General features: G+C 38.4%; 10 protein-coding genes, 1 long non-coding RNA gene and 1 pseudogene across 14 annotated transcripts in view; 4 read left to right on the top strand and 8 right to left on the bottom strand.

The window, feature by feature from the left end:
• LOC127438757 (beta-1,3-galactosyltransferase 2-like) overlaps positions 1-4,826 on the bottom strand; it is a 5,230-nt gene extending 404 nt beyond the window's left edge. Inside the window, exons 1-2 of the mRNA XM_051694582.1 lie at positions 4,770-4,826; positions 1-893 (exon numbers count right to left, since the gene is read on the bottom strand). The exon at positions 1-893 is cut by the window's left edge and continues 404 nt beyond it. Of these exons, the coding sequence (XP_051550542.1) occupies positions 1-879 (879 nt within the window). The 5' untranslated portion in view covers positions 880-893; positions 4,770-4,826. The remainder of the gene's footprint in view (positions 894-4,769) is intronic.
• Positions 4,827-25,545: 20,719 nt separating this feature from the next.
• On the bottom strand, positions 25,546-30,308 carry LOC127439063 (beta-1,3-galactosyltransferase 2-like). The gene is made up of 3 exons (XM_051695097.1): positions 30,271-30,308; positions 26,424-26,701; positions 25,546-26,384 (listed from the first exon to the last, which is right to left on the bottom strand). The coding sequence occupies exons 1-3, from the start codon at positions 30,306-30,308 to the stop codon at positions 25,546-25,548; spliced, it is 1,155 nt and encodes a 384-aa protein (XP_051551057.1).
• A 1,196-nt stretch (positions 30,309-31,504) lies between these two features.
• On the bottom strand, positions 31,505-50,318 carry LOC127439185 (zinc finger protein GLIS2-like). Its single transcript, XM_051695320.1, has 7 exons — positions 49,961-50,318; positions 43,237-43,386; positions 39,919-40,058; positions 39,027-39,197; positions 38,719-38,852; positions 37,482-37,600; positions 31,505-35,494 (listed from the first exon to the last, which is right to left on the bottom strand). Exons 2-7 carry the CDS (start codon positions 43,367-43,369, stop codon positions 34,830-34,832), a joined length of 1,362 nt encoding a protein of 453 aa, XP_051551280.1. The 5' UTR covers positions 43,370-43,386; positions 49,961-50,318; the 3' UTR covers positions 31,505-34,829.
• A 4,952-nt stretch (positions 50,319-55,270) lies between these two features.
• On the top strand, positions 55,271-66,879 carry LOC127439010 (sarcalumenin-like). Its single transcript, XM_051694977.1, has 7 exons — positions 55,271-55,390; positions 60,979-62,169; positions 62,756-62,833; positions 63,442-63,537; positions 63,716-63,832; positions 63,923-64,156; positions 64,668-66,879. The coding sequence occupies exons 1-7, from the start codon at positions 55,333-55,335 to the stop codon at positions 65,471-65,473; spliced, it is 2,580 nt and encodes an 859-aa protein (XP_051550937.1). The 5' UTR covers positions 55,271-55,332; the 3' UTR covers positions 65,474-66,879.
• LOC127439012 (uncharacterized) lies at positions 65,204-69,753 on the bottom strand. Its single transcript, XR_007896842.1, has 3 exons — positions 69,609-69,753; positions 69,118-69,234; positions 65,204-65,338 (listed from the first exon to the last, which is right to left on the bottom strand). It is a non-coding gene; the product is annotated as an uncharacterized LOC127439012 (long non-coding RNA).
• A 1,807-nt stretch (positions 69,754-71,560) lies between these two features.
• Positions 71,561-125,524, top strand: LOC127439009 (adenylate cyclase type 9-like). Its single transcript, XM_051694976.1, has 10 exons — positions 71,561-73,383; positions 113,146-113,312; positions 113,413-113,520; positions 114,477-114,721; positions 115,379-115,481; positions 116,482-116,690; positions 117,266-117,422; positions 119,182-119,330; positions 119,841-119,867; positions 120,557-125,524. The coding sequence occupies exons 1-10, from the start codon at positions 71,574-71,576 to the stop codon at positions 121,848-121,850; spliced, it is 4,269 nt and encodes a 1,422-aa protein (XP_051550936.1). The 5' UTR covers positions 71,561-71,573; the 3' UTR covers positions 121,851-125,524.
• A 3,060-nt stretch (positions 125,525-128,584) lies between these two features.
• Positions 128,585-224,516, top strand: LOC127438859 (histone lysine acetyltransferase CREBBP-like). 3 transcript variants are annotated; one of them, XM_051694773.1, is made up of 31 exons: positions 128,585-129,404; positions 152,249-152,922; positions 179,698-179,868; positions 182,243-182,483; positions 191,574-191,687; positions 192,930-193,193; positions 202,276-202,381; positions 202,814-202,951; positions 204,578-204,695; positions 204,853-205,015; positions 205,111-205,173; positions 206,579-206,694; positions 206,774-206,953; positions 207,061-207,303; positions 208,883-209,029; positions 209,281-209,458; positions 209,547-209,665; positions 213,177-213,416; positions 214,569-214,657; positions 216,260-216,340; positions 216,550-216,606; positions 217,411-217,488; positions 217,575-217,642; positions 217,738-217,888; positions 218,229-218,375; positions 218,692-218,805; positions 218,907-219,072; positions 219,214-219,381; positions 219,497-219,658; positions 220,843-221,124; positions 221,273-224,516. In XM_051694773.1, the coding sequence occupies exons 1-31, from the start codon at positions 129,326-129,328 to the stop codon at positions 223,427-223,429; spliced, it is 7,074 nt and encodes a 2,357-aa protein (XP_051550733.1). In that variant the 5' UTR covers positions 128,585-129,325; the 3' UTR covers positions 223,430-224,516. The 3 variants fall into 3 exon arrangements, with proteins under 3 accessions (XP_051550733.1, XP_051550732.1, XP_051550734.1); XM_051694772.1 differs by having other exon boundaries at positions 207,058-207,303; XM_051694774.1 differs by lacking the exon at positions 207,061-207,303.
• A 743-nt stretch (positions 224,517-225,259) lies between these two features.
• On the top strand, positions 225,260-242,730 carry LOC127439078 (structure-specific endonuclease subunit SLX4-like). 2 transcript variants are annotated; one of them, XM_051695120.1, is made up of 13 exons: positions 225,260-226,098; positions 228,298-228,472; positions 228,614-228,841; positions 233,992-234,224; positions 235,190-235,482; positions 235,790-236,030; positions 236,141-236,223; positions 236,318-236,464; positions 236,625-236,794; positions 237,188-239,586; positions 240,025-240,124; positions 240,368-240,637; positions 242,024-242,730. In XM_051695120.1, exons 1-13 carry the CDS (start codon positions 225,699-225,701, stop codon positions 242,412-242,414), a joined length of 5,130 nt encoding a protein of 1,709 aa, XP_051551080.1. In that variant the 5' UTR covers positions 225,260-225,698; the 3' UTR covers positions 242,415-242,730. The 2 variants fall into 2 exon arrangements, with proteins under 2 accessions (XP_051551080.1, XP_051551079.1); XM_051695119.1 differs by having other exon boundaries at positions 236,315-236,464.
• A 1,421-nt stretch (positions 242,731-244,151) lies between these two features.
• On the bottom strand, positions 244,152-252,047 carry LOC127438958 (MAPK regulated corepressor interacting protein 2-like). The gene is made up of 5 exons (XM_051694903.1): positions 249,608-252,047; positions 249,376-249,445; positions 246,281-246,414; positions 244,712-244,813; positions 244,152-244,576 (listed from the first exon to the last, which is right to left on the bottom strand). Exons 1-5 carry the CDS (start codon positions 249,660-249,662, stop codon positions 244,506-244,508), a joined length of 432 nt encoding a protein of 143 aa, XP_051550863.1. The 5' UTR covers positions 249,663-252,047; the 3' UTR covers positions 244,152-244,505.
• A 73-nt stretch (positions 252,048-252,120) lies between these two features.
• On the bottom strand, positions 252,121-259,188 carry LOC127438954 (glycerophosphodiester phosphodiesterase 1-like). The gene is made up of 6 exons (XM_051694896.1): positions 258,693-259,188; positions 256,592-256,767; positions 256,319-256,424; positions 255,980-256,072; positions 255,645-255,856; positions 252,121-253,952 (listed from the first exon to the last, which is right to left on the bottom strand). The coding sequence occupies exons 1-6, from the start codon at positions 258,957-258,959 to the stop codon at positions 253,805-253,807; spliced, it is 1,002 nt and encodes a 333-aa protein (XP_051550856.1). The 5' UTR covers positions 258,960-259,188; the 3' UTR covers positions 252,121-253,804.
• A 2,702-nt stretch (positions 259,189-261,890) lies between these two features.
• On the bottom strand, positions 261,891-263,196 carry LOC127438881 (4-aminobutyrate aminotransferase, mitochondrial-like; annotated as a pseudogene).
• Positions 263,197-265,304: 2,108 nt separating this feature from the next.
• Positions 265,305-271,413, bottom strand: LOC127438955 (heme oxygenase 2-like). The gene is made up of 5 exons (XM_051694898.1): positions 271,340-271,413; positions 270,251-270,368; positions 267,544-268,035; positions 267,247-267,370; positions 265,305-265,821 (listed from the first exon to the last, which is right to left on the bottom strand). The coding sequence occupies exons 1-5, from the start codon at positions 271,408-271,410 to the stop codon at positions 265,694-265,696; spliced, it is 933 nt and encodes a 310-aa protein (XP_051550858.1). The 5' UTR covers positions 271,411-271,413; the 3' UTR covers positions 265,305-265,693.
• Positions 271,414-288,358: the final 16,945 nt, after the last annotated feature.

Below are 288,358 nucleotides of genomic sequence, written 5' to 3'. Positions count from 1 at the left end.
ACTAGAGTAGAAACAGCGATTGTATTGTTGCGGTTGTTGGACCACAAATTGTTGCATATTTGGTGGTTTTCTAGGTTTAATTCCCAAATGCTTTAAACACATGCCAAGATATGCATCCTCTATAAATATGGGTTTAATTTGCCTGGAGACTTTTAGAATCTTCATTGGAAGGTCCATTGAAAAGATGTAACACATGCCCACTGGATATGGAGGAAATCTGTTTTTGGGGTACACATCGTAGGGGAGATAAAACTTACTAGATGGATCTCTCATGACACTGTTGCTGAACAGTACTAGGCCAGTGATGTAGTTGCTTTGTAGTGCTTTCAGATTCACAAGCATATATAATAGGTTTCTTATGTTGAGTAGCACATCTGCATCCACCTTAACAGCGTAGGATGCCTGTGGACAATTCCTGCTCAGCCATTCCATCATCACCATGGTTTTGATGGTTAAGTTCCTATAGGAATCCTGGAAGTTACTCTGTAGCAGGTCTTGGTACTGCTGGCTTTCACTCTGGAGTTGGTCCTGCAATGTATCTTGACCAGATTCACTATGTGAGCCCAGCAGAAAAAGAACTAGCACCATTTTGTCCCAGAGCAGATCCTTACTCCCCCATGTTCTCCTGATAGCACTGCGTGCCTCAAAGTTCTCAGGGGCCACAGGGACAATAACCACCATAAAGGGATTTTGCTGTTGACACTTCTGTGGCTGGTCAATGATAAATCTGTATCTTTGGGGGTAAGCAACATGATAGGTTTCTGATCTTTTCTCCAGCTTCCACCATTTCCTTCTCTCAAGGGTAACAATCATAAAGCACAGCAGGAAAACATTGCCAAGAATCAGGAGACCTACCAATAGCCAACTCTTATAGACCATCTGTCTGAATGAGGCTGAAAAGAGAAAAAGAGGTTGTTGAAAGTAGTTTGCATCATATGAAGAATCGGTAACACTTTATAATAATGGTCCGTCATTAATTGGTAACTATGCAGGGATTAATGAGTAGTACTACATTAACACTTTAGTTACTACTATTAACTAATATGGAAACATGATTAACCAATCAGTAGGTAATAGCGAACTGATGACTGGGATAGTTCACTGTTAGGTAATCAATAATTACTGAATTTGATTTTCCTCATTGAGAACTGTCAACTAACTATGGCTAATTTAATATAACTACTAATAAATTACTAATCAAAACATTAACGTGTCTAAAATGTGAATGATTATGTTTTTATTGTGAACATGATCATGAAATGCGCCTTCAGAGAAACATGCGCCTCACGTGTGAACTTTGCTGGAATTATTTTATGCACATAACAGCTCTCTAAATCATGGCTACAGTGTCTGGTAGAGTATCATAGTCAGCTTACAGATGTATGTGCCCAACCTGTGTATTCCTTGGGATATTTCTTCTGTTCATTACAGTTTATTAACTTCTGTATGTTTGATATTGCTGAAGGTCTTTTTTTAAATAATTCTGGTAATCCATAAGTAATGAGTCAAGTGTTACCACATAAACATGAAGGAATTACTAATTATTTTAATGAGAGGGTCATGGTAACGCATTATTAATTAATGAATACACACTTGAATATATACAAAAAAACAAAACAAAAAAAAAACTTTTTTTTTACAAAACATTTTTAAAATGGATTTTTTATTCATAGATACTGTAGGTTAATCTTACAAGAAGTGTTTAATTTTATGTGAAGTGCTTTTTTTTTCTTTTTTCTTCTGAGTAACTTAATGGATCCAATGAAAAAAAAAAAAAAAAAAAAAATGGAGTGTCACGTCCATCAAGCTTCTAATCCAATCAGGGTTCGCCATATTCAATGCTCGCGCTGAAACTGAAAGAAGAATGAGTGCGATTTTGCTCAATCCTCCCGTCGATCCGCCTGCACGCGGTAAACTTTAACATACATTCTGTTCTGTTCAGACCGAACATAGGCAAATGAGAAAACATGTAAAATTTATTTGATAAAAACTGTACGTATTTACAGAGTCTTGGGTGGAAGCACACAGGTGGAATCGCCCTCATGCTGCACGCCGGTTTTCTCTCCGTTTTCTGTTGAAGTCTTGTGGAGATCAACACACTTGTCCTTTAGACACATAATTTTATTATTTTACTTTATGTTAAGAGATAAGACTTTTAAAACATGTAGTAACCGTGAGCACCACTGTACATTAAAAGCATTATCCTGCTAAAGGTTTGCAGCCTGTGCAATTATGTTCAATTATTTCAATGATTCATAATTCCATGCCAGGAAAAAAAAATAAAAAATGTTTTGAATGTCTGTGAATGTGTTTGTTAACTATGTGTTTGATTTAATGAATAAAATGTAGGAACAAACACTTGAGTATTCATTACTAACTGACAAGTAACATCTCAGACATGCTGCAGACCTCAGACTTGTCCTGCATTAATTCCTGCATAATTACCTATTAATGATGGACCATTATTATAAAGTGTTACTGAAGAATCTTATAAATGTGGTTAAAAAAATGCTGGAATATATGGTTCTAATAGCTCAGCTGGTAGCGCAAGGCACTTACCAACATCAAGGTTGTGGCTTCAATTCCCATGGAACCCACATACTGCTAATATTGTGAAAATTAGGCGATGGTGGTGACATTTTTGCAAAAATGATCTAATGTGGTTTATTTCACGTACCGCGTTAGTTCAGAGGGGAAATGTCCACAGTGTGGTGGTAAAATCAAGTTAAATGTTTTCTCAAACAGATTAGGTTTTAGGTTAACACTGTATTGCGATTTAAATAAACAAAACTGACCACCCCTCCCTAAACCTTAAACCTAACCGATAGTTTCATAAAAAGCAAATGTGAGATGAAAAAAGCAATTGCTGAAGTTTTGTCATTTTGTGATGTTTCTATGACACATTTGGCTCATGTGTTGACTCACATGCTCTTCAGGACTCGTATCCTTGTTCTTTTAATCGCAAGTGCAATGCTCTATCTGTTGAGCTATACCACGCAATTTTATTGCATTTAAACAAGCTTGTAAATATAGTTGGTTATGTAATGCAAACGTTAAAATTTATTGAATGACAAGTCATGTATTATAGTAAAAAGTGTTTTGATGTCATAAGATAGAATTGTGTGAGGAACAGGGTGAAAAGTAAATGTTGATGAACTGATAATCTGCCTTTTACTCATGATTAAAGTGAAAGTGAACAAAGGTCATTGTTGTTGTAGCGCCCTTAGTGTTCATTTCACCAGGAAACTGCAGCAATACGTACAACGGGTTACGTGATAATCGTTTTGCAAAAATGCAGGTAAATAACGTGATTTTCTGAGACCAGTTTGCATAAATTTGAGGTCATGTATAATTAAACAAAAAATATTGTTTTAGATCAATTATGTCAGACCGCAGGACACTGCTGGAACTTTACATTTCACTTCGGTTTTATTATTATTTATTTTTTCAGTGGATCATTTTGGCTCCTAAACTATGGAATAGTCTCCCAAACCTTGTTCAAGATTCAGACACACTCACTCAGTTTAAGTCTAGACTAAAGACTCATCTATTTAGCCAGGCATACAGCTCATTTATCCTTCAACTCACAATTAGGCTGCTTTAGTTAGGTCTGCCGGAACCAGAAACCAGAAACATTGATCATGATCTATAACTCTGCAATAAACTGAATGGCATCTATGCTAATATTATTCTATTTGTTTCCCTGTCTCAACCTCAGGACTCCTATCCTGAGGTCACCAGAACCGACTGGATCCAGCTCCATTCCTGCTTCGTGTTGGACTCCACTGCTACGTGTTTCTGAGTGATGATGACTAAATGCAGCCGGTGCCAGCCAAACATCACTTCAGTCTATTACGATGGACTTCAGAGGATGGACTGATGCCAACTCCAACCATAAGACATGGGATACTTCATATGCCATAGCCTGAACCTTGGACTTAGTATAGACCTCACAGAAATTACCAGCCGGTTAAACTGCGATACACCGACCTGATCTCTGCCTGTATCACCTCAGTCTAATGATGGACTACACTCTTAAAATGGAATATATAGACTATCAATAAATTACCAACAAAAGCCTTCATCAGCCAACTAACAAAGGACAATGCATCTATATGAACTTCTGCAGTTAATCCAAGATGAACTTAAAAGACATTAGTCATTAATCTTACAGTTCATACAAAATCTTTGTTTAAACATTGGCCCTTAACACTTACTTAGTTTACTAATTTTAAACCGTAACTTGCACTGCACATAATTAAGTAATATTGGCATTATATTCATGCTGTTAGCCAGAGGGGAACTGGCCCCCACAGTGAGTCTGGTTTCTCCCAAAGTTATATTTCTCCGTTAACCAACATCTTATGGAGTTTTGTGTTCCTTGCCACAGTCGCCTTCGGCTTGCTCACTGGGGTTCTAAATACAATTATTATTTAATTACTTATTTTTAAACACGATTCACAATTGTATTTTATCAAACTACATGATGACTCTAAGACTTTATAGATATTACGGTTTCATTTTCTGTTAATGCATGATTTTCTGTAAAGTTGCTTTGAAACGATGTGTGTTGTAAAAGGCGCTATACAAATAAAAATGACTTAACTTGTATAATTTATAAAATGCCAAAACACTACGCCTCTTTAAGATAAATAACCATAAATTATTTACACACCTGGCTTAAAAGCTGTACAACACCAAAAACTAATTTCACTTAAAAAAGCATCACAAGTGATACAAAATAAAATTTGTAAAATGCACTCACATACCTTATCTTTTCCTGAGAGTAACGTCAATACAGATCTCACCACAGAATTCACTCGAAGTCTTATCACCTGTGTGTTGACAGGTGAGCTCCTCCTCTGATAGTGAGCAAGAGCCTTTTGTCCTTCCCTCTCTCCTGTTGGATCCTTCAAAAACCACCTGGTAAGGCTGTCAAGTGTGTTACAGTATGTTGGAAAAGTAGTTACTAATGCTGAATCACTTTGCTACTACAAAAGGATCATGTTACCCCCGTCAAGCAATCATTCTTGTGTTTCTGATGGCAACCGACACACTGTGGGGGGAAGTGGAGATTTTAAACGTTTAGGAATATTTAATCTTTAAAAGTATCAATAACCACATTTGCTGAAGGTGCAATATATGTAGTAATTTATCAAAGCTTAACAATCATTTCAAAGGCATATGTCCACGGATACTATTCTAACAAGAGAAAAGTGTTACAGAACAGATAATTACCAATTAAGTACCTACAGTAAGCATCTTAAGATACCTCCCCATTGTTTCAGGCAGTTCTTAACATAAACTATTTATTTTATTGATCAAGGGCATTAGAATTGCCAGGTAACCTTGTCACCTTACCAACATTATTTGCATGACATGTAAAACTCAAGGTGAAGCTTCCACTGTGACAATGTGAACATTTAGGCTGTGAAGAACTTAAAAATGAAAGATAGGAGAAAAAAAGCAAAAAATATTCTCATCTTAATATTTTCTTCCCTTTTCTTGAATCTGTCTTCTATGGTGTTTGGTGTGGCTGGAGCTATCCTTTGAAAAAGAAACACAGTGCAACCGTTTTTTTTAACTGTGTTAGATCAATTAAAATCTGGATATATATATATATATATATATAAACTGATAATTTTTATGACAGTTTTGGAGCATTGGCTTCTTCCTTGCTGAGCAGCCTTTCAGGTTAATTCGATATAGGACTCGTTTTACTGTGGATATAGATACTTGTCTACCGTTTTCCTCCAGCATCTTCACAAGGTCCTATGATGTTGTCCTGGGATTGATCTGCACTTTTCGCACCAAACTACGTTCATCTCTAGGAGACCGAATGCATCTCCTTCCTGAGTGGTATGATGGCTGCGTGGTCCCATGGTGTTTATTCTTACATACTATTGTTTGTACAGATGAATGTGATACTCAAGGATGCACCAGAATTGTGGAGGTCCACAATTTTAATTTCTGATGTATTAGCTGATTTGTTTTGACTTTTTCATTATGTCAAGAAAAGAGGCACTGAGTTTGAAGGTAGACCTTAAAATACATTCACAGGTACACCTCCAATTGACTCTAATTAGCCAATTAGTCTATCAGAAGCTAATTGGCTAATTGCCTAAAGGCTTGACATCATTTTCTGGAATTTTCCAAGCTGCTTAAAGGCACAGTTAACTTAGTGAATGTAAACTTCTGACCCACTGGAATTGTTATATAGTCAATTAAAAGTGAAACAATCTGTCTGCACACAATTGTTGGAAAAATTACTGGTGTCATGCACAAAGTAGATGTCCTAAACGACTTGCCAAAACTATAGTTTTATGAAATCTGTGAAGTGGTTAAAAAAATGAGTTTTAATGACTTCAACCTAAGTGTATGTAAACTTCTGACTTTAACTGTATATATGTGTACACCGATCAGCCACAACATTAAAACCACCTGCCTAATATAGTGTAGGTCCCCCTCATGCCGACAAAACAGCACCAACCCGCATCTTAGAATAGCATTCTGAGATGCTATTTTTCTCACCACAATTGTACAGAGCGGTTATCTGAGTTACCGTAGACTTTGTCAGTTCAAACCAGTCTGTCCATTCTCTGTTGACCTCTCTCATCAACAAGGCATTTCCGTCCTCAGAACTGCCGCTCACTGAATGTTTTTTGTTTTTGGCACCATTCTGAGAAAATTCTAGAGACTGTTGTGCGTGAAAATCCCAGGAGATCAGCAGTTACAGAAATACTCAAACCAGCCCATCTGGCACCAACAATCATCCATGTGATTATCAAATCAGCCAATCATGTGGCAGTAGTGCAGAGCATAAAATCATGCAGATACGGGTCAGGAGCTTCAGTTAATGTTCACATCAACTATCAGAATGCGTAAAAAATGTGATCTCAGTGATTTGGACCGTGGCATGATTGTTACTAATTAAATATGTATTTCTGTAATATTTTAATGTTGTCTTTTTGCTATATTGTTTGGTCTAAACTTTATTTGATTATTGAATCTTTATTTTACCAGGTTAGCCCCACTGAGTTTTTTTTAATTTTTATTATTATTTCCTGGCCAAGATGAGTATAAAAACTTCAAACACACATTACAGTTACCGGTACTTAAAATTGAAATTGTATAAGAATGTAAAATATTTACATTCAAGATCCCATGGAGCTTATAGTCTACCTTTTTCATTAAACAGATCAAATAGTTAAAGAATAGTTTACCCAAAAATTATAATTCTCTCATTTACTTACATTCATTTATTTACTCACCTGTCATCTTAAACTTGTATGATTTTCTTTCTTCTGCTGAACTCAAACAAATATATTTTAATGGAGATATCATGTCTGTTTGTCCATACAATGCAAGTGAATGATGATCAAATATTCAAGCTCCAAAAAGCAAAGAAAGACAGCATGAAAGTAATCCATAAAACCCCAGGGGTTTAATCCATGTCTTCTGAAGCAATCTTATTGGTTTTGAGTGAGATCAGACCAATACACAGTAAAACTCCTTTTCCGCAGTACATCTTGCCATTGCAGTCTCCAGGCACAATCATGATTTTGTGCTTGATGCACGTGCAGTGTGCTAGATGGTGCTAGGAAGTGTAATCAAGCTTGAAATTATGATTGCCAAGGAGACTGCTGATGTGAAGATAATATTTTGGCCTGTTCTCACCCAAAACAGATTGAAGTGCAACAGAAGACATGGATTAAACCACTAGATTCATATGGATTACTTTTATGCTGAATTTATGTGCTTTTTGGAGCTTCAATGTTTCGGACACCATTCACTTGCATTGTATGGACAAAACACCTCATATCTTAATCAAACTATCTTTAAGTTCTGTTAACCCTTGTGCTAAGTTCCTCATACTCCTTGTGTTCCCGGGTCAAAATGACCGACCCATTTAAATGGTTTATGAATCTCACATAATCCATATATTATCATTAAATATTGCATTAGAACTTTTTTCAACATGATTTCTAGTAACAAGATCAGATTTTTTTTTTTACCTCTTTTTTGAATTTGTTGACAATACGCCAAAATTACCTAAGCCAATGCAACTAAATTTGTGCATTACATTTGTTTTTGTTTTTTATGGATATTTTTACTATATTAAATACCACACATATAATTTTCTGTCCTGTTTATCACACTACTTTGTTTTCATGTTTAACCAGTTATTCCTTTTTTAACTCTTTTATTTTGTAAAAATGGCAAAAAGTCTCACTTGTGGTGTTCTCTGTCAAAAATTACCAGTCCATTAAAATGCATATAAATCTCTTATTATGGATACATTTTCACAAAATATTGCATTTTTTAACTTGATTTCAAGTAATTAGAACAGGTTTTGTACTTCTTTTTGGAACTTATTTATAGTAGGCTTTAATGACCTGATCTTATACACTGTTAAGCCACTATATATATTAATAAACATTGTTCTTACTCTTTGTGAGAATTTGAAAATTCCCAAAAAAACATTGTTATAATATTTTTCTGCTCCTTTGTTCCTGTAGGGTCAAGAATAGTTCAGAAGTTGCCTGGGATATCTGTGTGTGTGTATGAGTGTGTACACATGTCAGAGGACTTCATGTGTGCAAGTATGCATGCACATATTGTATGTGCTCATCAGATGGTTGGACAGGCTCCTGAACACTCTTTTTTTTTCTTTCTTTCTTTTTTTGTAGCCTGGCCCATTCATTTCCAATGGCTGGTCATTTCTGACTGGGAAAACAACAGATGTTACAAGTGAGATAAAACCTATAAAGAAGAAAATGGTGTGTTTTCAAATGCCATATGTGAACAAAGTAATAAAACAAATCATAAAAAAGTTGTCCATGTCAAAATGACTGGAACACAATATAAGGGTTAAGATAAAAAGATTGAAAAAGTTTACATAATTTAACAAAAACTCATTCAACTCATAAATAAATAATTTAAAAAAATACATTTTATCAGATACTTTCTGTACTGTAATTATACAGAAGAGAAAACTGCTCTGGTAGGGTTAACTACAGTATTAGCAGTACTTGCATTAAAAAATATTAATCGAATAAAATCCATTCAAATTGTTATGCTGGTAATATAACATGAAATGGGTTTAAATGAGAAAAATTGCCAAATAAATGCATTTTCACCTATGGTAATCCAGTCTACTCAGACTTATGGACATCAGTGTATAATATACTAAAGATCAGAATTAGAATCTGTAGATAAAACATTGCATATACAGTACAGCAGGCACGTGCCATGGGCTTTGAGACTGGGCAAGCATCAAAGATTTTTAATGCACATTATTAAATGCTGTGTCCAAAATGCTTTATATGGGTGAGTGTAATGTCATGGAAATGTTATTGACGTAAATTGTTGCCTTAGAACCCACCAGTCAATGGAAACAATTGTCACAGTGGCTAAGTTCATGACCAAATTGTTTTTAAATTCAGGACAGTAATATTGCTCATATCACACAAATTAAAGATTGTCATAAATTGAGCTGAGCATGTTTATGTCCATTAAATCATACAACGAACCATAGTGCCAGAAGAGCTTGTTTTGACATACAACAAAAAGAAAAGATTGCCAGTTATTAGTTTCAACATCATAGGCCTCACACGTCACTATTTCCACAGTTCAGAACCACTGGAATGGACAGCAGCATTTAACTAATCTAACCACCAAAGACAACAATCTTAACCTGAATGTACAAGGCAAATGTAATGTAGAAACAGCTGTGCCCTAACGTTAGAACTATAAAACAGACATAACACAAGGACATGATTGCCAGATCACCACTTCATAGCCTCAGACTAACCAGGAACAATGACATAGTATCTATAAACTAGTATCAATAACACAGATTTTTATAAATATATTAACTTACCTTTACAAAATCTATGCGTCTCTCCTTGTGAACAAACATCTCCGTCACTTTGTTGTAAAAGTCACCCACTTGTTAAAGTTTCGATAGCCTCTCTTTCTCGATTTTTAATTGAAATTAACTTAGCCAAATCCGCATAGGTTGTAGATGCTTACACTGCAGATATCCATTTTAGCGCTTAATAATGCATTAGTTACGTGAACTTGAACGTGTTGATACAAAACTAAAATCTAGCCTATCAGATAGCGTGACTGAAGGAAGGAGTTTCTGATTGGCTTACTCATTTTGGTAAGCATGCTTACCTTGGCCATTTGCAATAGCGGGCATGAACATACAGTGTTGAATGAAAGAGTGTAAACAATGCTTTGAATCAGAGAAAGCATAACATAAAGTGCTTATACCTGATTGTGGCGCCAAAGCAAATAAATGAATAACTGTCTGTGCTGCTCAACTGAGATGAAAGGTGAAGAATTTGAACAAAAACAGTAGTTTATATTAACAATTATATTTACCTATGCACAGTGAAATTCTGCGGGCAAAGAAGGTGAGGGCGCATGGAAAGCATGTGTGAAACCAGCAAAATACTACTTGCCAAGCAGCCTCTTTTTAATGCTGCACTTTTTACTCTGTGAGAGTGAAGTTATAAAGATACTCACCACTAAAATTATATCCTTATCCATTGTGAATATTTAGTGTGGCTGTGTATGAAGCACCGCCCACACAGAGGTCACTGCCAAACCAAACTTCCTGTTGGTCAATGCTATGAATTTGCGTGTTAACCAAATGAACTCCACGCAAAATTTGCAAGGGAAAGTTCTTTGCCAGGGAAGTCCATCATGTAGATTCCCATTGAGCTTAATGTATTTGTCACGGATCCTTCTGACCCACCTGCCACTTTCACTCAACCTTCTCACTCCCCTGAGTACTGATCACCCACACCTGCCTCCATCTATTTAAACCTCACTCCTCTTCCATTCTGTGTCTGGTCTCAACTTTGTGTACGGACTCACTTACCTGTATCGCCAGCGTTTACTCCAATACGATTCCACTACAGCGACTCCACTACTCCAAACGATTCCTCTCCAGCTACTCCTGTATACCTTCTCCTCAACGTAAGCATCGTTGTTGTATACCCACCACCTCAAAGAAAATCACCACCTTTATCAGCATCAGTCTTCATCATATGATCGATCTACACTTCAGCCCAGAACTGTTACGTCATCACTTACCTGCTGTCTCTGTTTGTGTTTTTTGTCTTGTGTGTCAATAAACACCTGCTTGGGTTCAAACATCATCATCGAGTCTGAGTATATGTTACAGAATTTCACCACATGGAATTTCGCCATGCAAAGGTAAATGTGACCACACCTTAAAAGATATATATAATTCCTTCTCAAAATCATCCACTTTTTTTCAGGAACCTCAAATGCCCTTGTCCCCATGAAATCAAAATTGGAGTTTTGTGGCTTTTAGTCCACGTCTATATACTAGTGTACTCCTAAAAGTTGACAAAATGAACTTTTAGCAGATGTATACAGTGTTATGTATGCACTGGGAAAATGGACCAACATTTTTGATGACTTATCTTGCACTACACAGATTTTTGTCCAATTTAAAAGCTCTCTAGAATGAAAATGTCCCTCCCCCAATACAGCCTGCAACCGACTACAATGTACAGTAGGTTCGTAGATGTGATGTAACAGTGGTAAAGCCTATTAGCTCTTTTGAAAAAAGAACCCAAACTTCCAGTTTCAATTGGAAATACATCAACACAAGACAGAAAACTGTGCTCATCATGGGGTCTTTACTTTCTGAAATTACACTGAACAAAACAGGGTGAACCTAGTATGCATTTTATTCACTAACTTTTGTTCACTAAAGTCAGTCAAACACAGATAACCACCAAATAGATATTTAGAAGACATCATGTAGGTCTCTTTACATCCTGCCAGAAGTCTATTAGCTGCGAAGGGTCTGGGGGGTTTGAGGGTGAAATGCCTGTTTCAGACAAGCATCCACATATGCGTCCTCTATGTTAAAGGGCTTTATGTCCTTGGAAACTTCAACAAATTTTTCTGGAAGATCACTGGAGAAAACATATCCCATACCCAGCGGATATACGGGGTAGCTTGGTTCTGGGTACAGCTCCTCTGGCACGTACCATTTTGAGTCTTTGTTTCTGATGACAGGTGGGCTCCACAAAATCACACCCGTAATATAATTTTGTCTGGGTGTGTTGGGTGCCAATAGGAGAGTCATCAAATTCTCCATATTCAAGAACATGTCAGAATCAACCTTCATGCCATAAGATGCTTGAGGGCAACGAGTGGCCAACCAGTCCATGATCACCATCGTCTTTATGGTTAAGTTGACATATGTGTCATGGGGCAAAACTGGTTTGAGAGAGTAGTCCAAGATGTCAAAATAGCAAACAGTAAGAATGTCAGTATAAACAGAAGAATGTATCCTTTTTTAAGGTGACACTTGTATGGAGTTCTATCCTGAGTTAGAATGGATCTGAGAAAGAAAGAGAAACAGATATAGTGGGAATGTTGGAACATGGCTGTGCGAATTTTCTCCCATTAAGACACAAGAGCATCAGTGAGGTCAGACACTGATGTTGGGTCGATGGAGACTGGCTTGCAGGTGCCATTCCAATTTAACCCAAAGGAGTTCAGTGGGTTTCAGCGTTGGACTTTGTGCAAGCTAGACAAGTTATTCCACAACAGACTCAGTAAACCATTTTACTGGTGGCATTTTATGATGGTGTAAGGTGGAAGCCACCCAACTGGCCCAAGGACAGTATCCAATGGCGTGGCTGAAGGTCTCCTTCAGTTTAAGTTATTTTGTTCCAATTAAATAACTATATTATTCATTTTATGATCCCCGTTTATTTTATCTGACTCCAATTATAAAAGTTTCCAAGGATATATTAATGTTCCAATTTTAATTATTATTATTAAATTTGGTTTAACATTTGATCATCGTATTTAACTCTATTTTATATTCTACTCGTTCATTCGGATTCCTGTCACTTAGAGAGTCTCGCGCCGGCCGTGTACGTGGATCTTACGGTCACAAATATGCCAGTATTGGTCATTAAAACAGTAATTGACTAAATACTAATTAGATAGCTGCTCATGCTTACCCTTTTATCTAAAAGTATTTGTTTAGTCCCCTTAGATAGTAAACACTTAATTAGAGTAACATTATTTCTACCTAGAGGTCATGACCACTAAATTTACAAAGATAGACCAACAATACCTAAGTTAAAAAAGCTTTATATAATCATGCCATAGTTTCCTATGTACACTTAGCTAGAAAATATTACAATAACCAGAGGTTTAGACTTCACCCTATTTAGGCTTGGTCGACAACTTCATGTTGTCCTAAACGGAAATTCCATAACAAGCCTGTACAATCTAAGTACACTAGAACTAATGCCAGTTTGTTAGTCGGAGCTCTAAAGTATCAGTCTGTGTGCCCCATGCTCCACTCAGAACTGAGCTTTAGTCCGCTAATAACCTGGTCGTAGATTTGCGGAAACATGGACTTAATGTAATCTACTAAAGACAATAATTTCAGAGCAAATCAGAATAAACTGAAATGTAACAATTTATTTACCAGGTAAAATAATACATTCATCAATTCCAATTAGACAAAAATAAGTCAAATTTAAACATTCAACAAAACATAAGAAATAAGAATTTCATACCTGGTAAGAGAAAACCTACACACAGCAATTGTGCGGGAGATCTGTCTACAGATTCCCCGAGCTCCTCTGCCATCCTTCCTTAAGTAACAAATGATTATATTGTTATTTCAGATGTGTATGTTTGATGTTATTTAGGATTTGGTTTACAATTTAGGGAGTTGTAAGTAGACCTTTGAAACTTGTGACTGAGTAGGTCATTTGATGTTTACAAAGAATGCACCTAATCTGCATACAGCATCTGGTCCCTGTGAGAGACTTGGGAGGGGCATGTCCCGGATAGAATACAGTATTTTACTAAGTTCTTAAATCTTACTTGTGATTTGACTTGCTGAAATGGAATGAGACCGTTTTACCAGTTGCACTGAGACCTCTTGAATGATACCAAGCATGTATGATCAGAAAACCTTTTACATTACAGAAAAGGATAAGTCATAACTTAGTTTTTGGTGACCCTAAAGTGACCTGAGGTGAGAGAGAGGGCAGATGTGCATTTTATGGTCCTTAATCAGTAGGGTGTGTTGTCTCATGTGGAGATGCTCTTCTGTGTGAGAGTTTTATGACGTTGGCTCTCACAGAGCCTTTTGGGAGCAGACATCCTGGTGCCAGCCTTACAATGGTACCACATTGATGGTCACTGAGCTCTTTGATACACCCCATTGTACTGAAAATGTATGTCTAAGGTTATTGTACAAACTTGATTTTATAGATGTATTTATATTGATTGCACCTGTCCGTAATGGGTGTAGCTGAAACAGGCAAATTTGTTAACAAGAAGAGGTGACCATACATATGGCCATATAGAGTATGAAGAATAAAACCTTTGATCTTTAGTCAGGTATCCCCCTTCAAATCCTAAATATAACTTAATTGCATTTTTACTTATGGTTATTCAGGGATGTATTTAACAAGTTCAATAAAAACTACCTACTGCTCATACAAAATTTGTGATCTACCATAGCCCATTCCTTAGAAAGACGGTAATACATATGATTTAACTTTGATTTACTGCATGAATATTTCTCCAACTCCACGTTAAGTTTCATATGTTTTTGTATATACAGGTGCTGGTCATATAATTAGAATATCATCAAAAAAGTTGATTTATTTCACTAATTCCATTCAAAAAGTGAAACTTGTATATTATATTCATTCATTACACACAGACTGATATATTTCAAATGTTTATTTCTTTTAATTTTGATGATTATAACTGACAACTAAGGAAAATCCCAAATTCAGTATCTCAGAAAATTAGAATATTACTTAAGACCAATACAAAGAAAGGATTTTTAGAAATCTTGGCCAACTGAAAAGTATGAACATGAAAAGTATGAGCATGTACAGCACTCAATACTTAGTTGGGGCTCCTTTTGCCTGAATTACTGCAGCAATGCGGCGTGGCATGGAGTCGATCAGTCTGTGGCACTGCTCAGGTGTTATGAGAGCCCAGGTTGCTCTGATAGTGGCCTTCAGCTCTTCTGCATTGTTGGGTCTGGCATATCGCATCTTCCTCTTCACAATACCCCATAGATTTTCTATGGGGTTAAGGTCAGGCATGTTTGCTGGCCAATTAAGAACAGGGATACCATGGTCCTTAAACCAGATACTGGTTGCTTTGGCACTGTGTGCAGGTGCCAAGTCCTGTTGGAAAATGAAATCTGCATCTCCATAAAGTTGGTCAGCAGCGGGAAGCATGAAGTGCTCTAAAACTTCCTGGTATACGGCTGTGTTGACCTTGGACCTCAGAAAACACAGTGGACCAACACCAGCAGATGACATGGCACCCCAAACCATCACTGACTGGAAACTTTACACTGGACCTCAAGCAACGTGGATTGTGTGCCTCTCCTCTCTTCCTCCAGACTCTGGGACCCTGATTTCCAAAGGAAATGCAAAATTTACTTTCATCAGAGAACATAATTTTGGACCACTCAGCAGCAGTCCAGTCCTTTTTGTCTTTAGCCCAGGCGAGACGCTTCAGACGCTGTCTGTTGTTCAAGAGTGGCTTGACACAAGGAATGCGACAGCTGAAACCCATGTCTTGCATACGTCTGTGCGTAGTGGTTCTCCCCCACATTTTTGAATGGGTTTTGTTTCACAGTCCTCTCCAGGGTGCGGTTATCCCTATTGCTTGTACACTTTTTTCTACCACATCTTTTCCTTCCCTTCGCCTCTCTATTAATGTGCTTGGACACAGAGCTCTGTGAACAGCCAGCCTCTTTTGCAATGACCTTTTGTGTCTTGCCCTCCTTGTGCAACGTGTCAGTGGTCGTCTTTTGGACAACTGTCAAGTCAGCAGTCTTCCACATGATTGTGTAGCGTACAGAACTAGACTGAGAGACTAAGTTTTGAGTTAATTAGCTGATTAGAGTGTGGCACCAGGTGTCTTCAATATTGAACCTTTTCACAATATTCTAATTTTCTGAGATACTGAATTTGGGATTTTCCTTAGTTGTCAGTTATAATCATCAAAATTAAAAGAAATAAACATTTGAAATATATCAGTCTGTGTGTAATGAATGAATATAATATACAAGTTTCACTTTTTGAATGGAATTAGTGAAATAAATCAACTATTTGATGATATTCTAATTATATGACCAGCACCTGTATATATATATAGTATACATTTATTTAATCACAGTGAACAAACAATTTGAACCTAATATTTGTTTTTTAAGGTAAGTGGTTGCACAAAATTGATTTATCTACATTTGAGATATATGAGTTTAAATTACTCGTTATTTTTTAGTTATAACAGCTCAATTATACTGAGTAATGTGAGTTAATCCAACCGGATTTCTTCATGTTCATTGTACTTAATAAAAATGTGCATAGGTATAAAAGGTATAAAATAATAATGCCCAGGCCTACATAATTAAATATTTGGGTGCAAGAGCCTATGGCCAATCCCCCAAACAGAGCTCGACTGAAACAACTAAGAACACATAAACACAGAGAATACATAAAAATGCAATTTTTTTAATATTTAGTAAAATGAAAAACACAAATAAAATTAATAAAAACAACAACAGCTATTTATTATATAATTTGCTACAAAATTCATTATTACATGTACCGTTGCACCTGAATCAGCTCTGGATTGAAAGGTTTCATCATGGCTGTGTCTGACCATATGGGGACACTAAGGCTATGTTCAGACTGCCACTAAAATCCGATTTTTTGCATATCCAGATGAGTTTTGATAGTATGGACAGCAAAAAACCACATGAAATCTGATTTTTCCAAATCTGATTCAAACCACATCGGGAGGAGGTTTCAAATCCGATTGAAATCTGATTTTTTCAGATGCGTCTCAGTCAGTGTTGCCAACTAGTTTCAATGGAAAGTAGCTAAAGCCTGCTCGAAAAGTCGCTAAATGTCGCTAAATGACGTCATTCGCTAATTAGCATATCTCATCTCATTTGCATTTTGCATAGTGTCCGCCCTTTACATGTGTTTGCTTCTCTGTGCTTACCGTACATACTGTAATACCCTATTAATTCCCTATATCTATAAATCACTCAGAGAGAAAGTTAGAAGTGACAGAAACTTTCTTATCTTTTCTCTCACACAGCGCTCTGCCATAACAAACCACTATGTGCATATTTACAAAAAATAATTATTTTATTGTCTAAGTGTCTGAATTCAGAGAGTTCAGAAACAGGAATGAACAACTGTCTAAAAATCTCTTGTGATTAAGTGAATGAAAAGAATAAAAATAACCGGTCAAATTAAACTCTTTAAATTTAAAACAAAAGGGAGCAAACAATACAGATTCGTGATTGGTCCTTGACAACGCTGTTTGCACATGTGCAGCTCATTCACGTCTATGTCAGCTGCCGTGCGGTCAACTGATTGTGTTGCTCCGCCTTCTCGCCTTCTCACCTCTGTGTCAGTCTCACTGAACAAAGTAGACGCAGAGAGAGCTGTGCGTCCGGGTCTGGGCAGGAAAGCAAGACCACGCGCTCGCGGGACAGTACTGGTGACTCTACGGAAGGTAGCTAAGGGTTGTCCAAAAAGTCGCTAGATTTGTCGCTAGGCGGTTTTTTTTGTTTGTTTTTGTTTTTTTTTTAAATAATAGTCGCTAAAGAGGTCTGAAAAGTCGCTACATTTTTAAAAAAAAATTTTTTTTAATGCTTTATTGATTCAATGCCACAAGAACAAGAGGTATTACATATCCACATAATCAAATTAACATTAGCTGCCAGAGAGAGAGAAAAAAAAAAAATACAGGAAGAAAATTACATAAATTGAAATGCTTTCAGAGCATTACATGTTTTCAGTGCTTTTTTGTTTTTTATTTGTTCCAAGAGATTTACATATAATTTAAAGTCATTTATAAAATGTGCAAAATTTGGTTTACATTGAGCCCACTTCTTTTTATGTATATGGAATTTTCCTAACAAAATAAACAAATGTATAATATGTTGTTCTTTACAATTCAAATTTTCTTTTTCTGTATAAAAAAGTACATCAAATATACAAATTTCTATCATACACTCCATTTTTCTGTTAATATAAAATTCCAAATCCTTCCAAAATAATCTTGAGTAAAGACAATGAAAAAAAAGATGCAAAATAGTTTCTTTTTCTTGACCACAAAAATCACAGGAATACGAAATATTAAGCTTAAATCTTTTCAAAACATGCTTAGCAGGATAAATTCTATAAAGTATTTTGTAAGACACTTCCTTAACTTTGTTATTGATACAAAACTTATTTGGCAGTTTCCATGCTTTAACCCAAGAGATATTATCGAATAAAGAAGACCAAAAAGATCTTGCTGCCGGTAAGGACACAGAACAAAGAGCATTCCTTATAATCTTATTGCTACACTGTTGTTTTAAAACATCAACATTTTCAATGAAAATGTTTCCACAAAGATTAACCATGCTGATTTCTTCTGAGTTACAGTTTTTCAAAAGTAACATCACACTCTTTGGAATTGCGTCAAAAACAATAGCAAATTCTCTTGGTTTAACTGGTAATTGAAATTTCTGAAGAAATTCAGTATATGACAACAAGTACCCATGGGAATTAACTAACTGTCTTACTAAAAGAATACCTTCCTTGAACCAAGTATGATAGAATAAAGATTTGTTTTTAAATAATATGTCCTTGTTATTCCATATGAAATAGTTGTGGGGTGAAAAATTGTGCTTATACACCAATTTCCATGCTAACAGGGCTTGTCTATGAAAACCGGCCAATTTAACAGGAATTTTGTCAACAGAAAAATTACATTTCAACAAAAAGTCTATGCCTCCAAGAGTATTAAATATATAATTAGGAAATGCATTCCAAGGACTTTCTCTATTCTTCATAAACTCTATCAACCATTTAATTTTAAAAGTGTCATTGAGAGTATTATAATCTAAGACCTCCAGTCCCCCTTGCTCTTTAGGATTACAAATTACCTCCTTTTTTAAATAATGTGGTTTTTTCCTCCAAATAAAGTTATAAAGAATCTGATCTAAATCTTTAATAGTCTTGGGAGGCACCTCTAACGATAATGACGTATAAACAGATCTAGATATACCTTCCGCCTTTGACAATAATACCCTCCCAAATAATGAGATGTCCCTCATTAACCACAAATTACATTTCTTTTTAGTTTTCTCAATAATTGGTTCAAAATTTAATTGACTCCTTTGTTTTTCATTTTTACAAATTATTATACCTAAATATGTTAATTTATGTTTAACTGGAATGTTCTCTATTTCTGAAGAGGAGCAATCTTTGAGGGGATATAATACAGATTTATCTATATTCATTTTTAGGCCTGAAACACCAGTGAATTCCTCAGTATATCTAATTATTTTTGGTACTTCAAATTTGTTTGAAGAGTCGCTAAATTGGCAACACTGGTCTCAGTCCGGACGCTCTGGCTGCTCAAATCGGATTTCAAATGGTCTTTTGCGTCACTCTTAACGCGACACACAACGATGACGTCAGAAATCGGTGACGGAAATGCCGGAAGTATTCATAAGCCGGCCGTGACTGCAGCAGGGAACATCACAATATTTAGCAGTCTCCTCCGTCGCATGAGTTTTTCTTGTGCGACGGAGGAGTTAACTTAGCTTTTGAAATCGCTATTAAATATAGTTGTATATATTTAGAAGATGTATTTTCATTATGATTAACACTAATTGTTAAGCTAAACTTGAAATTGAAAAATAATTATATTCATTATTGTTAAATAAAGAAAAAAAAATGTCAGGTGAAATTAGTTTAGATTTGAGATCAAAATGAATGGAGACTATTGGTTGTGAGCACATAGTAACCTGGAAGAAACAAGGAAGCTGATTGGCCATTGAAACTGCACGTCACATAGAACCAGGTGTGTGTGTGATTACCAGCGTGCAGAGGGATCTTTGTTTGCAAAGTAGATGTGCTAAAAAAAAAAAAAAAAAAAAAGAGAGAGAAAAACCCCATCTATCAAATTAAAGTTATATGATCAAGAACTGAAACAAGAGTCTGTAATCAGATTTTTAGGTATCTGGATGGATTCAAAAACAATATTTGCAACACACATCCAAAAGATAATAGATAAAAGTAAGAGAGGAATGAATGTTTTGAGGAGTTTGGCAGGTATAGATTGGGGTGCTGACCAGCAAGGTGCATCTCAATAAATTAGAATGTCGTGGAAAAGTTCATTTATTTCAGTAATTCAACTCAAATTGTGAAACTCATGTATTAAATAAATTCAGTGCACACAGACTGAAGTAGTTTAAGTCTTTGGTTCTTTTAATTGTGATGATTTTGGCTCACATTTAACAAAAACCCACCAATTCACTATCTCAAAAAATTAGAATACATCATAAGACCAATAAAAAAAACATTTTTAGTGAATTGTTGGCCTTCTGGAAAGTATGTTCATTTACTGTATATGTACTCAATACTTGGTAGGGGCTCCTTTTGCTTTAATTACTGCCTCAATTCGGCGTGGCATGGAGGTGATCAGTTTGTGGCACTGCTGAGGTGGTATGGAAGCCCAGGTTTCTTTGACAGTGGCCTTCAGCTCATCTGCATTTTTTGGTCTCTTGTTTCTCATTTTCCTCTTGACAATACCCCATAGATTCTCTATGGGGTTCAGGTCTGGTGAGTTTGCTGGCCAGTCAAGCACACCAACACCATGGTCATTTAACCAACTTTTGGTGCTTTTGGCAGTGTGGGCAGGTGCCAAATCCTGCTGGAAAATGAAATCAGCATCTTTAAAAAGCTGGTCAGCAGAAGAAAGCATGAAGTGCTCCAAAATTTCTTGGTAAACGTGTGCAGTGACTTTGGTTTTCAAAAAACACAATGGACCAACACCAGCAGATGACATTGCACCCCAAATCATCACAGACTGTGGAAACTTAACACTGGACTTCAAGCAACTTGGGCCATGAGCTTCTCCACCCTTCCTCCAGACTCTAGGACCTTGGTTTCCAAATGAAATACAAAACTTGCTCTCATCTGAAAAGAGGACTTTGGAACACTGGGCAGCAGTCCAGTTCTTCTTCTCCTTAGCCCAGGTAAGACGCTCTGACGTTGGTTCAGGAGTGGCTTAACAAGAGGAATACGACAACTGTAGCCAAATTCCTTGACATGTCTGTGTGTGGTGGCTCTTGATGCCTTGACCCCGGCTTCAGTCCATTCCTTGTGAAGTTCACCCAAATTCTTGAATCGATTTTGCTTGACAATCATAAGGCTGCGGTTCTCTTGGTTGGTTGTGCATCTTTTTCTTCAACACTTTTTCCTTCCACTCAACTTTCTGTTAACATGCTTGGATACAGCACTCTGTGAACAGCCAGCTTCTTTGGCAATGAATGTTTGTGGCTTACCCTCCTTGTGAAGGGTGTCAATGATTGTCTTCTGGACAACTGTCAGATCAGCAGTCTTCCCCATGATTGTGTAGCCTAGTGAACCAAACTGAGAGACCATTTTGAAGGCTCAGGAAACCTTTGCAAGTGTTTTGAGTTGATTAGCTGATTGGCATGTCAAAATATTCTAATTTTTTGAGATAGTGAATTGGTGGGTTTTTGTTAAATGTGAGCCAAAATCATCACAATTAAAAGAACCAAAGACTTAAACTACTTCAGTCTGTGTGCATTGAATTTATTTAATACACGAGTTTCACAATTTGAGTTGAATTACTGAAATAAATGAACTTTTCCACGACATTCTAATTTATTGAGATGCACCTGTATACTGTGCACTCATAAGGTCTTCAGTAGATTATGGGATTATGATTTATGGAACAGCCTCAGCATCTCTGCTTTATAAAGTAAATATAATACAAAATCAAGCTTTAAGAACATGCTGTGGAGCATTTAAAACATCACCTGTGTCAGCTCTACAGGTTGAAATGGGTGAGATGCCGTTGGAGTTTCGTAGGTCAAAACTGAAATTGGTATATTGGGCAACTGTGAAAGGGCATTCAGAAGTACATCCAGTTAAAAAAGTATTAGAAAATTGCTGGGAACATGAATATATAAATCTGAATAGCTTTGGATGGAAAGCAAATAAAGAGGCTCGTCAAATTGGAACAAGTAACTGTGCTGTTTGTCCTACTGTAGTATTGCCAGCAACACCCCCATGGCTATTCCCATTGCCTGTAGTTGACTTTCAAATTCTAGTGAGTATAAATGATAAAAACAGACAAGAATCTTAAGAAACAATAGTACATAAATATTAAGATAAGAAATATATATCAGTAATTCAGCTATATACAGATGGATCTCAAGATCCTGAAACATACAGCATCAGCAGTGTATATACCAAGGTTTAGGAACAAAATAGCAAAAAGAACATCTAATCATATATCAGTCTATACAACAGAAATGCTTGCAAAATTACTGGCTCTTCAGTGGGTGGAAGAGATCAAAATACCTGAAGTGGTCATATGTTCGGACTCTTTTGCAGCATTATTAAGTCTAAAGAGTGGAAAATCATCAACTAGGCAAGACATTTTATCAGATATTTACAAAGTTTGTTCAGAATACATCAAACAAGAACAGTTATCTCATTTGAATGGGTACCCGCTCGTATAGGGGTAGAAGGAAATGAAGTGGTGGATCAAATAGCAAAACAAGCATTAAAACACTCAGACATAGAGCTGAATGTTCCAATGAGTAAATTGGAAATAAAAGGGCTAATTAAAGGAGCTGTAAAGGATATGGGACAGTGAGAATAAAGGACGACATCTATATAATATTCAGAGAATATTTGGGAGCGAGAGGAGAAGTTTTGGGAATAGAAGGGAAGACAGTATAATACCATGTCTCAGAATTGGGCATTCTGCTCTTAACCAGTCACTACATATGGTTGGAAAACATGTATCCAGATGTTGTGTCAGATATGATCTTCCTGAAACAGTCAAGCATGTTTTAATAAAGTGTAAAGGTTATTACAATGAAAGACTACAACTTATAGAAGCACTTAGAGATATAGGAGTTAATCAGCTTTCACTGCAGAATTTGTTAAACAAAGATACAACTGTAAGAGTGTTCAACTTTTTATTTAAATATCTCAAAGACACAGAGTTAATGGTCAGGATTTAAGATGTACATGTAGTTTGTTGGTTTCCTTTTTTTTTTCAACCAAAGGAGAAAGATTGCTAAAATCTGCATGGTTGTAGCCATTGAGTTTGGAGTGAACCACATGCTGAGTTTGTTCAAGGACAGCTGGGAAAAGCCACAATGTGTTCATCAACTTTGAGATGCTACTGGTAGGATAAACAGTAATTTCTTTAGTGACTACAGACTGTTTAAAAGAACGTTGTGTATGTCTCGCAAGTTGTTTGTTAATGCTAGCGGGTTTAGCGTCTAATATGCTAGCTGGCCATGTGCAGTATGTGCATTTGATTTAGTGTTGTTGTTGAATTTGTGAGTATTCTATTAACATTGTTTGTAGTTTAAATGAGTTTAATGTACTTAAATGGTCTCATTGCTGTGTGTAGTGACTCATATGGTTTGTGTGTTCTCTGTATAGGTTATTAAACTATACATCTGAATTAAGCACTGAAAATAAGCAAAAGAAGATCAATTTGTTGCTGAAAGATTTTTAATAAATTGATTCGGTGATGAAGAATCAGATGTTTTGAGTTATTCCATGCATCCTCTGAAGTTGATTGAAGCCTTTTTCAAGTTTGGGTAGACATTGAGGCTTCGAATCCCTGTATAACTTGACACTAATATAATTTTGCCTAGGAAATGTAATTGTGTAAAAGTACAAATATTCACTTTCAATATTTCTTGAGTTAATTAAAAATTCCCCAAATAACACAATAACCCTACAAAGTGTTTTGTGTACTGGGGGATACAAACATTTGAGTGGGCAAAATTTCCTAGACAATTATTGAAAAGGGGGGTCCCTGCAAATACTGAGGTTATGTGACTTTGTATAAAACTCTGACATCAACTCAGATTCTCTGTCTTAAAGTAACATGGCATCATTCATTAAAAGACAGCTGACCTCAAGGTTAACATTCCAATTTTTTTACATTTTCATGAGCAATACAAAATGTAAAATTGAAAATAAAAGCAATACTTAGAAGAAAAACATGAAAATGTATTTTCTGAGGTATCTTTATGTTCTTGCCCTTTTATTAATAAGTATACTAATGATGTATACTGTAAGTACTTCACATCCCTGATCATAACATCCACATAGCTGTAATTTCATAAAGTCATCTTTATACAAGAAGTCATGCCATAAGAAAAGACATTAGCAATGGTGAGCTCACCTCTTCCTGCCATTTCTGTTGGAGAAATTTACCTTGAAACAGGATTAATTTATTAAAGAAGGAACATTTTATAAAAAGGTAATGAGGCTTGTTTTCAGAGAATATATCTTGAATAAATCTGTTCTTTACCCTATTGTAATTTTTTTATTATTTTTATTATTATTATAATTATTATTTTTATTTATTATTATTATTTTTTTTTTTTTTTTTGCCTTGTTTTAAGCATAAACCTCACAAAAATGTTAAGGATGTTAAAATATTTATACTGGACAACAAGACACAATTTTTAGCAGAATCTTAACATCGTGCAGTATTGGACGTGCAGTAAGTCATAGTCTTTTCGAATTCATAAATTACATTATGGTTACTTGGATGGACCTCTTGTGGTATGGCAAGACACTTAATAGTATTAGCTCAACATTAATAGGCATTAGCCTCAACAACAATAAAGCTTGTAAAAAAAAAAAAAAAATGTAACATGAACATTGTAACAGGTTGAACTGATAAAAATAGTACATAACTGAAAATACACATCCAAATGCATTTCATTCATGCATTGTATTTTGTCAATAACAACCTTACCATCAAAGGCACTCAGTACTAGTTAAACTGCGTTTGCCAGGCATCTTAGCATTTATCCATTGTGATGTCTTATACATAGCAATCAGGATTAGGATATATATTTGTTAAATAGGTCATATCATAAGAAACAGAATTCTGACATTGTCTGACTACACTTGTTGATTTAACTGTTTACGGTATAAAGGTCATGAGTGAGAACAGAAATTCTGGTTTAGTAATTTAAAGTACACATTAATAAATAAAGGTAAAACAGTTATGACTTTGCTTAACAGGGTATAAGACCAAATAACAACAAATACTTTTTTACTGACTATATACTGTATATACAATTTAAGAATCAACAAATCCTTTCATGTATTCAATTAATAAATATCCCCTTCTCCTCCAAATACAAAACTTTTAAGCTACTTAAAGCTATTACCCCAGTCAGAACTAACAACATTGCACATGAATATGTATCTGTTAAGTTTTGCAAAAGACTCTTTGTTTGAGTTAATGAAACACAAAAATACATCAAATAAAATGTTGTGAAATTAATTTACAGACTTATGCAGTTAATTTACAATTTACAGCATAACAGTCTTTCACAAAGTAAAACAAATAATCTATTCAGACAGAAAACTCATTTTACTGCCTTCAAGTGAGCCTCTTTACATCCTGCCAGAAGTCTATTAGCTGCTGCGGAGAATTGAGGATTGTTGTAATGACCCTCATAAACTCTTCGCGTTTATACGTACCCAGATAGGCTCTGAATTGAGAAGAGTCTGGAGGGTTTGAGGGTGAAATGCTTAAACGTTTCAGACAAGCACCCACATATGCGTCCTCTATGTTAAAGGGCTTTATGTCCTTGGAAACTTCAACTAATTTCTTTGGAAGATCATTGGAGAAAACATATCCCATACCCAGCAGGTACGTTGGGTAAATCGGTTCTGGGTACAGTTCCTCTGGCACATACCATTTTGAGTCTTTGTTTCTGATGACTGGTCGGTTCCACATCACAATACCTGTGATGTAGTTCTGTCTGGGTGTGTTGGGGGCTAATAGGAGAGTCATCAAATTCTCCACATTCAAGAATATGTCAGAATCAACCTTCATGCCATAAGATGCTTGAGGGCAACGAGTGGCCAACCAGTCCATGATCACCATTGTCTTAATGGTCAGATTGACGTACGTGTCGACGAAGTTGCTTTGCAGCAAGTCTCGGTGTTGTTGGCTCTCTTCCTGTAGCTGCTGTTGGACTTTATCATTTTCAGCTCCTTCAGACAAGCCCACCAAGAACAAAGTCATCACTGCATTTCCCTGGACAGAGCTCTCTTTTCCCCATGTGCTCCGGATGGCGCTTCGAGCCTCCAACTCATGAGGGGCCACAGGGACCATCAAGACCAGGAATGGATTCTGCTGGGGACATTTATCAGGTTCATCCAGGATGAAATGATAGTTGCGTGGATAAGCATCATGATGACGCATTGAAATGTCTTTGATCACAGTGGATGTTTCAGTGATTGTAGTATGACTGGTAGTTGTGGCTGTTTGTTGGACTTGTTGATTAGCTTTGGGTGGCGGTGCTAAAAACAGTGTTTTATTATCATGGGCAGAAGGGATATCAATCACCACATAATAGGAGCGTATCTGATTTACCACTTTATACAAGGTGTTAGGTGGCATAGCTGGCTTTAGCGAGTAATCGGAAATGTAAAAAATAGCAGACAGTAAGAATGTCAATGCAAGCAGCAGAATGAAACCTTTTTTAATGTGACACCTGTGTGAAGATTTATCCTGACCCAGATTGTATCTAAAAGAGACCAAAAAAAAAAACAAAAAAAAGGTGAAAATATATTCTATTAAAGTCTGAATAACTATGACAAGACTGATATTGCTTAAACACAAAAATTCGATAAACAAGAAACTACTCTCAGGTAACTTACATTTTAGACACAATATGGCCAGGTATTATTTTGTCTATTTTTGCTCTACCAATGAACATAGATTCGAACAAAGCCAAAGCAGGTTCAGCCATTGTGTGTAAGGCAGGTGAGCAAAGCAGAGACAAGAACAGACTGCCAGGAATGCTGTGAACACAGAAGTCGACTGATACAAACAAATCTGGCACTTGCACACATTGCTATCTTAGGTCATTAGTTTAAATAAATCTACACTTAGCTAGACTAAGTCACAAGTTAAATAAACTCTGGGCTTTCCTGGTCCACATACACATTATGAGTTAGGTCATTAGCCGTTTAAGCCATTCAGCCAAGCTGGCCAAGGCACACATAGAGATTTAGTACATTAGCGTTACATAATTCAGTCAAGCTCGTGGGGCACACTTAGCTAGCATACACTCGGTGCACATGGCTCTTTGTAAAAGCAGGAGTACAGTACACAAGCCTTGGCAGTAGGTTAGCATTGTTGAGGGGGTTTGTGTCTTTTGTATGTGTTTGTGCAGCTTTCCTGCTTTGTTGGAGAATTTAATGTATGTTTAATTGTGCAGTAATAGCATGTCTTCCATGCTCAATGCAGCATGTCTTGTGTTTGTCTAAAGGCCTGGGTATACTTCGTTTTTCTGCGTTCCGGATCAGATCGCACTCGGCTGACCGAGTAGTCCTTCTGAGTATACTCTTCTGACAGCGAGCAAACACAAATGCATTCAATGCATGCCCACTAAAGCTGCTTTGTGATAATCTTTTAGTACAGTCAGTGGCCGGCGCATGTGGCGATGATCGCACGGATGAGCACCGCATCCGCGGGTCGAGAAAATCTGGGCCCTGTACTGATGAAGGCACTTTTTTACTCTGTGACCATGTGCTACACGGACTGCTATCTCTGTTGCGCACCATCTCCGTGTTTACATTTGCGACTCCCGCTGCACGTTTACATGTGCTTGCTTCTGCGAACATGACGGATAACGTTATCCGGCTTCAGCCCAGGTAAGCCTGTACGTTAATGTGGCCCTTGTCATGCATACTGTGCGTGGAGCGATCAGCAACACAGACAACCGAAGTATACTCAGGCCTTAACTCTGCAGCTGCAGCATGTCCACATGCTAACACTGTATGTCTGTGTATGTTCTTGCAGTAGCAATTCTTCATAATGAAGTACATCGTAATTCGTATGTCATAACTGAAATGACTAACTTCGGGCATGAAACTCTACAAGGTGCAAGCTGATAGGTTCTTGAACTTGTTATTAGTTAGCTAATCGGTTCACTCATGTGATTTGTTAAGCCAATCGGCTTGCATGGTATAAGATGATAGATTCTTAAAATTGTAATCTGTTAGCCAATCAATTTAAGTTCTCTCTTATTGTCTAACATTTAAATTGCTCAGTTTTGCAGGTAAGCCTGTTTCACTACAGCACAATCTCAAGAGTTTTTCTCTGAAACCCTCCTCCTTCCCAGCTCCTTTTGTCAAGATCTATGACTGCGCACTACAACTGCTTTGTGATACTCTTTTGTTGCAGTCAATGGCAGGCACATGCTCTAACGATGCACACAGACGAGGACTGTCCATGTGTCAAGAAAATCTGGGTCACACGCGGAGAGTCCGCACAGACTATGCTGATGCAAAATTTGTGTGAGTGATCTGATCTGGATTTTTGCCCATTACTCCAATTTCACGTCCTTACTGGCTTATCCAATATGCACAAGTGTTGTGCACATACCTGTTTACATTTTTACATCAAAAACAGGGAATAAAGGGGGCCTGGGTAGCTCAGCGAGTATTGATGCTGACTACCACCCCTGGAGTCACGAGTTCAAATCCAGGGTGTGCTGAGTGAATCCAGCCAGGTCTCCCTAAGCAACCAAATTGGCCTGGTTGCTAGGAAGTGTAGAGTCACATGGAGTAACCTCCTCGTGGTTGCAATTAGGGGTTCTCACTCTCAATGGGGCGTGTGGTAAGTTGTACGTGGATCGCGGAGAGTAGCATGAGCCTCCTGTGAGTCTCTGCGGTGACATGCAGAGCGAGCCACGTGATAAGATGCGCGGATTGACAGTCTCAGAAGCGGAGGCAACTGAGACTTGTCCTCTGCCACCCGGATTGAGGTAACCGTGCCAACATGAGGACCTACTAAGTAGTGGAAACTGGGCATTCCAAAGTGGGAGAAAAATGGGATAAAATAAAAATAAATAAAAATAAAAAACAGGGAATAATCTGATTATTTCAAATTTCATGTAAACACCGTTTTCATTATGTTAATTTCCACCAAAAATAATTTCGATTGGCCTTTTATTTATAAAAACAAAAACAATGCAAAAAATTGTGAGTGGGGCCAGTCCATAAATGCTAAAATATAAATTGTTTCAAAAGCATAGCCACCAGATATAAACATTATATTTTATCATGATTTTAGTGTCCTATTTCCATTTACATCCATTGTAAAGTGCCTTACTGTAACTTTATTTATTTATTTATTTTATAAATGAGGGGCAAGTAATCAACATGATGCCACAGATGCTGTTGAGCTTTATTCTTATCAAACCCTGAATATTTCTGTAAATTGGGGAATTCTGACTGGATTCCAGGTTAGTCTTAGAGTACATTGTATATTCCTCAGAACTTCTGAGCCAAGAACAGAAAGCTAAGGCTGCAGTGGGCACAGGCTCGCCAAAACTGGACAGTTAAAGACTGGAAAAACATCCTGGTCTGATGAATCTCAGTTTCTGCTGAGGTACACAGAGGTAGGCCCACAGCAGCCTCAGCTTTCTGTTCTTGGCTGACAGAAGTGGAACCCGACATGGTCTTGTTGTAGCCCATCCGCCTCAAGGTTTGACATGTTGTGCATTCTGAGATGCTATTCTGCTCACTACAGGTGTACAGAGGGGATATCTGAGCCATTCTCTCAGTTCGAACCAGTCTGGCCATTCTCCGTTGAACTCTCTCATCAACAAGGCATTTATGTTTTTTGTTTCTGGCACCATTCTGAGTAAACTCTAGAGACAGTTGTGTGTGAAAATCCCAGGAGATCAGCAGTTATAGAAATACTCAAACCAGCCTGTCTGGCAACAAAAATCATGTCATGGTCGAAATCACTGAGATCACATTTATTTTCCCATTTTGATGGTTGATGTGAACATTAAGTGAAGCTCCTGACCCATATCTGCATGATCTTATGCATTACACTGCTGCCACACAATTGGCTGATTAGATAATCATATAAATAAGTAGGTGTACAGGTGAACCTAATAAAGTGGTTGTGAGTGTACATTCTTAAAGCTTAAGCTGAAATTTCAAGGATAAACAGTTCAGTTCAGCACATTTTTCATGACCATACTATTAGAATTTACACAATTTCCATGCCAAATTTCAGATTACCATAAGACATCATCAAAGCCAAATTTGTATTAAAGTTATTTATAGAGCTCACCTCTTCCAGCCATTTCTGTCGATGATTTTTACCTCCATGTCTTCAGGTACTGGAAGTGTGTGTATGGATTCAGGATGATCAATGGCCCTTCTAACTGAAAGCCTGAGAGTTAAAACCGCCTTAGAATTACACGTTGCCCCACCCCTTTACCTGATACAGGTGTGCTCTGAGAAGGGGGGGTTGAGATAGTAAGCTACCAGTAAGCTACCGGTACATTTGTTTTTCTGTGTTTATTTCAATAAGCAGTGTGTATATACAGTTGTGCTCAAATGTTTGCATACCCTGGCAGAAATTTTGAAATTTTGGCATTGATTTTGAAAATATTTTATTTAAGGATAGTGATCATATGAAGCCATTTATTATCACATAGTTGTTTGGCTCCTTTTTAAAACATAATGATAACAGAAATCACCCAAATGGCCCTGATCAAAACTTTACATACCCATGAATGTTTGGCCTTGTTACATGGCAATTAAAGGTTAATTTCCCACACCTGTGACTTTTTAAATTGCAATTAGTGTCTGTGTATAAATAGTCAATGAGTTTGTTAGCTCTCACGTGGATGCACTGAGCAGGCTAGATACTGAGCCATGGGGAACAGAAAAGAACTGTCAAAAGACCTACGTAACAAGGTAATGGAACTTTATAAAGATGGAAAAGGATATAAAAAGATATCCAAAGCCTTGAAAATGACAGTCAGTACTGTTCAATCACTTATTAAGAAGTGGAAAATTCGGGGATCTCTTGATACCAAGCCAAGGTCAGGTAGACCAAGAAAGATTTCAGCCAAAACTGCCAGAAGAATTGTTCGGGATACAAAGAAAAACCCACAGGTAACCTCAGGAGAAATACAGGCTGCTCTGGAAAAAGACGGTGTGGTTGTTTCAAGGAGCACAATACTTGTTGACCCCTCTCCAAACATAGCACTTATGGTTGTGATCATAAAGCTCTATTTTGGTCTCGTTACTCCAAATTACAGTGTGCCAGAAGCTGTGAGGCGTGTCAAGGTGTTGTCGGGCATATTGTAACCGGGCTTTTTTGTGGCATTGGCTTCTTTCTGGCAACTCGACCATGCAGCTCATTTTTTTCAAGTATCATCGTATTGTGCTCCTTGAAAGAACTATCACTTTAAGACTTCAAATAAACAGCCTTTGATTTGGAAATAATTTAAGCATAATCTTATACAGTATACAGTATTTTTGAAAAGACATTGAACACACCTATGATTTTAACATTGCACTCTTTATTGGACATTTTAATCAAGTCAATATCTAATTTATGAAATTCTTCCAGTCACTTTGCCAGACGTCCTGTGCTATGGTAAGACACTTATTAGCATTAGCTCAACATTATGAAACATTAGCCTCAACATCAATACAACTTGTAAAAAATCGTAACATTAACATTGTAACAGGTTGAATCCGTTGAACTGATAAAATATACACACATAAACTGACAATATACAGTACATCCAAAATGTATTTCATACATTGTATTTCGTCAATAACTACCTTACAATAGAAGGCACTTGGTACTGGTTAAAATACGCTTGATAAAATATCCAACTGTGCAAATATATTAGGCCAGTAGTCTTAGGCCATAGTCTTAGCATTTATCCATTGTGCATGGCAGATATCAAATGTGCCACTCTTATCAGAGAAGCTGTCTGTAAATCTTCATATATTCATTAAATCTTTAGTGAGAAAAAATCAGCCATGCATAAATGGTTTATATAATGGATAACAAATAGTGGAGTCCAAGTTGACTCATGTCATCATATACACAAATGTTCTGGCACAGTCAATGTCTCGTCTTCAAAAAAAAAAAAAAAAAGAAAGAAAGAAAAGAAATTACTATATAGATTCGAATTAAATAGATTACTATTCTTTAGAGCAATTAGGATTAAGGTGCACATCTTTTAAAGAAGTCATATTATGAGAAATCACATTTTTAGATTTTTTGAGATATAAGAGTATGTTGTAGTGAGTACTAGGACCGGTACAAGGATGCCATCTTTGGGGGGCATTTTGAACTTTAGTGTGGGCAATCTTTTCATCTGACCAGGGAAATCCACCTTGGATGTTTCGCCGTCTGACTGGATGGGGCACAGGTAAAATCTAGGGGGGCAATGCCCCCCCCCCCCAGGCCCCCCATACAGCCATGTTAAGTACTACAAACATAGGGGAGACCATGGGCAATTGTAATATTTTTCACATTTTCATTTTTAAATCACAGATTACTACAAATCAACTTTTATTTTTAACAAACTGTTAATATACTTAACAAAGACTATATCATAATATCAAATTAAGTGTTTGTTGTGGTCAATTGTAACACTTGAAAAATACATTTTATTAATCCATTGTATCTCAACTAAGAGCAAGAGTAATAATATCCTTGCTTTCAGTACTCATTACTGAATAATTTTCTCCTGTATATGGCACTATTTTTTTAAGCTCTCAAGAATACTGTAAGTGGGACCTACATTATAATTATCTAAATTAAATCATTTTTGCTAAACTATTTATATCAGCTGACAATATTATCTTGGACATCGAAAAATGTTTTATGTCAAAATTTCTCAGCTAGTGAGACGATCACACTCCTTTTTTCAGGCAGATGGAGAACTTAGCATATGCTGAATAAGTGTGATCACATATTTGTGACTGAGGAAATTTAGTGGGTTACAATTGCCCCGGTCTCCCCTGCTGTAAGTTCCAGAACCAATTTACTCATATTTGTTCACATTGTTCTCTCCCTGTTTGCTAGCTTGCAACAGGTGCTATTACTGTACTGTAGATCTAAAGATGTGTGGTACTGTTTGAACATGTAAAAGGACATTTGCCTTTCCATTTGCTTTTCATAGCATATCCTGTACTCTTTGTTTGGCCACTGTGGGTCAACTGTCTGAGTCAGCTTATGAAATATATAGACAAAGAAGCTGTCAGTTAGCTTCATAGATTTAGTTGGACAAATCAAGGTGCTTTCTCTCAGCTCCAAAGAAAGATGGATCAAATAAGCATTTCTCATCATGCATCACACTATGCACATTTTGACATCTGGAATGATGAACAGCTTTATATTGTGAACAGAAGACGCATGAATGTTGGAATATTACTGTCGAAACTACTAAAATAAATATTTGAATTATAAAACTGATTGAGTGCAGGACATTGTATTGCGTATTTAAAAACTCCTTCTTTATACCCTCCCAAATGTCCAGATTCCTGTAAAAGGCGGCTCCTCAATAACTAACATTAACAATCACTTGTAATATCCGAATACGTGTTCAAATGTGTGTGTATGTGTGTCACACAGGCAGCAAAAAATCTCATATTTTGGCATATTTTATTCAAATCTGCTTAGGTTTACAAACCCAATTCAAACCACATTTGTAGGTGTGAATTGAATATCAAACAAGATTTATCATCATTCGGGATGAGACATGTTTGTAACGTCATTCACAATGCACTTTACTGTCCACAGCTGTGTCGGGTGAGCGTTTCGGACACAAGCATGAATGTGTAAAATGTAGTATAGTGCTTATGTTGTCTAATTGTCATATTGGTTTCATTATGAAAAACATTTATAGCATGTTCTACAAAACTTTACTGACTGTAAAATGTCAAGTGGTGTAAACATCAAGTAAAAGGTGAATAAACTTGACTGTACCCTACTTAATAATTATTATTATTATTTTTTTAAGTTTTCAAACATATTTCCATGGTATTTTTAATTTTTTTCATCGTGAATTTTTGGCGAATATCAAGACGTTTTCTAAAATGGTTATTCCATTTTACAAAATATGCCTTTTCATAAAATCTTCAAAATATCTGTCTGAAAAATGTCAGCTTTTAATGAAACTTGGTCTGACTTTATATTAGGTGTCTTTAACTACTATGTACTTATCATTTATCATGTACGTGTTGTTGCATTTTACTCACATTTAAAGTCCTGCATTTAATTACATTTGTAGTTACACTGTTAACCTTATCCCTAACCCTAACCCTACCAGTACCTCAACCTCAGTAGCAACAAATGTGCATCTTGTGAGAATTTTACAGAACAACATGTAGTTACACATTAAATACAATGTATTGTTTGTATTTAATGTGAGTACATAGTATTTAAAGACACCTAATATAAAGTGTGACCTTTTTTTTTATTCTTTATTACTGTCTCCGGACAGATACACCACTGAAACATTATTTAACTGAACCCCCAGAAAAAATATAAAAATGATTTTGAACTCAGAAATGGAAAATGGTGTTCATCATAGTAGAGGTGTTTTCAAGTAACTATTTTATGTGAATTGCATTGTCTATTTATTTTTCAATTACTTAATCGATCTGGACAAAAAAAATCCCATAGCTAAAAGAAAGTATCTTGGCATAGTGCTGATGCTTAAGTAATCTCTGTGGCAACCAAAGTAGACATATCGGCTATTGACAACACTGTCTGATCAAACGGATCCGATTTCATCACTTGCGAAATGAGAGCGCAGACAGTCAGTCCTAAACATCAAATTTGTGTGCAGTGTGAATAAGATCTAAGAGTCTTTATGTGCTCACCACCTGTTTCAAAAACAACATGCCTGGAGGGATCACAACCCATGAGTGGCTACTCAACCCTGCTCCCACCCTGCCCTCATCATCATCATCATCAACATCCTCCTCTTCCTCCACGCCTTTTTCCCCCCGTCCTGCACCAAGCCCCAGGAGCGGTAGCAGCAAGGGGTAAAGGATCGGCACCTTCCCGAGCCCAAGCGCTCCAGAGCTGGGGTAAAGCACAGGCCTTGCTCCTAATAAAGGACTGAGCATGGAGAGATCCAGGGGGTGACCTCCAATGGGCCTGGCAAGGTTGTGCAGGGCATGAGCCCCAAGTAAGGATGTTGCCGCCCCAGGAAGGACAAAATGTGCCCCACCTGGGTAAGGTACATCTATCCCTCGGCCATAAACCGGAGCTATGCTTTCCGCATCCAACCTACTCCCTCTCAACAGCCCTTCCACCCTGGGCAATGTGGCTCGGTCCTGGGCGACAGTGTGGCCGTGAGCCTTGATGTGTTTGCGGAGGGAGCTGGGGTCGGTGTACCGTTTCAAACAGCCCACCATTTTGCAGCAGTAGGGCTTGTCCACGTAGTGCGTTCGCGTGTGTTTAAAGCGGTCACTGGAGTTCGAGTAGCGTTTGTTGCAGCCTTCGTAGGGACAGATATACGGCTTTTCTCCTGAGAGGACAGAAAGCAAGAGATAATCAAAGAGTGTTGAGGAGGAATGCAGGGGTCAACAGTTCAGGGAGGAGATGGCTGGGGTCATATGTGACAACCAGACATTATACTGCTTATAAGCCTGTAGAGACTTGTCATTTTGTGAATTTGGGAAAATGTTGGTGTGTGTAAAATTTCAATGTTTTTTAAAGGTATAGTTCATTCAAATATAAAAATTCTGTCATCATTTAATCCTTTTATTGTTGTTCCAAACCCTATGCTTTCTTGCTTTTTTTTGTTGTTTTTTTACATTTTTGGGTCAGTTGTCCTTTAATTGTGTAAGTGTGTTATTAGTTGATGATAGCCTAGTATAATTCAATACATTCTGAACATTCACTTGATACCATGGACGTGCATGAGTAATTAATCGAGTAATCGTTCTGAATCAGCTAGCCGACTGTTAAAAACACTACTGGAATATCGCAAATTGATGACTTTTTACATATTTGCCTGCCGTCAGCAGCTCTGAATTACACTGTATTAGTAACAGTTGAGTCCACTAGCGGATGCTGTGGATGTGTCTCGTCAAGGTGTTGGGCGAGAGAAGGAATTATGATGGTATCTATACTTTTAAAGCAAGGCCAAATATTTATACTTGTAATATTTTGATTCTTGTTGAATTCTACTCTATTAATATTCTGTTCTTGCTGGATTCATGCAAACCAACGGACGAGGATCTGCCTTTATGCTGGAAAGAAAATGCGAAGCAGTACAAGAAACTCGGAAGCTTATCAAACCAGTTTGTGTGTGTGTGTGTGTGTGTGTGTGTGTGTGTGTGTGTGTGTGTGTGTGTGTGTGTGCATGAAATGTCTGAACACCGGCAGAGCGCATTTTATTAAAAGCCAAGCTTCACCACTTGTTTTTCTAAATAATAACATGTGAAATTCTAAAAATGGTTGGTATTGGTTTCTATGTAAGCTCTGGGTGAGTGCAAATATTTTATACTGTTATTTTATAAATCTCTTTTGTTTTCCATTTGTATTAATGCATCCTGTTTATTTAATTTTTTTCTAAAAAGAAAAGTATAGTTTGTTGAAGTTAGCTTGTTTTGAAACCATTCTTGGTAACATTTTTAAATAAAACTAAATTTACATTTCATGTACGTGCCATAATTGTTATTTTTAACTTACATTTTAATTTACGAGTAATTGATTCCTCGTTTTTTGTGGGTTAGTGTACTCGACTACAAAATTACTTGAAATGCCTATCCCTACTTAATACTGCAGTTAGATAATTGAAGAACTGTTAGATTTAAATATTTTTTTCAAAATTCACTTGAATTGAATAACTTTAAAAGCTTACTTGACTTATTACTTAATTAACATTCCATTGTTTTAATGTAATGTGTTAATAGTTACATTGAAATGTAACTTTTTAAATAAGCATTGAATAGCTTTAGTTTTAGTATTTTTTGTTTTGTTTGTGTAAGTTGTTTTAGATAAACCTTTGCTGTGGAATCAAAATTGATATTCAATTAAAGAACTATGAAATATCACTGGTATTGGTGTAGACTACAAAATATTTAGTGTCATGAAATAATCATTGTATCTGCCAATAATCAGCGTTGGTCGATAATAGCAATTATCTGTGCTTTCGTCCAATTGGTTAAAAAACAGCTGATGTCAATTATGTCCTGTCAATCAAAAGGGGCGGAAAAACACACTGCACAATTAGCCCACAACTGGTGTTGTGTGTGATAGAAAATTTCTCTAGTGTGGATTTTTACTTTGACTTGGGTGACAATGACACAGAGTTGCAGAGTTAGAGTTGCAGTTTGTAAGCTTTATACAATTTGAACCACCATCTCTCTGTATCAGGTTGTTCAAAATAATCGGATATCGGTATTTGCAAACAAATTTGTATCCTTGCATCACTAGTAAAAATCCTAGCATGTACATGTCTCATCTAAATGTATAAGCAGTCCGTCTTGTAAATACGTGTGTCTTACCTGTATGCGAGCGGGTGTGTATTTTGAGGTTCTCCAGGCGTGAGAAACTCTTATGGCACGTAGGGCAGTGGTGAGGTTTCTCATTGGTATGAGTGCGGATATGAATCAGCATCTTGTACCTGCGCAAGATAAATGGATCTTATCAGTGCTCATATACTATACGCATGCCGCCCAAGAGCAAACATACTGTATATACGTTTTGAAGTTTCTCCATATGTTGTAGTGGATGTAGCTCTAACGGCTTCATACATGGTTATATAATCGTCAGTGTACTGAATGGACCCAAGAATAGAACCACTGGAAACTCATAAAAGGAAACATATAATAAAACCAAAAGGAAATAAACCTTTAAAATGTACTGCATTGTAGGGAATGCACAAAGAGTTGCCTATAAATGCGATGTTTTCCATGATGAAAGGAAAATCTATTCTATGTATATCAGACTGGTTAACCACATTTATAATTCTTGTGTGTTGTACATAAAGTATACAATGAATTTTTATGCTAACAATAGGTTTGTCATTTTGAATAATTAGTACTACACAATAACAGATACTTAAAGTTACTTAATTTGTAATTATGCCAAGTGGTCAGTTCCCCTAAAATGACATTTTCATTCAAATATACAGTGTGTATGTTTACTGTAACTTCTTTTTTGTCTTGATATCCAGTAAAAATATCAAAACAAGATACATTTACTATGCTTAAGATATTGAGACTTGCTTTACATAAGATATTCAGATAAAACTGCTTAAAATATTGAGACTTGTTTTCAGAGAAAATAATTCAAAGTATAACTCAAACAAAAGTTAGCAAGGTTTGTGCTTACAATTAACACACACACACACACACACAAAACTTATGGGGTAAGAAAAATAAACTTGAAAAAACTTCTTATCTTACACAATTAAGTAAAAAAGAATCTTGTTTTATGTATGTTTTGACATTTTTACTGGAAAACAAGACAAAAAAAGTTTTGATTAATAAAAAGATTTTTTATATACAGTATAAATTGTTTTGCACTGCAGAAGTTAGCTAAAAATACTCCCTTGAGGACATCCTCAAAAGTAAAAATTATTTATAAGCTAATGTAATTTTTCTTTATTAAGTTTCTTTTAGGGAAAGGGTTAGGATTAAGGTTAGTCTGTGGTCATTTCAATTATCTTTATGGAATGTCTATCTTGGTATGGTTTGCCTATTTAGATAGCTAGGTAAACGTATGCGTGTGGCGTCTGACCTGGCGTTAAAGCCTCTACCCTTGCGGGCACATCCCTCCCAGTGGCAGCAGTATCCTGTGTTCTTCTCTGGTTTCACATGGGAGTCGTTCACATGATCCACCAACTCCTGCAGGCTGTCAAACAGCAGATGGCACTAGAGAGTAAAGACAACACAAGAGCAGCATTCTGTGTGATTAACTTATTTACATCAAAATCCTAAAACTTTCTGTCAGTATCTAGATTTTCAATCCCTACTTTTTTAGTCAAATGCAATGCATGCTATTTTTGTCATGGGTCTATGCCATACACACATCTGTCTGTCACTTACCTTTAGCCAGCGACAGGCCAGCTGCTCGTCACCTGAGGGCTCAGGGGAGTGCTGGCCAATCAGCATAGAGGAGGGCAGGCGTAGGGGACCCTCTCCACCAATTGGCAGGAAGAACTGAAAACCTAGAGGCGGAGAAGCGCTGTCCTCGATATAAGAGGTGCTTTCAGATTCCTGTAAGTAAAAGACAATGACTTATGAGCGTGTAGTTGATTTCTGAATCATGTCCGACTCACTTTAGGTGGGAGAGCACTCGTGACAGACCAGCTATTGCCAGAACAAGCCCAAACATGTTCCCAGACCTTCTTCTCTCACACATACCAACCATTTCTGATCTCAGTAATGGTACAGATCGGGACACTGCTCAAGTTTATGTGTAAGTCTGTGTGTGTGTGTGTCTGGAGACAGCTGAAATGAATTAGTGTGGAGCTGAATTGAATTATGGGATTGGTGTTCAAGTCAGTCTCTCCACTTGCAGAATTCCATTTTCCCCTGATTAACACACACAAGTATCCAACACATAAAGACACAAAGCTGTACTGAATATAGTCAATATAAACAATACAGAGGTATAGTCACATCATTTAATGCTTGAAAAAAAGAAAGTCAGTGGCTGAATTTGGTGCATAATTTAATTAGAAAATGTAATCATTCATGTTACATTTAGCAGATGCTTTTATCCAAAGCAACTTACAGTGCACTTATTATAGGGACAATCCCCCTGGAGCAACCTGGAGTTAAGTGCCTTGCTCAAGGACACAATGGTGATGGCTGTGGGGATTGAACCAGCAACCTTCTGCAACCTTCTGGTTACCAGTTATGTGCTTTATCCCACAGACTGGGTGTGAGGGGCTGGTGAAGGGTTTGTGTTTGAGGTAGAGTGTAAGTTACTCACTGTGGCCAGCAGAGATGTTGCAGGGCTCCAGCTGGACCGGCTGTATATGGGAGAGGGGGGTGAGGGAGAGGAGGATGGGGACAGACTGAGATCTACCACAGTGGACGATGACGAGTCTGACATGTCCTTATCAGCTGCATCTGGAGAGAAGAAGAGAGTGGTTTAGCATGTTGATTACCACAAAAAATAATTTCGACTTGTCCCTCCTAGTCTTTAAAGAAAGAAAAAATCTGGGTTATAGTGAGGCACTTACAATGGAAGTGAATGTCAAGTCAAGTCATTTTTATTTGTATAACGCTTTTCACAACACACATCGTTTTAAAGCAGCTTTACAGAAAAGTATGCTGTAACAGAAAATGATGCTGTATTGACCGTAATGTCTTAAAGTCCTCATTGAGCAGTTTAAATGAAAAACTTGATTAAAAATCATACTTACGTGTGTATAATAATGGGACTGTGGCAAGGAACCCCAAACTTCATACAATGTAAGTTAATGGAGATAAAAAAAAAAAAACCTTGGGAGAAACCAGGCTCAACTGGGGGAGCCAGTTCCCCTCTAGCAAGACAGCATGAATAAAATGCAAAAATGAGTTATCTATGTTTAATACAAGTCGTGAATTAATTGAGTAAAATGAGTAGATGTTGGGGGGCAATGTTTAAAACTAAAGAATATTGATTGAACTGTAAGATTCATGATATTCTGAATTGATTGCAGAAATGCATGTAGATGCAGTGTCCTTTTTTATTTGAGTGATGAAGGCTTTAGTTGGCAGTCATTTTTTTTGTATATGCATTCCATTTTAAAAGAGTGTATTCCATCCTATGACCAGATGATGCAGGCAGAGGTCAGTTTGTTACACAAAGAAGCTCTATTTGTGTAATGCACGTGAGTGTCTCTTAAGAGAGATGCTACCAAAAGTGTTTCAAATCATTTGTCAGTGAAGTTCCTTGATGGTTAGGATGCTGCGTTAGACAATGTCCACACTAATATGTTTTCTTCTGAAAAAGCTTTGATTTTGCTACGTTTACATTTCTCATCCACAATGGTGTTTTCCTCCACCGAAAACTGCGACTTTTGAAAATGCTCTCTAGTACCGCATGTTTTAGAAAACACTGATGTTCGGAAACTGAAAAAGGCGCTTTCAAACTTAAATGGATTATTGTGGACGTCACCTGTTTTGCTACATTTACGCCTCTCATCCACACTGGAACGGTGTTTTCCTCTACTGAAAACTAAGACTTTCGAAAACGATCTCTATAACCGCATACTTTGGAAAACGCTCATGTTCAGGGGCCAGATTCATGAAACGTTCTTACGAAGAAAATTCTTCTTAACTACCATTTTCTTCTTAATTTCTAATTTAAGAAAATGTAAGAAAAGTTAGGAAAATGTTGTATTCCCAAAAAAAATTTCTTAAGAAAGTTCTTTTTTTCTTTAGATTGTTCTTAAAAAAACGTAAAAATTGTCGTAAATAACATCTTAAAGTTAGGATAACCTCACAGTTGTCTTAAATCCCTAAAGGTAAGATGTTTAATGGATTTTCTGGGTTCTTTCAAATGTGACCCGTTCTATCATGTTGAGTCGGAAGTCGCAATGGGCTGTTTATATAGAAATGTAATTTTAGACCACAATACATTTTGATTGTTTTGTGTTTTGTTATTTTTTATTTTCTGCAATCAAACCATATAAATGTTATCATGAAATTCAAACAATAAATATTGCTTTGAAGCTCAATTAATTCTTAATATGGTGACCAATCATGCTAGTCAATTCAATATAGCGCTCTTTCTCCACGATCTTTAGAGTCTATAGAAACATCCATCATTTACATAAAACATTTTAATAGATAGATACATTTATCGTTACTACTAAACAGTGTTGAAGTACTGAATTTGTTGTATTAGACAAGGCAACCTCATGAGCAAGTTAGTATAATCAGATAATGTCAATCTTATTCTCAAGATAAAAAAAATAGTTGTTCTTAAGGAAATATTTGAGAACTTCTTAAGAACTTTTCATGAATAGCACTTAAGAACATCCTTACGCATTTATCCTAAGCACTTTAAAAAAAATTCTTAAGAACATTTTCGTGAATCCGGCCCCAGAAACGTTCAAACTTAGGCCACTTCCACACTAATACATTTTCGTTTGAAAACTCAGTTTTTAGTTTTCTGACGTCATTATTTTCCGTATTACGTAGGTTCACGAAATTCTCTGTTTTTGTTTGAGGAAAACACCATTCCAGCGTGGACGAGAGGCGTAAACCTAGCGAAATCAATGAGCTTGCAAACGAAAGCATATTATGGCACTTTTCCACTGCACGTTAAGGTTCGACTCGACTCAACTCTGCTTGCTTTACTTTTCTGAGCTTGCTTTTCCACTGCAGTTTAGTGCAGCCTCAACGTGGGTGGGATTATAGGCTGATCGTCATAGTTGCGTCGCCCCATCCAGCTCTCGTTGGATCCTCTCCTTGGCTACTAATGAGAGGAATGTCTGCACCTCGTTTATTGACCACGGCGTGGTTTTGCGCATATTTCTTTTTACAGTTCGAAAGTCGCGTGAACAAATGATACTTCTATCGCTGTTGCTAACTTTAAAACTAGGGGGTTGATGTCCCATGTAGCAAATCCAGTGACGCTGGTAGTGACGATTCTCTCTGACCAATCAGTGATCTGCAAGGTTTTGACGTCACATTTAGAATTGGCTCGGCTCGCTTGGAACCTCGACCAAGGTGGTACTAAAAAAAGTACAAGGTACCAGGTTCTATCCACAGTGGAAAATCCCCAAAAAGCGAGCAGAGTCGAGTCCAGCCGTATCGTGCAGTGGAAAAGCCCCATTAGTGTGGACGTGGCCTTAAACGGATTACGTCGCCTTAGATGGTACCTTGCCTATATAGACGGTATATTTCAGAACAGAACTTTCTTTATTTTCATGTTATGTTTATCATGTGATTACAATTTGAGCACCAGTTAAGCTGGACCGATAAAAGGATTAATCATAACTTTATTACTTTAGGGCAATCACGTGAATGGATTGAGATATACATTTCAGTGATCATTCCTCTTTGCAGAGGTGAGCAGTAATATTTATGCTGACTGAAATTTAAAATTGGAGATTGTCAGAAAGGTCAGGAGATTTCTAGAGTTATTTGTCTTTGTAAAGCATGTAGTGCCCTCTGCAGGAAGAACAATGTTCTGCTAATTTAGTCACTCCCATTTCTTTAGTTATGTGACTTTGTTTTTGAAGTGGAATAATTGAAGTGGTTTGCATGCTGATAGTCTTGTGTCTGTTTTGTAGTGGTTGGTCAGTTGACTAACCAGGGCTGGACTTGTGTGATGCGCGAGATATTCGGGCACGAGCAAACTGTAGCGGTGCACAGATGGATGTTCTGACCGTCCTATCATGGCCGGATGTAATCTTCAGGTTTAGGGGCTCGTCCAGAGACAGCATGGCTTTGATTCACCCACCTGAGAATGACAAATAATAATAAATAATCATAATAATAATAATATCATAATTTTTAATAAAGAAAAAATGAACAAAATTTGATTAGTGACTCTTCAAAGTTGCATACAGACTGTTAGCAGTGATTTTGCAGAGGTAAAATCTCTCTTCCATACACACTCTGCGTTCGCTTCAGCAACTGCAAGTCATTTACATTTTGTTCTGCTAGACGGGTCACGCACACATTCAAAACACACATATACACACATTTACAGTCGAAACATGGCGAACGCATTACAGAGATTTATAAATCTGAGTTCCTTGCCCTCTCCTTTTGCACATGCATGGGTTATGTGTGTTTGTGTGTCAGTGAATGCATTGACCTCGACCAACCTTTCGTCCACTCTCCTGCAGTGACGTGCATTCTACATAAACACTCATTTAACTGTATAATTATTCTGTTCACTTGCACAGGAATGAGGAAATATGACAGCTTAAACACTCTTTCTCTGCCTTTCACTCTTTTAATCGTTTAACTGTAGATCTCCTCTCCCTGGCAACACTTCTAGCCTCCTGCACGTTTTCTTTGAACATTCTTTTCCTCATTCCTCTGATTCCATCTTTAATTTCTCTCTCTGATTGCAGTGTTTGTCATCCCATTTGTGAAAAGGTTTGTCTGAGGATGTGAGGTATTGGCCAATATTGCAAACGGTTTGTGTGCTAGGGCATGTTGAGTTACAAAAACGTATAGTGGTGTGATCTTCTGGCCCACGCTGATCTGACATGATGAGGTTATGGTGTGTGTGTGTATTTGTGCGTAAGCAGTGGGAGTGGGAAAAAAGCAATGCATCCTGTATATCCACTTACACTACCAGTCAATGTTAAAGGGATAGTTCACCCAAAAGTGAAAATTCTCTCATCATTTACTCACCCTCATGCCAACCCAGATGTGTATGACTTTCTTTCTTCAGCAGAACACAAATGAAGATTTTTAGAAGAATATTTCAGCTCTGTAGGTCCATACAATGCAAATGAATGGTGATCAGACATTTACAACTCCAAAAATCACATAAAAGAAGCATAAAAGTAATCCATATGACTCCAGTGGTTAAATCCATATCTCCAGAAGAGATATGATAGGTGTGAGAGAGAAAAAGATCAACATTTCCTTTCCTTTCATCAAAAGTCCTTTTTTTACTCTAAATCTCTACTTTCCCTTTCATTTTTACATCTGAAAGTCACATGTGGTGCCTGTTTAGTTTAACTTTCACATCTGAAAGTGAAAGTGTGGACTTATAGTAAAAAAGGACTTAAATATTTATCTGTTTCTCACCCACACTTATCATATTGCTTCTGAAGATATGGATTTAAACACTGGAGTCTTATGGATTAACTTTGTGTTTCCTTTATGTGATTTTTGGAGCTACAAATATCTGATCACCATTCACTTGCATTGTATGGACCTACAGAGCTGAAATATTCTTCTAAAAATCTTCATTTGTGTTCTGCTGAAGAAAGAAAGTCATACACATCTGGGATGGCATGAGGGTGAGTAAATGATGAGAGAATTGTAATTTTTGGGTGAACTATTCCTTTAAGTAATTTTTACTCTAACTCTCCACTTTCACTTTCACTTTTTCAAAACTGTTTAACATTTTAAGTCACTACATAATTCCTACTTCCATTTTGAGCATTTCATAGTTTTGATCACTTTATTATTCCAAAATTCCAATATATTATATTTCAGTCATGACAACTCTTCATACCTGCGCAGAGTAGTTTGCTTCTGGCTTAAGAGTGTAGTACTCTGTTAAAAACATTTAGTCACATTTTAATTTATTCCCCCTTAAGCATTTTTTTTTCCATGTGCACCTACTTATATCCACAAGCACTCCATATTTTGTTCTAAACAACTTTCTCTCCCCTAAAGACTTTCTGATGTCATAGACGTCCCTGTTTTTACACTCTCCATCCCTCCCGTCCTCTCTCTAAGTCTCTGGCATGGGGGTTTGTTTTCAATCTAACTTCTTACTCACGCTCCACCCTAACTCTCTGGGCTTAATGTACTGTACACGCAAACACTCAGACATACAAACACCACAAATACATTTCTGAATGTTGACCACCTGGAAACATTCAGCAGGTTTTAAAATGGATTTAAAGTAACTGCAATACTATGTGTCCAACCACTGTGACGGAGAGGTGAAGGGGTTTGTAAGGACACTAAGGAAAACAACAGTGAGAGAAACTCTAAAAGTCCTACTTTTTCATAGGGTTGGTGCCTACTGTAATGTGAAAAAAATGTCATTTTGATTAATGTGATGCGAAAAAAGTAATTATATACAGTATTATTGTATATTGTAAAGTACATTTGCCACACGCAGTACCAAGTTTACATCATGGTAGTAGATGTTATACTGAGTTTAATTTATTCAGATTTTAATAAATAAAATAAAAATCATTGTGTCTGGACAGGTTGAATTACAGTCATGAGAATGAGATTTAGTGCATTACAGTAATGAGAATTTGGGGGGAAATTAGCTTTATTACAATGCAAAAACACCCTAATAGTCACAAAAATAGCTTAATTTTCTTGATGCAAAATATAAATTATATGCAAAATATAAATTCTTATTCTTTCTTTTCACCCTTATGGCCTGATGCCATTCAAGTTCCACAAACTTTAACCATGTACTGGTGCTTCTAACCATGTACTGGTGCTTTAAAGAACTGAGAAACCAATACCCTAATCTGAAGAACCTACAATGAAACATCAAGGACTTTTTTAACCTCCAGAGAACCGTACAGCCAACTCAAGAACCCTATACAGCGAAAAACTGTAAAAACTCAGAATAGCATTCTGAGATGATACTCTTCTCACTACAATTGCACAGAGTGGTTATCTGAGTTACCGTAGACTTTGTCAGTTCAAAGTCATTCTCTGTTGACCTCTCTCATCAACAAGGCGTTTCCGTCTACAGAACTGCCACTCACTGGATGCTTTCTGTTTTTGCCAACATTCTGAGTAAATTCTAGAGACTGTTGTGTGTGAAAATACCAGGAGAATGGCCAGACTGGTTCAAACCGACAAAGTCTATGGTAACTCAGATAACCACTCTGTACAACTGTGGTGAGAAAAATAGCACGAGGGGGACTTACACAATATTAGGCATGTGGTTTTAATGTTGTGGCTGATCGGCATATATATATATATATACTAAAAGCTGCAAGTAAGGCTCAGGCAGCTGTTATGCCTCAATTAGACATGTGGCCCAAGAGGGAAGGGAGAATATAACTGCAAGGACAGAGTTGTAGCTAGATGTAACAGGCCCAAGCACACTCATTGGGTTTTTCGTTATCATGAAGTGCACCAACAAGTCGGGAGCAGAAAAAGAAAAAAACACTGGGGGCCTCCGAGTAGGATTTCATTTAGGGCCCCCATATGCTCAAAATCGTCCCTACGGAGACAAAATAAAGAGGGTGGGCAAACACAGTCTCAGGACAATTTGTACTAATTCCTACAAGAGGACAAAATTGTATGATATCGCAATACCAAGCAATAAAATATGCTTTTCTCATCTTCTTCTAAATCCTCATATTTCCTTTCTTCCATGGTACACAAAACATATTTTCGATTTTAATAAGGGATTTCACTTTATGGTTAGGTTTAGGTATGGGGTTTGGGTTAGCTGTTAAAATTACAAAAAATGTCACAAAACCTGGACGTTTTTCTTTCTTCCATGGTACACAACCGCGCTTTTAGATTACTATCATGGTTATGTTTAGGGTCTGGGTAAGGTGTTAAGGTTTGCATAGAAACACTTATTTTGTATCCCAGAAGAAAGGAAACATCAGGGTTTACAACTTGTATAATTTCACCATCACCACCTTTAAGAGATTGGGTTGGGTTTTTCTTTTCTTCAGAAAATGCATGAGTCGACTTTTTGAGTATATTCTCCACACAGACACATACAAGGTCTCTCTCTCCACTTCAGAAGGTGTCTTTTCAAAACTAGATGTGGTCCTTTGCCTCCTTTGCTGACTCACATTGAAGACATGATCACACGGGAATTCTGCATGTTGTCTCCGAGAGTTCACGTAACTACGGATCGGCCACTTTATGCAGGATTGCATTAAGGTACTGCGTGACCCTGGGGCTTATCATTCTGCTGGGCCCTGCTAGTTTGTCCCTAGGGGGGAGGGGTGAAAGCGGAACGTCATTACTCTATGACAATGCACTACACGGTCTCCCTCTAAACGCGTTTACATGGGCGTCCGCCTGGAAAATAGAGCTCACACATGTCCATACGCCCAACAACACTTACCACTTTGGCCACTGGAGGCAGTGTTTCACATTTCGTAAAGCACTGACCGATATTAGCTAAAAAAAAAAAAAAAAGTCAACCTACTGTTTCTGACTTCACTGCGAGATCAGTCTGCATTGCAAATCAGTGGCATGATCATTCCATTCCTCCATCTCTTTTACTCCCTACTTACAAACCTCAGTGATGCAATATCATTATTCTGCTTGCAATCTCAGTGTCTGGCATGAGAGAGAGAGAGAGAAAAAGAAAGGATAGACTGCAAGTGTTTTTTACTGTATGGAACACACATGCAGTCACTCATCCATAACAGGATGAGGGTGGAGAACAAAACATGGCTAATAATGAACCACTGATGAGGAAGAAACAACAACATCCTACAGAAGGCAAAAAAAAAAAAAACACACACACACACAAACCACCCCTCTCCCTCTCTTTCTTCATCACTTCTTCATTCTCCACCCCCTGCGCCTGGCAAGAGGACAAGGTCAACATAACCTCCCCTCCTCTAAAATTCCCATTCCTTCTCCGTATGGTCTGTCATCCAGACACACACACACACATAGACACACATTCCTCTGGCCAGAGCAGATTCACCCAATTTGTTTCCACTGCGCTTTTAAGTATACATTAGAAATGCAAAGCGAGAGCCAAGCTCAAACAATAACAAGAACCAGCTGCAGACCCAACACGCGTGCAGTTATCATGCACGGAGAGAGCAAAGGTGGGATGTGGAATAGAGAGGTAGGGGAAGTCTAGGAGAAATAAAATGGACGAGGTGGATTAACTGCGATTCTAAATTCTTCAGACATCATGACCAGACACACACATTTTCTCCCGTCTCGCTCTCGTATTTCTCTCCTCTCTCGCAAGCTCACTCATTTTCCATGACTTGCCTTTCCCCCCTTGGATTGCTCAGGATTTGTAAAGGCCTCCAGGAACTCAGTCCAGCCTCAAACGCTGGCCAAAAGGGGAGAGATTGAGAAAATAGAATGAGACGTTAAGGGTTCATGAAGAGAAAAAAGGAAGAGAGCTCAGGACTTCTCAGTGTTTCTTTTGGAAATGAACAGACACATTGCTCAATATTGAACAAAGTGTGTGTTAATGTGTGTGGGCATATGGGGGGGGGGTCTTCACATAGGTGTAATTATAGGGTACCATACGGACAATACTGAGAGGATCTACTGGAGACACAGAATTTGACAGGCAGCCATTGGTGGTTGGTGTTTCAAAAGAAAAGAATGTGTGGTTTCATCTCTCCTTTCCGTTTTCCCTCAGCCATTCTCAGGGAGCGTTCACAAATACGCTGAACTCAAAGAACCCCAACGCAAAAGCACAGACCACATTATAAGTCAAAACAAAAGTATGGCAGAGCCCGGGTTAGACCCATCCCTCAAAAATCACAGCGAACAATGTCTCAACCACGACCAGTGAAACATTCAAACGCATACTCTCCTAATCACAAATTCAGTTTCGTTTAGTTTAAACACTGGCCACCAACATCAACTCAGTTTACTAATTTAAACCATGACTTACAGTATATTACACATAGATAACTATACTGGCATAAGATTCATGCTTTTTCGCCAGAGTGGAACAAAGTCTATTTGTTGTTTGTGTTTACATCTGGATGACGTTTTTTTTAGGTAATTTGCTGATCTGCAATACGTCTATAAGACGTTTCCTTTCGGATGTCAGTGAGACATTAACCAGATGTCTTTGAGACATCTGTGATTGAGAATGTTTGTAAATCTGATCTTTTTAAGATGTTTAGCAGATGTTATGTACATCGAAATGCTTTACAAATGAACTGCTCTTAAACAGACATCTCGGAGATGTACGTGTGCTATCTGGGAAACACTGTTGGTTAAGACCTTGACTGATTAGGCAGCAAGTCAGCTCCCCTGGCTTTCGAATTTAGCCATAACAGCATCTACTTTAGAACAGAAATATTTCCCTTTTTCCTGCCCACTCCCTCAGGTGTCCTCCTTTCACACCTGTAGCTGCCCTGACATGACTGTCACTTGGTTACAAGTTATATAACACCAGGTGGTGTCTGTTTATGATGGTTCAAAGCCATTCTGAGCCCATCAATGTTAAGTGGGCTTCAGTATCTATCCAACATTTAAGAAACTGGGTCAGACTGTCTGTATGAAACTTGAGCATCACAAAATTCACACGCATAAAGCCCAACATAACACACATGCACACACTGAGGTTTGTTAATACAAATCGCAGCTTTCCAGATGTGCGTGACGGTGCTAGACGGCTTTACCTCGATGTAGACGCTCCGTCAGAATCTCGCTGAGACGTCGCGCTTGAGACGAGCGGTGCGTTTAACGACTTAGATTAAATCTTCATCCAAAACACTTCGAGATCCAGATCACCATATCCAACGCATGTATAAAACGAAATTAGGAATATATATATATATATTTAAAAAAAAAAAAAAATGCAAACTATTATTTTACCGAGCACAGAGACCGAGTTTCGTGAACAATTGTAGGGAAAACTATGTTATTATGTCACGTTACAATATTTCGTTCGCAAATAAATATATTTCAAAGGAGCATCGCTTGCTTACGACGCCTGTCTACTGTCTCCCGGCTCGATCCTCAGTCTGAAGAAGGGAACGCGAGAGAGGGTGGAGGACATGAAATGATAATTCTTATTTTGCTCCAGATGTGCTCTCTCTCTCTTTCTCCGTCCTCCTCCTCCTCCTCCTCGCCCCTGCTGTGTGGCCCCACCTCCTGGACATGTCGTGAAAAACATCTGGACTTCGGACGAGTCTCAGCGAATCCTCAGATCAACTCTGCCTTCGTTTGCATAACCGAGATTTAAAAATCTAAACATTCAGCCCGGCGCAGGTCTACTTTGGGAGCCAAAACTTGACAAAGTTTGTGATGTTTAACAATCTGTTGCAACATGTGTATTCATCTGGATGATTTCTGTTTCTTTTGCCCAGTTTAGGATAAGAAGTTTTTGCTCTAGTTACCATTAGTAGGCCTATGCATACTGTGGCAGTAGCTCGGTCTTTATCAACTATGGTTACAAACAGGGTCAGAAATTAAGGGGCTTGTGTCAAAAATGCCCCCAAATAGTGACCTCATTTATTTATAACATCTGGTGTAGTTTTTAATATTCTATTCTAAGTCTAGTTATAAACACTATCACATAAAATATTATTTGAAGTTGATAAAATTTTTTGGAGAGGGGGTCTAATTATTTTCTCAGTAAGGGGGGTCTTATTATCTCAGTCTAATTAATCAGATTAGGAATTTATGTTAAACAAATTGTATAAACTGAAGTACTGTATCTAGGGGGCCTGGGTAGCTCAGCGAGTATTGACGCTGACTATGTGCTGAGTGACTCCAGTCAGGTCTCCTAAGCAACCAAATTGGCCCGGTTGGTAGGGAGGGTAGAGTCACATGGGGTAACCTCCTCGTGGTCGTGATTAGTGGTTCTCGCTCTCAATGGGGCACGTGGTAAGTTGTGCGTGGATCGCAGAGAGTAGCATGAGCCTCCACATGCTGTGAGTCTCTGCGGTGTCATGCACAGAGAGCCACGTGATAAGATGCGCGGATTGACGGTCTCAGAAGCGGAGGCAACTGGGACTTGTCCTCCACCACTCGGATTGAGGTGAGTAACCACGCCACTATGAGGACCTACTAAGTAGTGGGAATTGGGCATTCCAAATTGGGAGAAAAAGGGGATTAATTTTTTTTTTTTTTTTTTTTTTTTAAATGAAGTACTGTACCTGAATAAGAGAATGACAATATAATTTTTTATGTTTAGAAAAAAACCTAAAAAAACAAATGCCCCTGATAATCAAATCCAGGTTTTGAATAGCCAAGAAACCCAATTTAAAAGGCATCATTCTATAACCTAACCTTTTATTAAAAAATATGAAATGGTTTGACTCTATATTGTTGTATTTAGAAAATCTAGAAAATATATTTGAATTTGTCAATAGCTTTCCAGCTACATCTGTCAAACTTGGCACAGACCTTCAAACTGAGTTTGTGTGCTATATCTTTTCTAATTGATCGGAATTACTGTACTCCTGTAGCAGACTTCCGAACAGGCCCGATTTCCCATTGCAGGGTTCCTGCTTATCCTTAAAAAGTCTTAAATTCAGTTCTCCAAAATGTAAGGTCATAAAAAGTCTTAAATATCTTAGATGATACAACGAAAGTCTTAATTATAATTTAAAGAGGTCTTAAATTTGGAGGCGGAAAGACAGGAATCGTGATATGACCTAATGTGATCATCAAACTTGAAAAGAATACGATTTAATTGGATAAATGAATATGCTGCGTCCTTCATAGTGAAAACACGGCACTGTTGTATTTTTTTCAAACTAGTGAGGGTTTGTGAGTTTTCAGCTTTTACGGAGCAGTTCACAATCAATAAGCCATATCGGAAATTTATGACAAGCGATCACTAATTATCATCTGTTGATAATGATATAGTGTTGATGAAATATGACAATGTTTACTTTTAATTGTTTAAATTGTAATATGTTGTAGATTATTGTAGGAGTATAAGTTTTATTTCCATTATCTGTTGGAAGAGTCCCTGGTGTATTTCAGTCTTTAAAGTTCCAAGTTCCGCACTATGAATCCAATTCTTTTATTCATTTTTTTTTTTGGTTATTGGTATTTTGGCTGCACCATAAAGTGCATCTGGAATTTAATTTGATTTGGACTCTTGTAGCCTCTGTCTGGCCCTCCCTATCACAGGAAGGAAATATTAAGAACATTTAATATAGGCTACCAATTTTAAAAACTTTTGGCAGATTAATTGCCTTTCTTTCAACACATTATCATGTCAGTGAAATCTAATATTGGTCGACCTCTAATTTGTATTTATTTATTTAATGGTAAATAAATTGATTTTAAAGTGTGGAAAACATGTCTTGAGTATTTAAAACTTAAAAGCATATATCCTATATAGACTATTTAGCAGAGACGGGGTACTTCTATTAAAATGAATGGGACAAACTGGAATGCCCAACCAAGGAGCTCTAACCGCCCAACGGTCAACTGATGTAGAAGAAGTCCCACCTTAAAGGTAAAAGAGCCAATCACCTTTTATATACAGACATCACTTGTCAAGCAACTCAATAACGCGCATGCGCATTAGCTATACAAGCCGGGAAAATTGCGTGTTTTAGCTTAATATTAGGTAAAGAAGCACAATTTATGATACCAGAATTATCCAATTTTTTTGCTGATTTGAAATATGGTTTTTGATCATAATCTTGACCAAACTTTTTGGAGATTTCAGTCTTTCCCCATTCAAGTAGATAGGAGCTGCACTGGCATAACTGGAAATAGCCTCCCGAGAGCATTCCAAAGATGGCCGACAGTGGACTTGCTAGAAAGACTTTGATATAGCTACCCTGTTTTACTGATAAGCCATGTTGAATGTGTGTCCCTGTCTGTTTAAGTAAGAGTATGTGATACATGATTTATTTTGAGATTGTGTGGGTTTGTTTTTGTTTTGGGGATATGGAATTAATTTGATTTGTTGAGGTCTTAAAAAGTCTTAAATTTGATTTAAAAAAAATGCAGCAACCCTGCATTGACTCACATTACAAATTTTGGACTGTAATAACTACTAAAGCAGGGGTGGGGAATGTCAGGCCTCAGGGCTGTATAAGGTCCGCGAGACCATTTTACCTGGCCCCCGAGGCCATTTGAGAAATTATTTGAAAAGCAAAAAAAATTGCCTTGATACCATTAACTAAAAAATAATTAAATGATGATTAAAAAGTATTTAAAATAATAACAATGCAAAATATTGTATAATTGAAAAATCGTAAAAAATAAATAAATACAATTCTTGGTGTGTGAGCACGTAACAGAATGCATACGTAAATTTCAACTCACAATCAGAAACTGCAAGCAATTTTGTGGCCCGTGAATAATTTTGTAAATATTCAAATGGCCCTTAATAGGACAAATGTTCCCCACACCTGTCTTAAAGATTTCAAGCTACATCCACCAATTTCAGGATGGACCTTCAGGCTGTTCTGACTCAGGCTGCTATGACTTTTCGGATTGATCAGATTTACGGTGTTCACACAGCGGCGAACAAAATTCTGGAAAAATCTCATAGACTCACATTAAAGGAATGTTCCTGAATTCAAACTCTAACTGTCAAACAATTCACATGTAAACAAGCTCACTCTAGCATTTTAATCTGCTTTCAGTTTCTTTCTCTATGGCTCACTTTCTTGCCTATCTCTCGGTAGTTATCTAGCAACAAGCTAGCAACTCCTAGCAACTAGCTAAAACACGCATGAAAGGAGCTAAAACATGCTAGCAACATCTAGAAACATCCTAGCAACATGCTAGCAATATCTATCTATCTATCTTTCTGACAATTTATCTAGCTAGCTGGTTGTCTGTTATACTGTAATGACTATATAAACTTAAAACTTTTAAAACTAGTTTAAACTTTCAGACAAGGCTTTGTCAAGCCAACATCAAAGTTTGTCTCTACAAAAGGTTTTTTCATTTTTCATTGTTTTCCCAAAGCCTATAGTGTGCAAAAAAACAAAACATATGTACAGTAATTAATAATTTAAATAATTTAAAAATTATGTTTCTCCCTTGATTTCATGTCACTGGTGTTGTCAATATTAAAAACTTGTATTTTGAAAATAACAAAAAGTTGTAGAAAAGAACTTCCAAGATCAAAGATCAGAGGAAGATGAGGCTGCTCAAATGTGCATAAAAAATAATCATTTATATTTTGAGAATGACCCAGCTAGAACAGTGATGGTATCAAAAGGTAAAACCAGTTACTTCGATATATAGGCCTACAACACCTGCTGTGTAATGCTGGTTTGCTGGTTAAAGAAGATGGACTTCCAGCCTAAGATGGTGCTCAAATGGTTTAGCTGCAAGGCCATCTGCCTAATTTGCCCCAAAAATGGCCAAAACTCCTCTAAGCAAGGGTGGTACTCAGTGACTACCATATTTATATACCATATAGGCTACTTTAAGCTTCTTCAAAGAGAACCATAGTACTTTCATGGTACATGCTCAAAAACATGGTATTGCCATGGTACATATCCAAACAACCACGGTGTTACCTTGATAACGTCCAAAAACTAAGAAGAGTAAATGAGTAGAAGAGTGCTATCTGGTGGTTACAAGAGGTGCTGCAAGAAAATCAAAACAATAATCTGATAGTTACCGAAAATCCAGTGTTGGCAACACTTGATAACTTTACTTTGTAAAAAAACAAGCATGTTGATGTAAAACATCTATGCACACATCACTTAGGGAGTAGGCTAATACTATATTTTGAGTTAGTTTAAACTATGCTCTTGCCTCAAAAATTAAGCTGTGCAACAACTATTAATTTATCTTTTTTGTTTATTTTACCCTGGTTCTAAAGATGCTTATACAGATAGTTATACAGAATAAAAGTTAGTTTAACTTTTTAAAAGTCTCTCTTTTTTGTTTCGGATCTCTGATTGGAGAAGGCAGCTGCTTGTACTGCTGACACTTGTGCGAATGCTCTAATGTCCATGAGCGCCGTCCCACCCCCAGACCCTCCACATGCCCCCTTTACCTCTCTCCTGGGGTATATCTAGCCTGAGAAGGGAACTGACCAGCTCTGGCAGTCAATATGAGGCTTTTCCTCCCCATCTGCTGCTTGCTGGCTGTACTGGCACTCACCACAGCAGGTAAGAGAAATAGAGTCCAAAAAATGGAAATCACTTGGGGGTATAGACAGCAGCAGAAACTTGGAGTTAAAGGTTCCAAAAGCCTCAAGTGTTCAGGCATACGGAACGGTGAGAGAACATTGGGTATTGTGCCATTTGCAGTTTCAGGCTTCAAATTTAGCACAAGATAAGGACAGTGTCTGAAGTCTACTGTTGTAACACATCAGATTGCATGACCTTGGTGGATATGAGTGCCCCTGCTTCTGTACATGCTGGTATCAACCATGGCACATAGCATATGGAGTAATGAGTGTGTAATCAGGGAATTCTTACAGGGTGTTTAATAGGGTGTTTGTTTGGGTGAGTTCTTGGTGGTAAATTTGACCATTGTCCTTTGATCTCAAGTACATTAACAGCCAACAGTATAATCAGTAGTAGTCAGCTGACATTAATGGTTGAATTGGACTACTGCACTGTATTTACTGCTATGTTGTCCTTTTGAACACCCTTTTGTACAAGTGTATTGTGAATTCTTAGACTCTGGCTGGCATGTACTCTATGTGTCAGTGAAAAGACTCCATCTCCCTGTTGTCATTTACTTTATGTAACTCAGAGTGCTTGAAAGGCATGAAAAAGTGGTGCTAGCACACACCATACACACGAGATGTCATCTGCTGTGAGGCATACGCCAGCTGAAGGAAAGTGTGAAAAGCACACCCTCTACCCAACCAACAAGCCTATACATCTTAATAATCAAATAACACTTATGCCTGGCTTATGATTTCCTGTATATGTGGCTCGATGGATAACATTAAAGGCTTCTTTCATTAATATGCCATCCCTATTGCATTTGAAGGGCTATTGGTTCAAAGCCAGGCTGCAATAAAACAAATTCTTATTTCTTCTTATAATAGCTTTACCCTAAAGCCTCCCTTCTTTTCATTGAATTCATGATAGTTGGTTGTAATCTGTTCCAGTCAAACAGTTGGTTATAATTGCAATCAATTGCAAAGGCAAGGGTATACTTTGTTTTTCCACATGCCTTTCCATCTTGCTCATGCTCGAGTGCTTAGTCTTTCAAAGTATACTCTTTAGACCACTAGCCCATATAGATGTGTTCAGTGAATGCGCACTACAACTGCTTTGTGATACACTTTTAGAACTGTCAATGCCAGGTACACGCGCCAATGACGTGTAAAGATGCAGACTGTCTGCGTGTCTAGAAAAGCCAGAATGCACGCGGACAGTCCGTGCATACTGTGTTGATGATGAAATTTGCGTCACACGTACTGTGCGCAAGAAGAAGCAGCATGCAGAAAACTGAAGTTTACCTGGAACTAAAGGGCAACTGTCAGCTCATTGTTGGCACCACTATTGGTGGCTTTCTTGTCTCTCAACAGTAATAGAAAACCAGATACCATCTGAGGCTGTAGTGTGCCCTTGGTCAACTGTGAGGGTTATCTTTGTATGTCCTTGCACTTTTCTTCTCTTACACTCTCTGTGCAGTCAGGTGATAAGGCCTAGAGTGCACCATGAAATCAGAAACTTTTTGCCAGGCAATAACGTGGCCATATTGCAAATACACACACATATCCCTTTCACAGCTCCGGTAACACACGCCCTAGTACTCTCTGTCTACATATACACACACAGTGTACAGCTGCTGTCACAATGGCACTGTCTCACTCAGAATTTATTTCTGTTCTGACGGCCTTGTAAGGGCAACCATTATGTTAACAGTAGGACTTAGAGACTCTGTCCTGCCATGCTACTGTATGCAGCTTGTTTTAGCAACAGGGGTTTTCCCTGTACAGTCAACTCACACCAGCCAACCATACACACATGCTACTCACACAAGTAAACAATGTTACTACTCTTGCCAACAAACAAAAGACATACAATATTTATATCAACAAATTTGGTTTTAGATACCTTACATGGCTTTCCTTTATCAGAGTAAGGTCATAAACGGTCTTACCATAAACGGAATGGCACACATAGATTTTTGCTTATTACCATGATTTGCGTTGCATGTAAACACCTTTATCAGCATTCTTATCGGCTTATCCATTGTTCGCAAGTGTGGTGCGCATGCCTTTTTACATTTTGACATCAAATGCAGATAATAATTTGATGATTTCAAATCTCATGTAAACATGGTTTCTTGCATTGGCATGGAGTTTTTGAATAAGCTGATTTTTGGTAGTTATTTGCGTAGTAGTGTGCATATTAACATTTATGTCTCTGCAGCTTTTCCATGCATTTCCTTTGATCTGCAATACACATTTAAAATATTAAGCATCACTCATTCCACTTTTCTAAGACGAATTCTGGGTAATGTAGTTTATTAGGGAGTCTATGATTAGTTTCTGCTTAATCGCACTGCTAAGGCTTTGATAAATCACTCCTGTTGACATATATTAGCCACAATAAACCTGTAGATCATGGCTAAGCCAAAATTTGATTAGAGGAAGAAGGAATAAAATAGTTTGATATAGTTGAAAATAGTTTGTTGTTGTTGTTGTTGTTTAGATAATTTAGCCCATATTCCAAAGCTGTAAAGATTGGTGTTATTATATATTCAACTGATTTATATTCAAGAGGAGAAAGTTGCTAGAGCTGCTTGGGCTAGGTTTTCTGATAAATCGCAATCTTCATTTAATCTCGAAATTGATTTTTAAGATGTCAAGATCAATCTTTTATTTTTACCTAAAGTTTCCTTTAGTTTTTGTTGTGTTGGTTATTAAATCTGTTAGATAAATAGCAATTGAACTGCTTAGTTTGGGCACTGTCATACATTTTTTAAAGGAATATTTTCATAATGTACCAAGTTAGAAGGTTCCTTGTATAATTTGTAACCTTAGCTGAGAGACAATTTCTTTCAAATGTAAACAAAATGGACATTATAACTGAAATATAACCAAATGAACCAGAATCAAATCGTATTGAAATCGGAATAGAATCGAGAGCTTGTAAAGTGATATGGAATCAAATAGGGAAATCTGTATCTGTACCCAGCCTAAAGAGCTGCTCTTATTGCTCTACTGAGACTTTGCAATATCACACAAATTAATTTCCCTGCTCCACTGTGACAGAGAGCTCCCAAGACATTGGCTTGCTATCTAAATAAAGCCATACCTGTGTGGAGTTGGTCCTCAATTTACATAGCTGTGAAATCTCCCTTTCCTTTCTCTAGCTCTAGTTCTAATTGAATTAAATCAGCATGATTTTCTACAGCAGAATCTGATTCTGAGCTATTCAACTCACTATACAGTACAAATTCCACAAGCAAATTCTGTTGCACATCGTACACCAGCCTTTCTATTTGTTTGCTATTTAAGTAAATATGTCATAGAGAGATCAAATAAATCAATGTAGGTATCTTTCTCTACATCTGTCTTTGACATTGTTGAAGGTCTCGTTGCATGGCGGGGATGCCATGAAGTAAATAAAGCTAGGTGGTGGATGTAGAGGTACGTGATGGTGTAATTGTAAACACAATATAGTTTAGTGATGTGTATATAATCAACAACAGTAATCTGGTGCTGGGTCTTCAAGATGTTTAGGGTGTGTGAGCATGTGTGTGTACAAATGTGCAAAACATTTCCCCTTTACACTGACTGGCTGCTAGAGCCAATTTAATCAATTAGAGACTTCCAAGGAACATATAAGCCTTTTTTATGAGTCAGAGGTCTTACGGCATGGTGAATGCCAGGGGTGAAACAGATTTATCTGCACTAACTATAGACACTCTAGTGCCCTCTGCTTTCAGCAGGCCTTTGAAATGTCACTTAAATGTGCATGCGTATACGACATCTCACTAGTGCCAGCTGGCTTGGGTGTTTGTCATACTCAGCTGAAAACACTGGCATTTTGGAATTTTGCAATAATCTAATTATTGTCTAATAAGTCTTTTTTAAATACGCAACTTTTCGCTATTTTATATACGAATGCAGTAATGGCATTCAAATGTACATTTAATATAGTGACATATATCTTCAATAAGTAAATGTCCATGTATATTATACAAAGAGCTATTAACTGAAACCCCTTCAGTGTGTCACAAAATAAACCTTAGACTGAAGGAACAATTACTACATTTAGAGCAATCTACATTTAGCACCCCCATTATTAAATTTGAGTTTGACTAATTGCAACAAGCCGAGCTGTTCTCTTCAATAGAAGCACACGACATTGAAAGTGTAGCATGTATTTTCTGCACTTCTAGCATCACCAAATGGAATCACAAAAATAAGGACTGTTTAATGACAACCAGGTTTCCCAAACACAGGCAGATGGATGAACTGGCAGTCCCCGCCCCAAACTCTTTACATGCATGCCAATACTATGATAACTACCAAAAATCAGCTCATTAAAAAATAAATAAAAAATCTGACAATGCAAGAAAACCGCATTTACAATAAATTTGAAATGATCGAGTTATTCTCTGCTTTGGATGTCAAACGTCAACAGTCGTGTGCACAGCACTTGCACACATTGGATAAGCCAGTAAGAACAGCGGTAAAAGTGTTTAAATGGCACACAAAATCTGGGTAATGGGCAAAATTTATTTTGGGTTTATGCTTACCTTACCTTAAAGCAAAACCGTTTAGGCATTTTACATTACCTAACATGTCAGATTATTAAGCATAAACAGATCCTGCATGTAAAGGCACACAATGTTGGGATGCCCAAACATACAGAACAAAATTTTGCTTGTGCCAAAGAGCCACAGTGTTTACAATTTACAGGGAAAACAACCTACAATTGGCAATAAAGAAAGTAGTTTAATACTACAAAATTGCACGTCACCTAAAGTTGGAAAGCGAGTAAAATGCTGCTATTCTAAGACCCTTATCAGAGGTGCCTGTCGCTGCGCCAGAGATCAGGCTAAAAAATAAACCTTCCTCTGCTGATCCAAATGAACAGAACTTGTCGTTCTCTTCTCCTGCCAGCTCTGCTCCCTATTTCAGAATGTGATTCACATGAAAAGCATTTAGCTCTCATCCAGAGCATTCATCACCACTTGAATCACAGAGATGGGACATTGCCACAGACTCACATATTCTGCATCAAAGCAGCTCTGTCACTAAATCAAAGATTGTTCAAATCCAAATCCCAGATTATTTATGGAATCACAATTAATGCTAATTAAAATATGAAGAAAGTCAAATATGATGGTTCTTTACATAATTTAAAATTGTAACATGCGCCAAGGCTGTATGTTTTTGTTTTGTTACAGTGATGTTGTAGGGGATGCTGTCTTAAAAACACCACATTCAACATACCGATTCATTCGATCCAAATACTTTATGTTTTGATAGTATATGAAAAGTGTCCTGATATTTAACACATTATCCATCAAGATGAGTTGTACAGAATGACACTTTCTGTCCATGGATTCTTGTGTTCATGCCAGTCCAGTAAGATAAGCCTCTGGATAACAGAGCAGCAAAGCATTCCACTGCAATTTCTGAATTATATAGAAGCAGGTAGCCATATGAGATACATTATCAAGCAAGATGTGTTCCTTCCTCTTAATTTGATGTGAATGTGCAGACTTATATTCAAGCAAATTACTGATAATTCTGTTTTTTTCTCCTTCACAGATGCAGTGGGTTCTGAGAATGAGCCACTTGTACCTCTGCAGCTGAAGCCTGAAGGCGAGCTATTTGCCTGCTGTGATGGCACTGAGGATATTAGCCAAAGCTCTTCCAATGACACACCTGCACCAGAGAGACCTGTCTGTCAACCCTGCAGCACTGGTGTACATATTGATACCACTGCAGATGCGGTCAGCTCTAGTGAAGAGGAAGAGGAAGAGGAAGAGGAGGTTGTTTCAGGAGAGAAAGCTGAAGAGTTGATTGAAGACGAGACATCTTATGAAGAGATATCAGAGGAGGAGGCTCAGGAAGAGGAGGTAGAACTTGAGAAGGAAGAGACATTTGAGGAAATGATGGAGGAAGTTCTAGAGGTGGCAGATGATGTGGGAGAGATGTCAGAACCAGAGGCAGAGATTGAGGTAGACAGTGATGTAGAGGCACCTTTGGCTGTTGAGGAACCTGTGGAAGAGGAAGCAGCTGAGGAGGCAGATGAAGTTTCCCAGGCTGAAGAAGAGGTTGAAGATGTAGAGGACGTTTCCCAGTCTGAAGAGGAGGTTTCTCAGAACGATGTGGAGGTAGAGGAGGTTTTCCAGACTGAAGAAGAGGGTGAGGAGGAAGAGGTTTCCCAGAGTGAAGAGAAAGTAGAGGAAGACATGGATGTTTCTCAGACTGAAGAGGAGATCTCTCCACCTGAGGAGGTGGCAGAGGAGGTTTCTAATGCCGAAGAGGAGACCGAAACTTTTCCTCAGGTTGAAGAGGACACAGGGCCATTGGAGCAAGTGGAGGAGAGATCAGAAGAGACTACAATAATGGAAGAGGAAGAGGCTTCCCCTGAAGAGGAGGAAGCTGTACCAGCAGAGGACGGAGCACCAAAGTTTACTGTAGTTGCAGAAGAACAGCCTGTCATTGTGGAAGAAAGTGAGAGTGTCTCAGAGGAGCAACATAAATTCGTGGAAGAACCTGAATCCTACATAGAAGCTGATATGGTGGAAATAGAAGAGGCTGTTGTAGCAGCTGCTGTGGAACTAGCAACAGAGGTTGTTGAGGAGGTTGTGGAAATAGCCCAAGCGGTAACTGAGGAGGTTGCAGAACCTACTCCAGAACAAATTGTGGTCCAAGATGTTCCTACACCTTCTGAAAAAGTAACAGTAGAAGAGGTGCCAGCTGATGAACCAGCACGCAAAGCATCAGCTAAAGGTAAAGTATGGTTCAGTCAGCATAAATAAGTGTTTAAATTATGATATTTTCATTTTTTTCACTTTCATTTGAGAGAATGGAATATGCAGTTGTTCTCTGAATACAAGCACAGTGTTGAGGACACTTTTGTCCTGTTTCAATTAGTACATTTACAAAAGTATTTTCTACAATCACACGTTTGTTCCTCTGATTTAAAATAAATTAGCTATTTTTGTTTCAGTCGTCAGGGGGCAGGGTAGGACACTATTGTAATAGTCAGTTCCTCATGTGTGCTTCCACATGATAATTTGTTCAAAGCTGGCACATAAATAAACACACCAGCAAAATAACCCAACAGAAATAACACTCGACACAAGTTCATCGACAATATTCATTCATAACAATATGTCCTCTGGCCTGCATGGAGGACAGTTTTGTAATGGGAAAGAAATGTTTCAGATACTTTTAATTGTACTGATGGACCTAATTTGACAGTTGCCAAATCTGTTTTGCGGGGGCCATCCATAGGAAAGAAAATGATGATATGAGATTCAGTTATTTAATGTGTTATGCTGATTTTGACTGGCAGTTGTGGAAATCCCTTCAGGTCCTGCCATTAGAGATCGGTCTCACGTTGAAGAAATGCTGCGTCTGGCTATAGCTGAAACTTCGCAGGAATTTGTTGGTGAGACACAATTATCCAGCCCTTTTTCTTAATTTTTTTTCTTTTTTTTTAAATTTCTTAATTGGGGGAGACGTTACAGGGAGAGCAAAAAAAAGTTTTACCTTCCTGTGGCTGAAATATACCTTATCAGGCCAATTATAGCATGTCATTTAATTCGACCTATCACATTATAACGCAACCAATACACATTTGTGTGTGCTCATTTCCATGGTCATACCTATCATATGCAAAACTTTAAAGCAATTTATGGTCAGAATCACATTTACTGCTGTTTCAAGAACCTATTGAAGTTATCACAATGTGGTAAAAGAAACAGCAATTAATTGTCTTTATAGGAACATTTCTATCATTTATGCAACCATGTCTAGAGTGCAAACTATTCTAAATGGCGAATAAGTAACTGAACTAGAACAGAGTGTAATTAATCGTTACAATACAGACTTTGAATTGTGACTATGACTGATTAAATGAATCTGTGTGCAAAATTGATTTGGAATACTCAGAAAATATTCTTATATCATTTTATATATCTTGTACAACTTTGTCCCACCATACACTTTTGTGTGTGTGTGTGTGTGTGTGCTTGTTTTCCTATTTTGTTTCCTTAGATGCCCTGAAGAAGCTGCAGCATATCTACAACACAGCAATTAAACCCCTGGAGAATGCCTACAAATATAATGAGCTCAGACAGCATGAAGTGTCAGGTGAACTTCTTTTGATTAGTGGTCAACCGATATATCGCAAAGGGATATTAATCTGAATCTAGACTACTGCTTTACCAACACAAAGAAGATCAAAACTGTTAAACCACTATCTACAGTTACAGTGTTCAATGAGTTAAAGTTCACTGTGTTTATTCTCAGTTCTCTTCACACTTTTCAGATGCAGAGATCACCTCTAAGCCAATGGTACTATTCCTGGGTCCCTGGAGCGTTGGCAAGTCTTCCATGATCAACTATCTTCTGGATCTCGATGACACTTCTCAACAACTTTACACAGGTACATGCATAGATTAAATGAGCTTTTATATAAAAAAAATTCCAAATATTGGTTCAATGCCTCATGTTCATCTCTCTTTTGCTTTCTCAGGAGCTGAGCCCACAACCTCAGAATACACTGTACTAATGCATGGTGAGAAAGTTCGCACCATTGAGGGCATTGTCATGGCAGCAGACAGTTCCCGCTCCTTCTCACCACTGGAGAAGTTTGGTCAAGGTTTCCTGGAAAAGCTGGTTGGAATTGAGATGCCACACAAACTCCTGGAGCGTGTCACCTTTGTGGACACACCTGGAATCATTGAGAACCGCAAGCAACAAGAGAGAGGTCAGAATACAGTATTCCCAGTATTTAATAGTAAATAATCACAAAGTTACTATTGGTATATGGGTGTTTCTTTAAAACATCGGGCACTTTTAGCACTGTATTGTGTTTGATACACACAATACGGAGATGAAAATGAATTTTTAAACATTTATAAATAAAATGATAACTTTCAGATACTTGAAAAGTACCAAAAACAAATGACTATTTCATGGTAAAAAAATTCTAATTCAGTTTTAATGAGATCTTCATTTAACAAAAAGTAAAAAGCTGCAATCTGTTCGTTTGAATAAAAATTAACCCAGTGCCTGAAGTTGATGAAATTTATACAAGAGGTGAATTAAACAACATGCGCTTAACAATAAGTACTGAAAATTGTTGGCACAATATGAGGTTCAATAGTTATTAAGAAAATGATAAGTACAAATTCTTAGTGATCAGCAAGTATAATTACAATATTCTGCCTTCATGCACACATTTGCAAACTCTTACAAGCTCTGTTGTTTTCCTGTAGGCTACCCCTATAGCGAAGTGTGCCAGTGGTTTATAGACCGGGCTGACCTTATCTTCCTTGTTTTTGACCCAACCAAACTGGATGTAGGATTAGAACTTGAAATGCTATTCAGACAGATGAAGGGACATGAGTCACAGATCCGTATCATCCTCAACAAGGCTGACAGTCTGACAACCCAGAACCTAATGCGTGTGTATGGTGCCCTTTTCTGGAGCATGGCCCCCCTGATTAATGTAACGGAGCCCCCACGTGTCTATGTGAGCTCCTTCTGGCCACAAGACTATGCTCCTGACACCAACAGAGAGCTTTTCATGCGTGAGGAGATCTCTCTGCTGGAGGACCTAAATCAGGTAATTGAGAACCGCTTGGAGAACAAGATTGCCTTCATCCGCCAGCATGGCATTCGCATACGCATCCACGCTCTCCTGGTTGACCGCTACCTGCAGACGTACTATGACAAGCTGGGCTGGTTCAGTGACCCCGATGAGGTGTTCCGTGATATTGTCGGTGATCCTGACAAGTTCTACATCTTTAAGTCTATTCTGGCCAAGACCAATGTGAGTAAGTTTGACTTGCCGGAACCGGAGGCATACCGGGACTTCTTTGGAGTGAATCCTCCTGGTGGGCTTAAGCTTCTCTCCTCACACTGCAGCTGGTCAGGTGGCTGCCTGCTGGAGAAGATTGAGAAGGCCATTACAGAGGACCTACCTGCTTTGCTCAGTAGCTTGGCAAAGAAGAAGGAAGCCATAGTAGAGGCAGTTGCAGAGACCAAGGAGAAACCCAAAAACCGTTGGAGGAGACAGTGAAGGAGGGAGAGACTGAGAGAGGGAGAATAAAAGAGAGGAGGGAGAGATGGGAAGTATGGAAAACTGTGAAGGTTTAATCCCTACTGGAGGCACAATCAATTAGTCACTGGACTGGGCACCAAGCAAAGAATGAATGAATGAATGAATGAATGGAATAATGGATTGAATACTGGATGGATAAGAATAACAGGTTAAGGAAAAAGCAAGAGAGAGGATATACTGAGAGCATAGGAGATCAAATGAAATAAATATGGTGTAATATTATGACACACAGAAATGCAAGGTCAGTTAAACATAGGAAGTACTGTATATTTTACCACTCAATATAATAGACTTGAATGAAGGGAATCAGTCTCTCTTTTTTTCCCTTCCTTGTTCTAATTTAACTCAGTTAGCAAAACAATTATTTTACATTTTTATTTTTCATGTGCGGAACAATACCATGTCATTAATCGCATTTTTCATTGGAATGTCGTTGTAAAAGTAATCAACATCTGTTGTAGAAAGCTTAACTTCATTACTTTATGCTTTCTCTATTACTTCAACACCAATTGATTTGCATTGATAATTTTACTTTATACAGTTTACTGGTATTTGAGTTTTTGGTAAATGTTAAGATCTACTAGTATTACATATTAGTTACATATTGACAATACTGCATGTTAAAACTATGGTGAAATTAAAGTTGTTTTCACAGAATATGGAAAATCAACATAAAAATGTACATTTAAAACAATATAAACAGGCATATTAAACTGTTAAATTAAGAATTGTAAAATGCCTATATACTGTATAAGTGGATGGATTGGGAGAGAGATAGAGGAATGGGTAAATAATCTGTTGAATCTGGCCTCTTTAGTGCTCTTAATTACAGCTGTTTGTTGGCTTGAAGAGCTCCAGCAAGTTAAAACTGGTGATTCCACTTAAGTGTGTAACTAGTTGTGAACAAAATATGAACCAAATATCCACTAGATGGCGTATCATTTAATTGAACTGCTGCAATAAAAATAGGCTACTGATCACTGTTCAATGACAACCTTTGGCCTCATAAAAAGTACTGTTTATGTTATCATGTTGTTTATCTGTTTTCAGCCTGTAAATGAAACTACACAGCAGCAGCAATCTATCAATTTTTATATACAAATGAAATGTCGAGCAGGGTCATTTACATACAGTATAATTTTCACATCATAGTTATATAATTTGTCATTATATCTCACATGACATGAATTGTGTATACTATAGAATATTATGCTATACAATTATAACATATTATAAAATATTATGCCTCACATGCCTCATCAAAGCTCACCTTTCTAAGTATTTATGACTCTTGAAAGGGCCAGGATTGTAAATGCTGAAATATCTACAATACATTGTTGAGTTTAATTAAAATTTTCACTGAATACTGTGTCCCTAATTATTATTTTATATTCTATTATAATATATATAATATTTAATAAATATTATCTAAAATTTTATTCATTTATTTAAACAATCTGCAGATATACTTTTGAGTAAGAGACAAGATGTTCATGCATAACGACTCCACTGGTTGGTGTTGGTTAAATCCCTCAACTGACTCCTGTGTCATAAACTTTCCCTACTGACACAACACAGCTCGTCTCAGAACCTGGACATGATCTATGTCCGACACGGGAAGCATAGAATGATTATCACTTGGATGTGACTTATCTGATAGATCAAAGGTCAGGACGCACCCAGAATCTCAGGTATGTTCCTTTGCACTGCCATACTATAGACTTTTATTGTTTTTAAATAAAGATAATAATAACCATAACCCAGACCATAGCTAGAAAAAGCCTATTTACTTCATTTATTAATCATTTTACCTTTGAAGACAACCCAAAAGGGAGGTTGTGCAACATTTAACTCTCTTTCAAACCAACAGCAATCAATGGGCATGAAGCATTTTGCACATAATTCTAAAACACACACACACACATTAAAGGTGCCCTAATAAATTTTTTCCCCTTTCAAAAAGGTTTCCTCCTAAAGAAATGAATAGTACTTTTGAAACATAAGTATAAAATCACAAGCACTCACATGAGATAAAGACTTATGTCATTAACCTTTTAAAAGCTGTTCTATTCTTCATGGAGAGGGTCCCCTCAAATAGAATCACATGACCAGCCAAAAACCACTCGCTTAATCTCAGTAACCGTCTTGTTATTGGACACTTTCACTCTTAGATTAAATTAATCATGGCTGACTGTGAAGAATTAATTTCTTCAATGGCATCGGTAACCTAAAAACTATTGTGTTTGAATATGCTGCATCCACACCACTAGGTGTCAGTGTATGTCCAAAATGACATCTTCAAAGAACACTAAGTGCACATTTAATAACATGTATAAATTACTACACACCTGCTTAAAGGGTTAGTTCCCACTAAAATGAAAATTCTCATAATTTACTCACCCTCATGCTATCCCAGATGTGTATGACTTTCTTTCTTCTGCAGAACACAAAGATTTTAAGAATAATTTCTCAGCTCTTTTGGTCCATACAATGCAAGTGAGTGGTGACCAGAACTCTGAAGGTCCAAAAATCAGACAAAGGCAGAATAAAAGTAATCCATGTGACTCTAGTGGTTTAATTCATGTCTTCTGAGGCGATATGATAAGTGTGGGTGTGAAACAGATAAATATTTAAGTCCTTTTTCACTATAAATCTTGACAGCAGTCTCGTTGCACTAGGAAGTGTAATCGAGCTTGAAATCATGATCGTATCTAGAGACTGCAATGGCAAAATATATCGTGAAAAAGGAGTTAAATTTTGGTCTGTACACTTCTAACCCAAAACTGACTGAATCACTTCAGAAGACATTGACTAAACTACTCAAGGCGAATGGATATTTAATGTTGTCTTTATCCGCTTTTTTGGAGCTTCAAAGGTCTGGCCACCGTTCAGTGCATTGAAATGACCCATAGAGCTGAAATATTCTTCTAAAAATCTTTGTTTGTGTTGAGCAAAAGACAGAAAGTCATATACATCTAGGATGGCACGAGGGTGAGCAAATTATGAGAGTTTTAATTTTTGGGTAAACTGTCCTTTTTTATTTTTGTTGCATTAAGTTTTAGTGCACTTAATATATAAAAAATATTTTGTGGTGAAGTAAATATAGCAGAAAACATTAGTACTTTCTACATTTAATAAGTTTTAGGCGTGAACTTGAAGATATAGAGTAAATTGTGCATTTGTTTTTAATTCAAACATGTAAAAAAAAAATCTTGCTTTAGCTTCTAAGTAAATATTATTTAGGATTATTTGTTATTTTTACAATGTGTAATCATACATCAATCCTTAGGTAAAAAAACAAACAATCAAAAAAACTTGTCATATTTTTTCGCTAATTTGAGTAAGTTTCACTGGTAAATAAAACAAGTACATTTTCCTTAACTTTTCCAAGCTGTTGTTTCCAGCATGAGCAGGGCTTAAATGAGTAATGATGGGTTCACTTGCAAGGTTATTTACAACTTTTTTATTGTTGATTTTGTTGTAACGTTTGGTAACTTCTTGTTTTGTGAAGTCTGAAGTATGTTTTCTACTCAAAATTACCCATTCATGAAAAAAAAAAAAAAAGAAGAAGAAGAAGAAGAAGAAGAAAAGTTAATTGTTACCATCATGGTGTTTTGTGCACCAAGTGTTAAGGTCTGCATGCACAGCTCCAGATTGTGATCAATCGTCAGTAATGCAGTGATGTTTACAATAAAATACATAGCATGTATGAAGCTTTCCTGTGGAAATAAATATACCACAAATACCTTATTTAAATACCATGTACCATATTAAATACAGATTTGTATGTAAAAGTTACTGAAATGTTTAAGTTAAATTTACTCACTTCAATATTATGTCATGAAATTAAATAAGATCTATTTAATTTTATACAATTAAAAAAAATGTTAACAGAAAAACTGTGTGCAAAAACTTTTGAAATAAAAATTGGTATATCATTCTAGTCATTTTTCTTCATTGCTGATGTTTGACTCATACTGATTTATTTGTACCTCAATAACAGTTAGGAATTACTCAAATTGCATGTCAAATACAGTTTCTAAGAAGAAATCTAGGCAGAGAATTAATAGCTACATAATTACACTCAACGTACCTGTTCTTTTGACAACACGTGCTCCATGCCCAGAGAACATCAATCCAATTTGAGGGGTGAAACCTACTGTATTTGCCTTTCTCATACGTGCGCGCCGCCGTTCAGATAGCTTAGCGTGCGCGCACCCATCCGACTTGCCCCCTCCCCTGTCTTTCAACACTGTAGTCAAGTTGTCCATCCCGCTGCACGCCCACATCCATATTTTCCGAGTGTGCTCAGAACATGGTGGTGGTGGTGGTGCTGGTGAACGCAGCGCCCGGGTAAACGCCGTGTCCCGACCTGAAGCCGCCCGGTTCTCACGACTCAGCCGTTCCCTTCAACAGGCTCGTTCAGACGGGGGAGGAGAGAACCGAGGGCGAACGGAAGAGGACGCAACGCGACACAGCTGCAGTGTGTTCGCCTGGCATGAGCTTGCCTATGAAAAAAGCGGACTTGTACAGAGTTTTGGAAGAATCCTAAACACAAACGGTGTATCTTCTTGGCGACCTGGAGAAAATAAAGTAGAAGATTAAGTTGGAGCATTGGCATGGGATTATAAATGTATAATGGAGTGTGAGAGGAGGGCACATACTCATTATTGCTCTAAACTCCACGAGTGTTAAACTGCCAGTCTGATCAAGGGACTCGAGGCCTGGGGGAAAAAAACTTTCTTATTCATTTTGAACACTTTGCATTAAAATTCTTGGAGATTACACACAAGTCAAGAGGGTTCGAGGGGTTGCACACAAACAAGGATATACTTCCCTTCAGAAGACTTTGATTTGTAAGATTTGCTCGGAACTATCAGTATTTTCTTCTTCTTTAAAGTTGAAATCACCATATTATTTATGTCTTCTGGAGTTGGCAGATCTGCACAGCCGCGTTGCACCCACACGCGAAGCGCTGATGTCATTTAAAGTGATCGCGACGACAGCTTGATTTTGGTAGTATTTCAACTTTCAACTTTTTAAGAGCTGGAATATTCACTTTTGATATCCGGAGTGGGTGTTCAGGAAAGGACGGGGCTCCTCCATGGGAATAGGCCCTCTTTTTACCCTCGACAGGGGCAGAAGTTGGGTTGTAACGGAATATTGCCCGAGTTTGTTCGAAAAAAGGCGACTGCAAATCTTTACCGTCTGACTTTTCGCTTTTTACGCGGTATTAAGATGAAGACGAGTATCGCTTCATCTCATCCTGATGTCACAACATAAGGGGATATAATAGACACTTTTGAATCGATATGAAGTGATTGTTGTCGTTCAAAAGTGAAATTCGAAGCGTTTTAAAAGTTTTCTCTCAGAAATTCGCGCCTTTTTGACAGATTAGTCTTAACCGTCAAACAGCAACCGTTACTTTTGACATTTGACTTAAAACTGACGTTAAACCGAAATTAGTGCAAGAAATGGGTAAAATCTGGCATTTGGAAATATGAAATTTAAATGTATTTTACCTTCAAATGTTTTTATTAGCTTAAAAAAAGGGAAAGCAAATTCAAACGTTGTAGAGCATTGGAGAGGGTGTTTGAAGGACAGTGTTGACTGGATAAAAAAGTCTTTTAAAGACAGCTTCAGAATAGCCGATGTGTACCAACCTCCCACGTTTCTTACAATTTAAATATACGTACTTGCTCTTGTCCTGCTGAATGCGAATTAAAAGCGATGTGCTTGAGAAAGAGGGACCGAGCGGATGACAGTGCGTCAGTCTCGGCAGCGCGCACGGAGCAGAAGCACACACAGGCGCGCTCGCGCGCCACTGAGCCATAAAACACAATGGAATCCGAGTGCTGACGTCATTGGAGCACGGATAAGGAACTGGTCAAGAGTCCGTGACGGTCCATCTCCGGAGAGCACTTGGGCAGGACTGTTTTCACATAGAAACTTTTTGTTGCTCTCATAAGTATAATTTTCCATATCAAGTACCACTTCCTTTGTACAGTTAATAGTAGCTGATATGTGATAACTAAGAGCCAGCTGTTGTCTCATCACCATGGCATTGCCACAGCAGCACCAGCCGCTGCAGGAGACTGAGGTTTGCTGTGATAGTAAAGGAGGTGCCGTTACTGTGCGGATAACTGACACCCACCATCAACAGGTGGGCCCAGGACGAGAGGGTGAGTGTGCTGATGTGCCCAGTGGCATGGGTTCCTCCAAGCCCTGCAAGTATAGTATCTCATCCAGCTGCAGCTTTGGGGAGTTGGGTGGACCCAGGGTTACCATAACTCATCTGAGTAATCAGAGGAGAGTTCCACCGCTGTTTGAAAGGTCTGCTGCACAGTGCTGGGACCCTAAATTTGACTCATCCATACTGGAGGAGGCATGCAGGGAGCGATGCTTTCCCCAGACACAAAGACGATTCCGCTATATCCTCTTTTACCTCGCCATTGCAGCACTCCTTTGGGGGGTGTACTTTGGGATCAATAGCTCCAGGTGTAATCCTACAAACTTCCTGGTCCCTACTGCAGGGTTCCTCATAATCTGCCTCCTCCTTCTCTGGTTTACCTTCTCGAGGCCGTATGTGCGTCTCTATAACCACGCCTCCTTCCTGCTTACAGTAATCATGTTCAGCATCACATTGGCACCACAGACCCAGACTGCTTACTTTGCTCATTTTGGTGGACAGAGAGTGGGCAATCAATCACTACTACCCCCTGTTGGTGAGGAGTCTTCCCAACATGCTCCTTGTATATCACCTGTTGGAACATTTTCCCTTTGTATGGAGGTGCTGCTCTTGTTGTACAGTGTTTTGCATCTACGCCTGTATGCCTCTGTGCTCCTTGGACTCCTGTATTCTGTGCTCTTTGAGGCTTTAGGCTGGCTGCAACTGGCTCAGTTGAATGGTAGTGATGTAGAGTCATGGGCCAATGGCGAAGGTCCAAGTTCAGACTGGGAAATGCTGAGGTGGCTTTTCCCAGGTAAAGCCCTGCTGCACCTGTGCGCCCATGTCATCGGCATCCACATATTTATTATGTCTGAAGTGCGTTCTCGGAGTACCTTTCTAAAGGTAGGGCAGGCAATCATGCACGGCAAGGATCTTGAAGTGGAGAAAGCTCTTAAGGAGCGGATGATCCACTCTGTTATGCCGCAGCTGGTGGCGGATGAACTGATGAAGCAGGGAGACGAGGAGAGCGAAAGCTCAGGGAAACGATACAGCGCAGGTACGTGCTCTGTTGCTACAACATCTGCCGCAGCCTCATCCAGCCCGAAGTGCAACAAGCGTAAGAAAAACTCAATCCCACGTGGACAAATAATTTTCAGACCCTTCAACATGAAGCGCATGGAGCTGGTCAGCATCCTTTTTGCCGACATTGTAGGATTCACCAAAATGAGTGCCAACAAATCCGCCCATGCCCTGGTTGGACTGCTGAATGACCTGTTTGGTCGTTTTGACCGTCTGTGTGAGTTGACCCACTGTGAGAAGATCAGCACTCTAGGAGACTGTTATTATTGTGTTGCGGGCTGCCCCGAGCCACGCACCGATCATGCGTACTGCTGTGTGGACATGGGTCTTGGGATGATCCATGCCATTGAGCAATTCTGCCAGGAGACGTCTGAGACCGTGGACATGCGTGTTGGCGTCCACACTGGCACTGTGCTATGTGGCATTCTCGGAATGAAGCGCTTTAAGTTTGACGTCTGGTCCAATGATGTCAACTTGGCCAATCTTATGGAACAGCTGGGCGTTGCAGGGAAGGTGCACTTGTCAGAGGTCACTGCAAGTTTTCTGGATGACCGTTACGAGAAAGAAGATGGAAGAGTGTTGGAACGTGCTGGGCAAAGTGTTAATGACCAACTGAAAGGTAAGATACTTCAGAACAGATATAAAAATTTAGATATTTGCAATAATTATTGTTTGGTAAGTGTGCTTAGTCACGCCATGGGTACTCTGTATCTCTGAACCTAGATGTTGTTTAGCTGTGAGTATTTGTGTTGGTAACAGCAGTCAAGAAGAGCACTAACTTTGCTAAGATGATGATAATAGAGGAAGATGATAGTGTTTCATTGTGCACCCTGTAGCCATGTCCTCTCAGGACCCTGTACAAAGGGCTGCAATTCTTGTATAGTTTTATTACACCCTCATATAAGCTCTTTTGTTGCTTAAATATAGATTGTTTTATATTGTTGCCTCCCTTTGACACAGTCTGTCACCATGTGGGTGAATCTCACAAAAACGGTCAAGTAATGGCCAAGTCACAAACAAAAATTAAATCTTTTTATTAATTTTTTTTTACGTAATTTTTTTTTTTCCCATTTTGACATTGAGTGCGTTTACATACACGATCTTACATCAGTTATGCTTAATAAGATGCCAATGTAAATGTATTAAATGGTTTTGCATTATCTGGGTAATGTCATAAATGGTATCGTATGGTAAGCATAAACCGATCGGCACATGTATATATATATATATATATATATATATATATATATATATATATATATATATATATATATATATATATTATTATTATTATTTATTTTTTTTTTTACCATTTCCCTGATTTTCCGGTGCATGTAAACACCTTTACTGGCTTTCTTACCAATTTAACCTATGTACTTATTGATGATTCCAAGTCTCATTTAAACACGGTTTTCTTGCATTGTCTGGTTGCTTTCTTTAAAAGCAAATAATTTTTTTTTTTTGGAAGAAGCTGATTTTGGTATCGGTGTGCATGTAAAAGCTCTCTGAGAATTACTAAATGAATAGTTAATCAAAATTGTACTCTCATGTCATTCAGAACCCATATGACCTTCTGTAGAACACAAAAGGAGATGTTACATCTCCTTTTGTGTTCCATGGAAGAAGAATAAAGTAAGGTAGCCTAAATGATGACAGAATTTTTATTTTTTTGTTAAGGAGCCCTTTAACACCAGCATCCAACAGAACTGATTGAAAGTCATAGATATAACACAAGTAAAGCTCTCTCTCTCTCTCTCTCTCTCTCTCTCTCTTTCTCTCTCTCTTTTTTCCTGCCTCCCTGTCCTTCTTTTGGCCTCTCTCCCCATCCATGTCCTTAATTTGAACCCCGATATGCAATTCCCTATCTGAACCTTCTCAGCATATTGTCTCCTCCCTTCTTTATCAGCAGAATCCCTTCAGAGATCCATTTGTCAATCAGTAAATCATAGATTTGCAGTTTTTTTCCCATGCAATACCAGCTTTTTAAGTCCAGTGTATGGAGATGCACGATATATTGGTGGCCTGTATATTATTGGCCGATAACCGCCCTGTTTTTATCATATGTTTTTCATGGTTGTCTACAATATCCTGGAATAAACAGATCTGAATATTTGCAGAATATGATGACCTTCTTATATAAGCTGGACTTTTTTATTATTACTGTTTTGTTTTTTAATAAATACCAAACAATATATATTTTTTATTCTAAAACAACTCTTTGTATAAACATTTTTTTTTTCATAAATGTTTATGCTTTGACAGATTGTGCAATAAACATGTGAAAAAGAAACGTTATTGTAATAAGTTTCAGTCGGTCAGTATTAAACTCTAACATACTCATCAAGTGCTTAAAAACACATGAGTACGTTAACCACTACTCTATGCAGCATTCCTACTGTTGGAAAAGTGGGTGTACTAAATTAAAAAAAGTGAAGGCGCGTTATAATTTACAATAGTTGAAATTCCAGATGAACTTTTTGTAAAACAAACAAATCTCTATGTCTCACTTTAATTTCTTTCTCACAAACACAATATTTTAATTTTCTTTCCTTTGGGAACACAGCTCAAGGTGATTGACAGGGACATTAAAATGACTGGATTAAGTTACTGTTGAACTGACTCGAGATCAGTTACAGCCTACATTTAACACTGTGTTTCACTGTGTGATCAACACCCCCAGCAAAATTGCGAAATGTTTCGAAACTGTTTCGAAACAGTATGACGTAACAAAGCCTCGTTTCCTGAAATCACGTTACTTGGTCAATTTGATAAACGCTCCGAAACATTGGTTCGAAACAAATGATTCGTAAAGGTTTCGAAGCTTTATGAAGCAGTGTTTTGAAAGTGGCCATCACTAGTAGGAAATAGCGCATCGTTACTTACATCACAGCATTGTTATTAAAACAAGTCCAAGCACAAATTAAACCGGCACATTTAATAAATTATACACTGTAATAAATTATAATACATTTATTACAATAATTATAATAAATTATAATAAATTAATTCACTGACAGCAAGCGTCAGTGAATGAGAGCGCACACATACATAAGCTGCACTCGCTGTCTGTCTGCCGGCACTAATAATAGTCGATTTACAGTATACAGAGATTAGGGTTTGTTTTTTGTGTTTTCTTGTTTAATATTCGTTACATGCAGTTTATCACCTCATAATGCATTACAGCTGTTTGAAGTTCATTATTCTCTCTGGCTACGTCCGAAACCAAAGGTAACTGTCTTGTTGCCTCGCTGCCCTATCAGTCTCAACAGACAGCGTTTTAGATTTGCATACGAAGGCACCTTCAGAAACTGGTTTTGGACAGGCTACTGAGGTAGCTTAATGTCACCTCATTGCTAGGATACCAGCAACTGATTAACGCCATCTGGTGTCCTCTAAAGGTAACACGTTTGCTTCATACATCCAACCGAGCCACAATGGTCTAATAATCTAGAACTAAATCAAGAGTGTTTTGGCAATAAGTGTACATTTCATAACTAAAATACTAATTTCTCGATAGAAATGAAATCAAAAGTTGGAAAAAGTGGGGAAAAAACATACATTATGCACAAATTGACTGTCAACTACCTCTTCGGCCGCCATTTTTTTCTTCAGCTCAGCTGCCGTGGATCCACGTGCACAGAATTGTGGAATTTCATAGGCAGCAAAGGATACATCTATGCTGCCTTCAAAAATCGATCAGATGAAGGTATCTCAGTAGACAGGATGTGACACGAACATTGGATTCGGACGTGCCTTGATCCCTTCCTGCCTCCGCATACAGCCTCCAGAGACAGCATTTTCGAAGTTTTCGACACTGCCTCTATATGAGCGAGTCATCAGGATTAAAGTAAACACCTATGTAAATGGCCACCATAATGTATGCATGTGTATTGTAATTTATTTCTCATTTAAATCAGCATACATCTGTAACATAGGCACATTTATGGTTCATGTTACATCCGTCAAACTTTAAATAGCAGTCCAAATACCAAGCTTTTAAATGACACGGTAACACTTTACAATAACGTTCCACTTGTTAACATTAGTTAACATTAGTTAACAATGAACAATACTTATTAAGCATTTATTAATCTTAGTTAATTTTACTTTCAACATATACTAATACATATTTAAAATCAAAGTTTGTATTAGTTAACATTAGTTAATGCACTATGAACTAATATGAACTAACCATGAACAATAGATTTTTTTATTAACTAACATTAACAAAGATTAATAAATGATGTAACAAATATATTGATAATTGTTTTTTCATGTTACCTAATGCATTTACTAATGTTAACCAAATGAAACCTTACTGTAAAGTGTTACCAATGACACCTATTTTATTTTAAAATGAGAAGCTTTTAATGACTTATCTAGCAGTTCCAGGTTGAATGATTGAAAATAATATATATATATATATATATATATATATATATATATATATATATATATATATATATATATAATTTTTTTTTTATATATATCATTTTCTGTATCGGTATCAGCCACAATGAGCTGTGAATTATCGGTATCGGCCCAGAAATTACATATAGGTGCATCCCTAACAGTGTATCATCTCCACAGCATACAAAACCTTGTCTTGCATTTCAGTAGTACTTCAGTAGCCACCTGTATGCATCAATGCAGGTATTGTTAGAGGGCAGAGAGTTTATGAGAGTGTTGTATCAGTGCTTTGCTCTAGTGTCTCCATTACGCTCTTTATCACTGTAGTTGATGATTCATCTCTCTGCTGCTGGGTGATATCGGATCGCTCTGTCACGCCAAGGGAATGACATTGCAGCTTTACCTCTTGAGAACTCATATCGGGTGAACTCAGGATGATGCATCTGTGTACATCCGGAGATGTTTTTTAGTTCTTTATCAACTGCAGGTCTGTTTCAGTCAGGTTTTAAATTATGAGGCTTTAGGGACGTCCTAAATAAGACTTGTGCCCCCCTCCCTCATCAAAATAAAACTTTAGATGGGACTTTATATAGTTCATGCATAATGTGTCCATGGACCTTTTTTTTCTATCAACATCAAGATTTTAGGCGTAAATCATATAAGAATGTGGGCAGCTTTGTTTCATAAGTTCTGTAACAAGTTTGCATTTCTTCTTAAAGGAATGTTCCGGGTTCAATACAATTTAAGCTCAATTGGAAGTATTTGTAGCATAATGCACGTAGCGCTGTGCTTTATGCGCTCACAAAAATAGAGCCCTATATGTGTTAACATGTTTATAGTGTGATAAAATCTCTGTTCTACATGATATTAGTGTGATAAAATCACTTAAAGTTTTCCATGTGTTGTGTCGTCATGGCAACTTTAAACAGATACGTTTAGTAAGCGATTTTCACACTAAAATCATGTTAAAGGAATAGTTCACCCAAAAATGAAAATTTGGTTTTCATTTACTCACCCTCTTGACATCCTAGATGTGTATGACTTTCATCTGCTGAACTCAAATGAAGATTTTTAGAAGAATATCTCAGCCCTGTTGGTCCATACAATGCAAGTGAATGGTGACCAGATCTTTGAAGCTCCAAAAAGCACATAAAGGCAACATTAAAGTTGTCCAGTAGTTTGTTCAGTGTCTTCTAAACCGATCCAGTCAGTTTTAGAACAAACCAAAATATACCTCCTTATTTACTGTACATTTTGCCACTGCAGTCTCTAGGCACGATCATGATTTTAAGCTCAATTACACTTCCTAGTGCTTGGTGACCATGGTAACAATAGGCTACTCGAGTGGTTTCCATTAAGAGTGTTGTAAATAGTTATATCATTATAGATTTGCATATCACAAAAAAACTAGGATTGTGAACTAGCATGTGGTCTTTTAGGCCAAGTCAGAGATAGAGTAGCAAAGATGGACCACGTATTAAAATGAATGGGAGAAATTAGAACGGTCAACGGATATACAGCGGAGGTCCCGCCTTACAGGGAAAAGGGCCAATCACCTTTTAGATAAAGACATCACCCAGGGGCGAACTTAGCACTAGTCAAAGGTAGTCAACCGCCTAGGGCCCCCAGAAGCCATGGTTCCCTAAAAATACAAATAATATACTTTTTTATTATCATTAATGCTAAATAACGTGTGCTGAAATTTTAAATATCACTGTTACAATGGTGATATGATTGATATCACTGTTATTTTCAGCACCATCAATGCAAGCAACCCCCTCCCCTCTCAGATCAGGCTGTAATGGAATATTCCAAGGATTTATGCATCTCCACAAGTTCATAAAAAGGTGAAAGTGAGCCAAACTGCTCGGACAGTTTCGTGTGATTTCACCAGAGGTGGGTAGTAACGCGCTACACTTACTTCATTACATTTACTTGAGTAACTTTTTGGAAAATAGTATGTTTTATGGTGGGTACATTTCATTCTTACTCAAGTAAATTTCTGATAAAAAAAGTGTACTTTTACTTCATTACAATGTTTAGCGTTCCTGTCGTTACATTACTGGTTTTAATTTAATAAGTGTTAATAAATGTGTAATTTATTGAGATTTTTGAGCGTGACTTTTACAACAATGGTATTTTTTACAGCAACTTCACAGCTGCACACTGTCACTCGAGTCGCATTCAACACTACATCAGCAAGCACGCAAAACAAACATTTCTTCACTCCACACAATGCCTTCATTTCCCACCAAGACAAGGATATATTTCAAGATTGAAACTGCAGCTCCATCTTAAGAAAACATGGTGAAGTTTTAAAGATTGTGATAATGTGGGCTTGTTTGTGTCATGGTGACACTCATTCATTTTCAGTGTGAATCTGTAACTATGGGCTCTTATGACCTCAGTTTCTAAGTTTGCATTTATATATCAGCGCTGCAACATATCAGTGCCTACAGTATAAATCCTGGTAAACATCCGCATTAAGTGCAAATGTTTTGCCCTGCCTATCGCGATTGTGAGCATTTCTGCACGTGCAAGGTTGGTCACAGTGTTTGACAGATTTGAGCGGCTTTGTCTTATGGACAGCAAGCTTCCAAACACAGAGATAAGGTGCAATTTACCCTTAGTGTACAGAATTAATTATCTAAATTCTTTTGACACTGACAATGCTGGAGCTACACTGAACTAAATTCACACAGGATGTAAAAAGCTGTGAAATAACAACAAAAGGCATGAATAAAGCATGATCTTGCTTCAGTGTATAATTAAACATTATATATAATCTGGGACTGTGTGACATTGTTCACATTTTTCACTGTAATAATTACTAGAAAACGGTTTCCAAACTTCTCTTCTAATTGACAGATTCGTCCAAATCTGTGAAGTGTCCTTAAAGTGATTGTTCAGCCTTTAATTAATATCATAATTTCCCCGCCCTCGTGTTCTTCCAACCCCGTGAAACTTTCTGTATTCTGTGGAACCCAAAAGATGTTAGACAGAATGTTAGAGACTGACAGTCTCAGTCACCATTCCCTTTCAAAATATGGAGGGAAAAAAACATGCAGTGAAAGTAAATGATGATTAAGGTTAGCATTCTGTCTAACATCTCGCATCATTTACTCACCCTCATGCCATCTCAGATGTGTTTTTCTTTTCTTCTGCTGAACACAAAGATTTTTAGAAGAATATTTCAGCTCTGTTAGTTTATACTGAAATGCAAGTGAATGGTGACCAGAACTTTTAAGCTCAGAAAGCACATAAAAGGAATTCAAATGACACTGGTTCAATCTGTCTTCAGAAGGGATATGATAAGTGTGGGTGAGAAACAAATCAATATTTCAATCCTTTTTTACTAATAAATCTCCACTTTCACATTCTTCTTCTTGTGTTTTTGGTGATTTAATTCTTTGTGCATATTGCCACCTACTGGGCAAGGAGGAGAATTAATAGTAAAAAAAGGACTTTATATATTATAAAGTTATATATATTTATCTGTTTCTCACCCACCTATCATATTGCTTCTGAAAATCACTGGAGTCATATGAATTATTTTATGCTGCCTCTATGTGCTTTTTGGAGCTTCAAAGTTCTGGTCGCCATTCACTTGCATTGTATGGGCCAAAAGAACTGAGATATTCTTCTAAAAATCTTAATTTGTGTTCTGCAGAAGAAAGTCACATATCTGGGATGGCATGAGGGTGAGAAAATGAGAGCATTTAAATTTTTTGGTTAACTATAATTTTAATTTAATGCATGGAAGAAAGAAGTCATATGGGTTTGGAACAACATGGAAAGTGAATGATGACAATTTCCATTATTAACAATATTATTATTATTATTATTATTATTATTAATCATTCTGTAATGCATGTTAAATGTGTATCATGTACTGGAATATAGGAGAGTAAACATCCATTACGTTATATGTGAAAGTAACTAGTTACTCAACTACTTGAGTATTCTTTTTATTGGATACCTTCTTTTAACATTTATTACTTTTAATTCTACTTAAGTAATTTTTTTAAATTAATTGTACCATTACTTAAGTAAAGTTTTTGGCTACTCTACCCACCTCTGGATTTCACCGTATACTCTGCTGCAAGTTACAAGCTAAGCTACTTTGTTGCTAGTTCAGCTTGAATTGAATTTGTGGAGAGAAAAAAATTAAACGGAATCAAGACTTCCTAAGGTAACACTGTCTTTCCAAACGGATCAGATTGTTGCATGGCTTGCACTGCCACCCGCTGCTGCTTCCACGAGCACAGCACTTAATATAGTCACCAATACACAGTGATCTGGGCGTTGACACTCATAAATAAGAAATATAAAATTCTCAGACTGTTGACTCGTTTTCGCCTTATTTAGCAGCATAAATAAAGCTAACTTTTTATGTTTTCAAATTTAAAAGTTGATCAAAGCCTTCTGGAAACATGCAAAGTCAACTTTTAGTCAAAAAATTTGGATATAGTTAATTCAAGGTCAAGTTGGAGGAAAAGTGCTTTAAGAAAGAAGGAGAGTACAATACACAGTATTGTAGTTCATAGTAGCCAGATTGTGTTTTTTATATAATGTGTTGTCAGACATTATTATTCACTCCTTTTAAGAAATTTGGCACAACCAGGGAGAAAGACACAACCACGGACACATTTTTGGTTGCTGTTTGCACGGTCTAGTGCTGTCACATAGACTGATGAGGTATCTCAGGACACTTATTGTATTTCAGTGATATCTTTCAGGAGGAAGGAATATTATCCATTATTTATATATGTAAGAAAGAAAAAAGAAGCACAATTTATGCTACAATTTTTGTCAGATTTTACTACTGATATGTTCTTTGGTTGTAGTCTTGACAAACCTTTTTGGAGATTTTGGTCTTTCCCGATTTAAGTAGATAGGAGTTGTATTTTTATGCCGCTTGTTTACATTGAAAATAGCTGCCTGGGTGCGTTCCAAAGATGGCCACGGTATGGACTGACTTGCTTTGAAAGAGGCTTTGGCCAAATCCACACTAATACGTTCTTGTTTGAAAATGCTTAATTTCGCTATGTTTAAACCTGATCCACATTAGACCAGCGGTTTCCTACACCGAAGGCGGTGTGTTTAGAAAATGATCTCCATAACCGCATACTTTGGAAAATGATGACCTTACTAAACTGAAAATGAGTTTTCAAACGAAAATGGACAAAAGAAAATTTTAGCTCGCTGGAGACGAATCTCAACAGACAGTATAATTTTCAAACTGCTGTCAGTCCAGTCCTATTTGTGATAAGGTTCAAATGTGTGTTGAGATTGTATAAGTAGACCAGAAATTTCTGAACTCCATCTGTGAGTTGGATGGGACTGCAGGAAGCTGAGATCAGACAATTGTGTCAAGGGTGATGGACTGGATTGCTGTCTCGTAAATGGCCCTCTGCCCTGGTGCCAGTCATTATACCCTACGTGACTGTCTGATTCTGATGGGTAGGTGGGTGTGAACACTAACATACATGCACATGCTAGTAGCCCAGATGTGTGAGGGATGCCTCAATGCCTGTCTCACCGCAACGCTTGGCGACTGGTGATTTTCAAAAGTGGGGAATCACATACTGTTTTTATTGGTACCTGCAATACTGCTCCCAGAAGCTGCAACTCATATGGTGAAATTTCTAAACAAAAATGATTAACTAAACTCAAAAGTGTTGTTGCAACAGAATAGGCAATAAAGCACTGAATAAAGCTCAACAATAAGGATTTTCTTTTTCTGCTGCTGCTGGTTCAGTTGCAAGTTTTACTTTGCAAACACTGTCACTGACCCTTCAACACCGTATGTAGATAGCCTAGGTTTTCTTGGCACAAAAAAATAAAACATTACAGTAAATAATTTGTTAGCTTTTTAATTCACTATAAAGGCTGGAAATCACATACATTAAAGCTACATTATAACTCCATGACTGCTACAGTATAAATACAGGATACGGTGCAAAACATTACTGATTTGTTTCATTTTTAACCCATAATAACTGATGCACCAATACCAAGTTTAAGTTAGCAAAGCATTGAAACAGACGCACATGATCAGTGGTTGTAAGATGTAGTGACAGTCATTGCATCTTGTCGCTGAACTATTTTAACTTTGGTCGTTGTCCCTCGTGTCACCTCAATTTACGGCAATTTTCATTGAATACGAATGACTGCAAAGGGATGCCAGTGTGCACACTTGACGATTTTTTACAGTCCTTTACAATTGTTGCTTGTCAGACTGTATGATATGATCCCAGTGAGATATTGGTTAAAAGCCATGGCACATACACAACAATATAGTCAGACTTTATGACACACATCGTAGCCATGACTTTGATCCCAATTTTCCTGATCAACTATTTTATTTCAATTAGCTACCATAGAGCAGTCACACTGCACAACTGCGACACAAAATTTCTGACACTGCCAGAACTTTATCGGAGGCTAAGGTTCATTGCAAAGGCAATTAATCGCCTATTGGTGAACATGTCACACTAACTGATAAAAGATAGATGATTTTCCCCTACAACAAGAGAGTTGTTTCATAATCCTCGAAATTTGGCAAAATCGTGTCCAGAGTCATTCAGTGTGATTCTGTATTTATGGTGCTGAGCTCTGGCCCAAATGCAATATATTATGGCTTTGCATTTAAGAAACAAAACAAAAGTGTTGTGCTTATGTGTGCATAGGCAGGTGTGCTTTTATGTTTGCGTGTGGATAATTCTATAATTTATTCCACCACTGTGTTTCCACAATGCAACAAACAGAGCTGGTGAATTATCACTGCAGCACATGGAATGAGTTCAATTAGGAACTAATTACATCAGTGTTTGTTTCCCTCCTGCCTGTTTCACTGTATGAGAAGCCTGCAGTCATCAGTCCTTTAGATTCCACAATCTTGGTGCTCTGACAGTGCATTTGATTTATAGGAATGTGTAAAATGCTATTTGAGGGCATGGAAAGAGTCTGGTCAGCTTGAAATCAAGCAAATGCAGCAAATTGGGTTTCCAAAGCATAAATGGACCCACATGTCTGAGGCATCATCCACACGAACAGTGTTGGGGGTAACGCGATAAAAGTAACGCGTGTTACGTAATCAGATTACTTTTTTCGAGTAACGAGTAAAGTAATACAATATTTTTTATTTTAGATTATAATATCGAGTTACTTTTTAAATAAAGTAACACATTGCTTTTGTACACCTCTACTGTCCCTGTATTCCGACAAATCAGGAGTAAAAGTGTGCAAACTTTGGGGAGAAGATGTAGTGCCTGATGGGCATTGTAGTTCTATAGAGTGTGAGGCCAGAGACTATTTAGCAGATAGAGACAAGTCATTTCTATTTAAATGAATGGTAGAAGTTGGAACGCCCAGCCAAGAAGCTCATGCACCCAACAGTCAATGGATGTAGAAACGTGCATGCGCATTTTGTGTTTTAGTGTAATATGAGGTCAACATTCGGTTGAGTGAAATGCGGTTGAATCATGTGTTAATACACACTGCATTAAAAAATCAGTAAATGTGTTTAGGCAGAGGGATTATAAGACTATTCTTCCACTGGCAACGACATGATACACAGGGTGAAATACTCGCTCAGTTCACTGACTTATGCAGCCGAACTGCTCCATGTTACAGCTCCCCGTAACTGGGAGATTGCGATAAGAAAACACTCTGGATCAGTCGCTCCGAGCAACGTTATACATCGATTGTGTACGCAGAGAAAATGTCTTAGTTTCTAAAAATAGTCTGCATTTTTGTTTTATAATAAACTAGTTTGATTCAAACAAACCGTTTTTATGACATTTTGGTAGCAATAAAAACGATTCCATTCCAAGTTGTATCAACATGCACCTTTGAAGTTGTGGTGTCTGTATGCAGTGTGGATCAACTCAAAACAAGTGTGCACTGAGATGACTTTAGTGAAAAATATAAATTTATTCATCAGACTTACTCCTTGAACATTTTAGGCTGGCATTCCCCACTGAATTTTATCCTGACTTTTGAAAAACATCTTAAGTTGACTCTGGCATTTTCGATGGGCACCGCATATGATGACATGTATTATGCAGGTTCAAGTGTTGGACTTTGCTTCTTTAGGTAAGACATAGAGATCTGGAACCCGACGGGTTTCGGGCCGGGTTCGGGTCAGTTTTTCAAGTAGGACTTCGGGTTCGGGTTTGTAATTAATGTAAAAATAAACAGGCTTACCAAACTTGTTTCTTGCACGCGCTCTACGCACAGACACGCGCGACTGGACGAGTTAGAGGCCGTTCACACCGAACATGTTTTTGCAGGCATCTGTTCTTTTTCCCATTGTTTTTCAATGTAAACACATGCTGGAGGAATGCCTTTGACATTCTTCAGCAGCTCGCATAGGACCGGCACATTTTAAACACCATGTCAAGTAAAAAAGAGCTTCAAATTCTCAAAAACACATGTTGAGACATTATATAAAAAACACAATCTGGCTACTATGAACTACAAGGCTGCATAGAGGAGACTATTGCATTGTTTAATTTTATTCCAGATTGTTCTGCACCATTTGAAGTTTCAGCAAATAAACGGTAAGTCAATGCTTTTTTCCCCTTCTGCTCTAGTGTACTAAGGGGCTGCTTTTTCTTGTAAAAACTGTGTATATTTACTGTTTCAGTACTGTTATGAATGTTGCCTATATGCTTACATAAAATACAGCCTATTGCAACAGTACTTGCTAGGAGAAGAATTTAGATAGTAAGCGGGTTCGGGTCGGGTTCGGGCTTAAAATCTAACAGTATCGTTCGGGCCGGGTAGGATCGGGCCACAGGGTCTCTGATACGGGTCGGGTTCGGGTTTCATTTTAAGGCCTGTGCAGACCATTATCATATTGGCTGCCATGTTGATGGAAAAACAAATCATGCATATTCATGTTATTGATTCTTTATTATAAATATGATGTGAAGACCTACTTTCTAAATATCTGTTTGTTTACTATGTTGTTTTGACATGAGTGTTGTACAGTAGCTAGCATGACCTGTAATGTCTCTTGTATGAAATGCATGGCTTACTTGTATGGAATGCATAGCACAGCAGAAGAGAAAGTGGCTGTGAGAAAAAAGTAATGCAAAGTAACGCAAAAGTAACGTAATGCTTTACTTTCCATAATTTTTTTTAATTATGTTATTTTTGAAGGAGTAACACAATATTCTAATGAGTTACTTTTAAAAGTAACATTACCCAACACTGAAATTTTAAAATGCCTTCTTTATGTTGTAGTGTGGATAGGAAAGATGCCGATATCTGAAAACGATGGCATATTTGTTGTCATGTCACGCAGTCATGTGATCCATTCAACCCAAAGCAATCAAGATGGCAGCCCATGTTGTAGCATCGTTGTTTTACCTGCTATCCAATTTGATAGCATTTTTAAAGATAAATGTTACTTTGTACAACCTTCACATTTCATTCCTTCAATGACGAGGAAGACGATGGGAAGTGGATTCAAGGAAGTCGAAATTTCTGTCCGGTGGTGGACAATTGCGTTTCAAACCATTCATGGAACATCTATGTTTTGCATGTGCAAAAAGGGGATTTCAGTGTGGACGAGCAACTGTTGGAAAATGTCTGAAAAAGGCTATTTTATGTAGAGCGTTTTGAAAACGAAAATGCTGTTTTCAAATGTATCTGGAAATCCAGATAATGTGGACGTAGTCTGAAATTCTTGTTAGTTGGTGGATGCAAGACATGTTCAGTCTCTGATGTAATCACTTTGGTATTTTTACTATTTTTGTAATATTATTTGTATTGTTTGAACACTACGGGTTACTTAATATATTTTGCTGATGGTCACGTGACGCCATGCAAGGATCGGACGTGCGAACGGTGAGCTCTGCGCACTTTGCTAGTTTTAACACTTTTATTGACATAAACCGGTGAGATTCGATACACTCTGTTCCATAACTGTTCTAGGAGGACAATATGTCAAAGAATTCAAAATCCTCGGCCTCGGGAGACACTTACGTGCTCATGCTGACACCTCCGTACAGGCCCCGAGCCAGGGAGCCGATTTGGTCGGAGAAATGAGGGAATTGCGACGAGAGATGTTGAACATTTCGGCAATGCTGACAAAGGTCGTTGCTGACTTGGAGGATCTAGCTGTGATACGTTGATCGATTACTGCCATGGAGCCGAAATTCTCTGAGGTGGTTACAAGAGTGGGGGATGTTGAGAAACGGATCAGTTATCTGGAGACATCGGAGAGGGAATTATCTGCTAATATGCTAGTGACCAAGGTGGATTTGGAGCATGTCTGGAAAAAGGTGGAGGACATGGAGAACCATAGCCGGTGTAATAACGTTCGTATTGTTGGAATTCCTGAGGCCGAAGAGGGTCAGGATATGGTGAAATTCCTGGATTTTCAAATCTGCTTAACATAGCAGGCCATAAGCTGGAAATCGAGCGAGCTCACAGGGTTCTGGCTCGGTGATCCGCTGAGGGAGACAAGCCCCGATCAATTCTGGCCAAATTTCTGAGATCATCCGATAAAGATCTTGTGTTAAACAAGGCGAGGAGTAAAGGAAGGCTTTCTTGGAAAAACCACAGCATTTTCTTGTTCCCAGATTTTGCGAATTCGACGAGAGAAACGTGATCGATTCAAGACATTTTACATCAACGGAAGGTCGCTTTTGCGCTGATATTCCTGGCCAAATTGAGAGTAGATGCTAAGGATGGCCGTAAAACATTCACATTCCCACAGCAAGCGATGTCCTTCATAAAGTTAATGGAGTAAGTTATCTTGTGGTACTCACGATGCAGCCGAATGGACTGACTCACTGAACATTCACTTGACTGTTTGAGGAAACTGAGTGCTTTTTTGTTTTCTTTTTGTGCTGGATCCATGTAGCAGCTGGAGTTTGTTTTGTGGAGTAACACACCTTTGGGACAGTATTGTGGATGAATCTACATGCTCTTTGGGTTTTTTTCCACCTATTGGCTGGAGTTTGTTTTATAGATTATTTTTTGATGTCTCACAAAATTTGTATAGAAACACTGGACTTGAGCAATCCGACGTCAAAGCTGTTGCGGGGGTTCTCGTAGGTGTGCATGGACAGTTTGAGTTTAGATCCAGTTGGCGCTGTCGTGCGCGGGGTTAATGCACACATTTTTCTTTTTCAGTTTTCTTTTTTTTTTTTTTGTTCTGGGGAAGTGTGGGGTTTGATTGTTGCACTAATGTTGGAATGTGGTCTTTATAATTTTGTTTTTGACACAATCTATTTTTTCTTGCATGTCAAAATGTCAAATGTTAAAATTAGTGGATTGTCTCTCTCCACATGGAATGTGAATGGGTTGGGGCACCCCATAAAAAGAAGGAAGGTTATTTCTCTTCTTAAGCATAAAATATATGATATAGTGTTTCTTCAAGAAACGCATCTTTCCCCGCAGGAAGCTGAAAAATTTGGAAAGATATGGGGTGGACATATTTTCTTTGGTGCTGGCTCAAGTAAGAGCAGGGGAGTCATTACATTGAAAAGTAAACATCTACAATTCAAATGTCTCAAACAGATTAAAGAAAAATTAGGAAGAGTCATTATTGTTTTAGCTGAAATTCAGGGGCAGAATCTTATTTTGGCTAATAATTACGCACCTGTTGTTGATGATCAAGGCTTTTTTTATAGATCTTGAAGGGAAGTTCCAAGTCGATGGCACCCCTCATGATATAATATTGGGAAGACAAGTCCCCTAGAGCAACATTGATGCTTCACAGGATGTGTGAATCTTGGTCTTACAGATATTTGGAGACTTTTGAACCCATCTTGTAGGGACTATAAATTTTTTTTCATCAGTCCATAAGATTTACTCTAGATTTTTTTAAATATTTTTATATCTAAGTCCCTCATTTCATCTGTTGTTGATTGCTCAATTGGGAACATTTTAGTCTCAGATCATGCCCTGGTGTGTTTAGAGGTGTTGCCACATGTGGAGAAAAGGAAATCATGTAGTTGGTGCTTTAATGTATCCCTTTGCACTGTGTCTTGCAAAATTCTGAATTCCAACAAATATTAAAGGCTGAAATCAGTGTTTATATGGAGACCAACTGGTCCTCAGTATCCTCTGTGGGCGTGGCTTAGGAGGCACTTAAGGTGGTTCTTAGGGGCCGGATCATACAATATGCCTCATTCACCAAAAAATCCAAAGGGCAAGAACTCGTAGAATTGAAAGGGAATATTAAAAGTGCCGAGGCAGAGCTGAAGCACCGAATGTCATCTAATGGCCTTAGAGAATTGACCCGTTTGAAATACAGATATAATATTATTTTGTCACGGAAGGTGGAGTTTTGGCTCTTCAGGGCAAGACAGTCATAATGAGTCGGGGGTCAAGGCAGGAAAACTTCTGGCTAAATATATAAAACAGAGAGAGTCTTTTTCTACTATTTCCTCAGTGAAATCTGCTGGTTGTGACATATTTACCTCAGCCATTGATATAATGCTTTTAAAGAATTCTATCTTGATCTCTGTAGTTCCACATCTTTGTCTGCTGATGAGGATATTAGAAACTTTGTGGAACCATTAGAACTTCCTAAACTGAGGGCTGAGCAAAAAAATTCTCTTGATTCTGAGATAACCTTGGAGGAGCTTGTCGAGGTAATTAAGACCTTGCCTACAGGCAAGGCTCCAGGGCCAGATGGCTTTGCTGTTGAGTTTCTTTTAGATATTATGCTACAGAATTGGCTCCACTTTTGCTATAAGTTGATATGTAATCATTAAAGAATGGGAAGCTTCTGCCATCCATGACGCAAGCCCTGATCAGGTCCACAATTTTTTTTCTGAGGTCTTGGTTTCTTTTGATTTTCCCATGATGTCAAGCAAAGAGGCACTGAGTTTGAAAGTAGGCCTTAAAATACATACTCAGGTACACCTCCAATTCAGTACACCTCCTATCAGAAGCTAATTGGCTAATTGTCTAACTTGACATCATTTTCTGGAATTTTTCAAGCTGCTTAAAGGCACAGTTAACTTAGATTTTGCAAACTTCTGACCCACTGGAATTGTGATATAGTCAATTAAAAATGAAACAGTCTGTCTGTAAACAATTGTTGGAAAAATTACTTATGTCATGCACAAAGTAGATGTCCTAAACGACTTGCCAAAACTATAGTTTGGTAATATGAAATCATTAAAAAATGTGTTTTAATGACTTCAATGTTAGTGTATGTAAAATTCTGACTTCAACTGTACCAGAAGTCTGCTGCTGTTGCTATTGAGACTGTGAGGCTATGTTCACACCACAGCTGAATCTGATATTTTCAAATCCAATGTGGGCCACTTTCATATGTGGAAATAAACCAAATACATATCATAGCTGCATCTTGCTTTTTTTAGCACACATTTAATTCACATCCCACTGTTAAGTTTATGAAAGTCTTTCAAGGCAATAATGACAACAGAGACTGGTACAAGGATAAATATTTGAGGTAATAACTATCTTTATTAAGTGGGTTTGTAATTTAAAGTACAAACAGTTTATTTGTGTTAATGTTCTGTTTTAGAAAGTTTATTTAAGATAAAGCTATCCAGCCCTGAGCATCAAGCGTTTTTGTCTTTTTCAGTCAATATTGTTACTTGATTCTCTTGATTAATTGATGCAACCTCCGGTCAATAAAATAAATAAATTCCATGTTCTCCATTTTAAATTACCCTAAAGCAGCATATAGTTTATTCTGGACTCAATGTGTTTCCTGCTTCACTGATCCGCTTTGCTCCACCACTGAATCTCCAGCATCACGACTAAAGAACTTTTATTTTATAAAATTTTTGATTGTGCAGTATGAATTGAATGAGTCCGTGAAATAACACTAAAACAGCACACCTTTCTGTTGTGTTGTGTGTGCTGCACAGCATGACTGGTGTAGTTTGATTCCTCAACAAATGACCCTCATGATCATATACTTTAAACAAATTTCACAATGTATATATATACATACACGGGTGGCCAAAAGTTTGGAATAATGTAGAGATTTTGCTCTTATGGAAAGAAATTGGTACTTTTATTCACCAAAGTGGCATTCAACTGATCACAATGTATAGTCATGACATTAATAACGTGAAAAATTACTATTACAATTTAAAAAAGATATTCAGAACTTCTTCAAAGAGTTCTCATCAAAAAATCCTCCACGTGCAGCAATGCCAGCTTTGCAGATCCTTGGCATTCTAGCTGTCAGTTTGTCCAGATACTCAGGTGACATTTCACCCCACGCTTCCTGTAGCACTTGCGATGGATGTGGCTGTCATGTCGGGCACTTCTCACACAACTTACAGTCTAGCTGATCCCACAAAAGCTCAATGGGGTTAAGATCCATAACACTCTTTTCCAATTATCTGTTATCCAATGTCTGTGTTTCTTTGCCCACTCTAACCTTTTCTTTTTGTTTTTCTGTTTTAAAAGTGGCTTTTTCTTTACAATTCTTCCCATAAGGCCTGCACCCCTGAGTCTTCTCTTTACTGTTGTACATGAAACTGGTGTTGAGCGGGTAGAATTCAATGAAGCTGTCAGCTGAGGACATGTGAGGCATCTATTTCTCAAACTAGAGACTCTGATGTACTTATCCTCTTGTTTAGTTGTACATCTGGCCTTCCACATCTCTTTCTGTCCTTGTTAGCGCCAGTTGTCTTTTGTCTTTGAAGACTGTAGTGTACACCTTTTTATGAAATCTTCAGTTTTTTGGCAATTTCAAGCATTGTATAGCCTTCATTCCTCAAAACAATGATTGACTGACGAGTTTCTAGAGAAAGCTGTTTCTTTTTTGCCATTTTTGACCTAATATTAACCTTAAGACATGCCAGTCTATTGCATACTGTGGCAACTCAAAAACAAATACAATGTTAAGCTTCATTTAGCACACCAAATAGCTTTCAACTGTGTTTGATATAATGGCAAGTGATTTTCTAATACCAAATGAGCAATTTAGCATGATTACTCAAGGATAAGGTGTTGGAGTGATGGCTGCTGGAAATGGAGCCTGTCTAAATTTGATAAAAAATGAATTTTTCCAACAATTGTTTACAGACAGATTGTTTCACTTTGAATTGACTATATCACAATTCCAGTGGGTCAGAAGTGTACATATACTAAGTTAACTGTGCCTTTAAGCAGCTTGGAAAATTCCAGAAAATTATGTCAAGCCTTTTGGCAATCAGCCAATTAGCTTCTAATAGGCTAATTGGAGTCAATTCGAGGTGTACCTGTGGCTGTATTTTAAGACCTACCTTCAAACTCGGTGCCTCTTTGCTTGACATCATGGGAAAATCAAAAGAAATCAGCCAAGTCCTCAGAAAGAAAATTGTAGACCTCCACAAGTCTGGTTCATCCTTGGGAGCAATTTACAAATGCCTGAAGGTACTACGTTCATCTGAACAAACAATAGTACGCAAGTATTAACACCATGGGACCACGCAGCCATCATACCGCTCAGGAAGGAGGCACATTCTGTCTCCTAGAGATGAGCGTAGTTTGGTGAGAAAAGTGCAAATCAATCCCAGAACAACAGCAAAGGACCTTGTGAAGATGCTGGAGGAAACAGGTAGACAAGAATGTATATCCACAGTAAAAGGAGTCCTATATCGACATAATCTAAAAGACTGCTCAGCAAGGAAGAAGCCACCGCTCCAAAACTGGGATTAAAAAAAGCCAGACTTCAGTTTGCAAGTTCACATGGGGACAAAGATCTTACTTTTTGGAAAAATGTCCTCTGGTCTGATGAAGCAAAACTTGAACTGTTTGGCCATAATGACCATCGTTATATTTGGAGGAAATATGGTGAGGCTTGCAAGCCGAAGAACACCATCACAACCGTGAAGCATGGGGGTGGCAGCATCATGTTGTGGGGGTGCTTTGCTGCAGGAGGGACTGGTGCACTTCACAAAACAGATGGTATCATGAGGAAGGAAAATTATGTGGATATATTGAAGCAACATCTCAAGACATCAGCTAGGAAGTTAAAGCTCGGTCGTAAATGGGTCTTCCAAATGGACAGTGACCCCAAGCATACCTCCAAAGTTGTGGCAAAATGGCTTAAGGACAATAAAGTCAAGGTATTGGAGTGAACTGAAAAAGCGTGTGCGGGCAAGGAGGCCTACAAACCTGACTCAGTTACACCAGTTCTGTCAGGAAGAATGGGCCAAAATTCCAGCAACTTATTGTTAGAAGCTTGTGGAAGACTACCCAAAATGTTTGACCCAAGTTAAACAATTTATAACGTAATGTAAACTTCTGACCCACTGGGAATGTGATGAAAGAAATAAAAGCTGAAATAAATAATTCTCTGTACTATTATTGTGACATTTCACATTCTTAAAATAAAGTACTGATCCTAACTGACCTAAGACAGGGAATATTTTCTACGATTAAATGTCAGGAATTGTGAAAAACTGAGTTTAAATGTATATGGTGTATATAAATTTTGACTTCAACTGTACATGTTTAGTTTACTGCAGCCCAGTATTGCCCTGCTTGTGTGTATAAAGGTCAGAAGACTGTTGATGTGTGTGTGTGTGTATGTGTATGTGTGTGTGTGTGTGTGTGTGTGTGTTTGTGTGTGTTCTGCAGTCACATATCTTCCTGCTTGGCTTTGACATTTTCTCTGTTCTCTCTGGGACAGAAGGATAATCAACAGGAGACAGAGGAGAGGAAAAGAGGTAGTGTAGGGACACATGAATGATGGAGAAAAATACAGAGATACTGCAAACACAATGTGTGTGCTATGATAATAAAATTCAGTATCTAAAACACACAGTGCCATTTCTCTCAATGCAAGTTGTTTTGGTGAAACTGATCAGCTCATATCAGAGTGTTCTTGAAGATAAGGAGCCCAACCCTGCTCACAGACACACTCTTGCCAGACGATATAGACTATCTCTTTATATGATGAGAAATGCTAGTCCTCCTTTCAGATGTATAGATGTGCATAAACAGTCATATATTTGCTTTGTGTTTGTGTCATAAAACCTAAGCTTATACTGGAATCTGTATTGAGCTCATTTGGAGCGGAGAGTCTATGTTCTTTCTTTCAACCGAACGCTCAATTCATTGTTACTCCAAGCCCTTGAGTCACCCTGGACTGGACAGGTTTGTCCAGTCTGTTGAGAAACTTCAGCCACAATACACGTGTATGCGGGTGTAAGCACACAGCTGGGGAGCTATTTCTGTCTTTAGACATCCATCACGTCTAAATTCTGACTATTGTGTCTCAGATCTGATTTACGAAGGGCTGTAGGCTTTGCAGTGTTTGCTGTGTAGTTGTGAATGAGTAAAGACATGAATAGACATGAATTCATGAATGTAACAAGTAAACAAACTAGCTATTTATTTGATCAGTTTACTCATTTAAAAATAAACTACATTTAGATGATGTTTGGAATGCAGATACTAACTTACTGCATTCTAGTATTCAGTATATAACCTACTGTATAACAGTGTTTCCCAAACTTTCTTTGCTGTAAGTACCCCTACAGCACCATCAGTAAGGCTGAAGAACCCCTTCATTGACACAAAACCAAAGATGTGTACCAAAGACAAAACATTTTACATTATCAGTTATATTGATTTGTATTGTTCAATCAGTATGGTTTTGAACCATTGACCCATTAAGGCTGGTTATTGATAAAGGTTTCCCTATTTGTTTCTGATTCAGTTCATTTTTGTTGTTTTTAATCAACAACTGACTGTAAAGAACAGATAAGGTATTAAAAGAGACATTATTCCATGACAAATTGCATGGATCTAGTCTTCGGCACAGTACACAGAATGAGTAAAACCAAACTTTTACTCTCAACATGCTGTGAAAAGACCTAGGTGCCTAACTACGCATGGAGTAAAAGATGGATATCAGGATTGTTCAAATAAAGATCGCAATTAATTGGAAAATCAATATTTATACCCATTCCTAATCCCTATTAGTTTAATTTTAAGCCATACATTTTGTGCTGGAACTTGCTTACCCTTATTTGGGAATTATAGTTTTTGAAACTATGCTGCTTTGTTGTCACATGACCTCACTGCGTTGCATATTTCTTTCAGCAAGTGACATCCAATTTTCATCTAGAAATAACGACCGTTATTTTTGCGTTTTTAATCTAATTTGAGCAAAAACATCAAAACTCTTGAGATAGAAGAAATAGATGTTAAAAGTCATAGGTTATAATTCCAACATGCAATTGACCTCACACTTTTACTCCTGAAGTTATTTCAGTCAAGTAATTTACAAACGCTTTGTGAAACAGTTTGATTGTATTGTTGAAAACATCTGGTTCAAAAGAACAAGCATGTGGTTACTCCCAAAGTTCTAACAGTCAATTACTTAACAGACACTTTGTGAAATTGTTCGACTGTATTGGTGAAACGATCCGGTTCAAAATTCCATATGTTTACGTCACTCCCAATATTCTTACAGTCAAGTAATTTACAAACAGTTTGACTGTATCCTTGAAAAGATCAGGTTTAATAGAACAAACGTCTGCAACAATATTATCTAAGGATATCATTGAAACCAGGGCTTTATTCTGTGCTAAAGTGCTTATAAGGCTAAATCTATCTCTCTGCAAAGACTGGCTGAGGGTTCCAGGCTTGGAGAGATGTTTCACCACTGTCGTAAATTCATTTGCAATTCCGAGAACGACTTCTTTGTGTAATCTTCTGTCAGACGGTAAACTTTAAGAGCCCCAGACGCACATAGACACATTGTGTAAAATGATTTCTGCCTTGAGCTGCTCAATACAGAAGCTCTTGACTACAATTTACAGTAACAGTCTTGTCAGGTGATGTCATGGCCTGTTCTTGACTAATCTAAAACATCTTGCACTTTTTCTGGAGAAACATGCTGTGGCATGCCCACCTAGGTATTCTCTGAAACAGACAGCATATTTTAGCTTCAGTCATGTTTTTTTTCCCCTTTGCATTTCTTTCTTTTTCCCTCTCTCTCTAACCACCCACCTTTTACATCACTACCACTGAGAGTGTATTTGTTGACACAGCTGGTTGGTTTTGTGGGTTTGCCAGGAATTGGCCTTGCTTTGCTTGTGGACAGGTCAGAGAATTACTTCAATAACACACCTTCTTGTAGGCAGAGGTCATGTTGTGTGTGGGAGCAAGTGAGACGTTGGAGAGCATGCGCTGTGGAAGAGTTGTATGCTAAATGTTTTTGATAAATTATTAATGCAAAGCAGAATGAGGTCTTCTGGAATATGCATGGTTCTGTACCACCCAGATTTGTTTGTGTGTAAGTGAGAGAGTGTAAAATTGTGAGTGTGTGTCATCATTGCTAGTAGTAGCAATGGAAATTGTAAGAAATGTATCATTTCTGGTTCTGATTCCAGTCCCTTACCAGTTCTGTTCACGATTCTTTTACTTATTTTAAGGAAGAAAGAATAGACAATTTTCGTAAAGCAGTCCTTATGGCATTTACTACACTTCAGCAACCTGTTGAGGATAATACTTCAGAACTATTTGGTTCCAGTATTTAATAATAAAAAAATAATAATAATTGATTGGTTCGGAACGGAAATCTGGGTTTCAAAAACCAACCCTATTGATCAATGATTTTTGTTTTGATTTGTTTTTTGTAATGTGTGCATTCAACATTTGCTACTGCAGGAGGTTGACTCAAACTGTGCGCGCGCGCACACACACACACACACACACACACACACTGTGCACCCTCAGCACAACATGCATGACATGCATTGCACATTCACTTGCATGTTGATACACCTGCCCACACACACACACGCAGAGCTCCAGCATCAGATCTGGCATGTCAGATTCCCAATGGTGACAAAGCTGTGTGTGTGCGTGTGTGTGTGTGTGTGTGTGTGTGTGTGTGTGAGAGAGAGACCATGCGTTTTCAAAAGCAAGGACACAAGCGAGAGCTGAGGGATGGAATATGCATGCATGTGCACATATGTACCCATACAGTGATTGTGTAAAGCTAGTACATGGGATAGGGTTGTTTGGTTGCAGTGCATTCTGGGAAGGAGCAGCAGTGCTGTCAATCGGTCCTCCCACAGATGTTTCTTAATAAAAATTAAGAAAATGAATGGTCATTCAATTTAAACTGTATAGTGTGTGTGAGAAAATATATTTTTTATATTTATGCATTTCAATTTCTTAACAAAATTCCATCAAATTGAATGGAGTAATCTTTATAAAATAAAATAATTATTTTAAATTTGATACATTCAATTTGTTAAAATTACACAGTTCAATTTGATGGAATTTTGTTATGACATTTAAATGTGTAAATCTTTAAAAAAAAGTCTAGTGAGTGAGTGAGTGAGTGAGTGAAAGAAAGGGAACAAGGCAGAATGTCTGATCATGCCACTGGATTATACAGGAAAAAAAGCTTATTGTATCAATGATTTATCAAAGAGTTGTGTGCTTGTCCAAGGAAGGGAGAGAAAGGGAAAAATCTGTCTTTCATCCATCTTGGTCACTAATAGACTGAGGGACATTGCTGTTGGTCTGTGTGTGTGTCAGTATGACGCAGCTCACTCTCCCTGTGCGTCATCCCGTGTGCTTGGTACCGGAGAGAAAGAGAGAGTATGATGGAGAGAGAGGGACTCCCTTTGCACTCTGTGGCGTCATATAAGCACTGTAACTAAAACAGCAGAGTTTGGGCTGGAGAGATGAGAAGAGAGAGAGAGACAGAGAGAGGGTGGGGGTGGAAGTTGAGCTATATCCTTGGGCTCATCATTGTGTCCTAATATGGTGTCATCAGAAACCATATAGGACACACTTTTTTTGTCTTTCTCTCTTTCTCACCCTCCTCTCCTACTTGTCTCTTTATTCCCCGCCCATATCTGAGAAAACAAGAGAGAGAGAGAGAGAGAGATGGAAACACAGCTATCATCATAACAGAAAGCACGCACAGTGAACAGAAGACACAAATGCAGAAAAAAGACAAAGTCAAAAAGAAAGCGAGTAATGGGCCAGTGGAAAAGTAATTTACTGAGAGAAAATTCAGATGATTAGCAGACAGGAAGTAGTAAAGCCTCTGGTCCAGAGCCATCAAATGGCTTTCCGTTAAAGTCGGACTGAAGTTCCTTGACGAGCCGTGTTCAATTTGCTGTTTTGAATTATTTCCTACTGAAACAGGAAGTGGGGGCAGGAACTGTCAATTAACTCTTCCCATTTTTAAAAATAGCCAATAGGCTTTAGTTTACAGCCACACACCCCACTTTCCACCATGCTGCACCAGAGCCGCTTACTGGAGAGACTTGAGAAGCGATCTCAGTACCGGCCAAGTTATTGTTTTTGATTAAAAGTGGTTAGGATGAGTTTGTGGCATGTGGTTTTTGCACCCCTTAGAGTAATTATTAAACTTAACACACTGAACAAATACTTCAATAAACATGAATGCTGCCTCAAATTGTGTGGTTTGTTTAGGAGAGGTGCACTATTAACCTTCTAGAGAGAGGTGCACCATTATTTTTTATTATTTATTTTTATTTTTTTATTTATTTTTTTCACCCAATTTGGAATGCCCAATTCCCAGTGCACTTTTAAGTCCTTGTGGTCGCATAGTGATTCACCTCAGTCCGGGTGGCAGAGGACAAATCTCAGTTGCCTCCGCATCTGAGACCATCAACCCACATCTTATCATGTGGCTTGTTGAGCGCATTGCCACGGAGACATAGCACGTGTGGAGGCTTCACGCCATCCACCACGGCATCCACGCTCAACTCACCACGCGCCCCACCGAGAATGAAACACATTATAGTGACCACGAGGAGGTTACCCCATGTGACTCTACCCTCCCTAGCAACCGGGCCAATTTGGTTGCTTAGGAGACCTGGCTGGAGTCACTCAGCATGCCCTGGGATTCGAACTAGCAAACTCCAGAGGTGGTAGCCAGCGTCTTTACCACTGAGCTACCCAGGCCCCCGAGAGGTGCACCATTAACATTCTATAGACTTGCACCATGTCCTAACCAGATGCAGTGCAATAAAAGCAACAAGCGATAAAAGCAATTTTTTTACATGTAAATTTGAGTTTTTGTCCAAATCAAAGGGTTCGTACAAGGTCCTTTAAGAGCTTGAATTTAACTTTTAGAAATTTAAGTATTGAAATACCTGGAAAATCTGCATGTTTTGTTAAAAAGTCCTTAAAAGTGCTTTGAATTAACACTGTAAATTTGTATATATTTAGCATGCCTGAGAAACACATTACTTTTCCACACATCTTTTGATTATATTTGCGATATCACCTGCTCACTGCGTACCTACAGTATTTGAACTGCCCGAGAACGAAAGGGACCGTCTGACTGACATGAAAAGCGACCAACCACAGACAGCTCGTTTTGACGTGTGGGGCGGGTAAAAAACAAAGGTCTGTGTTTTGTGTTGTTGCCATATGTCAATGTGTATACACAGACCTCCACAACTCACATATGCGACCACATTTTGTGCTAAGTGAAAAAAATCATTAGTCATAAAGTCATTAGTTACTGGCCAGTGATTGAGTTGTTTAGTGGCGAAAAACTTTCATTACGTGTTGCGTTTCATGAACGCGCATTCTGAAGGAAATTTACTTCATGGATTAGCTGCATGGATGTCACCATCGCTTTAGTTGAGACATGATATGCCATAGTTAAATTTACACTGCATTTAATGAGGTCGTCTGTGACTTCCGTCGTTGAAAATCTGTCCATCTGTCCATCCCTCCCTCTTCCTGGCTGATTACATCCTACAAATTTGTTAATGGTCCATTCATGCCATGTCAGAATTACTTTAATTGCAATCATTTCACTTGTAATACAAGTTGGAAACTCAGAATTATATGAAAGCCCTGAGTTCCTACTTTTGTGAAGTCCTTGAAAATGAAAAATTGGTGCTGAAAATTGTACTTGAAAGTCCTTGATTTTTAAAAAGAATTGTATTCAATGATGCTTGGATGAACCCTTACAGACCGTGACCGTTTTAATGAATTTTGTGTAAAGAATCAAAGTGAGATTATGAAAAGGGTTTTATACTTGTTTTTAAAGAAAGACATTGACTATTGGGTGGATTAAGTTACTTTATAGACACCCGGTAGCGGCGGTACAAACAAATGGATTAATTTCAGATTATTTTACTCTGGATAGTGGCACCCGGCAGTGTTGCCCTCTTTCCCCATTATTGTTCTGTCTTCTGGAACCATTAGCAGCCACGATAAGAAAGGAAGATGATTTTCCAGGGGTGGTGGCGGGAGGTATGACACATAAGCTTTTGCTTTTTGCAGATTATATTTTATTATTTGTCTCTGACCCTACTAGATGTATGCCTTGCCTCCACAGAATTATTAATTCCTTTTCTAAGTTCTCAGGATACAGAGTTAATTGGTCTAAATCCGAAGCTTTGGCTCTGACAGCGTACTGCCCGGTAACGGCTTTTCAGCCGGTCACCTTCCAGTTGCCCAAAGAGGGCATTAAGTATTTGGGTATTTTATTCCCAGCAAATTTGTGTGATTTAATTAGAGTTAATTTTGACCCTTTAATAATAAGTTTTTCGAGCGATGTGGGCAGGTGGGCTTCATTACATTTATCGATGATTGGGAAGGTTAATGTTATTAAAATGAATTGTATTCCAAAATTCAGCTACCTGCTACAATCTCTGCCTATAGATGTCCCCCTCTCTTATTTCATGCAATTTGATAGCATAGCGAAGTCCTTCATTTGGAATGTTAAATGTCCCATATTACATTTCAGTAATTTACATAGGCCGATTGACAAAGGTGGGCTAGGCTTACCCAAGATTTTTTTTATTATTATGCATTCTCAGACATTTGGCTCATTGGTTGCTACCACCTGAAAGAGCCCCTCCCTGGTTTTGTATTGAACAGGAAGTTCTTGCCCCTATTTCGCCATTGCAAAGCCTTTCTATCAAACTAACCAAAGAAGTTAAGTTACACCCCGTTATCTCACAAATGCACTCGGTATGGACAAAAGTGTCCAGAGTGTTTAATTTGGACATTTATTTAAATGTTGCCTCGAGCATATGGCTGAACCCAAATTATGTATTAATAAGTCCCCTTTCGGCTGGTCAAAGTGGATTGTGAGGGAGGTTAATACGCTCGGTGACCTATATGAGAGCGGAGTGTTGAGATCTTTTGAAAATTTGGTTCAACATTTTGGGATTCCCAGGTCTCAGTTCTTTAGGTATTTACAGCTGCGCCACCTGCTCTGTTCTATATTTGGGAGTAGTATACACCCCCCTAAAGCGGCAGATACGCTGGGAGTGGTGATTACTGCTTTTGGAAAAGGTCATGAGACACAGTGTATTACACTACACAGTGCACCCTGTTAATTCAGAGTCTGTGGGAGGGAGCTTCAACTTCTCTCAAGAGATTATGGGAGAAAGATTTAAACTTGGCATTGGAGGAGGGAGTGTGGGCTAGGATTCTAAAAAACGTCAATGTGGAATGTTCGGAGGAAGGGTTTAATTTTATATAATTTTATTCCACATTTTCTGTTGTTTATTTAATTTGTTGACTGGAATCAATAAAAATTGTTTAAAAAAAAAAAAGACATTGACACTACTGCAAAGATTGGTTTATGAAAGTGTAGCAACTCTGCACTCCAGTGTGTTCACATTGACTGATCTCGACTACGTGAAGAAATCTTTTTTTTTGCATCAAAAGTAGGTGGAGCACCGGGTCAAACCTACCTATCATGAAGACCAATGGCATTAAGAAGGTGTTTAATAGCTGGCATGAATTTTTCCTGAAAGTTTGTGCTGGCAAACTGTTTTGAACCAGTGCAATGAAGTCCAAGACGCTTACCGTTTGGACAGATTTTGTTCTAAATGACGTCACAACCATTCTTTCTTCATTTTCTAATAAAAGTAAATTGCTGCCTTCAGTGTGGACAGACAGATTACTTGTCGCTGAAAACTTGTATGGTTATGACACAGTGGTTACATTGAAAGAGGGACCCGACCCATATCTTAGGTGGTTTTCATACTGGGCACGCTTGCTGAGGTCCAAATCAGAGAGTGATTTGTTCCACTTACCTCCCGCAGTGTTTGTCTTTTCCATGCAACCCTGGTGCTTTTCCGTACAACTTCATTACAAACGTGCACAGTGCGCATGATGAGGAACAACTCTGGTGCCATATTTATGTTTTTTTTATTTTAATATGGTTGCATTATGTGCACCAGAGTGAACGAAACTTGCACCTCTGTGCATCGCATACAGTAATGTGCATGTCCAGGAAAAGGCATCTACATCTGCTACTCGCAAACAGTCTTTTTTGAGGAGACAGCTGGTTGTGAGCAATGTAATTGCTACATTTACTACATATATCTAAAGGCATCTCAACTCTTCTGTGTCCCACAACGTTCCCCTGCCACTTATGGTGCACCTGTGTGTTTTTGTTTAACTGATGACGTCGTCATGCTAAAACGTCAAAAACACATGCGCTAGTTATTTATGAGAACAGGCTGCTTTGTCTCTCATGCAAACCGTACCACAGTTCCATTGCGACCGAACTCAGACCACCTCCTAGTAGTCTTGGGTTCAGTACCACAGTCTGCTCCCAAGTCCGAAAAACAGCTTTCATATCACCAGTTTTATGCAAACCCTACTCCGATTCGGACTTAATTGCCAGTTTGAAAGTCCTCTTAGAGACTCGCGGGTGGTTTTTTTTGTGTGTTTTTTTTTACTTCAGCCAGTAATCAGCCACCTAATAAATGTCCTAGCAACTTTTAGAAAACTTTAATAATTGCATAGCAACAACCTAGCAACCCGCTGCCCCCCAGCATCATGGCGAGCGAGTTTGCACAGGCAAGCACCATAAAAATCTAGTGATCTCTTCTGTTTGTCCCTTCATTTTGCTCCCATTCACTCTGTTTTAATCTAATGTACTAAGGTTGGTAGGGTGAGTGGAAACATTGTGGTTGTGGAAGTGATTTACCACTGTCTCTCAGAGGAAGAGACGCATCAAGAGTGAGGGACAGGTCGTCCCTGCATCGTGTTTATTAGCTTGTTACATTTCCGCTCTATCCTTTCATCAGCCAGACGTGTTTCGGGAGAACCCCAGCACCCATTCTACAAGTTGACTGCTCTGGAGATTTTGTGGGGCACGTGATCCCGCAGGGCAACGACCGCAGTTGTTTGTGTCAAAGGTCATGTGACAGGAAGTAAATGCAGGGCAGGCTCGTTTCGGTTGGTTAATAGTAGAGAACTCACTACTTAGATATTCTGAAGAATTGCTTGTTGAGAATTGTGGCTTTACTTTTCTAAGTGATCCGACTTTATTTTCATTATTGAAACTGTACTTTAAAGATATTAACTTATGATATCAAGTAGCAAATTATGTATAGATGTATATCTATGTAAGTCCTGATAAGTTTTATATTCTGGAGGGTCTCTGTGGTTCTTTCACTTCTGCAATGAATGGAGGAATAGGAAGGAATAAAAGGGAAGGATAAAACGAAGCGATTGACATAGGAGAGCGACTTTGGATGCTCATGAGGAATGTCGCAGTCAGTTCATGTTAGAGTCTCTCTCTCTCTCTATTTTACCTGACCTGCCATGGGCATCCTGCCCTGACAAGACGAGGCTTATCTTTCATCTCCTGACAAGGAAACACACACAGAAAAAGAGAGAGTGTGACAGTGGAATAGAGTTGGATTGCAGCTTGACAGAAATGTGCTCTTTCAGTTAGAGTTGTCACAGTACCAAAATTTCAGCACTTACCTATTCCAGTAAAGTTTCATGGTTCTCAATACCAATTTTGATACCACAGCAAAAATATGCTAATATGGTAATGTCCGATTGAAGACACTCCTTTAGCCTATTTAAAGTTAAAATTTGATGTAAATAATAATAAATTAAAAGATATTCATGTTTCCTTCAAGTGTTTCTTAAAGTGTTTTTAAGAAGGGTCCTATGGAAATCTGCTTTATTGTTTTCCCAAATCCTGGGTTTTTCTCTTTTTCCCAGAATTCCATGTTTTAAAGTTTAATTTCATCATCAAAATTGTGTCGAATATCGCATTTTTTTTATCAAACTTTTATTCAGTACAGTAGCACTCTTGCTTGATATATTGCTTAATTGTTATTATTAATTATTGTTATTATTATTATTATTGTTATTATTTGTTATTACTACAGTAAATATAACATTTGACTATACATTTGTAATATGTTTCTGTCGCAATTTCTTCAATGTCAGGCGTCTAGCTTTTATTTTATTTATTTATTTATTTTTTTTATGGAAGGTTCACACCTCTGAATAAACAGTTTGCCACATGACCCATTGTGATCATTAAAGTGCAAATGCTGTGATTGAAATATATCAATACTGTATATAGTCTACATGTGCTGCGTGCTTCACAGCGCAGGAGTGCTCTGCTTTGTCATCTCATACAACACGAATGATTCTCAAGTGTCTGTGGAGTTTCCAGTGTATGAGCGTATCTGCTAAACAAATTCATTTAAAGCACGCAGCTCATACAGACTAAGATTGCAGCCTTTCACGTTTTAATAATCACACTAGGACATATCACAATTTATTTTGATGAATTGTGCATTAATCTGTTCCCAGAAATGTGTGAACATTTGGAAGCAATCATGTGTCAGTCAGATAGCATGTGGTTATCGAATTGAGTCTGTGCTCAGTACTACCGGTACTGAAGAAACACTGGTATTGTGACATCTTTTTTATTTTAGTTCCGACCTGGTACCGAAGTACCAGTACTTTTGACATCCTTACTTAAAGTGAAACATTAAAGTGACTTATTAAGACAATGTTCTACCCTCACTCTGACCCTTAGAATTAAAATCTGTGTAAAAGGAAGGTATTTTTGAGTTTGTTGCGCTGGTTAGAAATGGCTTGTCAGAGCAACTTTCAGAAAAACTTCATATTGTATATAAAAACACCATACTGCCATTGGTCCACATCTTCAGTGGGTGTGACCTGGTGCTCCTCCTTCTTCGAAGCCAAGTTTATTTTTTCACTCTGTCGAGATCAGTCAACGTGAACACACTGAAGTGGTGCAATATTTACATCTATATGATTGTTGACGTTGAGACATTTTCTAAGACAGTCATGTGATTTTTGTATTTTTTTTTTATTGATTAGACTAGCGTGCTAGTATTAGCATTAGCGCAACGAATGCAGAATGTAAACATGACAAATGACATCTACTGCATATATTTTATTTAAATCATCAGAGAGTGTTTAAAACAGCTTCTTTTACTGATCTTATGTGAATGATGCATGTAGTCATTGATAACACATTATAATGTCACATTAGTTAGGAGTCATTTGTCAGTTTACATGTACAGGACAGCGTGCGTCTTCAATTTTAACCCTCCTCTAATAAACGTCAGGCACAGTGGTGTGGCCGGTTTTTTGTTTGAACTATGGCTTAACTTGCTAAGTTCTGTAAAATGTTACAGTAGAATCATTATTTTTATTTTTTTATTCCCTTTTCTCCCAATTTGGAATGCCCAATTCCCACTACTTAGTAGGTCCTCATGGTGGCGCGGTGACTCACCTCAATCTGGGTGGTGGAGGACAAGTCTCAGTTGCCTCTGCTTCTGAGACAGTCAATCCGGGCATCTTATCACGTGGCTCGTTGTGCACTGCAGAGAGTCCACATGTGGAAGCTCATGTTACTCTCCGCGATCCACACACAACTTACCACGTGCCCCACTGAGAGTGAGAACCACTAATCGCGACCACGAGGAGGTTACCCCATGTGACTCTACCCTCCCTAGCAACCGGGCCAATTTGGTTGCTTAGGAGATCTGGCTGGAGTCACTCAGCACACCCTGGATTCGAACTCGCGACTCCATATCATGGCTGACCCTGCACTCTGTCCTCAGCTTAGCTGGGATATGTGAAAAAAAGAATTTCACTGTATATATGCAAATGTATAATGTGTGACAGAATAAAGGCTTCTTCTTCTAACCTCTTCATACTAGTTTTTTGTGTGTTAAAGATGGGCCAAGTTGCTCATTACTACATAGCCGTTTCAACATGGATGGTTAATATTACTGTGCTGATAAAAGCTTCCAAGCTTCTCTTGTTTTCTAATTCTGCAGTGTTGTACTATAATTTAAAGAAAGAAAGTCATACACACCTGGGATATCATGAGGGTGAGTAAATAATGAGAGAATTTTTGGTACATTTGGTACCTTTAAGTACATTAAATGTTATATCACCCCTTGTGGTGTCCCAAAGCTATTACGCCAGACTACATGAAACAGAAGGTCACCTGACAGTGAATTAGAAAGCACACAAATTAGGCTTCTAATTTAAATGTCGGCCAATGTTAATATATCGATACCTCAAAAATGTTTCAAGAAAACAAAGTGCCAATCAAGTATTGTCGATATTAAAAGCACATCTACTTGTTTCAAACTGTTGTTTCAAAATAGCAGGGAAATCCTGTTTTCAAAAGAGTGTCCTTTTACTAAAACGCTATATTTAAAAACGCAGTAATTTAGCTACATTTACACCTCTTATACACACTAGGACACTGTTTCCTCCACTGAAAATTTAGCATTTCGAAAACATTCTCAATTGCAACATACATTGGAAACGATGCCATTAGGAAACTGAAAACAGTTTTCAAACGAAAATGATTAGTATGGATGTGGCCTCAATAAATGTGACAAAATATAACAGGGATGCCATAATGAATAGGCAGCACTAGGAATACTACCAGGAAGTTGGGGCTACTTACTGTAGTTCCTGTCCTCTTGGAAACTTGCATCTCCTCTGAGTTCAACTAACTAGAAATAGTCAGGACCTTGGTTTTATGAGTCCTTCAATTTATGGTGCCTTAAAGCATAGTAGTGCTTTCCTGGTAGACAGCAGTATCCAAAGATACACCCTTTTGAATGGTAGAATTTATACATTGAATGAAGGTTAACATTTTCTTATAAACGAACTAATGCACCCTTGGTGAACAAAGCCTGAGTTTTACTTGCCGCGTCATTTAAAATTTTGTTTGTTGAGGGTGATGTCACAGAAGTTGTCAACTATCATGTGGACAACACATCAGTTGGTAAGCTGTCTTTGTTGTAACATTGTTTTCACAATAACCTTGGAGAGATGCTTCCACATTTTTAATGTTAAGATAGTAACCTTGCTAGCTAGCTGGTATTTGTGATTGTAAATAAAAAACATCACATCCAAACAACACCCACAGTTATTCTTAAAAGATAGGTATTCTTCGTTTTCCCTGATGCATTTGACGCACACACACTACGACTGCTTTGTGAACCTCTTTTAGTACAGTCGACTGCAGGTGCATTTGCTGACCCTCACACTGTTCCAGTGTCTAGAAAAACTAGGCTGTACGCGGATAGTCTGCGTATACTGTGCTGATGACGAAATTTGTCATGTATACTCTGCGCAAGGCTTAACCAATCATCAATGCTCTTTGACTAGTTCAGTTTTTGCAATTCAAGAGTTTCAGGTATGTGCGCGATAAGGAGAAATGCCACCAAACTGTAGCAAAAAAAAAAATGTCAGTGTGTTTTGTCATAATTTTAGGAAAACTAAAAGAACAGGCTTTGCTCAGTAGGCATAAATTTGTCTTTAGTGTGCTAATGTGCTCCATTGGAAATTCTAGTTCATGGAGTCTCATGGTTTAATCCCAGCTATGTTGTGTTTTTTCCCAGCCTGCTTTCAGTTCCCATGTTAGAGAGGTCAAAAGGCTATTTATGACTTCCTTAAGTCCTGTTCTCCTGGGAGAAATGGCCCACATGGCCCACATGGCCTTCCAGCTCAGACAGGTTCTGGTCCACAGCTTTATTAGCTCTGCTCTGGACTCAGGCTCAGGTGTTCATTAATCTGTGTCTCTAGGGTCAAAGAGGTTAAAAAGAGCATGAATGGCTCTTTGATATGGCCTCCTCGGCTCCTTTGTGTTTGGAGGCCAGTTACATTTTATGTGTGTGGATCTTTATGTACTTTGGCTCAGAGCTTGTTAGGAAGAAGTTCTCTGTTGGGAATTTAATGACATTGATTTGGTAGAGGCTCATTGTGATTGAGAATGAGACAGGAGGCTGAACTGCAATTCATGTACTACGCACTAACGGTATATATGTTGGAGATGATGGGAAAGTACATGCTGTTGAGTATGTAATAAGGCAATATGCCTGCAGGATTGGGACAAAATGCCATATAATAAAGTTGTGCCTTGATACCATAGACCTGTTTGTCATGTATTGCACATCAACATTAGCATTAGGGCTGGGCGATAGGATGATGTTATGCGATATCAACGATAACTTAAAAAGATCACAATGCCGATTGCGACACTCAGTTGACAGACGATGATCGACAAGATCGGGAAATGGCAAAACCATGGATCTGGGAAGTCAGCAAATATATTAAACAGTAGCCCAGGGTGTGAAACTAGCACCCGCCACCCGCCAAATACAACGAGGCTGAATCCAGTTCGCAAGCTCCTCGTCCAAATGTATTTCATGCGCGGGTCATTTTGCCCATCTTCCTGCAACAGGCGGGCGACCTGTAAGATGTCTCGAAGTGACACATGACAAGAAATGCTGTTAGTCACAAAGACATGCGTTGAAGAAACACACTTTTTTTAAAAACAGACAAAAAGAAAATCCGTCAATGCTTGTGTCTGATTCACTTTGTTCAGAGCCTTTAGCTACAATTCATTACTGTAAAATACTTAAATTACTATATCTACTTAAATTCATTACCCACCTTATAAGTGAACAAAAGATGATATTTGCACCCATTCTACTTCCATAATCTGATGAATTTATATGTAAAACAGAAAATTCAGGCAAGAAAATATGAATGGAGCCAAACCTGAATGGGAGTTTGCAGTCGCTTGTGTAGATGCAAATTTGGTCCCAGGAATGAAGCTGTTATTATTTGAGTGTCTACCTGCTAAAACCGATATGGGAACCAGGACGTGGAGGTTGGCTGCCAAGTTAACACTTATATTTCAATTGATCATTATTCGCTATTATTGCTTAACCTTTATTTTAACTGTTAAATTACTGCAGTACCTATTGGCAAGATTTTAGAAAGGCTGCATTAGCAAACTAGCTATTTGCCTGTAATTCCTCACTCCGCCTGGCTTAGGGGACGTCAACATATTATGATAATGGTGACACTAATAGAGCATAACAGTCTGGTTCCAGAAGTAAAATTTCCATTTATTTTCTCCATAGCAGAATAGATTTTAACAATAACTTAGAAACCTTTAAAGACAGACCTACTGTGAGCTCAGAGGTTGTTAATTGATGGTATATGCTTCTGTTGGAGCACACAGTCCACGTTATTTCAAGTTCATTTAAAAAAAAAAAAAAAAGTTTAATAGCGGATTTTCTGGTGGAAAAACTACACTACCCATGATCCTAAAAGAAAGATCCACCAATCAGAGAATCACAGCCAACAAAGCATGGCAAACGAGCTCTGCAGTGACCACCCTCTTTCATGACACACTTTGAATATCTTGTCTGTGTCCATAATACACTCTCAAACTACAGTGCATCCGGAAAGTATTCACAGCGCTTCACTTTTTCCACATTTTGTTATGTTACAGCCTTATTCCAAAATGGATTTAATTATTTTCCTCAAAAGTCTACAAACAATACCCCGTAATGACAACGTGAAATAAGTTTGTTTGAAATCTTTGCAAATTTATAAATAAAAAACAAAAAAACATAAGTATTCACAGCCTTTGCCATGACACTCAAAATTGAGCTCAGGTGCATCCTGTTTCCACTGATCATCCTTGAGATGTTTCTACAACTTACTCTGGCCACTCTACCATACAGGCCTGATTGGTGGAGTGCTGCAGAGATGGTTGTTCTTCTGGAAGGTTCTCCTCTCTCCACAGAGAAATGCTGGAGCTCTGTCAGAGTGAACATCGGGTTCTTGGTCACCTCCCTGACTAAGGCCCTTCTCCCCCGATCGCTCAGTTTGGCCAGCTCTAGGAGGAGTCCTGGTGGTTCCAAACTACTTCCATTTAGGGATGATGGAGGCCACTGTGCTCATTGGGACCTTCAATGCTGCAAAAAATTTTCTGTACCCTTCCCCAGATCTGTGCCTCGATACAATCCTGTCTCGGAGGTCTACAGACAACTCCTTGGACTTCATGGCTTGGTTTGTGCTCTGACATGCACTGTTAACTGTGGGACCTTATATAGACAGGTGTGTGCCTTTCCAAATCATGTCCAATCAACTGAATTTACCACAGGTGGACTCCAATCAAGTTGTAGAAACATCTCAAGGATGATCAGTGGAAACAGGATGCACCTGAGCTCAATTTTGAGTGTCATGGCAAAGGCTGTGAATACTTACGTACATGTGATTTTTTTTTTCCGTTTTTAATTTTTAATAAATTTGCAAAGATTTCAAACAAACTTCTTTCACATTGTCATTATGGGGTATTGTTTGTAGAATTTTGAGGAAAATAATGAATTTAATCCATTTTGGAATAAGGCTGTAACATAACAAAATGTGGAAAAAGTGAAGCGCTGTGAATACTTTCCGGATGCACTGTACATATATATTTGTATATATCTGAATATTTTGCAATAAATTAAAAATATATTGTTTCTATACTAATAATCAACAACTTCAAATCAACAGATTTATGTTTTTGCATAGTTTGCATTAAATTTGATTACGTCATTCGCGATACTTCATGGGATTGTAGTTTAATCCCTTATTAAAGACGTTAAGTACACAGTCCGATTTGTTTTTTTTTTTTTTTTTTAAATCAAGTTTGTAATGCTGTGATTCACCTTCGAGTTGTTTGATTTGGTTCAGTGCTTAGAATTCTTTTATTAAGTATTTTATGAAATCCCTATGGGAAAAATGAATGGGAAATATATTTCCGGAACCTAGACGACTGAAAAAGTGGGTGTGTACTGTTACGTTCTCTATTACACACTATATAGGCCAAATAGTATTTGAATTGGGATTCAGCCAGACTCTGAAGAACTGGAAGAGAATATGCTAGTGTGCTGATTGTTTTGGAATATATTTATAAGCGTTTGTTAGGCCGGTTGTCCGCAGCTCAGGTGAGTTACGACCTGTTTATTCTCAGTCAATTTTCTCATCTCTCATGGCAGTTGCTTGAGGAGCTCGGCCAAGCCTTTCAAAAAATGTTCCTGGAGGCTATACGCTGTAGATTACTTGCAAATTTGCACAGGCATTTCCCTGCAGGAGTATAAGCACTGACACTTAGTCTTTGTGTGTTTTAGGAGATTATATGTGAGTGTACCATGGTTAGTTTGTGAGCTGTATGTTTGAACAGGCTGATACTGACCTGCTGTAATCGCTTTCTGTTTGTTTTTGTCTAGTAGTACTATAGAAGTTCTCTACTGGACACTCCAAGGCATTTGTGTGTTGGCACAACAGAAGTGCTCCTCCTCGCACTTGGAATTGTGTATAGTGTAAACGGCAGTACTGAAACAAACTTACTCAGGTGCCTTAAAGCACTCTTTAGCCTATGTGCCTGTGTAGTATTAAGCAGGACATCAGACCTCTCCAATCTCATAGAAAAAAATAGATTTGCAGAGTGAGATTAATGGAGACTCGCCTATTAGACTCACCTTTAATAAACCATGTAATCTGGATGTTTGATTGAAGGATCAATCACAATCCTGTATGCAAATATTACTAATAAGTCAATAATAGATTTCTGGTACATTTCATAAGTATGAAGTTAAAAAGAAATAGATTGCACAACTAAGGATGAAATTATTTACAAAACAAAGTTGGAAAGGAGCTACTTAAGATGGCAATGTCTCTTTAAATATAGAAGCATCTAGGTATTTGAATTAATTAACAACTTTAAAGGTGTTGTGATTTTAGTGTTCTGAAGCTTTCACGTGACTAAGCGTTGAATTAGCCGCGCTCCTCATTCAAAAGCCCCACCCTCCAAAGACCAAAACCGAGCAAACGAGCAGCATTGTTTGTTCCTGTGGCTGTCAAATTCAACAGTAGCACAATAGCGCACTCAACTGACAAACATTATGAATCATAGCCTCAATGATCCACTTCAAATACAACACTATGAGAACGAGCAAAATGATTGACAGGTGATCAGAAGACACATTTTTGTTTGCTGTTCTACATCTGTCACAGATACCGGTGAGATATCTCAGGACACTTATTTAATTCATATATGTAAGGGAGTAGGAACATTTTTTGCATACTTTTCCATGAAAAAATCAATTAGGGTGACAGTATAAACTTTAACAAACACATTTACACTCAATACAACTAAAAACTTTATAATACAGCGTTGTTTATGTAACTGAGTTGAAAGCACAATAATGGACAGTATCATTCTGTGAATGATCCATCCAAAAAGAACCGATTTACGTGAATGAATCGGACTTCAGCTCACTGTATGGTCAGAAATACTTGACGCAATTATGCAAATGCAGACACAAGCACTTGACCAATGCATTGCCATTGTGAGATCCAGTTGAACATGCTTATCGTGCATTTTTGCGTTACTATAGCGGTAACCAACCTCCGTACTCAAGGGGGCAATAGAGTTACCTTCAGAAGTCTCTGTCTTAAAACCAGATGTAGTGTTAAGGTAAGTTGCTATAAATTTATTGACTTTCCCTTACTTGCTCAGCAATATTGTCTTTAAACTGTTCCATCATGAGAAGTGTTGACTTGAAAGGGAAAACTCATTGTAGAGACAGTTCACACTGATGTCTGCTATAGCGCCCCATGTGGCAGCATTGAGAATGCAACACATACTTGCGTTGTGCTTTGACACATTTCGAAACTCAACAACACGGGCTATCGAGCTTGCGTAGCAAGAGGCATCTGCGATCGCAGTCTTGCTTAGAGTACATTTCAGGCTTAAAGCTGCTTACAATGCAATGTGACATTAAAAACACTATTTTGAAAACTATTGAAAAATTGTACAGTTGAAGCAGAATTAAAATGTGTGTAAAATCATGTTTTTGTGCTTTTCTTTTGTTTATAGGTTTGAAGACTTATTTGATCTCAGGTCGGAAAATGGGCTCGCAGTGCTCGGGCTGGTCCCAGATTAGTTTGGGGCGAGATTTCGGCGAGATGTTAAGTCCATCGCCACACACACACACTCCAGACCTCACACACTCCGCCATCGCAGAGTCTCTTTTACACGGCAAGGTACGCCCCTCAAACACACACCAAATCACACAGCTTTAATTATACACACAAATGGCATTAATTCTTTGTTTATCTGTTATTTGTCTCGTTCTCTCCTCAGTCTGTGTGCACGTCCTGCGGTGTCTCAGTAGATGCTGGTGGGAATCCGTTAGCAGACGAGGCAACTCGAAATGGTTGCCAGGATGAACATAGGGCCAACAGTAGCAAGGTGCATAACTCCATAACAAAGCCTAACAACTGCTAAATTTCTTTCTAATGACAATGTATGTACACACCTTAGCTCAAGAACCCAATGTACCCAATTTCAACAGAGTTGCCACGCAGAAAAATTAATTGACAAATTACTGGCTTCTCTGTAAAAATGTTGTGTACTGTTAAAGTCAGTGTAATTATGCTGCATTCTATTTGAAGTTGGACTTGGAATATTCCTACTTGATATCTCCAACATCAAACCATAAAGCATTTAGCTCAGAAGATGATGGATAAAGAAACAAAATGGCAATCCTAGCAATTGCTTTGCTGGTGTACATTTATCAACAGAGAGGACCATTTACTGTTTTACATGCATGTGCAAATGTTTGCTTAACAGGTTTTATACTGCCTTCAAGTGGTCAGAAATATTGTAATTTCGAGTTTTGAGTACACGAATGACCAAGTAAAAAGTCGGATATACAAGTGGGACATTTTATTTTGTTTCCGACTTACTTTGTACGATACTTTGCTTTTCCGCGAGCTATATACTCTGGACCTCAGGCCTGTAAGAATGCATTTGAGGCATGCGCACTACGACTGCTTTGTGATCATTTTAAGTGCACACGTGCAGCGGACTGTCCGCTTGTCTAATACAATTCTAGTCAATTTCTGAATTAGTCCATTTCTGTAAGCTTTAAGGAGTAAGGTGGATCCGTAAGGTGGACGGTAAAAAATAGGGAGCTCTTCGATATGTACCGCCTCAACTTACAGTGTTTCAGTAGAACGCAGAAAAGAAAACTGCGCTCATCATACTGTTTCATGGGGTCTTTCTTGAACAACACCTATGTACTCAACAGTACGACATACTGAACGATCTGTACTTCTGTCCCGCACAGCCTTGTTTTCATTCTAATACTCTGATATTACAAAATATGCCGTCTTTAAAGTCCAAGACTGCTTTCTTTCACACAGTTCCCTGCAGGCCGCAGCCCTAAAACTCTGAATGGGCTGCTGAGCCCTATGTGTGAGGAGGGCGTCAGAGTCAGCCAGTCCTCCCTGTGTGACAAACTACAGGACAAAGACAGGAGCTGGGCAGGAGGTCTATCCACAGAAGGAGGCGGCTCTGGTTTGGACCACTCGGCTATCCTCCCACTACGCTCCAAAAACTTCCGCGAGAAAAGCGATGCACACTTTGTTGAAGTCATAAAGGAAGACAGGTAAGAGAGTGAAATTAAAGAGAGTGCATATATGGAGCTCACATCCCTTACAAAAAAGAACTGTGGTGGTAACTTTGGACAATGATAGTATTACATGGTAATATCATGGTGTATTGATATATACCATGGTACTGAGTAATGACAGTATTCATGTACCACCATGGTATTTACATGGTGCTTCAAGGTACTTGAATACCATGCTATTACCATGATAAATGCACAAAAAAAAAATGGTAATACCACAGTAAATGTCCAAATATCCAACCATGATTTAGGGTTGGAGTTGTTTTTGATACCTCAAATCATGCGGCTTGTTGAAGGGAGGTTTGCTATTGATTTTCTGTTAAATTTTCACCTGGCAGATGATAAAACTAGTCAGGTTCTGAGCCATATATATATATATAGGGACCAGAATATCATAGAGACACGGGGTTGACTCTTTGACTGACTTGCTCCAGTAAGCAAGCACCTAGCAATGACTTAGCAACCCTATAGTAACATGAGAACTCAATAGGAACACCCTGACAAACACCCAGAATCTCCTAGAATAGGGGCGGCGAGGTTTGCACGGGTAAGCGCCACTCATGTTTTCCTCAGAAAATCGAATTCAATGTTTGTAATCTCTCCTTTATTTCTTTTTCTCTATCTCTGTGTTAGTCTGATGAAGGATTATTTCTTCAAGCCGCCCATTAACAAGCTGAGTCTGAACTTCCTGGAAAAACCTCTGGAGTCAGCTTACCGCACAAGCTACCAGGAGGAGGTATTCACGCACACATATGTAAAATGGGGGGGGGGGGGGGGGTGTACCATAAAAAATTTTTTAAAAAAGCTTTTTATGGTTTTATGTAGTAACTCCATAAACCAAAGAATATATATTTTTATTTTAATCACGAGTCGTTTTACTAAATGAGGATGTCCCTGATTGTCCCTAAAGGGAGGTTTAGTCAGATTTAGATCTAAATGGGGACATACCATATACTTATGTTGATTTTTCTGTACAGCTAATAATAATTACTATAGACAAACCCTAACCCAATCCCTAACCCTAAAAGAAAACCATTTGCATTATTAGATTTTAAAAATAAAACAAACCAATAATTTAAAGGGATAGTTCACCCAAAAATTTTCTCATCATTTACTCACCCTCAGGCCATCCCTGATGTGTATGACTTTATTTATTCTGCAGAACACAAACGAAGATTTTTAGAAGACTGTCTCAGCTCTATAGGCCCATACAGTGCAAGTGAATGGGGGCCAGAATTTTGAAGCTCCAAAAAGCACATAAAGGCAGCTTAAAAGTAATCCATAAGACTCCTATTGGACCTTCAAAGTTCTGGCCACCATTCACTTGCATTGTATGAGCCTACAGAGCTGAGATATTCTACTAAAAATCTTCGTTTGTGTTCAGCAGAAGAAAGAGAGTCATCCACATCTGGAATGGCATGAGGGTGAGTAAATGATGAGAGAATTTTCATTTTTGGGTGAACTATCCCTTTAAGAATTGTTTTTCCATATGAAAACCTCCTCAAATGTCCCCAAACGGAAGTATTGTCAGATTTCGCTTTTTATTTTGATGTAACTTTTTACATACAAACATACTTGCATACCAAAGGTTGATAAGAGTAATGTAGATTTGAAAACAATCACACGTAGACCTCTTCTGGTTATTCTGTGTACTGCAACATGATCAAAAGTCTTCAGTCTTGACAATAAAATAACACTTCTAGCTTTTCTTATGTCCTCTGCTGTGGTTCCACCAGGTGGTGAACCATGTGCCGGTGCGGACATTTGCGAGTCCTGTCTTCAGCTCTCTGCTTGATGTTTTGCTGTCTTGCGCTGTTTTCCTCGCACTGACCATCGCCTGCTTCCTGTATCCCTTTGTTACCATGGAGACACCCCGGGCAACCACACTTGGTCTGGTTATCATGGCAGCTCTATTGGAATTGGTCTCTCTCATAATGTCAATCCGGTGAGTTGAACATTGTACTGATGGAGGAGGATCTAAAACTCTTTTGAAGAGAGAAAAAAGTTAAATTTTACTGTGTAGACATACTCTGATGTTTACAATGCAAAACAGACCATCTAATGAAACTATGCATAAATGATTGATTAATTTTCTTTCTTCGAAACAAGAATATACTCCTTCCCATTTTTTTTATTTTGCAATTAAAGAAAATATTAGACTAGACAAAGTTAGCTATGTTGGGTATCACCCCTTCAGCTATTGTAAATTGCTGAAATGTTGTTATAATTTTAAAAAAACAACAACAACACAACAACATTTATTTAGTGTTATTAATAAGGGTATTCAGCCCTGGTGGTTTGGATGTTACATTTTAGTGTTAACATATAACTGCCCAACGCCTGTTCAGTTTTAGCCAGTTGCCAGGAGAATTATTACTCATTTCAAATGCAAAATAGTTAGCCAGTTATAATGATTTAGGTTATTTACACATTATTTACACAAACCTTTTGTGCCATTTTGGGCAGTCTTTAGTAAACCCCATAATTTTTAATCTCTTATACCCTTCCTCATCCTTGCAGTATGACGTTTTGCCTTGACGAACAGAATTGTACTCGCTCTCTGCTGAAGCTGGTGTCTGGCTGGCTCCCACGTCATGTGATCGGGGCTGTGCTCGTGTCGCTTCCTGCTGTGTCCGTCTTCTCCCACCTAGCTTTCAGTATGCAGCTGCCCATCCAGGTGAGCGAGAGAGAACCACCCCTCCTTCTGCAATTTATGTCTGTGTATGGTCATGCTAGAACATCAAGAGACATGCTTTCCAAACCTGATGCTTCCAATTTCAAACAAGCTGTATGCAAATTTATAGCTGAAGTGTGTCATTTTTTATGTTAAAATACTTTCTTCTATCCCAGCTTAATATACAGGGTCAACTATAAGTAAGCCATTCGTATGTTTGATTGAGGCCAGTCCGACAGAGCAACATTTGCTCAACCAATGCCGTGTGTTTGGGGCTGGACTACAGTATATGTTTGGTCATCAATGGCAAAAGGGTGTTTGGGAAACCTTTTTGAAAACAGTCATTATTTTTGCAATTCCATTTGGTGCCGCTAGAGCTGCTGAAATTACACACTGCAGCTTTAAGAAAGCTTTTCTGTTTTTAAACAAATGTGCTCTGAATACCGTCAAATGTCGTCTTACAGCCTGAGTGCAGGATATGTTCATTTTCAAGGGTGTTGTCCCCCCCTCAGTTTTTAAAGCCTGTTAGATCAAACTGTATTCCCTGAAGGGCTGGTAATTAGAGGAGTTTGAGGCTCAGAGAATATTAAGAACACTTACTCTACAGGATCAAACCATAATAATAAGAAATGCAGGACTGACTTTACAAACCTTGACACATGGGGATCAACTAAGTGTTGTACATCTTGTTGTATGCAGTGCTTTGTGGCTTCTACATCTGAATGTACTACATGCAGACAAGCTCATTACAGGTTCAAATTGCATTTTGCGTGTTTGTAATAGGGTTGCCAAAGTGGAGTAGTAACATAAGTTATGTATGAGATTACAGAAGGAATTACTGATGATGGAGCATTGAATTATTGAAAATGTAATGCACACTCAAGGTGATGATGTGGCCAAAGCACTATTGTGTGTAAAACTGCTTCCTTGTGTTACATTAGTATCTTGCTTGGAAGCAGCGGAAGCTGTCATTACTAGCGCATGGCAAAGGGATGTACAGAACTGTTGTCAACAAACCAGGAACATTTATAAGAAAAACACATCAGCGATGGTGCAAATATTAAAGGGGGGACTGCTCAACATCAACATCTTTTTTTTTTTTCTCCCCAATTTGGAATGCCCAATTCCCAATGCGCTCTAAGTCCTCGTGGTGGCGTAGTGACTCGCCTCAATCCAGGTGGCGGAGGACGAATCTCAGTTGCCTCAGCGTCTGAGACCGTCAATCCGCACATCTTGTCACGTGGCTTGTTGAGCGTGTTACCGTGGAGACCCAGTGCGTGTGGAGGCCCATGCTATTCTCTGCGGCATCCACTCACAACTCACCACGTGCCCCACCAAGAGCGACAACCACATTATAGCGACCACGATGAGGGTAAATGTGACTCTACCCTCCCTAGCAATCAGGCCAGTTTGGTTGCTTATGAGACCTGGCTGGAGTCACTCAGCACGCCCTGTGTTCAAACTCGCGACTCCAGGGGTGGTAGTCAGCATCAATACTCGCTGAGCTACCCGAGCCCCCTAACAAAACATCTTTGATGCATATTATTATTATTATTTAAAAAAGAAAAATAAATATTGAAGTTATGTTTAAAGTCTAATTCAGAATTCAAAAATTTAAATGAATCAGGGTTAACTACAAATAAATTATGAGAACTGTCTCAATTTATTGTATTCTGTTGACCACTCTAGTTTGTAAATATGAATATCTGTCATTGCTTCATTGTTTGAATAAGAACATTTCTTTCCTTTTCTGCTCTTACAGGTGACCATGTTCCTGTGCTGTGCGCTCATTATTGCCATTATCCAGTACTGTAACTTCTGCCAGCTGAGTTTCTGGATGCGCTCTGCTCTGGCCACAGTAGTTGGGTTGTCTTTGCTCACCCAGCTCTACAGCGCAACCACCAGGCCAAGGTTTGACATCCCAGCTTTTGAATACACATTTAAATAGTAAAGCCTAGACTAGGACAATCCACATGATTATGAACGTCTTGGGTTTACAATATATGTAATAAATGCAATAAGCTGTAATATAATGAGATGGTTCACCGAAAAATTAAAATTGTCATCATTTACTCACCCTCATATTGTTCTAAACCCAAATGATTTGTTTTCTGTAGAACATAAAAGAAGATTAATGTTATTCTCAGTTACCATTCACATTCAGTGCATCCATACAAACAAACAGAGTGGTGGCTGAGGCTGTCAGTCCCTAACATTCCATTCAGCATCTCCTTTTGTGTTTCATATAAGAAAGAAAGTCATACTAGTTTGGAACAATATGATGGTGAGATCATTTTTGCAGACATTCATTTCCGGCTGTACTCTCTCTTTTAAAACTGTTTTAAAGGTCTGTGGTTTTGTAACTCAGAGCACTTACTGTAGAGAACTATGATTTCAAATGACAAACCGTTTCTTTTTCAGCACCACTGACAGCTATCCAGCTTTTGGGTGAGTGTTACTTTTAACTGCTGTCAAGGAAACAAGCCCTAATGCTGTCTCTGATGTAGAGCTGACATTTCGAGGCTGATTGAGACTTATTTTGTATGTGTGTCTGTGCATGTCAAGGGACTTGCTGCTTTTCTCATCATAATGGCATGAATTGATATTCATGTAGATTCATTAAATACTGGAGATCTATATCAAGACTCATGCTCCAGTTAAAAGAAATACTCTGCATATGTCTCCAGTGTCAGTTTTATTACTTGTAGATTTGCAAATCAAAATTCCATTAAATAAAATAAATTCTTGTAGATTGTTACACCATATCTACACTGGAGGGTGAATAGCACATTACAACACAACAAAACTAGATCACTCCCATCATAATCAATTAAATCTATGCAAGCATAGTGATTTTGGACGCTTGTAGTGTAGACAACCTTATGGATTATAACGGGAGGGATCTAGTTTTGTTATGTTGCAATGTACCTTTTGCTTCAAGTGTAGATAGGGTGTTAATAGTAGAAGAATCCAGGGTGATACAGCAGAGAAGGATGATACAAAATTGAAAATTGACTCTTATAATTGTGAGGTGTCTTTACACTGCATATAGTATTGTTATTGTTGATCTTGCAATCTAGCTTGCAACACTGCTCAATAAAATCTGTGAACTTCCATTCTCTTTTCCTTGACTCTAGGAACATGAGTAATATGAGCGCTGAAGTAGTTCAGGCAGGTGAGTTGGACTCGGCACCCACAGCCCTCGACCTGCTCGTCCCAGAGACTGTGCTCTCCTTCTTCCTTCTGATGCTGCTGGTTTGGTTCCTCAACAGAGAATTCGAGGTCAGTTACCGTCTGCATTACCATGGAAATGTGGAAGCTGACAAGCATCGCATTAAGATCCAGACCATGCGAGATCAGGCGGACTGGTTGCTACGTAACATCATCCCCATTCATGTTGCCGAGCAGCTGAAGATGAACCAGAGTTACTCTAAAAATCATGACAATGTTGGGGTCATCTTTGCAAGTATCGTCAACTTCAGCGAGTTTTACGAGGAAAGCTACGAGGGTGGCAAAGAGTGCTACAGAGTACTTAATGAACTCATTGGAGATTTTGACGAACTGTTGCGCACACCTGCATTCTCCAACGTAGAGAAAATTAAGACCATTGGTGCTACCTACATGGCAGCATCAGGATTAAATGCACAGCAGTGCCAGGAGCAAACACATCCGCACGCCCACCTGCGTGCCCTCTTTGACTTTGCCCTAGAAATGATGCGTGTGGTGGATGATTTTAACAAGAACATGTTGGGCTTCAAGTTCAAGTTGCGAACTGGCTTCAACCATGGTCCCCTGACTGCCGGTGTCATCGGCACTACCAAGCTACTTTACGACATTTGGGGCGATACGGTCAACATTGCTAGCCGCATGGACAGCACTGGGGTAGAGTGCCGTATTCAGGTTAGCGAAGAAAGCCATTGCGTGCTCAACAGAATGAACTATGCCTTCGATTACCGTGGCACTGTGAATGTGAAAGGTAAAGGGCAGATGAGGACTTACCTGTACCCTAAACTGAATGAGATCGGACTTGGGTCCACACAGAGCCTGGAACTTCAACGCCAGGCCGATGGCGCCATTGGGCTTTTAGATCCCAATGCATTTGCCAATACAACAACAACAGCATCCTCTGCACCACTAAATCCTCCATCCACCCCTCCCAATGTTTCCTGTATCAATGGCCATGGTGTGCCCCAAGGGCAGGTATTAGGCACTTTTCAGATTAACAAGGAGTTGCACCAAGGTACTAATGAAGCTTTCCCTGTCCCTGAGCTCAAAGAAAAGGATTATGAGAGTCCTTATCAAGCACCATCACTCAGTGGTACACAACCTCCATCAATAGCACAACTGTACGCACCATTAGCCAGACCAGAGACACCTTTACAAGAAGAGGAAGAAGCTGATGAGCATACAAAGCTCAGGGAAGTGGAGTGATTAGGAATTCCTCCTAACTTCGAGTGACTAGTGTTCCCTCTTCAAGAGCCTTAAATATTGAGGCTCTACTTCCTTCAAGGAGCTTTTCCGACCACAACTGTTGGAGTTCCAGCAACATCAGGCTGTAAAGGGCATCTGTTGATAACAAACTTAAATTAAGGAAAAGGGGTAATGTAAGCATCTGCTGTGTGGATCACAGTGAAGCACAGAATGGAGGAGGAAAAATGAGCAGAGTTAAAATTTCTGATGTGTTCTCATGTTTTTGCTGTGTTTTTTTTTTTTTTTTTTTTTTTTTTATAAAGTGCCTTCTGGATAGATATGTAAACTGAACAAGATGGGTGAAATGATCAAATCAAAGAGATGTTTGAACAAACATATCAGTGTGGAGAGTGAAAAATGCTGTTTTCCGTAATGAAATAATTGAACCCCTTTTACCATATTAATTGTTTTTTCTCTCATTATTTTCCTGTCTTTGAGACAAGAAATCGAAAAAGTGCCAGTTGCCAATGAGGAAAAGCAATTACAGCCTAATGTATTGTGGGTATTTTAATGAATATACAATGTATTCATTTCTTTGCTCTACTCTTAGTCACCTATGTAGTGATGAAGGTAAAGATGGATTGAATGGGCACTTCTGTTCACAATGCCCATATTAACATTCAATACGTCTGGCAGCAAACAATGTAGCGTTTAATCAATGGGAGGCAGTTATTCATGCATAATAGGACCCTGAACTTTTATAATGAGAAATGAGTGAAGCACAATCAGCCTTATTTGTTTGAAACACAATCAGAGAGCAAAAACCGTGCTGAGCGCTCTCCATCCACTTCATTAGATAACACAAGCGCCTGATGGGTGTACCATCAGATCTGCATTTGGAAATTTACTGTATAATTTGACTCGCGAGTGCATTGTGTTTGGAGGTTAAATGCAATTATACTTGATTTAAATGTATACAGTAATCATAGAACTGTGATGTAATCAACATTTTTTGGCCCCATTGATTTACTGTAGTGTTCCTCATAGTTGTATACAAATAGTCCCCTATACCTTGTCTTGCAGTTCCAGAGCACAAAAATGCTTATAGATTATTTTCATTTTTTAATAGAATGGCACTTAAGAATATTTATCATCTTTACACAGCAGGATGACTAGCACTGTGTTTCCCCTAAATATAAACTCTCTAACCAATGAGGCCTTAGATAAGACAGTCCAAAAATAGGGTGTACGTTTGAACAAAGACTTTTTTGCTAAATTGCCTAAAATGTAAGTAGTTTTAAATGCATTAATAATTTCATTCAGTGCCTCAACCTTTTTCATATCAAACATGCTTGCAGTCAATGTAATTTTTCACTGTGATCTTGCCAGGAGCTGCTGAATTGTTATTGCCATAGTTTTTATTGACCACCACGCACTTGTGATACCTGTTGTTCACTTCATTGCCTTGAGTTGCAGTTTCTTCTGCCATTTTTTCAGTATATTTGTATCTTAAAACACAATTTATTTGTAATTCTTGGTGTGTGACAGTAATGAAATGTGGTTAATGTATGACAGAGCATGCCAAGCCTGTACTAGGATTTGACTGCAGCTCTTTGAGTTTCAACCGTTTTGTTTGTCTGTATCTGTTGTGGAAAAGATTTTTTTACCCTTTATGTGATTTTTTTTTTCTTTCTATTATACATTCAGAACACTAGAAAATAATTTGTTGTATATATTGCAATGTGTCAAACATTTCAATCATACACTGCAAAAAAGAATTTTATTAGTAATTTTGCCTTTTTTTCCTCTAGCAAAAATATCTTAACATTCTTTAAACAAGATACATTTAATTGAGTAGCAAAATTATGTAAGATATTTTGCCTTTGTTTAACAAAATTAGGTAACGTTTATGCTTTATAACTATAAAACAAAAATTGCCAATGGGTAAGGAAAAAATGTTTTACAATTGGGAAATAGTTTTTTTTTTTTCTTGTTTTAAGCATAAACCCCACTATGTTTTGTTAGATTGCTCTGAAAACAAGACGTATGACATGTCATTCTGCTTCTCATGTAATTTATTCCTTGTTTTAAGGATGTTTAGATATTTTTACTGTAAATAAGACAAGAACACTCAGTAAGAAAATTATTTTTTGCAGTGTTGCAGGAGGAAAAAAGCCAACAAGAGATGAGCAGTAAAAATAAGATTTTACAGAGCAACCAGTAATTTGTTCTCAAAAAATTGAAAAAAATCCAGTGCATTTTTGGTGACTTTTTCCTCATTTGTAATGCCAGGTAGCTGATTTTGGTGTCTGCAGTATCCGGGTATCTTTTGACACCACAGCTTTCAAAACATCTGCAAAATTATGTTTTTGTATCATATTATTTCCTCTTTGATGTGAATTGTAATTCCAGATTTTTTTTTTTAAATGTATACTCTGTATCTTTAAATTGAACTTTTCGGGATGGAAAAGGGATTTGTTTTTGCTGTTAACTAATTGTTTCAATGTGCACTGCTTTATAGCCAACACATTCACCTATGAGTTATTGTATCACTCCATTGGCTAAAGAAGACCAGTGCTGACAGTATTGAATTACTTGTGCATAATAATGTATGTGGTTTTTGTATTAAATGCGTTCATATTTATTAGGGCTGCGCATGAACCAATGTGCAGCCAATGAGCCTAATATCAAAAGGGCATATTTATGAAAGGGAGCCGCTTAAAGCAGGGAGAGGTGGTTCTTTACATCTGTATGAACTTATCACCTCAAATTCAGCTAAATGTAATGTAACAAGCACCTACTTTAATTCTCTAGAAAGTAATATGGCCTAAACCCTAAAAGTGCCTCAGACTCAAATCTACTTAAGCTTTTAAAGATATTTTGAATAATCCAAAAAGAAGAGTGAAGTTTTTTTTTTTTTTTTTACCCTTCCATTTAGATTTATTTTGTGAAAGAGACCGGAGGCTTGCTTGCAGTTTAGATGGTTTATGTCATTTCACAGTTTTTGCCATTTCTGTACCATTTAGTTTCTTTATAAATGAAAATTGTAACGGGTTCAAATTTAAAACAAGCATATTTATATTAAGAGTGCAAATCTAAAATGCACCAAACCAACTGGTTTTGGTGCTCAAGAGAGTTAAAAAATGTGCCCTCAAAAAATTGTTTATCATGCTTTGATTATCTGTTCATTTATTATTGTGGGCTTTTCTTTGTGCCATATGGGGAAAATGTTTGTGTATACCAAATATTTTTTTGCAGTGTGGACAGAAGCTGCAAGACAGAGCTGTAGAATGTGGGCAGGATATTTCTTTTCCAGCAACACATGTTCTTCAATAATTTGTTCTTATGCGCATGAGTCACAGCGGGTATTGATTTATTAGCCATTATATTCATGCAAAAGCGTAATCTGTACATTTGCACAGTGCACTCACTTTGTATGTACATATCATGTATTGTTTTATTTGATGTTTATTTTACAAAATTGATAATACATGTGCATGTGCCAGATTTTGAGCGTAGAGAAACAACAAAAAGATATCAGAAGTTGCCTTTGTGTCTGTTTTATATGTTAGTTTTACTGTCAACACAAATGCAACCAAATATGCAAAACTTGGGAGGACCAAGTGGAAAGGTTTAAAAGAATATTCCGGGTTCAATACAAGTTAAACTAAAGTACCATATGTCGAGTACCATTTGATTTAATTTAGACTTGTCTCTCCAAAAAGCAAAACTCTGGGTTACAGTGAGGCTCTTACAATGGAAGTGAATGGGGCCAATCAGAAAACATTGAAATACATGCCATTTCAAAAATATAGCCACATGATTTTAACAATGTGTGTTAACATGATTTTAGTGTGATAAAATCACTTACTAACCTTTTCTGTGTAAAGTTGCATGCAGTTTTACAATTTAATTGCCATGACAACATAATTCCGTAAACACTGAAACTCCCAAAACAATAATTTAAACAAATTTACAGCTCAAATAATACAAACATTTTATCAGAATAATTAATGTAAGTGCTTTTATAAAATTTTAAGCTTCACATATATGCTTTTAAACCCTCCAAATATTGGCCCCATTCACTTCCATTGTAAGAGCCTCACTGTAACCCAGAGTTTTGCTTTTTGGAGGGACAGTCTAAATTTAATTTAATGGTACTCATAATTATGCCACAAATGCTTTCGATTGAGCTTAACTTGTACGGAACCCGGAATATTATTTTAAGAACTGGTCATTGAACAAGCTACATTGGATATAAAAAGTCAACACACCCCTGTTAAAACAGCAGGTTGTTGTGATGTAAAAAAATTAAAGAAATCATATCAGAATTGTTGCACCTTTAAATGTAAAAATTACAACCTATGCAATACCACTGAAAACCAAAGTGACACATTTCAGAGAGAGTGAGAGAAAAAAAAAACTTAGAATAACTTAACTGCAAAAGTGTGCACACTCTTTTATAACTGGGTATGTGGCTGTGTTCAGAATCAACCAATCATCAAGCTCATGTGAAATAGTACACACCTGTCTTCACCTGAAGTGACTCTGATTAACTCCAATAAATCGCTGTTCTTGTAGGATTTTTTTGTAGGAATCTTCTTGGTTGCATGCTACTACAAGAGCCATGGGCCACAAAGAGCTTACAAAGCATCAACGGGATCTCACTGTTGAAAGGTATCCCTCAGGTGAGGGGCTACAAAAAAATATCTAAGGCATTAGATATACCATGGAACACAGTGAAGACAGTCATCAACAAGTGGAGAAAGTATGGCACAATAGTAACATTATCAAGAACAGGACATCCCTCCAAAATTGATGAGAAGACAAAGAGAAAACTGGTCAGGGAGGCTGTCAAGAGGCCTACAGCAACATTAATGGAGCTGCAGCTCTTTCTGGCAAGTACTGGTTGCTCCCTACATATGACAACTATCTCCCGTATTCTTCATCTGTCTGGGCTATGGGGCAGGGTGGGAAGACCAAGCCTTTTCTGACGAAAAAAACAAAAAACATCCAAGCCCAGCAAAAACTATCCGGTCTCCCAAAACCATGTGGAAAAATGTGTTCTGGTCTGATGAGACCAAGATTGAACTTTTTGCTCAAAATTGTAAAAGGTATGTTTGGTGCAAAAACAACACAGCACATCAGCAAAAGAACACCATACCCATGGTGAAGCATGGAGGTGGCAGCATTATGCTTTGGGGGATGCTTTTCTTCAGCTGGAGCTGCGGCTTTAGTGAAAGTGGAGGGAATAATGAATAGCTGTAAGTACCAGTCAGCTTTGGTACAGAACCTTCTGCTAGAAAGCTGAAAATGAAGAGATCTTTCACCTTTCAGCATGACAACGATCCAAAGCACACATCCAAATCAACAAAATAATGGCTTAAGCAAAAAAAGATTAATGTTTTGGAATGGCCCGGCCAGAGCCCAGACCTGAATTCTATAGAAAATCTGTGGGGGGACCTGAAGAGGGCCATACACAGGAGACGCCCTCGCAATTTGACAGATCTGGAACGTTTTTTTGCAAAGAAGAGTGGGAAAATATTCCCAAGTTAAGATGTGCCAGCTAATAGACTCTTATCCAAACAGACTGAGTGCTGCAATAAAATCAAAGGGTGCTTCAACTAAGTATTATAAGTTCAGGGATGTGCACACTTATGCAGTTAGGTTATTCTTAGATTTATTTATTTTTCTCTGAAATGTGTCACTTTGGTTTTCAGTGGCATTGCATAGGTTGTAATTTTTACATTTAATGGTGCAAAAATTCTGATATGATTTCTTTAATTGTTTTACATCACAAAAACCTGCTGTTTTAACAGGGGTGTGTAGACTTTTTTTTTCTATATCCACTGTATATTGACTGGTGACTATGTTCTCTCAGTGTTTATGGTGGTTACAGCGAGGTATATCTGCAAAAACGCAACTAAAAACAATTTGCCAATGGAGACAAACTCAAAATAATAGCATAGAGGGCTAATGTTTTCTAGGTAGCATTTTTACAATAAGGTTACATTTGTTAACATTAGTAAATGCATCAGGTATGAACTGTCACAGTATTTATCTTCGTTAATGTTAGTTAATAAAAAATACATTAGTATATTGGTAGTTCATAGTTCAGTGTCTAATATTAACATCTACAACTTTTCATTTTAAAAATGTTAGCATATGTTGAAATTAACATTAACCAAGATTAATAAATGCTGTAAAAGGATTGTTCATTGTTAGCTCATGTTAACTAACGTTGTTAACCAGGGCCGTAACTAATGGGGTGAAAGGTGGTAATGATTCTAGGGGCCCAAAGATACAGGGGGACCCAAAACAAATTCGAAATTGTATTTCTTTAATAGGTAAGGGGCCCAGAATTCCTTGCTACGGCCCTGTTGTTGACTAAAGTTAACAAATGGAACCTTATTGTTAAGTGTTAATGTTTTCTGTCTATCCTTGTGAATCAGCACTGATCAATTTTAAACTCGCTTATAATACACAGTCGATACTATTCATACTTTACTGCTCGCTATTGTTATTTGGGCTAATTTTAAAAGTAATGGAGTCTAGTTTCTTTAGTTTGCTATGGATCAATATAAAGGTGTTAGCAAGCGCAAGGTAATCACATATACGCACATAACACGCCGTGCTCATTTGTGATGGTCTGCTGCCCCTAGCGGCCGCCCGGCGCACTCACAACAGGTTTGACGTAGGGCGTATTGAGCTCGAGCTCGCCCGCCCTCTCAGCTCCGTCTATCTGGGAAAAGAAAAAAGAAAAAAACTTTTTGTATCGAAGGAATCAACAGCCGCCATCTTGTCGCGGATCGGAATCAGGATTTCGACAGAGCACTATTTTTTATTTTTGGACACGGGGCACCCAAATCGAGGTTTGACGACACCGTGTATCCGAAAAGGACACATTTAAATCGTCTCGAAGGAATTTTGGGCGAAAAATCCTGGAATTAACCGCTGTTCCTCGGCCCCAAAACCCTCGTATATCTGATTTCCCCTTCAGAGCGACGCTTGCGTCCGTATCTGCGCTCTGACCAGTTATTGTTTACCTGACGCTTTTGGAGGACAGACAGCGCCGAGGGGACGATTTTGCAGAAATATCGCATTTTTATGCAATCGTGCATTTTTGCGAGTATTCGGAGGACTTTTTGCACGGGAAAAATTGACGTCAGAACATGGATCGCGCGCCGATGCAAATGTAACGACGCTCGCGCGCGAGGATTCCTGTGGATATTTTAATTGTGGATTTGATGTTGAATTCGCGGAAAGGAGGCGTTTTCTTTTGGCAATACAACGATGATAATGTGGGTGTTGGGTGTTGGATTATCATGGGGTGAATTGTGGTGGCGACGCGGGGCGCTGTTGCTGCTTTTTTGAACAAGATCCTCCGCCGAGCCGCTCCACACGTCTCAGAATAGTAAGCCAACATCTGTCTGCTCTACCGAAAGGACCCCCCCCCCCTCCAACACTCGGTCAGAAGCACATCCTAACCAGTCGCAATGGCTGAAAATCTCCTTGAAGTTGGCCCTCCAAACGCGAAGCGAGCGAAGCTGACAGCACCTGCTCCTGACGCGCCAGGTAAAAGTCCTGCAGGCCTGATTCAAACCTGCCTAATACTCCTCTTATAAACTCTTTTGAAGCACTAGAACACACTCGTACATGTGTCTCGTCTCATGTAGCTGTTAAAAAAATCTCAGAAACAGCTCAGCCCGCCTCCCTGGTTGCAGTTGAATGCTGTGTATGAAAACCCATTGAGCTACCCACATATAGACAGCATGTTTGGACATCAAATGCGCGTTCCATTTATTTGGAACGTTCCAAACGCGCTTAAGATGCCCCACACTGCTGCCTAGGTAGGGAATGAACCGAATCAGCTCTGTGGTAGTTTGTATTTTAGGTTCACGAGTGTGTCAATGTGCTGTTTGCAACCTAATGCATGCTTACATTCAAATTGATGGGAAAAGGTGTGCTTTGCATCGCAGATTTCAGGGGATTTGGGTTTGTTGCATTTTTTTGCTGTTGAATATGAGTTTCAAGAAAGAGTGACAACTTGTCATGTTAAAAGCCCACACTATCCTCCTGATCCCCTAAGCAGTCCAGTCGTCACTTTTAATGCATTGCATCAGTTTCTGGTAACCACAATGTTAGGCATGAAATCATCAAATCCAGCATTCAGGCTTCTTTCTGACCTCATTAAAACTGTTACTATTACTTTTAAAATTAAAACTGTTCCTCTGATCCCCAGTGTTGGGACAGATCCTTGAGGGTACTGCCCAAGGACAGGTCTTTGAAACTGGAAGTTTGGTTTAGCCTAGAATAAGATTACTATTGAGAGCATAATAATAATAATATTAAAAAAGCCTAAAAAATTAATTATGACTTGTCCCTCCTTTTCTTTAAGAAAAAGCAAAAAGCAATGACTTAGAATGGAAGTGAATGGGGCCAACCTGTACACGTTAAAATACTCATTGTTTTGAAAGTATAGCCACAAGATGTAAACAATATGCTTGTGAACATGATTTTAGTGTGATAAAATCGCTTACTAACCTTTTTTGTGTATAGTTATATCCAATTTCATCATCGCTGCCATGACCACGTAACGCCATCACACTTGAACAACCATAAAAGCTACGATTTAAGCAACTTTACAGCTCAAATAAACAATTTTTAACTGAAGAATTAATTTGTGCTTTTATAAAAATTAAAAGCTTCACATTTCGGCCTTGAAACCCTCAAAAAAATTGGCCCCATTCACTTCCATTGTAAGCGCCTCACTGTAATGTCAATTTGTTTTTGTTTTGCTTTTTTAAGAAAAGAATGAAGGAGTTGAAATTATGTTTTGTTGCAATTGAACATTATGCCACATGCTGTCAATTGAGCTTAACTTTATGATTTACTTTAAACTAAGTCTGGTCACCCAAAAAATTAAAGTGTCCAAACAACAGTGACCACGTTTACATGCAAATAAGAAAATGGTTTATGCCAGGGTCTTTGCAAAAAACCTGTGTTCTGAAACGTCATTTGAAGGAGAATACCGTTTCCCTTATGCCGCTTAAGGGATTAACAAAATGCGGTTTTCGGGTATTTCCAGGAGAACATGGTTTATGAGGTCATGTAAACACATAGGCCTAAGCAGCGTTCTTACAGGTTTTTTTAAGGAGTGCGCATGTGTGTAAACATACCGGATAACAATCGTCACAGGATGGAAGCCCAACAACAAGTCAACACAGCGGAAAGAATTAAGAATTTCTTGTTGTACAGCGCAAAAATCACAAACTATTAACTATACCCATTTATACACATGTACAAGCACTCGTACTTTGGGGGAATCCCAGAGTTTGACGTAAGAAGGAAACCCCACTAATGCAGCGTAATTCTGCTGCAGGTGTGATGAAAAGTTAAGGAAACCAACACAGCAACAACTCTGGAATATCTGGACATAAAGTGAAGCAACGGAGAATAAAATAGCAAAGTCTTCCTTGGATGTCATGTTTGTTATGTACACAAGTATCACAGGGAAATGATGTTGCTCTGGAGGAAGCTGCTTACTGACCGAGCTGCATGTATACGAGAGTAAAGAGTACGCCGCTTATACAGTGCATGTAAACAGGAACACCAGTAAGCCAATTCTCACAATAAGTTGCTTTCTGGTAAAGATGTAAATGTAGTCAGTTAATCCAGGATGCTTTCCATGAGTGAGCAATGATCACTGATGTTGTCTTCATTTTAGATCAGATATCTCTTGACAATTCTCTTGTCACGTTTTTAGTGACTTTTGAGGAAATTTTGTGTTAAATAAGGGTTAATTTAATTACAATTTGAATGTCACATTTGCTGGGGTGTAACGATTCACACGTCTTCCGATTTGGTTTGGTTCACTATTCTAAACTCATGGTTTGGTTAGTTTCAAGATTCTTTAAACTTGGGGTGTGTTCACACTTGGTAGGTTTGGTCAGATTAAAACGAACTCTGGTGCGATTGCTCTGTTAGTGCGGTTCATTTGAACAAGTGTGAACGCTGCCATCCGAACCTTGGTGCGCACCAAACAAGCGGACCGAGACCACCTGAATAGTGGGTCTCGGTCCGCTTCCAAACGAACTCTGGTGCGGTTCGATTGATATATGAATGCAACATGGACCAAAGACATCTAAACGGACCAAAAACAGGAAGTAATTTGCCTAATACTGACCTCAAGCATACCTGGTTCTTCTCATCATAGGAGCTATGTTGCCCATTATAGTTCGGTATAGGTGTTGGAACTGCCGTTAGCCATCCTTGCAGCATATCTTCGTTTGTGTGTACAGCGGAGGAATTCCTGGCGCTGTTTTGACTCCTTTACACATTTTATTAGCTCTTGTGCTCAGCTGGTAAAAATACCACCATATGTACATATAAAAATATAACGAGTGCATTTAGCCCAGAAGCCAGCATTGTTTTGGATGTTCGGCAAGTTCCATCGCAAAATATGTCATAAAAGCTGTCCAATCAGGTTGTGACTTTTTCCTGATGCCTTTTGTTTTATATCTTTAGGTTTGGTGTTAAAAATGCCAGTGTGAACGCTATGCAAACCAGGACTAAATGTATCAATTCCTTTTTTTTCCGGACCAAGAGAACCGAACTACAAGTGTGAACACCTTAACTGACTGAAAATCAGCCCAGAACAGGGCAATGGTGACACCAAATGGAAATATTTGCTAATAATTCTGCGTACTAAAATACAGAATTATGTTAGCTACATATGCTGCTTACACTGTCCATCTACTTATGGCATTATCAATAAACATCTGTAAACTTTTCTCTCACGCAGTCAGAGTAGATCACTCTCGTGCTTCAAACGGACATTCAATCCCTCACACTGAAAAGGCGTGTCTCTCTCCCGCTCCTGGTTTCAGTTTCCGCAGTTTCAGTCGACTCATCACACACCTGTGGCTGCTAGTGTGCAGTCATATTTTAGAGCTCCTTTTATGCAATGAAGCAATTTCCATTTGTATGCCTGCATTACGTAGGCTTAAGATGTAGCATGTATTGGATAGAATAGAAAAAAAAAAAGAAAGTCCAATCTACACGATGCGCCTTGTCAGAATTTTTTAACCTCAATGTAACGTGCCACAATAAACCAGTACACCCCTAATTATTGCCATTTATCAGCTATGGGCAAGCCTGCTCTTTAGAATATCAGTCATTAGAAAAAAAAAAAATTGGTTGACCACTACAATACTGTCAAAATGTCTATAGCCATCAAAAAACTCTTCAGAACCTGCTATAATACATTGTTTGCTCAAATAATTCTTTGAAACATTTTTTGTCACAATTGCTGGTGTTGACACCAAGAATAAGCTAAAAGTGCAACATTTACCCAACCAAAACTGATCTGAAATGCTGGAGGTGAGTGACATTTAAACCACTGATTAAACAGAGCAAACTCAAAGGATTGACCTAACTTCAGCTCTAGATTCGATTCATTTACTATGCTTATTGAGTTTGGTACTGCGTGCTTTGCAAACGCTCACATTATGTTTGGCCGAGATGTGTCCCAGAAGTGCAGTCATGTTCAGAGATGGGCTGTAAGAGTATGGCAAGAGTTTCTGGTATGGCTAAGTAGATGGGGTTTTCTAAAGGTTTACATTTTTTTTTATTTTGGTTTAAGCAGAAGTTAGCTGCTAATTAAAAGCTTCTTTCAGTTAGAGCACCATGTTTGCATATAAAACGCGACTGCGTTAATTATTAGTGATCTGCGATTAAAAATGTTGAGTTTATCTTCTGTACGATTCAGCGTAACAGTACCTGTGTCCTGATGAACAACTAGAACTCAAAATGTTTTCTGTCAATTTGACGGATGAAAAATAAGGTATTTGGTCAATTGCCTTTCTTTATTTTAAAAACATCCCCATAGGAAAGGATGTTAGTATGCAGTAGATCTGAAGAAAAAGTAAAAAAGTTTTAAAACACCTTTCAAAAATAAATTAGGAGAGAGTCATGAGTGAGGCTCTGGGGAGAGAAGAGATTTAAAGTTGGGTATATAAAAAAAAAAAAAAAAAATCTGCATCTTTCAATTATAAAGAAAATAATAACATACCGTTGAAGTCAGAAGTTTACATACACCAAATACATTAAAACTCATTTTCACAATTCTTGACATTTAATCATAGAAAACATTCCCTGTCTTAGGTCAGTTAGGATCACTACTTTATTTTAAGAATGTGAAATATCAGAATAATAGTAGAGAGAAGTATTTATTTCAGCTTTTATTTCTTTCATCACATTCTCAGTGGGTCAGAAGTTTACATACAATTTGTCAGTATTTGGTAGCATTGCCTTTAAAGGAATAGTTCACCCAAAAATGAAAATTTGCTGATAATTTACTCACCCTCAAACCACCCTCAGTTTCTTTCTTCATCAAAACAGAATTTAAGACTTTTAGGATTTCATTTCATGACGCGCTTCCTGACTCCTCCACGTGACGCGTGACATTAACAACGAGCTTACGTCATCCCTCTCATGAGCGCACGTCACAGAGATGTACGGAAGCGAACATTTGTAGTTTAAAAGTATATAAGTATTGTTTTGTTTCTAAAAGGAATCAATCGTTTGGGTTCAGAAGAACTTTTTGTCGACTGGAGTCAAGTGGATTATTTTGATGCACCCTAAATATGAATTTTGGACCGTCAAAAAATGGAGGACATTCACTTGCATTGTTTAGAGGAGGAGGCCTGAAATGAAATCCTAAAAGTCTTAAATTCTGTTTTGATGAAGAAAAAACTCAGATACATATTGGATAGCCTGAGGGTGAGTAAATTATCAGCAAATTTTCATTTTTGGGCGAACTATTCCTTTAAGTAGTTTAACTTGGGTCAAAAGTTTTGGGTAGCCTTCCACAATAAGTTGCTGGAATTTTGGTCCATTCTTCCAGACAGAACTGGTGTAACTGAGTCAGGTTTGTAGGCCTCCTTGCTCGTACACGCTTTTTCAGTTCTGCCCACAAGTTTTCTATCGAATTGAGGTCAGGGCTTTGTGGTGGCCACTCCAATACCTTGACTTTGTTGTCCTTAAGCCATTTTGCCACAACATTGGAGGTATGCTTGGGGTCATTGTCCATTTGGAAGACCCATTTGCGACTGAGTTTTAACTTCATGGCTGATGTCATGATGTTGCTTCACTATATCCATATAATTTTCCTTCCTCATGATGCCATCTATTTTGTGAAGTGCACCAGTCCCTCTTGCAGCAAAGCACCCCCACAACATGATGCTGCCACCCCCATGCTTCACGGTTGGGATGGTGTTCTTCAGCTTGCAAGCCTCACCCTTTTTCCTCCAAATATAACGATGGTCATTATGGCCAAAAAGTAAAATTGTTTCATCAGACCAGAGGACATTTGACCATGTGCACTTGCAAACTGTAGTCTGGCTTTTTTTATGGCGGTTTTGGAGCAGTGGCTTCTTCCTTGATGAGCAGCCTTTCATGTTATGTCGATATAGGGCTCATTTTACTGTGGTTTAGGGTTGTAACAGTTCGAATTTCTCACGGTTCGGTTTGCATCACGGTTTATGGCCACGGTTTCGGTACGGTTCGGTATTTCCTTTGTTCAGAAAAAAATATTACTGCCAAATCCAAAGAATAATCTATTTGTTAGACACTTCAACAGGTTTGCCCTTAAATAACAATCATGGTTTTACAACAGTAACCATAGTTTAACCATGTTATTTGTAGTAAAATCATAGTAACCACAGTATAAACATGGTTACTCTCTTGGTTACAATATATAGTAAAATCATGGTTACTATATAAAAACTAAAGTATTACTTTTATAAAACCACTGCTAATTGTATCAAAACAATGATTTCTGGGCCTGGGTAGCTCAGTGGTAAAAGACGCTGGCTACCACCCCTGGAGATTGCTAGTTCGCTAGTTCGAATCCCAGGGCGTGCTGTGTGACTCCAGCCAGGTCTCCTAAGCAACCAAATAGGCCCGGTTGCTAGGGAGGGTATAGTCACATGGGGTAGCCTCCTCTTGTCGCTATAATGTGGTTCATTGTCGGTGGGGCGCGTGGTGAGTTGAGCGCGGATGCCGCGGTAGATGGCGTGAATCTTCCACAAGCGCTATGTCTCCGTGGCAACACGCTCAACAAGCCACGTGATAAGATGCGTGGGTTGATGGTCTCAGACGCGGAGGCAACTGGGATTCATCCTCCGCCACCCGGACTGAGGCGAATCACTACGCGACCACGAGGACTTAAAAGCGCACTGGGAATTGGGCATTCCTAATTGGGTGAAAAAAAACCCCCAATGATTTCTGCTCAGAAAACCATGGTGACGGCAGTCATGGTTACTTCAGTAGTACTATAGTAAAACCATCAATTTCATCAGGGTCCTCTACTAAAAAAACTAAAATTACTAAATCACTATAAAAGGAATAACCTTGCTATTAAAATGCATACGAGAAAGGATGTTGTGATAATGCTGCTCAAGTATTTTAATCATACGTGGAAATCCCACAAACACCCGAAGCACTTTAGTTATTGTTTCATGTCTATTTGAATTAGCACTGAGTGCCTGCTTAAAAATTGAAGGGAGTGTGTGCAGTTTCGGCTCAACTGCGGCTCTTTCCCTGGGTGATGTCGGCGTAAAAAATTAATCATGTATCAATGTATTACTATAACGGCATCTTAATGCCATTAATCAAAGCACATTATTGACGCTGCGATAGATTACAGCCGTGCGAAGAAACAGGAAGAACTTGCGTGCACGTTTTAAATAAACCCTCACACGCATTATTGACATGTATTACCAGCACTCGTGTCGAACGATGTCTGCAAACAGTGCCTGTTTTATAAACATATTTTGACCATTGCTGTTGTAATTGACTGCAAAAAGAAAATGTTCCCAGAAAGGAGAAATGCAGGGGGCTTCTCCATCAGCGTTTCGTTTTCTCCACTTGCCATTTTTAACTATACACAATGCTTGCAGAACAGTGATGTCATCAAGTTGACCCACATGAAACACAGGCAGAGCATATCCATCTACAGATCCATTCAGGTGCATTAGCGGAGGTTGCTCTGATGTGCGCGCTGTTTGCAGAGGCTCATGTCAAACTATAATATAAAATATAAACTTTGATAGTGAACACAAAGTGCTCCGGCTTCACTTTAAATGATTGTGTACTGGCAACATTTTCTGGTCATTGTGAGTTCATATACGCAGTTTAATGACACTTATTTCTTTGGAGTGATAAAATAATGGAACGAAATATCAAAGGTTTTGCTTCAAGAGAAGTAAGGGCTTGTGGGTTTAGTCAAAGAGCATTAAAATAACATATGAAAGGACAAATATTTTACTATTGCAAAATATAATATTATATAAATATAATAAATATATATATTTTTATAAAAAATATATATATGAAATACAGGAGTTCCAAAACAACAGTATAAATGTAAAACTGACCAAAACTAAAGTGGACCAAAAAGAGACATATTTTAAGTATTTAGAAATATTTCTTTCATGTCATGTGCAGAATTATTTTCATGTCATTCATACGTTTTTAAAGCCTTAAAAGGAAATCATATATCCGTATTTATTATTTTATATATATTTTTGAAGTTAAATTTGAAATATGACAATTTATATTACAATTAATCGTGAAAGCCCTGAAAGAGACAATTGATCGTCATAATCTCAATTATTTGTTTGACAATTAATCGTCAGCCAAATGTCATAATCAGGACAGCCCTATATCCACCCCCAGCCGTGTTCGTTTCTTTGGGAAATGCTTTGGGAAATTTGATAATCCGTTGACCAATAACAGTTTAGTACTCTCAGCTTTGTTTTACCATATACCAGTTCAATCCAAAAAACTGCAGATTTGCGACCACAATTAGCATAGAAAATGCAGAAAAAGTGTGCAGATTCCGGTTGAGCCTCGTTACAAAAAAACTGGTTAATGTTTTGCAGATTTGATTCAGATTTGAAAATTGATTCCCAAGTTGGTTCCGTTTACAGCTCAAAGATCCATTCTGACACTGTTACGGGGTTCTTTGGGTGGTTTCAGTAAAGTACATTTTAAATGAACCAAACCCAGTTCGGTTAAAGTGAACCGGAAAGTGAACCAACCGCAAATGACCTCAGTGCTTTTGGTGTTCACAATGTAAGTGGACTTAAAAGAGGACCCAGTTTCTTTTTTGGTCCTTTTCACATTAATGTGGTCTCAGACCCCTTGTTGTTCACATCACAGCTCCTTAAGAACTCAGACCCCATTGCAGCTAGGGCTGTCACAATTATGAAATTTGGCAGACAATAAGTTTTCATAAATAATTGTGATTATTATGAGAAGCAATTGTCATACAAATTGTCATATATTTCTTAAGGTATACGTTAGGGATGCACCGACTTTTTCTATTCCAATATCTGAAATCTCAGTATCGGCCGATACCGATCTGACACCAGTGTTGTTTTTTTGCATAATCAGTTTAGAATGTTTATACCTCATTGTGTGGAACTAATTGGGGGTACTCTTTTGTATGTAAAGAAACACAAACCTCTGACTACACATTATTTCAATATAAATGTATAGCTTATTAAAGAGTATGGTTTTTAAACGTGCCTTATTTTGTTTTAAAGGTCTCATACAATCGATTTACATGCATCCAAGGTCAAAAAACACTTTAATTTGCTCATAATTTAAATTGCAGAATTACCTTTTTTTTTTTTTTTCCAGTGTCAAAAACGACTCGGTCAATGATCCGTTCTAAAGGATTCATTCTAAACTCCTCCTTTCAGAGAGCCTACCCTGCTCTGATTGGTCAGATGTCCCAGTCTGTTGTGATTGGTCTACCGCTTAGTTTAGTGTTTGAGGACGGGTCAAAGCTGTTCGCGAGCAGCCAATGAAGACCAGAGGCGGGCTTTTTGTTACCAAATTACGTAGGTTAGTACAGGAAGTAAGTCTGGAATTACTAACGACTCGTTTCAGGTGTTCAGAATCGGTTCTTTCTTTTGGGAATCAATAACTCCATTTGTCGTGCACTTTGATTTTTGAAACTTTGCAGACTTTTTTACATTCACAAACAGCTATGTATCACACTACATGAAAGGTAATATTTGAAAAACCATAATAGGTGCTCTTTAAGAAAAACTTGTTTGTTAACTAGTCTACTGGATAATGCTGCAGCAAAATTAACAGTAATTCCAGTCTAAGTGTTCAGTAGAAAAGAAGGCAGTTTATTTGTTGTTGCAAAAAAATAAAATAAACATGTATCTGGACTTGAAAGGATCCAAATCTCTTTTTTTGTTCAATTTAGTTGAAAGATATCAGTTCACTTTTCATTCACAGTTATTTTTTGGAACCCATTAAACAGGTGTGAAAACGCCCTTATGTATCTCTTTCCCTCTAAACCACTGAAATCGATGAATGAGGTGTGAGGGAGACCCTTTCCGGGTGACAGGTGGACCAGGAGTGCGTGTGTGTTTTTCTCTAAAATGAAAGCCCTCTAAAACCCGTCACCCTTCCAGACGTGTGTCAACAAAGCCAAAAGCCTGCGGCAGAAGGAAGAGGGCAGAAGTCAAGACTGTAGATATTCCACTAGAGTAATTCTGACACGGCAGGCAGACTGCCCCATTGTGTGGGGTAATTTAGTGCCGTTTTAAATCAGAGCACAGACCTGCTGGATTAACTCTGTAATGAGAGCACATCACAGGCCAGTCAGACCAAATGAAATCAATGTTCTGAAGAGAAAAAGCAGCCATAAACCAGCCACACCAAATGTGATAGGGGTAGTAATACACCTAAATTTTCCTGTTTCTTTGGTGACTCTGTAAGTCTACAAAGAAGTTTTGTTATATTTCCACCAGATGAAGTAAAATATAAAGTGTTGGTAGTGAAATCTCTTACCAGCTTGATTGATCTCACACTCAGCCATTACAAGCGGTTGAATTCAGGCTGTTTACTGCTTCTTCAACATTCCTCACAGCTTTTGCGAGGACCTACATAATCTTAGAAAGTCTGAAGTAGACATCAGCTCCATTTTATTGCACAAAAATTTAATTGTACAAATTATGCATAAAAACTTGAATATTGCACATAGTAGACGATTTGAAGTCCAACAGTGACTTGTAGTCTTGATATAGGCCTGCAATGTTAATAGTGTTGCTATGATGTAGCAGTGATGCTGTTAAAGGGATTAATTTAGTAGGCAAGATTTTACCTTACTAACAGTTGCTGTTAGACTATTTGCATGCAATGGTACAGTATGCTAAAACCCTCTTCGAGAAGTTGTGTCTCTAAATTCATCACCTTTAAAGCAGTGCCACTAAAAATTAGAGCCCGACCTGGGATTTTTGAGACCGATACCGATTACCGATATGGTGGCTGATATATTTAATTTTTGAGCTGGAATGAAAACAGACCTTTTCTATGTGGATTTTTCACCAATTTTGCACTGATATGACTATGCAAAGGTACTCGGAAGGCTGCTTAAATATTTTTATCAAAGAATATTTGACATTATTATTATACATTGTCAACAAATTCTAGAAATGAACACTGAGAAAATAAAGAATAAATAAAAATACAATAAATAGCTAAATAAACATCAGTACTGTTTAGTATCAGTCAAATGCTGACTATATTAATACTGCCGAGTCAAGAGATAAACAGATAAGCAGCGGTGTTACACCGTATTCTGCTATACAAGTTCAGGAGGAAAACCAGACTTTTAAATATTACATTTTGTAAATGCAACGACTGGAACTGTTCGGTTGAAGGGGGTACTAAACTGTGAATCCTGAACAAAACAGTTTGGTGAATACATGTTTACTCATTAGCTTCCACTCAGCTGACAACAATAGCCTAGTTTCCATCCACTTTTCGCGCTATTTTGTTATCGACAAAGCGAAAATGCGTAAAATTGTTTTTGAGAAATTTGCCGTCTTCTGCCGCATAATAAAAAACACTTTGTCGCATAAGTTTTGGTTTATCGCAAAAGAAATCTGCCCTTAAGCCGTTTCCATACGGAAATGTGTGTTTATCGCTAATTCACCTCCCAGATGCCCCTAATTTTTAAGAGTATTGAGTCAATTCATTGAAATTAACCAGCTAACTGTCATTTTAATTTCACAAATAAATGCAATCAGAAGATGAGGAATTGCAATCAAAAGGGAGCAGTTGCCCTTCTGATAGGACTGTAATATTGGTCCTGATGTTGCGCCTACCGCAGATTGCCACCGGTTCCGACCCGAAAGCGAATCGTCATGGCCCTGTTCAAGCTGGGAACCTGCACCAAGTAGTGGGGGAATTTTCAGTCTTAGTATAAGGACGATGTGTATATGCTGTGTGCACAGCTATTAAAGAAAAACTGATGCGGTGTAATATCAGGGTTTACATATATGATACATTCCTGATATTCAATAGGCTATATTGAACAATCATCTAAACTAAAGCATCACCATCACAACTGCATTATGTCCCGCATATTTGTCCCACAACTTTTAATGACCAACTGAACTTGATTGTCATCGAAAATTCATTTTAGCGTCAATGCAATTTACATTTTCTGAAGAAGCTCAGCAAATGCGATCCGAGGAAAAGAGGGTTAGATTTCAAATATTTAAACGTTTTAAAATGTTCAAAAGATAGTTTTCTGAAAGTGAACTCCGCATTGGACAAATAGTTCTGATAGTTTATAGTCTTGAAGTGAATAAAATGTCATTCAGCTGACTTTATTCGTCTACAGAACAGGGTAAAGCTAATTTAAGTTTATGTAAAGAAAAGGCATATATAGGTCTAAAAATATAATTTTTTTCGTTTGGTAATTATTTTTTAAATTTAATGCGTTTTTCGTTTGGTAATTTATTTAATTTAATACAGGGAATTTTGCCAGCATTTTTTCAAAAGTAAGCTAAACAATAATTTTATAGAATTGGGCTGTTATTGTTTCAAAAAAGCACACTGAAACTTTTCTGCTAGTATTGTGTATTTATTTTTAAAACATCTTTGTGCACAGAAATGATATGTTTTTTGTATTGTGGGCTAATTCCGTGACTGCCATCTATAATTTTGAATGGCGTGAAAAAGCAACTTTAATAAATAAACGGATGTCTACCGCGATTAAATTAATCGCAAACAGTGGCCATTCATTTGTTCTCCGTGCACTTGTCGATGTGCATGATATGAGATATTTGTGTTGGCACTCCTGGAAGTGTCATGTTTGCAGCATCAGATCTTTATGCCGTTAAGATCAATCCATAATCACGTACAATAAATTGGCTTTCAAGGATCCTATGCCTTGTCATCATGATTAACACAGGCTAACGACTGGCGTAAATTCTGTCATGTGACTACATCTTTGCGTTAATGCCAATTTTCTCAACAAAAAGTGTTTCCAAACCAGTTTTTCGCGACATTTGATGTATCAACATAGTTTATGCACTAGAGTTAAAGGGAAAAATATTATGTCGACACTTAATTTAATTTAATTTAATAATTTGCATTTCCATCATCTTTATTTTGATGCGCTAAAACTTTTTCGCAAAAAATCATTGGATGGAAATGTAGTTACTGAAAGTAGCTATGTGATTAGCTAGTTAGCTATAAGCTCGTTGTCACGGAGAGTAAAAGACGGACGTTGTTTATTTTACTTTCCAGCATTGTGTCTCACCAACTATGTAACAACATAGCATGAAATCAACACTCATCAGACACAATCCACCACCGCACTGTTGTCTGTTGAGCTGCAAAAAGATGCTCTGATGTTTACCTTTCAATCTGCTACATTACTTACTGCACTGACAATCTATAGCTGGCTAACAGCAAACAGACATGAGTGACATGGTTGTCAGGGACAAGGTTAATGTTATATTAGTTATACTGAGAAGGGAAAATGATGGGGTCATTTTTGATTAAGTTTCGAGTATGTATTTCACAAACTAGTTAACCTACCGAGACACCGTTTAACTCCACCCTGTCTGCAGAGCTCAGCTCAGCTGTGTAAACAATGGAGTCGGAGCGTGCTCTGCTGGACAAACTACGCTATGACACCAACTCTAAAGCATTGTTTTCTGCATTGTATGTTCTGAAAAAAAGTTTTTCATATCGGCGCATATCAGTAAAATATACGCAGATACCGATTTATCGGTGAAAGGCTAATATCGGCCGATAATATCAGTAGGGCACTAATAAAAATATTAGCCGTAAGTTGATTTAGCTGAGTTTGGGGTTATTGCAAGATCAGGTATGAATTGGGAAGCAAAATTCTTGTAAAGTTTGTTATTGAAACCCTTTGCTAACCAAATCGAAGCAGGGAATAATATAGGAGAGAATGCAGTGTTGGTGAACTGGAATGAAAGAAGGAAACATGTCACTTTTAAAAGATGGGATTCAGCCCATTGAAAGACTTTTAATGGTTTGCCATTTGACCACACTAGCCCAGTATTAGACTTCCACTGCAGAGCCAAATGTTCACCATGTCTCTCCCTCCACTTCTCTCTGCTTCTATCAGCAGCAGGTCTGGCCTTAACAGCCTTATGAAACCTGAACCCGTTCTGCTGATTGGACAGCACATGCTTGCAGTCTTTTGTGAGCAAACACTCCTTCACCCGAGAAGGAATTAAAGGGATATATTCGCCATTTCTTTAAATCCTCACTCATTCAAACTCACTCATTCTCTGTTTCCTCTCTTAAGCTTGAACATACTTTACGCAAGTATGCAGGCACAAATTCTAATCATTGTCCCTTGAACACACTTACCATGTGTTCTTGCATTGTTGGGCAGTAACAAACCTTGCTGTAAATTATGGCGATGGATGATTTCCTTTATTTGACTACCGTGCATACATATATCATAAAATAACCTCCCCTACCAAGCGCAGTTTACATTTCTGTCCCAGAGAATCTAGTTGATTGCATAGGTGTAATACTATTAGGTTACCATTTCGTAATTTTAGAAAACATTATTTGTATTTTGGCTCCATTCCAATCATGGAGGGGGCGGGAGTTTGGGCTTCAGTACTAGACAGCTGAATGTTTTAAGTGAGCATGTGCATGAGTCTGGCACCGTGATGTGGGTCATTAAGAAAGGAGCCACACCATAAGGGAGAAGAAAAGAGGAGGGATGATTTCTACCCTTGCCCGCCTCATGTTTAGCACTTACTGTGTCTGGCAGTGCGTGTCTGTGTTTACTTTTGGACTTGAGGGACCTCAGTGCTACCCATGCTGAATCTCAATGAGAGCAATGGAGAGACTGCACAGTGCTGAATATGTGTATTATTCGTTCTTTTCATATTCAATTAAGAATTAAAAATCAGAAAAACTAAAAATGCTTATTTCATTAATTATTAACAAAACCAACATTAAAAGACAAATAACAACTTGCTTTTCGTACTTTCGATTTTATGCTCAAGTTAAAAATAGGAAATTGGAAAAATGGCCACGGGACACTGTTCATTTTGATAATTAGATTTTCCATCATAAAAGAAACAGTTAATTGGAAAAATTAATTCGCACATGTGGGTGGCCCTGAAACGCCCCTTTTTTTCCTGATTGGTCAACCTGCAGCGTTGTCTGTTCCTCAAGGCAGTAGGACAAAATAGCAGTTCACTGCTGTTAAATTGTTCAGATGAATGTGTCTTAGTTAATATTACCAAAATAATGAAAATAACCATAAATCCACAAGTCTATAGAAACATAGACCTACACTGTAAAGAAATAGGCTTACTTTCGTGAGAGCGAGCGAGCACTCACAGGGCGCTTGGGTGTGAGCGACTTCATATGAAATTCATGAATGCTCATCTCTCAAAAGCTCGACCAATGAATTTAAAATCAGCATTTACACCTTCAGATCTGTCTGATAATAAGGCACACAATACTGTCCCGTAGTAGCCTCCTATTCTACGCCCCAGTATAATAGGATACTCATATTCCCATTTAAAAATAGGGGATGGTCGGAATGATCTGAGCTTGGCTCCTCAAATCATAGTCCTATCCACTGTTATGTATATACTTAATGTCTTATATTAAATGTATTAATATCTTCCAGTGTATTATTTGTAATTTACTATTGTAGTTGTTATAATTCACTGCCATGAATGCAGCCCATAATTTTTATCTGTCTGCTTGGATGCAGCCGTTAGACTGTATATTTCTTTAACCACATTTCATTTTGTTCATCGCACTGCATTATGTAAAATGACAATAAACCTGACTGAAGAAGATCAGTTTACAGGTATTATATTAAAATAACTGAGAGTTATCGTAATGTTTGCATTTAGATTCAGTGCAAGTATAGCCAGGGTATATAATTGGCAGAAACGGTGCCCTGACTTTTTTCACTCTTTTTGTTCTATACCTTCTTTTTGCACTTCATGATGCTGTAAACACTGATGCATATTAGCATAACATTTATTTGTATTATTATGCACTATTTAGCACAAGATCTTTTTCTTCCTCGATTTTGGCATCTAGCTGGTAATAATTTTTTTCCTTGACAGACAGCAGCATATGTTGGAGGCGGCGAGCTAGGTGAGGGAAGTTTTGCAGGGGCACCTGCAGGATTTAATCTGAGGGTACGCACAGAAATCTGCCTAATAAACCTTATATCTAGGAGGGTCTGGGGGCATGCTCCTCTGGGAGATTTTATTTGTTTTTGTTTTTTTGCAAAAAACACCAAAGTGTTCAATCCTGGTGACTTGAGATAAGCATTTGTTTTATTTTCTTGAGTATGAGTAGCATTCGTGTAACTACTGGCTAAAGCATTTGTTCCAGTAACCGCTCAGACAGACGCGTTTTCGTGCTAAAAAAGCGAAACGCACCACTACTAAAAGAGCAGAATGCAAGTGTCTCGAGAAGCATTTTTATTAGGTGAAGAAGTTCTTTTTAACTCGATGCAGCGTCTAAAAATGCAGCGCTCCCGTGAGAAATGTTAAAAACACAGTGAAACGTGACGCTGTTGTCAAAAGAAATCTATCTAGCGAATGTTTACATGGAAAGCGATTGGAAAAACAGCGCGAGCGGATGCAAAAACACATTCAGTTTGAACCGCCCTTGTTCACATGACACAGCACTATCTGAAGTTTCTCAAAGTTTCCACTCAAAAAGACAGCCTTTTGTTTCAGTCAGTTGTAGGTACATTTCCACTGTATCCAGCGCTGTTTGTTCTCTGTATTCGTAAATATCCCGATACTGTTTGAGGAAGAGCACCGTTGCAATAAAAATGGCACATTTGGGAGAATATATGATAAAGAATTTAATATTAATTGAGACAAATTCATCTGATCAATTTAACAGCAGTGAACTGTTATTTTTTCTCACGGCCTTGAGGAGGACCAGACAATGCTGCAGATTGACCAATCAGGAGAAAGGTATGTTTCAGGGCAACAAACATGTGTGAATTCATTTTTGACGTCATTTAGTTTCTTTTTAGATGGAAAATCAAAAATGGCCACGTGTCCCGTGGCCATTTTTCCAATTTCCTATTTTTAACTTGAGCATAAAATTGAAAGTACAAAAAACAAGTTGTTAGTTGTTTTTTAATATTGGTTTTGTAAATGATTAATGAAATGGTTTTCCGATTTTTAATTCTTAATTGAATATGAAAAGAACGAATGATACATGGATTGTACTGGCCTGGGAAACACTGCTTGTTCATTGGCAGCACTGCCAAAACATAGGATGTTCAAAATGGAATACTAGTGTACAACATACTGTGTTGTATGTACTGTATGTTTCCTGTGGTGACTGCTCGATTCTCTGACTGGATGAAGGAACACACCTGCAACTCAACCTAGGGAAGACTGAGCTCCTCGTCTTTCCAGCCAACCCTGCTGTGGAGCACATTACCATTCAGCTAGGTTCATCTACAATAACACCTTCCAAAACGGTCAGAAATCTAGGGGTAACCATACACAACCAACTCAATTTCACCAACCACATCTCAAAAAGAGCCCTCTGCAACATAAAGAAAATAAGCCCCTTGCTCTCTGAACATGCTACACAACTCCTTGTTCAGTTGCTTGTCATATCTAGACTGGACTACTGTAATGCTCTTTTAGCCAGCCTTCCTGTATGCGCAATTAGGCCTCTGCAAATGATCCAGAATGCTGCAGAACGTCTAGTCTTCAACATACCCAAGAGAGCGCATGTTACACCCCTGCTTGTCTCTCTACACTGACTGCATGTTGCTGCATGTATCAAGTTCAAGGCTCTGATGCTGGCATACAGAACAGTCAATAGGTCTGCTCCAGCTTACCTACAGTCATTCCTGCAGAGCTACATTCCCACCAGAATGCAAATGAAAGTGTCTTGTCATACCAACACAAAGAGGCACCAAATCACTTTCCTGGACTTTCGGCTTCACTGTACCTCGATGATGGAACGACCATCCCAGCTCCATCCGTGAGGCAGACTCCCTCTCTGTCTTCAAAAAGCATCTATAGACACATCTCTACACTTGATCATACACTTAAGATTCAACCTTAAGATGAATCCTTTGTTGTATTCTTCCTCCTTTTGTAAGTTGTTTTGGATAAAAGCATCTGCCAAATGAATAAATATAAATGTACTACATTTCAGAAGTAGTATGTGAAGGAATATGCGGTATGCAGTGGTAAATGTTTCAAACAGTAGTACATTGCATTGTAGTCCCTACCTTCCTACTATGTTACGTATAATGCAGCGAGTGACATCTAGTTATTGTGGAAATAATTATGCTTATTTGGGATAGGCAGCATGCAGTACTTGCTGCACAGTATGCAGCTGGAAAAGTTTCAAATAGTAGTATGCTATTTGAAATGCTAAAGTTATCTCAGAAACCTGCTTCAACTTAAGGTACGAAATCATTGGAGTCCCATAGTTCCTAGCTCAGTCAAGCAAACTCTTTCTCAGTGGAAGAACTGGAGGAAGTCATTATCAAGTCCGTTAATTTATATTGTTCACACGTTTTTCTGCCGGGCACTAATGACATCATCCCTTAGCATCCCTCCCGCTGTGTTAGTGGCATTTACACTGCTAAACACACTAACAGCTGCCGCTAGTCTCTCACTGTGATGGAGGTGATTGAGAATGTCTTCCTCCTCCCTGCTGTTCCAGCATATCATAGACACTCCAGTTTGTGTATTTGTGTGTGCAGACTGTCAGTTGTCTCCCAGATGCACGTTCGTTACCAGGTTTTAATAGATGAGGTAGATTTATTAAGGCCATTAGCAGACTCAGTTGCAGACCAAGCTTCACGCAGGCATATTAATTTAAACTGCTGCTCGCAAAGCTTATGAAATGATGCGCAACTCTCCCTCTCTCTGCTGTTTTCCCTCAGAAGATGGAGCCACTAGAACAATATTTTGATGGCGTCAAAAAGCACTGCATAGACTAGACCTTAAAAGGAATATTCTGGGTTCAAAACAAATTAGACTCTTTTGAAAGCTTTAAATAATTTTATCTCGTCCCTCAGTTTTTGAATAAAGCAAAAGTTGGCGTTCCATTTACATTGGAAGCAAATTAAGCCACAAAGTAAATGTCAAAATAAAGATTTTTAAAATTGTTGCCACAAGACGTGTTTGCGTAAATACAGACTTCTAATTTCTGCCTTTAAATCCTCAAGATGCATGGTCCCATTTACTTTCATTGTAAGTTCATACTGTAGTAAGTCTGAAGTATTTTCTATGGTGATTGAAATGTGCTATGCTGATAGAGGTTGTTTTGAACCTGGAACATTCCTTTAAATAATGGAATAGAATGGACATTGTCTCATCATTAACTCACCCTCATGCCATCCTAGATGTGTATATCTTTCTTCTGTAGAACACAAATGGAGATTTTTAGAATATTTCAGCTCTGTTGGTCCATAGAATGCCTAGAATGGTGACCAAACCTTTGAAGCTTCAAAAATCACAAAGCAGCATAAAGGTAATCCATAAGACTCCGCCATATTTAATTTGAGGTAAAACTTTTAGAATGAGGCTGTGAGTGAGCTAGGTGTTGATCGTTCTGTTGATGATACATTAAAAATACATCTTGCCTCAGATTTGCAGTGGACAAAGAAACCTGAAAAGCATGGCTTGTGAAATTTAGATGTGACCCAGGAATTTAAGATTTCAATTCATTCTTATCATTTGCATCAAATTAAATACGGTGTCTACTCTAAGGTCTGTTAGAATCTCAAAATTGCCCTTGGTGGTAAATGAAGTCAAATTTATTTGTATAGCGCTTTTCACAACAGGCATTGTTTCAAAGCAGCTGTACATGAAATTATGCTATAACACTTACATTAATGCATTTGGCAGACGCTTTTATTCAAAGCGACTTACAGTGCCCTTATAACAGGGACAATCCCCCTGGAGCAACCTGGAGTTAAGTGCCTTGCTCAAGGACACAGTGGTGGTGGCTGTGGGGATTGAACCAACAACCTTTTGCTTACCAGTTCAGTGCTTTAGTCCATTACGCCACCACCACTCCACCACACCAAACTAAGTAAGTGTTATGGGTCAATGATTAAACAAAATGATTTTGCATGAACTAAGTTTTAGTGTTAAAGTCCTTTGAAGTCATCCCGAATTAACTGAGGAAATACACGTCGATGCATTGTCCTTTGATTTTGGCCGATGATGGCTTTTGTTGACAGTTGATTCATTTTCTTTGTAGTTTAAGAGAGTGTTGTCTCTCTTTTGACCAGGTTGATATAGGTATCATTCAATGAGGAGTAGGACTGCAACTAACGATTATTTTGATAACACTATGTGACACAATTTTTGTTCCTGGGTAGTAAGTGTTATTTCCTAATTGCTTATGCCTCAAAAGTGTAGAAAATGGCTATTATTCCCCACAGACTTTGCTTTTGTGACCAGGACAGTGATATTTTGAAATGTACCTATTTCCAATGAGAAAACGGGCAAATTTGTGTCTTTTTGTTCACATAAAGTCAGAAAAAAATCCAAATTAACATGTATTTATACTAAAGTAATACAAAAATGACTACAAAAGATTTAGAAGTGAGTAGTTTTTCAAGATTTACGATTATACTGTAAATCACTTTCACGAATCAGCCCCCAGATGTAGTCTCCCATCATGTTCTCATTATACTGTCCTTGGTAGCGGCGTTCAAAGTCCAGTATATCCTGTTGGAAGCGCTCACCTTGATCCTCCGAGTACGCTCCCATGTTTTCCTTGAATTTATCAAGATAAGCTTCAAGGATATGGACTTTGAGGGACATCCTACAGCCCATTGTGTCGTAGTTCTTCACCAGAGTCTCAACCAGCTCCACATAGTTTTCGGCCTTGTGATTGTCCAAGAAGCCCCGAACCACTGCGACAAAGCTGTTCCAAGCCGCTTTCTCCTTACTAGTGAGCTTCTTGGGGAATTCATTGCACTCCAGGATCTTCTTTATCTGTGGTCTGAAGAAGACACAAGCTTTGACCTTTGCCTCAGACAGCTTGGGGAAGAAGTCTTGAAGGTACTTGAAGGCTGACGACTCCTTATCTAGAGCTCTGACAAATTGTTTCATAAGGCCCAATTTGATGTGCAGTGGTGGCATCAACACCTTCCGTGGGTCCACCAGTGGCTCCCACTTGACATTGTTCCTCCCCACAGAGAACTCGGTCTGCTGTGGCCAGTCCCGCCTGTGGTAGTGTGCCTTGGTGTCCCTGCTATCCCAAAGGCAAGATAGCAGGGAAACTTGGTAAAAACTGCCTTGGAGACCCATCAGGAATGCCACCATTTTGAAGTTTCCTATGACCTCCCAGCCGTACTCATCTTCAAGGTGTCCAGCAAGGTCTTGATGCTGTTGTAATCCTCTTTGAGGTGCACCGAGTGAGCCAGGAGAAGAGACGGGTACTTGTTACCATTATGGAGCAGCACGGCTTTGAGGCTCCTGGATGAGCTGGCGCCACTCATTCTGGTTACAGGCGATTCCGATTGCCTCGAACAGACTGGTCACATTGTGGCGGAAGCAGAGCCCATCTTGACGGGTGAAGAAGCTGGAAAAATTTTGGTGACGCTTCCTCTGATCTGCGTCATAGATGCCATTCACTTTAAAGCATGGTTAAAGTATAAGAGAAGTGTTTTTTTCGGTTCCGGCAGACCTAACTAAAGCAGCATAGCTATGAATTGAAGAATAAAATAGGTGTATGCCTGGCTGAATAGATAAGTCTTTAGTCTAGACTTAAACTGAGAGAATGTGTCTGAGTTCCAAATACTGTCAGGAAGACTTCCATAGTTTAGTAGCCAAATATGAAAATGATCTCCCTTTTTTTGTGGATTTTGATATTCTCGGTATTGTTCACTGGCCAGAGTTTTGTGATCGTAGTGAGCGCGATGGATTATAGCATGACAGAAGGTCACTTAAGTACTTTGGAGCTAGAACATTCAAAGCTTTGTAAGTAATTAACAACATTTTTAAATGAATACGAAACTTAACAGGTAGCCAATGTAACACAGATAAAATGGGGCTGATATGATCGTATTTCTTTGTTCTTGTTAGCACTATCGCTGTTACATTTTGAACCAACTGAAGTTTATTAAACCTGCAGGACATGCACCAAGTAATGCATTACAATAATCTAGTCTTAAGGTCATGAATGCATTAATTAGTTTTTCTGTATCAGAAACAGATAGCATGTGTCGTAACTTGGCAATATTTCTGAGGTGGAAGTTTACAAAGGTTAGATTGCTATCAAATATAACACCTAAATATTTTGCTGTAGAAGTTGACGTTACAGTACATCCATCAAGATTCAGATTATGTTTTGGTGTCTTATTTTTTTAGATTTTTGTTCTAATAATTAGTACTTCTGTTTTATCGGAATTGAGTTGAAGGAAATTTCTAGCCATCCACTCTTTGCTATCAGTTATACACTCGGTTAATTTTGAAAATTTAGAAATTTTGTCGGGTTTCGAAGAAATACAGTTGTGCATCATCAGCATAACAGTGAAAACTAATTCCATGGTTCCTGATAATGTCTCCCAGGGGGAGCATTTAGGGAGAAAAGCAGAGGCCCTAAAACTGATCTCTGTGGCACTCCATACTTTTAATTTGATCTGACAGTTCCTCATTTACACAAAGTGGCAGCGGTCAGAGAGATAGGACCTAAGCCAAGCTAATGCCTGTCCACAAATGCCAACATAATTCTCAAGCCTATCCAAGAGAATGTCATGATCTATGGTGTCAAAGGCAGCACTAAGATCTAAAAGCTCTAGAAGAGAAATGCAGCCACGATCAGATGATAAGAGCAAGTCATTTGTAACTGATAAGTGCAGTCTCTGTACAATGATGGGGCCTAAATCCTGACTGAAATTCTTCATATGTACCATTTCTTTGTAAAAATGAACATTGTTGGGAGGACACTACATTTTCTAGTATTTTATACATAAATGGGAGATTTTAAGAGTTGTCAAGAGTTGGCTGATGAGAAGCAATTGCCTTACACTCAATTTCTCTTTCTCTCTTCAGAGTTAGGCTCACTTTCCTGGGATGACCTGGAGAATGATCTTCCAGATGAGCTGATTCCTAACGGAGGAGACCTGGGGCTGATGTCCATTCCCTCTAATGGAGGTTCTACAGGTACAGGCGGTCATGGCACCATGGTCCCCGACGCTGCTGCCAAGCACAAGCAACTCTCTGAGCTCCTTCGGCCGGGTAGCAGCGCCAACCTCAGCGTTGGGCTGACCTCAGCCAGTCCGCAGCCTGGGGGAATGGCAGATCAGCTAGGCAGACTGGGAAAGAGTCCCCTGGGCCAGGGCTCCCCTTCCCATCCCTCACAAACACAGAAACCAGGTGGTGCTCCTGTTACACAGGGCAATAACGCTGGCACAGCTGGCATGGGACTCGGCACAGGATTTAACCAGGCCATTCTAAACAGCGCCCAGTCGCACGGTATGATGGGACAGAATGCAGGCACTCAGCAGGGTCAGGTGATCAATGGAACTCTTGGGTCTGTAGGCCGCGGCCGGGGTACGGCAGGAATGCAGTATCAGGGTGGCGCTATTCAAGTGGCACCTTCTGTAGGGGTTGGGGCAGCAGGGGCAACAGCACCAGGAGGAGCAGGCAGTGTCCTGGCCGAGACTCTCACACAGGGGGCACAGCAGATGGGCATCAACACTCAACAGGCTGGCAGCATCAACAAGGTGAGATGGACGGTTTCCTTTTCAAAGGTTGTTTAACAGAACTGCACTGTTTAGCTCATCTTAAGTTAGAGTTTAAATCTACCTAGAGATTAAAGACAGCATGAAATAGCCTTTAACTTTACAATGCATTTAACTTGTCGTATATAATGTTTTTCCATTTGGAACACAATTTTCAGCTGTAAATAGAGTAGGAATGGGCACGAGTACCCGAGTACTCGGAAGTGACAGCAATGATCGATCATGAAAATGATGATCGATAATGAAAATGCTTGACATGACTTTTCACTGAATTCAAAATTCAGTGATAAATACCTGATAAATATACACAAACGTGTTATTGAGGGGGCTTTTTAAATTTTGAGATTTATTACATTGTGATTTTCAGCGGTAGCTTGATTGTCATAAGAGACGTCTCATAGCAGCCAAACTGATAAACGATTCTGCAATGCTAGCGTTTGTTCTACACATTTACGATAATAAAAAAAAAAGTTTAATCCACTGTGTTTTGAACGTCTCTACAGATGTTTGCTAAACAAGTTTTATTGTCATATAATGTAGAAACTTTGACTCAATGTATATAATATTTAAACATATAATTATTTAATAAAAGTGAAGGTTTATCATTGAATGTAAATCTCCCTCAGTGTCGACATGTAACACACCTGCATTTCAGCTAAATCAGAGCTGAAGATTTCCGCACGAGTTGTAAGTCCAACATAAGTGGGTTCCATTGCAGTTTTCCCAGTATGAAGTTTAAAATTCCAAGTTAAATGGGAGGAAGCATGAATTATCACAGCAACAAACTCCAACAGAGCGCAGCGTGACTTTCTGTCCGGGGCAGAGACGGCGCTCCAAATTCTAGAGAAGCTTGTTCGCGCGCGCACACAAGGCGAGCTCTGTCTTTCAAATTTAAATGAAGCAGAGCTGAATGTTACAGTATGCAGGGTCTTCAAACTATTTTCAACTTAACACAGTGTTTTTAAAACGCGATGGTTATGGGGTATCCAGTCACGGCAACCGCTGTTTGCAGATACACTGTTCAGAAACAGTGAGGGAAGAACAGACATGTACGTTCTGAGTATTGTTTCAATGAATTGGCAAGCGAGTCTTTACATAATGACAAAATATGATGCATTATATTTTGATTGTCATCTTTAGTACTTATTGTAACAGACTACATAATAACAGTCTATAATAATAAATAGACACTGGAACAATGATACGCAGTGCAGCAGCCAAAGACGTATAACATATATGTACATACAGTTGAAGTCAGAAGTTTACATACACCTTAGCCAAATACATTTAAACTCAGTTTTTCACAATTCCTGATATTTAATCGTAGAAAATTTTCCCTGTCTTAGGTCAGTTAGGATCACTACTTTAAGAATGTGAAATATCAGAAGAATAGTAGAGAGAATTATTTATTTCAGCTTTTATTTCTTTCATCACAGGGTTTCCGTGGGTCCTTAAAAAGTCTTAAGTCTTAAATTTACTTTTAAAAATGTAAGGCTATAAAAAGATTTAAATATCTTAAATTACAAGAAGTCTTAAATTCCATTTGCTGAGGTCTTAAAATTAGCAGCGTGAATAGAGGAGAAGCTTAAAACAGCAGAATCTGCGTGAATCAAAATCATCTCTCTCGTGCATCCGTCATTTAGAGTGAGTGCGTGCAGGGAAGCGCATTTTTACTGAACTTACGATGTTACACATGTATAAACCTTCATAAACCCATTAATCAGAAATGCAAATGCCGTTATTTTGCGTCTCTGTAAGCGAGCGATGCGCTAACGATTGACAAAGCTTGAGGTTGGAGCGTTTTTTTTGTTTTTTTTTCTCCCAATTTGGAATGCCCAATTCCCAATGTGCTTTTAAGTCCTCGTGGTTGCGTAGTGATTCGCCTCAGTCTGGGTGGACTTCCGTGTCTGAGATCGTCAACCTGTGCATCTTATCACGTGGCTTGTTGAGCGCGTTGCCACGGAGACATAGTGCATCTGGAGGCTTCACGCCATCCACCGCGGCAACCATGCTCAACTCACCACATGCCCCACCGAGAACGAACCACATTATAGCGATCACGAGGAGGTTACCCCATGTGACTGTACCCTCCCTAGCAACCGGGTCAATTTGGTTGCTTAGGAGACCTGGCTGGAGTCACTCAGCACGCCCTGGGATTCAAACTAGTGAACTCCAGGGGTGGTAGCCAGCGTCTTTACCACTGAGCTACCCAGGCCCCGGTTGGAGCGTCTTTTGACGCCTTTCAAATTTTGGCGCTTCGTTATTTTACATTACCTTTGACAGTAATTGTAAAGCTAACAGAACTACTCAGCTGCAGAGTTACACCTGTTATATCTCTCATCTCCACCTCTCTTGAGCTCCATCTGACATATACAGGTATTTTCTCTGCCATCTCAATCAGTCAATTTAAAAAATGTTGTAATAATATACAAAACAATAATTATATAAAATTATAATATTAATAATATACATGATATGAAAATATATTATCTATATTTAATATTTAGTATACAATGTTACATCATAACTAATTATGCAGCACAGTTCTCTTTCATAATTTAATCTGTTAACATTTTCAATACATATTGTCAACTTTAAACAGACATTTTTAAGGTAACTGACGAGTTTTAACATTTACTTTTTTACATTTCACACAAAAATTAAAATTGTTATCACTTACCTTCATGCTGTTGCAAACCTGTATGACTTTATTATTTCAGTGGATATCAGGAGGAGATATTAGGGAGTTTCAGTCACCGTTCATTTACATTGAATGAAAAACAAGATGCAGTGACAGTGACTGAGACCAAACGTTTTGCTTAACATCTCCCTTTTTGTTCCACGGCAGAGAAAATTCATACAGGCTCAAGGGTGACCAGTGATGACAGAAATTTCATTTTTAAATGAACTGCCCTTTAACTGCCTTTTAAAGTATTTGGTAAAGATATCTGCCAAGAAAAATATATATAAATGTTATTCAGCACATGCTAGACTTTATTCACAGCAGCGGCATATTAAATTTTTGACGAGAATGAAAACGAGGCTGTGAGGGATAGACGTACAGTCTCTTCAATAGGCTGTACTGCAGTTTAAAGTGGTTTTTGGATCGTTCCGCAGACAAAACATTGGAAAAAATATCTTTTCAAGGACACTCAGTAGACAAAAAACTCCAGACAACATGAGTTGTGGAAAATCATATGGGGTATTGTAGCTTTTTACAGATTTATACCGTGCATGCCATTTGAAGAGATGGTAAGTCTATCCCTCACAGCTTCATTTCCATTCCCATTAAAAATCAAACATGGCACTACTGTGAATAAAGTCTATAGACCAGTCCTCTTGTTTACAAAAATGTCAGCGCATGCGCAGTAAGTGGTGGCAGAAAGCCCACTGACTGTTGTGTTAGATTTGACAGATTAGATGATTAAACGAAAATATGACACAAAACCATCATATATACAAACAAATTCTTAGCGATAAAAATACTATAATAAAATTAGTTAATAAATAAATTTTTGCTGCAAAGTTGTGAGTTGAAATGATCTCCTCAGTCCAGTCAGCTCTGTTGATGGCTTGAAGCCACAGCAGTCAATGAGAGCCCTCGGAATTATTTTTCAACAACGTAATCCAATAAAAGTTGAACTTTTTACGAATGGTTTTTGCCACCATTTCCGTGTTTGACATGAGCGGTGACATTGCCAAAGCATTGGTCTATTGCATCACGTCTTGCTGCAATAGACAAAAAAAGCAAGTGACTAAAGAGAAGGGTCACAATATAGGTTACATACTATGTGCATTCTTAATGAATTCACTTAGAGTTTTAATGTTGTATTAACTTATTTAAATAAAGAAAACACAAATGCACAATAAAATATAAAAAACATGTCCAGAGACATCCAAGTAGTCTCTGTGGTTTTGTATTTACCAGCTAAAGAATTATTTTATTATTTTATTATTATTGCAAAAGTGGTCTTAAATATTTCTTTTATTCAGCCTTAAAAAGTCTTAAATTTTATTCTTTCAAACCTGCAGAAACCCTGCATCACATTCCCAGTGGGTAAGAAGTTTACATACACTTTGTTAGTATTTGGTAGCATTGCCTTTAAATTGTTTAACTTGGGTCAAATGTTTTGGGTAGCCTTCCACAAGCTTCTCACAATAAGTTGCTGGAATTTTGGTCCATTCCTCCAGACAAAACTGGTGTAACTGAGTCAGGTTTGTAGGCCTCCTTGTTCGCACACGCTTTTTCAGTTCTGTCCACAAATTTTATTTCGGATTGAGGTCAGGGCTTTGTGATGGCCACTCCAATACCCTGACTTTGTTGTCCTTAAGCCATTTTGCCACAACTTTGGAGGTATGCTTGGGGTCATTGTCCATTTGGAAGACCCATTTGCGACCGAGCTTTAAGTTCCTGGCTGATGTCTTGAGATGTTGCTTCAATATATCCACATAATTTTCCTTCCTCATGATGCCATCTGTTTTGTGAAGTGCACCAGTCCCTCCTGCAGCAAAGCACCCCCACAACATGATGCTGCCACCCCCATGGTTCACAGTTGGGACAGTGTTCTTCGGCTTGCAAGCCTCAACCTTTTTCCTCCCAACATAATGATGGTCATTATGGCCAAACAGTTACATTTTTGTTTCATTAGACCAGAGGACATTTGACCATGTGCACTTGCAAACTGTAGTCTGGCATTGTTATGGTGGTTTTGGAGCAGTGGCTTCTTACTTGCTGAGCAGCCTTTCAGGTTGTGTCGATATAGGGCTTGTTTTACTGTGGATTAGTGGTGTAACGGTTCAAATTTCTCACGGTTCAGTGTATCACGGTTTTACGGTCACAGTTTCGGTCGAGGTCCAACATTTTATTTATTTTTTCTGAGGTCATGGCTGATTTCTTTTGATTTTTCCATGATGTCAAGCAAAGAGACACCGAGTCTGAAGGCAGGCCTTAAAATACATCCACAGGTACACCTCCAATTGACTCCATTTAGCCAATTAGCCTATCAGAAGCTAATTGGCTAATTGCCTAAAGGCTTGAAATCATTTTCTGGAATTTTCCAAGCTGCTTGAATGTAAACTTCTGACCCACTGGAATTGTGATAGTCAATTAAAAGTGAAACAATGTGTCTGTAAACAATTGTTGGAAAAATTACTTATGTCATGCACAAAGTAGATGTCCTAAACGACTTGCCAAAACTATAATTTGCTAATATGAAATCTGTGGAGTTGTTAAAAAATTTGTTTTAATGACTTCAACCTAAGTGTAAACTTCTGACTTCAACTGTACATACTATATACAGTATGTACATGTCTATGTACAAATTTGTCCCACACCATTTGTGCTACACATATAGTTTATACCCTAAATTGTGATACTTGTTGGGAGGTGATCTTCTGTGTGATCAGACTGTAAAATGGGTATGATTACACTTTTAAATGACTAAGTATGCCAGAAATGTTTTTATTTTTTGAAAAAATTTGTGCAAAATGTGCATTTATAATTTCTCATCAAAATAAAGTTCTTTAATACACAATATAAATCTTCAAAGTTTAAATAATAAGAGTTTCTCATTTACCTTTCACTATAAGAAAAGATCACAAACAAATAGGGTTGGGAATTGTAAGGAATTTTACTCTTAACGGTTCCGGTTCCTTAACGGTTTCAGTAACGATTCCAGTAATCCTTTTACTATTTTTTTTTTTTTTTTAAAGAATTGTTTGGAAATGAGAAATGCAATTTTAATTGCATTTACTACCCTTTGCTGTCTGTTACCAAATAAAGAGATCATTTCAGATTTCTACAGAGCAGATATAACAAATCAGAAATAAATTTAAAAGTAAAAGATGTGTTTGCAGACTTTTTAGAAACAAATACAATCTAATAATAGATTCTAACTATATTTTAAATAAATCTAAATCAACAAGAAATGTGATGACATATCATTAATTCATTTATTATTTTATAAAATTCCACTTGTGTATCTTTAATTATACATTGTCATATGAACAGTCAGTCAGTAACTGCAGTGCTTGATTTAATAGAGACACAGGTCATCATGAAATAAACAGTAACAGTTCCAGAGACAGTTTAGACTGTGTCATGTAACCTAACTGTTGTGAGACTTCAACAGTTCTTATTTAATTTCGAGTTGGACATTCATAACTTGCACATCAGTATAAGATTACTTGTATACTGGACTATAAATGGAAGCTCTGTATGTTTCACGCTGTAGATTCAAAAGAACCGGCTCATTAGAATAATTATTTTGGGAATCGAACTGTACCGGAAGTGCATAGGTTTCACGCTGTAAAAAGAGCCGGCTCGAGACTCGTTCGATTGGGAATTAAATACACTGGTAGAACTGTGGGTTTTTACGCTGTAGAGGGCTGTGCTGCTGCAGAGATGTGCTGCTGGAAACACTGTCAGAGTATTTCAGGATGGTGTTCCAGCCGCATCGGCGGAAAATTGTATGCTGGAGAACCGTTAACGAAACCGAAAGTCACGAAGATTGCACGATTCCAGTATTTTTTTTAAAGAATGGAACCGGTTCTGAACAGGGGGTTCCCAACCCTACAAACAAATGAGCTTTCAAAAATAGTCGGCTACATTCAGGCTGATCAGGAGCAGAACATGCAGTAGAACTGAACAGAACCTGTCCTGAAAAAGTATGTGAAAGTGTTTTTTTTTTTTTTTTTCTAATGATTAGTTTGTCTTGGTTATCACATTTTAACTTTTTAAAAATATAAAATTCAACTTTCTATCAATTAACTGGGTTCCCGCGGATCCTTAAAATGTCTTAAATTCAGTTTCTCAAAATTTAAGATCTTAAAAATTCTTAAAAATCTGAAATGATACAAAAAGTATACATCTTTATTTAAAGAGGTTTTAAATTTAGGAGTGGAAAGACGGAAATCTTGATATGACCTAATGTGATTATCAAACTTTAAAAGAATACAGTTAAATTAAATAAATGCATGCACTGCATCCTTCAAAGTGAAAACACAGCACTGTTGTATTTTCTCCAAACTAGTGGGGGCTTGTGAGTGTTTTCAGCTGTTGCGGAGCAGTTCACAATCATTAAGCCGGAAATGTATGACAAGCAATCAATGACCAATTGTTGATGATGATGATGATATAGTGTTGATGAAATATGACAACATTTGCTTTTGTTTAAACAGGGCTCCAGACTGTAAAAAAAATTATTGATTGCGACAAAAATTTTAAATCTAGTTGCCACTGGCGACAGTCGGGTTGTGTGCGTTCATATGCGGTTTCGTCAGATATCATCTTGTGAGTTATAGATGAAGTTACTGTTTACAAACAAACTCTCCACCCCTCCCCTTCCGGGTTCTTTTGGTAGCCCAGAAAAGAACTGCTGTCTATGGGCGCTTCCCTCAAATTGCACTGTAACTGCCCAAAAAGTGCTGTCTGTGGGGTTGGAACACCCCGTTTTCCACAGATTATTGGAGAGTGGGGCTTCTTTAAATTTCCACAGCAGCTGTTGGTTGATATTAACTTTTTTACGAAGAAATTGCGTAAACTCTGATTGCAAACTGCTTTTTTTTATTTTCATTTTTTTTAAGTGCTGTCGCTTTGACAGATATGAGGTCAAATGTGATCTAACAATGATCTTATCTTATCAAGATCCTCATATACAATATAACAGGAGGAACAGATCCCGTCTCCACCACTGCAGCACATGGACTACTGTTTGTGAAAAGATAAGTGAATAAAAATAATGTCATACAGCGAAACTGATGTCTTTGCGTTTATTTTGAATTCAGTAATCGAAAATGGCTGTTAAGTTTTGATATGGAATATGATCATAAGTAAAATATTATTTATTGTATGTGGGTTAATTTAAGCTGTAAAGACACATATTGCATGTCTAGTGGTAGTTTATATTTTTATATATCACATTTCTTAGGCTTTAGAAGTGTGTTAAACGTGAGGATTTGTATTCATCAACCTGTTACATGTCCAACATAATCATACAGGCTCAATGAACCAAGTTTAAACTTTATTTCAGAAAAGAACCCACATAATTTCTTCACTGTAAACCATAGATATTTCTTTATAATAACTTTAATTAACATTAAAAGACATTATTACATTCTATAAAGCTTAAAAGATTATTAAAACTGCAGCGCTGCCTAATTCCACCATTGAAATCTGCTGCTCACAAGAACCCGGAAGCGCAGTTTCCTGCGGTGTGACGTCATAGTAATTTCATCTATTGAATATATTTTTAGAGCACGCACTAGTGTGTCTCGCGCCGCTTTTCACCCGTTCTGTTTCTGACGAGCTCGCAGTACCACACTCAACAACAAACCCAGCGCAATAGAGTCATGAACAAATGACTCTTTTGAAACGGATCTTTTTCATGAATCACCCGAAAAGAACTGAGGGTTTGAACTCAGGAGCTCAGGTTAGCAGTTTGAATCAGATTCACTTTCTCAGCGAATCATCCATCAGTGAGCTCACAACTGGGAGCGCAGACATTTCAAAATAAGAGTCCAATGTGTAATTCGGGCTTCTTTATAATTAAAAGTCCTGTAGTTTGTACCACTTTTTTTCTTCTTCTGGTAATTATTGTTTGGGTTTGGAGTAGTACAATAAACTGCATCTGGGATTTCATTCAATTTACACTCATATAGTCTCTGTGTCTGGGGCCATCCGGTAACAGTAAAGACTAAGGCAATATTTTAAAACAATTAAAATTATATATACATTTTATATGTGTAATCAAGCTTTTGACACTTAGAACAATTGAGGGACTTGCACACAACTATTACACAAGGTGCAAACATTCATTGACGCTCATTTATGTAATTATCTGTAATGTCGATTCTGAAGAGCAGTACTAAATAAAAAAAAGATTTTATCTTTTATATTTGTATAAATTATGAGAGGGGTGTGAACATTTATGAGACAAAAGGTAATGCAAACTTATCTTTTCTACTATATATACTGTTTATTAAACCTTTGATGAATGGGTTATCAGCTGACTTCCTTTTCTTTTGGCTTTCTATCTTGTTTCTGAACAGCAAACTAAATCGAGCAATTCTGTGATTTGGCTACTAAAAACAGCCATTTGACTCCTTAATGTTTCAGTTTAGGAGCCAATGGCTTCCAAGTAATTTTTTTAGTCTGGAGCCCTGATATTGTAAAAAGTAGATTATTGTAGGAGTGCACATTTTATATCCCTTGTTTGTTTGAATGAGCAGCTGGAAGCAGTGAAGCGCAAGCATTTCAAAATAAGAGTCACTGGTGTATTTCAAAGTTAAAGTGCCTTTAAAGTTAAAAGTTCCACGCTATGAATCAAATCTGCAACCCCACCCCCACAACCATAAAGTGCATCTGGAATTTAATTAAATTTGGACTCTTGTAGCCTCTGTCTGGCCCTCCCCATCACAGGAATAAAAGATTAAGAACATTTAATATAGGCTACCAATTTTAAAAAACTATTGGCAGATTATAATTTCAACACATTATCGAATCAGCACAATCCAAGATCGGTCGACCTCTAATTTGTATCTATTTATATAATGGTACATAAACCAGTTTTAGTGTGATATTTATTAGGGATGCACCGATACGATAGATTTGCATGAGCATGCTCCATTCAGAACGTCTTCAGAAAATGTAAAATTCTAGCTGGTTGATAATATTTTCTGCACCTGTGCAGTCATTATGTCAGCAAAAAAGAATAACTAAGGCTAGGTTAAAATATCGATTTTCCGATTAATTATTCTTCATTTGTACGATCCCGATTTCGATTCTTAAAATCCAGAGAGCAAACTTTTACTGTGAAGTTTAGTTGTGTTGATTGTTATATCTGTTAAATAGCAAATAAACTGCGTAGTTTGTGCCCCGTTAAGTTTTAAAATGTATATTTTTGTTATTGTACCAAGTTAGAAGGTTCCCTGTATAATTTACAGCATTAGCTAAGAGATAATTTCTTGGATATTTTATGAAAAACATTTCAAAGCTGGAGAATTTTTGTTTACATTTTAGTGAATTAGTGAAACTTTTTGTTTATTGTCACTAAGCCTAGGAACAAGTATTAAAAATGTAAATGAGGTCAATTTTGATTTCAAGTTATTTTGTCTTTTTTTATTGTCCAAAAAAAAACTGTATCTTGCATTGTTTTTATTAGAAAAATGCTTCGTTTTGAATGCAGGGAATATTCCACAAGTCGGGACCTTAGTATTGTAACACCGTTTACATCGGACATGAGTGATGTCACGTCGCAACGCCTTGAGGCTGTCTACACTGAATGCATCTAAGCGAACGTTCCAAACTGTTTATTTGTCTTGTTAGCAGAAGTAGCACCAAGGCGGGCAGCACAAAATACAACGGGCATCTGACAAGGCGCGACGCATCCAGTGTGGACAGAATCTTTGATTATAATAGGGAGCGATTTGCTTTTGTCGCATCATGCCGCTCTTGTCTGGGACAGGGTTTAAGTGTAAGAAATAGGACTTTAAAGTTTTGTCACTCTGACTAGTAGACAGAAAGAACTTTTGACTTTTTAAAATATTAGACACGTATTTTTAAAAAAAATACAAAAATAACCACACACGAGCATATTAACTCATTATCGAAGAAAGTGTCCGATAAAACTCACAAAATAGATTTTTTTTTATTTTTTATTTTTTTTATTTTTTTTACAGTTACCATTTCTTTTTCATGTGTGGTGCTTTGAAATCAGGGTTAGAATGGACTGACTAAGCTGGTGACCAGTCGTTAGTGGCTGCGTCACTAAAGGCATTCTACCAGCACGGTTAGCTAACTGTACTCAGGACAGATAACCGCACTGAGAAATCTGTGCCTGAAATGGTTTGCTGCTGGTGGAAAGGCCACTGGTACTGTTACTAAAGGCTGATTTATACTTCTGCGTCAAACCTACAGCGTAGGCATCGTGTAGTGGCCAACGCGTTGGTTTACATTTACAGTTCTGCGTGTTGTGTCTGCGTCATTCTGTGAGTACACAGCCAAATGCTAACTATGTTTTATAAATAAACAAAAGCAATGCAAGCAATGTAATTTCTGGATTCAAAAGTATTTATTAATTTATTGCAGCATAAAAAATTCAAAGTTCAAGAGTTCAAATGAACATGTTGAATTGTAGGTTCATATTTATTATACATGTTGCATTGCAGGCAGAAAATAAATGAGGAAATTACTGTGCGCTTGCTCTTGAGTCGCTTGCATATGAATAATACATAAATATTTTGGCATACTTTTGATGTTCCGTGATGAAAAAGAAATTACTACTCACCTGAATAACACAAAATGGGTGTCATTTTTAAAGACTTTACAAAGCATATAGGCAAAATAACCAACTCTTACCAGGTGCTTTTTATTTGCTGACAAATTAGAAGTGTTCTGTGCCCAGAACTTATGAAATATGATTATTTACTGAACATGAAACAGTCAAACATACGGTCGAAACATCGTGCTTATTGGAAAGTTCGTAAGTAGGATAACCTACAAAACATATTTCACTCACATATCAAATTAATATCAAGTAATGGCCCAGAGAGTTTAAAAAAAAATTTTAATAGAGTTTATAAGCTGTAAACAGATATCTTTTGTCACATTTTGCTAACTGAAATAAACAGAATAAAAAATAGCAGATGCTCCCAATTGCTTTTATGGTCCAAATACAATGTGATATGGTGCATAGATATTAAAATAATCTTGGATAAAATGCGACGCTACCTCAGACGTCCTTGATATCATCCTGTGGGGTGGTCTCTGGTTAAAGTAGACCAATCACAGCTGTTGTGGTCTGCATCGACAGAATGCACAGTTACATTTTTGAAGAAGTGCACGTCAGGTGTAGCCTACGCCGTAGATTCGACGCAGAAGTATAAATCAACCTTAACCGTGCTCAGAACTGTTTGGCCCAATGGTGAAAAAGTGGCTATTCTTACAATTAGATTTAGCCTAAACCATGTATTATGTTTTATTATGTATTATTAAGTTCTTAATGAAGGTGCCGGCCAACTGGCAAGTAGCTCTGTTTTATTTGCATGCCAAATCATATTTGTACCCTCATTTGGTTAATTTTGGACCCTGATTGTTTACGTAAGGAAATAACCAAATGAATTGCCAGTTGAGGAAAACGTCAAGTTTATCGTAGCTGTAGGTCGATGCTGACAGTGTTTAATGCTTCAGTGTCAGAGTGGAGGGCATGTTTTCTGGGCTGTGGTTTAACAGGATACTACCAGGAAGCAATTCTACCCTCCCAGTGTCATGTAGACAGCTGAATGCTTTGACCACAGAAGAGCCTCATCTGGAGTGGCTCTCAGCCATACAGCTCACTCTCTTTCTATTTGTTTGTGTGGGTTGACCAACACTCACCACACAAAAAAGGCCATACATGTTTATTTTAACTTGACTAGATGGTATGGCGCCACCCTTCTGCCGTGTTTTTCAGGTCATAGCTGATTTTCATTTTAGTTTTGGAACCTTGTTTTTACGTTATTATATTTTTAGTTTACCCAGAAATGAAAATTCTGTAATTTACTCACCTGTATGTCTTTCCTCCTCCTGTGCTTATCAGGTGTGTCAAGTATACTTTGGTTTTCCGCATCCTTGTATATATCACGCACAGTGCACGTGATACAATTTCATCTTCAGCACAGTACATTGGCACTGTCCGCATGCTCCCTGTTCTTTTTAGACACACGAACAGTCTGCATGTTTTTGTCTTGATGGTTGGCTGGTTGGTCATCCATCAACCAACTAGTCGATCTGTGTAATTGACTAGTGAGTTTTTCAAATTCAGTTTTTTTTTTTTTTTTTTTTTTTTAAATATATATAGCTGTAGTATTTCTGTAGTGTAGGTGCTTTAAAGGGGCTGAATTAGGAGACAAAACTTCTGAGAGTGTTCTAGCCAGCATGCTGTGCTTTAGCGTTCTACCATTATCAATATCATTGTTTTCTTCATCGCCTTGCGTTCTATGAGTGTTTCATTGTTAAAATGACTTGTCAAGTTAAACAATTACTAAATCTTTAAAATAGGGTTTGCACCAGGTCTTATTTGTACCACCCTTTGATTGGAAGGGATCATCTGACTGACAACCACCAATTGTTTTGTATTTCATGTGATATTTAGGGGCAGGTAAAAGACAATGTTCTGCATTTCTGTGTAGTTGCAGAATGTCGAAGTGCATACAGCAACCCTCTGCAATGTGAGGAAATCACACACATTTGCAACCAAATTTCGTGGTGGCTAAAAAATATCTGTAATTTGCCACTGGCTTTTAAATATTCACATTTTACTCATCAATAATTGGTATAGGCCAGTTGTATAATGAAGAAGTAGTTTAGCACCGAGTTCTTAAAACTTGTCTCAAGACCCCTGTTCTTATCTATCCTGTTGCTCTCCATCCTGCAGTTGTTGAACCCAAGAACGTGACCTACAAACACCTCAAGACCTCTGGTCTTATCTATCGTGTTGCTCTCCATTCAGCAGTTGTTTAACCCAAGTACGCATCCTACGAACGCCTCTCAAGACCCCTGGTCTTATCTTTCCTGTTGCACTCTATTCAGCAGTTGTTGAATCCAAGAACGTGTCCTATGAACGCTTCTCAAGACCCCTGGTCTTATCTATCCTATTGCTTTCCGTCCAGCAGGTGTTGAACCCAAGAACACATCCTACGAACACCTCTCAAGGCCTCTGGTCTTATATATCCTGTTTACACCATTCAGCAGTTGTTGATCCCAAGAACGCATCCTACGAATGACTCTCAAGACCCCTGGTCTTATCTATCCTGTTGCACACCATTCAGCAGTTGTTGAACCCAAGAACGCATCCTATGAATGAGTCTCAAGACTCTTGGTCTTATCTTTCCTGTTGCACTCCATTCAGCAGCTGTTGAACCGAAGAATGCGTCCTAAGAATGCCTCAAGACCACTGGTCTTATCTATCCTGTTGCACTCCATTCAGCAGTTGTTGAACCCAAGAACGCATCCTACGAACACTTCTCAAGACCCCTGGTCTTATCTATCCTGTTGCACTCCATTCAGCAGATGTTGAACCCAAGAACGCGTCCTACGAACACTTCTCAAGACCCCTGGTCTTATCTATCCTGTTGCACTCCATTCAGCAGTTGTTGAACCCAAGAACGCATCCTATGAATGAGTCTCATGAAACCTGGTCTTATCTATCCTGTTGCTTTCCGTCCAGCAGTTGTTGAACCCAAGAACGCTTCCTACGAACACCTCTCAAGGCCCCTGGTCTTTTCTGTCCTGTTTACTCCATTCAGCAGATGTTGAACCCAAGAATGCATCCAACGAACGACTCTCAAGACCCCTGGTCTTATCTATCCTGTTGCACTCCATTCAGCAGTAGATGAAACCAAAACGCATCTAACGAACACCTCTCAAGGCCCCTGGTCTTTTCTATCCTGTTTACTCCATTCAGCAGTTGTTGAACCCAAGAACGCATACCTACAAACGACTCTCAAGACCCCTGGACATATCTATCCTGTTGCACTCCATTCAGCAATTGTTAAACCTAAGAACATATCCTATGTGAATGCTCCCTAAAAAACATGTATATTTTTGCATATCCATAATTTTCACCTGTAAAAAATGTGTCTCAAGACTCCTGTTTTCTGTTTCGTTGTACTCTGCTAGCTGTTTTTGATCACAAGACTGTGTCCAGCATATTGTTTAAGAGCAATATGTGTCGGTGCAGAACAAAGGGCATGATTGGTTCAGAGTGAAGAAATCCTGGGGACGATTACAGGTCAGCAGGGAGGAAAGTCCTGGCAGCTTGGAGTGAGAGATAATGTCTGTGTGGTTGAGGAAGCATAGAGAGAAGCGTGAGAGGTGGGTTGGTGTGTATGAATGAATGAGCAGGGCAGAGGGAGGTGGGTTCTGGTGCGTGTGACACTCAGCTGGCCTCTTATCTGGTCTGTTGGAGCGATGTCAACAGGGGAGAGTGGACGGCCGGCACGCTGCTGGAGATCAGCATGGAGAAAGACACGGAGAGGAGGGGGTCTGGATGAATGAATGAGGGAGGAAGGAGTGTTTGTCTGACAGGGAAAGCCCTGCTAAGCAATTACAGTGAGCTGTTCCACTCGTCTCAGACCATCACCATTGCAGCATAGCCATCAGGAACAAATCAAGCATTGGAATTAAGATTAATTTCCCATAGTGATCTGTGTTTTTGCGTTGGTGCGTTTAACTGAAGTTGTTACATCTGCAAATGTTTATAGCAGTTGTCTCTTCCGTGGCTTAATTGTTCACATTATTTGGGTGAATTTTTAGAGAAATAATTATTACATTATTAATTAATTATACATAATGAATAAGTTTCACATTATTAGAGAAATTATACTTCTGCTAGAAGTCTTATAATTTAATAATTTTCTTTATTCATCACACATTATACATTTGCACATATACAGTGAAATTCTTCTTTTTCACATATCCCAGCTAGGCTGGGGTCAGAGTGCAGGGTCAGCCATGATACGGCGCCCCTGGAGCAGATAGGGTCAAGGGCCTTGCTCAAGGGCCCAACAGTGGCATCTTGGCAGTGCTGGGGCTTGAACCCCCGACCTTCTGATCAGTAACCCAGAGCCTTAACCGCTAAGCTACCACTGCCGAAGTCTTGTGTGGTTTGCTGTAATTTTAGATCCTTGCTATTGGCGGATGAATCTTATTTCTGGCACTCTTGGCACTTTTTAACTCATCAAAGCAGTGTCATCATGAGGTATAATAATAAGATGAATTACTGATGTATGGAAGTAGGGGTGGGCGATATGACCAAAATCTTATATCACGATATCACTAATTTTATATCACGATAACAATATATATTTTGAAAAATACAGGTATTTAATTATAAATACTTTATAAATGATAACTACCTCCGCTTATAACATTTTCTCTTTATTTGGAACTTGACAAACATAGAGTAAAAAAAAAATTAAAAGAAAAAATCAATTGGTGGTTATCAAAAAGTGGGTATCAACCATACCACAGTGCTAAATTTCACATTTCAGTCTGATGTTGTTGACTAGTATTATTATTATAAAACTTTCCTCAAGAAACTTGACATCTTCTGAAAGCAATGCAACAATGGAAATAATTAATGAGTGAAAAAAATCCTTCCTATCCCGTTTGTGTCATTTAGTTGAACTCCGAGTCCGATCGGCACCGAGCCGCACCGCAGAGGTCAATGAGCTCCAGTCCTGATGCATGCGCTGTCAGCGGAAGCTCGCGCCAAACTTCCGCGAAAATATAAACAAACAAGTATAAACTTTGATAGTGAATGCAAAGCACTCCGGTTTCTCTTTAAACGATCGTGTAATGGCAAAAGTTCCTGGTTTATGCACGCAGTGACAGAGAGGAGGAGATGCATGTGTACTCTATTTCTGTAGAGTGATGAAATGATGAAACAAAATCTCAAAGGTTTTGCTTCATGACAAATAAGAGCTTGTGGGTTTAATCAGAGCATTAAAATAAAGTGTGAAAGTGAAGAAATTAGAAAATAAATGTTTTACTACTGCATAATATAATAAAAATTTAATTATATATATATCAGAATGAGCTTTGTTGCCAAGTATGCTTACACATACAAGGAATTTGTCTTGGTGACAGGAGCTTCCAGTGTACAACCATACAAAAACAGCAGCAAGACATAGATAATAATAAAAAAATTAAAAATAATTATACACATACGTACAGACACACACACATACATACACACATACACATGGGTAGTGCAAATCTAATACAATCTGTTATGTAGAGTGTAAATACAAATCTGTTATGTACAGTGCAAATGTTTTCTTTATTTTTTAATTTTTTTTCAGAGGAATGAAATGGCAGAAGAGGTTGGATAAATATAAGAAAGACTAAACTGTGTATTGCACATAGTTATTGCTCAATGGGGCAATTTAACTGTTCATGAGATGGATAGCCTGAGGGAAAAAACTGTTCCTGTGCCTGACGGTTCTGGTGCTCAGAGCTCTGAAGTGTCGGCCAGAAGGCAACAGTTCAAAAAGGTAGTGGGCAGGGTGAGTTGGGTCCAGAGTGATTTTTCCAGCTTTTTTCCTCACTCTGGAAGTGTATAGTTCTTGAAGGGGGGGCAGGGGGCAACCAATAATCCTCTCAGCAGTCCGAACTGTCTTTTGTAGTCTTCTGATGTCTGATTTCATAGCTAAACCAAACCAGACAGCTATTGAAGTGCAGAGGACAGACTCGATGACTGCTGAGTAGAACTGTATCAGCAGCTCCTGTGGCAGGTTGAATTTCCTCAACTGGTGAAGGAAGTACAAACTCTGCTGGGCCTTTTTCACAGTGGAGTCAATGTGTGTCTCCCACTTCAGGTCCTGTGAGATGTTAGTGCCCAGGAACCTGAATGACTCCACTGCTGCCACAGTGCTGTTTAGAATGGTGAGGGGGGTCAGTGTTGGGGTGTTCCTCCTAAAGTCCACAATCATCTCCACCGTTTTGAGCGTGTTCAGCTCAAGGTTGTTTTGACTGCACCAGACAGCCAGCTGTTCAACCTCCCTTCTGTATGCAGACTCATCGTTATCTCGGATGAGGCCGATGACAGTGGTGTCATCTGCAAACTTCAGGAGCTTGACAGAGGGGTCCTTGGCAATGCAGTCATTGGTGTAGAGGGAGAAGAGTAGTGGGGAGAGCACACATCCCTGGGGGGCACCAGTGCTGATTGTACAGGTGCTGGAAGTGAGTTTCTCCTGTCTCGCAAGCTGCTTCCTGTTCATCAGAAAGCTGGTAATCCACTGACAGATAGACAACGGAACAGAGAGTTGGTGTAATTTATTCTGGAGTATAGCTGGGATGATGGTGTTGAAAGCCGAACTGAAGTCCACATAAAGGATTCTTGCATATGTCCCTGGTCTGTCCAGATGTTGCAGGATATGATGCAATCCCATGTTGACTGCATCATCCACAGACCTGTTTGCTCGATAAGCAAATTGAAGGGGATCTAGAAAGGGTCCAGTGATGTTCTTCAGGTGGGCCAACACCAGTCTCTCAAATGATTTCATGACCACAGACGTCAGGGCGACAGGTCTGTAGTCATTAAGTCCTGTGATTTTTGGTTTCTTTGGGATGGGGATGATAGTGGAACGTTTGAAGCAGCATGGGACTTCACACTGCTCCAGTGATCTATTGAAGATCTGTGTGAAGATGGGGGCCAGCTGGTTAGCACAGGATCTAAGACATGCAGGTGAAACGCCATCTGGGCCCTGTGCTTTCCTTATCCTTTGTAGTCGAAAGACGCGGCTCACATCATCTTCACAGATCTTAAGTGCAGGTTGAGTAGCAGGAGGGGGAAGGAGGGGAGGTTGTAGGAGGTGTTGGTGTTTGTGTGAAGTGAAGGTCAGAGTGGGTGTGGGGTGTGAGATTGGGCCTTTCAAATCTACAGTAGAACACATTGAGGTCGTCAGCCAGTTGTTGGTCCACCGCAGGGTTGGGGGCAGGAGTCCTGTAATTCGTAAGTTGTTTCATGCCACTCCACACTGATGCAGGGTCGTTAGCTGAAAACTTGTTTTTCAGCTTCTCAGAGTATCTTCTTTTAGCCACTCTGATTTCCTTATTCAGTGTGTTCCTGGCCTGATTGTACAAGACTTTGTACCCAACTCTGTAAGCATCCTCTTTGGCCTGAATGAGCTGCCTGAGTTCCGCTGTAAACCATGGTTTGTCATTGTTAAATGTTAAATAAGTCCTAGTAGGAATGCACATATCCTCACAAAAACTGATATATGATGTAAGTATCTGTGAGCTCGTCCAGATTGGTGTCTGCAGCCTCAAAAACACTCCAATCCGTGCAGTCAAAGCAGGCTTGTAGTTCCAGCTCTGCTTCGTTGGTCCATCTCTTTACAGTCCTTAATACAGGCTTAGCAGATTTTAATTTCTGTCTGTTGGTTGGAAGAAGATGAACCAGACAGTGATCAGATAGTCCCAAAGCTGCTCTAGGAACAGAGCGATATGCATCCTTTATTGTTGTGTAGCAATGATCCAGTATATTTCTGTCTCTGGTTGGGCATGTAATGTGCTGTTTGTATTTGGGCAGTTCCCGTGTGAGGTTTGCTTTGTTAAAATCCTCAAGAATAATAATAACTGAGTCCGGGTATTGTTGTTCTGTGTCTGTGATTTGATCAGCCAGCTGTTGCAGCGCTGTGTTCAAACACGCGTTTGGTGCGATATCCACACTCACCAGAATAAACGAGGAAAACTCCCGCGGCGAGTAGAAAGGCTTACAGTTAATAAAGAGCGCTTCCAAATTAGGACAGCACATCCTCTTTAACGTTGTTACATCTGTACACCAACTTTGATTGATATAAAAGCATGTTCCACCGCCTCTCGTTTTCCCCGTTAACTCCGTGATGCGATCTGCTCTGAACAGCTGGAAGCCCGGCAGATGTAACACGCTGTCCGGAATGGCTTCACTCAGTCAGGTTTCTGTGAAGCACAAGGCAGCAGAGTTTGAAAAGTCCTTGTTTGTGCGGGTGAGGAGATGTAGTTCGTCCGTTTTGTTAGGGAGAGAGCGGAGATTCGCTAGATGAATGCTCGGCAGCGCTGTTCGAAAGCCGCGCCGACGGAGCCTGACCAGCGCGCCTGGTCGTCTCCCTCGCCTGTGTCTCATAGCGCGTTTAAACAACACAGCCGCGCCTCCGACTAAAATGTCAAACAAAATGTCCAAATATTCAAAATCTGGGAAAATATTGACTGGTGTATGCTGTCGAATGTTCAGCAGTTCGTCTCTGGTAAAACTGACTGAAAAAAGATTACTAAACACAGTACATGATGTGTGTGTGTGTTTGTGTGTGTGTGTGTGTGTGTGTGTGTGTGTGTGTGTGTGTGTGTGTGTATATATATATATATATATATATATATATATATATATCAAATTATATAAATGTTTTATTAAAAAAATTATAAAATGAGTAAAAAAAAAAAAAAACAAGTGTAAATGTAAAATTTACCTTAACTAAAGTTGACCAAAAGGAGAGAAAGTATTTAGGAATGTTTTGATATTTAAAACATTATTCTTCATGATTATATTTCATATTTTTCATTCATAAATTTTTAAAGCCTTAAAGGAAATCATAGTTTATTCCTATTTTATTATTTGATTTATATATTTGAAGTTAAATATGTAAAAATTACTTCTTATGGTGTATGAAGCACACATGCAGAAGAAAAGCACACCTTAAAAAATATGACTATGTATATGACAATTAGGGTTGCAAAGGGGCGGAAAATTTCCGGTAAATTTCCGGAAACTTTCCAGAAACTTTCCAAGGGAAAGCTGGGGAATTTTGGAAATATTGGAGAAAACTTTGGGCACTTGGCTATATGCTGCAGCATCTTTGTGGCATTCTTAACATAGGTCTTTGCACAGTATTTGCAAATGTACACAGCCTTTCTTTCTACATTGGCTGAGGTGAAATGTATCCACACATCAGATGGCGCACGTGGCATTGTTCTGTAGAATAAGATTAGAAAAAAGCTTGTAAAAAACACTAATGCAGTGCCATGCACAGATATATAAATAGTTCGCTAGACAATTGGAATATTCTGGAATGGTAAAAATATTTTACAATTGATGCTGGACAAATGATAGAAATAGGCTAGATGAATAGATGAGCACTCCTCAATCAGCATGCTAAATCAAACTATAACCTACGTTCTTGTATGATAACAGAAAACTGGCTAGCAGAAGGCAGAAGAAACAGCATCACAGTTGAGCTAGCTAGCACCATGATAGCTAGCCTCTTAAATTGTCAATGAGATGGTGTTAGCTAGCTTACATTTAGCATATCTGATTTACTGGCTAGCTAGCTACTGTACAAACACATTTTGATTTAGTATTTGCTAGTTAAACTTTAAAACTAGTAATGTCATCAAAACTTACTTGACTGGATGTAGTCATTGGGCTCAAATGCAGTAGTGTGGCTTCAATAGTTCTGCTGTACTAAGTACCTGCAGTAAGTAGTGTGCTGTGTGCATGTGATTGAGGAATGCGCAGGGTAGAATTTGCATTAAATCTGGTTGTTTTAACCAGGATTATGCTGCAAGATGTTTTTTTTTTTTCAAGTACATTTAAGTTCCCTGTTATAGGCTAACTATAGTTTATTCCCGTTAATTCCCTTATATTCCCGTTAATTCCCATGGAAAGTTTCCAACTTTGAAAATTCCCGGAATTGTGCAACCCTAATGACAATTAATCGTGAAAGCCCTTAACGAGACAATCAATCGTCACAGCCCTAAAACAGACAATTAATCATCATAATTGCAATTATTTGTTTGACAATTAATTGTCAGTCAAATGTAATAATCGTGACCGCTCTAGTTACTGCAATACAGACGATAATTCATAATGTTGCCAAATTTCTAACAGTTTATCATGTTTACCGGTATATTGCCTACCCAAAATCAGAGTATGCGTTTACATGCTTGTGGCTATGCTAACGTATACATGTGGCTCGTCAGTAAACAGCCTTCTCTACAGCAATGTAATTTCCCCGGGATGCTTGAGGCATCTGAGGAGGACTATTTTATTCTCCATTGCTTCGCTTTATTTCCAGAATTTCCAGAGATGTTGCTGTTTGATTCCTTAACTTTCCAAGTTTCTATCGTTACCTTCAGCAGAATTGCACTGCAATAGCGGGGTTTTCCTCTTACGTCAAACTCCATGATTCCTGCCATATACTCGAACGCATATACGGGACGGGTGTGTATAAATGAGTATAGTTTAAGTGAATTTGCTTTCCCCTTTTCCCACTGTACACCCATAAATGTTAAATTCTTTCAGCTGTGTTGACTTGTTGATTTGATGTAGGGCTCCATCCTATGATGTTAGTTGTCCGGTCTCTTACATGCGCATTCTTTAAAGACCTGTAAGAACACCGTTCTCCAGGAGAAATCCCTTAAAGGGGACCTGTTATGCAAAATTCAATTTTACATGGTGTTTGGACATAAATGTGAGTCGGCAGTGTGTGTACACAACCACCCTACAATGTTAAAAGTCCACCCACTCCTCTATCTTATATTTCTATTAATCTAAAACAGTGTCTCAAAGTGATTGGTTTTCATTTCTGCTCTAACGTGACGTCATGTTAGAGCAGGCCACGACCACGACTGGTGATGGACTCCACCATATTATCATAGATCCTCCTCTGAGTGATCGACACACAGTCCGCCATTTTTTTCCACGCTGTAGCAGCTACGGTGAGAAGAATGATGTTCCAGCTTCGTAAGCGTCATAAGTGTTCTGTTGTTGGCTGTAAAAGTGAACATAAGTCACTGAAGACGCAGTGGACAAGTTTTGTTTTTAAAGAAAATGTGCCCCAAAACTTACCAAAATGTTTGTGCAAATCATTTTACACTGGACTGCTTTGTGAATGAGGGTCAATATAAAGCAGGATTTTCCAAAAATGTGATTTCTCAAGCATGGATCAGTACCAACTGTTCGTGTTCCAGCTTTATATCCTGAAGATGTAAGTATCGCACTTTATGTTTTGTAAATGTTTGCAAATGTGCTTGTTAGCTGATTCCACGGCTAATGCAGCTAAAGTTACCATTGTCTCTGATTGTATTCACGGAGACTAGAGCTATTTCGTTATTTTTACGCTTACTGTCTGTATAATTAATAACCGCACCTTTATTATGCACAATACAGTAAGGTGATTGTCTTTTTGAAAACCATGTACGTTTTCTGTGAAGATAAGAGAGTTGTACTAAAAGTGGAATGAGTGGTTCTGATTTGTTGTTGCTGTAGTATCTGAAGCAAGAGTTGTAAAGGCACAGCCCTCTTCCGGAAATCATTTGCATTTAAAGAGAGACACACGAAAACTGCGTGTTTTTGATTCCACCCAAAAAGAGGCATTTACAACATGGTATAATAAATGATCCGTGGAATATTTTGAGCTGAAACTTCACAGACACATTCTGGGGACACCTGAGACTTATATTACATCTTGTAAAAAGGGCAATAATAGGGCTCCTTTAAATGGTGTAAAGAAAGTAGTTGTTTAGCTACATGACATTTCAGAATGCCACTTTCTGCAAAAACCCTGGAATAAACAGTTTTCTTAAGTGCATGGAAACAGAGTCAGTGAGTGACAGACAAACTGGGAGAAGGCTCATCTGGAATAATTAGTTTATACATTCTTGTTGGACATCAGAAAACATTTGATTATTAACTAATTAGCAGAAAAAGACTGGCGACCAACATGTAACAAATAAGGCTGAAACTAAAACAACGAAAGATTCTGATTATGTCCTATAAACTTAGGCCTAAATATTCCATAGTCCCCATTTACACCTTGCATTAACATAAGTTTTTTGGTGATCTGATCGCTATCTTGACCATATTAAATGACAGGTGTAAATGCACCCAAGACACATTGTGATCGGATCACTGAAATCAAACTCGGAGGTGGTCAGGGATGTATTCCGAACACATTCGAAAAAGGTGTGAATGCAAATGCGTATTTGTTATCCGGTTACAACTACACAAGTAATTAATAATGTGACGAGTTTACGCTACAGTCATCTGTTGATAATGTCCTTTGTTGTGGGTTCTTGCCTTTTTTCTGTTAATTCTGCCATTGCATTGTGAAGAATACAACATACACTGCTGTCTTGCCACCTGAACAATGAACAATACCCCATTAATTATTCCATTGGAATACACTTGGAATATCTCCTCTTTTCTAATCACTATGTGGCTCGCGCGACACTCAAGTTAAACCAGGCTTCACTCTTGCATTTCAGAAGAGAAGCATATTTAGCAATTAAATGTCAAACATGAGATGAATCTTAATAAATTTGCTTCGGCGACCTGAAATTAAGGTTTGGTAAGGTTTTGGAAATTAACGAGTCTCGAGCCGGCTCTTTTTACAGCATGAAACCTATGCACTTCCGGTACAGTTCGATTCCCGAAATAATTATTATAATGAGCCGGTTCTTTTGAATCTACAGCGTGAAACATACAGCACTTCCATTTATAGTCCGGTACACAAGTAATCTTATACTGATGTGCAAGTTATGAATGTCCAACTCGAAATTAAATAAGAACTGTTGAAGTCTCACAACAGTTAGGTTACATGACACAGTCTAAACTGTCTCTGGAACTGTTACTGTTTATTTCATGATGACCTGTGTCTCTATTAAATCAAGCACTGCAGTTACTGACTGATTGTTCATATGACAATGTATAATTAAAGATACACAAGTTTTGTTGTAATAAGTGGAATTTTATAAAATAAATTAATGAAATATGCCATCACATTTCGTGTTGGTTTAGATTTCTTTATTTTAAATAGAGTAAGGATATATTATTGATTTGTCTTTGTTTCTAAAAAGTCTGCAAACACACCTTTTACAGGAACTGTATTAAATTTATTTCTGATTTGTTATATCTGCTCTGTAGAAATCTGAAATTATCTCAGTATTTGGTAACAGACAGCAAAGGGTAGTAAATGCAGTAAGAATTGCATTTCTCATTTCTAAATAATTCTTTAAAAAAGCAGTATTAAAAGAATTACTGGAATCGTTACTGGAACCGTTAAGGAACCGGAATCGTAAAGAGGAATTGGAATCGGAATTGGAAAATTCCTTACGATTCCCATCCCTAGTTGCCACAGCATCTGAGGATGTAATATGCAAGTAGCGTTTTCCATTTTGCGGAAGTAACGCATTTGACTGCAAGGTGTAAATGCAATCCAGCTAGGGCTGGGCGATAGGACGATGCTATCGGATATTGATGATATCTTGCAAAGATCCCAATGCCGATTGCGACACTCAATTGACAGACGATGATCGACAATATCGGGAAATGGCAAAACCATGGATCTGGGAAGTCACCAAATATTGTATATTAAATTGTAGCCAGGGTGTGTAACTAACACCCGCCAAATGTGACAAGGCTGAATCCAGTTCGCAAGCTCCTCGTCCAAATGCATTTCATGTGCAAGTAATTTTGCTCATCTACCCGCAACAGACGGGCGACCTGTAAGACGTCTCGGAGTGACACGTGAAAAGAAATGCTGTTAGTCACAAAGACACGCTTGAAGAAACACACTTTATTATATTTTTAAGAACAGACAAAATAAAAGCCGTCAATGCTCGTGTCCGATTCGCTGTTTGTTCAGATGCATGCAATGGGACCCTGTCTCTTGAAACAAGCACATGTAAAGAGTTTTCACATTTTTCTCTGTTTCATTCGACTGAAAACTGTTTGCAAGAATAATGTCATCTATGAGAATGCTGCAAATGATCTCCGATCATCTCTGGAGGTGCTGTGAGTTTAGTTCACTTTATTTCCACGCAGTTTGCGGGTAACATGCATTGTGAACGCAACTCTGCAGGTTCACTAATATATATATTTGTATAAAGAAACAAAGACGAAAGTGATTCAATATTAAAATAGTTCGAGACACGTTTACCTTGAACCTAAAATTTAGTTTCGCTAGGCAGTATTAACTGTATCACCAAAACGCAATACAAACACAAATTCAATAAGAACACATTTGGCAGCATTATTTTGGGTACACAAGAGAATTTATTATGATTATTAATTATGATTATTATTATCTTTACATTTATAATTGTCTTCAGCTCTTAAGCTGTAGGCTATTAGTAATTTTCCACCTGTTGTCGTTGACGGACGTTTGCGTGATCGCAAATGGGGCCATTGGAGACGGTAAATGTTATATGAATAAGATTTTTTGGATCACTTCGTTATTTTAATTGCTTTTTTCATTTAGTTTGAAGTGCAGTTCAATTTTAGAAATGTCTTTTGTGGTATTGATGCTGACTAACACCTCTGTAGTCGCAAGTTTGAATCCAGGGTGTGCTGAGTGACTCCAGTCAGGTCTCCTAAGCAACCAAACTGGCCCGATTGCTAGGGAGGGTAGAGTCACATGGGGTAACCTCCTCATGGTCACGATTAGTGGTTCTCGCTCTCAATAGGGCGTGTGGTAAGCTGTGCGTGGATCGTGGAGAGTAGCATGAGCCTCCCGTGCTGTGAGTCTCTGCAGTGTCATGCACAATGAGCCACGTGATAAGATGCGTGGATTGACGGTCTCAGAAGCGGAGGCAACTGAGACTTGTCCTCTGCCTCCCTGATTGAGGTGAGTAACCACGACACCATGAGGACCTACTAAGTTGTGGGAATTGGGCATTCCAAATTGGGAGAAAAGGGGATTAAAAAAAGACAGAAAGAAATGTCTTTTGTTTATTTTTTTTTTTCCAATAAATTAATTACATTTTTCAGGCAAAATCAATAAAGCAAAATTATTCATTGACCTTCGGCAAAGGAGTTGACGATATAATCGTATATCACAATAATTTTTAAGCCGATATTTTTTATAAATCACCCAGCCCTTAATCCAGATATAATATGAATATGACACTCATGTTAATGCAAAACTCCAAAAGGTTCTAGTTTTTCAGACTTGTGTTGCGACATCTCACCCTCCTGCACTGTCCAGCACAAAGAAAATTGTTTGATGTAGATTATCTTGTTTTAATCTGTATTTCATTTGCCTTATCAGCTGTATAATGTATTTTGTGCTGTTGACCCTGGTTGGTTACGTGCTGGAGGAAATCAACAGCTAAATGGCTTCATTTGCTTAAGCTAAACATTTAACTGCCCTTTAGCCACTCTGATTTTTTGCTCTTTGTTTCAGTCTTTGTGATTTTCTCTCTAAATTAAGTATTGAGGATATGTCTCTCTTGTTTTGTAGATGGGCATGGCAGGTGGCAATAGTCCTTTTGGTCAGTATCAGGGTGGAGGGCAACAGATGGGCACGACCGGCGTTAACGCTCAACTACAGAACAAAGGCGCCCTGCCCAACAGCTTACCCCCTTTCCCCACTGATCTGAAGGGAGCCGCGGTCACCAGTATGCCAAACATGGTGAGTTTTATCTTAACTCAACCCATACACACCTTTTCACCACCTACCTGCCTCGTAGCACCCGGAATGATTTTAGATCACTTTTGTTGATAAAGTTGCATTTCCAATTAAGGTGTTTACATGACATACAATTCTGATTAAACCAGGCATATGCCCGCTGTTTTATTCAGTTTTTTAGAAACTGGAATTTTGACTTAATTGGAACATTGCAATCGGCTTAATGCGTTTACATCACACATCCATAATCAAAATATGTCTAAATTCTGATTAATATAGGAATATTCTTTTGCATTTAAACCTCGTCATTGTTGAGGGTCATTATTAATACTTCAGATTTTTGTTCTCAACTAATTCTTCAAAAAGTTAATTATTGGCTTTTATGTTGATTTAAAGATAAACTATTAGAATAATAAATTTTTGAATGTTCTGTTGTATAAACATCTTGATGTCTGCAGATTCTGAATTTCATTCATATTTTTTTCCACGCTTGACACAAACTATATACATTTTTGTGATTGTCTTTAATGGCTGCATATAGATTATTTATATATACTGTATATTGATAACACTTTACAATAAGGTTCCATTCTTTAACATTAGTTAATGCTTTAGGTATCATGAACTAACTATTAACAATATACTTTTGCATAATTTATTAATGTTTGTTAATGTTAGTTAATAAAAATACAGTTCTTTTGATTTTAAAGTTGTATTAATATATGTTGAAATTAACATTAAGCAAGATCAATAAATGCTGTCAAATTATTTATCATTGATAGTTCATGTTAACTAATGTTGTTAACTAATTTTAACAAATGGAACCTTATTGTAAAGTAGGGTTGGGCGATATGGCAAAAGAATAAAATCTCGGTTTTATCAAACTTATGGACGATTCATGATTCTATTTTTATTTATTTTTTTTCAACTTTTAATGAACACAAAAATGATTCAAATGGTATGTTCTTTATTAGAATGCAAGGCAACATGGTTGGAGAAGTCCAAGTTCTTTTCATTATAGGAAACAAAGGTGTGAAAGAAAAATGTACAAATGCACCACAAGGGGAAGTTGTCAACAGAGTGTAAATGTAAAATAAATTCAAATCTAATAAACCCAGATGTTCAGAAATAATAGAATAACAAAACTGCAAAATAATTCTTAGCCAGTGTAGGTATTCATTTTATCTAAACCAGGTTTATCTAGAAATAAATATCTATAATTTATGAAGTTTATTGTAAGGGGGTTCGAGGGAAAGGAGGCGGCGAGGACCAGCTTGAGAACTTAAATAATAATTTAATGAACAACTTAAACAAAAACACACAACCATAAACACACACAGTACAGCTGCCTGTAATTCTCTCTCTCTCGAACTTTCGTCCCCGGCCACCTTTATCCCTCGCGTGCCCCATCAGGCTGATTGGGGACTGGGCGTGCGTCATTCCAGCCCGGCCCCGCCCTCCTCGGCTCTACATTTATCTAGAAAGTACTCATTGTATATCAAACAATTTGTGTGTATATTCATAAACCCCTGCAGATAGAGACACACCCTCTAGCGGTTCATGCGGAGCAGCACAGCAATATGAAATCATTTATCATTGCAATTCAACTAGCAAAGTTTGTCAAAATAATCGCTTGCCAAATGTTGGCTATAGATGCAGTGCACTTGACACACTTCACAGAACAAAGCAATAATTAGCGATCCATCTGAATCATCATGGTAAAAGGAGCGGTAGATGTTTGATTCTGTGGATGTTGATGAAATGAAGTGCAATAACTGTCGCATAACTAACGCTTTTTTATGGGTAAAAATAAAAGAATGGAGACCGTTCATCAACATGCGCACGCCAAGGCCAGTTATGGTCTTAAGCCGGTGTATACCTACATGATGGACGAAGCTGAGCTACAATCACACTGTGTACAATCGTACTAGGAATATTACTGCTGACTTCTATATCAGTCTCCATGTTGTTAACCTGTCACGTTCATTTAGAGCGTGCCACACACGTGCAGCTGATCAGATCAGGAGCGGCATTAAGACAAGCGCTCTGAATTCTTTTTCTCTTCCTTATTCAGCCTTTGGTGGATTTACAGCGTATCTAACTATAGCATTTGCAATATTTTTTGCAAAATCTCGATTTAAAATTTTGATTAAAAAGTGTGTAAAAACGCAAATTCGAATTAATCTTAAAAACCGCCCAGCTCTATTGTAAAGTGTTACCCATTTATTTTTTTTAGAAATAGCCATGCTACAGAAAGGGTATCTGTGCTTCCATTCTGGTCTACACATCTTCATTCTTCATCTCCTAATTTGGGTTGAGCTGCAGGACATTGACAACTTCATTCCGTGATGCCATTGTTTTTTCTCTTGTCCTGTAGCCCCAGCAGCAGGTCCAGGTGGGGATGGTGGCAGGTCAGGGCGTGTCCACAGGCCCCACTGCCGACCCGGAGAAGCGCAAGCTGATCCAGCAGCAGCTGGTTCTGCTGCTCCATGCCCACAAGTGCCAGCGGCGCGAGCAGGCCAATGGCGAGATGAGAGCCTGCGCACTGCCACACTGCAGGACCATGAAGAACGTACTCAACCATATGACGCACTGCCAGGCTGGCAAATCATGCCAAGGTGAGTCCACACCATGGGCTGATCCCAGTTATAACGCTTGCCAGACAGAAGTTCTATTCTGAAATAAAGTGAGCTCCCCATTTTGGTTGACTAGTTGATAAGCTGTATAGTTATTCAATGCTTTGGGTGTGTGTTGACTAGTTGTGGATAAGGTGATCCAGTTGTGGGCGTTCTCTTTATCTGCTGACCTGTAGTGGTCAAATATATTTGGAATTAGGAGAAGGTGAAAATAAAGTAAAACCTGAGCACTTTGCATTCACACAGCATGTTATAAGAATCCAATCGAACTGCATTCTGAATCTGAATTTGTAGTGTTCAAGACAAGACAAAACAGTTCTTGACAGCTGTTCTGAGACCCTAAAAAGAACCAAGTATGGTGTAGTTGGTGGTCACCCTGATGCTGATGCTCTTCTAGTTGCTTGACACTGGTGACAGCACAAGATGAGAACGGCGCCTCCGCTTATCAAGCTCTTTCACGAGAATTCAAAAGCATTTTCATGCAGGACTATTTGCGGCACACACCGCGAAAGATAAGAATGTTTTATATTTTCGTGGCTGCTGCGTGTCATTGACCATTCACAGGTGACTGTAATCAACTGGTTAGTTCCCTTCATTCTGTAGCAGTCATTATAAAGAGAATAAATGAACTAGTGAGTTTTTGTTCATCGCCCATGTCTGCTCACCAATCATATTTATTTTAGCAGAGTTCTATTCGTGGTTAAACTTTTTTATGGAGAAATAACACGTTATAGAAATACAAAAGCAATATTAACAAATCGGGGAAGAAGGCAACAACAATGAACTTGCGTTGGTCAAATGAATGCAAACAGTTTTGAATAATGACACAAAGCTGAATTCGGCAGCATCCATCCATCCATCCATCCATTTTATCTTATGTAGGTTTCGTGGGGTGAACTCGACAGCACAAACTGTCTTAATTTCAGAGTGCGCTTTCTTTCCCTTCAGTCTCGCATTGTTCGCTCCGTGTCTGTTGCGAGAAGGTTAGTGTAATATGAAATGGGTTGTAACCAGTGGTCGATTTGTAAGAAAATTTCAAGGGGGATGGTGATGTCATACTTTTTTTTTAGGGGTTGAGGGTTGTCCGAGGATTTTAAAATAAGAAATATTTTAAAAATCTAGTATAAAACACTTGTGTCAAGTTCTTAGAAATGTAATATTTGTGTCTAATTTGGTTTCATACATTCTTGAAAAACCTTTATAGCATTTACTAAAAAAAAAAAACATTTAAAAAATATCATGTCATGTAACCATAAAGTAAAAAGTATTATGATGCTTTCTTTGCACCTTGAATACATGAGAGTATAAACAGCCTAATCATTAATTTACAAAAAGTTTTCAAGCACATTTTTTTTCTAGGTAAAAAAAATATATATATTTGTTTTAATTTTGAGTCAGAAATATCAAGAAGTTTTCTCAGGGTTACACCATTTTTTTTTTCACGCTCAATCTTGAGGGTCTCAAGGTATCTGATCTGTGTTTGGTCAACATAAACAACAAAATGTCTAACTACATGTTGGTTACCTCACATGACTTTGATTTGGTGGACAAAAGTGTTTTTAAAAATGAAAAAATGTATCATATTTTAAATAGTTTCACTGCTTATTTATTTATTTATTTATTACACTTTATTTTATTTTATTTTTTTACCTAAAGTCCCAGAAAAATTATAAATATGACTTCAAACTCAGAAATTGTAAATATGCTGATCATAGAAAAGGTGTATTCAAGTACCGTTAAACGTTTTGTGTGAATTGCATTTTTATGTATTTTCAATCTAATAAATCTGGACAAAAAAATGAGCGTCACGTCATTGACCCTAACACATGGCCATAATATGCACCTGTTACCCTCTGTTTATTGTATTTATATAATTAATTTTGTGAAAAGTATCCACGTTATGAAAAAGGATTTTTTTCTAGATCGTTCGCTCACCATTACACACGCATTTTTCTACTCCAAAACTGAACTATAATGGAAATTTTGGGCTGTATCTATGAAGGATGTTTAAACAGTGGTGCAAAAGGTTGTTCTACACACACAAGTGTTTTATGGGCGAAACCCTGAAAATTGTTTGAGTTAAAAACATGCAAACTACATGTTGTAACTGTATACTTCAATATCTTACCTTCTGTTCTCTTTTTTTTTTTTTAAAGAAAGACAAAAGGTTTTCCTTCTCTTGGCCACAAAGTCTGCATAACTTGAACATTTGAACAAACCTGTTTGCCGGTGCTTTCAGAAAACCGGCGCCTTTTTGTGGTGGATAGAGAGCTTGCTCACTCATGGTTGCCAGATTGCGCAACTAAAGCATCACTCTGGCAAAACATTGCCAAACTGTGTAAGTGTAAAGGTCTGATTGGGGGATTTCACCTCTTGAAATCTGGCAACCTCAAATATGTCAATTAATTCTGATCGGCAAATTGCAGTTATTTAATCAAGTGTAGAGAATTAAATATTTTACTTGCATGATTAGTTCTAAGTAATACATGACACAATTGATTTAAAGAGGATGGTAATGGTAGTTTTACAAGGGGGATGCTTTTTCATATTTCTTGCAACAAGGGGGATGGCATCCCTTCGCATCCCCCCTCAACTTGAGCTCTGGGTGTAACGATCCATCAATCTGGGTCGATGCATCGATCAATTTACCAACGATGCGATGTTATCGATACAACGTGTAAAGATCGATGTATTTTTTTTTTTTTAAGATGCACCTTTATGTTAACTCTCTAATGCCAGCCACGTCCGTATGCATTTTCCATCGTGCTAAATATGCTTCTCATGTGGGACACAGATGAGCAAGAAGTGATTGAAATCGCGCTTTGCTATATCCATGTGTGCGTGCGTTAACAGGGCTGCGAGCTCTGATGACAGGATAGCGTGGAGCTGCTCACGTGCGCAATTAAATCAGGCTTCCCTCGGTATCATAGCGCATGCGACACATTTGAATACTACGTGAGAATTTCCATTTTAAAGCGCTTTGGAGCAATTCAACTATTTCAAATGGCTAAAGAGCCCTGATATTCTGTACAGCGCTGACAATGGAAAGAGAAATCACCTGCACCAGCATCAATTACAAGACTTTTCACATCTTCATATCAACACCCTTACTAACATTTATCACAATTAACTGTAACGTTTTTTTTATACAACCGTGGAAGATTTACCCAAGAAAAAAAAATAAAACACTGATAGCAGTAGCACATACACTCCTGTTGTTGGGTATGTTAGTAGTTTGTATTAAAAAACTTATTTGACTGTTGTAGAGATGAGAAATTGTCACTGTAGTGTTTACCTTATTCCACAAGACAATGAGCTGTTATCAAATGATTGATGATCACTTGTACGTGACTGTACAATTTTATTTTTTGTATTTATTTTTTTGTATAATTTTTTATTTAATTTTTTTGTGGATGTGTCAGTGTGGATACTTTTTAGAGAGCTCAATAAAATATTGAGGTGTCAGCAAACATCGGATCGCTGGCTAAGAGAATCGATAGAAGATCGTATCGTGATGAAACTGCCGATTTACACCCATAATATGAGACTGGTATTTTTAAATTCTCCCAATTTGGAATGCCCAATTCCCACTACTTAGTAGGTCCTCGTGGTGGCACGGTTACTCACCTCAATTCGGAGGACAAGTCTTAGTTGCCTCCGCTTCTGAGACCATCAATCCGCGCATCTTATCACGTGGCTCACTGTGCATGACACCGCGGAGACTCGCAGCACGTGGAGGCTCATGCTACTCTCCGCGATCCACGCACAGCTTACCACGCACCCCAATGAGAGCGAGGACCCCTAATCGCAACCACAAGGAGGTTACCCCGTGTGACTCTACCCTCCCTAGCAACAGGGCCAATTTGGTTGCTTAGGAGACCTGGCTGGAGTCACTCAGCATGCCCTGGATTCAAACTCGCGACTACAGGGGTGTTAGTCATTGTCAATACTCCCTGAGCTACCCTGGCCCCCTATGAGACTGGTATTAATATAGTAATGATAATCGATTCTGAAAATCCATAATCAATGCATCGAAATGTATTTGATAGATCGATGCACCGTTATGCCCCTACGCTCGACTTGACCTGAAAAACCTCTACATGTTTTTAACTCAAACAATTTTCAGGGTTTCGCCCATAAAATGCTTGTGTGTGTAGAATAACCTTTTGCACCACTGTTTAAGCATCCTTCATAGAAACAGCCCAAAATTTCCATTATAGTTCGGTTACTGGAGTAGAAAAATGCGTGTGTGTGAAGGTGAGTGATTAGCACTTTTCAGAAAGCTCAAAATATTCATATTATATTTTAATTGTATTTTTGACATAATGGACGAATTTTGTCAAATAGGCACATAATATCGTAATATCGAACACAGGCCACTGAATCGCATCGAATAGAAATCGCATCGCGGCAGACTTTGAGGTGTTGGCAAACATCAGATAAGAGAATCGCTAGAAGATCGTATCGTGATAAAACTGCCGATTTACACCCCTAATATGAGACTGGTATTAATATAATAATGATAATCGATTCTGAAATTCCATAATTGGTGCATCGAAAATGATTTGATAGATCGATGCACTGTGATGCATCGATGCATTTTTACACCCCTAAACTCAACTTGACCTATAAAACTCTGTGTTTGGGACACAACGCAACCAAAGTGAGATGCTTCAAAAGCATCCATCTGATGCATGTGTACATTGACGCATCCTTATAAATCTATCTCTGACAGATTGACAAATTTAATTGCGAAAAGGATTGATGTGAACTGTAGGCCTGTGGTAGGATTATATTTAATAGTATGGAAATAAACGAAATACATTGCCTTCTAAAGCCAGTTTTTGTATTGTCTTATCATTGCTTTTCTCATCTGCCAAAATAACGTAATGCTTTTTAATTATCTGAATTATTCGATTTTTAATTTATATTTATAATTATTTAAATATAACCTTTGTAATTATTTAATCACTATATTGAATTATATTTTTGAATATATATTGAACATATATTATTTTATATATATATAATAATTTAATTATTATATATTGAATTGTTTTGTTAGGGCCTTTTTTCAGCAAATATTTACATTTGCGATTAATTATGATTAAATTAATCATCATATTATGTAATTAATTTGAATACAAAGTTTTATTAATTGACAGCCCTAGTAAACATATGTAGTCGTGCCAAATCCTTTCTAGCAAGACAGTCCACTGTCGGCCATCTTTGGAATGCTCCCAGGAGACTATTTCCAGTCATGCCAGTGCAACTCTTATCTACTTGAATGAGGGAACACCAGCATTTCAAAAACTGCTTGCCAAGCTTAGGTTTAAACAACATGTTCCAAATCAGCAGTAAAATCTGACAGAACTGGTATCATAAATTGTGCTTCTTTACCTCTTATTACGCTAAAAAGCACAATTTTCCCGGCTAGCATTGCTAATGCACATGCACATTCTCGAGTTGATTGACAGGCAATGTCTGTATCTAAAAAGTGATTGGCTCTCTTACCTTTAAGGTGGGACTTCCTTTCTACATCTGTTGACAGTTGAGCGCTCAGAGCTCCTTGGTTGAGCGTTCCAATTTCTCCCATTCATTTTAATAGAAGTGCCCCGTCCCTCATAAACAAATAGTCCCTGTTTGTGCAAGTAATGTCCTTAGGAAATTTCCAGAGCAAATGCTCTGTGCCATCTCTAATACAACAGTCCATTTAGAGCGAATCTTGCTCTTTTTGGTCTAAATTACATTTACATTTATTCATTTGGCAGACACTTTTATCCAAAGCGACTTACAAGAGAGGAAAACAAAAGTAAATCAACTTAAGGAGACAGTGGTATGAAAAGTGCCATACTACAAAGTTTCACTAGCATCAGAATAGAATTTATTTTTTTGTATTTAAATGACTGGTTAAGTGCTCATGGAAAAGATGTGTTTTTAGTCATTTTTTTTGAAGACAGAGAGTGAGTCAGCTTCACGGATGGAGTTGGGAAGGTCATTCCACCATCGTGGTATGATGAAGCTGAAAGTCTGGAAAAGTGCCTCTTTGTGTTGGTACAACAAGGCAACGTTCCTTAGCCGACCGCATGCTTCTAGTGGGCGCGTAGCTCTGCATAATTGATTTTAGGTATGCTGGAGCAGACCCAGTGACTGTTCTGTATGCCAGCATCAGAGCCTTGAATTTGATACGTGCATCAACCGGCAGCCAGTGGAGAGAGAGACAAGGAGTGGTGTAACATGCACTCTCTTTGGTTCATTAAAGACCAGACATGCTGCTGCATTCTGGATCATTTGCAGGGGTCTAATTGCACATGCAGGGAGGCCTGCAATGAGAGCGTTACAGTAGTCCAGTCTAGTTATGACAAGTGACTGGACAAGCAGTTGTGTGGCATGTTCAGAGAGGAAGGGTCTTCCTGATATTGTAGAGTGTAAATCTACATGATCTTGCGGTCTTTGTGATGTGGTCTGTGAAGTTTAGTCTGTTGTCGATGGTTACCCCTAGATTTCTGACCGTTTTGGAAGGCGTTACTGTAGTTGCACCCAGCTGCACAGTGATGTTGTGTTCAACAGCAGGGTTGGTTGGAAAGACAAGGAGTTCAGTCTTGGCTGGGTTGAGTTGCAGGTGGTGTTCCTTAATCCAGGCCAAGATGTCTGCCAGGCAGGCCGAAATACAAGCAGTCACTGTGGTGTCGTTGGACTGGAAAGACAAGTAGAGTTGCGTGTCATCAGCGTAGCAGTGGTAAGAGAAACCATGTGCCTGAATGATGGGTCCCAGTGATGTGTATATAGAGAAGAGAAGTGGCCCAAACACTGATCCCTGAGGTACGCCAGTAAGTAGCTGATGTGGCTTGGATACCTCACCTCTCCAGGCTACCTTGAAGGACCTACCTGAGAGATAGGAATTAAACCAGTCAAGCACAGTTCCTGTGCTGCCCAGTGAGGAGAGGGTAGAGAGTAAGATCTAATGGTTGACCGTGTCAAAGGCTGCAGAAAGGTCCAGCAGAATCAGGACGGATGATCTCGATTCAGCTTTCGCCTGTCTCAGCGACTCAGTGACACAGAAGGGCAGTCTCGGTGGAGTGTCCACTTTTGAAGCCACTTTTGGTCTAATGCAACATTAAAGGGATAGTTCACCCAAAAATGAAAATCCTCTCATTATTTACTCACTCTCATGATATCCTAGGTGTGTATGACTCTATTTCTTCACCAGAACACATTTGAAGAAAATTAGAAAAATATCGTAGCTCAGTAGGTCCTTAAAATGCAAGTGGATGGTGATCAGACCCTTTGAAGCTCCAAAAATCACAGACAGTCAGCATAAACATAATCTGTATGACACCAGCTGTTAAATTAATGTCTTCTAAAGCGACACGATAGCTTTTGGTGCGAAAAAGATTAATATTTAAAAAAAAAATTGTTTTACTAAATCGTGCTTCTGGTCAGGAGCGTGCGTGTGACGTAATTGCATTGGCACCTGAAACATGCGAGAACTAACACACGTGCGTCACAGCCGGAAGAGCAGCGCTGTTTACAAGTGAGAAGGAGGGACGCTGTACAGTAGCTTGGTTGGTTTTGGTTTAGATCTGTATTTGTATATGTATTGATACTCACAATGGTGCATTTGTGTGCTCATCCTGGATGTCTCAACTTAGTGGAAAACGTGAGATTACATCTGTATCATGGCAACGGAATACGTCACATGAGAGACCGCGTGATCTCCCTCTTGTGAAGCTTATCGGGAAGTGATGATTTAGAGTTAAAAAATACTTAAATATTGATATTTTTTCGCACCAAAAACGATTGTATCACTTTAGAAGCCATTCATTTAACTGCTGGAGATGAATGGATGACGTTTTTGCTGACTGTCTGTGATTTTTGGAGCTTCAAAAGAGAAATCTCCATTCACTTGCATTTTAAGGACCTACTGAGCTAAGATATTTTTCTATTTTTCTTCAAATGTGTTCTGGTGCATGGGATATCATGAGGGTGAGTAAATAATGAGAAAATTTTTTGGGTGAAATATCCCTTTAAGAAGTTGGTGGAGAGCTTGTGATTGCGGCTGCTTTGCTCTCAGCACTTTGGTTGTTGTTGGACCAGGAGCAGAGGGCTTTATTTCAACGCAAACACAAGCACGATGCCAAGCGTGACCTCCTCAGTGCCAGCTCATTTCCTGCCATTCCCTACCCGCTCTGACTCCTGGGGAAAGACATGAAACTGGACGTCTATGAATTTTTTAAGTGTCAGACTATTTGAGTGCACCTCAGAGACCCTTGTGTCCCTAAAATCTGCTTAAAATCATGTGGTTATTGAGCTGCTTTTGATGTCAAATGTGAACAGTCATGTGCACAGCAGTTGCGCACCAATGTGTTTACATGCAACTCGAAAATGGGGTAATGGGCAAAAATGTATGCGTGCCGATTTTTGCTTAAAAAGTTTATGACCTTACCTTGATAAAGGAACAGCATTTAAGGCATTTACATGACCTTATACGTTGCTTGCTTAGTAAACATAATCGGTGTAAGATTGTGTGTAATTGTAAACACACTCATTGTTTGATTTATACACCGTGTCCAGACCAGGTATTAAAGCAACAAGAGTCATTGTACCAATACGAACACTGCACAAAATTGTATTGTATTTTGCTGACACCTTCCCACAAGCTTAGTTCTACATCTGATTGGTTCTTGGTTAGTGAACACTTTGGCACTCACTCGGGTTCTGTTTTGGCTGTGTCATGCTGCATCATACCACTGACAGTGGAAAAATTATTGGTTGAAAATCCCACTCGAATTAGCTGTAAATTAAAACAGTTCAGATTTGGTTGTGCTCGTGGTAGCTTTTTACTTTGAGTGAGGACAGAAGAATTACATAACACTTGGGACATGGGGCTACTGTGTCCAAGGTTTAATTAAATTACGTCCAGGAGGTGTGTTAGTGTGAATGCTTATGGTCCTTGAAGGCCTGCTGTCCCACATGACATTTTGTTTAGCAGTTTTACATCAGTTGGACACATCTGTACTCTGGTTCCAGTCGTGGAGTTTTAGTCTTTCCTCTCTCTGTCTGTCTCTGCAGTGGCTCACTGTGCTTCATCGAGGCAGATCATCTCTCACTGGAAGAACTGCACGAGGCACGACTGTCCCGTCTGCCTCCCACTGAAGAACGCCAGTGACAAACGTAACCAGCAACGTGAGTTTTTCCTCCATCAAACACCTTCCTTCACCTGCTTACATCACACGTGTTCTGACGAAGGCTTTTAATACAGTAGATTAATTGCAAATAATCTCATGATTAGTTTGTAGTTAATGTGATTCAACTAATTTGTATTTTTTTTGCCTCTAAATATTTCTGCTTTAAAATAAATGTTCCGGGTTCAATACAAGTTGAGCTCAATCAACACATTTGTGACAATGTCGATTTACCACAAAAAATAATTTAGCGGTTTTAGCACACTAAAATCACGTTAACACATACTGTTTATGTCTTGTGGCTACACTTTTGAAACACTTGAGTATTTTAATGTTTATGGATTAGCCCCCATTCACTTCCATTGTAAACGCCTCACTGTAACACAGATTTTTGATTTTTCAACAAAGCTATATATCCAGCAAGCGGCACATTCAGTACGATTAAATGCGCAGATACAGTGGAACCACATAGGGTTTTTGCATAGTTTGTGACCTACATTCTTCATCCAAGTATACATGACACAATGCGTTAGAGTATTTAAAGGTAAGTTCATTAGACAAGGAAATGTTAAATACACGTTGCACCATTAACATGTATACGTGCTGGATGAAGCCGACCTACAATAGCATTATCTAGGTGTGTTTTTCCGATTTCGCAAAAATCTGACTGGTGCGATTTCAGTCAGACTAAATCGTTTTTATTGTTTTAGTTTGTCTGAAATTGAATTTTTAAAGTACATGTAAACGCACCGCTTAGTATGTAAAACAAAACAAAAAAAACACTTGCATGCCAAGCAGTGTGCAACCGATCTGGAAGAAAAAGAGCCCCAGCCAACTGATGTGTGAAAAATGAATGCAAAAGTAACTAATGCATTACTTTCCAAAAAAAACGTAGCTAAATTGTTTGTTATTTACGCTGTTGGATTTACATGTCGGAGAGTCGCAGCAATATTTCTTCCTCATGCAAATGCCGTCTTGGACCCCCCCTTTGTTTGTGCCAAATGTTTCCTCTTTGCTTAAGCAGAATCATCTGTGAAATCTCATGCACATGACAAATTCTTGTCTGCAATATGCAGATGTTTTCTTAGACTAGCTGTAACATTATAGAGAAGTGAAAATTATTTAATATTGTTAGAATACAGTTAAAGGGGTTTATTCAAATAACAAGCATCACTGGTAATTGAATTGAGCAAAATCCGATCGAAATTCGTTACAGTGGTCATTTCTCTCTCCTGCATTACAGCAATGCTGAGTTCCCCCAGTGCTGGTCTGCAAACCTCCATCGGATCCATTGGGACAGGGCAGCAGACAGCACCCACTCTAAACAGCTCCACACCCATCGACCCCAGCTCCATGCAGCGGGCATATGCTGCCCTCGGCCTCCCCTACAGCAAACAGACCCCCATGCAGGCCCAATCACCCGCACAGACGCAGGGCCCTGGGCAGCTGACTGCGCAGACACCACAGACTCAGCACCAGCAGCAGATGAGGCCACTCAATGCGCTCGGTAAATACACTCAGTTGCTTGACTGTAAGGAGATTCTAGGAATAATTCATTTCAATAATTAACTTATTTCTTATTAAATGTCCCTGGTCTAGTGCACGATTCATTATTGCTTGTTATTCTAAAGGAAACTTTCATCAAAATGTAATGACTTTCACTGCTTCTAAACAACTTCTGTTTTCTGCTGATCTAACCAAGGCCTGTGAGCAGAGCAAAATAATGTTAACCAATAATATCAGGGATGCATCGATATTTATCGGCTAATCTTGACTAAATTAAAACCTTAGGCATATCTGTCATAAGCACGATAAAGCGATGGTTTATGTGTAATTAATTGCTTAAATGTATTGCGTTATGTAACTTTTATAAAAAATGTTTTTGTGTGTAATATAAAGAAATATCTACCAAAATAAACTAAATCTGAAAAAGTAAAGCGTGTCGAATATGCATAATATGAGTTTGTTTTATCATAATATGTTAAATGTGAGTTTTGTTGTTTAGAACTGTTTAGAAATATGTTAGAAGTGCAAAATAAGCTTTTTTTCCCCACATCAATTGTCATGTTATCATTTTTTTTCTTGTATTTTATCTTTCATTGTGGCTCTCTTAAAAGTGTGACCTGTCGTGTTCAACAGATCTAATCCATGTCCAATGCTAATTATGTTATGCTTGACTCCAGCCAGGTCTTGGCCCGGTTGCTAGGGAGGGTAGTGTCACATGGGGTAAGCACCTCGTGGTCGCTATAATGTGGTTCGTTCTCGGTGGGGCGCGTGGTGAGTTGAGCGTGGATGCCGCGGTGGATGGCGTGAAGCCTCCACACGTGCTATGTCTCCGTGGCAACGCACTCAACTGGCGTGATAAGATACACGGGTTGATGATCTCAGATGCGGAGGCAACTGGGATTCATCCTCCGCCACCCAGACTGAGGCGAATCACTACGCGACCAGATGGACTTAAAAGCACATTGGGAATTGGGCATTCCAAAGTGGGAGAAAAAGGGGAGAAAATAAAAAATAAATAAAAATAATAATAATGTTTTGCTTGATGAAGTATATATACACAAACCTTTAACTACTCCTTATTTCATTATAAATGTACAGCCTATTAAGAAAAAAACTTTATTGTTAACCAGTCTACTGGATAATGTAACAGCAAAATTAACAGTAATTCTAGTGAAAGACTTCAATAGAAAAGAAGCCAGTTTTCTTTGCACTTATTTGTATCTGGACTTTAAAGGATTCAGTTCACTTTTTTATTCACACATTTGTTTTTTGCAGCCCAGTCAACTTAAATATTGTTGTAATTTGTAAACAAATAATAATGACAATAATAATTTATTATTATTATTATTATTATTGACTTTTAGAACTTTATAATACTAAAATAATATATTTCAGTCGTGCACCTTTAACTTTAAAAACCTGGCTTTTATTTTGACAGTCAGAACACTCCAGGAAGTTCTGTAAGTGTCTGTATGTGGGCTAGTTCACAATAGTTTAATTTGCTTATTCAAAATCTGGTGAAATGCTTCTCCAGTGTCGTTTTAAATGCATGTTATAAGCGAACCGAACTGTTGAGCATCTGCGTATGAGATTTTGTTTATGTGTAGCGCTCACATATTGCGCACCGCTCTGAGAGCTGAAATAGAAAAGAGCAGCAAGCGCTTCACCAGCATGCACGTGCTATGTATGTGTTTCAACAGTGCCACGGCATTCACTAACACGCTGTGCAAGCATACTATATATTTACTTATTAAACACAGCCTTTTGCGATTCACAAAGAAAACGCATGTCTTCAAGTGGCTTTCAAGGCTCAACGGTAAGGACTTTTTCTGTTGGCCAAGTCGGGCCAGTGCTTCAGATTTTTACTGCCACCAACACAAAAATGAAAAATAGCTGTTTTTGTCATCATGGCTTAAAAAAATGTGTCCGAAGCTAAATATTTTTTATATATATTACGTTTTTAAGACAATTTCCCCCAAAATGTTATCACATTTATAATTTGAAAGATATGATTTATGCCTTATGTAATCTCATTTAAGCGCTTTAGATATAAATTCATAAATACATCATATTATCCTCCGCTGTCCTGCCATTTACACATGTGTTTTTAAGCAAGGAGTTCTGTGGAGCAAATGATGGGTTTTCAGATTTAGTCACGGAGTTAAAGATTTGATTACTGGCTGAATGTAATAAACATATGAATTCCTTTGAGATGAGACCTTGCTACTAAATCGGTTGTGACGTGTAATATACAGTAGATAGATATTAGGCCTAATCTGTGAATTAAGAATGTGTATATAACATGAAATCAGACAACCCAAACAAGACCAACACTGACTGATACACAAAGCACAGAAAGAATAATACCTGTATGGTCCAGAAATGAGACATGTAACAGGTGTGTTATGAGGATGATATGAAGTAGACAGTTTTAAATATTCATCTTCACCCTGCAACTGAACAGCTCTGATAATAATAGCCTAACAGCCATAGTGATTTGGCTTCTTTTCATATCAAACACCATTATCATGTTGAATTAATGTTTACGTTATGAAACATTACCTAATTCAATGTATAATTGCATTTTGGATACTGAGCAGCTCGTGATTTCCTGGCACATGTATAACCGGGGTTCAACAAAGTTTATTACGTTTCATTCGGCGCTTCATCTGTAAAGGCGAATTAATGAGAGAGAAGGCGCTTTTACTGTGTGAACTGCGAACAATACTAGCGCTCTGTCCCTTTAAAATAGCGCATGCGTGCACGTTAAACAATGTCAAAGCTGTACGGAGAAACTGATGAGAGAGATGCACACAGTTGGATTTTCAGTCCTACAGAAAGGAACTGTTAATTTCTTGTGTTCTAATGTGTTGAGTACTAATTTTCACCAACATGTTAAAACGAAACAATGTGGGAACTTCGCACACTGTGAACACGGAATGTGTGGTGATACTTAAAATGTTGCGCAAGACATGCAGTCCCGCTACGAAATTCTAGCTGTTTTCTACACAGTGGTAATTGCTGCTGCTAAGACACTTGGAAACAAGTGAGGACAGTTCTAGGAGAGCTCGGTGTCTGCACAATCTTGTGCGCTCATGCACCTGTGCTTTGGTGTATATTAAGTATATTATGTGCTCGCACATCTTTTTGAGCAAAATATAATCACACTCGCTCGTCTCTGAGCGCTCGGTTAGGAGACTATGTTCACACCGTGTAATTTTCGTGCTCTCGCTTGTTGTCTGCTTGCACTCAGAGGTGGGTAGAGTAGCCAAAAACTTTACTCAAGTAAAAGTACAATTACTTTAAAAAAAGTATTACTCAAGTAGAAGTAAAAGTAATAATGTTAAAAATTACTCTAGTAAGAGTAAGAAAGTATCTAATAAAAAGAATACTCAAGTAGTGAGTAACTAGTTACTTTCACATATAACGTAATGGACGTTTACTCTATTCCAGGACATGATACACATTTAACATGCATTACAGAATGATTATTATTAATAATAATAATAATAATAATAATAATATTAATATTATTGTTAATAATGGAAATTGTCATCTTTCACTACCATGTTGTTCCAAACCCATATGACTTCTTTCTTCCATGCATTAAATTAAAATTATAGTTAACCAAAAAATTTAAATGCTCTCATTTTCTCACCCCCCTCATGCCATCCCAGATGTGACTTTCTTCTGCAGAACACAAATTACAATTTTTAGAAGAATATCTCAGCTCTTTTGGTCCATACAATGCAAGTGAATGGTGACCAGAACTTTGAAGCTCCAAAAAGCACATAGAGGCAGCATAAAAGTAATTCATATGACTCCAGTGATTTTCAGAAGCAATATGATAGGTGTGAGAAACAGATAAATATACATATAACTTTATAATATATAAAGTCCTTTTTTTACTATTAATTCTCCTCCTTGCCCAGTAGGTGGCAATATGCACAAAGAATTAAATCACCAAAAACACAAGAAGAATGTGAAAGTGGAGCTTTATTAGTAAAAAAAGGATTTAAATATTGATTTGTTTCTCACCCACACTTATCATATCCCTTCTGAAGACAGATTGAACCAGTGTCATTTGAATTCCTTTTATGTGCTTTCTGAGCTTAAAAGTTCTGGTCACCATTCACTTGCATTCCAGTATAAACTAACAGAGCTGAAATATTCTTCTAAAAATCTTTGTGTTCAGCAGAAGAAAAGAAAAACACATCTGAGATGGCATGAGGGTGAGTAAATGATGCGAGATGTTAGACAGAATGCTAACCTTAATCATCATTTACTTTCACTGCATGTTTTTTTCCCTCCATATTTTGAAAGGGAATGGTGACTGAGACTGTCAGTCTCTAACATTCTGTCTAACATCTTTTGGGTTCCACAGAATACAGAAAGTTTCACGGGGTTGGAAGAACACGAGGGCGGGGAAATTATGATATTAATTAAAGGCTGAACAATCACTTTAAGGACACTTCTCAGATTTGGACAAATCTGTCAATTAGAAGAGAAGTTTGGAAACTGTTTTCTAGTAATTATTACAGTGAAAAATGTGAACAATGTCACACAGTCCCAGATTATATATAATGTTTAATTATACACTGAAGCAAGATCATGCTTTATTCATGCCTTTTGTTGTTATTTCACAGCTTTTTACATCCTGTGTGAATTTAGTTCAGTGTAGCTCCAGCATTGTCAGTGTCAAAAGAATTTAGATAATTAATTCTGTACACTAAGGGTAAATTGCACCTTATCTCTGTGTTTGGAAGCTTGCTGTCCATAAGACAAAGCCGCTCGAATCTGTCAAACGCTGTGACCAACCTTGCACGTGCAGAAATGCTCACAATCGCGATAGGCAGGGCAAAACATTTGCACTTAATGCGGATGTTTACCAGGATTTATACTGTAGGCACTGATATGTTGCAGCGCTGATATATAAATGCAAACTTAGAAACTGAGGTCATAAGAGCCCATAGTTACAGATTCACACTGAAAATGAATGAGTGTCACCATGACACAAACAAGCCCACATTATCACAATCTTTAAAACTTCACCATGTTTTCTTAAGATGGAGCTGCAGTTTTAATCTTGAAATATATCCTTGTCTTGGTGGGAAATGAAGGCATTGTGTGGAGTGAAGAAATGTTTGTTTTGCGTGCTTGCTGATGTAGTGTTGAATGCGACTCGAGTGACAGTGTGCAGCTGTGAAGTTGCTGTAAAAAATACCATTGTTGTAAAAGTCACGCTCAAAAATCTCAATAAATTACACATTCATTAACACTTATTAAATTAAAACCAGTAATGTAACGACAGGAACGCTAAACATTGTAATGAAGTAAAAGTAAAACATTTTCATCAGACATTTGCTTGAGTAAGAGTGAAATGTACCCACCATAAAACATAATATTTTCCAAAAAGTTACTCAAGTAAATGTAACTCAATAAATGTAGCACGTTACTACCCACCTCTGCTTGCACTAATGTTATAAATGGAGCACTGGTCCAATCGGTCAAGTGATAGCAACTGTCCTGAATCTCTCTCATGCTGGCCCTGTGCCATCAGGTAGTATGTCATTCTGTGTCTTCTATGTCATTTTCGGAGATTGACAGTAGTGGTGTAATGATATGACATTTTCACGGTATGATAACAATCACACAAATTACCACAGTATTACAGTATCACGGTATTGAGTTGCATTGATAATATTATTAGCAGTTTAATATTTGGTTAAGAAATATGTCTGATAAACACAGAGAAATATTTCAGTTATAACCAATTTCTTGGCAATTCTTGAACTTTATTTTGGATTTCTTCAAATTGAATCCTTTAACTTTTGATCTTGAACATCTGGGTCCAGTTGTTCAGAAGTAATCTGATCGTATTTCGGCTATTGCATTGGATCAAATCTTGAAAATGGGTTGTTTAAAAGAAAAAAAAGGGATTCTGAAATCGGATTAGATCACATAATCCAGTCTTGGTTTTGATCTGGATCAAACCTTCAGTGTGTGTTGTTCAAAACTTTCTAGTAGGATTGGAGTACCTTTGAACAAAAAAATTCTGGATTATCCTGATCCCAGAAGAAAGGTGGATTTAGGGTGGATTTCAGGAACAAAACGTAATAAAACTTTAAATTTGGTCAAATAATACAACATTTGTATCATGTAGTATATATACATTTATTTATATTTTGCACTTAATTTGTTTAACCATTACAGTGATAAAGTAGATATTAGGCTACCTATTAAGCCTTTCAGTACAGTAAAGAAAAAAAAGAAAAAAAATATTATATATATATATTTTGTCCGCATAAAATAATCCCCCAAACAGCTGTCATTATCAAACAAAAATAATATATTTAATTTGAACTGTCATTTTCACTGTATATTAATTACAATGACACAATCATCAGAGATGAACCAGTCAAAGGTAGTTTCTAACAATTGCATCCCTTATTGCACATCCAGTCAGTCCTTCATTCTAAGAGAACACCGGAGGCATCATAAATGTTATCACAGAGAGGGACATATAGCCTTTTTATGATTTAAAACACGTGCTCAAAATATCCATAATATATTTGTAATTTGTAATTTTATTTGTTTGTTGTGGGTCAGATGAGGGGTCTGACAGTTTAAAAGAAATTGAAAATGGAAGCGGATATTTGTATTGTTTTATTGTGCTGTTTTCTGTCTCTCTTTCTTCTTCAAAAAAAAAAAAAATCCTTAAAGTGACCCCACGCTGGCAATTCTACCTGTCGTTCTTTACATAGCTAGTAGCCTACATTGTGATATGTAGTCCCATTTAGAGCACTGGTAATCCGGATTTAGTAACCTTGAAAAGTTTGTATCTGGATCAGGGTGATCCAATCCAATGTTGCTTTGAAAAACCAGCACAAAAGTAAGATGGACTACATGATACTGGATAGCAAAATGTGGGATTTACAAATCCGGATCATTCTGATCCAGATTAAACTTTTTGAACAACTGGGCCCAGGACACTCTCTTAATCCGACAAGATAAAATCACAAACAGGTAAAACAATAATAACAAAAACACTATGCAACATGTACAGTTGTCAGATGATAATAACTAAGAAAATATTTTGTTGTTGTTTTATGATTTATGAAATTGAATTGTAATAATTTGTAATGATTATAGCCCAGGTTAACACTTGGATATGCATTTGTATGCATTCAGTCATTTGTTGCATTTATAATTTAATTTAATTCTAAACAATACCTACTGAAAATATATTATTCATTTGCAGTTTATTTATTGCTCAATTTCCTGCATGCATATTGTCAATGTCAATTTCCTGCACACCAAAGCTATGCAATATGTAAACCCTGTTTAGTACTGCAGTATGTTTTACAAATAAAACATATTATTAATAGTATCAAACACATTGTTGGCCTACTATTGCACTGCACTTAGGCAAATGAACAAACAGTTGGCACATCGAAATGTTGAACGAGTGCTTAAATCCATTTGCTGCATTTGTGAATGTGACAAAGCATAAACATAACTTTAGCCTACCTAGTAATTACAGATCATGTAAAACTACATTGAGTCTGGTGTTTTTATGAAATAGAGGCTATAATTTATTTTTCTGTATACTATATTTCCACTTACATTCATCTCTGCAAATTCCGTGGAATGGTGCTCACGGAGATAGTGTCAACCATCAACATTGATGGTGCCTTGTGGGTGTTTAACATACCCAAAGACAGCAGACTTCAACTGCTTTGGTGGCAGAAATAAAGGTTCAGGCTCGGACATGTTTGTATGATGCGCTCACTCTGTTTTAAAGTGATTTGGATTTTAGAAAAATTCTGAAAAAAAATCTGTGTTTATATTTATGCAATACCGTCAATGAGAAGATTTCAACGGTATGATAACCGTCTGTTTTAAAACCGAGGTATATTGTGAAACCTTGAAACCTTTTACATCCTACTTGACAGTAACGAACATGACTAACAAACAGTATCGGATATAGATCTGGCTCCGCGGACTGATACTTCATCCATCTAAATACATAAGTATTGAAGCTGATATTGATCCAGGTAATGGATCGGTGCATCCCTAAAATTTACATTGACAGAATATTCAAACGTGCCAACGGAATGCTCATTAATTCAAACTCCAACTTCAAACTCCTTTGATTTATCTCTCTCTCTCTCTTTCTATTTATCTAATCTATCTATCTGTTTGACTACCTAGCTAGCCAGCTGGTGGTTTGTCTTAAGCCCAAAGTATACTTCGGTCAGATAGGATGCGTGACAGATCACGCAAGCACTGAATGCGCGCAGCCCAATTTTTCTAACCACGCGTCTTTGAACACACAGAATGTGCATGCGCCTGGAGTTATTTGCACAAATTAGTCGGTCCACAAGGTGGCAACACTCACATTTGAGCCGTCGTCGTCACGAAGAAGCGCTAGAAGATGTAATCGCTGGTAATTAACAGGAGACGAAGGTGAAAACAACAGCAGTAGATGTGCACATCAAGACTGCGTGTGTGAGGAGGTCAGGAGACCACCTGCAGTTGTATAACTCAAGACTGAAGGAATAAAAAGACATCTTTATGGGTCTAAACTCCTGAAGAGAAGTAATGTGGTTTCTTATAGCAGTCGTAGTACGCATACGCCAACCTCCTGTGTATGCGCGCACAGTCAGATGGAGTATACTTTGAAAGGCTCATGTGAAACTGTACGCAGACGCTGAGTGTTCGAGTAAATCAAATTGTAATTTGGGCTTTACTGTTATGTCTGTATATCCATCAAACTTCAGACTTTTTTAACTAGTTTAATGTCAAGCCATCATTTTTTTTTCTTGACAAGCTTTACCTATCTAGTTATTGTTATAAAATGATAATGAATACTCAATTAAATGGCTTTTGCACCTCTTTGTACAGTTCTAAAGCATAATTCCTAAGCATAACAGTGATTTAATGATCTGAAAATGTGGTGAGTAGGTGGCTAATTATCAGTATCAGTGGTTTTTGGATAAAATCTATATGGGCAAAAAAAAAATGTCAAAAAAATGCACAAATTTTGGTTCACGAATCTTGTTTTTTTTTTTGGTATCCAGGAGGAAGTCAGATGAACCTTAGTGGGGGTGCAATAGGCGTACCGACATCAGAACAAGCCAAGCTGCTCCCGGACAGCACCATGCCATCCACCCTTAACGCTAACAAGTAAGTACACCCTCAGCTCATAAAGGAATTTTCAGGGTTCAAAAAAAGTTAAAATCAATCAACAGCATTTGTTGATTACCACAAAAAATAATTTCTCCCCTCATTTATATATATATATATATATATATATATATATATATATATATATATATAAAAAGAGACTGTTACAGTGAGGCACTTACAATGGAAGTGAATAGGGTCAGTCTGTAAATGCTAAAATACACAGTTACAAAAATATAGCAGCAAGTCGTAAACATTATATATGCTGACAAGCTGCCTACAAACTTTTTCTGTGTAAAGTTATATCAACTGTCCTTGTAATAATGGATTGAATTTTATAAAGATATGGTCAGTATGCAATTGTATCACACTAAAGTCATGTTAACATGTATAATGTTTAAGTCCAAATGTCTCCTGTTTGCCCTCCCACAGTCAGCTGATGTCAGACGGCCCTCCGGTAGGCAGCATGGGTAACCTGCCCACGGCGGCCCCTCTTTCTGCAAGTGGTGTCAGGAAGGCCTGGCACGAGCACGTCACTCAGGACCTCCGGAACCACCTTGTACACAAATTGTTAGTAATAACTGTTGTCACACTTGAAGGGGTGTTGCAGCGTAGTGCTGAAAGATGTGGGCTGGTAAAACTCACAAGATGCAACCCATGAACTATTGCCAATACAGTTGTGGCCAAAAATAATAGCACCCTTAGTAAATACGAGCAACGAAGGCTGTGAAAACTTTGTCTTTATTGTTTATCCTTTTTATCTTTCATTCAAAATATTCACAAAAATCTATCCTGTAATGGATATCAAGAAATTGCAAACACAACACAAGTTTTATTAAAAACTAATATTTTTGTAAAATATGTGTTGCACAATTATTGGCACCCTTTTATTCAATACTTTCTGCAACCTCTCTTTGCCAAGATAACAGCTCTGAGTCTTCTCCTATAATGCCTTATGAGGTTGGAGAACACATAGCAAGAGATCTGAGACCATTACTCCATCTCTCCAGATTCCGAGGTCCACGCTTGTGGACTTTCCTCTTCAGTTTACCCCACAGGTTTTCTATGGAGGTCAGGGTCTGGGATGGCCATGGCAGAACCTTGATTTTGTGGTCAGTGAACCATTTTTGTGTTGATTTTTATGTTTGTTTTGGATCAATGTCCTGCTTGAAGATCCAATCACGGCCCATTTTAAGGTTTGGATAATTTATCTGTTGGTATTTGATAGAGTCCATGATGCCATGTATCCAAACAAGATATCCAGGACCTCTGGCATAAAAAAAAGAGCCCCACAACGTTAAAGATCCACGACCATATTTAACCGTGGGCATGGGGTATTTTTCCATATGGCTACCTGTTTCATCTGACCATAACCCATCCCATTTGAAGTTTCAGTATTGTCTGGAAAACTGAAGATGCTTGATTTTGTTGTTGGATGAGAGCAGAGACTTTTTTCTTGAAACCCTCCCAATCAACTTGTGGTGATGTAGGTGATGTCTGATTGTTGTTTTGGAGACTTTCTGACCCCAAGACGTGACTAATTTCTGGAATTCTCCAGCTGTGATCCTTGGAGATTCTTTGACCTCTCGAACCATCCTCCACACCATGCGTGGAGACAATATAGACACATGACCTCAGGCCAGTTTGGAACACCTACAGTTCATTGGAACATCTTAATTATTGTCCTGATGGAGGAAATGGGCATTTTAAATGCTTGAGCTATTTTCTTATAGCCACTTCCCATTTTGTGTAGCTCAACAACCTTTTGCCACACATCATAACTATATTCTTTGGTCTTCCCCATTGTGATGGATGACTAAGGGAATTTGGTTGTGTGTTACCTCATATTTATACCCCTGTATTCCTAGTCACCCAGATGTACTAAAAAATTGAAAATATGAAAGGGAATTTACTTAAGATATATTTTACTCATAAGAATTTCTAGTGGTGTCAGTAATTGTGGCAAATGTGTTTTGGACAAAAATATTTAATTATGAGATCCACCCCCCCATTAGTTTTCAATGAAAGGTTAGAATTTTGTGAATATTTTGAATGAATGATCAAAAGGATAAACAATAAAGACTTTTTCAAAGCCTTCTTTGCTAATTATTACCAAGGGTGGGCCGCAACTGTATCTCCTTGAGCAAGACACTAAAGCCGATGTTGATCGAGGTCAGTTTCTGTGTGTTTGTTTAGGGTGCAGGCCATCTTCCCCACGCCAGACCCCGCTGCCTTGAAGGACCGTCGTATGGAGAACCTTGTGGCGTATGCACGGAAAGTGGAGGGTGATATGTACGAGTCTGCCAACAGCAGGGTGAGCACAAAGCTCTATCAAGGCTTCCGACAAAGTGTCTTATTTTCGTGGTTGTTGTTACTACATTTGGGATGCAGTTTTTTTTTTATCATAGATAGTAAGTCGAAATTCTTCAGTGCTTATTGTTTATTCTAATGACACTGTGTGTTTTTTAAAGGACGAGTACTATCACTTTCTGGCGGAGAAGATCTATAAGATCCAGAAAGAGCTGGAGGAGAAGAGAAGGTCTCGATTACAGAAGCAGAATATTAACCAGACGACCACGACACAACAGCCAACAGCTCTCAACCAGCCCAATATCATGAGACCTCAACCACAGAGTGAGTAACTCAAAAATGTACAGAAACACACAAAATCTTCACAAACCTTTCTGCTTTCCCTGTCTAATTCTGTCCACTTCTTTTTCTCTCTTCAGATGGACCCGTGCCTTTGCCCAATGTGCCAAATCAGATCATCAATCGCATGCAGGTGTCACAAGGTACTTCCATGTTCCCTCTCTCTGCTGCTCTCCTCAACAGCCACCCATCATTACTCATACTCAACCAACGAAGTGTCTCATGTTGAGCACGATACATCTTCATCAAATGGAAAACTAAAGCAGTAGCTTTCTACCAAAATCCTGTGCTAGAAACCAAAAGCTGTGCTAGAATTTCAAGTGTTAGCATGTATTTGTGTGTGTAAAGGGGTGAAACTAAATTCTAAATATAATGTTTGTAACTCTAGATAATTAAAATTAACTGCCTGTAACTTTTCAGGAAAAGCAACATAATGCGTGGTTTAAATAGTGATATAAGAACGATAGTCTGGCGTTTGCTCGCATAAGCAGAGGAAATCCCTCAAATACAAGTGTTCGACTGAAAGAGAAGCTCAGTGACTGTCGCACGTCCTCTAATAACTTTTACCTCAGTGGAAAATTTACCATCAGCAATTTAGCTAGGACGCCAAGTTTTTTTCTTCTCTAGTCGTAACTGCCGAATTCCATGTTGTCATGGGTTCCTGGAGTTGAGGCTGCAAAAGAAAATAGGCTTTAAAATGTGGGTGAAATGAGGTATCTTCCTTTTGTAACAGCCTTCACGTTAGTATGCTGTCTCTATAGGCAGGTTACTATGTTTTGGAACAGAGCTGGTATTGTCATTAAACAGAGCAGTGTAATCCTTTCAATAATTGATTAAAGGGATAGTTCACCCAAAAATGAAAAATCTTTCAGAACAGTATTTCAGCTCTTTAGTTAATTTCAATGTTAGTGAATGGTGGCCAGACCTTTGAAGCTCCAAAAAGCACTTAAAAGCAACATTAAAGTAATCCAATGGACTCCAGTCAGTTTTGAGTGAAAACAGACAAAAATATAACTCTTTTTCACTGTGCATCAACTCAACATAAGTTCTCAATCAGAGTAATTACACTGAGAATATATTTCCTCCTACCCATAAAATTAAATCAACATCAAATCATATTTTTTGTGATAGTGTTTTAACTTGGCTTAGAACCGAATATTAAGAGCTACATCAAATGTTATAAATAAAATGAAAATGGGGCATTTTTTGCCCCACATTTTGAATTTCGGGGGCATTTTTGTCTTTTTTTTTTTTTTTTTTGCCCCGAGCCCCACTCAGTTTCTAACCCTGTTATCCAATAATCACAATCTACAAATGGAAATTCATTGGTCAAAATTTGAAGCTGAGGCTGACTGGACTTCCTGAGGATGAAATTGGCATATATAAATTTTCTAGGAGGTACACGCTCACGCACGCGAGAGAGACTCAGTGTGCGTGTGTGAGAGACTGAACGGCAGTTTTATTGAAGATAATTAATTTTTCAAAGAGTGTGAAAGAGTCCAACTAAAGTCTTAAGTGAAGTATGCATATGTTTTTTTTTTTTTACAGGAATGAATCCATTCAGTGCAATGACCAATGTCCCGATGTCTCAGGCTCCCATGGCAACTCGTGCTGCTTCTCCTGTAAACCATCCACAACAGATCAACATGAACCAAGTCCCAACGGTTTGTCCTCATTCCTACATCCCTGTTGTTTCTTCTCCATGAATGTCTAACCATTTGATCTCTCTAAACACTTTCACAGATGAACATGTCACCCACGCGAATGCCTCAGACGCAGGGCATGCTGGGATCCCATGGCGGGAACATGGTGGCGCAGACAGCCAATCAGACGCAGTTCATTCCCCAGGCACAGTTCCCCACCAACACCAATGCCATGAACGTCAGCATGGGCCAGCCTAACTCACAAGCTGCCGTTTCACAGGTGAGCGCACACATTCCACACGTAGTGATACCACTGCGCACGATGACAGCCCCTCTAAATGTGTTTTGTCCCTGCTTGTGTGCGTGCGGTCTCTCCTTACCCAGCAGCAGAATGCTAATCTCCCCCTGAATGCACTTGGCCCATTGGGCCCCCAGCTAGGATGTCCCACGCCACCTCAGGCTTCACTCCGCACCACACCACCCCCCACCACAAGCACCACTAACCTGCCAGCAGCACTGCAGCCGGGTCAGGCCTCCACACCCACCCCCGCCCCTGCTCAGGGCACCCCGCCTCACACACAGTCCCAGACGGAGCTGCCCATACCCGCCCAGCAGCACCCAGGAACACCGGTGAGACCCGTCAGCTTCATGTTCCTTTACCTTTCTCTTGAAGCATCTTGTTTACAGCTGTGGAACAGGGATAATTCATCATTTACTCACACTCTTGCTACAAACCTGTATGACTTTCTGTTGTGGAACGCAGAAGGAGATGTTAGCCTGAATGAGTAAATAATGACAGAATTTTCATTTTTAGGTGAACACTCCCATTTAGACACGAGCTCTGTTCCAGAACATGCATGCGTCCCTACTATAAAATATGCCAAAAACAGTATGTCAGATTAGTATGTCTGAATCCTCAGTATTCATGAAACAAGATTCACAAGATGGGAAATACCCGGATGACCTACTACATCTGGTGAGATTCTAAGGGTGCTTTCACACTTGGTTCGATTGCTTGGACCGAGCCAGAGTTTGTTTCCTCCCCCTGCCCCCACTGGTCTCTGTTCACTTCATATTATTTGGGTCCGAACCGTGGTCCGATTGCATCATCAACGTGAGCACAAGCGGTAGCTGTTTACCACTGTAACTGGGCAACAACTTAAGAAGACATCAGCTTTGCTTTGGATTTTCCACCAAAACTTCACTGCCACGGATGCATTGAACGTGCAATGATGTAAAGAATGAGAGCTGCTCTCTGAAGGTGATTTATATGGAGAAATGCATTATACGACAATAATTCCTATTGGGAGTCTACAAAGACACAAATTATACGTCATCACAAGCGGTTCACTTCCGCGATTTGGTAAAAGTGTGTTCATATTAGCAGAGAACCACACTAGAGTTCACGTGAACCGTACCCCAGACCACCTTTTCAAGCAGACTCTGATGCAGTTCGCGGGTGCGCACCCTATTTTGCAAAACAGCGTTCACATCATCCAAATGGGAGTAGCATTATGCCGGAGAACCGTGAGTTGGGCGGCTCATTTCAGCTGTGAATACTTTATACTGTACCAAGAAAGTTGTTCCTTGTGGTTAAATTGTACTAGTTTAACAAAACCAGAGTAAACAATTTTCGCGGTTGTTGTTACTACGCCATAAATTCGGGTCATGGGACAATGCCATACATCTGACCTGCATACTGAAATTTTTTTAATAGCCGAGAAGTACATTCTTCATCAAATACAGCACATACTCGTGACAGTACTTGAATTCGGACGCAGCTTTAATGAGCTACTTTGCTGTCCACCATATAAAGCAGCTTGCTACCCCAAATAGAACCTCATAATTGAATGATTTGAAACTCTCTACATGAGCAGCCACAAAAATAGTACTCCTTACGAGAGGCGCACAAGAGGCTCGACTCCCAATTGATTCCAATAATACTCTAATAAGCATAACAAATATTTTGTGCACGTTAGTAGCTACATGCCTTAAAATGCTGTCAAAGTAGGCAGACCACTAGGTTCTGGAACAGAGCTGGTGTTGTCATCAAACAAAACAGTGTAATGCTTCCGATAATGGTTTAAACCTTTTAAATAAAACATTTTTACCTTTTAAATAAAAACAAAATAAGTAGTCATCTTAATTGGTCATCTTTAGTAGTTGAACTAAGACATTTAGCATTAAACTTTTGTTTTTGATCTCTCAGAGTGGTGAAAACCGAATACCCACCCCAGTTTCGGCAACCAGCACCGAGTTGCACTCCCAACATGCCGTGCCAGACATGCCACCAAGTGAGACTAAAACAGAAGAGCAGGATTACGAAATGGGCATTAAAACAGAGCCGAAGATGGAGGTATGCCACTTATGTCTCACCACATTGCACACATTGAGCTTAATTGACAAGTCCTGGTTGATCACTACTTTAGAAGCCAATTTTCTCAAATCTGATTATTCTGTCATCATTTGCATGCACTGACATCATTCCAAATCTATGCTTTTAAGGACAGCTAATTTGTATTAAAAAAACTGAAGAATTTGGTCAAAATTAATTTTATATATTGAATGACAGCAGCAAGTTCTGATAATTGTTTTGCCCTCTCTCAGACAGAGGATGATACTAGCTCCATATTGGTCAAGAAGGAGGAACAAGAGGGCTTTGAAGCCAAGCAGGAGCCAATGGAGACGGAGGACAAGAAGACAGACATGAAGACTGAGATCAAAGAGGAAGATGAGGGCAGGACAAATGGCACAACATCCTCTTCACCATCCCAGTCTCGCAGAAGTATGAACAGAACATTTCAGTACACTTTCTTTTCTTTTATTTTCTTGCTGTCATTAATCTTTCCACTGTCCCTCTTTTTTATCTGCAGTCTTTAAGCCAGAAGAGTTGAGACAAGCATTGATGCCCACTCTGGAATCTCTGTACAGGCAGGATCCCGAGTCTCTGCCCTTCCGTCAGCCTGTGGACCCGATTCTTCTTGGAATTCCTGTGAGTCCATTACACTCCTTTTAAATCCCAACAAGGGACACACTACACAACTTCACAATCCTTCAGCTCCTGATTTTCAGGATTTTCTAGAGTCTCACTCAATTTGTGGCCTTTTGTGATACTTTTCTATATTTTCTCCCACATTTCTAAATGAAATGTGAGATCTCAGTAACAGATCCTGAGTTACTTTTTCGTGGGACGCTTGAATCATTAGAGAACCTTCAACAAAATTGCTTTTTTGTAGACCGGTTCAGTACTGAAATTGGAAATCTAATTGGAGATCTGTTTGTAGATCTTGAGTCTCTTTTTGTTGACATACTGGAGAAGTGTCTTTTCACTTTCACACTTGATAAATTTCTTGTCTGAATCGGAATTTAATTTTTTTACTCCACTATTGGCAAACTATTTCTGTAAAATATACGTACTCCGTAGCACCTTATTTTAGTTTCCATTCGCAACCAGCGCTAGTCAGGCTGTGTTTAAAATGAACCAGAGTCGAGAGCAAACTCGCCCTTTGTAGATGGATTCCTTGGTTTGTGGGTCATTGATGTGACGCCACCTTATTCTGTCCTTCTGTATTTTTGAGTAAATCCCTGATGCATTTTCATTATTATTTCAGTCATAATACATGAGTCATTAACAAATAAGGTTGTCCGAAGTGATACAAATTTGAAATATTTAAAAAATCTAGTTTAAAACGCATGTGTCAACTTTGTAGACATGTAATCTTTGAGTTCATGTTATTTTTACAAATTGTAAAAATAAAATTTTCCAAAAACATTTATAGCATTTTGTACAAAACAATTGATTTTATGACTTTAAAAATGTCATGCGGTGCAACCATCGGTAAAAGGTATTAAAATAGTTTCCTTGCATCTTGAGTACACGAGAGTGGACACAACTTCATCATTAATTTCAAAAAGTTTTCAAACATAATGTTTCAAGGTGATTTTTTTACAAATATCATGAATTTTTAAGTCAAGAATATCAAGAAGTTTTCTCGTGGTTGCACCAAATGACTTGAACCAAATGTGCCTTTTCACTAAAAAGCCAAATATTGATATTTAATGATATGACAAAGTTATGGTGTGTTTTTAAATCTTCACACACAATATTGTGGATCTAAAGAGATCTTCTCTGTTTTACGATTTTTGTCACATGACAACAAAATTTCTACCTACCGTATTTTCCAGAATATAAGTCACATTTTTTTATCATCTGAAAGGTCCTGCGATTTATAGTCTGAAGCAACTTATATACATAATTTTTATGTAAATGATGCCGGCTGGTCAAACACACACATACAAAAACAGATGAAAACATCAGTCTTAGAGATGGTAGAAGCGTTTTAAAGTTGCCAATTCCGAATATTTATATACTTTATGCAACCAGTTTAAATATTTTGTCCATCATAACATTATTGTTCTAACAAACTCTAAACTGCTGTCAAATGCAACTCCTCGCATGCCCATAAAATGACGTTTCATCACAGTCGTAGTAAAAACAGTCAGTGAACCGGATAATTAATACATAAACTGACGGCCAAAAGTTTGGAATAATGTACAGATTTTGCTGTTTCAGAAGGAAATTGGTACTTTAATTCACCAAAGTGGCATTCAACTGATCACAAAGTATAGTCAGGACATTACTGATGTAAAAAACAGCACCATCACTATTTGGAAAAAAAGTCTAAAAGTCAAATCTAGACAGGCCCCATTTCCAGCAGCCATCACTCCAACACCTTATCCTTGAGTAATCATGCTAAATTGATCATTTGGTACTAGAAAATCACTTCCCATTATATCAAACACAGTTTAATGCTATTTGGTTCGTTAAATGAAGCTTAACATTGTCTTTGTTTTTGAGTTGCCACAGTATGCAATAGACTGGCATGTCTTAAGGTCAATATTAGGTCTAAAATGGCAAAAAAGAAATAAAAAGCAACCGCTTTCACTAGAAACTCATCAGTCAATCATTGTTTTGAGGAATGAAGGCTATACAATGCATGAAATTGCCAAAAAATTTAAGATTTCATACAAAGGTGTACACTACAGTCTTCAAAGACAAAGGGCAACTGGCTCTATCAAAACGATACGGACAGAAAGAGATGTGGAAGGCCAGATGTACAACTAAACAAGAGGATAAGTACATCACAGTCTCTAGTTTGAGAAATAGACGCCTCACATGTCCTCAGCTGACAGCTTCATTGAATTCTACCCGCTCAACACCAGTTTCATGTACAACAGTAAAGAGAAGACTCACTAATGTTAATGAATGAATAGAATACAACAGAGATATTGTTTTACTCTCAGACTAAAATATGTCTATTTGTGCACAGCATAGAGTTACAGATGTTATAAACAGATGTGGCTTACTTGTCACATTTCTTTCATGAAACATAAAAAGAATAGGACAAACTGTTACATACGATTACCTAAAGGTGTTATATGTCATATTTTTACTGTACTAAATCATAAAATGACCATAATATGTCATTAGAGAATTAGGAAACATGCTAAGTTGAAATACTGGCTTCTCCAATAACAATGCTACAGCCAGTATATTCTACTTTGAAGTTTCCATTCTGGGCTGGAATTTCTGTTTTTGTTTTGGCCTGTGTGATCCTGCCCACTGCCCACTCACTAATAGTATTTCGACACCGCCGGGTTGCCAGATTTGAACAAGTTTGCATGCAAACAACACTGCGTGCTGCAGCCATGGAAGCCAGCAAACGAACTGGATCAGAGATAATGGATTCCACCCGACCTAAAAAGCCTCGCCATCTGTCTAAAAACCACCATGACCAGAGGCGTAGTAAAACAAGGATAAATATTGGAGATGCCTTTGGAAGATGGAGACAGCTTAAAGCCCAGAAATCCTTTAAAACGGATGCTGAGTTGGCTAATTCTGGAAACCCGCATGAGCTTCGAGTCTGGGGTGGGGCAGACAACTCTCCAATATTTTGAATTTGGACTGCAGTACCCATTTCAAATGCTTGTTATCAATCTTACATATAGCACCTTTAAAGCAAATTCTCCTGTTTAAAACAAACCCGAAAACACCATAAGATGATGTTTACATTCTGAGGTACTGTAATCTTCATGGAGGGCTTTTGACATCTGAACCAGTGAATGGAAGTCAGGTGGCTGCTCCCACCGGGTTCTAGTGCCTGCCGGATGCAACCAAGTGCGACTTATACACAGATGCGGCTTACGTGTTTTTTTGGTTTTTTTTTTCTCCCAACACTTTGATTTTGACCCGGTGCGACTTAGTCAGGTGCGACTTTATTTCCGGAAAATACGGTATTTGTTGGTTGCGCCACATGACTTTGATTTGGTGGACAAAAGTTTTTCAAATATTAATCATATCATTGACCCAAATACTAAGTTTGGAAAACAGCTTCACATGAGTTACACAAACTAAACATGATAAATCAAAATTCTCATGTGAAAGTGACATCCGTACATCATCTACATATTGTGTGACTGAATTTGTTTTTTCTTGCCATCAGGACTACTTTGATATTGTTAAAAACCCCATAGACCTGTCCACTATCAAACGAAAGCTGGACACAGGTCAGTACCAGGAGCCCTGGCAGTATGTAGACGACGTTTGGCTGATGTTCAATAACGCCTGGCTGTACAACAGGAAGACATCTCGCGTGTATAAATACTGCTCCAAACTGGCTGAAGTGTTCGAGCAGGAGATCGACCCCGTCATGCAGGGCCTCGGTTACTGTTGCGGAAGAAAGGTGAGATGATAAACTCATATAGGACTTATATTAGTGGTTTTGCTTCAGGATCCAGATATTACATTGGACATCAAGTGGTGACCCACCATAGTAAAAACGTAACCTGTATTTAATACATGCATAGTTTTGTTCATGGTTCTCAAGTATACGGGCATGTATCAAGTGACATTATTTTTGTTGTTGATGTCACCAACAAAAGATACAGGAAGTATTGTCTCCCCCCTTTTAAAAATTGAAGATGTTGATGTCATTAAAACTCATTTTTTTAACTACTCCACAAATGTAATATTAGCAAACTATAGTTTTGGCAAGTCTTTTAGGACATCACCTTTGTGCATGACACAAGTAATTTTTCCAACAATTGTTTACAGACAGATTGTTTCACTTTTAATTGACTATATCACAGTTCAATCACAAATGGTATTCCAGTAATCCTGTATTATTAAAACAGACTTTTCCCCCTTTTCTATAGCCAAGAAAAATTCAGTTGTGAATGTCATTTAAACGCGAATTGGACATCAGGCCTTGCGCTGTGTATATTGTTGCGTGCAGCGAGCTCATCCCTGATAGCACACGTACAGCACCTAGACGTCTATTCGATGTATTTTTTTAGGTTGTTTGCTCATCTACAATACGTCTAAAAGACGTTTCCTCTCGGATGTCAATAAGACATTCAGTAGATGTATTTGAGACGTTTATGATTAAGAATGTTTGCAAATGTGATCTTTTTAAGATGTTTTGCAGATTTTATTTAGAATGTGATGCTTTCCAGATGAAAATATCTCAAATAGACATCTCGGAGACGAATGTGTGCTATCTGGGATCTTAACTGAAATGGTGAAAAGCAGTGGAAGATACACTGGTGTCCGCATATGCACACTTCATGCAAACACCAAGTACTAATTGCATGCCTAGTCTGTTCTCTGCTATATGCGTCGCCATAATAAACACGATATGTACATTTGCGATATTTCGATAAATTTGATATATCGTTCAGCCCTAATTGCAAATGCCATTTTATATTGACTTTAAGGACCAAAGTTAAAATCCCCAATGTTTACATAGACCTGAACTACTGTTGTCTGTACACAGAGTTAAACTAGATTTTCCAGTCATGGTTTTCTAAACTTTTTCTCCCTTTTCTTCCCGCAGTACGAATTTTCTCCCCAGACGCTGTGTTGTTACGGCAAGCAATTGTGTACAATACCCCGAGACGGCACTTATTACAGCTTTCAAAACAGGTGAGACTGTACCCTGGACACTTCTTTTGACTCCGTCCATCTCCTTCAGGTAGTAGACTGCCTTAGGAAACAGAGGACACTTGGGTTGAGGCAGGCATGCTTGAGTCATGTAAGTGGTTTGACATGAGTTGTTAGCTCTATCCGAAACATAGCAAATCAGACATCGGCATTAACTTTGCACATGTACTTGCCTAAGCCTAGATTACTCACAGGCCTATTTGTATCTATTTGTTTATCACTGAACATAAAAGACTGCTCACTCGCTCTCCCCCTCTCTCTCTTTTTTCTTCACTGTAAGTCTGCTTGAAGTCTCCAGCCAGTCCTAATTCATTGGCAGTTGTAATATTTGCACTGGCACATTATAACATACCGCCCCCCCCACCCCCCACCCCCACTCATAACAGACTCCCTTGTGCCCCCTGCAGCACAGACCATGCCACTGCGGCCCTTCCACATAAGCTGACTGGCAAACAGATACAGCTGCTCTCACTCATGGACTCGCATCCACTGTTGGCTCCATGCATTTGCTCACTTTTTATGTTAGCATTTGGCTGAGTTTCTCTGTGTTCTCAGAATTATAAACATCCTGCTCTGGTTCAATCCAAGACGCTTTAAGGAGCAAAAAAGTGTGTGCCTTTTTATGTGATTCACATCAACATTCCCCAATGCCTTGAATTATGTGTTGCGAAAAGTCCAGGTACACCGGTAAGTGCAATTACATTGGACTTGGACTCAGACTGAGAATGCAACATTACTTTGAACCTACAACGAATATGGGCAACAGGATATAATGTCACGCCCTTGGGCTTCTGTTTTTTAATAAATATAAAATTCTAAATGCCAAATAATTATATAATCAAAATGCTGAAATATACAACATTTCTAACCATGCAGCTTTGACATTTGTATTCTTTGTACTGAGAATTCACAGTCCATATTTTACCAAACTTTGGTACACAACGAAAGTTTAAACTTTGTGGAATTCCCAGGTCATAATTTACCAGACTTTGGAACACAACAAAAGTCTAAACTGCTTTGTGGAGTTTGCTAGTCATAGTTAACCAAACTTTGGAACACAGCAACAGTTAAAACTTCTTTGCAGGTATGCAGGAAAAGTCGGAACTGAAACGTAGGTACACTTCTATGCATTTGTTTGCATTCTCCTGTGTTCACATGTGCATTAATGAAAGTGAATGGAACATTAAGTCTAGTGTGACTGCACATTTAGTCGTGTTGTAACATGACACTCAACTTTAAGATTTTTTTTCAACAATACACGTTTGATGCTGACTTTGCAAAACGCAGACAATGATTACCAGATATATCAAATAATACTACACTGCATCAAAAGCATATCAAGAAATAATTAAGAGAATAATTATCATATTATACACATTAAACATTCTTTGAGAATTTGTAAATGGTAAAATCACTCTTCTATGATGCTGTCTGCAAAGCAGCTTGAGACATTTATGTTCAGAGGTGCATTGCAGCCATGATGCAAGTCATTTTAAAAGGCCTTGAAGCTGCAGTGTCTGCCTCTGCGTATCTCTCGAGGTAAAGTGATTCTTGACTCCACTGCATATGTTTGTGCATGCACAGGTATCATTTCTGTGAGAAGTGCTTCAATGAGATTCAGGGAGACAGCGTGACGCTAGGAGATGATCCAGCTCAGCCACAGACGTAAGTGATCGCTCACCTTGCATTTTAAATCTTTTATTCTTGGTTACAAAGATTTTATGGTTTACTGTAACACTTATCAGAATGTGAATGCAAAATCTGACTGATGTTGGACTGAATTTAATGTTGAGATATGAGTTTAAAACGATTCCATGGTGCAATATACTGTATGATGTTGGGTATTTGTAATATTGGATCTTCTCTTTGTGCAGCATGATCTCAAAAGACCAGTTTGAAAGGAAGAAGAATGACACGCTAGATCCTGAACCGTAAGTAAACTCTCACTGAAAGTTTAGCTTCTTCCCAAAATTCCCCAGCTATCAAGTAGCACATGCTCTAATAGTAGGGCCATATTGGTCAGTATTGCCTCGTACATATCTGCTCAAAATTGTCGCACCACATGACTCTTGCTCATTGGCGCCCCCTGCTGTCAGCATTGGGCAGCATGGAGACACTCCCACCAAACAAACGTACAACACTGCAGTCTAAATGTGTCAATATTATCCTTAAATTGTCCCCAGAGTAAAATGAGTGTGAAATCTGTGATGGCTTTAGGTCCACACCTCCTACAAAGGCGCACTTGCGTTGACCTGCTTGCAAATGCGTAAGATCTGGAGGTAAAGAGGCTGAATGATGCGTTTTATCTAAACTAACTGCACTTGCGGGTAGTGACTCAGCATTCAGACACTTGGTAAAGCAATGTCGTTGCCTGGAAAGAAAACTTAGTGATATTTATTTATTTATTTATTTATCTTTCTGTTGTTATGGGTAATGTAATGTATCTGAGACCTATTTTACTTGCGATACAGTTGTGTTGTATGTGTTATTCATTGATTATAAAGCATTTATAAAAAGTGATAGTTCACCCAAAAATGAAAATTCTGTCATTTGCTCACTCGTCACGTTTTCCAAAGTGACTTTACTTCTTCTGTGAAATGCAAAAGGTGTCACAGTGTACTTTCAAAGTATGGAAAAAGCATGCAATAAAAGTGATGAAAGAATTTTTATTTTTGGGTGAACTATTCTTTTAAAGATCAATTTTATCCCCCACTTATCAATTGTTCTTCTCTCAGGTTTGTTGAATGTAAAGATTGTGGGCGGAAGATGCATCAGATATGTGTACTTCATTATGATGTCATTTGGCCTTCTGGGTAAGTTTAAAAACATAGAACTGCTTCTTTGATATTGATGTGGATTATGAATCAAAGTCAAAACTAATGTGCATTTGTTTCCGCAGCTTCATCTGTGAAAACTGTTTGAAAAAGAGTGCAAAGTCGAGAAAAGAGAACAAGTTTTCGGCAAAAAGTATGAATGATGGTATCAGTCATGTTTATATAATGTGTTGATGTTTTAAGTGTAAGATGTTTTTGTGCTGAGAGTTCTCTCGTATTTCTATCCAGGGTTGCAGACAACGCGGTTAGGCACATACATAGAGGATCGGGTGAACAAGTACTTGAAGAGGCAGAACCATCCGGAAGCTGGAGAAGTGTTTGTGCGAGTCGTAGCCAGTTCAGATAAAACGGTGGAGGTCAAACCTGGCATGAAGGCCAGGTAAACATAACCTGCATGCTTACCTGTTATTTCCGAGTAAGCTAATCAGCATACGGTATTTTAAGTCTTCAAATGGCCCTTCAAAGGATTAATATGAATGCAGAACTCACAGATTAGCTGGTCTTTTTGCTCTGTGTGTATGCTGTTGAGTTTTGTTAACTAGCAAATGTCTGATGAACCAATATTGAAATTTGAAGCATGTGAACCTTGTGATAGATTTATTGACTTAATCAATGCTTCTCAAATTCCAATATTGGTTCATCATATGAAATATTGATACTTAAGTGCTGTGCAAATGTTTGGTCACTGAGAAGGTAATTAAGCCCCTGGCCTGTTTCAGGTTTGTAGACACAGGAGAGATGTCCGAGACCTTCCCCTACAGAACCAAAGCACTTTTCGCCTTTGAGGAGATTGATGGAGTGGACGTGTGTTTCTTCGGCATGCACGTTCAAGAGTACGGCTCTGATTGTCCTTTCCCTAACACCAGGTAAGTGCCTACTTAAAGATATAGATAGAGATAAATAAAAATTAATTTACATTTACTGTTGTTCCGAACCTATATTACTTTATTTCTTCCATGGAACACAAAAGGAATTATTAGACAGAATGTTTACAAACTGAAAGCCTCAGTCACTGTATGGGAAAAAGATGCTAGGAAAATGAATGGAGGCCCTAACCTTCTGCCTAACATCTTTTTTTGTGTTCCACAAAAGTGCTCAGTAGAGAAAAGCAAGTGTTTTTGCCAGTGCTTTTACTTAGCAGCATGCAATGAAGTAAAAAAAAACCTGTCTTTGTCTCTCTAGACGGGTGTATGTATCGTACCTCGATAGTATTCACTTCTTCAGACCTCGCATTCTGAGAACAGCAGTCTATCATGAAATCCTCATTGGTTATTTGGAATACGTCAAGAAGCTTGGGTAGGTTTTAACACACTTTTTTCTTTAGTTGAACAAAGTACAGTCACCATTCACGGCTTATTTACTGGTTCTCTTCTGAACGTTGAACATGTTCACTGCAGATATGTTACTGCTCACATATGGGCGTGTCCGCCTAGTGAAGGTGATGACTATATCTTCCATTGTCACCCTGCTGACCAGAAGATCCCCAAACCCAAGCGCCTGCAGGAGTGGTACCGCAAAATGCTGGACAAGGCCTTTGCTGAGCGGATACTACATGACTACAAGGTATAGCACAGTCAGCATAATTTATTTCCCTCTTTAAAAACAAATATTTCTAAAATGTTGTTAGAGGAATTTAAATTATCTTTAAACAGTAATTTAGAGTATGTGAAATATTAAATAATTAAATGTGTTTGTGTTTGATAGGACATCTTTAAGCAAGCCACAGAGGACCGGTTGACAAGTGCAAATGAGCTTCCTTATTTTGAGGGTGATTTCTGGCCCAATGTGCTGGAGGAGAGCATCAAGGAGCTGGAACAAGAGGAAGAAGAAAGGAAGAAAGAGGAGAACACGGCATCTTGTGAAACTCCTGAGGTGAATAAGAGAAACAGCGTACCTTTCTTAAGGTTTATCTCATTTGAAACTAGATGCATTTACATTTCTGGCCTGAAGTTAATTTGTTTTATGGCACTGTCATTCTTTCCACCAGGGCACGCCAGGGGACAGTAAAAACGCAAAGAAGAAGAATAACAAGAAAACTAATAAGAATAAAAGCAGTGTGAGCCGAGCCAACAAGAAGAAACCTGGCATGCCGAATGTAGCCAATGACCTCTCTCAGAAACTCTACGCCACCATGGAGAAACACAAAGAGGTCTTCTCTATGTTCTTTGTCTCACTGTTAGCTGAGTGCACCTAGAACTTTATTGAATATAAGCCTTTTATATGTACAGATGAAGTCAGACGTTTACATACGCTTAAGTTGAAGTCATTAAAACTAATTTTTTAACCACTCCACAGATTTCATATTAGCAAACTATAGTTTTGGCAAGTCGTTTAGGACATTTACTTTGTGTATAACACCAGTAACACCAGTAAGAAGCCACTGCTCCAAAACCACCATAACAAAGCCAGACTACAGTTTGCAGGTGCACATGGGGACAAAGATTTTACTTTTTGGAGAAATGTCCTCTGGTCTGATGAAACAAAAATTGAACTGTTTGGCCATAATGACCATCGTTATGTTTGGAGGAAAAAGGGTGAGGCTTGCAAGCTGAAGAACACCATTCCAACCGTGAAGCATGGGGGTGGCAGCATCATATTGTGGGGGTGCTTTGCTGCAGGAGGGACTGGTGCACTTCACAAAATAGATGGCATCATGAGGAAGGAAAATGATATGGATATTGAAGCAACTTTTCAAGACATAGCCAGGAAGTTAAAGCTTGGTCACAAATGGGTCTTCCAAATGGACAATGACCCCAAGCATACCTCCAGAGTTGTGGCAAAATGGCTTAAGGACGACAAAGTCAAGGTATTGGAGTGGCCATCACAAAGCCCCTGACCTCAGTCCGATATAAAATTTGTGGACAGAACTGAAAAAGTGTGTGCGAACAAGGAGGCCAACAAACCTGACTCGGTTACACCAGTTCTGTCTGGAGGAGTGGGCCAAAATTCCAGCAACTTATTGTGAGAAGCTTGTGGAAGGCTACCCAAAATGTTTGACCCAAGTTAAACAATTTAAAGGCAATGCTACCAAATACTAACAAAGTGTATGTAAACTTCTGACCCACTGGGAATGCGATGAAAGAAATAAAAGCTGAAATAAATCATTCTCTCTACTATTATTCTGACATTTCACATTCTTAAAATAAAGTGGTGATCCTAACTGACCTAAGACAGGGAATGTGTTCTATGATTAAATGTCAGGAATTGTGAAAAACAGAGTTTAAATGTATTTGGTTAAGGTGTATGTAAACTTCTGACTTCAACTGTATGTAGGAGTGTATTTTCTTTATCTCGAAAAATTTGAAGAAACATCTTGCCTACCTGTCCTCCCAGGTGTTTTTTGTAATCCATCTGCAATCGGGGCCCATGGTCAACACTTTACCGCCCATCATTGATCCCGATACCCTGCTGACCTGTGACCTAATGGACGGAAGGGACTCCTTCCTCACATTAGCACGGGATAAGCACTGGGAGTTCAGCTCTCTGCGGCGCTGCAAGTGGAGCACCATGTGCATGCTGGTGGAATTGCACAACCAGGGCCAGGACCGCTTTGTCTACACCTGCAATGAATGTAAACACCACGTAGAGACACGCTGGCACTGCACTGTTTGTGAGGTAAGAGCCAGAGGCGTCTGTATCACTTTACAGCCATCGTTTATGATTGAAAGTATATAGTTGTGTTGACAGATTTTTCTTTTTTGGGTGAAATATCCCTTTAAAATTTTGTTCATCAATTAATCAATATGCTCTCATCTTTCCTCAGGACTTTGACTTGTGCATTAATTGCTACAACACTAAGGGCCACGAGCACCAGATGGTTAAGTGGGGTCTGGGTCTGGACGACGACAGCAACAGCCAAAGTGGCGAAGCCTCCAAGAGTCCTCAGGAGAGTCGGCGTCTAAGCATCCAGCGTTGCATCCAGTCTTTGGTGCACGCCTGCCAGTGCCGCAATGCCAACTGCTCCCTGCCTTCTTGTCAGAAAATGAAGCGTGTGGTGCAGCACACCAAAGGCTGCAAGCGCAAGACAAACGGCGGCTGCCCGGTGTGCAAGCAGCTCATCGCGCTCTGCTGCTACCATGCCAAGCACTGCCAGGAAAACAAGTGCCCCGTTCCCTTCTGCCTCAATATCAAGCACAAGCTGCGTCAGCAGCAGCTGCAACACAGACTGCAGCAGGCGCAGATGATGCGCCGACGCATGGCTACTATGCAGGGACGAGCCATGCCTCAGAGCCTACCATCACCCCCTGCATCAACAGCCCCCAGCACACCCACTTCCAATCAGCAGCCCAATACGCCCCAAACACCGCAACCCCTATCCAGCCAGCCAGCCACGCCCAATGCAGGTGTCATGTCCCCCGCCTATCCCAGTGCACCCCGCAATGGGCAGCCCACTCCGCAGGCCTTGCAGGGTAAACCAGGCCCGCAGGCTTCCCCACTACACCAGCAGCAGTCTCCGCTCCCCCAGCCTCCCCAACAGCAGCCACCGCAACAACCTCCTCAGCAGCAGACTCCGCCACCGGCTGCGGTAAAAATGGCACGGCATATAGAGATGGTCGCGCAGGCACAACATAACCAGAACTACCGCATGAACATGAATGGCCTTCCCATGAACCACCAGCAACCACGCATGCCAGGCACCATGCAGCTTGTTGGGCCACGTGGGCAGCAGGTGATGCAGCAAATGCCGCAAGGACAGTGGCTTGCAGGTCCTCAGGCAGGCATGCAAGCAGCTCAGCAGCAGGTTGCTCCACAGCAGACTGCACAGGGTCCCCAGCAGACCATGCCTATGCAGAGACCCATAATGCAGCAGCAAATGCCACAGCAACGCATAATGGTGCCCACACAGGGCCAGCGACCTCAAGCACCCCCGAGACCTGGAGCCATTGCCCCCAATGCCTTGCAGGACCTGCTGCGCACCCTGAAGTCACCCAGCTCGCCCCAACAACAACAGCAGGTCCTAAACATCCTCAAATCAAACCCGCAACTCATGGCTGCCTTCATCAAACAGAGAACAGCGAAATACCACGCCAACCAGCCACAGCAGCAACAACAGCAGCCGCAACAGGGCATGCATGCGGCACAGCCAATGCAAGGAATGGCAGCCATGCAGGGAGTGCCACGGCCTGGCATGGCTTCCCAGCCTACACCACAGCAGCCTACACCGCAGAGCATGGCAACTCTCGGGCAGAATCAGCTCATGAACCCTGCACACGCTAACAACCCGCAGCTACAGGAGTTATACCGCCGTCAGCTTTTGCGGCAGCAACAACAGCAGCAGGGAGTGATGCCGCAGGCACATGGCCAGTTCCCACAGGCTCAAGGGGCTGCAAACAACTACTCGCAACTGCGTATGCAGCAGCAGCAGCAGCTGGCCATGCAGGGAGCAGGGGGGCCCATGGGCCAGCTTGCTCCCATAGCCCAGATGGGACAGGCTGGTATGGATGGCACACCCAACCTCCTGCATCAACGCATGCTCCAGCAACAGCAGCAGCTTTCGCAACAGCAGAACGTCCTCAAGCCTCAAATGGGCTCACCAGCGCAACCAAGTCCCATGAGCCCACAAGCTCACCTGTTGTCTGGCCAGCCCATGGCTAATGCACTCAGCAATCAGGTGTGCTCGCCAGCACCTGTGCAGTCACCCAGACCGCCGTCGCAACAACCTCCTCCACATTCCAGTCCTTCTCCACAGATTCAGCCACAGCCATCGCCACAGCATGCGCCACCCCATACAGGATCACCACACCCTGGCCTGGCAAACCCCATGCCTGGCTCTATGGAGCAAGGACACCTGGGCACACCAGAGCAGAGTGCCATGCTCCCACAGCTTAATACACCTAACCGCGGAGGGCTGCCCAGTGATTTAGGTATAGTGGGAGACACAACAGGAGACACGCTGGAGAAATTCGTGGAGGGATTGTAGCGTTTTCTGGGAGACTCCACCCACCACAGTCTCCCCGTTTCTCTTTTTTGTGGCTCTGTTGGTTTTTCTCGAATAGTCTCACATTTTTGTACTGACATGTAAAAAGTTTGAAATGTAAGAAGAAAAAAAAATTTAAGTCGACAAGAAACAAAAGACTGATATTTCTTCCTTTTCAGAAGGATTTAAAAATTGTTGTTTAAAAGAAATATAAATCACAAAGAATATATTTTTTGTTCAATTTAGAGCCATATGCGGTCATATGCATTTTGTTTTAACATTTTGGGTTTGTGTTTTGTTTTGGGGGGTCTGGTTTCATGCCTTTTTTTTTTTTTAAGAAAATTTACAAAACTTCATTATATTATTCATAACTTTTATTTTATACCTTATCTAACTTTACAGCATTTTTGTGTTGAAAGACTGTAAAATAACTTGTCTGGGAGTTTTGGTCAGGGTTTCTCTACTTTGTCTGTCATCCTTTCTGGCGATTGTATTCTAGTGTTGTACCATTTTTTCAGACATGCATTCGGAGGAATCCCTTCCTTTCCTCATTGTGAAGTTTATATGAGGAGAACTATTTGTATTGTTAAGAACTGTGCATACGCATGTATGCAGACACACAGAGACAGACACACACACATGCACCCCTTAGACAATACAACACCAACCCCATGAGGACATGTACACATTTACAACATCTCACTGGCCTGGATCCAGAGGTTGTGTCTTGCAGATGTAGAAAATTTTTGCTTTTTGTCCTAATTTTGTTATACAGATATATAAATATAAAGAGAGCTAGAGAGAGAAAGAGAATGTGGGAGAGAGAGGGGCCCCGAAGCTGAATGGGAGGGAATGGGTGATCACTAGGTTGACTGCTTGTTGTAACAGAATGGGTTCTGCTATCAACCCTCATTCCTCTCACACAAACTTGAACTGGGGCTCTGCTGTTTCCTTTAATGTAAATCAAGTTAAGCAAAATACTATAAATATAAGGAAGAGAGAATGGAATCACTGTATAAACTGGTTGCGAAAAACATATTTCTTTCTTATATACCATATTGTTAAATAAACTGTGTGCAACAGATCAAAAGCATGTGTCTTCAGTGTAATTCTATTTTAATATTCTACTTTTTACATATAATGATAATGGAAGAATTGTGGTCCGTAAAGAGTCAGACAGGTGTCTGTGGAAATGTTTTTTTCATTGTAAAAAAAAATAAATATGATCTTAAAATATATTTCTAGGTGTGCTTGATCTGCTCTATAACTTTGATATATAGTTAAACAGTATATATTATGTGTAAATACTGGTTAAATGAATAAATGCTGATCGTGTTTAACTAAATATCAAAGTGTGTGTGTGTGTGTGTGTATATATATATATATATATATATATATATATAATATCAAAGTGTGTGTGTGTGTGTGTATATATATATATATATAATATCAAAGTGTGTGTGTGTGTGTGTGTGTGTATATATATATATATATAATATTTCTAACTATATGAACGTAAATGAACTGATAAGATTACTCACGTTATAACGTTTATAAATGCTACTAATAAAAGCGTTTTAGTGTTACAAAGACGTTTTATTTTTGGGGGGTCCCTGTGGCAAAGGTTGAAATCCTGGTATAATCGAGTTAAAACTAGTAAGATCTCTTATTATTAGATTGAAAGTCTTGTGTTTAATGCACAAATCCAGTATAACCAGTCAGATATTTATTTACTATGTTATTTAATCTCTATCGATTTTCGTAAGTAGTCACGTGACTCGAAGTAGTTTTGTAATCGGCGTCAGCATTACGTCACTGCGCGCCGTACGTCAACGGCAGTAAACGGTGGCGGGCCCGCGTCTGTTTTGAACAGCGTTTAGCCGCCGTTGTAGCACATTTTACATGCAAAATCGTCATTGCATGACATAAATTAACGCATTCAAATTATTCAGAAGACATTAAACTAAGAGCGCTTTGCCAACGGTCTGTATTCAAGCTGTTATGAAATGAATCGCGATAGAAGTCGCGTAAACGGGTAAAAGTAGCCGATGAACTGCCAGTGCTAAAATGTAAACAAAGAAAAACATTATGTATTTCATGACGTATAAACCTACCTCGGACTTTTTAAAACCTAGTATGTTCATGGACTGATAAACCTGGTGAAGTTTCATGCATTTCATCCGCCTTTAAAAGTGTACCATTTTGAATGATCAAGTGTCACACCGCCATATAGCTGACTCGTGTGACAGATCATGTGAATGATTCACTCCTCATGGACGACTCGGATCTAGACTTCACCGACCTCTGCTCTCGTCTCCTGAAAAGAGTGAGAAGAAAAGATGCAGGAGGGCCTGGAGATGAGAAGAGGCCACCAGCCAACGATGGACTGCCATCCTCCCTCTCTCCGAGCAGAAACCCCCCTAAGAGGAGGAAAAAAACTAAGGCTGTTAAGACTGAAATAAAGAGTAACATCAATGGCAGGACTCAGGCAGATGTTTCCCAACTCATGGCTGGTGTACTAGGAACGGGGAGGGTGAAAGATGCAGTGATCCGCAGAATGCAAAAGTTCAAGAGAGCCAGTCCAGAGAGGCTCCTACATGCAGACAGTAACCAACCCACAACTACACAGTCTGACAGAGACAGTGCTGGCCCAAGTGAGATCCAACATACAGGTGGGTGATACTCTCGAAACCTGACAAGAAAACCAATACTGTAATACATCTTTATATACTCTATTACAATAAAAAACACAGTGTTGTACAATTATAATTATTAATTATTTCATTAAAGTCAACAAAAATGAAAGGCAGTACCAGTGAGAATAGTACTGTGATATTTTAAGTAGAGGTCAATGGGTGGTGGATTTTGCTGATACCAATAACTAAGATGGTGGAAAAGGCCGATAACCGATTAATCTGCCGATAGTTTTTAAAATCGATTTATAGAATGTTATAAAACGTTCTTAGCCTTTACTTACTATGATGGGCAGAGGCTACAAGATTCCAAAATCAAAAAAATCCCATGTAGATGCAGTTTATTGTGCAACCAAAATCCCAATTATAACCAGAAATAAAGCATAATGCGGGACTTTTAAAGGAGCAATAATTAACATTGACATCAAGCGTTTAGAATGGGTACTGCAGTCTAAATTCAAAATATTGGCGAGAGTTGTTCCCAGCCCCCTCCTCCCCAGAATGGAAGCTCACACGGGTTGCCAGGTTGAGGACACGCAACAGGAACGAGCAAACTGACAATGGCAAGCTACAAGCCTTACACTGCAAGTTGATCAACTAATGTAAATGCTTACAATGCTTTTATTGTTTGCAAATTATAAACCTGTGTTTGCCCACTAACTTGTTTCAAATATGGCAACCTGGGGTGTCGAAATACTATTGGGAAATGGGTAGTGGGCGGGATCACACACGCCAAAACACAAACAGAAATTCCGGCCTGGAATGGACATTTCAAAGTAGAATATACTGGCTTCAGCATTGTTATCGGAGAAGCCAGTATTTCAACTTAGCATTTTCCTAAATCTCTGATTACATATTATGATAATTGTATGCATTAGTACAGTAAATATATTACATATTGCACCTTTAACTATAAACATGCCTGAAATACATGTCTTTATTTCATGACTCTTATTTTGAAAAAAAAAAAAAACAAGAGAGAGACTTGGCTCCATTACGATGCACTATATTGAAGTATTCACAAAATTAAGCTTTTTTTAAAGCCTATATATTCATCATATTAAGAATTTCGTTTATATTTGACTAGATATTTTGTTATTATTTTACATTTACATTTATGCATTTGGCAGACGCTTTTATCCAAAGCGACTTACAGTGCCCTGATTACAGGGACAATCCCCCTTGGTTCGATCCCCACAGCCACCACCATTGTGACCTTGACTAAGGCACTTAACTCCAGGTTGCTCCAGGGGGATTGTCCCTGTAGTAAGGGCACTGTAAGTCTGCCAAATGTATAAATGCAAATGTAAAAGTAAATTAAAAGACACACATTTTTTTTGAATGGTGGTGGTGAAGTGGGCTAAAGCACGTAACTGGATAAAAGCAGATAAAAGCATCTGCTAAATGCATAAATGTAAATGTCTGTTCACTTGCTGCCTAATATATCCCACCCCTTGACAAGTGCCATTGTAACGAGATAATAAATGTTATTCACTTCACCTGTCAGTGGTTTTAATGTTGTGGCTGATCAGTGTAAATATGGATCAGTATTGTCAGTCAGTGATTGTTGTTATTTCACCTCTAGAGGCCACTGTTATACTATAGAAACAAGCTGTTCTAACGGTAGAATCCTCCAGCGCCACAGAGGAATAAAAAAAATATCTATTGGCAACTTTCAGCACAGATTTTTGCCAATAACTAATAGTTCCAAAAATCAACTATCAGCACCGATTAATCAGGAAAAGCGATATATCAGTCTACCTCTAGTTTTAAGTATTTAAAACTAGAGGTAGATTTTTAAGTATTATTTACAATAAAAATGAACGAGAATGGCAATGTTTTTTGCAGTAAAATAGGGCCAAAATATTTTGACAGGTTTCATTAGAATCACCCAGATATGCATTATATAAAAGTAGCACACATTTCCTTGAGGTAAAAAATTACAGTTATTAATATTATTTCCCCCCCCCCCCCCCCCAAAAAAAATGTAATTATTAACATGACAGGCTGAATATGATTTTCTTTTTTTTTTTTTTTTCCCCACTGTTGTCTGCATACCTTTTTGAACAAATCTGCAACCAAATTTTGTGTCACAACCCACCAGTTCAAAACCTCTGGTGTAAAGAACAAGCAGCGTTACTAAGACTAGACATCCCAAAGTATACATGTATTTAACAGATCCTACTGATGATGTGGGCAGTGATGAAGCGTTGGCTCTTCAGCTTCAGCAGGAGTTGGATCGTGAGGCTCGGGCTGCTTTGGATGTGGAAGAGGGAGGATTGTTCTTCTGTCAGCTTTGTCAGAAGGATCTATCAGTCATGAGCCCTCAGTTACGCACTCAACACATTAACAGGTGCGCTACCGCAATAAGAACAAAATACACAAAGTGTGAGCGGTGCTAAGCTGTGCAAAACTCACCACCACAATGCTAGGGTGTTGTGGGTGGTTGTGATCAGTCCAACTAAATTCCTTTTTCTTCTCTCCTGCTGTGCAGATGTCTGGATGCAAGTGAGGACAGCGCTTCCTCTGCATCTCATCATTCCCATCCCAGGCCACGTGTCCCAGAGTGCCCCATATGCGGAAAGGGTTTTAAATCTGAAAAGAGTCGGTCTGTCCACATAAAGCGATGCTCAACGGATATGGGTGTGTCACCCAATGATCTGCTTCAGGCTCTTCGGAGACAAGCTGCTGAGAGTGTGAATGACAGCACCGCCAACCAATCGTAAGTCAGCTATGAGAGAAAATAGATTTATTTTTTATTATTATTATGGACTTTTATACTTTACAATTGAAAAATGCTAATTTTGCATGCAGATAGCAAGCTTAGTCCAGGATGAAGCTGCCATCCTTGTTTTGTTGAATCTCGCAAAGCCTGAAAATCTCTTTTCTTAGTAAAAGAATATTTAAACAGGATGATTTTCCTTAGTGTATATTATTGTAAAATAGTTTTTAAATGATAATATTATTTATTGAAGCAAAGAAGTTTTCGAATAACAGCTGGGCCTGTTTGAAAATCCCCAAATCTATGAAACTGCATTCATAATGGGGTTCAGCTGGACTAGACACACCCAGACCTGATTACAGCCAGCCCTGTTCAATCAAATCAACACCTAAATATAACTTTTTCAGCAGCATGTAGTTGGCTAAAAGGTCTTGACCAGTAGCACACTATGCCAAGGTCAAAAGAAATTCCAGAAATGATGAGGGAAAAGGTGAGTAAAATCTAAGTCTGGGAAGGATTACAAAGCTATTTCAAAGGCTCTGGGACTCCAAAGAACCACAGTTAGCCCTTTTCCACAGACATGGTTCGGTGCGGGTTCCTTCCCCAATAGCTTGCTGGTTTCTATGCAGGAACCGATTAAGTCAGGAGACGTAGGGCGGGATAATGTTCCGTTACCATGGTAAAGTTTTCCCAAACAACAACAGTAGCTACCGTCTGCAGCAAGGAGTAATTCTTCACTCTATAACAATAAAAAACCCACAAAATTATCAGACATCAAAAGCGTTCAGGTAACACGACGAAACGAGTGCTCTACTTGCGATTATGGTATTTACGAAGATCCGAGATAAACTAGAGAGATCGCAAAAGAAAAAAAATACTCTACGAGAATGAAGATGCAGCACGAAATGATGCACGCTGCCTTAAATTGGACAATTGATCAAATTATAAAGAAACTGATAAATACTTAAGGGAGTTCAGGGACCATAAGTAGGATATAAGCAAAAGTTACAGTGGATGGAGCAACAGTGTTTTGGACTCGGACACCGACCAGCCTGCTATCTAACCAGGGCATTGAATTTAGCCAGTAACGCTCATGATAAACAGTGAATCACCGGTGTCCTCTGCAGCTGATCTCAGTAACGCCGGATTCACATATACTCCTTCAGCGGCGCATGTGTGAGGCGTGAGCGACGTGTTTTCATTTCCTCGCCCATGTTAACAGATGACAGCCATTTATACTGCAAGTGTGTGCCGCAAGGCGAAGTGTCCCAGACGCGGCAGTGAACAGATAGTTTCTGCGCCGAGCCTATTTTTGCCACACGGCTCACGTTGTACTTGGCAGCTCTATATGCAGTACAACACGAAAATAATCGGGATATTAAAGTAAAAACACAAAAGCATATCAAAATTATTCAAACCTAAGTACACTACAATTTATATGTCTGCATCCAAACAAACTGAAATTTTAACTAAATAAAGAGAATAATGAATAAACTGCTGAACCTTTGCCAGTTTGTATGTTTCACAGCATTAAGTATCTATCATAACTTGCCCATGTTCATTCATGTTACTTCATCAATATTTATAAACAATAAACTTTATACAAAAAAACAAAATACATGCTGAACCATAATTAAGAAAATAGTGCAATACTCACCCATTGTTTTACAGATGCCACGGGCGGAATCCAAACTCGGAATACAAGATACTGTTCTCTACTGTAGAGATCACCCTGTGTGTGTTGGGAGGTCTATGCAAATTATGTTGCAATAGCATTGTGTACTGCTCCTACTCATGAACTTACATGAATAAAGAAATTATTAAACATTACCCCCTCTCTAAAATATATTTGTAGGTTATTTAAGCCATTTTAAAATTAAATATTTGACGTTGGATCCCAGAAAGAACATTATTTTCAGTGCAGAGACGTTTGCTGTCTCGTAGAAGAGACGCAGCCAGTGTGAAAGCCCAGTGCTGATGCGCCGCTCACACGCCGCTGAAGAAGTATATGTGAATCTGATGTAAGTTGTTATATTTGCCAACTTTGTTAGCTTTTCTTACACTGTTGTCATCTTATTTGCATTGTTTTGTTCTTTAAGGGGATTTTTGACCAGCTACTCACTAAGTTTGGAAGATCGCGGCTCTCTGTTAAGTAAATCGGTGGGATTCTCAATCAATAATATTATATGCTATGGCAAAAATCCAAATACAACCATCTGCTACACCAATGTAAATAATGATTCCACTGTAACAGTTTACAGAACTTGGCAAGTTAAGCCAAAGTTCATACAATATAATATAATTACATTACCTGTCGTCTCTGACATTGTTGTTGAGCAGTATGCCTGAAATGACATTATCGACAAAGTCGACAATAAAAAAATTGTCGACAAAAATTTTCGTTGTCGAATAGTCGTTTGATCTCATTTAACGTAACATGAGGGAATTATAATGCAAAAATACAAAATAAGTAAATACAGCAGCACTCTCGTTGTGGAATAAGCGGAGCTGGAGCTCTTTAAACGAAACACCACAGCATTACATCTTTAATGCAGTTATATTTCATGCGTTGTAGCTTCATTAAAGTTCATATAATATGAAAACAGATCATGTAAATAACTACAAACTCCGAAACTGGCATTTCTCTGTGCGGTCAGAGCTTTTTCTATGAGTTGAGCGAATGTCTCGATCTAAGGGGGAGAGAATGAAACTACACCTGGCTGATGCACACTCTGTCACGGGGATGCTCATCCCTCGAGCGCGCGTGCTTAATGCAGCTAGATTATAACGTGATTGCTCGCGACTTATTGAATCATGATATGTCACTGTGCATTTCTTATCGTGAAGAAAATTGGCAGTACGCAGCTTTATTAATAAGAGAGAGTTTGTTTTTTTGTGAGTTAAAGATGGATTGAAGTGAACAGAAAGGTCAGAGAGGGTAGTCTTCACCTCATTATACACTGCAACAAAATACGTTTTTGATTTGTTTTTGTTTTGGCTTTTTTCCAATATAAATATCTGAAACTCCTTTAATACAATGTAAAAAAAATTGGCAGCTATACTGCAGAAGAAAAATGTGTTATCTGAGAATGTTGAATATAATATTAAAAATACAAATATTTTAAAATATCTAAAATCCTTTAAAAAAAGATGCATTCACCTGAGAAGCAGCATATAAGATATTTAGACTTGCTTTTAGAGAATCGATCTGGAATAGAAGTATATTTTGTCTTTACTGCACTCACAGAAGTATAACCAAGTGAAAAAATACACTTATATACAAAATACACTTATATTTAAGAGACATTCTCTTAAAGTATTCTTATATGTTGCTTCTCAAGTAAATGTATGTTGTTTTAAGTATTTTTAGACTATTTTAAATGGAAAACAAGACAAAAACACTTGATGAGAATAGGATTTTTTGCAGTGAACTTAAAGTATTGTTTTCCTTTAATTCGGTGAATGTCATTTAGAGGTATTTTTAAAAGATGATTTTGTTCACTTTATTGTTAGTAAGCACATTTAATACAACTTTTTAAGTCGGGGCACATGCTGAATAATCGGTTAAGAGCTAATGATTAATCATTGCAATAACCGCTGAATAGTCGAATATTCATTCTAATAATCGTTAGATTAATCGATTATCAAAATAATTGTTAGTTGCAGCCCTATTGAGCCATGTAATAATGACGGATTGCATTAATCCGTATGTTTACATTTACATTTGTGCATTTGGCAGACGCTTTTATCCAATGTGACTTACAGTGCCCTGATTACAGGGACAATCCCCCTGGAGCAACCTGGAGTTAAGTGCCTTGCTCAAGGACACAATGGTGGTGGCTGTGGGGATTGAACCACCAACCTTCTGATTACCAGTTATGTGCTTTAGCCCACTATGCCACCACCACTCCAATGTCCTCAGAAGCCAGAGTAAAAGCTGTATACAAACACACTGTGGCGCGTCATATTTGTTTATGTTTGAGGTAGTCACGTGAAACTACCACATAGACAGTAACCCGTTACGTTACCGTTTGGCTCTCATGTCATTGGAAAAGCGTGGCTCGTTTATGATAGACTCCAGATTGCACCAGCTGTGAACCAGTGGAGCACAGGCTCGGCATGAGAACCATGGCAATTTTGGTGGAAAAGGGCTAAGTGAGAGCCATTATCTCCAAATGGAGAAAACTTGCCACAGTAATGAACCTTCTCAGAAGTGGCCGACCTTCCAAAATTCCTCTAAGATCACAGCGACGACTCATCCAGGAAGTTACAAAAAAGCCAAGGACAACATCCAAGGAACTGCAGGCCTCTCCGCATCAATAAAGGTCACTGTTCATGTCTTCACCATCAGAAAGACACTGGCCAAAAATGTACCATAGAAGAGTGGCGAGGCGAAATCCACTTCTAACCAAGAATAACATTAAGGCTCATCTGAATTTTGCCAAAACACACCTTGATAATCCTCAAAGCTTTTGGGAGAATGTTCTGTGGACTGAGGAGTCGAAAGTGGAACTGTTTGGAAGACAGGGGTCCCGTTACATCTGGCGTAAATCAAACACCGAATTCCACAAAAAAAACATCATACCTACGGTCAAGCATGGTGGTGGTAGTGTGATGGTGTGGGGATGCTTTGCTGCTTCTGGGCCAGGGCAACTTGCAGTAACTGAGGGAAACATGAATTCTGCTCTCTACCAGAAAATCCTAAAGGAGAACATCCGGTCATCAGTCCATGAGTTGAAGCTCAAGTGCAACTAGATTATGCAGCAAGACAATGATCCAAAGCAGAGGAGTAAGTCCACCTCTGAATGGTTCAAAAGAAGCTAAATTAAAGTTTTGGAGTGGCCTAGTCAAAGTCCTGACTTGAACCGGATTGAGATGCTGTGGCAGGACCTTAAACGGGCAGTTCATGCTCGAAAACCCTCCAATGTGGCTGAACTAAAGCAATTCTGCAAAGAAGAGTGTGCCAAAATTCCAGCGTTGTGAAAGACTGATCTCCAGTTATCGGAAGGGGGCACATACTTTTTCATAGCACTTTATGTATATACAGTATATGTGTATATAAAATTGCAACTTTTGTCACATGAAATGGTTATTTTAAACTGGCCACAAAGGATAAAACTAGGTGCATTACATTTTCTGTTTCACTCCAGACAACAGATAGGTGGAACTAAGAGGAGGAATGGCGTGCCTGCAAAAAAGAAATCCAGGAGAAGAGCCCAGCAGTTGGATGAGGACACCATGGTGGCACTGGCTCTGTCTCACTCTCTGCTTGAACAGGAGAGGGAAAAAGTGCAAGAGATGAAGGAAGAGAGGGAGATCTACGCTCAGCTCTCCAGCCCTCCCGCAGCAGTGCCTTCAGTATTACAGTGGAAACCTGGAGCAGGTACGCATACCTTTTTTATGCCAGATGTTATTTGCACCCTAGTGCATATAATGGTATTTGCTATTTACACCCCAGGGCAAATAGTGTCAGATACTATCTGCACCCATATTTAAATACTAACATACAGTATATGGTCATCAGTGTGTTTATTGGGTTTATTTAGAGTCCCACAGACACTCTAAAGCAACCCCCTACCCCTAAACTTAACGTTAGACTTCCCTGAGAAAAAATACCCTTGATTTTACTACAGTAACCATGGTTTCACTGTGGTATTTTGTAGTAAAATTAGAGTAACCACAAAATTAACCATGGTTACTATATTACCACCATATTACTGTGGTAACTCCATGGTTAATTGCATTAAAATGATAGTTTCTGACCAGAAAACATGGTTATTACAATATTAGTAATACAGTGATGCAATCTACACACAAGCAACGTCAAACTGTGGGAGTGCAATCGTCAGACCCCACCTCCAGATCAAACCCTTCTCTGCACTCCCTGACATTCACCGTGACCAAATCACTGCGATGAAATCAACCTATATATACATTTTTATCTATTAATTTAAGAAGTATAAAAGGAAATATTAAGAGTGGAAACAGGAAATTGGATGGTAAAAAACAAATGTGGGACAAAAGGCGCAATCTAACCTGGGTTACTAGGGTGACACTATACATTAACACTGTCTTACACCCCATGTCACAGCGGCTACACATATTATCTAGTTTGTCATATATTTCTGTGGTTTCACCAGACTGTTGGGGTGCAAATAGTTGCACTGTGTGGTAGATGCTATTTACAGCGGAGTGCAAATAGTCACTCACATTTTTTTTATTTAGTTCTCATTCTTTGGTAGCAAATCCAGTTTCTCCCTTGCACTGCATTATAAGTGGTGTTTGCTAAGAAGCTGTTCCTCAGAAAATGTAAAAATCTAGATGCAGGTTGTTTCCTCATGTTTGCAGGTAAGGGTCGTGGAAAGAGAAGGAAGGGAGTGTTTCCTGTCCACCCACCACTGCTCCTCATTCAGGACCCTCAGGCAGCTCTGAGCCGTCTCCAGGAGCGTGTCTCTTCTTTTCTGCTCCGTACCAGTCCGCCTTCTCCACCAACCCCCAACCTATCCCCCTCTGCCCTCCCTGCCAACTCTCATGCCCCTCTCTGGCTCAAAAGTGCTCTTCGTGGAGGAGGACCACACTCTGTTTCAGAGTTTTACACCTTAGAACTCAGCGACTTTATACAGCCATGGGACGCACCAGAGGTTAAAATCAAATCAAAATTCACTCTATACTTTCTTAATGAATGTTTCTGGTCTTGTTGGGTGTGATTCGTAAGTGCACATTATTCTTGCAAAGAAAAAAAGTTTATAATCTTTCATCAAAATATAATGACTTCACCTCTGAAAGGCAGAGAGGGCAGGTAAAATAATATTAACCAACTTCCAATCCAATCAAATGCCTATGCATATAATTCTATAAGTTCTAATAAGTTCTGCCTTACGTTGTTTCACTTGGAAAATGTCACATTATGGAAGTTAAATGTGTTTTTTAACTTCATTCTTTTTCTAGAGGGAACAGGTGAAGTCTCTTGAAGCAACTCCAGTAAAGAAACCCCCAGCACTGACCTCAGAAGCTGCTCTGGTTCAGGAAAAACCTTCGGATCAAAGCCGAGAACAGCTTCGGTCTACACCTTCTCCTCTTACACCCTGTTCGGTTACACCAGGCACCCAGGCCCTACAAGATCTAATGGAGCTGGCAGAGGAAGGCATGACCCTAACCCAGTATGGATACACCGTGCATACGGCCACAGGTGAGACAAGTGAGGTGTTAATATTGTTTTTGTGTCAGGAAAGGACATATAATTGTTTATTAAACATGTCTATTAGAGTCCATCACTTCACATTTCCTTTATGTTTTTAGATAAGGAGGATGCTGTGAATGAACTTCCTTCAAGTGGGTTTGTTCCAGAGAGGAATGACGGCAAGACCACCAAAACAACCTTGGTAAAAATGCTGTATTTCTGCCATGCTGATTTGCTTTATCTTAATTGTTTAGTTCTTCAGTATTTTTCTGTCTTCATTTGTGTGTCTGTAGCAGGTGTCCTTTTCAAAGCTAGCATTAGATCTGAGCAGTATGGTGAACAATCCTCAGCTCAGTGATGTGCAGTTACAGGTGGACAGTGGAGATGTCTTCTTCACTCATGCCTTTATGCTGTACACACGATGCCCCCTGCTGGCCAATATGGTTAGTGCATCCCTACATTGGCACCACAGCCATTAATCAAGAGGTGTAGACAAATAACGCAGTTCACATGCAGTCTTTGACTACTTGGTATGATAATGCACATAGTCTCAAGGAGTTATAACATTGACATTCATGTCTTTTTGTCTACTTGTGTTTATAGGTTCATGACACTGGTTTTGGTGTTCAGGAGGAGGGTATGTGCGTTGCTCAGAGGGTGTTGTTGGGTGACGTTCCTGGGGAGGCAGTGCTGGCACTCTTGCAGTATCTTTATACAGCCCAATGTCCTTTAAAACCAACAATGCTGCCACACGTACGGGAGCTTGCTGATAGGTCAGTGTGATCTCCCAACAAGGGGGGGTGACAAAAGTCGTGAGATCTGGTCTGTTTAAAAAGACTGACGTCACAAAGCCCTTTTGATAACTTTTTACAATCAAGTCAGGGCCTGACAGATAAAATCAAGTCATGCCTTAATAATTTTCACATTGAATATACTTTCACTCAGAAATACATCATATTAAGAAGTAAAATGGGTTGTGAGTGCCATATGTTGACTTTAAATGTTTAGTGTTATTTATATATGAAGTAAGGATTAATTTGACATTTTTTTTTTAATCATTTTTATTTTGTAAAGTGTAGGTGCATTTAAAATGTTAAAAAGTTACTTTGATTGCTTCTAGATTAGTGGTATATGTGTGGAAAGTAAACTTGCGTGTTGTGTGTCAGGTTTGGCTTGATTGAGCTGCAGCAGCAGTGTGAGGAATATTCTGGAAATGAAGAAGACCCAAGAGGAAAATCTAATTACATATTTCCAGGTGAGGAGCATCATCTTGGAGGCCAGGAAGACCAGAAAATGGCAGAGAGCAATTTCCTGGAGCTCCTCCAGTCAATGTGGCAGCATGAGGACAGTGAAGAAGAGGATGAGTTTAAAGAAAATGCAGGAGAGGATAGAGGGATGGAAGATGAGGATGAAAAACGAGATGGAGAGTTTAAAGAGGACAGGGTAGACGATGAAGAGCTTGATGAGATCTATGAATTTGCAGCAACACAGAAGAAGATAGAGACGATGATGGAGACTACAACAAAAACCGAGGAAGAGGAGGGAAATGCAAATATATCCCACGGAAATAAAATTATGGATGAAAGGGCTGAGAAAAGGGAGACGGAATCCATTTTAGAGAAGTCTGCCGCCAGTTGCCATAGTAACAATCAAGGCGTGGATGGGACAGTGGCTGCCATAGTAACAAGTCCCAGAGAGTCCCATCAAAACCAGAATCCAGAGACTGGACGACTAAAAGTTAGTTTGATTCCAGAATCAAAAGCCCACACAAATGAAAACCGAGATCCAGATGCCAGTCTCGACAAGATTTACGACCGTTTATTCTCCCAGTCTATTGGGGAATACGTGGAACCATCACAGACACCAGCATCCTACTCTCAGCAACAACAATACAAGTCATTACACACTCCTCAGAGGAACACACCTGCCCTATTTCATCCTTCGTGTGTCAGCGAGGTGATTGACCTCTCCATAAGCCCTACACTAAGCTCAGGTGTGTCAGGTGAGTCCTCGTTCCCTGTGCCTGGTGTGTCTCCTGATTCAAGGAAGGCCGAAGATATGGGTCAGTCAGCCCTAACAAAAGAAATTTCATGCTGTGATGGCATAAGCAACTTTCCCTCTCCTCCCAAATCAAACAGCCAACAAGTTGAGCTTATTGTACTGTCAGACTCCAGTGAAGAAATGGATATGGATATAGACTACAATGCTGCTACCACTAAATATCCTTCTGATAGGGAAGCTGTGAGCCCTCAGTCCTCCTCCAACTCTCCCTCAAAACCTTCTTTGAAGTCCAAAAGCTATGCTTGCAATGGCAATCTCAGTACAGAAAACACATATGGATCCCAAGGCCTTGATGGCAAACCGGTAAATCCCGTACAGGTGACATCCGATACAGAACCTGCCAAATCTGATCAATCAGAGCACCATAGCCCTGCAAATGGAAGTGTATTTGACGGCTCTGCTGAGGTCTCCTGGTTGATTCCGGCCACTCCGGTACCATCCATGCGCAGTAGCTCCGCCCAGACCTGTGTCAGTATGCGACGAACCCAACTATTCCCCAAGTCTTGCTCTTCAGCATCCTCCTCTTCCGTTTCGACTGTCTCGGACAGCTCGAAACCCTCTACTCACTTTGCTTCAACAAGTGGCAGCTGCCTTAGAGAGAAGCCGGTACCCTTGTCCAAACTAGAAAACAACTCAAGTCCTATCAAGTCAGATCAGAGTCCCTCTAAAGAACATTCTAGCACTGAAATGGAACTCTCTCCAGGTTACCAGAAGCCGCTTTACCATCTTAGACTGTCCCAAGTCTCTAAAATTGTCTCACAACCCTCAAGTAGCACCCCTCTCCATTCAGACTTTTCCCTACCAAGGCAGATGCCCTTTGGCTCCCTTATGGCTAGCGATTGTGAGCTAAGGCTTAGGGATAGCAGGGATAATCATAGCTCCTCTCATATTCAGGGGAAAGGAGGTCTGCTGTCTCTACAACTAAGTCATTCAGAGAGTTCTCCTTCCCCTTGTAAAACACCTGAGAAGAAGCAGAGTACTAGTTCTCTTCAGTATAGATGCTCCAGACTAACACCTTACTCTCCAAGCTACGGTCATCCTGAAAGGTCCAGAGAAAAGGAGAATGAAGGGCTAGAACAAATGCAAGTTAGAGATGATAATCAAAACCGAGGTGTTGAAGTTGTGGATGTTGCAGAGAACTCTCCCCAAGCTAGTGTTTGTGGCATGGATGAGCCTCCTATTGCATTTGATGATTCGTGGGGTTTGGATGCAGGTGTAGGAAGCCAAAAGCCTCGGTTTAGTCTGAGACTTGACAGCAGTGACGGTTCAGTCAGTCTAACAGGTGTCAAGAGCAGTGGACAAACTGCAAGTCTACACAACACATCTCCTCTTGCATCTGGAGCTCATTCCAAAACCCCTGAGCAAAGTCCTGCTCCATTCAATCACAGCTTACCTGACCCTGGCATGTGGGATGATTGGGTGGAGGAGGAAGAGGACCCCCTTCCTCTTTCTCAGAGATTAGCTCCTCCTGCTGCAAAGAGAGTCGCCGAGCTAAAGACTCCAGGTACTGAACGGAGTCTGCGATATAAAATGATCGCCATTTATGTTAATTAGGTCAGAATAATTATGTACTCTATTTATGTTTCCCCGGAACTCTTGTTTGTGCTGTTGATGTGGCTAAGTACCACTTAAGCCACGTTCACACGAATCATTTTTTAGTTTGAAAATCCATTGATTTTGTTATGTTTACACCTCTCATCCACACTGGAATGGCATTTTCCTCCATCGAAGCGGAGTATTACAATTTTTTTCTCCATTACAGCATACTCTGGGAAAACTATGATGTTAGGAAACTTAAAATGGGGTTTTCAAACAAAAACATATTAGTGTGGATGGGGCATTAAAGTTTTATTTATAAATGTGCATTCAAAAATGACATGTATGGTTTGCTGGGTATCTTTGTGATAAATCCTTTTGAAATAAACATTAAATCTCTGCACAGTGGCTTGCAGAAAAAAAAATAAAGGACCTCTGGTGCCCATCACTCCCATGCCAGGCTTCTCTGATATGGACACACCTGACCTCAAGAACAGACTCAACAGGTGAGCAGCCCATTACACAATGTACAGACCCTTCTTGTATAACATAAGAAGCTAATATTTTCAGAAATGTTTGGGGGGGAATAAATGGGTTGGGCTTTTGATAGAGAACAATATGTCGACCAGGCCAATTAATCAGTCTATATTTGGCTAATTTTAGATTATCTGTATTGTAAGGGGCAATATAATAATCTGTAATCACTGAACAGTGGAACACTAGTTGAACAGCGAAGTCTTTTATTCCAGATTCGGTGTGCGTCCATTGCCCAAGAAGCAGATGGTTTTAAAGCTGAAGGAGATCCATCAGTACACACACCAGCTGCAGAGCTCGGAGTCTGAGGAGGAGACCTCTCCACCCCGACACCCCTCACATGCCTCCAACTCCCAGTCTGATCTGCTCTCCTTTAAGCAGCCCAGCACGCCCCCTGCTGTCTCACCTGTGAAACTGCAACCAAATGAGGAAGAGGAGCTTTTAACAGCCTCTCAAAACTCCACTTCCTCTGCAGAGTCAGACAGGTATATGCAAGTAATACTACAGGATTTAGAAAAGGTTTTTAAATGTTACTTTTATGCACATAATGGCCGGGCCCAGAGTCATTCTGGCCCGTAGCTCAAGACTAGTTGCCTACTGAAGCTAAGCAGGGCTGAGCCTGGTCAGTACCTGGAAGGGAGACCTCCTGGGAAAACGAAGGTTGTTGCTGGAAGAGGTATAAGGGAGTCCAGCAGGGGGTGCTCACCCTGCGGACTGTGTAGGACCTAACGCCCCATATAGTGATGGGGATACTATACTGTAAAAAGGCACTGTCCATCGGATGAGACGTTAAACCGAGGTCCTGACTTTCTGTGGTTATTAAAAATCCCGGTGTCCTGGCCAAATTCCCCCCATTGGCCCTTATCAATCATGGCTTCCTAATAATCCCCATCCATTAATTGGCTCTATCACTTTACTCTCTCCTCTCCACCAATAGCTGGTGTGTGGTGAGTGTACTGGCGCACTGTGGCTGCCGTCGCATCATCCAGTTGGATGCTGTACACTGGTGGTGGTTGAGGAGAGTCCCCTGTTCACTGTGTAAAGTGCTTTGAGTGTAGTGTCAAAGAAGCGCTATATAAATGTAACATTCATTCATTCATTCATTCTGGTTTGAAAATGTCATAAGTGTTTCATAAGTTTAGTTTAGTTTGGTTCATGACTTTTTTTTTAGGTTTCACTATAGTTTTAGTTTTCACCCCTTATACCATAGTACCACAAATTGTTTATTCGTATTATAGTGCAAGTTTATAGTTTCAGCCTTTTTTTTTTTTTTGGTAAGTGTTTTTTCACCACTAATTTGTGTCTGTCTAATAATTTTAGTTAATGATTATAACCTTGGGCCTTTAAGTATGTCATTTCTTGCAGGGGGCCTGGGTAGCTCAGCAAGTAAAGATGCTGACTACCACCCCTGGAGTCACAAGTTCAAATCCAGGGTGTGCTGAGTGACTCCAGTCAGGTCTCTTAAGCAACCAAATTGGTTGCTAGGGAGGGTAGTCACATGGGGGTAACCTCCTCGTGGTCGCTATAATGTGTGATTCTAATGTGGTGAGTTGTGCGTGGATGCCGCGGAGAATAGTGTGAAGCCTCCACACATGCTACGTCTCCATGGTAAATAGCTCAACAAGCCACGTGATGAGATGCACGGATTTGACAGTCTCAGACGCGGAGGCAACTGAGATTCGTCCTCCGCCACCCGGATTGAGAAGAGTCACTACGCAACCACGAGGACTTGGAACGCATTGGGAATTGGGCATTCCAAACTGGGGAGAAAAAAAAAACTATTTCATTTCTGAATGCTGTTGCTTGGGACATGCACATATGACTCCCATTGCATGTGTGTTGGAGTGTATCAACCCTGTTTTGCTTTCCAGGTCAAACCCGGAGCTATGTGTATCCGAAGACGAATACTCTGACAGTGAGGGCATAACAGCATCTCAAGCTGTTGTACGTGAGAAAGACAAACTCCTTGCAGTTCGTCAGTTCATTCTGTCTGACCCAAAACTGTACGGACGAGTGCTGCAGTACCAGCCTCTTTCCCTGGCCAAGCTGCAGGCCAGCTTGAAAGCAGCAGGCATCAGGCTAGGTGCCGCTAAACTGCTGGACTTCTTGGACTCTCAGTGCATCACTTTCACAACGGCCAAACAGGGCCAAAGTAACTCTTCACGCAGGAAACAACGTGGTAAAGCTGCAACCAATGGGCCTGGAGGTGCAGCTGGTAAAGGGAGGAAAAAGACAGCTAAGCTCCCTGCAGGAGTGTTGTGACAAGGACTAAGTGAAGTACAAATCAGAGGCAGGTTATTGTTGACAGGTTCCCTTGAGTTAATGTGGTGAATCTATAATTGTGAGAATACATTCTGTTACAGCACAATAATGTATGCTCTTCAGCTTTTCAGTTATGTACTAAAAGACAATGTTAAATGCATCTGCAACCTTCCTATGAAAGGATTCAAATTCAAACACATTCATGTTTGTGTTTTTTGTCAAGTAATTTTGATGTGATGTTTGAAGTGAAAATATTCCATTATATGTATTTAATTTAATGTCTGAATAATGTAATTAAAAGACATTTCTTAATACACATGTTCTATACATTTGTTGGCTTTCAAACCACTGTTTTATGTTTTAATAGTTCTATTGTTTTTTTTATGATGGTCAATGCTGATAGCTAAAGAGCATGGTGGACAATATAATGCTTATATACACTCACCGACCACTTTATTAGGTACATCTGTGCACCTACTTGTTCATGTGATTATATAATCAGCCAATCGTGTGGCAGCAGTGTGTAAAATCATTCAGATACGGGTCAGGAGCTTCAGTTAATGTTCACATCAACCATCAGAATGGGGAAGAAATGTGATCTCAGTGATTTGGAGCGTGGCATGATTGTTGGTGCCACATGGGCTGGTTTGAGTATTTCTGTAACTGCTAAACTTATGGGATTTTCACGCACAACAGTCTCTAGAGTTTACTCAGAATGGTGCGGAAACAAAAAAACTTAAAGTGAGCGGCAGTTCTGTGGGCATCTGCTAAGAACAGAAAGCTGAGGCTGCAGTGGGCCTACCATCTGTGTACCTCAGCAGACACTGAGATTCATCAAATCAGGTTATTTTTTTCCAGTCTTTAACTGACCAGTTTTGGTGAGCCTGTGACCACTGCAGCCTCAGCTTTCTGTTCTTGGCTGACAGAAGTGGAACTCGACCTGGTCTTCTACTGTTGTAGCCCATTCGTCTCAAGGTTCGACATGTGCATTCTGAGATGCTATTCTGTTCACTATAATTGTACAGGGGGATTATCCGGGATACCGTAGCCTTTCTGTCAGCTCAAACCCGTATGGTTATTTTCTGTTAACCTCTCTCATTAATATGGCATTTCCATCCACAGAACCGTTCCGTTCCGTCACTGGATGTTCCATGTTAATTGCATTAAAAGTTATAGTAGTGGTATAATAGTACTGTTTTTTTTTTTTTTGTTTGTTTGTTTTTTTTGGCATCATTCTGAGTAAATTATAGAGACTGTTGTGTGAAAATCCCAGGAGATCAGCAGTTACAGAAATACTCAAACCAACCCATCTGGCACCAACAATCATGCCACAGTCTAAATCACTGAGATCACATTTTGTACCCATTCTGATGGTTGATGTGAACATTAACTGAAGCTCCTGACCTGTATCTGCATGATGTTATGCATTTGACTGCTGCAACACGATTGGCTGATTAGATAATCGCATGAATACGTAGGTGTACAGATGTACTTAATAAAGTGATCGGAGAGTGAATATATATACAGTATATGTACAGTATATAGAAAACAATTTGATTATAGCAAATAATTGTTTAAATTCAATTTTGTGTATATCTTTTTTTTACACAAAATTCATTCAAATGCAGGAAACCTGTTTGAAAAGTAATTATTTTATAAAAGTAATTATTATTCATGCATGCCTCTCAAATAAGACTTGCTTTTTTTAGGTTGTGATGTGAAAAATAACAGAACAGAGACGTCTTGAAAAAATTTACTGGATTTTTTTGTTTTTGTTTTATAACCACTTTTTATGCAAAGATCTGCCAAGAAAAACAGACATCTCAGCGCACAGCATAGAGGCTCTAATGAAGGCAGAAAAGCAGAAGAAAAATCTTTGATCATCTTCCGTGTGCATGAGAGAGTGAGAGAGTCACGGTCCAGCTGGGCAGACAGAGTTCCAAAGGAGGGGCAGAAAACATAGTGCAACTAGAGTATGGCTCCTAAAACTCTCCCAATAACACCTGAGCTCATCGGAGTCAGACTGCACTTGCCCGGCACCCTCAGCCTGGACCATTCTGCCACATCTCCTCATGCCCCATCATGCAACCATCATGACAGGTTGGCAATATTGGCCAGGAATCGCTGGGCCCACCACTCCTCAAGGTCAATTGGCACAAAATCTGTCAAAGGGGAAGAGAGGTTTGGTGAGTTATGTCTCAAATCTAATCCACGCTGCATTTAAACATTTTCAAATATATTCAGATCTGTCAAATTATAACTATTTCAAGTAAATAGGACAGAATTCAAAGACTAACTCTTCATGCTGGGATTAGGACTTCTCTCCGCATACTGCACTGGTCCTTTCCCGTTTCCCAGCGGGGATCCCTCTCCGAGCTTCTGTTCCACCTCCTGCCAGGCTGCAATCCAAACAAAAAACTGTAAAATATTTTGCATAATGCATAAATACAGAGTTCTGATAGGTATGAAAACCTGGATATAGAGAATTTTAGAACTGTTTTCAAGGGCATTGGAAAAGTCATGGACATTTCTAGAATCAAACTTGCTCGCAAGCCAAAGTTATTAGCAGGGTTTCCGCCCTTTTTGAACTTTAGGCAATTGTGATCACTGGATTTTAAAACGATTTTGATTTAGCCTGGATCAAAATCTTCAATCTGCTAAAGAATCATTTAGGCCAATTTGTAAATGGCTTTGACTAATTCATTAAAAAGAACCGACTCAAAAGAATTTTTGCTATTGCTTGCAAGCATGTTTTATCATGTCCTTTCGGTTGCAATGTAAGGTTTTTCATCAAAAAATTTAATAAATAATAACAATAATAGGCATGCTGGGTAATTAGAATTACCAAAATGTAATTCTACTCCCTTCTCATGTAGTGGCATGTAAAAAAAAGAGTTGGATACCCTCTACTATTTTGATTGTTTCCTTTAATCTCGCCAAACTGGTTTCAAGATTTAAACTCAGTGCTTCCTATTGAACCTGAAGTACAGTTCTGGGCAGCATAATGCATCTGCTCATTAGCTTGTTATTGTAAAAAAGTAAATGAAAACTGCCCTTGAGGAGCAGATGCATCAGCCTGTGGAGGTGGAGCCTGGCCGGGAGACAAACGACTTCCTCGTGAAGATGAGAACTGGCCTCTTTCACACAAACTCTGCTGAACTTACCAGGTCCAAAGTACATTCAAAACAGTGTAAACCACAACTGCAAGGTCAGATGAAGTCTGACACTGAATCTCCTATTCTTGACTATTCTTTCACGAACACAATTGATATTCCAATACACACTTGATGTTCCAAAACACACATGATGAAACATTTATGAGCATGGAAGAAGACCAGAATGTGTCAATTCGAGGAGTTAACGGAGAGCTTTGAATCCAGCGGCTCTCTCCTCAGGGTTCAGTAGAGTCATGGCAACTACTTCCGGCCCAACTGTGGCCTCTCTCAAGATCTTAATGGTCAAGGTAACACTGACTGTAGCATGGAGGAGGGCGGGGCCGGGCCGGAATGACGCATGCTCGGACCCCAATCGGCCGGAATGACGCATGCTCGGACCCCAATCAGCCTTATGAGGTCAGCAAGGGATAAAGGCAACCAGAGACGGCAGTTCGAGAGAGAGAGAGAATTACGGGCAGCTGTCCGGCATGTGTTTATGTTTGTGTGTTTAAGTTTATCATTAAACTATTATTTATATTGTCAAGCCGGTTCTCGCCGCCTCCTTTCCCTTTACTAAATAACCAATTCAAGACTAAAATGTGTCAGCCTGTCAGTAAGAATGTTTGCAGTTATCTGGAAAGTTCTCTTGGATTTACTGACTGCTGCTTTTAATAGGACAATCCAATACATGACTACTGGAAAATAACTCACCCTCGTAAACAAATCGAACATTCTCCTCGTGTGCCGAGGTGAAACCTTCGGTCGTGCTGTCAGCTTTGGGAGAGGTGGATCTGTGGTACCGCTTTCCGTTTAGCCGGTGAAACACAATCTTAGGTGCAGGGGAACTACACAAAGATGATTTGGATATTAAAAGAAATGTGTAAAGCAAGGCTTAAAGTTTATATATAGCTTTTATCATGCACAATGGTAATTTAAACTTACCATTTAACTTTTTTTTTTTCATAAAGACATAAAAGTAACTTTTAAAACCCATTTAAGAACATTAAAATAAAAAAAAAAAACGAAAATAGATTTAACACTGTATTCAAATGAAAAAAGAAATAAAAGTATAAATAAAGGACATCAATTGAGAATAAAATAAAGCAGTGCTATATATAAATATTAAATACAGAAAGCAAGGTGCAATTGCTGTCTTGTATTGCTTAATTTCTCCATTATGCATGCATTTTTGGCACAATACTCAAAAACATTGTTTTGATATTGACAGTGACATGGAAATGGAAAAGTCATGGAAATTTCTAGAAAAATATAAATTTTTCTAGTTACACTGGCTGCCAAAAATTTGGAATAATGTACAGATTTTGCTCTTATGGAAAGAAATTGGTACTTTTATTCACCCAAGTGGCATTCAACTGATCACAATGTATAGTCAGGACATTAATAACATGAAAAATTACTATTACAATATAAAAAAAAAAAAACTACTTCAAAGAGTTCTCATCAAAAAATCCTCCACATGCAGCAATGACAGCTTTGCAGATCCTTGGCATTCCAGCTGTCAGTTTGTCCAGATACTCAGGTGACATTCACCCCACACTTCCTGTAGCACTTGCCATAGATGTGGCTGTCATGTCGGGCACTTCTCACACACCTTACAGTTTAGCTGATCCCACAAAAGCTCAATGGGGTTAAGATCCATAACACTCTTTTCCAATTATCTGTTGTCCAATGTCTGTGTTTCTTTGCCCACTCTGACCTTTTCTTTTTGTTTTTCTGTTTCAAAAGTGGCTTTTTCTTTACAATTCTTCCCATAAGGCCTGCACCCCTGAGTCTTCTCTTTACTGTTGTACATGAAACTGGTGTTGAGCAGGTAGAATTCAATGAAGCTGTCAGCTGAGGACATGTGAGGCGTCTATTTCTCAAACTAGAGACTCTGATGTACTTATCCTCTTGTTTAGTTGTACATCTGGCCTTCCACATCTCTTTCTATCCTTGTTAGATCCAGTTGTCCTTTGTCTTTGAAGACTGTAGTGTACACCTTTGTATGAAATCTTCAGTTTTTGGCAATTTCAAGCTTTGTATAGCCTTCATTCCTCAAAACAATGATTGACTGATGAGTTTCTAGAGAAAGCGGTTTCTTTTTTGCCATTTTTGACCTAATATTGACCTTAAGACATGCCAGTCTATTGCATACTGTTGCAACTCAAAAACAAAAACAATGTTAAGCTTCATTTAACGAACCAAATAGCTTTCAACTGTGTTTGATATAATGGCAAGTGATTTTCTAGTACCAAATGATCAATTTAGCATGATTACTCAAGGAGAAGGTGTTGGAGTGATGGCTGCTGGAAATGGGGTCTGTCTAGATTTGATTAAAAATGACTTTTTTCAAATAGTGATGGTGCTGTTTTTTTTACATCAGTAATGTCCTGACTATACATTGTGATCAGTTGAATGCCACTTTGGTGAATTAAAGTACCAATTTCTTTCCATAAGAGCAAAATCTGAACATTATTCCAGACTTTTGGCTGCCAGTGTATATTCTGCTCAAAACAGCTTGTGTAGAGTCAAACCTGTTTGCATGCCAAAGTGATCAATTTGTGATCGAATCGTTGTTTTGAATCAGTTCGCCTCGAATCGGTTCGCAAACTGTGCAAAGCAAGACAAGTTTGCATAAAGCTTATATCGTAATAAGCAACTATTTTTTTTGGGTAACATTTTACAATAAGGTTCCACTTGTTAACATTAGTTAATATTTTAGGTATCATGCACAAACAATAAACAAAATACTATTACAGCATTTATTAATCTTTGTTAATGTTAGGTAATAAAAATGCAATTGCTCATTGTTAGTTCATAGTGCAGTAACTAATGTTAAATACAACTTTTGATTTTAAAAATGTGATAGTACATGTTGAAATTAACATTAACTGAGATTAATAAATGCTGTAAAATTATTGTTCCTTGTTAGTTCATGTTAACTAATGTTAACAAATGGAACCTTATTGTAAAGTGTTGCATTATTTTATATCTAAAAATAAAAACATATAAAAGTCATTTTAAAACCTAATTAAGAGCATTAAAATGAAAGGGGGAAAAAATAAAACTCCATGTAAAAATTGATTGGCATAAATTAAAAGGAAAAAGTATAAATATAGAACATCAATTAAAATGGAAAATTTCATGACTATAGAAAGATTAATAAAATAATACAAAAATCTATGTGAAATTGCTTTCTTGTATTGCTTCATTTCTCATTCGCGCATGCGTTTTGGGCACAACACTTCCCTATATAACCATCGTTTCTATAGTGACAGAGGCACGTTATGAAACCCGGTTGTTGTCTATATCAACATAACGCATAAAACTGATCGCTATTGACATATTCAACATAAAACTGACAGACACAAACGCGGACGTGTCTGTCGTAAAATCTAGCGCGACTCTGACTCATAAAGAGCGCGCGGCCGCTCCATAACGTCCTTGTGGGAATACAAGGAGGTGTGTCAAACATGTGTTCATAGATAACACCAAAAAGGTTAGTTATTGACCTTCTGCTTAAGTGAACACGAATGAGCGTTTCACAACACAACTCACGCGCACTTCAAACACGCCGACACTCCATGCACGCGCACGCACGCACTACAGTTGCAAGGTCACACACGACGCAAGAACAAGGTGTAAAAACAAGACTTTGCCAACTTGCTCGGTGCTGATACTTTAAAGTTAGTGAAACTCTTTTAAAAGGTACAGCATATATGCCCTCGCGACAACAGTCAACGCGCACGTGAAGGGATTATATTAGAGCAGCGCGTGTTCAATAATCACATATGAAGTTTACTCACTCCGATGCGAGCCAGTGGCTTTGCTTCTGTTTCAAATCGTTCGTTTTACTCTCAATCTGTTGCGTGGGGCCTGCAGGGAATAATAACCGTTAATATCAAGCATAAAAGTCTCTCTTCTAAGCATTCAACTCGAGATTCAAGAGGTCATTCATTATGCATATTGAGTTATTCTTAAGCACACATCAGACACTGTAAATGGTGACCATGCAGTTATCATATGACTACATTGTACCTGTCCTCCGTTGTGTAACAAGTTTGCTGGGACCTCTGGTTATTGTGTACATCATGTGAGAGACGGTTTCTGGTGAACCCCTGCGGCACGATTGATCCACGCGAGCTCTACGGATCTGTCACGGTTATATGCACGCCACAAAACGTCACGCGATAACCCTTCAAGACGGAGCTCTCTTGACGCAGCCACCGTGGAAATAATCGGTCTGCCTCGGCGTCGATCCCGAGTGCAAATCTGACGTTTAGTCGCTCTCCCGCCCTAAGCATATGCTGGATTTAAGCTCCGTATGTTTACTTACAACCGGCGTCAGGTTTAACCTAAAGCCGAGATGGGTGCAATGTCTCTCGAGTTCTGGTTAAGTATGGATCGTACAGTAAATTCAGACGTCCAGTGCGCACGCTGGAACGCCAATCAAATTCCGCCGTGAAGTCACGCCACGCCCCCCTCGACGTAAATCGGGGGTCACCTTTCACCCAGTGGACACAAACGACCAGATTGAGTACAATCTAAACACTTTCTTGTTACTTGCACCTTTGCACATTATTGATTCGCATTTCCCAAATTAAAATATATCGCCAACTATGGACTGCGCAGAGGGGCTTGACACCCCACGTGATAACCAGACAGGCTTTACTACTAACAGTGCTGAACCTGTCTGTGGGTCAAAGCATGCTGTTAATCTCACTAATCTGCATTATAGTCGTTTGCAATTACACTTTCCACTCACTAAAGCCACAGTACTGAATAAAATGACAAATGCAGAAAGAAAAAGGTGGAAAACCTCCCATGCAACTGTTGCACAATACTGTATACCTAATGCCAATGTTGTACAACAGTCCTTCAAATGCAACTACTGGGACAAAATGGCAGTTAATTAAGAATTTATTTTAATGATATTTTGACTTTGGCTTTCTGAAACGGTTTGAGAAACATGATCTTTTTTAACTCCTGAATTAGTCTTTGTTTCTATGCGTCCAACATGGGTAGCTGCATGAGAACTGATATTGCTTTCAGACTGATATTATAACAAGTTCCTTAGATAATACCATGAGGTCAAAGTATAGACAGCTTTAAATCTAACATTAGTTGTTTACTCAATTATTAATAATCAGACTTATGAAATAATAACCCATGTGAGCAACTGCTACATCATGAGTTTTCCATGCCTTTTGCACAAAAGCTAAGAAGCAGTGAGAGAAAATCAGATAGAATTTCCTTCTCTTTTCTTGAACGCAGGGGCGGTAGGATGTGACAATTGGGGAAGGGGGGTCCAGGGGAGCATCAGATGTTTCGGGGGTGCACAAGCAAAAATCTAGGGGGGAAATGCCCCACCTAGCCCCCTCTTAGACCAGGCCAAGAGTGAACAGCTGATGAAAAGTCAATCTCCTTACTACATTTTATAATTAAAATGGAAATTATATATTAAAATGATAATTCGATAATTAATTTCTAAGGAGCACCTTAGAGGACAGGGCGCTAATTTATTTTTCTGAAATAGTTTTGTGTTCCCTTGCAATAAGTTTTGCATTCCGTCGCAATACATTACCATGGTTTTACTACAATTACTATATTTTAACCATGATATTTGTAATAAAACCATAGTAATAATACTGGAAAATGAAAACAATGGTAATAAAAATCTACATTTTGTGGTTATTATGATTTTACTACAAATACCATAGTTTAACTATAGTTAATCTAGAGTAAAGGTTACTATATGTATACAGTACACTATATAAAAACCATGGTTCTGCCCAAAAAAAAAAAACATGGTAAGCCTGCTACAGTCATGGTTACTACAACATTTAAGCCAAAAACTATAGTTACTGCAGTCTACAATATTACTATAGTAAAACCATGGTTTCTACAAAAAAAAAAAAAAAAAAAGGTCAGTTATCATGGAACTGTCATGATAATTACTATAGTAAAACCATGGTTTTACAACCATAGATAAACTATGGAATTTAACAACAAAATTATGATTTTTATTACCATAGTTTTAGTTTTCTAGTAGTAAAGCCATGGTTAATTTAATGCAAAACTATTTCAGAAAAACAATTCCCACCATGTCCTCTAAGGGGCTCCATATAATATCTAAATACAGTACAGTATTTATAGATTTGCTCACCTGAGTGTTAGTGTACAGTACATTTGAAAACTGATATTTATATCTCACCTATTGTAAATTCCACACAATAAAAGCACTTTGTTACCCTGTAAATTTCCACCCGCAGTTCATCTTAACATGCTGCCCAAATGAATGCATTTCATGTACAATTTTAAATTATGAGTGGACCAGAACAGACATTAGGTTTTCAAATTAAGGTCTATGTAAGATAACTAAACGTTTAAAACTTAAAACTACAACCCCAATTCCGAAAAAGTTGGGACAGTATGAAAAATGCTATATAAAAACAAAAAAGAGTGATTTGTAATTTATATTCACCCTTTGCTATATTGAAAGCACTACAACTACACATGATATGAAGTTTTACCTTGTGAATTTCATTATTTTTTTGAAAATGTACGATAATTTAAAATCAAATGATTGCAACACGCTCCAAAAAAACGTGTTGAGACGGGCAATTTAAGACTAATAACAATTTGACGAGTTGAAATAACAAGGCGATGTGAAACAGGAGATGTTAAACAGGTTATGCAATTGTGTCATAGTATATAAGGAGCCTCCAAAAACAGCATAGTCCTTCAAGAGCAAGGATCGTTTGAGACTTGTCAATTTGCCAACAGATGCTTCAGCAAATAATCTAGCACTTTGAGAACAATGTTCCCCAAAGACAAATTGGAAGGATTTTGGGCATTTCACCCTCTACAGTGCACAATATAGTTAAAAGATTGAAGGAATCTGGTCAAATCTCGGTGCGTAAAGGGCGAGACGAAAACCACTTCTGAATGCGTGTGATCTCTGATCCCTCAGACATTACTGTCTTAAAAAACATCATTCATCTGTAATGGATATCATGAACATGGGCTTGGGATAACTTTAGTAAACCTTTGTTTGTCAACACCATTCGCCGCTGCATCCACAGATGCAAGTTAAGACTTTACTATGTAAAGGAGAAGCCCTATATCAACACTGTCCAGAAGTGCTGCCGACTTCTCTGGGCTCGGTCTCATCTTAGATGGAAAGTAGAACAGTGGAACCGGGTTTTTTGGTCCGATGAGTCCACATTTCAAATAGTTTTTGAAAAACACAGCTGTCATGTTCTCCGGGCCAAAGAGGAAAAGGGCCATCCAAGCTGTTATCAGCATCAGGTCAAAAAGCCAGTGTCTATATGGGCCAGGGGTGTGTCAGTGCCCATGGCATGGGTAACTCACACATCTGTGAGAACAACATGAATGCAGACAGGTATGCACACATTTTGGAGCAGCATATACTGCGATCCAGCACCGTCTTTTCCAGGGACGTCCCTGAATTTTCAACAGGACAACTTCAAACCACATACTGACGGCATGTGGTTACAAGTGCATGGCTGTGTGAGCAGAGAGTGTGGGTGTTAGATTGGCCTGCCTGCAATCCTGACCATCTCCAGTTGAGAATGTGTGGCACATTATGAAGCACACCATCCGGCAACGAAGACCCCGTACAATTGTGCAGCTGAAGACCTGCATAATAGATGAATGGGGTAAAATTCCACTTTTTAAACTTAACTAACTTGTGTCTTCAATGCCTAAATGCTTAATAAGTGTTATTTGAAGTAATGGTGATGTTTCACAGTGGTAAACACTCGACTTGTCTCAACTTTTTGTTGCAATCATCTGATTTGAAATTACTGTACATTTTCAAAAAAACAATGAAATTCACAAGGTAAAACATCATATAATGTGTAGTTGTAATGCTTTCAATTTAGCAAAGGGTGAATATAATTTACAAATCACTGTTTTTTGTTTTTATTAGCATTTGTCATACTGTCCCAACTTTTTCGGAATTGGGGTTGTAGTTCTTAAAACAGTATCTTATTAGAACCAATTTCTAATTAATAGTACAAACATACTGGTTTTAATAATTATTGACTAATTCCTTATAATGAAACGAATTTTTTGACTACCGTTTGACATGAAACTGGACAATCATATCTGTAAACCAATGTATATAAAATGTAGGTAAATATGTATGTCATTTCATATCTCGGACAATTGAGTTTTAATCTTTCTCCCATAGATTTGTGTGTTTGGCTTTCAGTAGTGAGGTTCACAGTCTTCTATGAGGCTATCAGTGATATAGTTGATCTTCAGTAGCTGCTGGTAGTACTCTTTCTCTACAGCCGTGTTCACTGTCCAGGCCACCACCTCCAAACCTCGATCAGCCCAGTATTGCACATAGTCCCTGATGAAACATACATAAACAATGTTACAACACAAAGAGCCATACACACTCCAATACTGTAGATGGTGCCTATGATCTAGTTCAAAGATTGGTCAAGCACTACAATGAAACAAGAGTCCCATTAAGCTGGTGCCACACTAGCAGACTCCAAACAACTCGATTTTGGTTGAGGGTGTCATGCATGCGTACTGTTTTGCTGAGATCTCGCTCTCTTCAGTCATTCAGTCACTTGCCTATTAAGAATGGTGGAGGGGTGACAAACATACCGATTCACCATAACTCTCTGATTCATTGAGTAAAGAAATTACTTTCAATAAAAACAAACAGTTTGGTTTCCTTTATCTGATTTTCATTAGTCCTTTTAGTGTAGAAGGAAAATGCAGGAAAAACGCTTGGTGACAGAATCACTATGGATTACAATCAGCGCTTATGATGATCTGCATCCAAGTGCGATGGAAACGTTCAGATCAGCTTGAGGTCTTGTAAGTTCTTCAGTAAAATAAGATGCTCATTGGTCACTTGACGAGAACACAAGACCCTGCCCCGGCAACCGAAAGATTTTTTTCAAGCAAGCCTGATGTGCTTTTTCCATTTTTGAAGCCATTAACTCAACAGGGAGTCCAAAAGTTAGTCAACCTCTCGCTGGCTGACGCTAATGCATGCTCTGCCTCTCAGTAACTGGCCAGCAATTATGTAAATGAAACTCACAACTGAAAATCACTGGAAAAATCGGTTAGTGTGGCACGGCTTTAGTAGAATAATAGAGTTGTTAAAGGGATAGTTCATTCAAAAATGAAAATTCTCTCATCATTTACCCACCCTCATGCCATCCCAGATGTGTATGACTTTCTTTCATCTGCTAAACTCAAATGAAGATTTGTAGAAGAATATTTCAGCTCTGTAGGTCCATACAATGCAAGTGAATGGGTGCCTCAATTTTGACGCTCCAAAAGCAAATAAAGGCAGCATAAAAGTAACTCCAGTGTTTTAATCCATATCTTCTGAAGTGATATTATAGGTGCGGGTGAAAAACAGATCAATATTTAAGTCCTATTTTTACTAGAAATTTTTCTCCCTTTCCAGTAGGGGGCAAAATACATGAAGAATGTGAATCACCAAAAACACAAGAAGAAGAATGTGAAAGTTAAAGTGGAGATTGACTGAGCAGGGAGGAGAGTTTATAGTAAAAAGGGACTTAAATATTGATCTGTTTCTCACCCACACTTATCATATTGCTTCTGAAGATATTGAATTAACCACTGGAGTCTTATGGATTACTTTTATGCTCACTGTCTGTGAGTTTTGGAGCTTCAAAAGGTCTGATCACCATTCATTTGCATTTTAAGGACCTACTGAGCTTAGATATTTTTCTATTTTTCTTCAAATGTGTTCTGCTGAAGAAAGAAAGCAATACACATCTGAGATGGCATGAGGGTGAGTAAATGATGAGAGAATTTTCATTTTTAACTGAACTATCCCTATATATTCATACACTGCACTCACAGGAAAACACACATTTTAAGATTTAGAACTGTAGTACTGAGATTTTGAGATCACAGGTGTGAAATTGTAATAATGTAATAATAATACATTCTATCAGCATCATAATGTAGCATTTGCCCCCAAATATTGATGCAATAATGACAGTTATTGATAATGTCATCATGACAATAGAATGCTATGGTGACTCACTGGGAGATGATGTTTTTCTGAACCAGGAAGGCAGAGACTCCGCACAGGTTCCATAGCAGGTGATGATGGGCCCAGTCGAGGAGCACGTCCAGCACCTGCATCCAGTGATGTTTCCATGCAGATGAGAACTTGGGCTTTCCGTCGACAAAACGACTCAAGCTCCATGGCCGATGGGTTAATGCTGTCACCACGTCAGGATCGGCCTGTCGCATCTGGATGAGAGGAGAGCAGTCAATACACATCTTCATCATCCTAGATATCTCAATCAAAAAAGGGAACAGAGGATGTGTGTTTGAAATAAATAGCAAAAGCAATTACAGTGGATAATTTGTTACCCTATAGATGACTTTGGGCTCAAATGAGCAGACGATACTTGTGTTGTAGAGCACTGGATACTTCCGAAATAACTCCTTTAGTGCTGCAGCTGCCTATGGACAAAAGTCAACATTCATAAAGTATAACCGCTCTATAATTTTGAAAGGACCATTAAATCAATAAGCAATTGCTGACTAGGACACTTACAAAAGCAATATATGCTCATTGTTCTAGGTCTTACCTGTTTGAATGATTCTCCAGTTATAGAACCAGGCTAATAATGACATACTATCAATTTTCAGAAACCACCTAAAAATCTATTTGTTTACTAAAGATGCAAAAGTTGATGGTATTAGTACCTCATCTGGATGACCTTTGACATCAAAGTAGATGATCAGCTGGTGCTTGATGCATTCCTCAACGGCCTCCTGCAGCGTTGGAACCTTCTCACCCCGGAAACGGTCACTGTCAGGCAACACACAAAAACATACCTCCTGTTGTCTTTGACTCAACTTTGTCTTGCTTGCATCCAGTTTAATACTGCAGCAGAGTAACTAAATAAACCACATCATGTCACCATGAGATTCTTTCTTTAAAAAGAATAGTTCGCTGTATTCATCTTCACATCTCACCAGAGTCTGTGTTTGGCTGCCGGATCTAGTTTACGGAGTTCAGAGAAGAGCAGCTTGCTGACTGGACCTGATCCATTTGTGGTTCGGTCCACAGTCTCATCGTGCATCAGTATGGGAACCCCATCAGCCGTGAACTCTAGGTCCAGTTCCACACCTGTGGCTCCATTCTCACTGGCCTTTCAGTCAAGAATAAGAGCAATTATAAGAGAAAGAAAGCACTGTTTGGTGTGTAACACAGGCAAAATGGGCGTGTGTGCTGAGGATAATGCCTTGGATGCAACATTATGTGCTCTCTCTCTCAAAAAATAATAATTATAATAATGGCATGAAAAAAATTACCCTATTACTGCATTAATACTATTAATACTGTTAGTAGTCAGTTAATAGCTAGTTAATAGCTATTGCTATTAACACAAAATAACATGTAGTTGAAAAAAAATAAGAGATAAAATAAAGAATAAATTAACTACTTAATAATGTGAATGGTCAAATTGTAAACAACAGAATTATTTAAAGGAATTTTCCGGGTTCAATAAAAGTTATACTGATTACCTCAAAAATGTATTTAGACTCGTCCCTACTTTTCTATAAAAATCAAAAATCATGGTTACAGTGAGGCTCCTACAATGGCAGTGAATCCGTAAATGTTAAAATACTCACTGATTCGAAAGTATAGCCACAAGATGTAAACAACATGCGGGTAAACATGATTTTAGTGAGATAAAATCACATACCAACCTTTTCTGTGTAGTTATAGCCAATTTAACTTTCTTGCCATGACGATGTAATGCCGTAAACCCCAAAACGACCGTAAGAACTTCTATTTAAACCACTTTACAGCTTCAATAATACCATGAAGAATTAATGTAATTGCTTTTATAAAATCATAAGCTTCACAACAGATTTAACCTTTAAAAATTGGCCCCATTCACTTCCATTGTAAGTCTCACTAACCTAGTTTCCATCCACTTTTTGCACTGTTTTGTTATCGACAAAGTGGAAATGCGTAAAAAAAAAAAAAAATTGCGAAATTTGCGGTCTTCTGCCTGTTTCCATTCAAATTAAGTGGGCTACCAGCTGTAAAATCATGTTTTTTTTTGTTTTTTTTTTCAGTTTTGTGTTCATTTACTGCACGTAAGCATATTATCACTGCATGCTTATATTTAATTATATTTGTATGAATTTACTGTCTGTTACTGAAATCTCTTACTTAGTTTGCATATACATGTTATCAGGGGAGCCAGCAGGATTTCATCTCGAGTTACACACAGGAACCTGACCAAGTAAACAATGTACCCTTACTGTCTAGGGGGGTCTGGGTGCATGCACCTCAGTGTGAAATTTTCTTCAGTATGTGTACTAACATTTATGTAACTATCTGCTAAAAAAGATTTCTAAAAGACTTGTTCACGTGACACAGCACTAGTTGAAGTTTCTCAAAGTTACTTTTCAAAATTTTGCCTTTTTGATGCGCTACACCTTTTGTTGCAAAAAAAAAAAAAAAAAAAAAAACCCGACAAAGAAACATAGTTACTGTAATCTACATTTTTGATTTTTTTTTTTTTTTAAAGGAGGAACGAGTTGAAATTCTTTTTTGTGGTAATCAACATTATGCCACAAATGCTGCTGATTGAACTTAACTTGTATTTAACCTGGTATATTCCCCTAATGTGTGGTAACAGAATTAGCAGTGAATACTTGAGAAACTCTAAATATATGAGCAATAATAATAGTGAAATTACCCTAGCAGCCACCACTAATAATTGTGCCCAAACAAGTTTCCCAAACAGGCTCCTCATTCGTTTTCCATCGTTCAGAAAAAAGGTAGTCCCACCCTAAACACGCGCCGTTGGTTGTTTTCTGACAGGCTAACAAGTTTTCAGGTTGGCTCACAAGCAGTCAGATTCTTATTTTTTTAGAGTTGTTATTTTCTCACTATTTTAGTAATATCTATCTGGCAGTAGGGATAATTTATGCGTGATAAATTTTTCCAAAAATCGCTTCGAGCAGCTTTAGGTTAAAACTGCTACACAACGAAATCAGTGACATCTTTTATTTCTCCCACAACAGAAAACAGAAACCTATATAATGATGCACTCACCGCCCGTATGGCTGCTATGGTGTTCTCGGGTGCATCATGTCCACCCCCGCGGTGCGCCACCGCTGACACGCCGCTCGCCGAGACTCTAGAGCCGGGCCGCAGCACTAGTCTGGAACGGCTGGTCGGAACCTGGGGAAACCGGAACACCACCAGAAAGAGGTAGACAGAGACCGTGAGCACCGTGGACCAAAGCGCGCGTCTGGTCCCCAGGAGAACCACGATAAAAATGGCCGAGAAGAGAGTGAGTCCGTCCCCCAGCTGAAGCATGACGAGAAGCCGGATCTAGACACTCAGACCGACCGCTCTTGCCACAACCGAAACGCGGTCAATAAGCATGTAGGATCAGCGTGCTTCCATGCGATCGATACGAGCGGCTGTTAGATGAAATTCGCATTGCTAAAGGAGACTGTTGTTATACCGGAGCGTTCAGTTTTTAGGTCATTCGTAGTCAAACACCTGTCTACTTAAATATGAATACATTGCCATAAAAGTCATTAATGACATCACGAATACATTGCGAAACTGCTCTCGTGACCTGAATGACTGCTGATCTCCATAATAAAAGATATCCTTCTAATGCCATTCATTTCTGCTGTTTTATTAAAGCTACTTCGTATAAATTATTAAATTTTATTGTAGAAGATAAGTCGATATGGAAACAACAGTCTTTCTAAGACATATAAGTCATTGAGTGTACTGAAATTACTTGGTTGGTAACACTTTACAGTACATTTCTATTCTATTAAATGCATTAGGTATCATGAACTAACAATGAACAATATATTTTACAGCATTTATTATTGGTTAATATTAATTTACTGTATGAAAATACAATGGTTCATTTTTAGTTTATGTAAATAATGCATTAACTATTATACTACTACTATAACTTTTAATTGCATTAAAAGTTATAGTGTTGGTATAATAGTACTGGATTTTTTTTTTTTTTTGGCACCATTCGGAGTAAATTCTAGAGACTGCAGTTACAAATCCCAGGAGATCAGCAGTTACAGAAATACTCAAACCAGCCCGTCTGGCACCAACAGTCATCCATGTGATTATCTAATCAGCCAATCGTGTGGCAGCAGTGTATAAAATCATGCAAATATGGGTCAGGAGCTTCAGTTAATGTTCACATCAACCATCAGAATGGGGACAAAATGTGATCTCAGTGATTTGGAGTGTGGCATGATTGTTGGTGCCAGATGGGCTGGTTTGAGTATTTCTGTAACTGCTGATCTCCGGGGATTTTCATACACAACAGTCTCTAGAATTTACTCAGAATGGTGCCAAAAACAAAAAGCATCCAGTGAGCAGCAGTTCTGTGGACGAAGCCTACGGTAACTCAGATAAACGCTCTGCACATTTGTGGTGAGAAGAATATAATCTCAGAATGCTATTCTGAGATGCAGGTTGGTGCTGTTTTGGTGGCACGAGGTGGACCTACAGAATATTAGTCAGGTGGTTTTAATATTGTGGCTGATCAGTGTGTATGTGTGTGTGTGTGTATATATATATATATATATATATATATATATATATATATATAAAATAAAAGAATAAATATATATATATATATATATATATATATATATATATATATACTGTATACACACACATACACTGTATATATATATATATATATATATATATATACATATATATATATATATATATATATATATATATTAGTATTCTTTTTCTTATTAAAAAAAAAGCTATTCAACATACAGTATATTGGGTGATTTAGGGTAATCTGGGACTTTTTTGCACTTTTGGCTTCTGCAATTCACTGTGAAGACTAGGGTATACTTTGCTTTTCTGTCTGCCATTCCATACACGGTCAAGCCCTCAGTCTTTCAAAGTATACTCTCTGCCCATATGGATGCGCTTGACACATGCGCTGATGACGTGCAAAAACTGTACTGTACGCATGTCTAGAAAAACTAATGTGGCATGGGGAAAATCTAAGTATACTTTAGGTTTTTGTAATATGTCGAAGTATATGACATTTTTGTTATACTCTTTTAGCACAGCCAACGGCAGGTGTATGCAATGAAGTGCAAAGATCCAGACTGTCCACAAGTCTAGAAAAACTAGGCTGCATGCAGACTGTCAGCGTGTATTGTGGTGATGATTCAATTTGCTTCTGCATGCGGTGGGCAAGACGTATCGGCCTGCGGAAAACCAAAGGATACTTTGGCTTTAATCGTCACCCAAACACGTAAGACCAACAAATGAGACTTTATGGCATGACAACCCAGCAGGAATATGGTAATGCTAACATAAACATGCTTTTAATAGAGTGAGAAATGTGCACATCAAACCTTAGGTCTCTCACATCACTCCATGTCCCAAATTACCCCAATTCACCCTATTGGAAAAAAAAAAAAAAAATGTCCACCAAACCAAGGAAATGAATGTCCTCTTCTCTTAAGTTCAGTTATTGCCTCATTGAATAGGTCTAGAAACAGGTGAGCATGATATTCCTTGAACACCAAATCTGGAAGGACCTTAATGGAGATATTTCTGCATGGACCAAGAACTACACCTGTAAACAAACCAGAGGAAGTGGCAAGTTTTTCTTGGTAGGTTTTGATACTACAAGAATTTAAGCAGTTAGAACTTCCTTGCCTTAACGATGAGCCTGTTTTGTGGCTTCAGTGGCACAAAGTGTCCCTAAACCTCTGGCCTTACTGAGAAGGAGAGGATATAGGGCCTTTGGACAGAGAAGAAATCTTATCTTTAAGGTGTTTTCCTACCATAAGGCAAACTGCAGAACCTATGTAACCTTTTTCAACATGATCACTAATAGACATTTCCTTGTTTCTTTTCATTCTATCTCTTCATGACCCAAATGCAATGAAACCTATCCATTCAGCATAACCTTCCCGGAGCATTTCACTTCCTCCAGCAAGTTTTCTCACTCTATCAACTTCAGGACCTGACACAGGAACATGTTCTTGGTATGTTCCCCCATCCTTGTGTTGAAGATATGCATGGGCTGTGGAATACACATTCAAGGCAGAAATTCTAGTGAACTGCCAACCAGAAAGCAGTTCTGGAGTTAACTTGATAAACTTCAGTTCAGAGCCTTGTTAGAAAAGCTTCATACTCAATGCAATTAAAATTGAAGATGTTGTTACCTTGGCAAGGAAACATTGATCAAATGAACAGATTTATATGCAAATGTAATGTTCACAGAGAACAGGAAACAAGACTGTTTTTACTAAAGGAAACAATGTCAGCAGGATCATCCAAACCACAATGCTCACTAGCCAAGAACTTCCAAGTTGATCTGCCTCTAGTCTCACTTCATCAACCATGAACAACAAAACACAACTGTACTGATGGAGAAAAACAGATGAGGTTTTCAATCTTTCAGAGTTATCATAACACTTTATAGTACCAAATAAAGTTCCTGGCCTAAGTTCTACTTTCTTATCTTAAAATTAATGCCTCTAAGTTTCATGAAGAAATCGAATGATGCGTGATTATCTCCTCCCTCTTCTTGAATCGGCTTGATTACTATTCCAGCCACTGGCTTTCCTTTCCAAGCCCATTTCTCTGTGAGCCCTTCCACCTGGGCCAAAGACATCCCTAATGTAATTCAGTCTCTATATGAATAGAGTCTATCCCACAAGGTTGCATTTATGTTGCTGAATGGATTTTGGGCCTACTGTATTTGTTGTCTAGTGGTTTGTGAAAGCAATCGAGACATTTAATATGTAGAGAATGTGCCAGAACATCCTCAAGAGAGTGTTCTCCTCTTGAGAATTCTCTCTTTGGATCTGTACCGGAGGAACTACATCTTAGGGAATGGGGCAGTGGGCCAGTCAAAGAAAGTTAATTCTAGTTTCTGTATGGCCTTAGTGTGGGTGGTTGCCAGGCAGCCTGCATGAGAAGAATACACCTGACATCAGATGTTACTTACTTCACCAGTTTAACTATTTGGGTTCCAAAGACTGGTGTGCAGCTCTTTAAATTCAGCAAACTTTTATTCAATTTTATAAATTAACCCAAAATTCTCCCATGGAATCTTCCATTGAAGGACAGATGAAACACTGGATGAAACAACATCCAGGGTTAGATGAAACAAACCTGGTTGATAATACTAGTAGTGTTATCCTCTGGGGTTGGGTTACTGTGACCTCTCTGCTTTGTCTAGAGATGATGAAGACAGTTCGTTTTTCATGAAGGACAACTGGTTCCAACAAGGTTTGTGTAGCTTAAATGGTAAAGCATGAGGCTTGCAACTCCAATGTCATGGGTTTGATTTGGAATAAATTACCATGTTTTTTGGATCCATCATGACTTTAATGAGCACTGGATGGTTTTACCCTGGACAACACGAGGAAACTGAGTTAACTAAATGGCCAGTACAAGCATATCAAAATCATGCAAATATGGAGGTCATCTTACCCAATGGTATAGAGGTGATCTGGGTGTAGACGTCAGTCATATGATTTTCATCCACATCCACAAGATAGTTCCATCTGCTTTTCTCATAGATTATGAAAGTCTTACTTAAAGTCCAAGTCTTTCTAGCAAATCAGTTCACTCGGTGTACATCTTTGGAACACTCTCAGGCAGCTATTTTTCAATGTAAACAAGTGGCATGCAAGTGCAGCTCCTATCTACTTGAAAGGGGAAAAATCTGAAATCACCAAAGCGGTTGGTCAAGATTTCGATCAAAAGAACATATTTCAAATCAGCAACACTGATATCATAAATTGTGCATCTTTACCTCAGACTACGCTAAGATTTTTTTTTTTCCCAGCTTGTATAGATAATGTGCATTCTCAAGTTGATTGACAGGCGATGTCTGTATCTAAAAGGTGATTGGCTCTTTTACCTGTAAGGTGGGACTTCCTTTCTACATCCGTTGACCATTGGGCATTCCAATTTCTCCCATTCATTTTAATTGAAGTGGCCTGTCTCTGCTAAATAGTCTGTTAAAGTTTAGTTCAGGCAATTTATAGTGGTGATTCAACTTTGAGGCAGAACGTCTAGACAAATTCAGTTCCAACCTGAATCTCACCCAGCTGTTTTTGTAGCATCTGCAGGTAAGAAAGAGGTATGACAAAATGAAATTAATTAATAATTCTATACTACACTTTTTATCCTTGTTTGTCAGAAGTACTATGAGTCACAATAATCCTTTACAAAATAGTGTTGCATCAACTTCAGTCAATCATTTAACTTGCTTAATAATACTCAGACTACCACCCCTGGAGTTTGCTAGTTCGAATCCCAGGGTGTGCTGAGTGACTCCAGCCAGGTCTCCTAAGCAACCAAATTGGTTGCTAGGGAGGGTAGTCACATGGGGTAACCTCCTCGTGATTGCTATAATGTGGTTCGTTCTCGGTGGGGCGCATGGTAAGTTGAGTGTAGATGCCGTGGTGGATGGCGTGAAGCCTCCACACGCGCTATGTCTCCGTGGCAACACGCTCAACAAGCCATGTGATAAGATGCGCGGGTTGACGGTCTCAGATGTGGAGGCAGCTGGGATTCGTCCTCCGCCGCCCGGATTGAGGCGAATCACTATGTGACCACGAGGACTTAAAAGCACATTGGGAATTGGGCATTCCAAATTGGGAGAAAAAGGGGAGAATTTTTTTTATTTTTTTTAATAAAAAATAAAATAAAATAAAATAATACTCAGATATTTGGGTTAACTGTTTTACAAAACTTGTTTATGGTACCTGAAAGGATACTGCAGTTTGAGTAAATCTCACTGGTGATTGGGGTCCAGGAACTTCAGTCCTCATTCATGATCTTTATATTCAAATGCATCAAGATGTCCTGTGGAGAACCGGCTGAAGTAATGCCATTATAATGAAATAATTGTAAGCATTGATTGATTGGTTGTTATATAAAAGTACAAAAATATAGACACATTATCACTAACGGCATGCACAGAGATGTTTTTTAACAAGGGAGCAGGAGTGAGCACTTGTCAAAGATGTATACCTATATTTCTCCCTACAACACTTAGGTTACCATAGTTGGATCTTTTAAACTCAAAAAGGGGGGTGGGAATCAAAGGTGTTCTACACAAAACAAGATTGCTTCATCACACACAAACACCTGTCTATGTATTAAAGTGGGAAATTACAAAAATCAAAGGTTCGACTCAGGAGAAAAGATCATTACAACAAAAATTAACCCTGCTTCTAAAAATGGTGACCTTTCACATTTCAAAAGTCCCTGATTGTCAAAGGGACACTTTGTTTATGTATCTTTCACAAAGAGTGCCAGTAAAGCCAGTAAGGATCACCATCACTCTGACTGTGTCCATTCTCTGCCAAAAATATTAATTAATTAATTCAAATGAAGTATAAAACACTTAACGGATTAAATAAAGACATTGGAATGGGGTATTTCTGCTGTTAAAGGTGTAAATGGATTTGATTGGGTAAAAATCTCACAATAATTTGCAGATCCCACAGTGAATTAACTGCTAGAATTTTTACAAGAATGTGAGCTTACAAGTTTGAATTTCTTTACAAGAATATGAAGACTCCAAGTTGGGTATGTTTTACATTCATCCATGTGGAAACTACAGTTATGACAGACATAAAGAAATACTAATTTCAAAAGAAGTCCTGCTTTAAATGACTTTATTACTTTTTGTTCTAAAGTGACTGCAATTTACATTTTAAACATACACATTTTTTTGCATCAAAAATGTTACACTTTGCAGCTTGTGCACCCTTTTTGCATTCCTTTTAAGGTGTACACTTCTGACCTACTCAACTTTTCTCTCAACTCTCAGAACTGCTGATATACAACAACTGGAGAGCTGCGTAAAAATTGGTCAAATTTGGGAGTATAGTGTAGATCGATGGTCTAGTTTATATACTCTTTAATATGCTACACAGCAACATCTCCACAATGTCGACACAAATCACAGTTGGGTGACTGAATGGAGAATTTTTACTTTGAAGTCCAGATGTTTCTTTATCTTCTTTCTGTTTGGTTGACTCAGTTCAAAGTGATCACATGAGGTACCAGGCAGCCAATCCAGCAATAGCAGCAACCCATGTGGCCAGCACCACCTGTACTGTGGGTTGGCGAAGCAGCATTTTTGCAAACTGGCATGCGTGCATTGTGTTGCCACTCACCGCTAGAGAGACAGAGGTATGCAGTTATTACAGTAAAAACACTTAAAGGGATAGTTCACCCAAAAATGAAAATTATCTCATCATTTACTCAACCTCATGCCATCCCAGATATGTATGACTTTTTTTCACCTGCTGAACACAAATTAAGATATTTAGAAGAACATTTCAGCTCTGAAGGTCCATACAATGCAAGTGAATGGGTGCCAAAATGTTGAAACTCCAAAATCCACATAAAGGCAGCATAACAGTAATCCATACGACACCAGTAGTTAAATCCATGTGTTTAGACACAAGATGATAGGTGTGGGTGAGAAACAGATCAATATTTAAGTCATTTTTTATCATAAATTCTCCTGCCTGCCCATTAGGGGGCGATAAGCATGAAGAATGTGAATCACCAAAAATAGAAGAAGAATGAGAAAGTGAAATTAAAAAGGACTTAAATATTTATCTGTTTCTCACCCACACCTATCATATCGCTTCTGAACATATGGATTTAACCACCAGAGTTGTCTGGAGTACTTTTATGTTGCCCTTATGTGGATTTTGGAGCTTCAAAATTTTGGCACACATTCCCTTGTATTGTATGGACCAAAAGAGCTGAAATACACTGTATGGCCAAAAGTTTGTGGACACCATATGTGCTTGATGAACATTTGATTTCAAAACTTTAGGCATCAGTTTCCCCCTTTGCTGTAATAACAGCTTCCACTCTTTTGGGAAGGCTTTCCACTATACTGTATGTAGTAACATGGCTGCAGGGATTTGCTATCAGTGAGGTCAGGAACTGATGTTGGTTGATGGGGCCTGAATTACAGTTGCTGTTCCAGTTCACCCCAAAAGTGATCAGTGGGGTTCAGGTCTGGGCTTTGTGCAGGCCAGTCAATTTCTTCCACGCCAGACACAGTAAACCATTTCTTTATGGACCTCACTTTGTTCACAGGGGCATTGTCATGCTGGAACAGAAAAGGGCTATCCCCAAACAGTTGCCACAAATGTGGAAGCACACAAAGCCCAAGCCATTACATGAAGAAACATTAAGATTTTTCTTTACTGGATTTAATGGTGTAACCAAATTTGTTAATTAGAAGGGGGTGTCCACAAACTTTTGGCCATATATTGTATTCTTCTGAAAATCTTCCTTTGTGTTCTGCATTAGAAAGAAAGTCACGCATCTGGGATGGCATAAGGGTGAGTAAATGATGAGAGAATTTTCATTTTTGGTTGAACTATCCCTTTAAGCCACACTTAAAACAGGTATGATTTTCATTACATTTAATAACAAACCAAGAGGCATTTTTTATAAAGAAAAATGGCACACTTTTCGAGTTTACTTCATAGTATTCAATTGGCGAATGCTGCCCAATTCTAAAACCGAATTCTGCTGAACTCTTCTCAAACCGAAGGACATAAAACAACATTCTCACCCATTTTGGCTGCATAGTAGGGACATTTACTAATGTCTCCTCCCATATCCCCATGTGCAGGGAACCCAATGTCCTGCAACTCCTCGTTAATGTTTTTTCCAATCTCCTGCAACTCCGTGAACACCTAATGGGCAAGAAGGAATGGAGTGAGGAAATAGAAACATGGTAATCGGTTCTCTCCATATTGCACCATTAATTAACATTAAAAGTGTTTATTTACTTGATCATACCCATTGAGCTTAAAGAACTACAGATAGGCCACACAAATAGTGAAAGCCATATTTATGTATATCTTACGTCCAAATTAAATTTGAATGCCAGGTTGGCCTCATCCAGCAGCCTCTCTTTGGTCTCAGCATCCACTTCCAGCTCATTCATGCGGCTACGGTAAAGTCTCTTGAAGGCTGTCGGGTTGTGGATGCCCTCGAAATGGTAGAAGTTCAATCCCTCACCAGTTGGGGGCAGTTTCAGTGCCCGCTGGGCTACTTTCTTTAGAATCTGTCCACCTGACAGGTCACCCATGTAGCGGGTCCAGGCGTGTGCCACCAGCAGAACCGGGTCTTTGCAACCTACCACTTGAATGCGGTCTACGTAGGGCTGTGTGGCTGCCGAGCAGGAGATCTTGCTCTCCCAGTCTTCACCGTAGAGATATTCAAGGTCTTTGGCCAAAGCGTCTCGCCTGTGCAGCTCAGAGGGGAAATATAGAGCCGCAAACATGGGGTGGTCCTTGTTCTTCTCAATCTCTTCCTCGATGGCTGAATAAACATAGTACAGGGCAGCTGTGCCGAGCTGTGGTTGGTAAATTCACAGAAATATAGATTACACAGCTCATGATTTAGTAATTCATAAGAATTATTATAAGGAAGGTGAAAAGTTTGCACCGAGCACATTTTTGCATCTGTCCGTGCTGTTATTTCGATTATTTTCCTAAACTGAAAATATATAGCAGAAAAGATTAAGTACTTTCTACATTAAATAAATTAGTGTAAACTTGAAAATAATAGGTAAATTCTACATTTGCACTCAATTCAAACATAGCTAGTTTTTAAGTAAATATATAAAATATTAAAAAAAAAATGTTTATCCCCTTTTTCACCTAATTTGGAATGCCCAATTCCCACTACTTAGTAGGTCCTCGTGGTGGCGCGGTTACTCTCCTCAATCCGGGTGGTGGAGGACAAGTCTCAGTTGCCTCTGATTCTGAGTCAGTCAATCCACGCATTTTATCATGTGGCTCGTTGTGCATGACACCGCGGAGACTCAGAGCATGTGGAGCCTCATTCTACTCTCAGCGATCCACGCACAATTTACCACACACCCCATTGAGAGCGAGAACCACTAATCGTGACCACGATGAGGTTACCCCATGTGACTCTACCCTCCCTAGCAACCGGGCCAATTTGGTTGCTTAGGAGACTCAGCACACCCTGGATTCAAACCCACGACTCCAGGGGTGGTAGTCAGCATCAATACTCGCTGAGATACCCAGGCCCCCGATTTTTTGTAATCTTTACAATGCGTCATCATGTCTCAGTCCTAAAGTAAAAAACCTTGTCATATTTATTCGCTAATTTGAGTAAATTTCACTGGTAAAAAAACAGAAGTAACTTTTTTAAGCTGTTGTTCCCAGCATGCACTGGGCTTATATATTTAATGAGCTTGCATGCACTGCAAACCCAAATGCTCAAAATACTTAATTGTTTTGAGTTGGGAAAAATTCAAACATACAAATTAGTTAAAATAAATTAAAGTTCATGAGTATTTAGAACTTTCTCTTTCTTTTGAGTTCACGAAACTGAAACTGGGCAGGAGATTTCTATTTCCTAGCATTCTTTGCATGGCACTCGAAACGGAGAGTAAATGTTAAAATTAAGTGTTATATAATGTGTCTTTGTGCAAGATGAATGTAAAGGGGGAGACTTATTAGTGTTTAATGTTTTGCTGTGTTATTTAGAAGAGTTTCTGTTATGTTGGAGATTAAGTGGTTAACATTATGGTGAATAGTGGAGCTTGAGCTTAGGTTGAGGACAGACACAAGTTAAATATGCAGATATTATTGTACTCAAAGCAGGGTGATACCAATTAGCATGCTTTCAGAATGCTAGTATTCACTGTTCAAGCTAGTACTTGCTGGCTAGGTTCCCTCTACTTGAAGTAATTTAAGTTGTGACTACATGATAATTTTATGTAAGTTCAGTTAAAGAGTTAAATTTCAAGTTAAATGCTATCAAAATGTATGATTTAGCTTACTCAATATTTCAAATTAAGGGCAATTAACATGTATTTGTAGTACAAAATGAAAATAAGAAATTTCTATTAACTTAAACTTGGGAGTTTATTAACTTAAAAAATTTGATGTAACTGATTACCTCAAATTTTATTTTATTTTTTGTTAACTTATTCGGGTTTACAGTGTGGCTTCACTGTTTTTACAGTTGATTTTGTTGTTACACTTGGTAACTTCTCCTTTTGTGAAGTCTGTAGTTCATTTTCTACTCAAAATTACCTGTTCATAATAAAAAAATATATATCTTTTGATTGTTACCATCATCTTGCTTTGTGCTCCGAGTGTGGATCTTGTTTACATTGTCAGTAATGCAAGGTGATGTTGTCCGATAGACTAAATAGCATGCATTTAGATTCGCTGTGGAAGGTTTAGTACTTAGACTAAGTACACTTTTAAAAGCATGACTTAATTCAGTGCTACATTGCTTGAGTAAAATGTACAAAGAGTGAGTACAATTTACTTGAAACAGAATATTGCAAAGTAAATTTACTTTAAAATTTTGTCTGTTGAATTTATTAGCAATTGCTGAATGGAAACACTTTGACGGACGTCTTTGACCACTGCACAACTTCTTGCTGTTTTTTCAGCATCTCGCTGAAAGTACACCTGCATATTGTTTTATCTGTGGTGCTGCATCTAGCTTTTTGTGTGAACAGCCCCTTAGACTTCTTTAATAAACCCAAGTTTGTTCTGAGAGTCCATGGGCAACATACTGACTTTAAAAAGTTCTCGTTTGATTCTTCCCCTAAGGAAGTCCTTGACAAATGGAGAGTTCTCGGCTTTGTCATGAGACTCCTTGGTTCCAGCCGCCAACACTTCCGACAGGTCATCAGGGCTGAAACAGAGGGAGAGGATATCTCAATTTATGTATAACTGGCTTAATACAGACAGCAATTGGCACTGATGCAGAATCATGCTAAAAGTTGATTAATTTATTCTGTTACCCCCCCCCCCCCTTAAAAGCATAGATCACCCAAAAATGAAAATTCTCTCATCATTTACTCAACCTCATGCCATTCCAGATGTGTATGTTTTTCTTTCTTCTGCAGAAAACAAATTAAGATTTTTAAAAGAATCTTTCAGTTCCGTAGGTCCATACAATGCAAGTCAACAGGGTCCAAATCTTTGAAGCTCAAAAAAGGAAATAAAGGCAGCGTAAAAGTAATCCATAAGACTCCGGTGGTTAAATCCATGTCTACTGAAGCAATATGATAAGTGTGCGTGAGAAACAAATCAATATTTACTATAAATTCTTCTCCCTGCCCAGTAGGTGGTGACATGCACAAAGAATATGAATCACCAAAAACAAAAGAAGAATGTGGAAATGGAAGTGAAAGTGTAGATTTAAAGTAAAAAAAGGACTTAAATATTGATCTGTTTCTCACCCACACCTATCATATCACTTCTGAAGACTTGAAATTAACCACTGGAGTCTTATGGATTACTTTCATGATGCCTTTATGTGCTTTTTGGACCTTAAAAGTTCTGGTCACTATTCGCTTGCATTGTATGGACCTACAGAGCTGAAATATTCTCCTAAAATCTTTGTTTGTGTTCTGCAGAAGAAAGAAAGTAATACACATCTGGGATAGCATGAGGGTGAGTAAATGATGACAGAAATTTTATTTTTAGGTGAACTATCCCTTTAAGTAGAATGCAACTGCTTTTTCTCGAGTCTTATTAGATGTATGTCATATTAAACATACTTTGCTATTAACTTCTTTAGACCTGTCATGTTAGGACAGTGCAAATAACTGAGTCGTAATGCTTCATTTAGTATGACAATTTTAAATACCAGTACAGTACCTGAGAATATCGTCGTCACTTTCACTGAGGATATTCTCTCCTCCGTTAGTCATCTCTGAATCTGCAGCCATTATGAACTGGAGGCCCCAAACACTGCACATTTTGGATGTCTCCTTAATCAAACACATCTGATTAAATTTATCAGCTCATTAATGGAGGCTCCAAGACTTAAATTGGGTATGTCATAAAAGGGCGACATACAAAATGTGCAATGTTGGGGGGCCTACAGGACCTGAGTCTGAGGTCCTGAGCGCTCTGGACCAGGTTTTCATTAAGGATATCTCTGTATTTTGCTGCATTCAGCTTTCCTTCAACCCTGACCAGTCCTCCAGTCCCTGCCACTGAAAAACACCCCCACAGCATGATGCTACCACCACCATGCTTCACTGCTGGGACGGTATTGCACAGGTGATGAGAGGTGCCTGGTTTCCTCCAGACATAATGCTTGGAATTGAGGTCAATCAGTCTTTGTTTCATCAGACCAGAGAATCTTGTTTCTCACAGTCTGAGAGTCCTTTAGGTGCTTTTTTGCAAATTGTCTTGGATAAATTGTTTTAAATTGTCTTGGATAATCAGTCATGTGAATATTTTTTATATTATTCGGTTGAATCTGTTATTCAGATGAGTTCTCCTAGGTCAAGAATTTCAGAGATGTGCGCGAACAGGAGAACTATCACCAAACGAACACATTGGCAGAACAAAAACATCATTGCATTTCGTCATCATTTGTTGGCAAACTTAGCATAGTATAAAGTGTAGCATTAAAAATGTCTGCTTGACAGTTATATTTTTGATGGTTCCACACGCACTTAACATCCATCTACGACATCTTCGCCCATGGAATTTTGCCATTAGAAGGTATGTGTGACTGCGCCTTTACCTTATCACTTCTGTAGCCCGCCTAGAAGTGGTGAGCAGTGAAATGGCAGGTCAGTCAAGAGCAGAAAGCCAATCACAACAGTGGGTGTTTACTGTCAAGTCTTAAAGGAGAAGCTGCACCAAAACAGAGCGTTTCTGACAGAGGGACAGAATGAGGCTGGAAAATGATCATGTTTTACAAAGATATGGAGAAATATTTACTAATATTATAAGTGGACCTCAAGGAACATATTAAAATAAAAAAGGCATATCATGACCCCTTTAAAGATTAGCGGACAGGCAGTTAATTCATTAAGTGAAGAGCTGTTTCCTCATAAAATCATTGTTTTTACTTTTCAGCATACTGATGCATCTCCTCCATAGACATCCATTAAAAAAAAAAAAAAAAAACTCTCTTGTCTGTTTGTAGTGTACTACCCATAGAATGTCTATGAGCGCACCGTGTTATGCTGCTAACCTTGTAAGGCTTCCCTTGGTCCATTTGCGCTCTGCAAATGAATGGATTGAGCCATAAACCAACACCTACCTGTCGCAGAATTGTCTGTGACCTGTCTTTAAAAGCTATTATTTTATCATAGTAATCTCCACACATAGTTCATTCCAAAAGGATTGTTTAGTGTAAAACATGTTGAAGATAAGCGGACAGGTGGTCAATTCTTTAAGTGATGAGCTGTTAATTCACATAAACAGTTTATTCAGCATACTGAGTCATCTTCTTCATTGACATCCATTCAAATAGAATGGCCTCTGGTCTCCTAGACAGTGTACCCCTGTGTTATTCTTTGTTTTGCTAAACTTGTAGGCTCTTCCTTGATAAAGGGGTTCAGGTTGGTTACTAGGTAAAAATCTCTGGTGCTGCTGTTACAAGTGGGAAATGTAAGCTACTTTTTATTCCATCATTTCTTTTTTTTTTTTTTTACATTTATCGCAAAAAAAAAAAAAAAATGTGGTTTAACGATATTAAAATACCGTACCTTTTATAATGCGTATAACTTGTAATTTTATTCAAGCCTTACAAAAATATGCATAATTCCCTCCAATGCACCATACAATTATAGCTACAAATGTAAAATAATAATACATTAATATAGGATCTCGAACACTGTACGACGTTTTCAGAATCTTTCTGTCAAGTTTATGTATTAATTTATGTATGACAGTGGTTGCAAATTCCAAGTTGCCTAATTATTTGAAGTTTTATTGTAGACACAACTGTAGCGAATATTGTATTTTGGCAGAAACTGTGAGTAACAGTTTTGTAAAAACAACACGCACGCATTGTGTATTCCTAGCATAGGCCTACCACATTTTCTCAAGGGTATTTCACAATGATTAATCAACTGAGGAAATCATGATGTCAAAAAGCAGAAATACTGAAGCAGATTTCTGTCAAAGGTGTGGTAGAAACGCCCTCTTCGATATAGATTTCTCCAAATACATTCAATATTGCAACATAGATGTTGATAAGTATTTGTTGCAATGTAGCCTACACACATTGTCCCAAGTCCTATCAACTGAGAATCATGAGGCTTATTTTTGAAAATTGTAAACCGAGCTTTAAAATTTCATAATTTGTAAAACACGGTAATTAAAACACAAGATTTAGAGATTTAAAATGAGAATTGATGTGTAAGTAATATAAGACTGCATGGCCAAAAGTCAGTTAAAGTGAAATACTGACTTTATTTTACATATAATTAGTCCATACAGCAAATCTATATGCCACGACTTTGTGAACGGTTATATAAAATTATGTCAGTAGTCGTTCTTCTAGTAGTGCTTTGCCTTGTTCTGACAGTGGCTTGAAGTTCACATGCTCCCAAGACAAACCATATCTGACAGTGAGAACAGTAAGAATCAGGGGGATTTCAATTGTCTGGTGTCAAAATTCACATGTACTGCCAGCAGACATCATGTGTAATTCATGCACATAAATCTGGAATGTGAAGAGTAAAGATGAAGTTACAGTCAAGTACACCACCTCAGAAATATGGCAAATGGCGACTACGCTTTAAAAAATTTCCAATGCGTAGAAAAAAATTATAGATTTTTGTAATTATTATGCAATATACTGTATATATATATATATATGTGTGTGTGTGTGTGTGTGTGTGTGTGTGTGTATTTGTTAAGTGCACTATAAAGCCTTGTTATAAACTGAATTGTTCTCTGGTCACCTTTCTCACTACATTAAAGTAAAAACTTTAAAAACTCTCAATGAACTTAACAAAGCCATACATGTTGCCAGTAAATAATATGGTGTCATCTGTGATGTCATTGCAGTTGTGTGCTACTGCAAGATTATGCTGAGTATGATCAGTTACAGAAACTTATTGGAAGTTATTGGAAGTGAATTTTTTTTTTCACATGAATAAATTCCATTTAATGGGAGGTACTACATGGTTTTGGATAGATTTGACAGTTTTGACTTTGTTCTTCAGCTACCAAACTTCCAAAAAAATATCCAAAATAATAATGAATAGAATTTATGAATGACTTTACATCAACTTTGCCTATTAAATTAACATTGAATAGCAACTTCCAAAGGACATTATTTAAAGTGATACTTTGATCATATAGGCTAATAAATGTAATATGTCATGTTTCATAACAGGCGCAGACCCACAGTTTTAAATTTAGCTTCTAAAATTATATTTAAAAACTGCAGATTATTGCTGATATTACTGATAATCATCATAGGGGTTTATACATTTTTTGCCTAAATAGTTTGATAAATTTCATAAAAAAAAAAAACAAAAAACAAACAAAAAAAACATGCTCTTTTAAACCCACAAAGTGTTTCATTAAATATTTTGTTTCATAACCAACCTTTGACAACAGAGTCTATACCAACCGCTGAGTTGTTTATCACATTAAAGGGACAGTTCACCCAAAAATGAAAATTCTCTCTTCATTCACTCTCATGCCATCCCAGATGTGTATGACTTTCTTTCTTCTGCAGAACACAAATGAAGATTTTTACAAGAATATTTCAGCTCTGAAGGTCCATACAATTCATGTGAATGGGTGGCAAAATTTTTGAAGCTCCAAAATGCACATAAAGGCAGCATAAAAGTAATCCACATGACTCCAGTAGTTAAATCCATGTGTCAAACACAAAATGATAGGTGTGGGTGAGAAACAGTCAAATATTTAAGTAATTTTTTTAATTATAAATTCTCCTTCCTGCCCAGTAGGGGGCGATATGCATAAAGAACGTGAATCACCAGAAACAGAAGGAGAAAGTGAAAGTGAAGGAAAAAGAACTTAAATATTGATCTGTTTCTCATCCACACCTATCATATCACTTCTGAATATATGTGTTTAACCACCAGAGTTGTCTGGAGTACGTTTATGTTGCCCTTTATGTGGATTTTGGAGCTTCAGAATTTTGGGCTCCAATTCACTTACATTATAAGGACCAAAAGAGCTGAAATGTTCTTCTAAAAATCATAATTTGTCTTCAGCAGAAGAAAGAAAGTCATACACATCTGGGATGGCATGAGAGTGAATAAATGGGGCAGTGGCGGCTTGGTGGTTAAGGCTCTGGGTTACTGACTAGATGGTCAGGGGTTCAAGCCCCAACACTGCCACGATGCCACCATTGGGCCCTTGAGCATGGCCCTTGACCATATCTGCTCCAGGGGCGCCATAACATGGCTGACCCTGCACTCTGACCCCAGCTTAGCTGGGATATGTGAGAAAAAAAAAGAATTTCACTGTATATGTGCAAATGTATAATGTGTGATAAATAAATAAATAAATGATGAGAGAATTTTCATTTTTGGGTGAACTATCCCTTTAAAGCTAAATTAAAAGTTATGACATTTTCTGTGGGGTGTATATTACTTTTGATGTAGTAATATGCAAATTTGTGCATTTTATATGACTATAAAAACCGGCAAAGTTACAATACAAAACAAATCATGTTTTTATGTGTATTTAAATATGTTAAACCAAATAATAAACCAGGTAAAGTTTCATTTTGATAAAAGGAAAGGAAAGTTAGTTAACACTTTATACTAAGTTTCCATTAGTTAATTTTAGTTAACAACATAAGTTAACATGAACTAACAATGAACAATAATTTTACAGCATCTATTATTCTTATTATCTTAATTAATATTAATTTCAACATATACTAATACATTTTTCAAATCAAAAGTTGTATTTGTTAACATTAGTTACTACACTATGAAGTAACATTTAATTACCTAATATTAACAAATATTAATTAAAAAATACATTGTTTGTTGTTTGTTCATGATACCTAATGATACCTATCATTAACTAATGTTAACGAATGAAACCTTATTGTAATGTGTTACCGTTTTTTTTTTTTTTTTTTATTTTTTTAGCTTATTCATCTGCATTAGCTAGGAAAGCCTCTACTGGTCTAAAACAGCCATGGTTTCACCAGAAGAGGTCAGTAAAAACTAGACAATCTCTTTAAAATGTAAGTTCTTAGTGAGTAAGCAAAGTAGGGAACTTGTTCTATTTCTATGGCCCTGAGGCAGGAACTCCATAAACCCATGGCCATGTCTAAAGGGGGGGTATGGGGGGTATTATTGCCTCCCCCCCAACCTACACTCATACATTATAGATTATTCAGATCAGCATTTTTGGTTTTGGGGTTCTTTAAGCAACAACACATAGGTGGTTTCCTGAAGAACTAGTGAATAAAAAGTTATTTGTGTAACAAAAAGGTTTACCTATGACATCAGGCTGAAAAACACATTTTGTTCTGACTGAAACCTTCATTTTTAAGAGTACAGTCATGCAACATTGTAAGGATGTAAAGTACATACGTTACACACATTTGTCATCTTTTATCAGCATATTCTGTGTTGTCAGGAAGTCATGTTCTGCCATAGCTTACAGCAATCTGAAGTACTTCCCTCGATTTATGAAGAATGTCAGTGTGTTCTTAAGAATATGGGTGAAGGCTGCCATGAGCTTGATTAAGCATGTGTGACCTGCACATTAGGTTACAATACTATTATTGGGCTCCACTTAAACAAAGGAACAAAGACATTTTCCCTCGGCAAAACGTCCGAGTATTGAAAAGACCTTTGGCACTTTCAGAGCACTTTTATGTCTTCAAGTGCTCCCGCAGCCCAATTTTACATCTTTATTTTGCGCTCCACACGATGACCGCCCACTTCTGTGTTTATTAGGGACGAGCTTCCTAAGATCAACAATATTGCTTTGGCCTTGACTTCACTGCTGTGTCATTTCATATTCAATGCGAGTTCCTTTGTTTATGTGCATTTTTCAGACTCCAGAGTGATTATCACTGCTGGCTGAATTCCTGTACACGTATCACAGGAGTGTACTGTAAGTTGATAATAGTGGTGATAACATCACCCTGATCAACTGTTGTTTCACGGTCCATCCTCAAAGCTCAAATTTGTCATGTAGATATTTTGCCCTTGCATTGTTTTGTTGCCTGAATATTTTTGGCGCAACCATTTTGAGTCTCGTTTTAATAAAAGAGGGGACCTTCCTGTCTGTTAGGATTTCCCCTTGTTTTCTCCAAATGAACAGTTAAAGTAAAATAATCAACAAGGGAGTGACAAATCAGGGGAGCATTCATTCTTAGAAAAACATGCTGAACCTTTTACAAAGGTAAGAGAGTTGATCCATGATCTGTTTTTGGATCTCTGGCTCCAGTGCATTGAGATTGTTGATACACTTCAGCCAAGGCTTCTGTACTGACCTGATAAGCACATGAATATTGCAATATATTATACTGGAAAGCATATAATGTACATGTTAATTCTTTCTTTCTAATATTTTTTTTCAAAGTATTAGGTAGTTCACTAATAGGTAGTATAACTTATTAGAGTATACACTGTACAGTACATCGTATACTTCATTAACTAGCATGTGTTGGTTTATTTCATTGCTCATGCATTTGTATGAACATGCACATATTCTGGAAACATGCTCTATAATGAAAAGAATGTATGTGATTCTGTGAACTTTTTATTTTTAAATAAACTTTTTATGGCCATTTCTTTTTCAACATTTTAAATTAACATTTTGCCTTTACTAGTTAATTTGAATTAATCCTGTGGAGTGACAAACACATTTATTATTATTAATAATAATTCCAAATAGTCACTCAATTAATATGCAATCATAAAAACTGCATGCATAATAATTTTGAAAGAATGAGCAAACTGCAGTTTAAAATAGTTTTAGATGTCACACTGCATGTCCAACTTTCCAAAAGTTTTTCATGTCATCTGCTTATATACATCCAAATGTATTATAAACATGCACATTTAGGATATGTGCTGTTGTTTATATACCGACCAGTTACTTCGTAATTATGAGTCATGCCAGAGATGCAAGACCAATTAAAAACAGGCCTGGTAATTTGTCTCTTAATTAAGTTTATACCCCAGTGTGATCCATGTCTATGGCCAGTCAACGTCTCTAATAACAGGGTATTGGATGTTTATTCACGGGTTTAGTAATATTGCTAGTTTTTTTTGGAAATTGAGCGTTGTAGTGTTTACTGTTTATAGTCAAATGAATTGGACATGCATGAATAATGAATGCCTTGAATGAATGTCAAGAAAATGGCTTGGCCTATCTATACCTGCCATTGATTTGTCCATCTGTCCATCCAGCCATCCATCCATCCATCCATCCATCCACTGTCCGTCCATCCATCCATCCATCCATCCACAACAAACATCCACCCAACCACCCACCAAAACAAACATCCATCAATCCACCCACTCATAGAAGGACAGACTGATGGATAAATTAAAGACATTTTCTTGACATTCATTCAAGGCAGTCATTATTCATGCATGTCCAATTTGTTTGACCATAAACAGTACACACTACAAGACTCAATTTCCACCAAATCTTAGATGGATGGATGGATCGTTCGTCATCCATCCATCCATCCATCCATCCATCCACTTATTTTTATTTTTTTACAGATTTTATATGATGCTTTTCCATGCAGAATTCGTCACCACAATGCCTGGGTGTTGTGGGTGGTTGCAAGGGCATTGCTCTGTGTTTTCTAGGGTGTTAAGGGTGGTTGTTTGGAGTTTGCTTACTGGACCAAGTCAAAAGAGTCCAATTCCCCCATGAAATTCTGGTCCCTAGATATGACAGGTCCTTCCATCAATGTAAATTTAGGAGCCTTTACTCATTTTATTGATCTTCAGGCAAAAAGTATATGTTATATTGCTTAGAAAAAAACAGCACCCTCTCCTCAACAAGTTACACAGTTTGAGGTATCATTCATATCTGTAGCACATATGGTGCAGGATGTGTTGCTCGGCAAAGTTTAATACTTAGGATTTTGGGTTTGTTAAAATCCTTAACTCTAAGTATTAACAAGCACCATTAAATAGTTGATATTACATAAAATATTGCTAACAGTAGTGCAATGAACAGTAATGCCTTTAACGCAGCTCTGATTTAGCGCACCATAATTTTCAAGTCATGCAGAGTTTGAGTGAGCCAGAGTCTGGCAGTAAATCCAGCGAGTGAGGGTCCCTCTACTCTACAAGTTCAAGGGAAGAGTCTTTGGGTCACCTGCACTATGAATCACAGGTTGTTGGGAGCCTGCTGTGTCTCTCCGCTGGACTATAATAAGAAACATGCCTAGCGCTGTGTGGAGGAAACCATTCGGACAAAGAAAGGAAAGTGTTCGCATCAGGCAGGCATGCAGAGTGATTACTGCTTGGCATTTCTGCTCGGACTGCTCATGTTCCCTCATTAGCACTCGCACAGGTGAAGGTGAAGGGGGCACAACATTTTTAGCCCCTAGTTCAGTCTTTCCCAACTTTTTTTTGTCTTATGTACCCTCACAGCCTCATCAATAAGGCTTAAGTTCCTCTTCATCAACACCAAACCAGAAATGTGTTCCCAACTTGTTTTATGCTGGAAATCATTTAGCATTATCATTACATTTAAACAGTCTCAAGTAGGGCTGGTTATTGATTTTAAAAACATAAATTTTACAAATAATATTTTCATTTTTTTTTTCATCATATTGGTCACGTTTTAGCTTTCGAAAATGTTCAAATTCAGTGTATTCTGTCAATAAGTGTCTTAAAATTTTATATATAATATTGCATAAATATTTTTTTGTTACATGGTTACTCTTTACATGCATATTTTGTTCTATATACAAGCATTTATATGTTGAATACCTGCTAAATTGGTACTGCCTCTTTAAGACAATCAGTCAGTGAGCATGTGGAGAGGATGTGTTTTGTGTGCAGAAACAATTTTTTTTTTTTTTTTTTAATCAACAACTGACTGTAAAGAACAGAAAAAGTATTAGAAGAGACATTATTCAATGACAAATGGGTTGCGTGGATCTTGTCTTTGGACACAGAACGAGTTAAACAAAATGTTTACTTTCAACATAGAGTGAGGATCTCGGTGTTAATAACTTCTTCGCCAATACACTAAACAATCACTGGTGAGGAAAATCAGAACTTTTACCAGTCAGCGACTAATCACAGACATTTTTAGTTACAAACTGTGAATTTACAAGTGATCTGCAAGTGATTTACTCACTTTGTAGATGGTTGCCGCATTGAGTAAAAGATCGATCTTGGGATTTAAGAAGTGATATCGAGATCGTTCAAACGAAGATCGTGATACATATGAAAAATTTATATTTTTAACCAGTCCTTGTCTCAAGACGACTCCTAATAATTTGCACATGATTGCAAAATCGTAAGATGTCGTAAGACTTGGCTCATATGTAAATTTCCGACTTTTATGCCCATAGAGACCAACCAATCAACACACAGAATTTCAAACTGATACCCAGCCTTCTATCCAACACTTTATTTTAAGAAAGAAAATGTCAGTGAACAATATTTTTGTATGCTAATAACCAGTAAAATGCTTCCCTCGTCTCAATCCAAACCCAATGTTTTCTTTCTTTCATGCTACACAAAATTGATTTTCCTATTAAAACTAAGGAAAGGTTTAGGATTTGGGTAAGGGGTTAGACTTTATGGTTAGGTTTAGGTTTGGGGTTGGGTTTGGAGTTAAACTTATGAAAAATCATAAGAATGCTCTTTTAAAACCCCCATGTTTCTCTGTTTTCTGTACATTTTTGTATGAGCCGATTTTGCCATCTCGTACTATTATTACAACTTCTTATGAGATCAGGTAGATTCATTTATTAAGTTACTTTTAAATGAAAAAAATACTGTGGTGAAAAACTGTCACAGTTTTATGACAAAATGCATGATTATCACAATAGGAATAGGCTGCTGATCGAGGCAGCAGCTTCATCAAGGCTAGAAATGGATGTAGAAGAATTTTAAATCATACTGGGATTTACCAACAAACAATCCTTGTTCTTTTGGTGCATGAGCACTGCGTTATCATTAGAATGCGGACACTGCTGTAGTTATGTTGAAAATGGAATATATTCTGGAAAAAAAAAAACAGACAGACTTTAAGCAAGTTGCCTCTTCCTGACAATGGAGCCAATGGCTCCTAAACTGAAACATTTAGGAGCCAAATGGCTGTTTTTATTTAATTCAAATTACAGAATTGCTCGATTTAGATGGTTGTTCAGAAGCAAGATAGAAAGCCGAAGAATAGAAAGACAGCTGATAAACTTAAAATAGTACAAAACACATGACTTTTAATTATAAACAAGCCCAAAATAAACCTGGGATTTATTTTTTAATGACTGCGCTCCAAGGTTTTTCCACAAACAACTCAGTGCTTGGGTGTGACTTGATTCTTGTAATTTTTACTTTATTCTCAAAACTACTTTAATCTTGTAATGTTACGACTTCATTTTCTAAACTTTATGAATTTATTCTTAAAAAAAAAAAAAAAAAAAAGAATTATGATATTATTGTCAAAACAATAATAACTTTATTCTCTTAATGTTATGACTTTATTATTGAAATCTGAGATTTTTTTTATTTTATTTTAATGTGGCACTAAAACGCCAGTGTAAAAAACAGACTCGCCAAGAATCACATATATTCTGCTATGAGTGTTTTCTTACCTCAAAGTCCAGCTGGAACATTCATGAGATTAATCACAATTTTTATTGCAATTTTTTAATTTATTTTTTTAATCTACTGTAGTCCTAGTATTTTTAAGTCATAATTCCTGTTTTATAGCAAAACTGAAATCTTTCCAAATACCCCCTGGGGTATGCATACCCATGATTGCGAGTCACTTGCCCTAGTTGACTTATGATGAATAATCTGTGACTAAATAATGCAAGCAAGCCTTAGGTATGGGTCACACCATCCATGTATTGTATAGTGGACGATTGAGAACCTGTTAATAATGTGTACTGGACATTTGAAGGGTTTGTAAACATTTATGTTGGCTTGAGTGCTTAGAGAATGCGTGCTTTACTATAATCGCAGGTGGGAAATGGAAAGTTCTTATAGGACTTTACAGTTTCCTCCAAGATACAGAGATTGTATTGTGGCATACATGCAGGCCAATAAATTACTCTCATGGGTGGATCAGATTTTGAACTGGGTAAAAAATGGCTCCCACTGACAGTTTCCTTGTACAACCTTTTCCCCGAGCCCTGCATAACCAGATGCACTGTATGAATATATATATATATATCAATGATGAAGAAATGAATTCATCACAATGAAACATGGTTGTTTCTGAACTGTCCATAGACACCTGTGCTTGCATGTTTGAAGAAGACCTGGTTTGTCTCTCTTGTTGAATTGATGGGTTATGTTGACAGGTGTCATAGTGAGAATGGATAGAGAGGATATACATTTGAATTCACTTTTGTCTTTTACTTAATATTTCTGCTTGTTACATAGGGTATAACTATTATTTTATCTGTACAAGCCTATTCATACACAAACCAGACTTTAAATAGGACCAAATGGGTGAATCATACAAAGCTTCTCAAGAACATGTTTGGGTCATATTTCACCCCAAAATTACAAATACATTTTCTGTACAGAAAATAAAGCCTCTTTATTGTATCCTAATTTTTTTGTACATTGTGACATTATTGTCATTACATTAATGCACTAAATTTGCATTCTCATTAAAAATAATGATATATTATTTAAATTGTAAAGACCTTATACATCATGGTAGTATTTATTGTACTGCATTTAATTTATGCTGATTTTGACCAAAAAAATAAAAAATAAAAAAATAAAATTGAGTCTGAACAGTGTGATATTTTCATTACTGTATTACATTAATGAGAATAAGATTTGAAAATAATGTTGCAATGGCTTCATTCTATTTATGATAAAAGTATTCTATTTTTAAAAAAAATTATATATAATTTAGATTCACTCACCAGCCACTTTATTAGGTACACCTATACATTTACTTATTCATGCGATTATCTAATCAGCCAATCATGTGGCAGCAGTGTAATGTATAAAATCACGCAGATATGGGTCAGGCGCTTCAGTTAATGTTCACATCAACCATCAGAATGGAGAAAAATTTGATCTCAGTGATTTAGACCGTGGCATGTTTGTTGGTGCCAGATGGGCTGGTTTGAGTATTTCTGTAACTGCTGATCTCCTGGTATTTTCACACACAACAGTCTCTAGGGTATATAGAGTATGGTGCAAAAAACCAAAAGCAACAAGTGAGCGGAAGTTCTGTGGGCAAAAATGGCTTGTTAATGACAGAGGTCAGAGGAGAATGGCCAGACTGATCCAAGCTGACATTTCTGAACATACAACACATCGATCATTGAGGCGGATGGGCTACAGTAGCAGAAGACCCCTCCAGATACCACTACTGTCAGCTAATAACAGGAAGCTGAGGCTGCAGAGGGCACAGGCTCACCAAAACTAGACAGTAGACGACTGAAAAAACATTGCCTGGTCTGACAAATCTGGATTTCTGCTGAGGTACACAAATGATAGGCCCACTGCAGCCTCAGTTTTCTGTTCTTGGCTGACAGAAGTGAAATCTGACGTGGTCTTCTGCTGTTGTTGCCCATCTGCCTCAAGGTTCAACATGTTGTGCATTCTGAGATGCTATTCTGCTCACTACAATTGTACAGAGTGTTTATCTGAGTTACCGTAGCCTTTCTGTCAGCTTGAACCAGTCTGGCCATTCTCCGTTGACCTCTTTCATCAACAAGGCATTTATATCCACAGAACTGCTGCTCAATGGATGTTTTTTGTTTTTGGCACCATTTAGAGTAAATTCTAGAGACTGTTGTGTGTGAAAAGCCCAGGAGATCAGCAGTTACAGAAATACTCAAACCAGCCCGTCTGGCACCAACAATCATGCCACGGTCCAAATCACTTAGATCACATTTTTTCCCCATTCTGATGGTTGATGTGAACGTTAACTGAAGCTCCTGACCCGTATCTGAATGATTTTATACATTACACTGCTGATACATGATTGGGTGATTAGATAAGTGCATGAATACGTAGATGTACAGGTGTACCTAATAAAGTGGCCAATGAGTGTGTTTTTTTTTTTGTTTGTTTTTTTTTTTTTTGTGAAATATGACCTGGTTTATGACATATACAAACAGGAGATTATATTGGAGGACTTTTTGGTATGCTCTGCCTTTTAAGTTGTTTTCTAAGTGTTGTAAATGTATTGTGTTAGACATAAGACATAAGACATAACACACTCTCACAGTGCAGCCAACATGGAACTGTTTAAAAATACGATGGTGAGTGTCCATTTTCTGAGTCAGTGTTTTTTTTCAATAATAGTACTATGAGCACTGTTTTCAGTACAAGAGTGAAGCTGGATATCCAAACACAATAGACAATGGACAGTTTTCATTTTGGCAACTATTGTTTAGCATGCCAAATGTCTGTTAAATTGATTTTTGCAGTTCATATAGACTTAGTGTCTTTTTTGAACTGTTACCAGAAATCTTCTTCCATTTTCACTTGGGAGTCAGTCTGCGTTTAAAAATCTGGATCAGCTATTTTTGAGAATTCTCAGCAGAACTTGAGCATGCCCTCTTTTCTAATGGTAGATTGATCTTAAGGACAGAAACATGACCTTATTTGGTCTGGTTTAAATATTAAGTATTTATTTATTTTTAAAATTTTTTTTACAAAACAATCATCCTTATATGGCAAATTAATCTCATATTGGTTTTATGTACAGTGACTACATTTAGGAAGACACATAGACATGTTATGTGATGTCTGTATTGAAATAGAATTCTCACTTAAGGCACCAATATACTTCTAACGAAATCAAGGGAAAAAAACATTGTAGCATCATAAAAAAATCTGGCAAAAAAAAACAAAAAAAAACAACATGTTTTTGAGTTTGTTTTGGTGATTTAAAACAGCTTGCAAGCACAAAATTTCAGGAAACTTCGTACTGACTGTTAAACGCCTTCTTACTGCCACTAGTGAACGTAAACGTTTTTCCAGTTAATTTCTTCTTCATTTAGTTGAGCTCAGTCAGCATAAACACACTGGAGTGTAGAATTGCTGAGCTGGTGCAAACTAAGGCCACACCCACACTTGTTTTAAAACGAATTGATTTATCTATGTTTACAACTTTTATCCACACTTGAACTGCAGTTTCCTCTGAAAATGGAGACTTTTTGAAAACGCTGTCCATAACCACATGCTTTGGAAAACAACAGTGTTAGGAAACTGAGGTTTTAAACTTAAACAGAGTAGTGTGGACATGGCGTATGATCATTTGTATAGAGATATTTTCCAACCACGTGCATATAATGGCCACGTATAGTGTGTTAGCATTAGCATTAGCTCCATGAATGCAGAATGTAAATATCACAACCCTTACAAAAAAATCTAAACTAGCTGCAAACTTGCCACATACTTGCTGCTTGTTATTTTCAAATGCAAATGAGCTTGTTATTCGCTGCAAATTTTTGCCAGAAGTTTGCAGCTCTTTGTCGGTAGTGGTGAACCTCCGCCAAACCTTTGGCAACATTATATAATTTGCCATAAACTGATCTCATGTGGATTCTGTACATAGAATGAGGTAGTGATAACAAATTTTAATGTCACATTAGTACATTGTTTTATGTGTAGTCCATTGTCAGGACAGCACGCGTCTCATATTTAAATGTTATTTAAATTGTTTATATTTAAATGTTCTCAAACAGTATACCGTAGCTCAACTGTTTCATTTTTCTTTCTAGCTTTGAGTGAAGAACAAATAACTTAACCGTGAGTGTATCAGTGCCTTTATGTTTCAAGTAATAACTTTAAATGTTCTCCTAAACCTAAGACATACTGTAAATAGACACAAATGAGACAACTGTCGACATATAGTAAGAGTATAGTTTATAAATTGAATGTGGATAGAATAAGCTATGTAGATAATTTGGTTTTGGAAACATTTGATGAAAAATTGAATTAATATTGAAATCTTTACTTTTAATTACAGACTTTGGAATTTTGGCAAATCTGAGCACAGTTTGAGCAATTTTAAGATCTATTCTGATTCTCTAGAGGAGACACATGTGAGATTGCTTGGGTAGTTTTCTCAGGAGAAAAATCGAAAGCAGGAGGCATTAGGTTTCGTTACTGTCAAGGAGTAGAAGGAATATTTGAAATTATGATATTTCCTTCTTTTTTGGGGGGTGTCTATTGATCTAGATGTTTGAGACATGATACATGCTATTCGTTACATGTTCATGTCTGTGTTAAGCTCGACAGATCACCAGACGGATGTGGGCCTCAGGTCTGTTCTTAAGGCCGGATAAAGGAATCGGGCTGTACATCTGAAAAGCTTTGGCCGGGCCCTCTGCCCCAGCAGGGAGTTAATACTGAATACACCCAGCCTGTTTCTAATTGTTCTACATACATACAGGCACTAACACAAAAACACATACACATACACATGACAATCCCACACTTGAAATTTACACAGTTCCCGTTCCCCCATACCTTAACTCTCCAAACTGTTTCTTGATGCCTGTAATCTGCACTATCTGAACGTTTTATGGTGATACGCTGATTAGTTGTATTATGTTTGGCGGCTGATTTCAGATAGCAGGTCTCGACACAGAAACGGCCTACAGAGGGCCTGTTATACACCATTACAAGAACTGTAGAGGACCGAGGACAGAACCCAGGGGGATTCCTAGTGCAAATAATGCTGCCAGTAAAGCGCAAGGAAATACAGTTCTGAAAAACGCAGTGTTAAATGAACACATGCTGACTGACATTTCTGCATATATAATTGTTGGCAAGCTTTTGTATGTACTGTATGTGAGCATTTTTGGTATCATGTGTGAGTGTGTCTGCTCTCATATGTTTGGCATTTGTGTGTATGTGTTGGCATGTACTTCTGCATGTGTGTGTGGGTGGAGTCACTGTTCTTCTAGTAATTCTCACATAAATGGATCTAGGAGATGAATAAACTTGTTGTGAAGTCATTAATCTTTAGGCTATTGTCCATTAATAATAAAGTATTATTAAAGAAAACCTGTGGGTCAGTAAGTGCAGAATAAGGCAACTATACTTTTACATTTTCATTAGATGGGTATTGCTATGTGGGTGCTAGTGTGTTCTGGGTGGTTTCTAGGTGAATGCTTAATGGCCTAAGCCAAAAGAGCCCATCTCCAAGTCTCTACCATATTCTGCTCCCCAGATATTGCCTTCTTCAGTGGAAGTCTTGGGTATTAATTTCCCATTTTATCATTTGTATAAGTGTGATCACTTAAATTTGAGGTGACTTTCATGTTGAAGCACATATGGTGCAAGGCTAGTTACATGTCAAAGTTTGTTCAAATCCGTAAGTCTAAGCATAAACAATAGTAATAGTGATGTTTTGCTGCAACCTGGTCTCATAGAATCATGTTACTATACCTACAGTTTTGCAAAAAGATTTTTATGTGGCTTGTTCTATATATCGATTCCTAGTGAACAATGGCTTTTTTTACATTTACTAAAATCAGATTATCAGTTCATAAACACGTCCTCGCCCTGTTCCTCACACAACGCTATCTTATGACATCAGAACTCTTTTACTAAAGAGCATGACTTCTAAGGCGTAACATTTTAACCTTTGCATTAAATAACCAACTACATTTACACACTTGTTCGCATGCAATAAAATTGCGCAGTAGCTCAACTGATACAGCGTTTCATAGAAGCATGGTTGCTTAAGCAATTCTGTTTTTCATCTCACATT

The sequence above is a fragment of the Myxocyprinus asiaticus genome, chromosome 50 (assembly GCF_019703515.2).
Source record: "Myxocyprinus asiaticus isolate MX2 ecotype Aquarium Trade chromosome 50, UBuf_Myxa_2, whole genome shotgun sequence".
In the NCBI taxonomy this organism is placed as follows: Eukaryota; Metazoa; Chordata; class Actinopteri; order Cypriniformes; family Catostomidae; genus Myxocyprinus; species Myxocyprinus asiaticus.
The sequence above is the reverse complement of the archived record's forward strand: the minus strand, read 5'-3'. Positions and strand labels throughout refer to the sequence as shown.

Excerpts from the sequence above, each read along its gene's own strand:
- LOC127439063 (XM_051695097.1), bottom strand. The coding sequence starts at position 30,308 with ATGGAGGTAAAAATCATCGACAGAAATGGCTGGAAGAG. Across the intron at positions 26,702-30,270 it reads GACAGAAATGGCTGGAAGAG|ATACAATCTGGGTCAGGATA; the intron begins GTGAGCTCTATA and ends GGTCTCTTTTAG. Across the intron at positions 26,385-26,423 it reads ACAAACAGCCACAACTACCA|ACATTTCAATGCGTCATCAT; the intron begins GTCATACTACAA and ends CTGTGATCAAAG.
- LOC127439185 (XM_051695320.1), bottom strand. The coding sequence starts at position 43,369 with ATGCTGTCTCTGGACGAGCCCCTAAACCTGAAGATTACATCCGGCCAT. Across the intron at positions 38,853-39,026 it reads TGGCCTGTCGCTGGCTAAAG|TGCCATCTGCTGTTTGACAG; the intron begins GTAAGTGACAGA and ends TTTACTCTCTAG. Across the intron at positions 37,601-38,718 it reads GGTAGAGGCTTTAACGCCAG|GTACAAGATGCTGATTCATA; the intron begins GTCAGACGCCAC and ends TATCTTGCGCAG.
- LOC127439010 (XM_051694977.1), top strand. The coding sequence starts at position 55,333 with ATGAGGCTTTTCCTCCCCATCTGCTGCTTGCTGGCTGTACTGGCACTC. Across the intron at positions 63,833-63,922 it reads TTCTCAACAACTTTACACAG|GAGCTGAGCCCACAACCTCA; the intron begins GTACATGCATAG and ends TTGCTTTCTCAG. Across the intron at positions 64,157-64,667 it reads CCGCAAGCAACAAGAGAGAG|GCTACCCCTATAGCGAAGTG; the intron begins GTCAGAATACAG and ends GTTTTCCTGTAG.
- LOC127439009 (XM_051694976.1), top strand. The coding sequence starts at position 71,574 with ATGGCATTGCCACAGCAGCACCAGCCGCTGCAGGAGACTGAGGTTTGC. Across the intron at positions 113,521-114,476 it reads ATAGGGCCAACAGTAGCAAG|TTCCCTGCAGGCCGCAGCCC; the intron begins GTGCATAACTCC and ends TCTTTCACACAG. Across the intron at positions 119,868-120,556 it reads GACAGCTATCCAGCTTTTGG|GAACATGAGTAATATGAGCG; the intron begins GTGAGTGTTACT and ends CCTTGACTCTAG.
- LOC127438859 (XM_051694772.1), top strand. The coding sequence starts at position 129,326 with ATGGCTGAAAATCTCCTTGAAGTTGGCCCTCCAAACGCGAAGCGAGCG. Across the intron at positions 205,016-205,110 it reads CATGAGACCTCAACCACAGA|ATGGACCCGTGCCTTTGCCC; the intron begins GTGAGTAACTCA and ends TTCTCTCTTCAG. Across the intron at positions 218,376-218,691 it reads TGTCCTTTCCCTAACACCAG|ACGGGTGTATGTATCGTACC; the intron begins GTAAGTGCCTAC and ends TTGTCTCTCTAG.
- LOC127439078 (XM_051695119.1), top strand. The coding sequence starts at position 225,699 with ATGGACGACTCGGATCTAGACTTCACCGACCTCTGCTCTCGTCTCCTG. Across the intron at positions 228,842-233,991 it reads GACAGCACCGCCAACCAATC|ACAACAGATAGGTGGAACTA; the intron begins GTAAGTCAGCTA and ends GTTTCACTCCAG. Across the intron at positions 239,587-240,024 it reads CGCCGAGCTAAAGACTCCAG|TGGCTTGCAGAAAAAAAAAT; the intron begins GTACTGAACGGA and ends ATCTCTGCACAG.
- LOC127438958 (XM_051694903.1), bottom strand. The coding sequence starts at position 249,662 with ATGATGTACACAATAACCAGAGGTCCCAGCAAACTTGTTACACAACGG. Across the intron at positions 244,814-246,280 it reads TGTTCGATTTGTTTACGAGG|CCTGGCAGGAGGTGGAACAG; the intron begins GTGAGTTATTTT and ends TTTGGATTGCAG. Across the intron at positions 244,577-244,711 it reads TCCTAATCCCAGCATGAAGA|ATTTTGTGCCAATTGACCTT; the intron begins GTTAGTCTTTGA and ends CCCCTTTGACAG.
- LOC127438954 (XM_051694896.1), bottom strand. The coding sequence starts at position 258,959 with ATGCTTCAGCTGGGGGACGGACTCACTCTCTTCTCGGCCATTTTTATC. Across the intron at positions 256,768-258,692 it reads CCATAGCAGCCATACGGGCG|GCCAGTGAGAATGGAGCCAC; the intron begins GTGAGTGCATCA and ends CTTGACTGAAAG. Across the intron at positions 256,073-256,318 it reads TCAAAGGTCATCCAGATGAG|GCAGCTGCAGCACTAAAGGA; the intron begins GTACTAATACCA and ends TTTTGTCCATAG.
- LOC127438955 (XM_051694898.1), bottom strand. The coding sequence starts at position 271,410 with ATGGCTGCAGATTCAGAGATGACTAACGGAGGAGAGAATATCCTCAGT. Across the intron at positions 268,036-270,250 it reads TCAAACGAGAACTTTTTAAA|CTCGGCACAGCTGCCCTGTA; the intron begins GTCAGTATGTTG and ends TACCAACCACAG. Across the intron at positions 265,822-267,246 it reads CTACTATGCAGCCAAAATGG|CGGTGAGTGGCAACACAATG; the intron begins GTGAGAATGTTG and ends CTGTCTCTCTAG.